The sequence below is a fragment of the Megascapheus bottae genome, chromosome 6 (genome assembly GCF_031878675.1).
Source record: "Megascapheus bottae isolate mThoBot1 chromosome 6, mThoBot2.hap1, whole genome shotgun sequence".
Classification (NCBI taxonomy): domain Eukaryota; kingdom Metazoa; phylum Chordata; class Mammalia; order Rodentia; family Geomyidae; genus Megascapheus; species Megascapheus bottae.
Genome location: NC_143514.1, coordinates 58,666,708 through 58,914,353, shown reverse-complemented (window position 1 = coordinate 58,914,353; position 247,646 = coordinate 58,666,708). Strand labels below are relative to the sequence as shown.

The window sequence follows — 247,646 nt, the reverse complement described above, 5'->3', positions numbered from 1 at the left end:
CTTTTGTCAGACCTGGGGCTTGAACTCAGGGCCTGAGCACTGTCCTTGGGCTTTTTCCTCAAGGCTAGTGCTCTACCATTTGAGCCACAGCACCACTTCTGGCTTTTTTTTCAATATATATGGTACCAAGGAATCAAACCTGTGTCTTTGTGCATGCTAGGCAAGTACTCTACCATTAGGCCAAACTCCCAGCCCTAAGAGAAAGGCAGAAGGAGGTGAGCTATCTCATCTCTCAACTGACTATCATCTGTGTGCTTTCCCGAGACCCTTGGACTTGTTTATTCGAGTGCCTCTTGGATGCTCTACAGACATCACCATCCTGGCATATCTGTCTCATCCATAAATTCATTCTTCTTTGTATGGAGACAATACAGCCAATGGATCCACCTTTTGTCCAATTGTGTAAGCCAGAAATATGTGTGTCAGCCTTAATTCCTCCTACTTCCCTTCCTCAGAAGTATTATCAAGCATTGTCAAGTTCCAGTGACAATACCTGAGTACATTTAATCCCTTTACTTCTTCATCCTCTCACTCAGCTGCCTTAGTCAGCATTAGCCTCTTGTTTGGATTATTGAAACTACCTCCTAACTTGCCTCCTTGCTTCCTTGTTGTGCTCTTTTTGGCCCATCTTCTTTTCTGGGAGCCCTAAACAATTCCATTTTCCAGCCATTTACTCCTTCTAAGAGCTTTTTGTATCCTTTGGTTCATATCTTCCCTTTGTTTACCTTCAAAGCTAGCAAGGTTCCATCCCTCTGATCACTCTGTGTGTGTGTGTGTGTGTGTGTGTGTGTGTGTGTGTGTGTGTGTGTGTGTGTGTGTCCAGTAGAGGGCCTGAACTCAGGGCCTCCCACTCTGGTTTTTATCTTGTTTAGTTTTTATCTGCTCATGGCTGATACTCTACCACTTGAGTCACACCTCTTCTGGCCTTTTTGCTGTTAATTGGAAATAGAAGTCTTTATGATTTATCTGCTTAGGTTGGCTTTCAACTGTGACCTCAGATCCCAGCCTCCTGTGTAGCTAGAATTAAAAGCATGAGTTGGCCTGCCTCTGAAATAATTCTTCTAGTAAAATCTTGCCCCCTCTTCTTTTCTCTTTTCCATCTTCTTCCACTTTTTTGGGGGGGGTAGTGAGGGTGGATCATGGGGCTTGAACTCTGAGCTTGGGTGTTGTCCTTGAGCTCTTCAGCTCAAGGCTACCACCCTACCCTTGAACCACAGCCCTATCTTAAAATTTTATGTGATAAAAAAACCACATGGTGGGGCTAGGAGTTTGGCCTACTGGTAGAGTGCTTGCCTAGCATGCACGAAGATCTGTGTTCGATTCCTCTGTACCATATACATAGAAAAAAGCCAGAAGTGGTGCTAAGGCTCAAGTGGTAGAGCTCTAGCCTTGAGAAAGTCCAAGGACAGTGCTCGGACCCAGTCCAAGGATAGTGCTCAGACCCTGAGCTCAAGCCCAGGACTGTCAAGGAAAAAAACAAAACAAAACATGGTAAAATGGTAAAGTCCTTTTTTGCCATGGAATATACAATTTACAGATTCTGTGGACTGAAGACATGACCTGTTTAGAAAGCCATTATTCTTCCTACAGAGTGTGCTCTTTGGCTCCCAAATATTCCTGTCTGTCTGCATTAACCTCATTCCAAGTCCCCCAATGTCTCAGGTCATTAAAGTTTCATCTAAATCATTTCTTTGAAATAACCTCCAACAGTAGACCCTGAACACAGATCTTCTGGTCTCTATCAAAGCCAGGGCTCAGGGGCAGGGAGTTTGGCCTAGTGGTAGAATGCTCAAAGACCTTGGTTCGATTCCTTGGTACCACATATATGGAAAAAAGCCGGAAATGGTGCTGTGACTCAAGTGATGGGACTCTAGCTTGGAGAAACTCAAGCCCAGGACTGGCCAAAAAAAAAAGGCCAGGGCTCAGTGGAATGATATGCCTGGGAGGTGCAAGAAAGCAGGATAGAAGTGGAATTTTCTAAGAAGAAAGGGATAAGCACCAGGTTTCCTCTTGTCTGAGAGTCCAGGCAAGAAGAGGGATAAATTTGACCTACTCCTAACTTTATACCTGATCGACCTGGTCTACCAGCATGGACCAGATTCACAGCTCAGCAGAGAGTGCAGAGGGCAGTAGGTCAAATGTAAGTGACTACTCCTAGGGCGCCATGACAGTGTGACCAGAAGAGTCAGGTAGCGTTGGGGACTTCTATGGCAGAAGAAAGTGGATGGCATTGGTGGGAGACACATCTGTTTCCTGGGAAAAGACAAAACCAAGAGCAAAATTGTGGGACTGGAGTAGAACTGAACTTAGGTGACAGCTTGCAAATCTGGGTCATTTCCTGTTTAGGAGCTGTGGCAGAAGGTATTTGGGTAAATGGGACAGCAGCTAGTGAGTCAATGGAAGTTCCCACGCAATTGTGGGCCTAACGAAGTTGCTTGCAGATATGAGGACTCTTGGTGCCTAAAGGTCTACCAGGAATACTGGAAATGAAGCCAAACAGCACCGCAGGTAAACAGGTTTAGGCACATGAAAAACATATCTGTGCCTTAATATAAAACAAACCTTTTAAAATTGTGTTATTCAGTGTGGGGTGTGTGTGTGTGTGTGTGTGTCTGTGTGCGCATTGTGCTGGTACTGGGGCTTAAACTTAGGGCCTGGGCACTTCCATTTGCTTTTTTGCTCAAGGCTGGTGTTCTATCACTTGATCCACACTTCCAGTTCTAGATTTTTTGCTGGCAAATTGCATATAAAAGCCTCATGAACTTTGTTTTGTGGGCCAGCTTCAGATCATGATTCTCAGATCTCAGCCTCCTGAATAGCTAGGATTCTAGGTGTGAGTCACTTCTCTGGGTCCTGGCCTCCTTTGTAGATAGGGATTGAGCCCTATAAATTCCAGCTATGAGTCCTAGGGGAAACTCTGCTGAGGGTATCTGGGGAAATTTCTATTTTCCTGATTGAAGGAACAGTAGGGGTTGTGTGAGGTGATTCATGCCTGAAATCTCAGTTATTCAGGAGGCAGAGGAAACAAATCAGGGGCTGAGGCTGACAGAGGCAAAGGCACAAGACTTCATCTGAAAAAATATCTAAAACAAAAAGCTCTGAGAGAAGGGAAGTATGGTGCATCCCTCTGATTTTGTCTAGAGCCAATAATTGCTCCTAGAGGGTTGATGAAAACAGGGTTAATTTTCTAAGAATCAAGCATTAATTGATTTCCTAATCCTTTGATAGAAGACAGAGTCCTCTTAATGAGCTTAACATGTCAGCTAATATATGAACTCACTTTTTTGGTCTTGTCCATTTTAAAGTTTCTGTCTGGCTGGTCCAATCTGGTATAAAACCAGCAATCCAAGGTTATCCTTTAACATTACACTGTCTTAGCCTTTAGCTTTCTGTCCTTAACACCCTGTTTTCTGTGTCCACAATGTTCTTTCTAGATTACACTGTTATTTTTGACAAAGTATGCCTGGGAGACGCATTGGTTATGCCAAAGAGGCAGCTGGGGAAAGTTCAAAGGTTGTAGAAAAATACCAGTGACTCAGGTGTAATGACACATGCCGGTAACTCCATTTGTTCACCAGGTGGAGCTTTGAGACTAACCTGAGGAAAATTGAGATTCTACCTGAAAACAAAACAAGATAAACAACTGAAAGCAAAAAAAAAAAAAAAAAGAAAAGAAAAGAAAAAAGTCCTGGGTTATGGCTTAAGTGTTAGAGAACTTGCATGGCAAGTGCAAGGGTCCTGAATTCAATCCTTAATATTGTCAAGAAAAAGAAGGAAAGAAGGAAGAAAGGAAGGAAGGAAGAAAGAAAGGAAGGAAATCAACCAAGGACATGCTGTTCTTTCCTCCTGTCCCTGTTACTATAATTTTTTCTCATTGGCTTGTATCAGTTTTATGGGGTGTAAGATTTTATTGTCTCCACATATTCCCACTGTATTCCAATCATTTTTATCCCATGTATCACACTCCCTACACTTTTCCATTTATGAAATAGCATTCCCAGGGCCAGGAGTGTGGCCTAGTGGTAGAGTGCTTGCCTAGCATGCACAAAGCCCTGGGTTTAATTCCGCTGTACTATATACACAGAAAAAAACGGAAATGGTGCTGTGGCTCAAGTGGTAGAGGGCTAGCCTTGAGAAAGCTCTAGAACAGTACACAGGCCCTGAGTTCAGCCCCAGAACTAGAAAAGAAAAAAGGAAAGAAAAAAAAAAAAGAATTAGCATCCCCAGCCAATGACAGGTAGTTTGCACTGGAATTCCATCTACTCAGGAGCCTGAGATCTGAGGATTACTGTTCAAAGCCAGCCTAGGCAGGAAGGCCCTTGAAACTCTTATCTCCATTTAAATACCAAAAATACTGGAAGTAGAATTGTGGCTCAAGTGGTAGAGTGCTACACTTGAGCAGAAGAGCTAAGGGACAACACCCAAGCTCTAAGTTCAGGCCCCAGGACCAGCACACACACACACACACACACACACACACACACACACACACACACGAATGCAAGAAATAGCCCCCCCCAAAAAAAAACAGGTTTCTTTGTTTTATTTTCATAGTTATAAAGTCTACTAGGGCAGTACTCAATGTTCTTAATCCTTCCCCCAGGGACCTAACCTTCTGCTAGTTCCCATGCACCCATAAAGTAGTCTCAAGTTGATTCATGTTGTGTGTTTAACCTAAGTAATTATGTATATGTATATTGCTTTGGTTATTTTCAGATGGAGTCCTGTGCTTTCTTTCTGTTTGTGTCAGCCTTAGGCTCTGATCTGTCTACTTAAGCCTCCTGCATAGCTGGGATTACAGTAATAACCCCCCATGCCTGGCTTGCTGATTGAATGAGATCTTGCTTTTTCACTCCAGCTGGCCAGGAGCCACAGTTCTCTGAGTCTTCACCTACCAAGTAGCTGGGATTACAGGTGTAAGCCAGATGATGTGTTCCGAGACGTGGATTCGTAGAAAGCTGTTACCCTTGAGAAGATGGTGCCAGAATGTGGTGAGAGCCATAGCTGCTGGAGAGCCCACCTTCACAGACACTGTTACAAGAGGGAAGAACTGGCTCCGCCATCGGGGAGAAAGCAGGGAAGATAAACAACACTAACTCTGTTCCAGCCTGCTGACTTCCTGTCAGTGCTTGCTATTGGCTGAACACTGGCAGAAGCCAGGGTGTTGAGAAAGCGGCTGATGCTGTTCTTCCATCAAAGTAACCTCTTGGGGGCTCTGGAGCAGGGTGAAGACAGACAGCAAATGTGGAGGGCAATGAGACCTCACACTGGCACATGAGGCAAATTTTGGAAGTTGAATGTATGGGGAGGTATCCTTATTCAGCCTCATCTGTAGAATGGCAATTTGGCTGGCATAGATTCTGGGTTGGCAACTCTCTTTTCTCTTGGAATTTTGGAGGCACTGTTCCAGTGTCTCCTGGCTTCTGGGGTTGCTGTTGAGAACTCCATGCCATTCTGATTTCATATCCTTGCCTTTCCCCTGCCCTCCAGGCTGTGTTATTTGGAGGTGAGGCTTTCTGGAGTTGGGTGGTTTTCTATTATTGTACTGCAGGGCTCTGGTGGGGGCAGGGGAATTCACCCTGAAAATGTATTCTAGGAGCTGGCTGTATTGCATCATTGCAGAGTTGCAACCAAGTGCGCACAAGGCTGTCTGTGATGGTTACTGTGCATAATGCAGTGAGCACACCGTGGTAGTAAGCTGACTTGGGGTCCCACAGTTGGTGCAGGTCTTCTACCTTTCCCCCGGATCTGCATAGGGAATAGCTATGGAAACTGTCACTGGGAACTCAAAGCAGGGTAGACATTTGGTAAAGAATCAGTGGAGTTACATTTGGTAGAATTTTCTCTCTTCTCCACCTCTCGGTCTCTCGCTGCTGTGCTGCTGACACTAGGATTTCAGGGCCTGGGTGCTGTCTTTTAGCTTTTTCACTCAAGGCTGGCACTCTGGCACTTCAGCCACAGCTCTATTTCTGTCTTTTATTTTCTTTTTTTCTTTTTGGGGTCATGGGGCTTGAACTGGGCCTGGGCGTTGTCCCTGAGCTCTTCAGCTCTAGGCTACTGTTGTACCCTTGAGCCAAACCCTGTTTCCTGTTTTCTAGAGGTTAATTGGAGATAAGAGTCTCAGGTCCTTTTGTGTCCGGGCTGGCTTTGAACCTTGATCCTTAGATCTCAGCTTCCGGAGTAGCTAGGATTACTGGTGTTGAGCCACCACACCTGGCTTCCTTTTCTGACTTTTGGTGGTAAACTAGAGATAAGAGTCTCATGGACTTTCCTTCCTGGGCTGGCTTCAAGCCATGATCCTCAGATCTTAGCCTCCTGAGTAGCTAGGATCATAGACATGAACCACTGGTACCTGGCTGACAAGTTGTTCTGAGAAAATGATGTGCTGGTTCAACTTCAAGTCTACTCTCAAGCTCCTTGGGACTGGTCTTGGGCCTGTGATCCTTTTATTTTTATTATTTATTTATTTATTTATTTATTTATTTATTTATTTATTTGTCACTCCTGGGCTTGAGCTCAGGGCCTGAGCACTGTCCTTGGGCTTTCTCAAGGTTAGAGCTCTGCCACTTGAGCCTCAGCACCACTTCCGGCTTTTTTCTATGTATGTGGTACCAAGGAATCGAACCCAGGCCTTCATGCATGCTAGACAAGCACTTTAACCACTAGGCCAAACTCCCGGCCCTGTGACCCTTTTAATTGGAGGCACAGGTTGGAAGGCCAGCCAAGATGCTTTCTAGAGAAACTGTGAGACTACACACAATCAAGGATGTATTAAGACCTAGATGACAACATGTGATGCAGCATGCAGCATAACAGATAGGCTATTCTCGTCATCACTGCTGAGCTGTCAGTGTGGGCATCAGTGTCACTATGAAGATACAGTGTCACTGTGGGCATTCTTAGCAATAGCCAACACAAGTGCCTCCAACAGAGGCGGGCTGTGGAGATGGACAGATGGGAAGTATGGCAGGAGAGCGGGGCCATGCAGTCAACATGCACGGAGCTGGCTTGTGCAGCAGCCATATGTTTTCATAGGCGTACAGTGCAATCTTCTGTAAGGCAGTGGAGGCTTTAAAGAGTCACGAGTTCTCCACTTGGAAGAAAAGTTGGCGAGCTGGTTGCAAGGAGTTGGCTGAATGTGAGACAGCTTGGGGGTGCGGGGAATCACTTCCTGGGACACTGTGACAGGAGTTAAGTAATGATAAATGTTGCTATATCCTTTTTTTGGGGGGGGGATACTAGTATCTGAACTCAGCTTGCTGATAAGGCAAGCACTCTACTCCTTGAACTATGTCTCTAGTTCCAAGTCATTGTTTATATTAGTCATAGAACTTTATTGAAGTAGGGCCAGGAATGTGGCCTACTGGTAGAGTGCTTGCCCTGGTTCAATTCCTCGGTATACACATAAAAAGACAGAAGTGGTACTATGGCTCAAGTGGTAGAACTCTAGCCTTGAGAAAGCCCAAGGACAGAGCTCAGGCCCTGAGTTCAAGCTCCAGGACTGGCAAAAAAGAAAAAAAAAACAACTTTATTGAAGTAAAATACCCCACCCTCCTCCAACTTTTTTTTTAATTGCTAGGATTGAAATCAGGACATTACATATTTTCTAGGCCACTGCCTCACAAAGCCATTGTACAGTGGGGCAATTATGTCTCACATCTGTAATCCTAGTTACTCGGAGACTGAGATCTGAGAATCATGGTTTGAAGGCAGCTCAAGCAGAAAAGTCTATGAGAGCACTTATCTCAAATAACTAGCATAAAGCCAGAAGTGGAGATATGGCTCAAGGTAGAGATCCAGTCTTAAAGAAAAGAGAGAGCGAGAGCAAGAGCGAGCGAGAGAGAGAGAGAGAGAGACACTTAGGAGTGAAACATCATGTGTTATCAGGACTTTTTGATTCCTTCCAATCTTCTGAATTTATAGATACAATGCAATGAATTTCCCAGTGACTACAGTGACAGATAACTCAGTAGATCCATTTTATAAGAAAATATAGTACTGTGCAATGGAGAGTCTGGCCAGTACTGTCAAGAGGAAACCCCAGATGTCATGAAGTATTGGTAGGGGCTGGGAGCATGGCCTAGTGGTGCTGTGGCTCAAGTGGCAGAGCACTAGCCTTGAGCAAAAAGTGTCCAAGAACAGTGCCTAGGGCCCTGAGTTCAAGCCCCATACTGGGAAGAAGAATAAGAAGAAGAAGGAGGTAGAGGAGGAGGAGGAGGAGGAGGAGGAGGAGGAGGAGGAGGAAGAAATAGTGTTGGTAAATGGAGGACTACTCTACTTCAGGGAAGCTGGTCGTCTTGCATTTGTTTATTTACTTACTTATTTCTGTACTAGAATTGAAGCTTGACCTTAGGGTCTTGGGCTCTCAACACCTTATCTAGTCTCCAGAACTATGAAAAAAAGACAATTTCAATTGTTCCAAATATATATTTGAGGTCAGGATAGTGAGATATTTGCCTTGTCCATATCTTTAGGCCCTAGGATATACTTTATTCTTCTCTGCTAGTAATCCTGGTAATAGGACTAGGGAGTGTAGTAGCCTTGCCTAGAATCTGCAAGGATGGGTGGGACCGGGAGTTTGGCCTATGGTAAAGTATTTGCCTAGCAAGCACCAAGACCCAGGTTTGATTCCTTGGTACCACATACATAGAAAAAAGCCAGAAGTGATGCTGTGGTTCAAGTGGAAGAGCTCTAGCCTTGAGAAAGCTCAAGGACAGTGCCCAAGCCCTGAGTTCAAGCTCCAGGACTGGCAAATAAATAAATAAGGAACGTGAAAGGATGTTGGTTCATTTGAAAGCATTAAAGCAGACACATACAAAACAACAAGTAAAAAAATTACATCCATTAAGAAAAAAAATCAAAGAAACTAATACTTGATTATGGTTCAGGATAGGTTAGGATGTGATAAATACAAGTAAGTTAACACAAAGACAGCTTGTTCCTGCTATGTATCCTTTATGAGCTGACAGAGAATTCTTATCAGTTACTCAAGACTCCAGGCTAATAAAATATCCAACATCTATCTAGTCATCACCCCAGAAAAAAGGAATTCAGAAGAGTTTTAAAGCAGCAAATAAGTGCTTCAAAATGAACAAAATGCACAAAATGAAACCTCCTTTCTACACAGATTCATTGTCCATATCTAACCATAAGAGGACCAGGAATAAAATCCTACCATGTACCCAGAAGGCAAAAAGCCAGAAATATTTAGTAAAGAGCATTAATTATCATTCTCTATGTACCAAGTGCTATTCTAAATATATTATAAGCATACCTCAGCTAAGCCTCACAATAGTCCTGAGAAATAACACTGATAGTATTCATATCCATCACCATCTTTGATTTATAAACTAAATAACTGATATCCAGAGAGGTTTAAGAAACTTGCCCAAAACACACAGTCAGTGTTGAATTTGAAGATTTCAACCCAGATATTCAAGCCCCAGGGTGTGTGTGTGTGTGTGTGTGTGTGTGTGTGTGTGTGATTAACCCCTACAATATGCAAACTCTCATTCCATGGAAGAATTGGAAAAGCACTGCAAGGCAATTTGCAATTTTAAAAGCTCTTTCTGAAGAGCATGGGGGAGGGATCAGTTTAATAGGGAGACTATTTGCAGAATGAGATGAGGAGGGCACACCTATAGCAGGCTGGTAACACTGACCCTCTATTTCATCACCTGAAAAATGGCTAGGATGAGAGCTGTTTTGATGGGCTTTTCTTCCTCCTCTTCCTCCTCCTCCTCTTCTTCTTCTTCTTCTTCTTCTTCTTCTTCTTCTTCTTCTTCTTCTTCTTCTTCTTCTTCTTCTTCTTCTTCACTGTTAGTGGTGGGACTTGAACTCTGGGCCTGGGCCATGTCCCCTGAGCTCTTCAACTCAAGGCTACCACCTTCCCCCTTGAGCCACAGAGCCTCTGGTGGTTAATTGGAGATAAGAGTCTCAAGGACTTTCGTGCCCAGGCCGGCTTTGAACTGTGATCCTCAAAACTCAGCCTCCAGAGTAGCTAGGATTTCAGGCGTGAGCCACCACACCTGGCTGATGGGCTTTTCTTAAGAAAACATTTTATGGACTAGTGTGTAGTATTGACTGAATGTGTTGATCGATTGAATGATGGTACTTGAATTCAAGACCAGGGCACTTTCATTTAGCTTTTTTGCTTAGGCCTGACACTCTACCACTTGAGCCACAGCTCCACTTCCAACTTCTTGCTGGTTAATTAGAGATAAGAATCTCATAGACTTCTCTACCCCAGCTGGCCTTGAACCGAGATCTTGTTAGGATTGCTGTGGTGAACCACCAGCAACCTGGCCAAAATAGTCTCTTAGGAATGGTTAGACTAGAAAGACTTTGAGAATTAAATTGTTCTGTCTATCTCCCTGGAAAAGCTGAGGATCCCAGTTCAATATCAGCCCAGACAGGAAAGAGACTCTTACTTCCAATTAACCAACAACAAAAATAACAGAAATGGAGCTGTGACTCAAAGTGGTAGAGTGCTAGTCTTGAGTGAAAAAGCTAAGGAACAGTGCCCAGGCACTGAGTTCAAGCCTCAACAATTGTAGTTTTCCTCTGATGAGATGATTTTTTTGTTGTTATTTTCTTTTCCTAGTCCTGGGGCTCGAGTCAGTGAGAGCCTGAGTGCTCAATTTTAGGACTCTACCACTTGATCCCACAGCTCCATGTCTGGCTTTTGGGTAGTTAATAAGAGACAAGAGTCATGGACTTTCTTGCCTGGGTTGGCATGGAACTGTGATACTCAAGCTCAGCTTCCTGAGTAGCAAGTCACCAGCCACTGGTGCCCACAGGATGTATTTTTTTTTTTTTGCCAGTCCTGGGCTTGAGCTCAGGGCCTGAGCACTGTCCTTGGACTTTCTCAAGGCTAGAGCTCTACCACTTGAGCCTCAGCACCATTTCTGGCTTTTTTTCTATGTATGTGGTACCAAGGAATTGAACCCAGGTCTTTGTACATGCTAGGCAAGCACTTTAACCACTAGGCCAAACTCCCGGCCCCAGGATGTATGTTTGAAAAGAACCTGGTCTTGAGAGAAAGCAGAGCTGGAGAGAGCTTCATTAGAGACCAGATAACACCTGTGGTTCGGGGGATCAAACCTAGATCCTCCTGCTCTGTCACTGAGCCACACCCTCAGCCTTTAGTATATTCCTTCAAACATTACAAACCAGATCTTTCCAGAGCATAGAGCCTGATTCTTAGCAATTTCTCACTAACAATTTGCTGAGTGAATGATTGAATGAAGTAAGGATGACAGATGTATTTCTAAATGAAAGGACAGCCACTTATAAACTACGGTAGCTAGGATGGCTTTGGATAATGTGCTATGCTATAAAATCAGGCTCTGCCCCACCCTAACCCACATAACCGTCACTACACCAAACTGCATTGTTTTTGAGGACTTAAAGATTGAAAGAAAGAAAAGTCTATGCAACAGAATGATGTCCACAGATGAAAGAATTCAAAAGTATATAGGTATCAGTGGGAGCTGACATTTTAAGTGAGGTAACCAGATTCTCTCAAAATTGAAGGAGAGTATGGCAGTCCTTTAACTTGCGCTAGGGGCTTGGATCCTTTTTATTTTTTTTTATTTTTTATTTTTTGCCAGTCCTGGGCTTGAGCTCAGGGCCTGAGCGCTGTCCTTGGACTTTCTCAAGGCTAGAGAGCCCTACCACTTGAGCCTCAGCACCACTTCCAGCTTTTTTTTTCTATGTAGGTGGTACCGAGGAATCGAAGCCTGGTCTTCATGCATGCTAGGCAAGCACGCTACCATTAGGCCAAACTCCCGGGCCCTTGGATCCTTATTTTGAGGCTTCGGAGTATGCATAATCCCCGAATTACTGAGGGTTAAGAGCTTGGATTCTTGGCTTTTTTTTTTTTTTCCTCGTTGAAGGAAAAAATAATTTGGAGGGTTTGGGTTTACTACAACATCCAGGTTATATAAGGATGATAAATACGTAACTTATAGACTTGTGAGGATTGTACTGGAATAATTCATGTAAAAGCGCTCAGCACAATGCCTGGTACTTAGTAACAGCTGGGAAAACGTTAGAGCTTTTCCATCACTTCTCTCCCATTCCTTCCCCTCCCTGTCAGGCTCCATTCATTCTTTTCCAAGGACATTCAGGGGGCGGGTCCTCTTCTTTCACCCAAGCCCCGCCCCCTGCCTCTCCTCGGATTGGTTCCTACGAGGCGGAGCGGAGAGCAGGGCTCAGTGCCGCGCGGTGGGCGGGGCGCATGCGCGGGCTGGGCTGGGTGGGGAGGAGAGGAAGAGCTGCCGGAAGTGGGCGGCGGAGGTGTTGGCCGAGCTGGTGGCAGCTGCCAGGGAAACCTAGGCACGGGACGCCGGGTCCTCAGACAGGCAGGCTGGGAGGACTCGTCTCCACGGCCGGCATCCGAGGGGAGGACGGCTCCTTCCGCCTGAGCTGAGTCCCGGCACCAGCAGCCTCCACGCACCCGGCCTTCCCCTCAGCCCTGCAGGGGGCGCCTCACTGAGGGGGCTGCGGCGCGGGGGGCGCGGGGCGCCGACCGGGCAGGGCGCGCCGGGCCGCGCCGGGCCGGAGCAGGAGCCTCACCCCCGCTCCGGAGCTGCCCTGGGCGGGGGGGAAGCGGGAGTCCGAATCCCCACTCCGAGGCAGGGGCTCCTGGGGAAGAGGGGGGCGCCTCGCCCTCCGCCCCCGCCGGCACCCTGGCCATGACGGGCAAGTCGGTGAAGGACGTGGATCGGTACCAGGCGGTCCTGGCCAACCTGCTGCTGGAGGAGGACAACAAGTTTTGTGCGGACTGCCAGTCTAAAGGTAGCGACATTCCCTCGGTGGGAGGGGGCCGGGGGGGCCAGCAGCCCCCTCCGGCGATGCCAGGGGCCTGGCCTGCCTGGGGAGGGGGCTTCTGGAACTTAGGGGGCTCGAAGTCGTATGCAGATGACATCGCGTGCTACTCTTGGCCTCAACCCTCAGGAGAGCCTTGTGGGTTTCTTTCGTCTCGGGGTTGGTGTGTGTGTGTGTGTGTGTGTGTGTGTGCGCGCGTGTGCATGCGCGTGTGTTTGAGTGAGTGATGGTGGGGTGGAACGGAAGTGGCCTGATGTGTTCAGGTGCAAATGTCTATTCCTGGGCTCTGAATGACTTCTAGGCCCACTGTGGGTCCAGAGTTAGCAGCCTTTCATTTGCCAAGCTGTGGGCGAACTGTGTGTGTGTGTGTGTGTGCGCGCACGCGTGTGAAGGGTGACAGTGTGTGGAGGGGAAGGTGAGATGACAGGAAAACTGTTGAAAGGGTTTTTAAAGGTGGTGATTGTTACTGCCTGCTATTTCCTTAGCCTTTCCTCCTTTCATGTTTCAGCCTTGCTGAGATCTGCTTAGGTGGCTTTCTTCTCCCAGGATGTGTGCAGTGGGAAACTGTCTTACGCAGTGACACAGTGCGGATTTCTAGACAGCCTTGGCCTTGCCTTAGGGAGTGCGTTGAAAGGCCTCCTGCGTGTGTGGTGGCAAAAACTAGCAAAACTGGGCTTGTAGTGCAGGATCCATTTAATCAGGAGAGAAAGAAAAGCAAGGAATTCATTGAATTCGTTGCTTCCATGATACTTCTAAAGATGAAATAAGACCATTGTAAATTTGCAGGATTATTTACTGTTTGTTTTCTGTGCTTTAAAGATTCATGATTTAATACAATTAAAAGCTTTAATTATTAGTGAAATGTCACAGAGAAAAGCTGCTGTTTTGGGGAGGCTATTTGTTCCTAATGTAGATTTGACAGGGTTATTTGCCATGTGTAGCATTATTAAGCGTGTAGTATAAAACAAAAAATTCCAGTGCATTTGTATTTATTTATTTTGATGTTTTCACCTGATGACTTTATTTTAGAAGGTCATATCAGGAGGGGGGAAGAGGAATGATGCATTGATTTAGACACTTTATAGAATTTTTGTTACTGACCTCTATCAATCGGTAAATAGAATGGGTCATTAGAAAAGCATATACTCAGGCGTTTTTTCCGAAATTTTACTTTGGCAAGGATTCATTTTTAAAGGTATTTTAGAATCGTTTTATGTTGAGTACGTTAATTTTTTAATAGGCTGGTTCCTGGAAGATCTTGTGCCAGACCTATTGGGAGATTCAGTTTACAATCTATGAGAGTCTGTCTTGGCTTTACTCAAATTCCCTTATGTTCTCAGTTGACAGATCTTGAGTCACTGTGAGGCAATCTCAGAGTGAACATTGCTGTATCTGGAGAATCAGATGCCATTTTGATTAGTTCCCTACTCCCATTCTCATATTGTTTTTATACTTACTCATATTACAGTGAACGTAACATATGGGAAAAGAAAGGGGTTGATTCACCATGTCTTCTACCAAAATTTTCATTCTTCTTTAATTCTCTTAACAAGAATTCATGAATTGCTGTTGATGATATAATCCTGGGTCCTGAAATTGGAAGTTCTTCTTCTTTTTTTCTTAGCCAGTCCTGGGGCTTGAACTCAGGGCCTGGGTACTGTCCTTGGATACTTTTTGCTCAAGGCTAGTGCTCTGCCACTTGGGCCACAATGTCACTTCTGGCTTTTTCTGTGTATGTGGCTCCAGAGAATCGAACCCAGGGCTTTGTGCATGGTAGGCGAGCATACTACCACTAGGCTACATTCCAAGTAGGAAATTCTTTTCAGTACATTTTGCCACTGTATTAAAAATGAGGTGCCCTTCGGTCACGTATTGTCTATCTAGTATATGAGTTATCTACTATTCCCTTCCACCTTTCCAACCCTTCTCACTTGTTTTTCTCCTTCCCTTTTCTAATTTCAATGATTATTAAGATAGTGTGGGCAACTACCAGAAGGAAGGTAGAAAGAAGAAATGCATCAATAAAACTCAATTCTTAGTTGGGAAAGGAATTTAAAACTGGTTAAAATGAGATTTGGGGCTTGGAGCATAGCCTACTAACAGGATGCTCACCTAGCATGCACGAAGCCTTAGGTTCAATTCCTTAGTACCACATACTCAGAAAAAGCCAGAAGTGGTGCTGTGGCGCAAATGGCAAAGTGTCCAAGAACAGTGCCTAGGCCCTGAGTTCAAGCCCCAGGACTAGCCAAAAAAAAAAAAATTGGATTTGAGGTTTTTTTTTTTTTTCTGTCCTTGGATTTTATTTTGTTCAAGACTAGTACTCTGCCACTTGAGCCACAGTGCCACTTCTGGCTTTTTCTATGTATGTGGTACTAGGAATCTGAACCCAGAACTTCATGCATACTAGGCGAGCATTCTACCATGAGGCCAAACTCCCAGCCTTGAGTTTACTCTTCTGTATTCTTTCATCTTAGAAAATTTAAAGCTCAGCCGGGTGTGGTGGCTCACGCCTGTAATCCTAGCTACACAGGAGGCTGAGATCTGAGGACCAAGGTTCAAACTCAGCTCAGGACAAAAGGACCTCCAGTTAACCTCTAGAAAATGGGAAGTAGGGCTTGGCTCAATAGTATGGTGATATCCTTGAATCGAAGAGCTCAGGGAGAGCACCCAGGCCGAGTTCAAGCCCTATGATCCACGAAAAAAAAAAAAAATTAGAGCTCACTATATGGGCACCATTAACATTCAGTTAGTTGATGTGGTCTGGACTATTGACCTATGAGCATATATTTTTGTAATGCTCCAGAGTAACTCTTAGGCATGTACTCTGCTTTTATGATATTTCTTGATTAATTGACCCTTCAAATATGTGACTTAAACACCAGAATAAAGAGCAAGCAAGTGTTCCTTGTATTTAGTAGAAGTTCTATTGGGATTTTCAATTCTGTTGAGAGCAAAGCTCCCCAGTGTCTGAAACTGCTAATGGGTATATAGGGAAAGAATCTGCTTTGCTACTGCCTTAAAAAAATGCAGTGATATATTTTAAGCCAAAGATGTGGTTACCTCATTATGAAAGCCTTCAAGTTAATGTGACTTTTATTTATTTATTTATTTTTTGCCGGTCCTGGGCTTGGGCTCAGGGCCTGAGCACTGTCCTTAGACTTTCTCAAGGCTAGAGCTCTACCACTTGAGCCTCAGCACCACTCCCGGCATTTTTCTATGTATGTGGTACCGAGGAATCGAACCCAGGTCTTCGTGCATGCTAGGCAAGCACTCTACCACTAGGCCAAACTCCCTAATGTGACTTTTAAAAGGTAAATTTTTAGACTGACTTAACTTAGGATAAATAGGACAAAATGACTGAATGTTCCTGCTATCTCAATGGTAACTCTGGCAAGTTGTGGTCAGTCTTGCTTCTTTTTAGGAAAATGGAGTGGATCATACTTCTTGATATTTGGGATTGTACTAATTAGTCCAGGATTGGTTCTGCATTTCCACATAACCTCTAAGCAACTTCTTCAGAGGGGGTATAGTTTAATCTAGATACGTGTTCTTACATACCACATAATGATCTGCCTTTCTGATGACCTGAATACTTATGTCCACTCTTGGAGTATTTATTTGTGTCAGCTTTAATGAAAAATTGAGAGGTATTTAGTGGGCAGAGTACATATTTGATGATCTTGAGAACTATTTACTTCCGACTTTGAAACACTATTTAGAATTTTGGACTCTGGGAGAAACTTTGGTAAGTTTTTTCTTTTTCTTTCTACTTTTGTTACTTGTCACTGAAATGTTTCATCTCTGATCATCTAGCCACTGCCACTATAACTCCCATTATTTATGTATTTTTAAATTCATATTACCTTATGAAAAAAGATAATATTTTCATGTGATTCAAACTTCAAAAGGGCCAAAAGACAACCTGCACAGTGAAAAGTTATTATCCTGTCCCTGAACCCTTAGTCACCTTTTATTCTTCCATGAAGGCAACCACTGCTGGTCATTTCTTACCTGACTTGAGAGAGCATGTATGCATAAGTAAATAATGACATTTGAGTATATTTCTTTTAAGTGTATTTGTAAAAATAGTAGATTATTATCCATAGTTTTTGGTATCTTTCATTTTTCCTTCAGTAATATAACATTGAAACTATGAAGAGTTTGTTCTCTATATACACTGAAGGACTTCTGCCTTATTTTCAGATATTGTCTAAGGCTGTACTCAGATTGTCTCAATGCTGTTGGAGGGCATATTATGTGTATGTATATTTTTTTCTGTCAGTACCAGGGTAGGACCTCAATCTTATTCAGCTTGCTTGTTCAGTTGGCACACTACTACTTGAGTCATGTCTCCCACCTGACATTTTTTTTTGCCAGTTGTGGGCTTGAACTCAGGACTTGGGCACTGTCCTGGAACTTTCTCACGACTAGCACTCAACCACTTGAGCCACAGCACCACTTCTGACTTTTACTATGTATTGGGGGCTTCATAAAATAAAGCTATGGTACGGAGGGCTTCGTGCAAGTAACCTAGCATTAGACCACAGTCCCAGCTTCCCCCGACCCCCACTGTCACTGTCCTTGGTCTTTCTCAAGGCTAGAGCTCTACCGCTTAAGCCACAGCACCACTTCCAGCTTTTTCTATGTATGTGGTACCAAGAAATCGAACTCAGGTCTGCATGCATTCTAGGAAAGAACTCTTACATGCTAGGCCAAACTCCCAGCACTGGAAGGTGCTCTTGAGTGACTTGAAAAGCAGTTCCCAAACGCAGTGTATCTAAGAAAGTGTCCCAAGCCCACCCACAGTACTTGGAAGCCCACCTTGGAGGTGGCAAAGAGGCAGACTAGTGAAGGAAACAGTAGATTGGATTATGGAACATTTAGTTAAACGCCTTTACATGGCTAGTATCTGGTGACCTAAAGCTTGCCACCTTACTTTCTTAAGTTCCTTTCTGTCTTTTTTTTTTTTTTTTTGACTTGTTTTTTTTTTTTTTGCCAGTCCTGGGCTTGAGCTCAGGGCCTGAGCACTGTCCTTGGACTTTCTCAAGGCTAGAGCTCTACCACTGGAGCCTCAGCACCACTTCCAGCCTTTTTTTTTCTATGTATGTGTTACCGAGGAATCGAACCTGGGTCTTCATGCATGCTAGGCAAGCACTTTAACCACTAGGCCAAACTCCCGGCTCTTTTTTTTTTTTTAATTCTTGTTTTTGCATTGCTTGTGGAGTTTGAACTCAGGGCCTGGGCACTGTTTGTGCTTTTTTTTTTTTAGCCAGTCCTGGGTCTTGAACTCAGGGCCTGAGCCCTGTCCTTGGGTATTCTTCAAGGCTAGCCCACCACTTGAGCCACAGCACCACTTCCTGGCCTTTTCTGTGTACGTGGTACCGAGGAATCAAACCCTGGTCTTTAGAGGAATCAAACCCTGGTCTTCATGTGTACTAGGCAAGCATTCTACCACTAGGCCACTAGGCCGACCCACCTCCAGCTTTTTGATAGATAATTGGAGATAAGAGCCTTAAGGAGATAAGAGTCTCCAGGAGGAGTTAGCAGGGCAGGGTAGCTCATGCCTTGTAATCCTAGCTGCTCTAGAGGAGATCTGAAAACATTAGACTTTTTTTTTTTTTTTTGCTAGTCTTGGGCTTGAGCTCAGGGCCAGAGTGCGGTCCTTGGACTTTCTTAAGGCTAGAGCTCTACCACTTAAGCCTCAGCACCACTTCCAGCTTTTTTCTATGTGTGTGGTACCAAGGAATCTAACCTGGATCTTTGTGCTTGCAAGGCAAGCACTCTACCACTAGGCCAAACTCCCAGCCTAAAAACATTAGACTCTAATCTCTAATTAATCACTGGAAAAGGGGAATCGGGGCTGTGGCTCAAGGGATAGAGTGGTATCATTGAGCTGAAGAGCTCAGGGACAGCACCCAGGCCCAGAGTCCAAGCCCCATGACCCACCAAAAAAAAAAAAAAAAAAGAAGCCAGTTGAGGTGGCTCATGCCTGTAATTCTAGCTACTCAGGAGGCTGAGATCTGAGGACCAAGGTTCAAAGCCAGCTTGGCCATATAACCTTCAGAAAACTGGAAGTGGGGTTTAGCTCAAGGGTAGGGCGGTAGCCTTGTGCTGAAGAGCTCAGGGACAATGCCCAGGCCCAGGACTAGGGTGATAGCTTTGAGCTGAAGAGCTCAGGGACAGTGCCCAGGGTGAGATCAAGCCCCATGACTCACAAAAAAAAAAAAAAAAGGAAGAAAGAAAGAAAGCAAAAAAGGAAAGAAGAAAAAAGAAAAAAAAGAGTCTCATGGATTTTACTGTCCAGGTTGGCTCTGAACCCTAATCCTCAGATCTCAGCTTCCTGAGTAGCTAGGATTTCAGACGTGAGCCACCAGTGAGTGCCCAACTTCTCAGCTTTATTGTCTTAATTAACTGGGTGCTGGTGGCTCATGACTATAATAGCTACTCAGGAGGCTGAGATCTGAGGATCGAGGTTCAAAGCCAACCTGGGCAGGAAAGTCCCTGAGACTTTTATCTCTAACCACCTGAAAGCCAGAAGTGAAACTGTGGCTCAAAGTGGTAGAGGGTTAGCCTTGAGGAAAAAGCTCAGACTCAAAGCCTCGGCTCTGAGTTTAAGCCACAGGATCGAAAAGTACCACCCCCCCCCATTTTTTTTCTAAATCCCTTGTAAGCTAAAGTGTTATTCAGATGTGAGCATCATTTTATCTCCATTGTTGATCTTATTTGTTTTATCTTGATTTTTTTTCCAGTCCTGCGCTTGAGCCCAGGGCCTGAGCACTGTCCTTGAACTTTCTCAAGGCTAGAGCTCTACCACTTGAGCCTCAGCATCATTTCCGGCTGTTTTCTATGTATGTGGTACCAAGGAATTGAACACAGGTCTTTGTGTATGCTAGGCAAGCACTCTTACCACTATGCCAAACTACCGTCCCTTATCTTGATATGTTTAGTCTCATGTTTTAACTTTCTTTCCTTAAAATACCCTGGTTAGTGGAAGCCACAGTTAGAATGACTCACAGTATTTCCCTAGGTTTTTTTTTTTTTTTAATTTTCCTAGTTTTTAAACATAAACCATTTTCTACCTATAGGAGTTCTGACCTTTTCACCAAGGTATTTTATGGTACCCTTGAGGATTGCCTTGAATGTTTCCTGACTTTTCAAATTTGGATGAAATTTTAGACCAAAGAATTTTTTTTTTTTTTTGGTGGGGCTTGAACTCAGCCTAAGCACTGTCCCTGAGTTCTTCAGCTCTAGGCTACCACCCTACCCTTGAGCCAAGCCCTACTTCCTTTTCTAGAGGTTAATTGGAGATAAGAGTCTCAGGTCCTTTTGTGCCCGGGCTGGCTTTGAACCTTGATCCTCAGATCTCAGCCTTCTGAGAAGCTAGGATCACAGTCTTGAGCCACCGTCTTTGGGCATTCCTCAAAGCTAATGCTCTATCACTTGAGCCACAGAACCACTTCTGGCTTTTTCTGTGGTACCGAGGAATTGAACCCAGGTCTTCCTGCATGCTAGGCAAGCACTATACTAGTAGGCCACGCTCCTGCTCCCTAAAGTAGATCTTTAAAGTTGACTTTCTCTATGACATTGACATCATAAATATATATATGCTTTTGACTCCTTGTGTATAAGAAGCTCATAGTATTGTAGGAATACTCAAGTAAAGTTATTAGTATTGCAATTCAGGCTTGAAATGCTAATTGCTTTGTAGTAAGAAAGGTATTGTACCCATACGATCTCCATGGAAATGTACCTTTATGGGTACATTATATTGAAAAAAAAAAAGTGTAAGGAGGAAGTGGCATTGTGGTTCAATGTGGTAGAGCACTAGCCTTAAGCTGAAGAGCTCAGACAGTGCCCAGACCCAGAGTTCAAGCCCCTTGACCAACATAAAAAAAAAGAGGGCTGGGAGTTTGGCCTACTGGTAGAGTGCTTGCCTAGCATGTATGAAGACCCAGGTTCAATTCCTCGGTATCATATACATGGATAAAGCCAGAAGTGGTGCTGTGGCTCAAGTGGTAGAGCTCTATCCTTGAGAAAGTCCCAGGACAGTGCTCAGGCCCTGAGTTCAAACCCCAGGACTGGAAAAATAAATAAATAAATAAAAGTCTAATGAAATGCCAACAGCAGATATTATCATTTCTGGAACCAGTGGTTTTGTTTGTTTGCGTGTTTGTTTTGAGTCTGAGCATGCTCAGCCAGGCCCTATTTTGAATATTAGATATGTAAAGTGCTTGGGTATACTTTGCAGGAAATCTGTCATTGCCAGATAAACTAAAAAACTCCCTTCTTTCTGCATTTTTTTTTAAAAATCTAATGTTACGCTATGTAGGTGGCAGCTTTTTTGGGCACAGTTGTCTGTATAACTGTTCACTACATGAGTCATTGTCTGTTTCTGTTCTTCTGCCTCAAAATTCCACCTGAGAAATAATACCATGCAATTGGTGACTATGACACACTATCCATGATGTGCATTGCTCTGGCTTTGTATGCTACATTAATGGTATGTACTTGCGCTATGAAGAAGGGATAAAGTAACTTACTAGATGGAGTCAGATACTATTTCTGTAAATTATATCCCCTGTGAAAAAGATGCCAAGCAAGGACTGCATAAAATGCACATAATGTTTTCCATTCTACGCATGCAGTGCCTAACTTTAGTCATTGTGTCTACTTAAATCTTTATCACAGTTGTACTTCTGTTTGAGCAAGTGGCCAGTGTAAGTAGATATGAACTTTGAAGAAGTTCTGTATTGGTCCCTGGAATATGACAATTCAGCATACCACATGAAAAAGTAGGAAACAAGTCTCTGTAGAGTAGAGCACCTTAAGTTTAATTCACTTTTACCAAGTTTTCTTGTTAAAACATTACTCTTGGGGCCGGGGGTTTGGCCTAGTGGTAGAGTGCTTGCCTAGCATGCATGAAGACCCAGGTTCAATTCCTTGGTACCACATACATAGAAAAAAGCCGGAAGTGGTGCTGAGGCTCAAGTGGTAGAGCTCTAGCCTTGAGAAAGTCCAAGGACAGTGCTCAGGCCCTGAGCTCGAACCCAGGACTGGCAAAAAAAAGAAAAAAAGAAAACATTACTCTTATATTAGCTCATTTCAGAAATCATAATTTGTCACACTTTACATGTCCCTTCAAATACCAGGATATGAAGGCAGGAGTTTGGGCCTGTTTTGCTTTCAGCTTTTTCTGTGATTAATTGGAGATAAGAATCTCATGGACTTTCCTGCCTGATCTGGCTTCTAACTGCCATCATCAGATCTCAGTCTCCTGACTAGCTGTGCTACTAGTGACTAGAGCAAGAAATCTTCTATAAGTTATCTGAACAGTTGTTTTAATTCTTAGGAAACTTGTTTTCTGAAAAATGAGGATTTTTTTTGCCAGTCCTGGGGCTTGAACTCGGGGCCTAAGCACTGTCCATGGGCTTTCTCAGAGCCAGTGCTCTACCACTTGAGCCATAGCACCACTTCTGGCTTTTTCTATGTATGTGGTACAGAGGAATTGAACTCAGGTCTTGGTGTATGCTAGGCAAGCACTCTACCACTAGGTCAAACTCCTGGCCTGAAAAATAAGTTTGGAAATATGTTTCATAGTCCCTGCTTAAGGGTCCTCTCACGACAGTTAGGACACAACAGAGGTAGTTTAAAGCAGACCGTGGGTTGCTCAGGTGATGGAAGGGTACAGAACTTAAACTGAGGAGAAACCCTTCGCCTGGGATTAGAAGTATCTGGGAGTTCTTGTGCCACTGAGGAAATTAGAAGATGTTGGTAGGACTATGAGTTGGAAACCTTAGTTGTCTGGCCTGAGTGAGAAGCATGGAAAGTGGAGTTGTCCAGTAGCAACTAGAACCCAGGCCAGGTAGAAGAGAACCTTGGCTTCTTTCTTCTTAACATTCATCCTAAGTTCCTCCCTCTGAGAGAACTTATCCAGAAATCATTTGCCAAGGGAGGCTAGTAGATGCATTTCCCTCTTGTAGAGTGGATGGAGGATAGGAGCTAAGCACCAACAGGTAAAGACCCAAAGGCACTTCAAACATCTCTAAGATACAATCTTTCCCCATGTGAGTTACTTTGAAGAAATATGGAGGGCCTTCAGACAGGTATAATCTGGTGTGCTTCTGAAGGATCTTGACTTGTTGCTGAAACAATTGTCTCAGGAAGTAATGTGACAACTCAACCATGTCCTGTGTAATTAGGGTGTGTGACTAGGCAAATCAGTTCTGTTGAAACTGTATTTGACTCTTGCCATCTGCCAGAAATGATTTATCCTGTGGTTACTCAGAAAAGTTCTCACCTTGTTGGTCTTGAGCTTGAGCATGGTATAGCTACCTTGTCACAAATCCATTTATAGCTGGATGATTTGGGTGAACAACACATAGGATGGCCTAGTTTTGGAGCTGACAGTCTTAAAGCATGGTACAGCTTAGTCTTCCCTTGATAGTAGACTACTTTTCTTTGTGCTGCACTTCATTTTAACTAGTTTTGTGGTTGGTTGGTTTGTAGATAAGCACTGGATGGGAGAGGTGATCCTTGAAGCTACTTTCTTTTATCGTAAGCCTGAGAAGTATTTTGTCTTTTAAGGAATGTTGTTGCCATCCTGTTTAAAGGCAAAACTTCCCGAAGTATTGCTGTAATTATCTTCTTGATTATAAAAACATTTTCTATTTGTGATACATTTTCAGCACTTTCTGAAAGCTTCTCCTTTTTTTTAGTTTTATGTTGTCAACCAGGTCACCTGCATTTGTGCCCTTGTTATATTAATGGAATTGGTGGAACTAGGCCAGCAGAGGGTTTCAGTGAAGTGTGCTTGTTTTGGGCTGATGGTCCTCAGAGGCCACAGATAAGGGGTCTCATTATTGGAGTAAAGTCACCAACTGTAAAAATCACCTATGCTTCACTTTTCTCTAAAAAGTTAATTTCCTCCTGATAGGATGCTATTCTAATATACAGATATTATGGAAATGTAATAAGCATACCTGCTTCCCAGAGTCTCTGTTTTTTCAGCCAGGCCATTTCAGCTTAAAGGTTCATCTATGCCCTTGAGAAGCTTTATGTTTAATAATTATAATACTTAAGTACTGTGTTTGACTGTTTCCTTTCTCAAACTGTCTCTTTCCCTGCCCTACTCTTCTGGATCCTATATTTCCCCACAGGCTTTGTGATTGCAGATCCATTGATGGCTGAGCGGCAGGTCCCTCCCCACAGTGGAAAACCCCAGAGATGAGCCAAACCTACCTTCAGCTGTGGGCATCCAGCAGCGTAAGGTTGCCTTGGTGGTTGTCTTCAGTTTGTGCAGTTCCTCCTTTCCTGTCCTTCCTCCCTGTGACTGGAATTTGCCTTGGAACTTCACCTTTGTAATATGCACGGGGGGCTGAGACACTTTCATTATCATTGAACATCTTTTCATGTTCAATTAATGTGAAATGATTATTAGAAATGATAGTTTCTGTTACTATCTCCCCCTTGTAATTTCCTGTAAGTATTCCATTTTGCTTTAAAATGCATATAGCAATATCATTTATCTAAATACTGGATTTTATATTAGAGACTACTAATTTCAAGTCAGAACTTTCCAAAAAAGGAATTTCTTGGGCCAACCCTGGATCCCTCTGGCTTTGTGTAATTTTTCCTCACCCCAAACCAGATGTGTAACATTTCCATTTTATGAGGTATTGAGAATAGTGAAGCAAATGTAAAAGGGACAGAGAGATCTGTGCTTGGCTGTAACTAAACTGTCTTAGCACAGTGATACAACACATACAGCAGCTTTAACTTTTTAAAGAGTAATACTTGTCTTTTGTGGCAGCTGCTGGTGATAGAAAGACTATAAATCCTCATGGCTGTACCCCACAGCTTACTTGTGTGCAAAGGGGTTACATGTTACCCCATGTGTTTTTATCTCATTTGCACACACAGCACATTATGTTGTTTAACATCTTCCCCTTTTGTTGTCTGACTGGAAGTCCCCAAATGTGTGAATTTAGAAATGAGTTCTCTAGTGTTCCTAGCTTTGAGTTTAAAAGTTTTGCTTTAATATCATTTATAAGTTGTTATTGTTCTTTTACACTCAAAGAATAATTTCTTACAGACTTTGCTGTGAAAGTGAGTGACTTCTTGGGCTGTAGTACAAAGTTCTTAGGAGAGGAAACACTGGCATCTTCTTATTGATACTTTAGCTCATGTGATAGCTGATATAGCCCTTAGAGGAGAAAGAGGAAGGAAGCTCCCTGTTCTTGCCATGATGCTTTTGTAAGAATAGTTGTAAACAGCAGAGCTAGTGGACCAATTTGACCATGACAGCTGATTTGAAAAAGAAAAAAAATTAAAAGATTCAGAATTTTCTGCTGTGTTGAAAACATTTTTATCTAGAGTAACTGTTTGGAACAGAAGCTGACTTTCTCTTTCTGAAAGTGGGCACAAAGAACTCTTACAGCTGAGGAGAAATTTGAGGGAGGGTCTTCCTGAGTGCACTTACTGTTAGAAGTGTCTATAGCTTGTAGGAAAGAGCATATATGCTCCATTGGAACCAGGAAGACTCTCACTTATCCTCTTGGCTCTGAGTCTGGTCTGTGAGCAGAAGCAGCCTGACACAAGTGATTCAAATCGAAGGTCCGTATTATTGCACAGCAAAAATAGGTTCTAGTTTCATTAGTCTTCTCATGCATTTGTGGGGGAGGGGAAGGAGAGAGAAATTTGTTGTCATAGCAATGGACTTTCAGACCATTAAAAAATATCTTACTTGAGTAGGGAAGAAGGAAAGTCCTGTGTTTATTATCTAAACGTTAAATGCTGTTTCTTTAAAAGAGCTGTGCCTTCATCTTTTCTGACTGAAAACTACCCACGTTCATGATAAAAAAAATTGGAAAGTATGAAAAACCAGAATTCTCACCACCCATTATTTATTTGAGTTTATACCATAGTGATTTTATGTCATTGTTCTTTCACTTAACATTTACTATGCACATTCATTTAAATACCTTCATTATACTTTTAACATGATGTGGAAATGTTTTCTTAACTAAGTGATAAACATTTGGGTTTTCACTTTTACAATACAAATTTTGGTTGTTGCTAAACTGATGAATTATTTATACATCTAGGTTTGAGTAGGCCTGGGGTCCTCTAATTTTAAAAAGTCCAGGGAGAGGGTACCTTGTGGGTTGAGCTCATTTGGAAATTACTCTGCTGTGGGAGCTGTCATCGAGAAATGCTTCATGGTAATAGACATCTGTTGAAACAAGGAATTGTGAGCTGGAGAGAACCCTGCTTGACTACAGGATAGTATTATGAGAAAGCAGAGGGAGATAGGCTGCTTATTTATGGTATCTGCCTGGTATGGGGGAATATTGGGTCATTGACTGGCCTCTTACAGTGGTCACTCAGTCCCGTTCATCCACAGGAAAGGGAATTTTTGAACAAAGTCTTTCCTTAGTCTGTAAATGAGGATAGAAACTGTTCCTTCATGTCTGTACATCTATGTATCCAGTGCCCACTGTCTGACAGAGTCCATGTCTTCTCTGGAATGGCATTATTCGTTAGTATATGCTCAGATCATGTTATTGTTTTGCTTGTTTTTGACAGTCACCTTCATCCCATTAATTCAGATTTGAAGATCTGTGACATTCCAGGAGGCTGAGCAGGTGAATTTCTTGGTTGCTTTGTGCACTTGCTTCTTTGCACTGTTTCATTTGTGTGCTTCAAGCATCTGTGCTGCATTTAAAGCTCAAGCCAGTCACGAAGCTAACCTGCTGTCTTCTCTGTAGGAGGCTTCCGTGTGACACATCATCTTTGGGAGAATGTAACAAGCATGTGAAATGGGAGAGCGAGAGATAGCAGTCCCTTAGCCTTTTGTGGGATGAGAGTAAATAGTTACTTTTCTTAGGTTCTATAGAAATGAATTAAAAAAAAAAAAACAACCCTTTGCAGCAGTTTTAGAATCTCTCATTGTTTCTACTGGAACAGGTTTGTTTCACTTGAAAAACCTTACTTTGGCTCTTGTGAAGCTGTGATTATTTTCCTAGAGAAAATGATTCCTGGACTGGGTTCTTCAGCATAATATTTCCTGTGCACAGTTTTTCTGTCCATGTGGCAGACATCTTGTCCTACCTCCTGTGCATTGTTTAACCTATATTCCTTATTACGCTCAACTCTGAAACACATAGTATTTGAAGGGTTGTCTTTTCTTTGCCCCTTTCCCCTTCTTCCTTAAGCCAGGGCTGTTTGGATGACTAACATTTAGCATGCTGCTAGGCTAAGCATTTGTACTTTGAGCCCAGAATTCATTTCTGTTCTGCTGTTTGTTTAGAAATGAAAGTTATCTGGTTTGTTTGGCTGTGGTTGTGATTCAGTCACTGTGTGTTTTTGTGTTTGCCATTGGTTGGGATGCCTCTGCTGCATTGGAAAAGCAGCTGCCCTTCATTGCAGAGAGAAATCCATGTGCCTCTAGCCTTGTGCAAAGCTCGTTTGTTGACTCTGATTTTGTGTAGGGCCTCTGCTCAGGTAAAAGGCATGTGCTTTGCTGGGAACAATTGAAAAAAGTGTTTTTTGCATGGGCCAGTCTAGGGTGTTACACTCTTCTCCCCTTTAGGCTTCCTTTTGAGGAAGTGTCTGTGGATAGGAAGTTGGGGAGGTAAATAAATCTTACTCAATCTCAGGTATTGAATTTCTGAGCAGCAGAATAAATTTTTGTTATAATAATAAAAGAACAGCTGAGCATGGCTATCTATACACACCAATAAACCCAGCTACACAGGAAGCAAAGGAAGGATGGTCTGAGGCTGGTTCTGGGCAAAAAACAGTTACTGTCTGAAAAATAAGCTAAAGCTGAAAGGGCTGGGGAAGTGGCTGAAATAGTAGAGTACCTCTTTAGTAAGTGCAAAATTCTGAGTTCAAATCCTACCCCCCCCAAAAAAGTAACTTTTAAAGAGCAGGGTTTTTGTTTTTGTTTTTGTTTTTGTTTTTTTAGAGATAGGGTCTCACTCTGAAACCAAGTCTGGGCTTGAACTAATATGTTCCTGCAAAACCTCCTGACTGCTGAAGTATGTGAACCATGCCTAAGATAACATTTTTAGTGACAATTATTGTTTCTACTATATATAACACCTATTCCATGTGTACAGAGATGTTTCTGATTCCAGTCTGCTGATTCTTCTGTGAATTTGGACAAATAATCTGACCTCTATGGATCTTTGGTTTTTTAGCTGTATTTGGTCTAAAAAAAAATCCCTAAATTTCTTTCTACTTTTAAAATTCTATATTTGTCAGCTTTCTGTCACTATAATGAAATACCCATGGAAATTAATACAAAAAGAGGAGGTTTGGAGGGTCTAGTCTAAAACCAACTGGTCCCTGGACTTCGTGACACATCATGGCTTAGAGCACTGTAGTGGAGCAAAAGTACTTACATTTTGAGCCACAAAGCAAAGAGGAAGAGGCATAGGGTCCTAGGGTACCTTTGGAGGGCATACCTCCCATGACTTAAGGTATTCCCTCTCAAAGATTCTACCACTTTGTGACATGTGGCCTTATGGGGACCTCACCATACACAGTTCTAAATATTTGTCTGTTATAGAACAAGAGAAGTATTTTCTTTCTTTTTTTTCTTTTCATGTTTGGGCTTGAACTCTGGGCCTGGGCACTGTCCCTGAGCTCTTCCGCTTAAGGCTACCACCCTACCCCTTGAGCTACAGTGCCACTTCCAGTTTTCTAGTGGTTAATTGGAGATATGAATCTCAAGGACTTTAGTGCCCAAACTGGCTTTTATCCGTGATCCTCAGATCTCAGCCTCCTAATTAGCTAGGATTATAGGCATGTGCTACCTTGCCCCGCCAGAGAAATATTTTCTTCAGAATTGACATGACTTTATATCTCACCTTTCTCAAGCTAATTGGCTTAAAACTGGTTCCTCTAGAGTAGAATTTCTCGGCCTCTGCCCTATTGATGTTTTGGATAATTCTTTGTTGCCAGGGCTGTATTTTAGGGTATTTAGCAGCATCCCCTGGCCTCTGCCCACTAGGTGTTTAGTATGTTCCCTCCCCCTGGCAATTGTGACACCAAAGATTTTGCCAGACATCGACATTGCCCCCACTGACCTAGAAGAAGTGTGATTATTTGAATATGGGCTGTTTTTACTACTGCTACTTACCTATTTTATCACCAAGGATGTATTAGTGTTCACTATGTGCAGGTGAATGCCAAGACTTGATTATGATAATAATCGAATTTAGTGGTAATAATACCAAGTTTTGAAGTATCAGGAACACCTGCTTGGCTTGGAAGTGATTGTATAGCTGTACACATAGACCTTCCCTACACATCTGCTTCTCTCTGCCTGCTGGTTGCCACTGGTCGAGGTGGTGGTCATTGTGCGTGCAAGTGTTTAATTGCAAAGGCTCTCAGGTCAGAAGCCCTGAGGTTAGGAGTTATGGGTCAAGATGGAGTCTTGTATATCTAGAAGGCAGTGGTGGCGCAGTTACTCCTTAGTTACTCAGGAGGAGAAATTGATCTATTGTCAATGTGACATGGTCAAGAACTTGTCCTAGATGGAGGATGAAGGTCTGTCTCATGGATCAATGGCGTATCACCCTTCTTCCATTCTCTCTTCTAAAGATCTGTGTCCCTTAGCACTATCTTCAATAGTTTCTTAAGGATATGAGTAGACCCTTTTATAGCTTTAACCTTAAGTAACCTGAAACCTATAGAGAGCCAAGTTTCTTCAAAGGGTGAAGACAGTGACTGCTGGCAAACCAAATTAGCATCTGTTACCTGCATCGAGTTCATGGGTGCTAGGAAATTAGTGTAATTATAATGTCAAGTTTTGCCTCGTTCATCTAGCTGTTAGTTCAGGGAACTCTGTGTAAACCTACTTTCCCCACCGCCACTACCACTGAAGTAGTGATTAAAGTATAGTAGATTTTTGTGTTTGTTCTTCTAAAATGTGAATTTTGATTGAATAACTTTTAATTTCTCTTCACTGACCCAATTTTCCTCATCTTTGTAAATCCACAGTCTTTGCTGGGTCAGGCACAGAATGGTGCCCAGTGGGGCAGATTATGTTGTGTAGTCATCCTCTCTGGAAGCCCTGAGATACCAATGCCATGATTCTGACACTTAAGCCTGTGTCAGCTCCTGTCCTCAGCTCCTGGCAGGCCCACTGTTCCATTCCAGCTGAGCCTTGCTGGAGTAACTACCCACATGGATCTTCAAACCAAACAATTGTTTGTACTGAGATAGTCTCACTGTTTGGCTCCTAATGAAATAACCTCCTTCCTGCCCCCAAAGAAAGCAGCTATTTTTTGTTCTTCTTTCTCCTGCCAGCCCCCTTCAGAAGAGGCACATCTCAGCCACTGCTCTTGTAGCAGTATTCATGAATGCTTGAAGCAGGGTCTTTGTGTAGAGGAGATTGGGAAGAGCCAAAATATCCTGGGCTTACCTAGGAGACAAAGAACATTATGGAAACCCCTGCCTCTGACTTCCTTTGTAGAATGTTTAATTTTATGTGATTTTCTAGGTCATGTCAAATGTAGTTCGCGTAAGAAAAAACACTCCTACTGAGTTTTGAAAAGATGAAGTAAATTAGGCAATTTTGTTATCTAAAGGAACTGACAGAAATAAGTAAAAGTGAAAGTAAAATTATAACAATGGGACAGCCTTGAGTAAGTAAATGCTCAGGAAAGGCTGCAGAGTACTGGGAGAGTCAGAGTAGGAAAGCGAAAAGTCTTTGTAGAGAACGTAGCTGGAGCCAGCTGTCTACAAAAGGATGCTTAATCAACAGAGGGAATGGCTTCTATAAGGCTATCTGGAATAGACCTTGGTAATCATAAAGTGTAGGATGTCCATTAAAGCCTTTTCCAGAGAACATTTAACATTGAAGTTAATAGTTATCAGTGGATATCTTCAGGTTGCTTTCTGCTGACAGGCTAGGTGGTTCCCATTTTTCTCATTCCAAGTTGCCATTATCCACCTAATTCACCCTAAAAGTAAATAGTCAAATTTAGCATCTCCAAACACACATTCAAAGATAGACTTAGCAGGCTCTCCTTTTTATTGACAACTGTGTTCACTCATTAGTTCAAGTTTTCCAACATTGCTCTCAGTTTCTGTACCTTTGCTTTCTTGGGGATTGCAGTTTTAGTCTTTCCTGAAGGTAAGTGTTACAGCCCTCTGAAAATATTCTCTCCATTCACCTGAGATGCTTTAGAGTATTCTGGGTACCAGCTACAAGTGAATGAAGGGCTTTTGATGTTGCATCTTTGAGTCACATGTCTCCTTGAAGGGGACCTACCATCATTTCACTCTGTAATATAAATGCTTAGGGTGCTCTCTCTTCTTTATTGAAGAATTAGAACTGTTCACAATTTATTAAATTGTTTAATTTTTTTAAGTTTTTAATTTGTTGCTGGTCCTGGGGCTAGAACTCTGGGCTTGAATGCATGCTAAGCAAGCACTCTACCACTAGGCTACACTTCCAGCCCTGTTACAAGTTTTAATGCCTTTTGAGAAAAGCACTTGAAGCTAACCTGGTAACAGGTATAGATGTACCTTTCTTTATCTGTTACTTTGTAGGAAGGTCAGAATGCTTTGCTTTACTTCCACTGATGCCATAACAATCTAATTCCTACATCTGTTCTTTTACTGATATCCTTGATTAAGTTAGCTCATCTTGACCTGTATATTGATTAAATATATGAGTAACTGTTTGCCTCTTTATCTTGTATACATTGAATTTACAACAGATATGGGAGTTGTAGAAAGCACTAGGAAACAAAGTGGTAGGAAGAGGCAGAATGTGGAATCTCCTGCCTGTAATCCCAGCTATAATCCCAGTTTTAATGGAAATGAGAAGAATCATGGTTCAGGGCCAGTTCAGGCAAAAAGGTAGCAAGACCCCTTTCAATAAACAAACTGGGAGTGGCGGTATATACTTGGAGGGCCAGCTACATAGGAGGCATAGGAGAATTGTGTAGTCTGAGGCTACTACTTGGGAAAATAGTGTGATCTCCCATCTGATAATAATTATGTGTGAATTATCCTAGTGACTTGCTTTCCCCTCTCCCCCCAAAAAACTCCAACTGTGACATTAATGTATGCTAATACTTTCTTTTTTCATTGCTAAAGTATAAAGGGTTAGAGGTATGGCTAAAGTGGTAGTAAATGCCTAGTAAGTTCAAACCTCAGTACTATTTAAAAAAAGTTCTAAAGCAGATTGATGAGACTCAGCAAAAGAAAAGCCTAATAATCTGTGCCATGTAGGTGGAACCAGCTACCTTTTGCAGTGGTTCCTAGTTGACGTAACACCGCGTGAGCCAGGTGAATACCTCTAAAAGCATTTCCAGAATCCAGTGGGAAGATGGATCCCATGATTTCTAAAGGCCTATTTTAAAGTTCTTTAGTGTACTATTTAGCTTTTTTCCGTACTCAGTCTTAGACATGTTTCAGTTTTCTTTGCCTCAAACATTTAGAAAGCTTCACTTCTGCTCTTCGTATGTATGAATGTGGACAGTGTCTGGCAAACAGGAAGTGCATTCGTGCAAGATGGCCTAGGTGGAGGGACTTCTCTTGCAAAGCTTTGAGAACAGAGATTGATTGAGCAAGCTTTTATTTTGGTTTCATGGTTCCTTAAAATGTTTGTACTTACAGAAGTTCATAGTTACTATTTACAGGTATTTTAGAAGAGGGAACTCGACAAATCTCGTTTGTACAGTTGGAAACAGTCTAGTAAACATGTCTCTCCACAACCATATTCAATTTTTTAAGACAATACTGCTGTTTCTGTGCATGCTTTATAGTGATCATAGAATGGAGACATGTAAGGATGGAACTTTAGGTTTGTTCTTAAACCAAATACCAGCTCACACCAGCTCAGCGGTAGAGCACTTGCCTCATAGCAGGATTCTGGATTTGATCCCCAGTATTGCAAAACAAAAACAAGTCCTGCTACTCATTTACTTTGACTTCCAAATTTTGTTCCATTTCATGACAGGCTAAGTCAAAGAGACTTGATCTACCTCTATTTAAAATTTTGCTGATGTTTATTCTTCTTCATGTATATATCACATTTAAATTAATTTTCAGTGCCAGTTCTAGACTCACCAACTGAAATTGATCCAGTATTTTTGGTTTATGAACAACTTGACAGCTCCAAAAGTTATTTCATTTTTCATTTTCAAGCCATGGAATGTCAATAAGAAAGTGTGAGGGTTGCCGGGGGTGGTGGCTTACACCTATAACCATAGCTACTTAGGCTGCTGAGATCTGAGGATTGCAGTTAAAAGCCAGCCTGGGTGCTAAATGGCACTAAAGAACATGAGACTCTTTGTCATAATCAGTAGAAACCTTGGGCTCTCCTAGCAGAGATTTACAATAGAACAAAACCTAGATACATAACCTCTAGTATATAGAAACAAAAGCTATATAATGAGTGATTGTTGTCCTTAATGTACTATGTTATCTCTCATCTCTTTTGCTGTCCCTTGGTTATCTCATATTGTTACAGTATTTCACCTTGTTATCTGATATATTGTATATATGCATTTTTGGTTATTTGAAATCGGATAGGGAAGGGGGGAAAACAAGATGAGGGGTGAGGGTGGGGGAAGGGAAATGGAGACCAAGACATGAGAAAGGGTATCACTGTTTGTGAAGTTATGCACCTTCTATCTGGTGAATATAATGTAACCCTTCTATTAATTACAATTATAATAAAATATATGAAAAAAAAAAGCATGAGGCTCTTACCTCCAATTAACCACTAGAAAACGGGAAATGGAGGCTGTGGCTCCTGTGGTAGAGTGGTATAGCCTTGACCTGAAGAGCTCAGAGACAACACCCCCGGCCCTGGGGTAGGGAGGTACCCTTCAGCTGAAAATCTCTGGGACCTTACCCAGGCCCAGAGTTCAAGCCCCAGACCCACAAAAAAAAAAAAAAAAAAAAGAGAAAAGAAAGCAAGTGTGATAGTTAATATTGATTGTCAAGTTGATTAGAAAATCTAAGATTAGAAAAGCAGGGCCAGCAAAAAAATGAGAAAGGGGTATCAAGGTTTGAGAAGTAATGTACCCATTACCTGACAGATGTAACTATAATCCCGCTATGCATTATCCCAACAATAAAATATAATAAAATTTTTTTTTAAAGAAGAACGAAAAGCAGGGCCAGGTTGGTAGCTCATGCCTATAATCCTAGCTACTCAGGAAACCGAGTTCAAAGCCAGTCTAGGCACAAAAGTCTGTGAGACTTTTAACCACCAATTAACACCAGAAAACTGGAAGTGACACTGTGGCTTAAAGTGGTAGAGCACTATTCTTGAGCTGAAGAGCTCAGGGACAGCGCCCAGACCTAGAGTTGAAATCCCACAACCACCATCACCAACAAAAAAAAAAGTTTAAAAAAAAAAAAAGAGCTGGGGGGAGGAGGGAACAGGACTGTGGCCAAATGGTAGAGTGATTGCCTAGCATGCATAAAGTCCTGTGTTCGATTCCTTAGTATCATCCACACAGAAAAAGCCAGAAGTGGTACTGTGGCTCAAGTGATAGAATACTAGCCTTCGGCATAGAGAGGCTCAGGGATAAAACTCAGGCCCTGAGTTCAAGCCCCAGCTCCAGGACCGGCCAAAAAAAGAAAAGAAAAGAAAAGAAAAGTAACAGAAAAGCATGCCTCTGTAATAAAAGGCACATCTGGGTATTCCCTTATAGACTGAGAAGGCAGACAGTCCTGAATGTGAGTGGCACTATTATATAGACTGGGGCGTAGGTAGAATAAAAGAGAAAGGAAGAGGCAGGCCACAAGCAAAAGGCATTCTACTTCCTGGCCACCACGATGTAGCTGCCCACTTGGTCATGCCCTCCCTGTCATGATAGACTGAAACTTCTGGAATTGAGTGAAGATAATTCTTGCCTTCCTTGTTTGGCTCAGCAAGTTTTCACAGTGACTAACTTGAGAAGGGATATGCAAAATTTCACTTCTAGAACTGTAGTAGTAGAAAGGCCCTTGAGGTCTGTTGTCCACTGGGTTAATCTGTGATCATCACTTCTCTACCATTGCTGAGAGCTGATTACCTAGCCAGCCTCTGCTCCTACAGTGATTTTACTAGTTCTGGATATGCTGCATTTGTTTTCACACACCTAATTGTTAGAGAATTCTTCCCCAGAGTGTGCCAGGATCTGCTTCTACTCATTGTTTGGCTTCTGAAGCCTTGTCCCAGAATGAGCTTATCCCATTTAGTTAGCCTTTGGGGTGTTTGAAAACTACTACTGCCATTTTACAAAACAGGAAAAACATACTTTTGTGTTGCTCATTGATGAGTTCCTTTAATGAGCATTTATTATGTATATTTTTTTTGCTTGCTTGTGCTAAGTGTTTGGGATAAATGAAGAGAGGTGTGGTTCTTGCTTTCTAGAGAAAGTGATGCATCTAGTGCAGGGGTGGGGAACTTTTTTTCTGATGGTGCTGTTTGGGCCATCTAGAATCTTTATTTTTATTTGTTTATTTATTTATTATTTATATATTTTGTGGTTGTGGGATTTGGTTTCTAGGTCTGGGCACTGCTCCTGAGCTCTTCAGCTCAAGGCTATCACCCTACCCCAAGGCCTGGGCACTGTCCCTGAGCTCTTTAGCTCAAGGTACTGCTCTATCCCTTGAACCAAGCCCCACTTCCTGTTTTCTAGAGGTTAATTGGAGATAAGAGTCTCAGATCCTTTTGTGCCTGGACTAGCTTTGAACCTTGATCCTCAGATTTCAGCCTTCTGAGTAGCTAGGATTACAGGTGTGAGCCACTGCGCCTGGCTGATTCTAAGATCTTAGGATAGTTAAGATGACAAGGGTGTGCCACTGGCACCTGGCCATGCAGATTTATTAATGCAGACATACAGTCCAAGAGCAGCCAAGGAAAACTGATGGGAGAACCATATGTGCCAGTCCTGTCATGTACCAAATGATTTGGGCCAGAGGGTCCCACCCCTTGTCTAGGGTAAGAGTCCTGTAAATTACTAACTTTAGTAAGTTATTAAGTATTAGAAGAGCAAAGTATACAATTATTATTAGCTGTAGAGATGGTCAAGATTTGTTACATGGGAGGTCTCATAAAAGAGGCCACAGGAACTGAATTTTGAAATTTGTTGAGCAAGGAAGGAAGGAGAACACTACTCGAGGGAGAAAGGACAGTATAAGGAAAGTGCTATATGTGAGTGTGTGACATATCACAGAATGAAGCTTACTCAGCTGGTGAAGGTGCAGGCCATTGATAGGCTTTATGTATCCTGTTCAGGACCTTCTGATTAGAGTATCTTTACTGTTAGGGGTGGGAGAGAACTTCCCTAGAGTGTATGAGGTTATGGATTTGATCCCCAGCACTGCAGGGGATAAATGTATATACATTTATCATTTATATCATTGTTACTTAAACACTAATACAAGCTCATAGTACCAGGCCTTGAACTCCTAGGCTTCACACTTGCTCAGCATTTTTTTCCTCTCTTGAATGGTACTCTACCACTTCCATATCCTTATCTTTTATAGACAGACTGAAGTGTATATACAAGTGAAAGGGGTCATATTTGGGGCTTGCATCTTTATAATGTAAGGTTTGTTGGTGACAGAAAGTGAGTAGGAATATGAGTGGAATGAGATGGGTGATGAGTTAAAGCTGGCAATTAATTATTTTGTGCTCTTCCATATTTGAAATTCTCCATGTTAAATGTAAAAAAGCAAATAAAAAATAGATGTGTTGTATTACAGATTAAGGAGGACAGAAAGGCCTTTTTTTTCCCCCCTCTTGTTCTGGGGCTTGGACTCAGGTCTAAGCTCTATCCCTGGCCTTTCTGTGCTTAAGGCTAGTGCTCTACCACTTGAGCCACAGCACCACTTCTGGCCTTTTCTGTTCATGTGGTAATGAGGAATCAAACCCAAGGCTTAATGCATGCTAAGTAAACTCTCTACCACTAAGCCACATTCTCAGCCATCTTTTTTTTTTAATGGTACATACATAGGGCCTCACACATTCTAGGCAGGCACTCTGCTACTGAGCTATATCTTTAGACCTAGGAAAGGCTTATTTGAGGAACAAACATTTCAGCTGAACACCTCGTGATGCATAGAAGTTGGCCTGGCTGCCAAGTGGTGATTGTGGTTGGGGAAAGAGCTTTTTAGACAGTGGAACACGTGTGCAAATGCCTAAACTAGAAAGAATTAGTTGGTATCCTTTAGGAACTGAAAGAACTCTGGCCTCTTAGGAATTGAGACTGGGAACATGGGCATGTGCTAAACATACAACACTGTGGAGACAGATTTATAGTCTTATAGTAAGACGAGATAGTCTTACAGATTTTTTTTTCTTTAATCCAACAGTCATAGAAAGAAGCCTGCTGTAGAAGAGTGGCAAGGTGGGTTTTCTTTTTGAAAAGCTCAAGATAGCTTTTTTATGAAGAGAAGATTTGGTTTCAGTTTTGGGGAGAAGAGAATGCAAAAGTACAGAGCCATTAGGCAATTACGTCTCCAAATTTAGAGAACAGTAGTACAGTATAGACCAAGAGAAGGGCTATTGGTTTGGCAAATATTGTGGTCAAGGTGATGTGGGGGTTGAATCAAGAGAGGTTTCAAAGATGAATACATTCCTTGTCAGTTTTACAGATCTGTCATGTTAGATCCGACAAAAAATGAGATATTACATTGTGAGTATTTTGAGCTGGGCACAAGTGGCTCATACATGTAATCCTAGCTACTTGGGAGGCTGAGATAGGAGGGTTGTGATCAAAGCCAGTTCAGACAGGAGTCTATGAGATCCTTAATTCTAGTTAGCCACCAGAAAGCTTAAAGTAGAAGTGGTATGGCTCAAGTATTAGAGTGCCAGCTTTGAGCAAAAAAAAAAAGCTAAGGGACAGCATCCATGCAGGCCCCAAGACACAGCACCAGGAAAAAGTTTGATGCAGTTGAATGGTGGGATATAACTGATGGATAGAGAAGAATGGGAAATTATGTCATAAAATTTAGAGAGATCGAGAGCTCAGTTTGAAATACACTGTTTAGGAAATTTGTAACAATTTTACATTCTTACCTCTGTGTGTGAGACTACACAGAAGGTTTATAGTACACTTTTCTTGAAATAAAAAAAACTCATCTTGTCTCATCCTTTTATATCCTTAGTACTTGAGACTTAATGTACTCAATAAGTAGTACCAAGAGAATAAATACTTACAGGTGAGAAGCTAGACCATTTAGGGAAAAACGTAGATTCTAGAAGTTTCTGGGTACATTCAACAGGCTTTGGAGGTAAGATGAAGAGATTTGTCTTTCCCCTGTCTTACCCGAACTATTGAGAAACATTCCAAGAGATCCAAGTCAAGATATGATTAGCCATCAGTTTATTCATTTATTCCAGACATTTGTCTGGAATTCCACACATTAGAGACTAGTCAACAGTAATTATCACATTAAAGTTGTCTGTAATTCTCTTCTTTAGAGCCCCACAAGCGCTGCCAACTCGGTGATAAGAATAGTTTTAGCAGCAAGGGAAATTTATAGCAGGGCGGCAGTAGTTACTCAGTATATAGATGTGTCCAGTAGTTGAGTATGAATTGAATATCACTTATCTATTTTCCATTTTACAAATGGAGACACAAGTCCTTGAGAGACTTGTTAAAATGCATGTAATTCATCCATGTAACCCGGGGTTTTGCCATACTAGACTGGTACTTTCTACTGTGGTTTCTCGATGGATCAGCCAGATCCAGGTACTTTCCTCATTTTCTTGGGTTCTTTGTATAGAGTTGACTGTATGTGACTTCTGGTATGCACAGTACTTCCTCAGCCTGTCCTCTAGCTCCTGTTCAGTATGCTCATACTACTGTGATCTGTTTTTAGTGTTGTGCTATCACCATCAGTTTATGACATTTGTCTGTCCCCTTTGTTTTCAAAATTGTTCACAATATTGCCTATCAGCCTTTTTCTCCATTTTCAACTTTAAGACAATGTTTTTCTCATTTTTTCCTTAGTTTTAATGGCCAATGAGCTGTAAGCCCCTGGTTTATCTTTGCAAGTATGCCAGCCATCTTAGGCTTACCTTGGGGCAGTGATACCAATGCTGGGGATTGGAGCACCTACCTGGGCCATGCAGGTCTCTTCCTGGGGGTGTTAGACACCAATACAGGTAGTACATAGCAAAAAAAAGTACTAACAGGTAAGGGGTTATTGTATTGTCAAAGAACATTTTGAGGGAAATAAAGGCAATTACTTAAAATTACACACACACACACACACACACACACACGCACACGCACACACACACACCAGCCTCTTTGTGCTCAAGGCTAGTGCTCTATCACTTAAGCCACAGCGTCACTTCTGGCTTTTTCTGAGTAATACAGTATTTTCTACAAGATTGAAATGAGGCCTAGTTTACTATACTATGTTACTATACATTTATAACATTTATGTTACTACACATTTATAACATTTATAACTATACCTTAAAATATTTTTAAAAATATGAGCTGGGTTCTGGGGCTTATGACTGTAACTACAGTTGTTCAGGAGATTGAGACTGAGAATTATGGTTCAAAGCCAACCCAGACGAGAATGTCCATGAGATTCTTATCTCCAGTTAACCACCAGAAAAGTAGAGCTGCAGGTCAAGTGATAGAGCACTAACTGAGCAGTGCCCAGGATAATATTTTAAGCCCCAGTACTTGCCTACCCCCCAGCAAAACAAAACTGAAGAAGAAACTGGATCCAAGGTAAAAATTTTTTTTTTGGTCTTTTATAGTTTTTTTGCCAGAGCTGGGACCCAAACCCAGGGCCCTGTGCTTGCCAGGCAAGGGCGCTTCCGCTGAGCCAAGCCCCTACCCCAGTAAAATTTTTTTTAATGTGGGTCATGGGGCTTGAACTCAGCTTGGGTGCTGTCCCTGAGCTCTTCAGCTCAAGGCTACCACCCTACCTCTGGGCCTGGGCCTGGGCCTTGTCCCTGAGCTTTTCAGCTTAAGGCTACTGCTACGCTTGAGCCAAGCCCTACTTCCCTTTTCTGAAGGTTAATTGGAGATAAGAGTCTCAGGTCCTTTTGTGCCCTGGCTGGCTTTGAACCTTGAACCTCAGATCATAGCCTCCTGAGTAGCTAGAATTACAGGTATGAGCCACCTCGCCCAGCCAAGGTAAATTTTTCTGATAGTCAGTTTTGCTTTTGCCATTTGAATTCATATTCCCTTCTAAAAAGCAGCATTCTATAGTTGGATTTTACCTGTGAGTGAGTTATATTGCCTTTTTTGTTTGTTTTTGTTCAGGTTCTTTCTGTTGCATTTGTATAATGCCCAGCCATCACAAAGAAATGTGAATCTTTGTGTGCTTCTTAGTTTTATGGAAATTAGCGTAGGGGTCTGAAGGGATTAAAGATCTTTTTTTTTCTTCCGGGTTGTGGGGCTTGAACTCTGGGCCTGGACACTGTCCCTGAGCTCTTCAGCTCAAAGCTACCACCCTACTTCTGTGCCTGGGCGTTGTCCTTGGGCTATTCAGTGCTGGGCTACCACCCTACCCCTTGAGTCACAGCACCATTTCTGGTTTTCTAGTGGTTAATTGGAGATCAGAGTCTCATAGACTTTAGTGCCTGTGCTGGCTTTGAACTAAGATCCTCAGATCTAAGCCTCTTGAGTAGCTAGGGTTATAGATATTACCCCTCCCCCTTAAAGATCTTTTTAGAAGAAAAATCTGAGCCTACCAAGACAATAGCAATGAGATATTGTGATAACATCTCAAGCAGAAACCACCACCTGGTGGTGGTAAGAAGGATTTAACTCTTCTGTGTTTTGCCATTGTAAATGAGCATTCGTTTTGGTCAAAAAATTATATGCTTAGAACGATTGTGGATTTAGATTTCCAACAATAATTTTTTCCACAGAATTTCTAGCATTACTTCATTAAAAATTCTGTCAACTTGATTCCTCGGTACCATATATACATAGAAAAAAGCCGGAAGTGGTGCTGAGGTTCAAGTGGTAGATCTCTAGCCTTGAGAAAGCCTAAGAACAGTCCTCAGGCTCTGAGCTCAAGCCCAGGACTGGCCACCCTGTCCTCTCCCCCCAAAAAATCTGTCCAAATCCATAGGCTAGGAGATGGGCTATAGCTTAAAATGGTAGAACACTAGCCTTGAGCACAAAAGCTCAGGAATGGAGACTAGGTCCTGAGTTTAGGCCCCAGGACTAGCACAAGAGGACAAAAAGAATCCACAGGCTAACCAGGCATTAGTGGCTGATGCCTGTAATTCTAGCTATTTAGAAGGCTGAGGCCAGGAAAGTCATAATTCAAGGCCAGCAGAGACAGGAAAGCTTACAAAACCACCTTCTTAGCCAATAGCTAGGTATAGTGGCTTGTGCCTGTCATTTAGCTTCAAATATCCAGACCAGCCCAGGCAGTCCTTAAGACCCATCTCAATGGAAGAAGCCAGGCATGATGGCATATACCTCTCATTCCAGTTACAGAGGGAAGCATAAAATAAGATCACTCTCCATACACCACAAGCCCTGGCAGGAAGCAAGACATTACCTCAAAAATAGCTAACGTGTAAAATGCCAAACATGGCTTGGTAGTACAGTACCTACCAAGTGAGTGTGAGGTGCTGTGTCTAAACTTAATGCAGTATTGCCAGAAATAAAAAGCAAACACATCCGTAAACTACTGATCAAGCTATACTATATATGTGGAAATTTCACACAGTTACTTCCCTAGTTAATTAATATGTGCTAACAAAAATATTCAAACTTCTACACACTAATCAAACAATCGTATGTGTCTGGTAGGGCTGAAGTGTTACTCAAAAGTCATGAAATGTATTCCTATTTATCTTGGTAGAAAATCAATTAGTGTCTTTTCATCTCTGTATTTCAGCTTCAAATTCTGGTGTTATGCTTATTTTATGCTGTAAATTTCTGTGAGATGATGGAGGAAATACTTTAGATTTTTTTAGTCTTTGTCAGGTATCATGTAAAAAATAGGTCACTTCTATATAAAAATTGTAAAGAGGAGTTTGAGAATTTTCCAGTATCTTTATTACAGTGAGAAAAGTTGGCAGGGGATAGGGAAATTCTGTAACAGTTTATTAAAATTCATGCCTGACATTTCTGTTTCAATAAAGATCCAAATAATTGGATTATTTGGCAATTTTGAATCTAGATAATTCTGTGGTTGGATAAAATAGGGACTTGAGTCCTAGGAGAGAGGATCCCATTAAGTTAATGTGGCTGCATATTTTATAGGTTTGAAGGGGAGGAGAGGATAAACAGTTTTCAATTTCAGGTTGAGCCTTGAGCTGGCCTGCCATGTCTATATCTTTTTTTCCTAGTGAAAAAATGAATCCAGGCTTAGTACCTTAAAAGTCTCTTGAAGGAGGGCTGTTGATATCAGATGTAGGGCTAAGTAGAATTCCACCTGGCTTTGCACTCTTCTCATAGACTCATCCCTCCCCCCCTCTTCCTCTCTCTCTCTCTCTCTCTCTCTCTCTCTCTCTTTCCCTCCTTCCCTCCCTCCCAATCCTGGGGCTTGAACTCAGGGCCTGCGCACTATCCTTGGGCTTTTTCAAGGCTAGCACTCTGCCACTTGAGCCACAGCACCACTTCTTTGTGTATGTGGTACTGATGAATCTAACCCAGGGCTTTGTGCATGCTTGGCAGATACTCTACCACTAGGCCACGTTCCTGGCCTACAAGTAGTATTGCATTATCGTATTTACATTTTGACATTCACCAGAACTATTCTATGCACTAATACCCACATATTATTAAATGTCCAGAATTGGCAAATCCATAGAAAATGGAGATAAGTTGTTGCCAAGGTTGGATGGTAAGATGAGGAGTACCTATTAATACGTTTAGGATTTCTTTTGGGTGATAAAGTTCTGAAATTATATTGCTTATTGCACAACTATGTGAATAATCCAAAAGTCCCATGTGTATACTTAAAAACAATAAAGGCTGATTGTAAATATTCTTTCACTTTAGTCCTAGCAGATCATTCTGCTTTATAATCTAAATGTTGTAGTTGGGCCTTTGCCTATTGTAACTTGTACTTGATTATCCTGTTCCTGACCTTCACAGGGCCACGATGGGCCTCCTGGAACATCGGTGTGTTTATCTGCATTCGATGTGCTGGAATCCACAGGAATCTGGGGGTGCACATATCCAGGGTAAAATCAGTGAACCTCGACCAGTGGACTCAAGAACAGATTCAGGTACTTACACCGAGAGCTTGCTACTCCTAGATAGCCATATAAAAGTAATTTTTTTCTTTCTTTTTTTTTTTTTTTTTGGTTGGTTGTGGGGATTGAACTCTGGGCCTGCATATTGTCCCTGAGGTCTTCAGATCAAGGCTATTGCCCTACCCCTTGAGCCATAGCGCCACTTCCAGTTTTCTAGTGGTTAATTGGAGACTTTAGTGCCCGGGTGCTCATGCTAGCTTTTGAACTAAGATCTCAGATCTCAGCCTCCTGAGTAGCTAAGGTTACTGGCGTGAGCTACATGCCTGGCACTGTAAAAGTAATTTCTAACAAAATTGACTGCAGTCAGTGTGGATGTGAAAATAAAGTTCTTATACCTTAATAGAGAAATTTTTATCCTTCTAGTTAAAATACAAGTTATTTTACCTATATCTTCTTCCTTCCTTCCTTCCTTTCTTTCTTTCCTTCCTTCCTTCCTTCCTTCCTTCCTTCCTTCCTTTTTTTTTTTTTGCCAGTCCTGGGGCTTGACCTCAGGGCTTGAGCATTGTCCTTGCTGTTTTTCCTCAAGGCTAGCACTCTGCTACTTGAGCCACAGCACCACTCTGGCTTTTCTATATACGTAGTACCAAGGAATTGAACCCAAGTCTTTGTGCATACTAGGCAAGCACTCTGCCACTAGGCCAAACTCCCAGCCCTCTACATCTTATTTCTTTCAAAATACAAATAACTGGGTGCTGGTGGCTCATGCCTGGAGTCCTAGCTACTTGGGATGCTGAGATCTGTGGACCATAGCTTGAAGCTAACCCAGGCAAGAGACACCTTTATTCCCAATTAGCTACCAAAAAGCCAGAAATGGTGCTGTGACTTAAGTGGTAGAGTGCCAGCCTTGAGCAGAAGCTCAGGGACAGTTCCCTGGCTCTTAGTTCAAGCCCCAGGACTGGCAAAAAAAAGTTCTTGGAATTGGGTGTGGTAGTGCATACTTGTAATCCCAGGACTCAGAGGACACAGCTAGGAGAATTACAGGGTTGAGGCACAACTGGATAAAAGGTTGTATTTTAGATGCCTAATGGGAAGCATACCGTTGTTGGTAAGAGAACTGAACAGATAATAGTAAAAATTTAGACAAACACCCATTAATACCTGCTAGATATACATTTTGACTGGTAGCTATGTATCTTGGATTTTCAAGTGAAATGTTAAATGATTACTGAGCTAAATGTACTGTGGCTGGCAAACCTTTTCTTAAAAGGAACTCGTGGAAAGGGAAAAGTTCGCTGTGGGGGCATGATGGGGAATTCCTAGTAGGGTAGAAAGAATTGTGTGTTAGAAACCAACATGCGTAAGTTTAAAGACTGGTTCTTTTTACTTTGCAGTGGGAGAATTGGATAAGAAATTTTTCTTCTTTAATTTGACAGTCCATGTTTCTACATTGTCTTTGCTTGCAGTGCATGCAAGAGATGGGGAATGGAAAGGCAAACCGACTTTATGAAGCCTATCTTCCTGAGACCTTTCGACGACCTCAGATAGACCCGTATCTTTCTGGAACAATTTAGAAGGCTGAGTAGTATTTTGCTGTTTGGTGATAGCCAGACAAGATTCAGACCTGTGGTCTGCCTGGGCCACTTTATGTGGATTAGTGAAAGGCTTGAGTTCTCTTCTCTCCTGCAACCAAAACAGATGAAGCACATGTATACTTGATGTTGGAATTGCCAGAGATCAGGAAGATTGAGAAATTAGGACCAGAGTGATTTTACTGTGAGTTTTTTCCACGGAATGGGAAAATTTAGATCTCTGAAACTATTATTTGATTTAAAAATAGTTTTCTTTTTTTGTTGGTTGTGGGGCTTGAACTTTGGGCCTGGGCACTGCCCCTGAGCTCTTTAGCTCAAGGCTACAACCCTACCCCTTGAGCCACAGTGCCACTTCCAGTTTTCTGGTGGTTAATTGGAGATAAGAATCTCACGGACTTTAGTCCCTGGGCTGGCTTTGAACTAAGTTCCTCAGATCTCAGCCTCCTGAGTAGCAAGGATCACAGGCATGAGCCACCATGCCCGGCTTAAAAATAGTTTTCTATACTCGATTGAACCCTAGCAATTAGCAAAACTACCTTTTTGGGGGAGTCATTTGTGGGCCTTGAACTCAGGACCTGGGCACTATTCCTGAGCTTCTTTTTGCTCAAAGCTAATACTCTGTCACTTTGAGCCACAGCACCACTTCTCATTTTCTGGTGGTTTTGAAGATAAGAGTCCAACAGACTTATCCTGTCTGGGCCGACTTTGAACTAAAATCTTGAGATTTCAGTCTCCTGAGCAGCTAGGATCATGCTAGTCTTGAGCCTGGCTTGCCATTCATTTTTATTGCCTTTTTATGTCTTATGTAAAAGAATTAACTGTTGTTGGGCTGAGGAATGTGGCTCAAGTGGTAGAGCATTTATCCAAAGGAGGCAGGGGAGAATTAACAATTGTTGATCAGCTTATCAGTAAGGTTCTTCCTCTGGTCCCTTAACAGAAAATAGAACTTAAACACAAATCAAACTTCATCTTATTTCTCAAGGTATGTTTTGTAGGACTACCATGTTGAGTTTGCCTTTTGGTGAGTTCAGGTAGAACCTGAAAAATGAAGGTGTAGGGTTCCATAGAAATGCTACTGATTAGAATCTGGCAATAGAAGAGAAGTGTTTATGTTTTTTTTTAATATTATTATCTTTTAAGTAGTTGTCCAGAACTTATGTTTTAGATGGTTATTTAAGTTGTCTTTGTTTGAGGTCCGATGATCAAAGGGCTTTAAACAGATCATTGTCTACTTTCCTTATATTCTAGAATGGCCGCAAACACTTCTGATGTCAGCTTGATGGCTGTCATCACTCTAAAGGGAAATAAGGATATCATGATTTCTTGTGGTAACCTTGAAGGAAACATTTCAAGATTTTGGCCAAGTAAAGTACGCATGAAGAGACAGGAGTCATGTTGGGAAGGAGGAGAGCAATGCTCCCTGGCTACAAGCTGACCTTGTATGTTCTTACTCTTAGAGAGACTTATTTGATTCATCCTTAATAAGCTTTTTTGCAGAGCTGTTGAGGGGTTTATTCGAGATAAATATGAGAAGAAGAAATACATGGACCGAAGTTTGGACATCAATGCCTTTAGGGTTGGTTGTAAATCTTTCAAATATTCTTTTTTCCTTTTTTTTTTTTGTGTGTGTGTGTGTATGTGTGTGTGAGAGTGGTAGGGAACTTGAACTCAAGGCTGTCCCTGAGTTCTTTTAGCTGAAGGCTAGCACTCTACCACTTTGAGCCACAGCTCCATCTCTGGTTGTCTCGTGATCAATCAGAGATAAAAGTTGCATGGACTTTTCCTGCCAGAGGTTGACTTTGAACTACAGATTCTCACATCTCAGTCTCCTGAGAAGCTAAGATTATAGGCATGAGGCACCTGCATCCATCTAATCTTTCTAATCTTATTCATAATAAATAATTGGCTTAGTATTCAGATCAGGTAAGAATTTGAAGAATCTAATCCTAGCTACTCAGAAAGCTGAGATATGAGGAAAACAGTTCAAAACCAGCCTGAACAGAAAAGTCCCCACAAGATTCTTATCTTTAGTTAGCCACTCCAGAACTGGAAGTGGTTCTGTGGCTCAAAGTGGTAGAACACTAACCTTGAGCTACCTATATTGTAGCCATGGAAGTATAGGGAGTATGGAATACTCTGGTCCTCACAGGTATCCATCCATTTGTCCATCCTCTATTCTAATTACTTCCTTTAATAGATGATATTAAATCACTAAGTTTGCATAGAGCTCTCTAAGCTTTTTCAGGTAATTAAAAGTTAAGCTCCTTGATAGAATTAACTCCAGATTGATCTTTGTAAAAGTAGCATTAACTGGTAGTGCGTTTCAACATACAGGCAAGTGAATACAACTATTATTTATATTTAGGGGGAAATAATGGCCTTTTAAATTAGTATGAAGGATTCTTACTTTACAGTCATCTTTAAAAAAAGATTTGTCAGTTATAGAACTGCCCCAATAAAGAATAAACTCAGCCGGGTATGGTAACTCATTCCTGTGATCCTTGCTACTCAGAGGCTGAGACCTGAGGATCACAGTTCAGAGTCAGCCCAGGCACTAAAGAACATGAGACTCTCATCTCCCATTAACCACTGTGGCTCAAGGAGTAGGGTGGTAGCCTTGAGCTGAAGAACTCAGGGACAGCGCCCAGGCCCAGAGTTCAAGCCCTGTGACTGACCAAAAAATGAATTAACCCATTGTACAGCTACTGTGTGGCAAACACATTTCCTTCTATTTTTAGAAAACAATAGTGTGTCTGCCTTACTCTGTTCTTTGTGACTGAACTATAAAATCTGATGAGATCAGAAAAGAGTCTCTGAGGTAATCCAGATGGTAGGAGCAGGGGAGACTTGCTGTGTGTTCATAGTTGGTTACTGGAGTGCTCAAGGCTTAGCATTCTACTACTTGAGCCACAGCATCACTTCTGGCTTTTTCTGTGTATGTGGTTCCAGGGAATTGAACCCAGGGCTTCCTGCATGCTAGGCATGCATGCTACCACTAGGCCATGCCCTCGGCCCCCCTCACACCATTTTCTAACATAGAAGTGGTCAGCTCCCATTCTCCCAACACACACTCCCCAGTTTGTCATACTCCTGCACCCGAATCATTTGAGATATCCTTTTTAGATATCTGAAGAATAGTAACTCATTGAACTATTAAGATGCCTCTGCCAATACTAATCATATTAATGTTAAGGCCTTCATTGTCTTACTAAATCATTTTAGAAAGAGAAAGATGACAAGTGGAAAAAAGGGAGTGAAGCAGCTCCAGAGAAAAAAATGGAACCCGTTGTTTTTGAGAAAGTGAAAATGGTAAGTGGGATAGTACTTGCCTGTACGGATGGATGTTTTTATGTGTCAGTTCTAGGGCTTGAACTCAGGGCCTTGTACTCTCAGTTGGCTTTTTCTGCCCAAATCTGGCTCTCTGCCATACCTCCACGTTTGTCTTCTTTTGGGGGTTGGGAGGCCTGGTTAACTGGAGATTTGATTGCCCTCTCTTTTAATTTCAATCCCAAATAGCTAAGCTGATAGATGTGAGCCACCAGAAGGTCGTTAAAAATTTGTTGGAATTTGGCGCTTGACTCTTACATAAATCAGATACCCATTTGCTGCTTCTGTTGGATCCCCCTGATCAGTGGTTTTTCGGGTTTCAGGAAGAGCAGGTACCTCCTGTCTAAATCAGGCACAGACAACAGCTTTTGTTTCTCAACTGCAGCTCTGGTTTAAGTACTCATAATTGCTGGCACTTCCTGAATCTTCTTTTTTTTTTTTTTGGTAACTGTCTTTGAATAACAACAGCCACAAGAATGCCTGTGTGTGAGGGGTGAGGGGAGAGATCACTAAAAATACCTGCTTTATTTTCTATATAATGTATTTGTATCTTAGCCACAGAAAAAAGAAGATCCACAGCTACCTCGGAAAAGTTCCCCAAAATCCACAGCACCTGTCATGGATTTGTTGGGTCTTGGTAAGAATTAGACTTTTCAACATTTTATACATTTGATGACTACTCAGTGACTTAGGAAGGTTGGTAGAGATGGGATTCCAGTGTGTATCTTCTTACTGTCCTTATTCTCATGTTCTTCCTATTATTGTTTAGTATATGAGTAATGGTTTGAAGGAAGTGTTACTGAGACATTTTTTCACAACATAGTACAGTGAATAGTTAAGCCTTTGGAGCCAGAATCACCCCATGTGCTATCTGTGTGATCTTGTATGGTTTACTTAACTTCTCTATATTACTTTTCCTAACTATGTAGTAAGGATGATAACAGTCTCTACTTTGAAAGTGTTGTTGACAGGATTAAGTGATGTAATGCATCTAATAATCGTAATCCTGCTGGCTGCTGGTGGCTCATGCCTATAATTAATCCTAGCTTCTCAGGAGGCTTAGATCTGAGGTTCACAGTTCAAAGCCAGCCTGGGCAGAAAAAGTTCCCGTGAGACTCTTCTCTCCCAATTAACCACTCAAGAACTGGAAGGGGTGCTGTGGCTCAAAGTGGTCGAGTGCTAACTCTGAGCAAAAAAGTTCAGGGATAATGCCCCGGCCCTGAGTTCAAGCCCCATTACAGACAAAAGAAAATGAAATAAAAATCCTAATTCTATTCCTGGCTTACTGAGTTCTCAATAAACATTAGCATTTTCACTAGAAAGCACCTTTGAGCCTTTTGCCACTTCCATGTACTCTTATTTTTCTGCCCTTATCCCTTAATTTTTCATGTGATCAGTTCTGAATGACTTGTTACCTTGTGCTCATCTTCCCTTTGAAATCTTGACTTTGCTGCTTGCAGGAAGCAAGCCAGTTTTCTATCCCTCTCATCAATGGCAGCTACACTTCAGTCCACTGTTGCTGGTTTAGATTATTGGCTATTTAAATGTATTATTTTTTGTACCTTTCATTATTCTGAAGATGAGTCCCAAACATTTTCCCCATCAAATAGCAAGAAGGGAGCCAGCCTAGCCCCAGCTGTGGAGCTGACGTAGCCTTCACGTTTGGATTTCTTCTGCCCTGTGCCTGCCTGCAAGGCTGTGAGCTACCTCAGAGCTCTTTTGGGAATGTGGGGTGAGACTTCTTTTGAGAAGTCTCATCTAAGCTGTGTGAATCCAGAAGACTAGACTTCTAGGCCTCCAGGGGAGTAATGGACCTTGCCTGTCCTCTTTGTTGTTTAGAATAGAAGAAAGGTATGATCTTACAGAACACTGCTGCATTTTATCTTGATCTCTCTTTCTAGATGCTCCTGTGGCCTGCTCCATTACAAATAGTAAGACCAGCAATACCCTAGAGAAGGATTTAGATCTTTTGGCCTCTGTTTCATCCCCTTCTTCAGTTTCCAGAAAGGTGAGTCTACTGTGCTTTTCAGGATTAAAGAACATTCTAGAAAGGATGATAACTTAATCATAGAACTGAGTCATGATGTTTTAGTGGAACTGAACTTGGATTTCCTTGATTCTTTCCTTGATGCTGTATCAACTCTGTTACAGCTTACACTTATTATTTTATACCATTTCGTCTCCTATCCCCAAAGTGTACCTCTTTGACTGGACTTTCATGGAAGTTCATCATATTATAAAAGCTGATACTTTAGGTCAGCTTCTCAGTGTGAGCTCCTGCCATGGTACTGAGGGCATGAAAGACTTGAACTGTCATGGTTATCAAGTGTGTGATGCCTGCAGTGTGCCAGGAACACTGCAAGGTGTTTTTTGTTTGTTTTTGTTTTTGTTTTGTGGGTCATGGGGCTTGAACTCTGGGTCTGGATGCTATTCCTAAGCCCTTCAGCTCAAGGCTACCTACCTATCCCTTGGCCTGGGCATTGTCCCTGAGCTCTTCAGCTCCAAGCTACTGCCCTACCTCTGGAGCCACAGCCCCACTTCCCATTTTCTAGTGATTAATTGTAGCTAAGAGTTTTATATTCTTTTGTGCCCGGGCTGGCTTTGAACCTTGATCCTTAGATATCAGCTTCCTGAGTAGCTAGGATTACAGGCATGAGCCACTGTGCCTGGCTGCTAAGTGGTTTTTTTGTTTGTTTGTTTTTTTGGTGTGTGTGTGTAGTCTTTTGTATGTTTTGTTAATAATTTCAAGCCTTTAGAACCCCTCAAAGTAGATACATTTAGATGAAGAAATGTTTCAGAAAACTTAGGGGACTACCCTGTGGTCATACAACTGGTAAATGACCACACTGGGATCTAAATTTAGTTCTCTGCCGTATCATTTGTGAGTAGTTTCAGTTTTTTCCTTCCAAATCATATCACTTTGCAGAAGAACGTAGAGTTGTACCAGCATTTAGCTATCCTGCTTTTGGATATTTAATGATGAAAATGCCAGGTATTATCTTAACGAGAGCTGCCAGTTCCTGTTGGAAAGGTGAGAAGCAGTAGAAGGTGAGGGGGTCATCAGAGATTCCCCCTCATGAGAACCATTCTGATTCTCCCCTTGTCCTCTACCTTAAGGTTGTAGGTTCCATGCCAACTGCAGGGAGTGCTGGCTCTGTTCCTGAAAACCTGAACTTGTTTCCAGAGCCAGGGAGCAAATCAGAAGAAACAGGCAAGAAACAGCTGTCTAAGGACTCCATCCTTTCACTCTATGGATCCCAGACGCCTCAGATACCTGCCCAAGGTAGAGTCTTTAGTTACAAGGGTGTGCCAGGGACACATATGAGGATATGTGTGCAGGTATTATTTGCTGTGACAGGGACAGGTCTCTATGAGCTGGGACATTTATATAGAAAACAAGCCTGCACATGACTTTACTGGTGGAAGGTAGACAGTAATGTAACTCAGAGCCATATGCCTGTGGTCTATCATCAAACCTCTATGAAGTCCAACTTGAAGTCTGAAGAAGGCCCCTGAAAACAAGTGGTGGGTCAGTGCTTTACAGGTAGACCATAGCGAGTTTCGTAGAAAATCTGTCTAAATGCTCTGCTGAGTTGAGTAGTCTTGAAGATATCTAACTGGAAAGGAGTGGTCAGTGGGTCTAGGCTAACATTGTATCTTCTCCCCTTGGCAGCAATGTTCATGGCTCCTGCTCAGATGGCATATCCCACAGCCTACCCCAACTTTCCTGGGGTTACACCGCCTAACAGCATCATGGGCAGCATGATGCCCCCGCCAGTGGGCATGGTGGCTCAGCCAGGAGCTTCTGGAATGGTTGCTCCCATGGCCATGCCTGGGGGCTATATGAGTGGCATGCAGGCATCAATGATGGGTGTACCCAATGGGATGATGGCCACCCAACAGGCTGGCTACATGGCAGGTATGGCAGCCATGCCCCAGACGATGTATGGGGTTCAGCCAGCTCAGCAGCTGCAGTGGAATCTTACTCAGGTAAGTGACCCCATTTTACCTGCAACAAAACTTCTGAGCCTTCATTAGAGTCCTACCCTGTGCCACTGCTTTATACTTTGAACCTGTTCCATGTAGATGAAAGAATGCCCGGGATATTTCTAGGCTTCCCTTTTTTATTTTCTAGAAGGCCTGTCTAAAGCCAGACACTGAGTTCCATAGGAAAAGTCTAACTGCCTAAATCTGAATCTTTTTCCCAAAGAAAAGAAAACTTTACAAACAAATACGAAGCTGGGTGTGGTGACGCGTGCCTGTAATCATACCTACTCAAAAGGCTGAGATCTGAGGATTATGGTTCAAAGCCAACTCAGACACTAAAAAGTCCAAGAAACTCCTATCTCCAATTAATCACCAGAAAACAGGAAGTGGCACTGAGGCTTTAGGGGTAGGGCAGTAGCCTTGAGCTGAAGAGCTCAGGGACAACACCCAGGCCCAGAGTTCAAATTCCACAAAGTGGGGGTGGTATGGATGGACCATAGAATTAGAGGGTAGACCAGCCTCCTTTTCCCAGAAGAGGATCCTTTAACAGAGAGGATACTCTTCAGTTCAGAAATCTAGTAAGCCTCCCAGACCCTCATATCCATCTGCATTATTGCTGATTCAGAGAAACAAGGTGCCACAAGATAAGCAGAATGTGGTAGATGACGTTTACATAAACCTATGAGAAGAAAACAAAGTCAAAAGTTTCTCCCTATGCCAGATGCTGGTGGCTCACACCTATAATCCTAGCTACTCAGGAGGCTGAGATCTGAGGATCATGGTTCAAAGCCCATCTGGGGTGGAAAGCTAGAATCTCAGCTCTAATAAACTATTCAGAAAAGCCTGGAAGTGGCACTCTGGCTCAAGCAGTAAAGTATTATTCTTGAGTAGAAGAAGCTCAGGGACAATGCCCAGGCCCTGAGTTCAAGTCTTAGGACTGGCAAAAAAAAAAATTCACTACTCAGGGGCCAAGAGTTTGGCCTAATGGTAGAGTGCTTGCCTTGCATGCATGAAGACCCGAGTTCGATTCCTCGATACCACATAAATAGAAAAAAGCCAGAATTTGTGCCTTGAAAATCCAAGGACAGTGCTCAGGTCCTAAGCTCAAGCCCAGGACTGGCAAAAAAAAAAAAAATCACTACTCAGGAGGCTGAGATCTGAGGATCGCGGTTCAAAGCCAGCCCAGGCACTAAAGTCTGTGAGACTCTTACCTCCAGTTAACCGTCAGAAAACTGGAAATGGTGCTGTAGCTCAAGGGGTAGGGCAGTAGCCTTGAGCTATAGAGCTCAGGGACAGTGCCCAGGCCCAAAGTTCTAGTCCCACAACTGACCAAAAAAAATAAAACAAGCAAACAAAAAAACCACCCAAAATCTCAGCTACTCAGGACTGAGAGTGTAGCTCAGATGGTAAGGCCCTTACTATCAAGTTTTGAGGCCTTGGGTTTAATCCCTTGTACTGAATATGAAAAATTATGCCAAATAGTTAATTATTTCAAAGAATAAGGATTATAATTTATACACCAAATTTGTGACTTTTTTGCGTTCTACCTTAATTTTTGGTTTATCTTTACCTCTACTTTCCAAATGCATTTTCCTTTCTATTTATTTATTTATTTATTTACTTACTTACTTACTTGCCAGTCCTGCGGTTTGAACTCAGGGCCTGAGCACTGGACTTGGGCTTTTTATTTTTCTCAAGGCTAGAGCTCTACTACTTGAGCTAAAGCACTACTTCCAGCTTTTTTCTGTTATGTGGTACCGAGGAATCGAACGCAGATCTTTATGCATATTAGTTAGGCAAGCACTCTTACCACTAATAGATTGCCAAGCTCCTGGTCCTCTTTTTTTTTTTTTTCTTTTGTGGTGCTCATGACTTTGAACTTGCCAGGCTAGGCAAGTTCTGCCATTTGAGCCTCTGTCCCAGCTTTTTTTGGTCAATTGTGGAGCTTGAACACCAGGCCTAGGCACTGTCCTGGAGATCTTCAGCCCAAGAATACCACTTTACCACATTGAGCCATAGTGCCACTTCCAGTTTTCTGGTGGCTAATTGGAGATAAGAGTATTATGAACTTCCCTGCCTATGCTAGTTTTGAACTGCACTCCTCAGATCTCAGCCTCCTGAATAGCTAGGATTATAGGCGTGAGCCACTGGCACCTGATGTGACTTTAAAAAAAATAATTAAAGTTTTATTGTATTTTATCATCGGGTAACATATAGAGGCGTTACAGTTACATTCGTCATGTAGTGGGACTTGAACTCTGGACCTGGGCACTGTCCCTGAGCTCTTCAGCTCAAGGCTATTACCCTACTCTTTGAGCCAGGGCACCACTTCTGGTTTTCTGGTGGTTAATTGGAGATAAGAGTTTCATGGACTTTAGTGCCCAGCCTGGCTTTAAACTGTGATCCTCAGATCTCAGCCTCCTGAATAGCTAGGATTACAGGCATGAGCCACCATCCTCGGCTAGTACATTACTTCTTGAACATTGATACCCCTTCTCATGTTTTTCTCCCACGTTCCTTTCCCCCTTTACCCCAAGATGGCTTTTTGCTAATTATTTTTGGAGATAGATTCTCAAGGTGTTTTTTTGTTTTTTTGTTTTGTTTTTGCCAGGCCTGAGGCTTGAACTCACGACCTGATCACAGTCCTTGGGCTTTCTCAAGGCGAGAACTCTACCACTTGAGCCACAGTACCACTTCCAGCTTTTTCTTTGTATTTGGTAACGAGGAATTGAACCCAGGTCTTTGTGCATGGTGGGCAAGCACTCTACCACTAGGCCAAACTCCCGGCCTCTTGTTTTTGTTTTTTATATCTGGGTTGGCTTTGAATAGTCATCCTCTAGATTTTTAGCTTCCTGAGAAGCTAGGATTACAATAGTGAGTTCCCAGGTCCCAGTTTGTTACTCATGTGTGGATGTGTGGGTATGTGTGTGCATGTGTGTATGTGTGCTCCTATGCCATTCCTGGGTCTTGAACTCAGGGGCTACGCAGTGTCTCTAAGCAATTTTGCTCAAGGCTAGTAGCACTCTTAACACATTTGAGCCACAACTCCTTTTCCGGCAGTTTCCCAGGCTGACTTTAAACCATGATCCTCAAATCTCAGCCTCCTGAGTAACTAATATTGCAAACACAAAGTACTGGTACCCAGATTGTGTGTGTTTTCATACTTGAGATTTGAATCTACTTATTCATTTCTTTCATTTTTAGTAAGAAAGGATTATAAAACTGGTAGGAATATTTATTTATTTATTTATTTTTTTTTTTTGCCAGTCCTGGGCTTGAGCTCAGGGCCTGAGCACTGTCCTTGGACTTTCTCAAGGTTAGAGCTCTACCACTTGAGCCTCAGCACCACTTCCGGCTTTTTTTCTATATATGTGGTACCAAGGAATCAAACCCGGGTCTTTGTGCATGCTAGGCAAGCACTTTAACCACTAGGCCAAACTCCTGGCCCTGGTAGGAATATTTAAAGGACACATAAGCCAACTTCCAGAGGCCCTGCTGGCCATACACGAGATAATTTAAAAATCAAAAGGAATTTATCATTCAGTGGGGAGAAAGTCATAAAGGTTAAACACACACACACACACACACACACACACACACACACACACACACACACACACACACACACACACACACACACACACACACACACACACACACACACACACACACACACACACACACACACACACACACACACACACACACACACACACACACGGCTGGGAGCGTGGCCTAGTGGTAGAGTGCTTGCCTAGCATGAGTGAAGACCGGGGTTCAATTCCTCAGTATCACATACATAGAAAAAAGCTGGAGGTGGTGCTGTGGCTCAAGTGATAGTGCTCTAGCCTTGAGAAAGCCCAAGGACAGTGCTCAGACCCTGAGTTCAAGCCTCGGGACTGGCAAAAAAAAAAAAAAGGATTTGTTTTACTATAACAGGGTTAAGATGGAGAAAAATGGAAAAAGTGAAACATTTCCTCCTTCTTTGGAAATGGGAGTTAAAGACTCCATAAGGCAAAAGTTTAACAATTGGTAAATTTAAGGAAGAGATATGAGACACACAGGTTTCATTGTTTTCCTTAAGACATCAGTCTTTTTCACAGAGAAAACGGGTTTATATAGAAAAGAGACTAGGCTGAGGCAACTTAAGTAATTTTTCTTTGACAAATTTTCCTACTCCCATCCAGGAGCTGATCTTTCAATTTAATTCATAAAGAGGCCCTGCCCCACCCTGGCTTCTTCTATAGACTCCTCTTCTCCCAGGTTCTCCTTTGCTATACACTGAAGATGCTTTAGTCTTGTTTCCCTTCTGCCTTTGTTCATTTGGAACAACCTGTTTCTTCTTTTCTCCCACTGCACTCAGTTAAGCAAGCAAGCAAGCACACATGCAAGTATCTGCCCACATGCAGATACTCTCTGCTGGAGCTCAGGCAGTTGTCCCGCAGCGGGCTTGGCCTTATACTCTCAGGGTTGGCTGATGACTGGCAAGGACAAAGTGCTGCTGAATTTCTCCTCACCATAGCCAGGATTCCTTCTTTCTTTCCCTGACATTAGTCTCTGGCAAGATCAACCTCCTGAGGAGTACTTCATGTACATGTCTCATGGCTTTAAATAAGTGCCAGGGCATGTATGTGCCAGTGTCTCCCTTTGTCTTAACCTCCCCTATCTGCCAACTGAAAGACTGCTGTCCTGTTTGGGCCCTGATTGGCTGAATGCTCGGAACCTGTTTTGAAAGTCTCTTCTTTCCTTTCAGATGACCCAGCAGATGGCTGGGATGAACTTCTATGGAGCCAATGGCATGATGAACTATGGACAGTCAATGAATGGTGGAAATGGACAGTCAGCAAATCAGACTCTTAGTCCTCAGATGTGGAAATAAAAGCAAAACACCTGTATGGCTGGCATTCTCCTCAGCTCGCTCTGCTCCTTTCTCTTCCTCTCTCCTCCCATCCCCTTTCCCACCTCTCTCTGTTTGGTTTAGAAATCGCTCAATAAGTCATTTGGGGGTTTGGCATCCAGCCTAATCCAGCCACTTCCTAAACATGCAGACCTCTCTGTTGCTTTATGTGTTTGTGTCCCCTTGGCTGTCCCCATATCTTCCTTAGCCACAGCCCCTGTCCTCTTCTGGCACCAGTACCTTAGAAATAATCAGCAGAAGGCACTTGAATTGCAGGGAAAATGTACACACCTTTCAGTTTCTTTCCTCAAGATTAAGCCCCCATGAAACCCTCAGAAAGGTTTGTGGATGTTGTGTGTGAGGCAGAGGGAGGGTGTGGCTGTCCTTCTGCTGTTTCTAAGTGCTGTAAGTTTTGATTGAAGACGGAGGCATCATGTTGCCAAGCTCAGGAATGAAGAGAGTACTGCAATCATATACTCCTTGGGCCTTGGATCAGGCTGACCCTGGCCTCAGGGTGAGGCAAGCCCCTTCCTTCTAGGATGAGCAAAAATCTGACTCCACTTTATCCTGAGTGCTTCCTGGATCTGGGGCTTCAGGATGCTCTGCTTCCATCACCCTTTATTAGCACCAAAGACTTCATGAAGGCCCCCCTGGACCCACAGCCCTTGCCCACCCCCACCTGCCTTAAGCAGGATCCGGCTCATGGCTGTAGGACCAACCCCTATGTGGGAATGCAGCACCTAATGTGTGCAGTGTGTGTGTGTGTGTGTGTGTGTGTGTGTGTGTGTGTGTGTCCGTCCATGTCCATGTCCATGTCCTTCCATGTCTACCACCTGCTCTTTCCCCATCCGCTGTCAGTATTTTTTATTTTGGTTTAGGTTTACACCAGAGAGGAGTTAATTTATCAACAACCTGAAACTGTTGCCAGTTTTTCAAATAGTTTTCAAAAAAATGCCATCTCATTGATAGTTCCCTTTCTCCTTTCCCTTCCCCTGTCCTCCAGTCAGTTTCATGCCTGCGTATCCAGGTACCCTGTTGCCCACCTTTGCCAGGTGTATGAGGCAGAGAACCTGGACAGCTTTATTCTCAGCCATTGTTCACCCCACTTGAAAATTTAAACAAGACAACTTTGCTTAAAAGATTTCACATGTGGGAACCACAATGCCTGGTTGCCTTTCTCCTGTGTATGTGTAAATTCCTTAATAAATATTGCAGGGAAGGACTTTGCTTGGCTGTTACAGTGTGTCACTGTTGCAGGAGGGGAAGGGGTCCTTGTGTTTCCTGCCTCACTTGTATTTTAAGAATTCTATTCTATGTGTAGCAAAGCCATACCTAGGCTCCAGCAGTCAGAAAGGGTCCAGAGTTGTAAGTTAAGGAAAATAGAGCTCTAATGAAAGAGGTCTCAGAACGTCAGGACCAACAGTATCTTTTCTTTATAGATGGAGACCTGGAGAAAGGAAGCAGTTAGCTAGATGTTTACTTCTTTGGCACGATCAGCAGTAGATTCTAAGAGTCTAGACTTCCAGCCTCTTCTTCTCTCTATATATCTGGGTGATTAAAATAAAAACTTCTCCCCACTATGGGAATGGTAGCTTTGCCTCGTAAAAGTGACATATCTCATCTGAGAGTCAGAAGAATTAGGAACTGAACTCCTGAGCTAGTCACAGGAATTAGAGACAGAACACTCATCCAGGGTAGGGGGAGATTATAATATATATATATAATATATATAGTCATTTTCTTCCTCTGTTTGATTCTCTGCTGTGGGCAGAAGTGATTATGGATCCTCCACTTCTTCCCTTTACTGTTTCCCTTCAGTACCAGCTTTTGATGGCTATAGATCAGAGGAGGAAGATAGCACAGTGACCAAGAAAGTGGACTGTGGATCAGCCTGCCAGGATTCATATCCATTCTTAACTTTGGCTCCTCACAAAACCTGGTATCTGTGTAAAATGGAGCGAGTAGGGCTGGGTGCCATGTTAGTGGGGCTAAAGGACAATGGAATGACTTACAGTAGCACTTTTATGATATGAGGCACACGAGACTTGCAATGTGTTCCTTAGAAAGGCTAAAATAGCTTGAAAAGAAAACAATTACATGTTCTGTAACCTATTAAATACCTAGAATATAATATCCATATACTAATGGCTCAGAAAAGTCCTGTGGGAAGGACAACTCTGTCATGGTTTTCTAGCATCTACCAACACTTACTGTGGAATTCAGCTTTTCTTGGGTACCTAATATCCATAAAATACTATTTGGAAAAGCAACCAGAAAAGTTGTAAGGTATGAATAATGGGTGAGACATATAATGGAGGTAAAGAAAGGAATCAAATTTGAATTTCTAGGTAATGTGAAAAGTTAGTTGTTTTTTTTTCTTTTACACTGGTACATAGGCTTGAACTCTGAGCCTCACACTGCCTTCTCAGTCTTTTTGCTCAAGGCTGGCACTCTTATCCTTGAGCCATGTCTCCAGTTCCATCTTTTTTGTTGGTTAATTGGAGTTAGAGTCATATTTATTTGCCTAGGTTGGCTTTGAACATTGAATTTTCAGATCTCAGCCTTCTGAGTTGCTAGGATTAAAGGTATGAGCCATTGATCCTAGCTGTGAAAGAATTTAAGTTATTTGTTGTATTTTTAGTTCTGGAAGACCATGTGGAAATTTGATTTAAGAGTTTGAGATTCAGGGAAGAGATTATAAGCTGAAGCATGGCTCAAGTGGTAGAGCACTAGCCAGAGCAAGGGAAAGGTTAGACTGGAGAATTTACAATTAGCCCCATGGAGATATAATTTGATGCTGTGTTGCTGGGGAAGAGGGAATCATAAAACATGCATTTAGCTAGGCACTGGTGGCTCACATCTGTAATACTAGTTACTTATGAGGCTGAGATCTGAAGGAGCTGGCCTGGAGGCGTGGCTCAAATGGTATGGTGCCAGCTGTGAACAAGCAGGGCATTCAAGGAAGAGTGCAAGAACCTGAATTCAAGCCCTGATACCCATAAAAGGAAACAGTACATGAATTAAAAACCTGCACTTGAATTTAAAACACTGAACTATGAACATGGAAAAATCATCAACTGTTTGCTTTCCCCTGAGAAAGATAAGTTGTTTGTTTGTTTGTTTTTGCCAGTCCTGGGCTTGGGCTCAGGGCCTGAGCACTGTCCTTGGACTTTCTCAAGGCTAGAGCTCTAGCTCTTAAGCCTCAGTACCACTTCCAGCTTTTTTCTATGTATGTGGTACCAAGGAATCAAACCGGGTTTTCATGCATTCTAAGCAAGCACTCTACCACTAGGCTAAACTCCCAGCTAAGATAAGAATTTTTTGATGTAGCATGTTTGAAACACACACACATATCCTATGTATATGTGATATATGATAAGTGAAGTAAAGACAAAATATTAAGACTGTCAGATTGGACTTAAGAGTTTATTCCTCTGGTATCTGAGACCTACCTTCTAAGATCACTTTCCTTCACCTGAATTCCCACCTGTCCTCTGAAAGTTCCTTTAGCAAAGGTCTGTGTCTTCCTGAACATAAAAGAAAATGTTTAAAAGAAGAGAACAAGCAAGATCAGTCAAATGTTAACCTTATGACTTGAATACAGCATTATTAGAATCAATAATTAAATGGGGCCAGGAGTTTGGCCTAGTGGTAGAGTGCTTGCCTAGCATGCATGAAGACTTGGGTTCGATTCCTCAGAGCCACTTTCACAGAAAAAAAGAAGTGGTGCCGAGGCTCAAGTAGTAGAGCTCTAGCCTTGAGAAAGTCCAAGGACAGTGTTCAGGCCCTGAGCTCAAGCCCAGGACTGGCAAAAAAAATTTAAAGACTAAATGCACAAGGAAAATATAGCTGTTCTAAACTAGTATTTTTAAAGACTTAAAGCAGAGTGGCTCACAATTGTAATCCTAGCTACTCAGAAGATTCATCAATTAACTAACAAAAAGCTAGAAGAGGAGCTGAGGTTCAAGTGGTAGAATGCTAGTCTTAAAAAGCTAATGGACCTGCCTAGGCCCTAAACAAGCCTAAACAAGCCTAGGCCCTGAGTTCAAGATCTTGTACCGATATGCACACACACACACACACACACACACACACACACACACATATTATTGAAGTTGGTTAGCTCATACCAGAAAAAAAAAGACCATGAATATGACACATCTGGAAAGAAAAGCATATACAATTTAGGTTTGATTAAGAATTTTAGGCAGGTAATTTGTAATATTTGTAAAGACAATTCAAATAGCACATTCACCCTACTGAACACATGAGAATTCACACTGGAGAGAACCCTTCAGATGTAAGGAATACAGAAGAGCATTTAGCCAAAGTTTATCACTCATTCCGCATTAAAGAATCCACACTGGTGAAAAACAGTAGGGAAAGTGGGAAAAATCATCAGACATCTTTCATTGCTTAGTCAACTTAGAATTCATATAGGGGGTAAAGACTCCATGTAGAGTCTGTGAGAAAGCCTCTAGCCAGAGCGTGAGACTGTCCAACCTCTAAGAATTTATGCTAAAAGAAAACCTTTTATATGCAAAACTGGGAAAATACTTTCCAGATTAGACACCTTAGAAAGCATAAAATTATTCCTACTGGTGTGAAACCTTGTATTTGCAATATATCAGTAAAACCTTCAGCCATCCCACATAACAATACTAGAGAACTCATACTGGGAAAGACGATATAAATGTAAGAAAATGTGGTAAAACTTTTCATCAGAGAGCACACCTTCGTAACCATCAGAGAGTCTGTAACTGGAGTGAAACCTTATGAGTGGAGCCATTGTGGGAAAGCCTTTAGGCATGATTTATCCTTCATTATGCTTGAGAGAATTCATACTACAAGGGAAAAAATGTGATTGTGATGAGTGTGGGAAACCCTTCAGATGTAGTTCATCACTTACTAGGCATTGCAAAACACATTTAAGAAATATCTTCAGCAATGATATGTGAAATATATTCAAGAAATTAAATTGAAGCAAAAGTATTTAAGTCAATTTCTCCCTAACATAATTTCAAGAATAATATTTGTTGTGATTTTGAGACAAGATTTCACTGTGTAGCCTTGACAGATGTTGGACTTACTATGTAGCTTAGACTGTTCTCAAACTCCTGATATTCCTGCTTCAGTCTTGCAAGTGCTAGGATTACACATATATATGTTCAAGTTTAAGAATCAATAATTCCTTGGATGTCAGTGTCTCATGCCTGTTATCCTAGCTACTCAGGAGGCTGAGATCTAAGCATTTCTGTTCAAAATTAGCCAAGGCCAGGAAGTCCATGAGATTCTTGCCTCCAGTTCGCTATCAAAAGGCCAGAAATAGAGCAGGGGCTCCTGGAACACAAAAACTCAGGGACAGTGCCCAGCCCTGAGTTCAGGCCTAGGACCAGCACATGTGCACATGCAATTATTTTTCTTCAGCTAGGGTCTCACTTTATAGCCCAAGCTAGTCCAGAACTCACAATGCTTCTGCCTCAGCCTCCTGATGGTTAGGATTTTGAGGTGTGAATTAGATATCTATCAATAACTTTTTAGTGATTTGATACAGTGTTACCAGCTATTCATTTTGCCATATTAAAATCATTACCTTAGTGCTGGTGGTTTGTAAGTGTAACAGGAATTTCTTGGGAAGCTGAGAATGGAAGGATTATAGTTCAAGGCCAAAATAATAATAGTAATAATAATAATAATAATACCCCTTATCAACTCATAACTATGCACAATGGTGAACCCTTGTCATCCTTGTTATATAGGAAGCTAAGACTGATAGGATTGTGGTTCCAAGGCAGCCAGGGCAGAAATGTCCCTGATACTCTAAATGGAAGAAGTTGGGCATGATGGTGCATGCTAATTATTTCAGCTAGGACAAGAAATCTAAAGGATTCCTTTTCAGTAATCCCTATGGCAGTGAAAGCTTGTCTCAACAATTTCAATGTATAAAAGAGCTACAGTTGTGACTCAGCAGTAGAACAAGCACCTACCCAGCAACCACAATGTCCTGAGTTCAAATCCATTACCACAGACCTACTTTTCAGCATTGTTTCAGAAAAACAGCATTATAATATTTTAAAATGTAGAAATGTTATGATCACTATGAAGAAAAGCTCTAAATTGTCTTTACAAAAATCTCCCAAATGTGTGTGTGCACATTCATGCACACTCACATACTCACATGCATACACGTGCAGACACTAGATCTTGGGCCTAGGTACTGTCCTTTAGCTTTTTTGCTCAAGGCTAGCACTCTACTACTGGAGCCACAGCTCTATTTCTGAATTTTTGCTGACATATTGGAGATAAGATTTATCTGTTCAGAGTGGCTTCAAACCATGGTCCTGAGATCTCAGCTTTCTGAATAGCTAGGATTGTAGATGTATGCCATGAGCACACCAGCTTGTTGTGGTCTTTTTGGGGGGGGCGGAGGAGAGGGCTGGTCCTGGGGCTTGAGCTCTGGGCCTGTGTGTTGTCTCTGATCTTTTTCTAGGCTGCTGCTCTATCTCATAAGTCACAGCTCTACTTGTGCCTTTTTGTGGTTGGAGATAAGAGATAAGACTCTTACAGGTTCTTCTGCCCAGGCTGGCTTTGAACTGTAATCTTCAGATCTCAGCCTCCTGAGTGAGTAGGTAGGATTTTACAAGTATGAGCCACTGGCACCTAGGTTGTTGTAGTCTTTTTTTTTTTTTTGAGGGGATAAGCAGGATAGAATTAGGCAAGTTAGGATTAGAATATAGTAACCAGACTATAGTGTTAACTCTGCTATGTTAAATCAATAAACTATGTTGCATCATATTACTTGCCTATTGGTGAATTAATTCACCTGCTCAGGACAGTGCCTATTTAAGTTATATAGGAAGCTGAGATTGGGAGAGTTGTAGCTCCAGGCTAACCAGAGGAAACATTCACAAGACTCTATTTCAAAGGCAGAAAGCTGAGCTCAGTAGTGCACTTGTAGTTCTAACTACCACAGAAATGTAAAAAAGTGAAGTGGACCACGGTCCACTAATACAAATGGGCTTGAAGAGTTTTTCCAAATTGGGTGCTAGAATGTGTCTGCTTAAAGGAAATAACCCCCCCCCCAAAAAAAAACCCCAAACGTTTTATTGTAGTTATAAAAGCACCATAGCATACCATCATTACTCAGCTTAGTGTTGTGAAAAACACTATCTCATCAAATGATTTCACCAGAACAAAGTTATGTGAAAAGGCAGTAACTGACATGATGGCAGAAATGAACGAGTGAATGAAGAATGGCAGCTATCAAGCTTTTCCAGCAAGAATAGTCCCGCCACGCTGTCATCCTAGGTCTGGACAGAGTTTGGCGCAGTCTAGCGTTAGACAGTTTCCGGTTTCCGGACTGTCAAGCGCCGGGCACCCGAGGAGGGCGGGGCCGGATGTGGGCGGGGCCTACGCGAGACGCGCCGGGCGCGGATGGGCGGAGCCTAAGCAGAGGGAGGGGTGGCGCCTAGTGGAAAGGGCGGGGCGCGTCGCCCGTGCTAGGTTGGGTTTGTCCCGGGCCAGAGGCGCGGGATCTGGAACTGCGGCCTATGGCAGGATGCTGGCTTGGGCAGCGACACCAGTTTTAGCATTGGGCCAGCCGAAAGTGTGGGGCGTCCTCATGCAGGGATACTAGACCGCTTCAGGGCGTCCCTTCTAGTCGCTCCTAGCCGCCCCGGCGGGCCATGGATGGGAATTGGGAAAAGACCCTGGACCACTCCCGGGGCTGTCTTCTGGGTTTCCGGAAGGAAGTCTGCGTGATCCCTGTCCGTAATAGGCCGGCAAGGAAGAGGATCTGCTAGCCCAGCCTTGCTCCGCGGAGAGCTGCGGCAGCCACCCGGCCGCTGCCCGCACCCACCCCCGCGGTCCCGGCGTCCGAGCATCCGGTGAGTGGGCGGCTCCTCCCCGGCTCTGCGGTCTTTTTGTCCCTGGGGGTCCTGACCTGGAGCTCTTCGAGGACCGGGCATCTTCGGAGGGAAGCCTCTCAGTCACTCACTGTTAAGGAAGAACTGAAAGTTTCTGCACTTCAGTAACGAGACTTTTTATATACCCATGGGGTAGGATATTTTCTACACTTTCCGGAACCCTTCCCTTCATCACTAACTTAAATCCACACTCACAACCGGCCACCTTTTTACTGTTGCTGGGAATTCAGATCCACTGGCCCTAGGCTCCCAAGAGTCCCCCTCGGCCCCCCCCCCCATTTAGATGCCAATGCTCAGATGAGATGATAGATTTGGCTTGTTTCCAAATGTGCAGGTTACAAACAATTCTGCAGGGCTGCTCATTTTACCAGTTGCTGGGCAGCTGCGTGGGTCGGATGTATCAGTCTCTGCTTGCGCCTGCCAAAACTACCGGGGGTTATTCTATCCGTAGCGTTGTCAAGATAAAGGGTTTCTAGTTATTTTTAAAAATAAGGTTAAAAGAGCATTGAAACAAAAAGCTTATACCATTAAGAGTTTACTGTGTACCTAGCTTGGTCTGAATTAATATTGTAACCCTATGAGAAGTATAGTTACTTACTGGGGTTTGAACCCAGAGCCCCTCACTCTTGCTTGGTTTCCTTGTTCATGTCTGGTGCTCTGTTGTTTGAGCCGCCACAACTCCAGTTCGGTATTTTGCTAGTTAATTATTGTTGAAGTCGTAAGGACTTTTCTTCCAAGGCTGTCTTTGAACCGTGATCCTATTAAGTCACAACCTTCTAAACAGCTAGGATCATAGGTGTGAACCATACTGGTGGGTCAGTTATGCCTCTTTTTGTGGGTGAGTAAACTGAACCTCAGAGATTTGCAATGCCTAAGAGCTTTTATGTGCAAGTGTCAGGGTTCTGACCAGGCTAATTTCAATCTCCCTTCTAACTCCCAAGTCTATCTCTAGCCTCTAGGAGGTTCCAGATCCTGGCATTGCAGGGACACACCCAAATTCCAAATTCTTGAAAGGCAGAAGACTGTGATCTGAGAAGTACTATATAACTGTGAAGCCTAGAACAGAGGTTCCAGTAATTTCTTCACCAGAAAGAGCTCCCAATCAAGTAGGCATCATCATGCCACAGCAGCTCCTGATCTCCCTGCCCACCGAGGTCAGCACCTGGGTGAAATTACACCATCAAAAAAAGACCAAGGAGGAGGCATCCCTGTGGGAGAATGTGACTAAACTGTTTGAAGGAGAAGGTGAGAATGGATGAACGGAGGTCCCATTTAGGTGAAAACATGTACTTCAGCCAGGCTCGATGGCTCATGCCAATAATCCTAGCTACATAGGAGGCTGAGATTTGAGGATTGTGGTTCAAAGCCAGCCCGGGCACTAAAATCTGTGAGACTCCAATTAACCACCAGAAAACCAGAAGTGGTGCTGTGACTTAAGGGGTAGGGCTGTAGCCTTGAGCTAAAGAGCTCAGGGACAACACCCAGGCCCAGGGTTCAAGTCCCACAACCGACCAAAAAAACCAATATATATATATATATATATATATATATATATATATATATATATATATATTTCATTGGGGTGGTCTTTTAGGGAGAAAATTAGGGGGAAATGCCTTTGTGGGGTTCATGCTTGTGTAGCAAAGTAGCCATAAAAGGAGATAGTGCGTACTCAGCTCTGGCTCATTGTTACATGTGCCCTATGTTGCTCCCATCCCCACATATAACAGCCAATAGGAAGTCAGAGCACTGACTGTTTCCACAGTGGCTCCTGAGTGTGGCAATATGATTCTGGCAAAGGCATCAAAGGTTTTTGTCTGCTTAAGTCTCAAGAATCTTTTGCATAGGTTCTGGTCATTTTAGCCCCAGACCAGTATTTTTCACAAGCATCAGTTTTTGTTTTCATCTTCGTTTGAGAAGCAGAAATGACACTCTTGTCTGCTCTCATTTTCCTTAACTCTGTGGACTATTTAGTAGTCTCGTCAGGAGTAGACAGACACAGGATCATGGGTATCATGTGATATCTCCAGTTATGTTTATACTAGTTTGTATTCTTCCAGGATTTATTTTTTAAAAAAATATGTCATGGGAATTGAACTCAGGGCCTAGGCAATGTCTCTGAGCTTTTTTTTTTATCATTTATTTTTTGGTGGGTCATGTGGCTTGAACTTGGCCTGGGCACTGCCCCTGAGCTCTTCAGCTCAAGGCCACCACCCTATCCTTGAGCCAAGCCCCACTTCCGTTTTCTGAAGGTTAATTGGAGATAAGCGTCTCAGGTCCTTTTGTGCCTGGGCTGGCTCTGAACCTAGATCCTCAGATCTCAGCCTCCTGAGATTACAGGTGTGAGCCACCTGGCCCAGTTTCTCTGAGCTTTTTTTGCTCGAGGCTAATGTTCTACCTCTTTGAGCCACATCACCATTTCCTGTTTTCTGTTGGAGATGAGAGTCTCAGGGACTTTTCTGCCCAGGCTAGTTTCAAACTGTGATCCTCAGAGTAGTTAGGATTACAGGCATAAGTCATTGGTACCGAGCAGTCTGCTAGTATTTTTATTGTGTTCTAGACCTATTAGGCAGAGACTTGGCCACGCATCTTAAAAAGTGAATAAAATGAATAATTATCTCTAATACTTATTGACAAGGTGACAGTCACATTCCCAGATTAAAATAATAGAAGATGACTTAAGAAAAGTTCTTAAGGAAACAAAGAACCTTTTCTTGATTTGTCTTTTCATTTTCTGATGACTATTCTTTACCTCATATATGGTATATTCATATGCACATATGAGGGAAAGTAAGGGGAAGGCACAGAATCAATGGAAAATGGGTGAAAAAGTGCAGCAGTGGAGCTCACTGGCTGCATTGAAGATTGATGAACGTCAACCATGCAATTTATGGATGGAGATGGAATGGAGGAAATGGGAGAGAATGAGAGAACAGATGATACTATGCAAAAGGAAGAAAATGTACTTATTACCTGACATATGTAAAGGTAACCACACTGTATATCACCCATAAAACAATAAGGAAAATACATTATTTTTTTTAAAAAGTTCTTTTGGATTTCAAGGTATTGTGGATTGAATCTGTCTGGGGCATTTTCACAAAAGCAGGTAGCACTGAAACAGGCCTAGAAGAGTCTTATTATTTTTTTTTTTTTGCCAGTCCTGGGACTTGAACTCAGTGCCCGGGCACTGTCCCTGTGCTGTTTTATTCAAGGGTAGCACTCTACCACTTTGAGCCACAGCACTACTTCCAGTTTTCTAGTGGTTAATTGGAAATATCCTTGGGCTTTCTTCAAGACTAGAGCTCTACCACCTGAGCCACAGTACCACTTCTGGCTTTTTTCTATGTATGTGGTACTAAGGAATCGAACCCCAGTCTTCGTGTATGCTGGCAAGCAGTCTACCACTAGGCCGAACTCCCGGCCCTCTTTCTTTCTTTCTTTCTTTCTTTCTTTCTTTCTTTCTTTCTTTCTTTCTTTCTTTCTTTCTTTCTCTCTTTCTCTCTTTCTTTCTTTCTTTCTTTCTTTCTTTTGTAGGTTATGGAAATTGAACTCTGGGCCTGGGTGCTGTCCCTGAGCTCTTCAGCTCAAGGCTACCACCCTACCCCTTGAGCCACAGTCCACAGTGCCACTTCTGGTTTTCTGGTGGTTAATTGGAGATAAGAGTATCCCAGACTTTTCAGTGCCCAGGCTGGCTTTGAACCATGATCCTCAGATCTCAGCCTCCTCAGTAGCTGGTATTACAGGTGTGAGTCACTGCACCCAGCTTGCATACAAATTTTCTATCTAGGAATTTTAAGGAGATGGAATCCTTTTCTTTCCTCAGCTCTGCTCTCTCAAGATGTTGATAACAACCAGGGAGAAGGATTAGTAGATAAACTGAGTCCTGGATTCCTGGCAACAGAATCACAGGTGAGTTGGAATTGCCTGTCATTTTGTCATCATGGTTTTTAGAGATATAACTTGTCTTTTTTTTTTAAATGTGTGTGTGTGTGTGTGTGTGTGTGTGTGTTGGTCATGGGACTTGATCTCTGGACCTAGGCATTATCCTTGAGCTCTCCAGTTCAAGGCTACTGCCCTATCCCTTGAGCCACAGTGCCACTTCCCATTTTCTGATAGTTAATTGAAGATAAGACTTTAGTGCCTGGACTGGCTTTGAACCGTGGTCCTTAGATCTCAGCCTCCTGAGTAGCTAGGATTACAGGTGTGAGTCACCCTGCCTGGCTATAACTTGCCCATTTATAGAGGTGGTGGCAGTTTCCTTGCTCATAGCAGCCTTGTCTGTGTAAGTCTTATTTCTTACCAAAATCTAGAACTAACACTGTACTCATGTTTTTGTAAAGAAAGCAAAGTAACTGTCTCCTAAAAAACAATAGAAAGGAAGTGGCGCTGTGGCTCAAGTGGTAGAACACTAGTCTTGAGCTGAAGAGCTCAGGGACAGTGCTCAGGCCCAGAGTTCAAGTTCCATAACTGACAAAAAAAAAAAACAAAACTCATAGATACTACTTGGAAACTAAGATAAGTGGCGATAAAATATTTAAAGAAAAGCGAGTGAGAATTAAGTTTTGAAATTTTCAGTGCACATCACAGTGGAATTTAAGAGGTGACCCTGTTGTTTAAGAAGAAACAGTGGAGATGAGAGTAGGGAAGAAATGGTCCAGCTACACAGCACACATGCCTCTGAGGTAGGCAGAGACAAGTCTGATAGCAGTTAGGACAGCATGGATCATGGATCAAATACAAGGCAATTTTAGAATAAGCATGAACGAAAGATTGAAACAACCGATGTTATTAGTAACCAGGGTTTGGAAAGAACCTCATATCTGAAATTCAGTAGTATAGGATTTGATTTTTTTTGCTTGCATAATATTCTAGAGTGAGTCAGGTTTTTTGTTTTTGTTTTGCCAGTCCTGGGGCTTGAGCTTAGGGCCTGAGCACTGTCTTTGGGCTTTCTCAAGGCTAGAGCTCTACCACTTGAGCCTCAGCACCATTTCCAGCTTTTCTATGTATGTGGTACCAAGGAATCGAACCCAGGTCTTTGTGCATGCTAGGCAAGCACTCTACCACTAGGCCAAACTCCTGGCATATTTAATATTTTATAGCAGACTCCAAAAAATCTCCAGACACATTTACCAGGAGGAGTCTCCTGGTAAAACTAGTTTGGAAATCTCTCAGAACTTAGAATATAGTCAGAATTCTTTGGACTTTAATAGAGGTGGATGCTGACTAAAAAGGAACAAATTTGATTTTCTAGGAACTGTTGACCTTCAAAGACATATCTGTAGATTTCTCTCAGGAGGAATGGGGGCAACTGGTCCCTACTTATCGGAATCTGTACCGAGAGGTGATGCTGGAGAACTACAGGAACCTGGTGTCAGTGGGTAAGAGTGGGCAAGCCGTGCCTCCAGAAGCATCCACTATAGGAGACTCACTAGTTTTGAACTATAATGTGGAGTCATTGAAGCTGGTTCTGTATTAGAGATGTTTTATTCCTTTGCAAGCTAAACCAGGCCATATTTGATTTCATGGGGGGGAACAGCTTTCCTTCCTAGAGTAGAAAGGTATACCCCTTTCTGCTTTTAGAGTATGTGAAAATGGAAGCTAGAATTAAATTCTGAGATGGTTTGTCAACATCAATATAAACACCCATACTTTTTTTTTTCACTCCTTAAACAGGATATCGGCTTTCCAAGCCCAGTGTAATTTCCCAGTTGGAAAAAGGAGAAGAACCATGGATGAGGGTGAATGAAGGCCCAGGAGACCCCATTTTAGGTGAGACCAGGCAGATGATACATAGGCTGGAGTGGTCAGGATCTACCTAGGCTCTGGGGAGGCTCACCTATTATATAATATCTGCATTAAATCTCATTCCAAGCTGGGCATCTGTGGTTCACACCTGTAATCCTAGCTACTCAGGAGGCTGAGATCTGAGGATTGCAGTTCAAAGCTAGCCTGGGCAGGAAAGTCTGTGACTCTTATCTCCAATAAACTACTCGGATAAAAGCCAGAAGTGGGGCTGTGGCTCAAATGTGCTATCCTTGACTAAAAAAGCTCCGGGATAGCTCCCAGGCCTGAGTTCAAACTCCAGGACTAGCACGCACGCACATGCACACACACACACACAGATATTTTCCTAGCAGCACTAGAAATAATAATAGGCTAGATTACCATTTTATAAATTATGTTTACATGAATATATTAATAATTATAGGAAACAGCACTAAATATAGGTATACACCAATACAACTTTGAATAAAAGATAGCTTAATGGTCTTAGGTCATACACTACTTTTTTTTGGGGGGGGGGAAGGAGTATGGGGCTTGAACTCTGGGCCTGGGCACTGTCACTGAGTTTTTCAGCTCAAGGCTACCGCCCTACCCTTGAGCCCCAGCCCCATTTCCCATTTTCTAGAGATTAATTAGAGATAAGAGTCTCAAGAACTTCAGTGCCCGGGCTGGCTTTGAACTGAGATCCTCAGATCTCTTTGCCTCTTGAGTAGCTAGGATTACAGACGTGAGCCATTGCACTTGCCTCATATACTACTTTTTGATCTAGCATCTCCTGATATGGCCAGAGTGGGAAATAACTTCTTTGTATTTCTGAGGTTGTGTTACAAAAGTCATTGTCAACTAAAAGATATAGCACTAAAACAGCATTCTTAGTGTTATTAGAAGAAAAAAAACTCAGACTTAGGTTTTACTATGTGTATGATACAACAATACATTTAACCTGTTCATTGTTTTTCTTGTATTATTCTCCAGGCAATACCAACCATATTTAAATACAGTGAACACTTATATACTATCTCTCTAGTTCTCTGTTCTATAACTACTATTACAGTTTTTTTTTTTTAAAGCATAGTATGAGTTACTTGGAGTTTTTTCATTTCTTTCAGACTTGAAGAGTAAAACAGAAACCAATGAGTTAACTGCAAAGAATGACCTTTCCCAGGAACAGTTATATCATGACATGGTGGGAAGGTTCATAAGGGATGACATCATTTATTCCACACAGAACCAAGTTCCCAGATATGATACCATAGAAAAACACCAGAAAACCTGTGGACAAGTTGGGAGACAAGTCATTTTGAACCACAAAAAGACAGGCCAAGAAACTAACAAATGTAGAGGAAATATGGTGAGTTCAAAAGTGACTTTAGAACAGAAGCACTGTAAATTCAACCTACCTAGAAAGAGGAACAAATACAAATTAAATTTAATTAATCATCCAATAAACTGCCTGAGAACAAAAATCTATGAATGTAATATATGTGAAAAAATGTTCAAACAGCCCATTCATCTTACTGAGCACATGAGAATTCATACTGGGGAGAAACCCTTTAGATGTAAGGAATGTGGAAAAGCCTTTAGTCAGAGTGCATCTCTTAATACACACCAGCGAATTCACACTGGTGAGAAACCCTTTGAATGTGAGGAATGTGGCAAAACCTTTAGACACCGCTCATCACTCAATCAGCATCACAGAACTCACACTGGGGAGAAACCTTATGCGTGTGACAAATGTCAGAAAGCCTTCAGCCAGAACATTAGCTTGATCCAACATTTAAGGACTCATTCTGGAGAGAAACCCTTTACATGCAATGAATGTGGGAAAACCTTCCGACAGATTCGACACCTTAGTGAACATGTAAGAATTCACACTGGGGAAAAGCCCTATGCCTGCACTGCATGCTGTAAAACCTTTAGTCACAGAGCATATCTAACACACCACCAGAGAATCCACACTGGAGAAAGACCCTACAAATGTAAAGAATGTGGGAAAGCCTTTAGGCAGAGAATTCACCTTAGCAATCATAAAACTGTTCATACAGGAGTGAAAGCATATGAATGCAACCGCTGTGGAAAAGCCTACAGGCACGATTCATCCTATAAAAAACATCAGAGGCACCATTCTGGAGAAAAACCATATGAATGCAACGAATGTGGAAAATCCTTCAGCTATAATTCATCACTAAGTCGACACCAAAAAATACATAGGAGGAATGCCTTCTGAGATAATCTTTTTAAAAAAGATAACTTAATATGGGAACAAAAGCCCTATCTTAAATCAGTGACTTTAAGCTTTAAAATTTGAGGACTCAAAAATATTTGAGAAAGTGACATAACAATGGCAACTTTTTTTATTTTTTGCCAGTCCTGGGGCTTGTGTGAACCCAGTCTGTTTACTGTATTTGAGCTTTCTCAAGGTTAGCACTGTGCCACTTGAGCCACAGCACCATTTCTGGCTTTTTCTGTGTTTGTGGTACCAAGTAATCGAACCCAGGGCTTTGTGCATGCTGGGCAAGCACCCTACCATTAACCCACGCTCCTGGCCCTACAACTTTTATTTTTGTCTGATGTGTAAATAAACGCTATGTTGAGAATGACTGTCTATTACACCTCTACACAGAATACTCAAGGATAAAATCTGTTTTTTGAAGTTAAATAAATTCAGCATTATGAAAAATTCACAATGTAACTTTTTTCCTGATATCATGGTCATTTAATTATTTCCTAATGAACATTCACTTACCAGCTAGCATTTAAGAGCTGTTTAAAAATATCACTACCCCTATTTTTGCCATTTGAGACTTCACATGGTAAGTCATTGAGAAGGTATCATTGTATAAAATAGAAAGCTTCATTCTTCCACCTCCTGTCGCCTACTTAGAGGCAGCCATTTTATAAATAAGTTTTGTGCACCCTTGCAGCCTTTTCCTGTTTACATCCAAACTAATGCCAGTAGTTTGTTCTTGTTTGCCAGTCCTGGGGCTTTAACTCATGGGCTGAACTCTGTTCTTGGGCTTTCTCAAGGTTAGTGCTGTATCACTTGAGCCACAGCACCACTTCAGCTTTTTTTTTTCTATGTGTGTGGTACTGAGGAATCGAACCTGGGTCTTCGTGCATTTCTAGGCAAGCATTGTACTGCTACACCAAACTCCCCACCCAATGCCAATAGTTTTTAAACAGCAATGGCAGCCTCATATACAAGAATTTTTAAGTGTTTAATTGTTACTATAAAGGTGATGTATTGGGTCTAGGAGTTTGACCTAGTTAGAGTGTTTGCCTAGCATACACGAAGACCCAGGTTCAATTCTTTGGTACCACATACATAGAAAAAAATAGAAGTAGTGCTGTGGCTCAAGTGGTAGAGCTCTAGCCTTGAGAAAGACCAAGGACAGTGCTTAGGCCCTGAGTTCAGCCCCAGGACTGGCAAAAAAAAAAAAAAAAGTACAGAGAGGTTATAATTAATGAGTACATTTCTTTTTGGACAGTGTCACCTTTCCACTGTCTCTGTTTTCCTTTTCCATCCCCTACCTACGAGTTGTATAGCTCATTTTCAACATGCGGTCTAGTGCGTACCATTACTGTAATATTTGCACATTTCTTCTTTCAGTGTATCATGAGGTAATTCCTTTTCGCTAAAGTGCCTGCTCACTTTTATAGCTGCACACATAGTGTTCCATGACATGAATGTACTATTATTTAGCTAGTTTCACCATGGATGGACTGGGGTTACCTCTGATCTTTTGTTTAGGTATTGTGGTAATGACATTCTACACATGGTCATGAAAGTATGTATATGTGTGTGTAGTAAATTCCTAGAATTGGAATTTCTGTGCTCGTGGGTATATACTAGCAAACTGACTATAGGGATTGGACCACTTTTCTCACTAAAAAGTAACAAAACTAGGAGCTGAAGCATATCCTAGGTCAGCAGTCTTGTTGGCCATCAAAGAAGCATCAGGTGGGGTGGTGTATGCCCATAAAAACAGGCTGAGGCAGGAGGGGTGCAAGGTTAATCAAGGCCAGAACACCCTCAAAAACACTTGGCTGTCTTAACACACACACTTCTCGAAGAGTCGTCAAGCCCACCAGTCTCACCTGGGAAAGGAGGGGAACCTTTTATGCCAACTGCTCAGCTTTCTGTTGAGAAAAGCAAGTAAGGGAGTGTCAGAAAATGTGCCGGACGAGTGGTTTCCTGCGGAAGTCTAGTTGGGAAGGACCCGCCATTCTATTTTTGCTGCTGAAAACGCATCATGTTGTCTTTATACATTTGAAAATGCAAAACGGCACTGGCCAATGAAAAGGCTAAAGTCAAGTAAACTGGGGGAAAAAATCGCATCCGCGTCTTAGCACAGACCGCAGCAGCTCCTGCCGAGGGGACAGCTGGGGCGAAGGGCGCATGCGCACAGGTCAGGGGCTGCGAGCTGGGGAGCGTGACGGGTCCGCCCAGACCTTCTTCTCGCGGGAGAGGTGGCGAGTTCCCGCAGGATCGCAGCCACGGACGCGCGGCGGGCTCTCAGGGAAAGCTCCCAGAACTCTAGCCTCCCCTGACTCGTAGCCTCGCGAGGACGGGGCGCCGCCGCGGAGGCCTCTGGGAAGAGGCGGTGCTGGGTCGCCGCAGCGTCCTCTGGGATTGGGCTGTTTCCGGGTGCTCCAGTCAGAGGGAGTCCGTGCATTTCCGAGGCTTCCTCGCAGCGGGAGGAAGTAGAGCCGCGGCGGAGCCGAGGTTAGTGGAGGCTGCGAACGGGCTGCGGGCTGGGCTGGCCGCACTTCCGAGCCCCCGGTGTCGCCGCGTCCTCCTTCCCCCCGTCCCCTCCGTGCAAGGGAGATGGGGGAAGCAGCCCCACCTGTCACCCCAGCAGGCCGAGTTCGTCTGGATTCTGGCCATCAGCCCCGAGCCCTTCTCAGGGCCGGGTTCTTGGTTGGTCCTCCGGGACGTTTGTACCAAGTGTTTAGTTAGTACGTTCGTGGCGGTCTAGGCACTCCGTGAAGCGAGACAGCCACAGTTCCCGCAGGATGGGGACCAGTCGGAGAGGCAGAGCCTCTCTGACCTGAAATGTTCTTACAGAGTATTGCGCTAGAGAAAGAAACCAACCTGGACGCTTCGGAGTACTTTTTCTCTTTCTTTCTTTCTTCTTCTTTTTTTTTTTTTTTTTTTTTTTTGCCAGTCCTGGGGTTTGAACTCAGGGCCTGGTCACTGTCCCTGCGCCTGTCTATGCTCAGGTCTAGCACGCTACCACTCGAGCCACGGCACGACTTCCAGCTTTTTCTTGGTATGTGGTACCAAGGAATTGAACGCAGGGCTTCGTGCATGCTCAGCAAGCACTCTACCATTAGGCCACACTCCTGTCCAGCACCTTAGTTCTTAATCTTTCTGCTTGTAGGGAGCAGGGACTGCATCAGTTAACTGCAACCAGCATGTGAGGAAAAAGGAGTCGCGCTGGCAATTGACACCTAGGATATGAGGTGGACATTCACCTGTGCACTGTGGATGGGAGAGAAAGAAACATTGGAATGTGAAGGAATGGTCAAGTGAGAAAAGTCCCCATTCTATCTTAACAAGGCGCTAAATAGTTAATCTGAGTTATTTCATTCAGACAAGGTCTTCAGAGCTTCTTTCTCTTCTCCTAGCTTTGTCTTTTTAGTTTCTGTCCTTCCCTGTGAGGTGGAAGATAATTAAGTCCCAGATGAGTAGGAGCTTCCTTTCCCCTAGAGTTAATCCTTTCTTTTTTGTTTTGTTTTTTTTTTTTGTTTTGTTTTGTTTTTTGCCTGTCCTGGGCTTGGGCTCAGGGTCTGAGCACTGTTCTTGGGTTTTCCTCAAGGCTAGAGCTCTACTACTTGAGCCACAGCATCACTTCTGGCTTTTTTTCTATGATTATGGTACCCAGGAATTGAACCTGGGTCTTTGTGCATGCTAGGCAAGCATTTTACCACTAGACTAGACTCCTGGCCCCAAGTTTAATCATTTTGCCAGAGGGTGATTTACAATACAGTGGGTGAGAGATTTACAATCTCATCCCCTTCCTTGGGAATGGAGAGGAAAGCCACAATTATTGTATACTATGTTTTATCACTCAGTAATTAGGCAACTGAGAAGGGTTAGGAAGAGTTCTACTCAATCTTCTACATGTGTGTACTTGAACATGCATATGGGGGTACTAGGGCTTGAACTCAGGGCCTGGGCATTGTCCCTTAGCTTTCTTTTCTCAAGGCTGGCCCTCTGTTCCACTTTCATCTTTGTGGTGGTTAATTGGAGTCAACAATTTCTTGGACGTTGCTTCCCTTGGCTCCAAATCCTCAGATCTCAGCCTCCTGAATAGGTAGGATTAAAGGTGTAAGACTATCACATTTTAAAGATATGTCAGTAGCTTCAGGAAAGCAAAAAACAAATACAAGATTATTCCAAAAGCAAGTAGTGTATTAGCAAATTCTGAGTAACTCAAGATTATCATTTAAAATTAATTTACAATTTAAGATATTTGTGCAAATATGCCTCCAGAACTTCATTACTATTAAAGTAGTATAAAGAGCAACAACTTTATAGAATATAAGGAAAAATTGTTGTTTTTCTTTTGTTTGTCTTGGTGCTTAAACTTGGCCTAAGTGCTGTCCCTCAGCTCCATCTCAAGGCTAGTGCTCTACCACTTTGAGCCAATGCACCACTTCCAGTTTTCTGGTAGTTAGAGATGAGAGTCTCACAGACTTCCCCTGCCTGAGCTAGCTTTGAACTGTGATCCTCAAGTCTCAGCCTCCTGAGTAGCTAGGGTTATAGGTGTGAGCCACCAGCACCCAGCTATTGTATTGCTTTTGTTCCTTGCAAGCCATTTATGTATTCCTTCTAGTGACATTTAGACTAAAAGATAGGTAAGTACAACTATGGCTAATTTCATGGTATAGTTCTTTAACATGAGAGCTGGTACAGTTGCCGTATTTATGGCTTATTTGAATCACAAAACAGAAAACACTTGGCTTTTGGTTACCCCTATCAGCTCAGATTTTGTTTCTTTCTTTTTTTTTTCTTTGTTCTTTTTTTTGATGGGTCGTGGGGCTTGAACTCAGCATGGGTGCTGTCCCTGAACTCTTCAGCTCAAGGCTACCACCCTTCCCCTGGGCCTGGGTATTGTCCCTGAGCTCTTCAGCTCAAGGCTACCACCCTACCCCTGGGCCTGGGTATTGTCCCTGAGCTCTTCAGCTGAAGGCTATTGCCTTACCCTTGAGCCAAGCCCCACTTCCCATTTTCTACAGGTTAATTGAAGATAAGAGTTTCTGGTCCTTTTGTGCCAGGGCTGGCTTTGAACTTTGACCCTCAGATCTCAGCCTCCTGAGTAGCTAGGATTACAGGCGTGGCAGCTCAGATTTTGTGTAAAATTATTTTTCTGGCACCCAAAGTCAAAGACAGAGACAAAAGCATAATGTATATCCTTTGCTTCCTAAAGAAATGCAAGAACAAGGTGGGAAGTCTGAATATAGACTGAAATGTTAAGAGAAATCTTCTTCTGAATATGAAAATTAGTATTATTGTCATGTAGAAGAATCCTATGTGGAAATGTGTGCTGAAGAGTTTAGATCTGCACTATTGGGCCTATAATTTACTTTAAAATAGGTTAGCCAAGAACATGTACACAGTTGTACATGGTATGTACATAAGTGAACATCGTTCGTGGCTTCTACTTCTATATTTTGGATGTTTCCTAGTTTACTTTTTTGTTTTTGTTGGTCCTGGGGCTTGAACTCGGGGTTTGGGCATTGTCCTTGAGCTTCCTGTGCTCAAGGCTAGTGCTCAACTAGTTGAGACACAGTGCCACTTCCTTCCTAGTTAAAAAAAAAAGTACATATTCCAAGTTAGGGTAATCACAGGATAAATGTAACTAACTTGACAATGTAGTATACAATAACTACATAAGGCATGTTGTCTTTTACTTACAGCAATACACTTTGAGGTTTTAGTCATGCAGAGAAATGGTTATTTCTCTTTTAATCTTGCCTTCTGTCTTATCTGATGGTACTGGGGATTGAACCTCAGGCATACTAGACAAGCACTTTACTATTTAAGCCATGCCCTTTTGCCTAGCTAGTCGCAAATTCACAAACCTGCCTCTATCTCTCCAGTAACTGGGATTACAGGTATATACCATTATGTCCAACTCTAAGCTAATTTCTCACTGAGGGAGAAAATAAAATTAGTGACAGACACCAATTTCTCTAATGTAAGGAGAATAATGTATAAAGTCAGTAAGGGTAAATTAAGTCCATCAAGAACCTTTTAATCACGGCCTTTCCCTTAATATATCTCAAAATCTATAGTCATTAAGAGTAATAAAATAATGATCAGGATATTTCAGAAGCAAAAAAAAAGGCAAATCTCAAATCTCCCTTTAAATCTCGGTGAATTGAGGCTAAGAAAGATGATTTACTTAAATTACACACAGTACTTTATCAGAAAACCTAGGAATAAAATTATTCCTCCACTCAAAAATGTATCTTAGTGTTAGATCAACTGCCTAGCAAGTACAAGACCCTGAATTCTAAACCTAGCACTGAAAAAATTATTTTCTTTTACTTTTTTTGTTAAAATGTAATTGATAGAAGGATCGATTTTGTAAAGTGTAAGTACTTTGTAAGAGCTAGGAACATAGCTTAGTGGCAGATTGCTTGCATAGCCACACAAGGCCCTGAGTTCAATCACCAGGACTACAGCTAGGTTTTGATTCTTTTTATCTCACTGGAATCTGAAAGTGCTTCTGAGGAGGTGTTTTTATTGGGAAAATGTATTTCTTTAAAATGTTATGCAGGGCCTCCTTGCTCAGTCCAGAGCTGTGCCATGGCAGAGTCTAGGGAAGAGGAAACAGTGTCAGCAGAAGCCTCAGGGTTCTCAGACATGAGTGACTCAGAGTTCCTAGAGGTTCTGGACCTGGAAGATGATGAAAAATCACATGCTTTGCTTAGCAAGCCTGGCTGTTCCTCTGAACTCCCTGAAAAGGATGACAAACCTGTAAGCTTACAGAACTGGAAAAGAGAATTGGATGTCTCATCACCCATGGAGAGATTCCACCTAAAATATTTATATGTCACTGACCTGTCTACACAGAGCTGGTGTGAATTACAAATGGCATATGAGAAGGAGCTTCCTGGTGTTTTAATAGCTGAGAAGGCAGCTGTTTTGAACACTGGTGCTAGCATCCATCTAGCTAGAGAACTGGAACTCCATGATCTTGTGACTATCTCTGTCACCACTAAAGAAGACACTTGGGCAATTAAGTTTCTGAACATACTATCAATGATTCCTACCCTACAATCAGAAGGGTGCATCAGAGAATTTCCAGTGTTTGGAGAAGTGGAAGGTGTGTTTCTTGTTGGAGTGATTGATGAGCTGCACTATACAGCCAAAGGGGAGCTAGAACTGACAGAACTCAAGACACGCAGGCGCCCTATGCTCCCTCTGGAAGCCCAGAAAAAGAAAGACTGTTTTCAAGTCTGTCTATACAAATGTATCTTTGACGCCATGGTGCAAGGGAAAGTGACTCCAGCAAGCGTAATCCATCACACTAAATTGTGTCCAGACAAACTCTTGGGTCCTTCAGTGCTGAGGCATGCCCAGCAGGGAGGCTTTTCTGTGAAGTCTTTGGGTGACCTCATGGAACTAGTCTTCTTGTCTCTCACACTCTCTGATCTCCCAGTTATTGATACGTTGAAGATTGAGTATATTCATCAAGAAACTGCCACTGTGCTGGGTACAGAGATGGTTGCCTTTGAAGAAAAAGAAATGAGAAGCAAAGTTCAACATTACATGGCCTACTGGATGGGCCACCGAGAGCCTCAAGGGGTTGATGTGGAAGAGGCTTGGAAGTGTCGGACATGCAACTATATAGACATCTGTGAATGGAGGAGGGGTGGTGGAGTGTTCAGCTCTACGCTGACGCCCCAACCCAAAAAAGCCAAATGAACTGAGGCTTTGCTTTCAACAGTGTCTGTCATCCTGTTCTAATGTATTTGATTAAATGGCCCAGTCTCTGATCTACTTTTGAAGATATGGTTCTTATTTATTTTACATTTCTATGACTTTTGATTGTGTTGAAATCTTGAACTGAGGCTTAAGGATGAGTAGCATGGATTTGAGTAGACTGTCTCAAGCTTTGACATGAATTTCCAAGAGTCTCATCATGTCTAGAAGAAAGGTATCATTCGGCAATTATTGTTTTCCTAAGAAAAAAATTTAAGTTCTAATTAATCTTCCTTTAATCAGTGAAGTCTTTTTCACATTTTTAAAAATATTTATATGTTTTTCATAATAAAATGTAATGCTATCTAGGACATTTGAACTAATGTGTTTTTTTCATAACCCCAGCCCTTCAGTGTTGCCCATTATGCATGATTGTAGGTTATCACAAACCCTTAAATTCATACATGAACATTTTCAGAGTTCATAGAATGAGCAAATCAAGAATTTAAAATAAGTAGAGTATTTTCTCTTTTCCTTTTTTTTAGAATTGTTATTTTTAGAGGTGATATACAGTGGGGTTACATTTACATTTGTCAGATAATGAGTATATTTCCTCTTGTACAGTGGCATCTGTTCCCTCATTCTCTCCCATTCCCTCCCTCCCATCTCCATCTCCACCCACACGTTGCAGAGGTGTTTTTTTTTTTTTTGGTCCATCATGGGGCTTGATCTCTAGGCCTGGGCACTGTCCTTGAGCTCTTCAGCTCAAGGCTACTGACCTACCCCTTGAGCCATAGGGCCACTTCCCTTTTCCTAGTGGTTAACTGGAGTTAAGAGTCTCATGGACTTTTGTGCTGGCTTTGAACTGCGATTCTCAGATCTCAGCGTCCTGAGTAGCTAGGATTACAGATAAGAGCCACCAGTGTCCAGCTGGAGAGTTCTCTTTCATCAATGCCCAGTGCACTCCACTGCTGTACTTTTTCACCCTTTTTCCTTGGATTCTATGCTCTTCCCCCTACTCTCCCACAAATATGCACATGAGTACACTGTATATAAGGTAAAGAATACAAATCATAAAGAAAAAACAAATTTGAAAAAGTCTTGTTTCCATAGCTTTGGGGTACATTTCAGTATGTATATTATTTTAAATAAATATGAAGAGGCACTTAGGCATTGCACCTTTGTGATTTTCTCCTAAAAATTATTCTCTTTTGGTCTCACTATCTAGAATCCTGTGTAATCTGTCATATCCCAATGTATTTTATATCTAATTTCCATGTATCAGAGAGAACGTGCATTGTTTCTGATCTTGGCTTGCCTCACTTAACTTGGTTTGTTCTAGTTAGAAGAATATGAGACTTGAACTTTGGGCCTGGGTGCTGTCCCTGAGCTCTTCAGCTAAGGCTAGTGCTTTATCATTTGAGCCACAGCATCATATCCAGGTTTTTTTTTTTTTTTTTTTTTTTTTTTTTTTGCCAGTCCTGGGCTTGAGCTCAGGGCCTGAGCAATGTCCTTGGACTTTCTCAAGGCTAGAGCTCTACCGCTTGAGCCTCAGCACCACTTCTGGCTTTTTCCTATGTATGTGGTACCAAGGAATCGAACCCGGGTCTTCATGCATGCTAGGCAAGCACTTTAACCACTAGGCCAAACTCCCGGCCCCCATATCCAGTTTTTTGGTGGTTAACTGGAGGTAAGAGTCTCACAGACTTTAGCGCTGGGGCTGATTTTGAACCATGATCCTCAGATCTCAGCCTTCTGAGTAACTAGGATTACAAGTATGAGCCACTGGCACCTGGCTTCAATGAGATTTTTAGAGGAAGAGAAAGTCAAAGTGTAAATATTAGATACGGAAAATATAGATGAAATAATATTCACACACTGAAATCTAGCATTGATGCTCCTGGGTATATACCAAGAAAAGGAAATTTTGTAAATTTTTTTGGTTTTAATTTGAACTCAGAGCCTCATGTTTGCTGGACAAGTACTCTATCCTTTGAGCCATACCTCCAGTTAAGAAAAAAAAATTTTTTTTTGTAATCATTTGTGAATGTAGTTTTATTTTTTTTATTTTTTTTTATTTTTTTTATTGTAATTAGTAAAAGGGTTACATGATATTTGCCAGATAGAAGGTGCATTAATTCACATACATTGATACCCTTTCACATGCCTTGGTACCCATTTCCCTCCCCCCAAAAAAAATACCCATACAGAACATTTTAAAGAAAATCTAAACGTAATGGAGAGAAATCTCAATCCATTTCAGAAGACAGTGGAGTCCTTAATCGCAAACATCACCAAAGAGGACATGAGAAATGATAGAGATATCACCTGGAAGGTAAGCACTTTAGAGCTTGAACTCGGGGCCTGTGCACTGTCCTTGGGCATTCCTCAAGGCCAGTGCTCTACCACTTCAGCCACAGCACCACTTCTGTCATTTTCTGTGTATGTCTTATCAAGGAATCAAACCTGGGTCTTCGTCCATGCTAGGCAAGCACACTCTACCACTAGGCCACATTCCTTATCTGATATTCTTTTTTTTTTTTTTTTGCCAGTCCTGGGCTTGAGCTCAGGGCATGAGCACTGTTCTTGGACTTTCTCAAGGCTAGAGCTGTACCACTTGAGCCTCAGCACCACTTCCGGCTTTTTTCTATGTATGTGGTACCAAGGAATTGAACCCGGGTCTTTGTGCATGCTAGGCAAGCACTTTAACCACTAGGCCAAACTCCCAGCCCTCTTATCTGATATTCTTATGGACACTGGGAAACTTGTGAAAACACTTGTCCATTTGCAGAGAGCCAGGTTCTGTGCTAAAGACTTAGCATGATAAGTCCTCACAGTTAAGGGAACTGAGGCTTAAAGAGTTAAACAGGGCTAGGAATGTGGCTTAGTGGTAGAGTGCTTGCCTAGCATGCATGAAGCCTTAGGTTCGATTCACCAGTACCAAATAGAAAAGACCAGAAGTGGCCCTGTAGGTCAAGTGGTAGGGTGCTAGCCTTGAGCAAAAGAAGCTCAGGGACAGTGCCCAGGCCCTGAGTTCAAGTCCTAGGACTGGGGGGAAAAAAGGTCTGGTTGCATAGATTCCAGTTGGCACAGGGGCTCATTCCTCTAATCCTAGCTATTCAGGAATCTGAGATTGGGAGAATTGTGGCTCAGGGCTCACTTGAGCAAAAATTAAATGAGACCCCCCTTCTCAACTAATGAAAGGATGGGCAAATGTGGCTGTTATCCCAGATGCATGGGAAGTATACATAATAAAATTGTAGGTCAGGTTGGCCCTGATAAAAAAAAAAAAAGACCCTGAGAAGTTGGGCCTGGTGACTCACACCTATAATCCTAGCTACTCAGAAGGCTGAGATCTGAGGATCAAAGTTCAAAGCCAGCCTGGGCACTAAAGACCTGAAACTCTTACCTCCCATTAGCCACTAGAAAACCAGAAGTGGGGCTATGGCTCAAGGACTAGGGTGGTAGCCTTGAGCTGAAGAGCTCAGGGACAATGCCCAAGTCCAGGGGTAGGGCAGTAGCCTTGAGCTGAAGAGTTCAGGGCCAGAGCCCAGGCCCCAGAGTTCAAGCTCCACAATTGACAAAAAAAAAAAAAAAAGAAATGAAAGAAAAACCCTGAGAATAAAGTAAAATAGAGTTCGACTCCAGTGGTAAAGCACAATCTAGCAAGGGAGAGGCCCCTTAGTTCACACTAGTACTACCAAAAAGATTTCAGATTAGACATGCCCTTCTGCAGTGCTTATTTATTAACCATTACACTATAAAGTTTTCTTACTGATGTTAATATTGTTGGACTGAATACACATTTAGCAACTCTTAAATAATGATACCAGGAATGTTTTGGATTCCTGATCTCAAATTTCAGAATATTTGCACTGCATACATATTATAACATCTAAATGTAAAATACATTTCTGTCTTAAGTATACATATTCTCATCTGAAGGTAATTTTATACAATATTGTTAGTATAGCTATATTTCATTTACAACTCATTTCATGTGTGGAAATTTTTAGTTTCAACAGATTGGCATTCAAGAGTTTCTGATTTTGGTTCATTTCAGAGGTTAGAGTCCAGTGCTCAACTGGTTTTATAATAGGCTTTACTAAGTTTGGAATTAAACTGGGGATTATAGTAAGCTGGACTTTGAGGGTAAGCTTGCAGTCTTTAAGAACTTGCTTAGGGTTCTGTAGCGTTTTATTTTTACTATAAATTTTTCAGAAAAGGAAAATGAAACCAGTTGTCAACTGTATCAGACAGACATATAGCACCCTTAACACCAACAACAGATTTTTCCTAAGCACAAAGAGCACATTGTTCAAGACAGACTACAAGTTAAACCACATATTTCTTCTTTTGATGGTACAGAAGCTTACTTTTGGTATTCTGCCAATTGAGTCCCACTTCCATCCCCACTTTTTGCTAGTTATTTTGGAGATGGAATCTCAATTTTTTTTTTGTGGGTCATTGGGGCTTGAACTTGGCCTGGGCGCTGTTCCTGTGCTCTTCAGCTCAAGGCTACCACCCTACCCTTGAGCCAAGCCTCACTTCCCATTTTCTAGAAGTTAATTGAAGATAAGAGTCTCAGCCTCCTGAGTAGCTAGGATTACAGGTGTGAGCCACTGTGCCCCTGCAAGTCCATGAGACTCTTATCTCCAATTAACCACCAGAAAACCAGAAGTGGTGCTGTGGCTCAAGGGGTAAGGAGGTAGCCTTGGGCTAAAGAGCTCAGGAACAGCATCTAAGCCTCATGAGTTCAAGTCCCATGACTGACAAAAAAATTAGAAAAAAACCACATCCAGATCTCAGCCTCCCAAGTTGCCAGTGTGAGTCACTGGTCCTTACAGATCTCTGTACATGAAAAATAATTTGCCAAGTATCTTCTCCAACCACAAGTGGATGCAATTAGAAATCAGTAAAAGTAGTAAAACTGGGGCCGGGAGATTGGCCTAGCGGTTAAAGTGCTTGCCTAGCATGCATGAAGACCCAGGTTCGATTCCTCTGTACCACATACATAGAAAAAAGCCGGAAGTGGTGCTGAGGCTCAAGTGGTAGAGCTCCAGCCTTGAGAAAGTCCAAGAACAGTGCTCAGGCCCTGAGCTCAAGCCCAGGACTGGCAAAAAAAAAAAAAAAGTAGTAAAACTGTTAAATCCACAAGTTTGTGGAAACCAACACATTAAGCTAATAAAGATAAAAAAAAATCACAAAGGAAATTAGAAAATACAGATTGATAAAAAGACAGAATAAAACTTAAGGGAAACAGTAAAGCATTGCTAAGAGAGGAATTCACAGCTTACATTGTAAACTAAAAATCCCAAATCAGTAACTTTTCAACTGAAGGAACTAGAAAAAGAAAAAAAAAGCTTGCAGAAGGAAGGAAATAAGATTAAAGTAAGGATAAATAATAAACACTTGGGAAGAACACTCAAATTACTAAACTCAGAAATAGAGATAGGACTAAAAATTGCGCAGAAATACAAAGGACAAGTATATGACCAAAACTGAATGACCTTCATGAATGAACAAATACCTAGAAACAGTTGTACCAAGACCAAATCATGGAAGACTAGGAGAGCAGAATTCATCTGTAGACAATGCATCTCTTAATTGGATACTGGCTTTGCATGTGTTTTGTGAAAAGAGTGTGCTTGCACATCAAACAAGCTGCACCAGCAGATGAATTTATTAGAGATAGGCAGCAAGGGGTGACAAAACCTTTCCATTCAGGGTAAGCTGACCCTCAAGTCTCAGGACAGCTTCCCAGGGTGAGGGAGGCTTGCCTGTCTGTCACTCCGGAAAGCAGCATGGCCTGGGATTCATACCCTGAGGGTTAGTGACAGGATGAGCTAAGAAGTGTTAAGATTTATTTCCAGCTTGTTACCTCAGGATGCTGCCCTCCCCATACATTCTACATTTATGCTTGAGGGGATGATATCAGTCTAAGGATACCTAGAGAACTGTCCTGCAATGAAACCAGCGATGAGATTGAACATCTCTGAGAAGCAAAGGCTCCGGCTTCACTGGGTAATTGTGCAAAACGTTTACAGAACAAGTACCAATCCTTCCAAATCTTTTTGGAAGAACGGACCATGAAAGAACTTAATATTCTAGGAGGCCAGCATTAACCTGGATACCAAAGCCAGACAAAGACATGACAAAACAAGAAAACAAAACTACGGACCAAAAATGCCTTATGAACACTGACTGATGCAAACATTCTCAACAAAACCTCCAGGCGACCGCGACCTTGGCCATGGCGTGCCAGGGGTCAGCGCCTGGGAGGAGCCAACGGGCAGCACGTGGCGGCTGGCCCCGCCCAGGAAGTCAGCATCTGGTCCACCCGCCGGCCCGCCCTGGCACATGTTGACAATCCGAGAGCTCAAAGTGTGTCTCCTCGGGGACACGGGGGTCGGGAAGTCCAGCATCGCGCGTCGATTTGCCGAGGATAACTTTGAGCACAAAGTCCATCCCACCATTGGGGCATCTTTTATGACCAAAACGGTGCCTTATGGAAACGAGCTTCACAAGTTCCTCATCTGGGACACCGCGGGTCAGGAGCGGTTTCACTCCCTGGCTCCCTTGTACTACCGAGGATCGGCCGCGGCTGTCCTAGTGTATGATATTACCAAACAGGATTCATTTCAGACCTTGAAGAAATGGGTAAAACAACTGAAAGAACATGGCCCAGAAAATATTGTAATAGCTATTGCTGGAAACAAATGTGACCTCTCGGATATGAGGCAGGTGTCTCTGAAGGATGCTGAGGAATATGCGCAATCCATTGGTGCCATCGTGGTTGAAACAAGTGCTAAGGATGCGGTTAATATCAAAGAGCTCTTTCAAGGAATCAGCCGCCTGATCCCACCCTTGGACGCCAATGAGAATGGAATGGATGAAGTGATCAAGCTTAGGTGCCAGGACTCACCAAGATGCCAGCCGCGGCATTGCTGTTGACCTGAGGGCCATGGCACAGGGAACTCTATGAGGCCAGAGCCCTGGGCCCTGCAGGGACCTGCCTTTGGAGGCCATCTACCACGTTCTTGGGAGACCTGAAGGAAGTGGGGTAGAAAATGTCCATTGAAAAATATCTTAGAAATCTCTGGAAAAACCTACCATAGCACCACAATATGGCCTTTTAGTCCTTGAAATATCCTAGTAGGTAATAGATATAGTTGCCTTTCTTGTTGAGAACATTAGAAAACTTTTAGATTAGCACACAAGTATTAAAACACTGTGTACACTAACTTCTGGTGTCATCTACCTAACCAGATTTTAATAACTTCTCCAGGGCCTATTGCTTTAATTACCTGACCAGCTTCTGCTAAAACACTGCTAGCTTTGGAGGTAAGCTTGTATTACATTTCTGATGAAAATCTCAGAAGTGTAACTGGACCATCATTCAAGCTGACTTTGCTCTCTAAAAAGAGAAGAAAGATGTATTTGAAACCATCATCTTCATCTTTAATTGAACATTTTTGTCAAGTTTTGGTCATATAAACAGACCACACCAGAGTAAAATACTGCATACAATTTGGGAGTTGGGAGGCCTGGTTTTAAAGAGTTAAGTAGTCATATGTAAGCAGTGATAGATGAAAGGAATTAATATTATTCAGGAGACCACTCAACATTCATCACTCCCAATAAATTTCTACACTCTGTAAGAAGCATTTACTCCACAGAGTATTATTTTACTAAGAGAATATATCATGTTACATATTTAGGGCAAAAATTAACTGGAGAATGTTAAGTCTAAATTATAAGACAGACTTCTAATAATAGCTATCAGAAGTCACAGCAAAGCCAGACAGGGGAAGTATTGCCACCATAAAATTATAGCCTAAGACTGAAAAATCAGTTTAGGCTTGAAGAGGATAACAGTAAGATCAACTAGAGATCCAACCTGGTAATGCCATTAAACTGAGATCAGTGGAAACCTTCCTTCCCAGATGCCCTATCTGGTCATTTAAAGATATCTGACTCCAAAGAAGTAAAAGCAGGGGAAGCATGGAAAATGAAGAAGAGCTCTTGCTAGTGATAATTCACATCCCTAATGTTCATAAAAATTTGGCATCAAAAAGCTCTTGGTTTCTTAATAGGGCTTGTACTAGAAGAGGATTCTTGATTCTTTTTTGTTTCTGGGTTTGTTTGTTTGTTTTTTTCTGTCAGTTGTGGGGCTTGAACTCTGGACCTGGGTGCTGGCCCTGAGCTCTTCAGCTCAAGGCTAGCATTCTACCTACCACTTGAGCCACAGCACCACTTCTGGTTTTCTGGTGGTTAATGGGAGATAAGACTCTCATGGACTTTTCTGTCCAGGCTGGCTTTGAACCGGAATCCTCCGATAACAGCCTCCTGAGTAGCTAGGATTACAGGCATGAGCCACTGGCATCCAGCAAGGGCTGTTTTTGATAGGGTCTTCTTGTCCAGATCACATGCCTAGACTGTGATCTGCCTATTTTAGGCTAGGATAACAGGTGAACACCACTGTGTCAAGATCTCCTGAACTGGAATACTTTTCTGCCCAGGCTGTTCTCAACTATGATTCTCCCAATCTTAGCCTCCTAAGTAGATAGGATTCTGACTATGAGCTACTAGTGTTCAGGTTGGAGGTGATTGTTAAGGATATGAGCACTAGTGCCTTTTGAGAGGCCAGAAAAGCTTTGTGGGCACAGGCTGAGAATTGGATCAGCATGCCATAAAAACAAGCAAGTTGCTGGTCATCAATGGCTCATGCCTGTAATCCTAGGTACTCAGGAGACTGAGATTAAGGTGCCAAACCAGTCAGGTCAAGAAGGTCCCTGAGACTTATCTCCAGTTAACCACAAACAGCAGAAAGTGGAACTGTGGGTCAAGTGGTAGAGCACTACCCTTGAGCACAAAAGCACAAGGATAGGACCAGCAAAAACAAGTATCTTCTCCTCCATGAGTACTCAGAACCATTAAATCTTTAGTGATAACCTATGATTTGAAACAAATCTTGAGGGGATTCTTAAGGTGTCAGTCTCCCCAAGGAGATAAATAGATTTAAGACCTTGGGCATAGACAGGTTCCATGACGCATTTGCAGAGATGAAACTACGGATAATTTCCCCTTTTCTTGTAATTCACAGTGTTTACCACAGTAGTATGTGGAGACTCAGGAAAGAAATAAGAATATACATTATGATAAAATATGTTGTGTACCCTATGAGATAAAGGAAAATAAACATTTCGGCTTGTATAACCAAGTGTGTGATGATACACTGAACTGGTCAACTAATTGAAAAGTGTTAAGTTGAGCTGGGAGTTTGGCCTAGTGGTAGAGTGCTTGCCTAGCATGCACAAAGACCCGGGGTCGATTCCTCAGTATCACATATATAGGAAAAAGCCAGAAGTGGTGCTATGGCTCAAGTGGTAGAGCTATAGCCTTGAGAAAGCCCAAGGACACTGCTCAGGCCTTGAGCCCAAGCCCAGGACTGGCAAAAAAAAAAAAAAAGTGTTAAGTTGGGGATAGGAATTAGGAGTTTGGTTTGGTTTGGACCTATGAAACATGTTAGATATACTGAAAGAGCTTAAATAGATGTAAGGATTCAAGTCTTGAGAGGGAATGACAGCTGGAAATGTGGAGATTTGTCAGCCAGTATTACACAAATAATATTTCAAACCAAGAAAGGATCTGGTGCTGGTAACTCAAGCCTATAATCTTAGATACTTAGGAAGCTGAGATCTGAGGATTGTGGCTCAAAGCCAGTCTGAGCAAAAAAGGTCCCTCAGAGAGTCTTATTTCCAATTAACCACTCAAAAACTGAAAGTGGAGCTGTGGCTCAAAGTGTTAGAGCACTAGCCTTGAGCAAAAGAGCTCAGGAACCATGTCTGGGCCCTGAGTTTAAGCCCCATGACCAACAAGAAGAGAGAGAGAAAGGGGGGGGGGCACCTGGCCTGCAAGTGTGTGTCTCTGAGTTCAAAACCCCATTACCACCCCATTATACACCAAAATAAAATAAAGCCAAAGTACTTATGAAATCAGAACACATTTCCAGGAGGAAAGGTCCAAGGCCAAATGCTTGAGTGCTCTGATGTTTTAAGATAGAACAGAGGGGATAGTCTAATAAAGGGAAATTCAGAGCTGTTTCAATGAGATGTTGATGTTCTAGAAACCATAAGGATGAAGTATTTCAAATATAGCAAGGATAAAGAAGGAGGGGCAGGGAGACAATTATAATTTTTCAAGTAGAATTTAACTGATCACTTGTCAAGAGCAGTTTCAGTAGTGAAGTTAGTGTTGAGAATGAATTGCAATAGACTGAGGAAAACAGTGGGAAAAAAATACATTACAGTAAACAACCAAATTTGTAAAGGAAGCTAGAGAATAAAGGCATTTCAAGTGAGCTTAAAGATATATTTTTTAACAAGATGAGAGAAATATGTGTGTGATATTGAAAGTTAATGGCTATTAGGTCAAGTAGGATCTTAATGGTGCCAGGTAATAATACATTTTCTCAATTCATGCAATCTTCCACACTCCTAACATTTTACAGAATTTCAGGTATCAGGGCTGGGAGTTTGGCCTAGTGGTAGAATGCTTGCCTAGCATGCACGAAGACCCAGGTTTGATTCCTCCGTACCACATATACATAGAAAAAGCCAGAAATGGTGCTGGGGTTACAGTGGTAGAGCTCTAGTCTTGAGAAAGTCCAAGGACAGTGCTCAGGCCTTGAGTTCAAGGCCTAGAACTGGGGGAAAAAAAAAAGAATTTCAGGTATCATTCATTAGGCGTTGTATTACTTTATGTACTAATAAGAAAGAAAAACAATGTTGCTGATTAAACCATGACATTCCATTTGCAAGATAGCAATTTTACATATATATATGTATTTATATATGTAAAAGTATGTAAGCTTGCTGGACTCTGGTGGTTTATGCCTATAATCCTAGCTAGTCAGGAAGCAGAGATCTGAGATTCCTGGATCCTGGTTTGGAGCAATCCCAATCAGAAAATCCCAATTAATCAGCGTGAAGCCCAGAAGTGGAGGTATGGCTCAAGTGGTAGAAAACCAGCCTTGAATGAAAAAGCCAAGCAACAGTGTGAGGTCCAGTAATGACAAAAAATAAAAACAAAAAGAAAGCAAATGAAAAGTTTTTCAAGTCTCCTTCCTACTATATCTAATTTTAGATTCAAAGTTAGACCCAAAGTACTGGAAGACCTTAAAGGGGATACCTAAATCTACCCTCTTGTAAATAATAAAAACCTACCAAAAGGTAGGTGAGAAAGCAGATAGGAAGCATGTGTGAGAAAAGGAAGCCTACCTATTGCCCCTGTGTTACATTTCTAGAGACATCTTATTTTAAAATAATAAATATCACCCATCTTAGCTACCCAGAACCATTTCTGTAGTGGCTGGAAGGTTACTAAATTTTATGACTACATGTATTTTCCTAGCTCAGAAAGAATAATGGCAGCAGATAACAACCATCATTTTGAGTCTTAAACTCCCATTTTCTGCAAGAGAAGCAGAAAACAGGTGTCTTTTTCTATGTCTCCTTACTTTAATCCTGATATACCAACATAAATTCTTTCTTTTTTTTTTTTTTTTTGGTCTGAGACTGTGACCCGAACTCAGTTGGCTGGTGCTCTGCGACCTCAGCCAGGCCTTCAAACCCCTAAAATAAATCCTTGCTAAAACTTTTATCTGTAAGTCTTTTTTGTGTGTGTGAGATACCCTGAAGTACTTTGTAGGAATTGATCTCAAGGACATGAGATTTTGGATGTACACTGGGTATATGTGTATATTATATATATACATATATATGTGCATATATGTATTTGTATATATAAACTGCCTTTTTTTGTCAGTCCTGGGGCTTGAACTCAGGGCCTGGGCACTGTCCTTGGACACATTTTACTCAAGACTATCACTCTGCCACTTGAGCTACAGCACCACTTCTGGCTTTTTCTGTGTATGTGATTCCAGGAAATTGAACACAGTGTTTTGTGCATGCTAGGTAAGCACCCTACTACTAGGTTCCCGGCCCTATAAGCTGTCTTTTAGTTTGTATTTCTTTTTTTTTTTCTTCAGTCATAGGGCTTGAACTCAGGGCATGGGTGCTGTCCCTGAGCTCTTCAGCTCAAGGTTAGCACTCTACCACTTTGAGTCACATCACCACTTCTGATTTTCTGGCAGTTGAGATAAGAGTCTCACTTTTGTGCCTGGGCTGGCTTTAAACTGTGATCCTCAGAACTCAGCCTCCTTAGTAGCTAGGATTACAGGCCTAAGCCACCAGTGCTTAATTGACTAATTTTTTTTTTGTTGGTATGGGGCTTGAACTCTGGGCCTGGCCGCTGTCCCTGACCTCTTCAGCTCAAGGCTACTGCCCTACCCTTGAGCCACCATTTTCTATAGGTTAATTGGAGATAAGAGCCTCAGGTCCTTTTGTGCCCGGGCTGGCTTTGAACCTTGATCCTCAGATCTCAGCCTCCTGAGTAGCTAGGATTACAGATATGAGCCACCACACCCAGCTTTAATTGATTAATTTTAAGAGTGCTTTATTCTGTGTACCAGTTCTTCCATTTTGTGAGTTTTCCTGTCCTATGAAGCACAACAGTGTTTTTGTTTTGATGAATTCCAATTTACTTTTTACCACTTAAACTTTTTCTATCATATTTAAGGTCTTAATATGACAAAACCTAATCCAAGGTCACAAAGATTTTCTCCTTTGTTTCTTTAAGAATTTAACAGTTTTAGTTCCTTTTTGTCTTTGATCCAGTTGGTTCTTTTATTTGTTATTTGTTTCTATTTATTTTGTGCCAGTACTCAGGGCTTCTTCCTTGACTTTTTTTTTTTTTTTTTTTTTTGCCAGTCCTAGGGCTTGAACTCAGCGCCTGAGCTCAGTCCTTGGGCTTTCTCAAGGCTAGATCTCTACCACTTGTGCCATAGCACTTGACTTTTTTGGCTGACTCTCTACCATGCCTTCTATTCCAGCTTTTTTGATGGTTAATCAGATAGAAGAGTCTCAGATTTGCCTTGTCGGATCAGCTGTTATTATCAGTCCTCAGATCTTAGCCTCCTGAATTAACTGAATTAAAATGATGAACCAAGGAGCTGGGAGCATGGCCTCGTGATAGACTGCTTGCCTAGCATGCATGAAGCCCTAGGTTTGATTCCTCTGTACTACATACACAGAAAAAAAGCTGGAAGTGGTGTTGTGGCTCAAGTGGTAGAGTGGTAGCCTTGAGAAAGCTCAAGGACAGTGCTCAGGCCCTGAGTTCAAGCCCTAGGTCTGACAAAAAAAATTTAAGTCATTAACCACTAGCATTCAGACATTTTAGTTCATTTTTTATTTGATATGTGCTGGTGGAAATTGAACTTCATTCTTTTGTTGTGGATATCTAGTTGTTGAAAAGACTTTTCCCCCATTGAATTTTTGTGACACTATTCAGATTCTTTTTAATAAGACTTTTGTTAAAGTATACTTCTGAATTAACTGTATAGCAGTTACTATGCATAATGTTCTACAAACTCAATAATATGAAAAGGCTGTCATGATTATCCTGCATGTCCCCAATGATGCACATACTAGTTTGAGGATGAATTTGCTGTTAGAGGAATTGATGACATTCTAGAAGATGGCTGTGGACTTAGCACTGAGGAAGTGACAGCTGCTATATTATGATCAGGGAACCCTGTATTGGGAAGAGCTACTGGAGAACTGTGGTATACTTGTTTAGTGGGTAAGGATAGTGGCTGCTAACTCTTTGGGATAACTCAGAATGTACAAGTTTAGTGCCCCCCCTCCTTTTTAAGACTTGTCAAAGCTATAAACATTCTAAAGTATGAAGCAATCTAGCTGAAAATTCCTAATCCCCTTTGGAGCTCAGATAATCTTATAATCATAATTCTTTTACCTTCCAAATGGAAAAGTATGGCTTCTGTTCTAAACTCTGTGACCCTTCAAGAAACTTGAGATTTGCTGGGTGCCAGTAGGTAATGCCTGCTACTTAGGAGGCTGAGATCTGAGGCTCACAGTTCAGAGCCAGATTGGACAGAAATAGCTGAGAGATTTTACCGCAAATTAGCTAGCAAAAGTTAGAAGTTAATGTATTGCTCGAATGGTAGAGCGCCATCCTTGAGTAAAAGAGCTAAAGAGCTAAGCAAGAACATGGAACTGTTGAGTTCATGCCCTAAGACTAACACACACACACACACACACATACACACACACACACACACACACACACACACACACACACATACACACACGCAAAAGAGCAAGTTTTCATAAGAAAAGAGCAAACTTTTCAGCTTTAGTTTCATGTTGGAATGTGACATTTTTAGGTTCTGCATATTTTCTTCAAAGGATTAACCAACCATGATTTATACTCAAATTTTGATTCCTCACCACAATTTTTTTCTTCCACAATGTTTCTTCATAACAGCATAAAGCTTTGATGCCTTTTTTTGAGTGGTGACATGATTCAGCTGAACCTATATTCTGAAACCAAGCCTTTCCTTTGAACTATGTTGCATTGTTTTTCTTTCATTAGCCATTTTTTGGAGAGTAATATAATATTGATGAGTGAATTATAGTGTTTTTCTGGAACAGACCTACTAAAAGATCTAAATTAAATCTTGCCTTTCCAACTTATTTTAGGAATCTATATGCTAATTTCACTTATGCAATAATTCCATGCTTCTGGAATATTTATTTTGAATTGTCTTCAGAATTTATTTGCCAGCCACACAAGAAAGTCTAGATATTTATAGTTACAGGCCTGCCTTTTCTCAGCTCAACAGTTTTCTTTCATCTCCTACCTAAAGTCCTCTATAGTCCTGCATGGTGTTTACCATTCCATCCTATACTTTCTTCTGTCCAAACCCCTCATTCTGGAAACTCAGTTCCACATACAATAGGAAGAAGGGTGAGGGGCCCATTGTTGACACTAGATGTGATATGCCCTGAAGGAGCAGAGCACTGATTTTTCACACTTGTAACTGAGCTACTTAGGAGGCTGAGATCTGAGGATCAGTGTTCAAAGCCAGCCCAGGCATAAAAGGACCTGAGATACTGTATGTATATATTGGCCAGTCCTGGGGTTTTAATTCAGGGCAGGCTGTGAACAGCCATCCTCAGCTCTCAGCCTCCTGAGCAGCTAGGATTACAGATGCGAGCCACTAGCACCTCGCTATACAAGGATTTTTCGAAAGAAGAAACTTTAAGCTCAGTTATCTACAAACATTAGGATTCTCATCACTCTAATTCTTTGTGTTCTGTAGCTAAGATAGCCATAGATAATCAATCTGATGTTTTTTTCTCATCTCTAAGAGAATATTACACTTGTAATTTTTTTTGCCAATTCTGGGAATTGAACTCAGGGCGAGTCTCAAGTTCTTTTGTTCCCCAGGCTGGCTTTGAACCTTGATCTTCAGATCTCAGCCTCCTGAGTAGGTAGGATTACAGGCATGAGCCACGCGCGCGCACGTGTCTGGCTTGTCCTTGGGCTTTCTTAAGGCTAGTGCTCTACCTCTTGAGCCACAGCAACACTTCCAGCTTTTTCTGTATATGTGGTACTAAGGAATCAAACCCAGGGCTTCATGCATGCTAGGTAAGCACTCTGGCCCTGAAATGTTTTGTTTGTTTTTTTTTTAACTCTTCAAAAGTCTGTACTTTATTCTTCTCCAGTTTTCTTTTGTCTTTTGTGGGACTTGAACTCTGGGCCCAGGCATTGTCCCTGAGCTCTTCAGCTCAAGGTTATAGCCCTACCCCTTGCACCACAGCACCACTTCCAGTTTTCTGGGGGTTAATTGGAGATTAGAGTTTCACAGACTTTGTGTCCAGGCTGGCTGTGAACTGCAATCCTCAGATATCAACATCCTGAGTAGTTAGGATTATAGGCGTGAGCCACATGGCCTGGCTCTTCCCCAGTTTTCTGTGGTTAGAAGATAAGAGTCTCATAGACTTCCCTGCCCCAGATGGCTTTGAACCATGATCCTCAGATCTAAGCCTCCTGAGCTAGGATTACAGGAGAGACCCACAAGCAAAGGCCTGCTACTGTTTTTTCCCCCAAAAGCATTTTGACCATTTTTCTTTTTTATCTTTTCTCCTCCTCCTCTTCTGCCTCTGTCTCTGCCTCTGCCACTGCTCCTCCTCCTCTTCTTCGTCTTCGTCTTCTTCTTCTCGCCAGTCCTGGGGTTTGAACTCAGGACCTGAGTACTGTCCTTGGGCTTTCTCAAGGCTACAGCTCTACCACTTAAGCCACAGCATCACTTCTGGCTTTTCCTATGTATGTGGTACCGAGGTATCAAACCCAGGTCTTCGTACATGCTAGGCAAGCACTCTACCACTAGGCCAAACTCCCAGCCCCTCTTTCTTTCTCTCTCTTTCTTTCTTTCTCTCTTTCTTTCTTTCTTTCTTTCATTTATTTATTTATTTATTTTGCTATTTCTGAGGCTTGAATTCTGGGTCTGGGCACTATCCCTGAGCAACTTTTGCTCAAGGTAACTAGCACTCTACAACTTAAGCCACAGCTCCACTTCTGACTTATTTTATGATTAATTAGAAATATCTCTAATTAATCATAATTAGATGCCTGAGCTAGCTTCGAATCTCAATCCTCAGATCTGTAAACCTCCTGAGTAGCTAGGATTAAATCTTCCTATAATTTTTTCTGTATAATCCTAAATCATCTTTTTTTCCAATGATGTAGAGTCTTTGTACCCTTCTAATGAGTATCCTCTTCCTGTGGGTGTCCTCTTCCTATGTTTTTTTTGTTTTTTTTTTTTTTTGCCAGTCCTGGGCTTGAGGTCAGGGCCTGAGCACTGTCCTTGGATTTTCTCAAGGCTAGAGCTCAACCACTTGAGCCTCAGCGCCACTTCCAGCTTTTTTCTATGTATGTGGTACCGAGAAATCGAACCTGGGCCTTCGTGCATGCTAGGCAAGCACTCTACCACTAGGCCAAACTCCCGGCCCTCTTCCTATTGGTTTTTTTTTTTTTAATTTTTTTTATTGTAATTAGTAAAAGGGTTACATGATATTTGCCAGATAGAAGGTGCATTAATTCACATACATTGATACCCTGTCACATTCTTCCTATTGTTTTTAAGTACATCTTAGAGTCACTACAGAAAAGAAATTGTATGAGTATTTTGTACAGCAATATAGCTGTATTTGTATTGCTTATTTGCATGTTTGTAACAGATTTAGGATGTAATTAAGATTTTTTCAAGGATAAACAGAAAAATAAAAAATAATAAAATGTTCTGAAAAAGAGAGAAAATAAAGCTAGGTTCAACAAACATAAGAAAGATAAAAGAATGAATCAGATTGAAATAAATCATACCAGAAAATTTAAGACAGACACAGAGCTGGGAAGGTGATGTAGTGGTGGAATGCTTGCTTGGCATGAGATATATGAATTTGAGTTTGAAGCAAGCCCAGGCAGATAATTTCAAGAGACTTTTTTTTTAGGTCATTGGGCTTGAACTCAGCCTGGGCACTGTCCCCGAGCTCTTCAGCTCAAGGCTACTGCCCTACCCCTGGGCCTGGACGTTGTCCTTGAACTCTTCAACTCAAAGCTAGTGCCCTACCCTTGAGCCAAGCCCCACTTCCTAGTTTTCTAGAGGTTAATTAGAGATAAGAGTCTCAGGTCCTTTTGTGCCCTTGCTGGCTTTGAACCTTGATCCTCAGATCTCAGGCTCCTGAGTAGCTAGGATTACAGGCGTGAGCCACTGTGCCTGGCAAAAAAATCACACACTTTTTTTTGTGTGTGTGTGGGGCTTGAACTTAGGGCCTGAGTGCTATTTCTGAGCTCTTCAGCTCAAAGCTAGTGCTCTGCCATGTTGAGCCACAGCACCACCCAAGAGTGTCTTTATCTCCAGTTAACCAGCAAAAATCCAGAAGTGGATGTGTGGTTCAAGTGGTAGAGCATCAGCCTTGGCCAAAACAAAAGGAGTTAAGAGAGAATATGAGGTGAGTCCAAACCCCTGTACCAGCATGTACATACCACACACACACCACACACACACACACACACACACACACACACACACACACCACACACACACACACACACACACACACACACACACACACACACATACTCAAAAAGAAAACCTCATTAAATGTTGGGCTTGTGGTATTGGCTTCTATTATATTACATGAACCTTCATGTTCTACCTACCCCATGTCCACATCCTCAGGGGACACAAATTGGTATTTAGTCTTGCATGTTATAGAATTTCACCTATCAGTGTTTACCCTTTGTGTTTGGATTCTTTGTTCAGTGTGCTCTTTAGGGGATTCATCTATGCTCTTGCATACTCAATATCCAGCGCTTGCTCTTTCATCACACCTGTGGGCACACATGACAGTTCTAAGTAGGTTAACGCTCAACTCCCACTCTACCCTTTGAAGAGGCTCGTCTTTCAGTCAGAACAAAGTAGAGCTCTGTCAGCAGATGGCAGAAGGGACACTACTGGAGAGAGGAACTTCTTGCCCTGAGTTCCTGTTTTGCTTTTCTCTTACTGCTTTGTTGCCAAAGGCATAGGCATGGAAACGTCCATTAGCATATCCCAACACATTAGTCCTGGTGGGACCTGAGCCCCACCTTGGTACAAACATCGCCATGAGGACTCTGCACCACATCCCAGGTGACAGGTCCTGACACTCAGACCACTGTGTCATCTGCCAGCTCTGGCCACCCAACTTCCCGGAGGCTTATTTCCAGTGGTCCTCCAGATGTGCATAGCATGCCTCTCAGGCCTTTCACTTCTCTACCTGCAAGTAGGTTCCTGGCCCACTTCACTGTTCTGGGCACACCCTGTTAGCCTCTACCTATTTGTGCCTAGGAATGTTTCTTGCCTACTTGGAGACCCTAGACCAGGAATGGCCTGGACAACCCAGCATGCTTTACCACATTACCTTACATGTTTTCTACAAAGTTTGAATCCCAGATTTCCAGAGAGGATGCCTTCCAATTTGTCCAATTTAGGTACACTCCCTCAGCCTTACAGAGATTCAAGAGTTTTTATTTGCTTTTACAGTGCTGAGGATTAAACCAGGGCCTCATGTAAACTAGGCAAGCTACAATGAAGTGTTAGCAAGGATTTGTTTTACTATGACAGGGTTAAAACAGGGAGGAATAGAAAAAGAGAGAAGTATTTCCTGCTCTTTGTGTAGGAAATGAGAGTTAAAAAGATTGTGTTAATGTTTAGGGGGGGTTATTTATTTATTTAATTTTTTTTATTGCCAGTCCTGGCCTTGGACTCAGGGCCTAAGCATTGTCCTTGGGTTCTTTTTTTCTCAAGGCTAGAGCTCTACCACTTGAGCCTCAGCACCTATGTATGTGGTACCAAGGAATCAAACCTAGGTCTTCGTGTATAGTAGGCAAGCACTCTACCACTAGGCCAAACTCCCAGCCCCATTGGGGGGGGGTTATTTTTAACATAAAATTTCTTTGTTCAAATTACTATCTGGTTTCAATAATCAGTTGGAGCCTTAAGAGACATTCTTGAAATTTGTGTTGTTTCCAATATGAGGCTCTAATGAACTAAGCTGCCATGAACATTCTTGTCTTTGGACATATATTTTCATTATTCTTAACAAACACCTACTGAGTGAAATTGCTGGGTTGTATGATAAGGGTGTTTGCCTTTATGAGAAATTGTCAAGCAGTTTTTCAAATTGACCATACAATTTTATCCCCCCTCACCATTTTCTTTCCCTTCTTCCCTTTTCCCTTCCCCTTCCCTGTCTTCCTTCCTTCCCTCCTGCCTTCCTTTCTATTCTTTTCTTCCTTCCTTCCTTCTTTCCTTCCTTCCTTCCTTCCTTCCTTCCTTCCTTCCTTCCTTCCTTCTTTTCTTCCCCCTCCCATCCTCCCCTCCCTTTCTTCTTTCCTTACTGTGTCAGTCATGGGACTTGAACTCAGGGCCTGGGCACTGCCCCTGAGCTTCTTTTACTCAAGGCTAGCACTCTACCACTTGAGCCACAGTGCCATTTCCATTTTTTTCTGTTTTTTTTTTTTGCCAGTCCTGGGCTTGAGCTCAGGGCCTGAGCACTGTCCTTGGACTTTTTCAAGGCTAGAGCTCTACCACTTGAGCCTCAGCACCACTTCTGGCTTTTTTCTATGTATGTGGTACCGAGGAATCGAACCCGGGTCTTCATGCATGCTAGGCAAGCACTTTAACCACCAGGCCAAACTCCCGTAATTTTTTTTCTGTTTATGTGGTGCTGAAGAATTGAATCTAGGGCCTCATACATGCTAGGCAAGCACTCTACTGCTAAGCCATATTCCCAACCCATCCCTGAGCTTTTTTGCTCAAGGATAGTACTCTATTACTTTGAGCCATAGCTCCAATTCTGGTTTTCTGGTGGTCTGGTTTCTTGTGGACTGTCTTACCCAGGGCTGGCTTTGAACCTTCATCCTCAGATCTCAGCCTCTTGAGTAGTTAGTATTACAGGCATGAACCACCAGGGCCCAGCCTCTTTTTCTGGTACTGGGGCTTGAACCCTGGACCTCAAGCCCAGGGTTGATCTTTTCACTCAAGTCTACCACTCTACTACTCAAACTATGTCTCCAGTCAATTCCAGCTTTTTGCTGGTTAATCAGAGATAAGCATCTCATGGACTTCCCTGACTCGGCTGGTTTCAAACTCTGATCTTCATATCTCAGCTTCTTCCCGAATAGCTAGGATTGCAGGTGTTAAGCCACCAGAACCTGATGTGTTCTAGTCTTTTTTCCTTAGAATTTTCAGTGTACTCAATTATACTATTAAGAAAAACAACTTCATTTCTCCAGTCTAATCTACACACCTTTTCTTCCTTTCTTTCTTTTTGGCTGGTCTTGGGGCTTGACCTCTGGGCCTAGGCACTGTCCCTGAGCTCTTCAACTCAATGCTAATGCTCTACCACTTGGAGCCACCAAGCCACTTCTAGTTTTCTAGATGTAAGAGTCTCACTGACTTTTGTGCCGGGGCTGGCTTTGAACTGCCATCCTCAGATTCAGCCTCCTGTGAAGCTAGTATTACAAGGCACAAGCCAGTGGTACCTGGCTGTAATAATTTTTTATATACTATGCTTCTTCTATCTGAAGGAGATTTTTCAGAATTTCTTTGGATCTCAGTTGCATTTTCTGCTCTTTTGCCCCTTGAAAAAGAAGTGAAATTTGGAATGCTGGGAAATGTGTCTTCATATATTAGTTTCATGAGACTTTCCTCAAAGTGCCGAGGGTACTACAAATGCTAGAACCAAATAGTTGGAGGGCTCTGAGGATGGAGGATGTCAGTCTTTCTTCCAGCAAGCATATGCTCTGAAAATACTACAGCTCCTTTATCCAGATTCTGTCCTGCCACCCCAATCCCAGCCACAGGATGACAATGGCCCTTCCCAGAAGTGACTGTTGATATAACTTGCTGCCCCTTTTATGAGGAATGGAGGACAAGCAGTAGTCCAGAGGTCAACTGTTACCTTTGCTGCTTCTGTTGGGTGGGGCTGAACTTAGAGCAGAATCTCTGTCCCATCTTACCGCCCCCGCCCTGTGCCAGTCCCAAGCTTGAGCTCAGGGCCTGAGCACTGTCCTTGGGCTTTTCTCAAGGCTAGATCTCTACTACTTGAGCCACAGTACCACTTCCGGCTTTTTCTATGTATGTGGTATCAAGTAATTAAACCTGGTCTTCATGCATGGTAGGCAAGCACTCTACCACTAGGCCAAACTCCCGGCCAATCAACGTTTTCCTCTTATTTGAGAAACCCTTGTGCAGTCTGTGAATAATGAAGGCTTTGAGGGTGTTCTCTCCTGTCAGGTAAGGCATCACACTTTTCTTTTGAGTCACTAGAATCCTGATTCTCATTCCCCCCCCTCTAGAATTGAAAACCATCCCAAAAAGCAACACAAGATTAATTTCAAATGGACTTTAATAATATTTTTCTGCCCAAATACTGTACATGCAGAAGCCATGTGAAGAATTTTCTCCTCAGGGGAATTGGCAAGAACATGTGAAACAGCTGGCAGCCCCTCCCAGCTGTCCACCTGCCACCCAGAAACCACAAGTTTGAAATGATGCTGCACATAGAAAATGTATAGAGCACAGATATAAAAGGCTAATTGCTTCTTATCTAAACAGTGTGCTTGTCAGTCCCTAACAGCTATCTTTCTCTTTGCAGAATGCATTTGGAAATTCTAAAAAAGGGGTTCTTCCTGCTGTTTGTGAGTTTACATGCTAAAGGAATGGTAGAACTCTCAGGCCCTTTCCCTAAGGAAATAGCCACTCTGCCTTCTGAGATGACACTTGGTAAAAGACATTTTAGAGGGAGGAATGGTTTTAAAAAGAAAAATACTTGGAGGGGAAGTAAGTTCCCTCTCTCCTCCCATTGGAGAGCATTTCCTTTACAATTCTCAGATCTTCACCTTGTCCCACACTGTCCTCTGAAAGACGAGGCTGATGACCCAGCCTCGTCTGCTGTGAGAACACAGACCTATTCAGGATGCAGCTGAGATTGTGATATCACACCAGCACCTTGAAAATTGTCCCTTAGAGAAAACCCCTAATTATTCTTCATCATGATAGAGAAAAGGAGGAAGAGCAAACTATGAACTAGTGAAAGCAGTCTGTTGGGATTCCCAGAGTTCTTGTCAGAAGCAGCATCTGGATGTAGACCAGATGAGAGTCTGCACCCAGCTTGGGCACCAGGGGCTAGTTGAAGCCAATCCATAGAGCCAGGTGCCAGAGGCACCGGGCAAATCACCCTCAGCTCCCAATCAGAGATTTATAAAACCAGGAGGGAACCATGGAGTAACTAGCTAATGCTCTGATTTTTGCAAATGAGAAAGCTGAGGCCCAGAAAAGAGAAATCTTACACAAGGTCACAGTTTCTGGTGAAATGATACAGAACAGCCATCCCTGTCCAGGTCATTGGCTAATATAACAGATGCTCAGTTGTCCCTGGAATTCCCAGGCCCCCTTTCTGTTAGCCAAGTGGTCTGGAACCCCATCCTAGGGACCCTTCCTAGCATCAGTGTGAATTCCCTGGGAAGCTCAGGGCTCTATTCTTACAGGCCAAGTTTCCATCCAGATCCCTGGAAGGTTCCTCCAAAGCCCTAATGCTCATGCTGTTCAAGAAGCACCTGCCAAGCCAGCCTAGGCCCTGGGAGGATGTAAGTTCCTCTCACTGTTGTAGCTTTCCTCACAGGCACAGCCATTCTGGGCCTGCAGAAGCCCAAGCTCAGGGGTGGGGGGAGGGGGAGTTGCTTTGCTACATGGGAAGATTAAGCCCTTTTTGTCAGAGAACAAGGTCCTACCCTTAGGCATACCAACATCTCCACCTGCAGAATTGGTGCCTAAGGAGGCCAAGTTGCTCTCTTTGGCATCACTGACATTGCTCTGAGATGCTCAGGCACTCTTTCAAAAGTAACCCATTCCCAGACAGACCAGACTAATCCAGCCTCTACCAGCCTCATACATCTGATTGTATGGGGCTCCCTTGCCTTTTGAGCCTGGTTCTTGTGTTCTGCCCAAGTCTCTTCTGACCTGGGTGTGAAGCAGATTGGAGAGAAGAAGGCAGGGGATATCTCTGACCATTCTCTGAAAGACAATCCAGAAGAGGGAGCAGCACGCTAAAGAATTCTGTACATGTCAGGCCATTGAAGACAACTCAGGAAAGGAAGAAAAATGGAGGAGGCAGGGACGCAGCCTTCTCTTCTACTTCCCTGCAGCCACTGCAGAAATGCTGCCACACAACCGCCTGGCCCGGGATGGAGGGTCACATCTCCCCACCCTGGTGGGCAGCAACTCATCCACAACATCCGACAAAGGCAGCAATTTCTTACACAGTTCACACAGTGCTAGAAGCAATCAGAGACACAGAAGAGCAGCCTTACTAAGACCCTGCTGCTTTCTAGGCCAAGAGTGATGGGGGAACACTGAGGTATTGGGAAGAGATGCTTTTCCCGGACAGCAGGGCCTTAAGTGAGGCCCCTAAAAGTGTCAGGACTCATGGTAAAGCAGTCTAGATTGTGCTACATTTCATTTCCAAAGAAGTGCCCTTAGAGGGCTATATTGTCTTTAAAACTGGAGGCTTCTGCTGTCCTCGAGGCTGGCAGTACAGAAGAGAGCTCAGGTGATTTCCTGGTGGGAAGCCAGCCCCCAGGAGAGCTGGCTTGACTTCAGCACTCCATTCGGCAGTGATTCCACGAGTAAGGGGTGATCCACATACTCTCTTTCTGCAGCTCTCATTTCCGCCTCAGCCCCAGAAAAGGCTGACATTGCCTGGAACCTGCTGGATCCCAAGAACCTCCTAAGTGCCCTTTTCCTAGAACTGGGTGGCAGAAGAGACTGGATGGGGAGGGACTTTCAGAGATGGTTATTCCCTGAAAGAGCAACTCCTCACCATCAAACCAAGACTTGGCTCATTTATTGGAGCCTGCTTCATAGCCGTGGCCCATCACAGACTTCCTGGTAAGGAAAAAGTCTCTCAGGAAAGTGGGACAGACTGGGCAGAGCAGAAACATGAAGACAGATGCTCTGAGTCATCTATCTCAGTCCCTGCCCACTGCTCAACATCAGTCCAGGGATACTTCTGTCCCTGCCACATTCCTGACAAATCCAGCTGACCAGAGAACAAGTCTTCTCCTGTGGCCACTGCTAGCTTTCATCTGGGGTGAGGAGGCAGAGAACTCAGAGGATCATGTTTCTTCCTTCCCCACACCCCTTCCTCAGTGCGCACACCTGTCCTCCCCAGCCCAGGGAAGGCCAGAAATCACACTTCTTCACTCTTTCCCTGGCACAGGCAGAGTGGTTTCTCAGGCAAGCTCTGAATCTAGGATCCTGAGAAACACAAGTTAAAATCCAGCCTTCTCTCATGCATACACAGCCTCACACCATTCACCCTCATGGTGGAAATCCAGGTGGGGATTCATAACTTATTTGGTGTAAAGAGTTAAAAATATTAATTCCCCAAGGTCAAGTTTGGGGAGTTGCCTTCCACTGAAGACTGAACAGTGGAGTGGCCCCACACCCTGGCAGTTTTGGAAGGCAGGGATTGTAGACAGGTCAGCCTTAATTCCCAGCCTTTCAGGTGCCTCCTCCCCTTGGCTGGAACTTTCCTCATGCTGACTTCCCCCAGAGGCAAGGGCACCAAAGGCTTAGAGAGACCCTGGGGCAGCCTCTTAGCTGGCAGCTCCTACCTCCTCCCTGTGCCTCCTTAGAGGCAGGAGGATGTTGACAGACCCCATTTCTTGCGAGTGACTCGGTGCTGGAACAGCAATTATTGATGCTGTCTGTGGGTCACCAGTGCTCTTCCCATCTGAGAGTGATGGCTGTACAACTCAATACACCACCAACAGAAGACAGTATACCCTTTTGCTCCATCCCCCCCTCCTAGGGTCAAAGAGGAGAGAGCACTTTGGCCCATTTTTAGGGGCACTGTCCAGTCCAAACATGACTGCACTAGAGTGGTCCTTTTACCTGAAGAGGAAATAGCCTGGCTACTCCTATCCCCCCCTGTACCCACAGTAGATCCCTTCTCTAAAAGTGTCCGGATAGAGGCTCAGATGGGAGACAGGCACCATCATTGTTCCCTTCCTTCCTGCTCTGACCCACATTTTGCCTGGTGCTAGGATCCATGAACCCTGGGAGGCTGCAGCCCAGGAAGGCCCTGTGGACTGAGATGGCCTTATGCCCCCAATCTCCCCTCCAACTTAGGTACAACTGGAAACCAAGCATTCAGGTCAATATCTCCATGACTACCTGAGCTACAGGAAGGTCAGCACTTGCAAACAGGCTGGAGAAGATGCAGAAAGAGCACTTTTCCCTACCAGGACCTCCCCCTCTAGGCAGGGACCCAGAGTGGCTGCCTATCTCCTGGCAGTCGCACCTGTCTCCATAGAGCTGAGGAGGGAGAGGGGTAGATGTGGCATTCCTGAGCCAGACTTCAGGAGGCCCTGCACCCACGTCAGGGTCCAGTCCAGGCACTGGTCCCCACTACAGGGCCAGCAGTCATATGGAACCAGTGTCTGAGTAGTAGGGAGGAATCCCAACCAGATAAGGGTGGGCAATAGAGCAGAGGCAGTGGGGCGCCTATGAAGGCCACTTCCCCGAAGGGCAGCAGGAGCAGGCAAGGAGGCAGGGAGGCCAGGAGGGGTGGAATATTGCTTGTACAGAGCTGGTGACTGTGGCAGATTGGAGTCTAGAGGCAGGCTTTTGGAGCCAGCAGGCTGGAGCCTGAGTGTGTCTGAACTCCAGGTAGAGACCCGTGTCTGGAAATGAGCAAAACAAACAAACAAACAAACAACAAAAGCCCCAGTATCTAATGAACAGCTTCATGCAGCTAATCCACAAGGCCAGACCAGGTTTTCAGCACTGTCTCAGCACAAATCAGCCTCAGCCCTCCTTACCCAGGCAAACAGCTCTACCTTGGGCACATCTTACCAAGCCATGCACTCAGAGATGAGCCCAGAGTGGGGGATGCCCACCTTGGGGCCTGGGGAGAGCTACTTATTTTGGCAGATGACATCTCTTCTAAGGACAACCTCCTGGGCCCACCAGGAGGGCTCCTTTGGCATGATGGCAGACCGGAGACTGGCAGCTAGAAAAGAAGTGGGGAATGAATACCAAAGGGATCACCTGGCATTTCCCTCTAGGGAACCTTACCAGCACTCCTGGGAACTATGACCTCCTGTGCTCGCTTGTCAGAGGAGGTGGTTCCAGTCCCAGGGAGCCAACAGCTTAGAAGCCCTGCCCTTCCTGGGCATCCTGTGCTCTCCTGGGGCCCTGGCCAGAGTGCTGATGAACATGCTGCATGCTGCAGGGGGGCATTCAGTGAGGAGTGCTGTCAGAGGGGCAAGGACAAGGAGAGCTGAGGGTCCCCAGAGGAGCCCAGGTGTGGCCAGCTGTAATGGATGCTACATTCCTCAAAAATAGCAGCAATGCTGGGAGAGGCAAGGGTGGAAGAAAGACAAGACAGAAAACTGAGCAGAGACTACCAAGAGGAGGCACCAGCGGGGAATACACAGGCTCTGTCTCAAGCAGAGGGCCAGACAAGATCAACGAGTGGCCAGACCCCCCCACCACACACACACACACACACACACACACACACACACACACACACTTACACCTCTGGAGACTCAGGGTATAAGTGGGGTCTATACAACACTCCTTTGGATTTCTTTTCAACAAGATACAGAGACATGGATTTCAGACCATGTGGTCACCAGGACTGACTATATCCAGACAAGTGAACAGATACAATGTGAACACACACACACACACACACACACACACACACACACACACACACACCAGTCTCTACTGCCAGCTGGGACAAGCCCAGTAGCCAACAGGCATGCAGCAGGATGAGGGGCCCAGAAGGACACAGACTATGTACAGGGGAGGCGGGATCCACAGGCTCCCTTCACTTAACACCCCTGGCCTCTCGTCCCGAGTGAGGTTCTCAGGCGCATGAAGGACTAGTGGCACTCTCCAGGGAGGACTGGGACAGGCGCCTGGTGAGGGATCCAAGTGTGGAGTCAGCCACGGAGGAGGTGGGGAAGAGTTTGTACCAGCCGGTGACTGCAGCACTCAGGTCCAGCTCGTCCAGCATGATCTGGGCCATGCCCATGAAGCACTTGTGATCCATGCGGCCATAGTCGCCCCAGACGATCACCTACCAGCCAAGAGGAAGAGTGAGAAACTGAGCCCCTCCCTGCTGGGACTGGGTAGTGCTTCAGGAACCTACAAGCTTCATCAAGATATGGAAAGGAGAGCCAGAACTCAGACTGAACTGGGGCAGCACCTTTCTAATGGACTTCTCCCCCCACCCCAGTCCTGGGGCTTGAACTTAGGACCTGGGCAGTATCCTTAGATACTTTTTGCTCAAGGCTAGTGCTCTACCACTTGAGCTGGCTTTTTCTGAGTATGTGGTACAGAGGAATCAAACCCAGGGCTTCATGCATGCTAGGCATGCACTGTACCATTAGTCTATGCTCCAGGCCCCAAATCTTATGGACTTTGCATGCATTATTTCAACCAGTATAACCAGCCACATGGGCTGGGTTACTGTGTATTATCTCTATTCAGGAGAAACTGCAGCTCTGAACAGCCCTTTAAACCAAAGGCACTCAGCGAATTGTGGCAGCCTGGTCGTGTCTGGCTCTAGGATGTCTCAGCATCCCAGTTGGCCTCTTTGCTCATGAAGAAGCAGACTGAAGGTCTAGGGCCTAGGTTGTAGCTGCTTTCTGCTCCTTCACTGTGAGCCTTGCCTACGTTCTCGGCCCTCGCTGGACCTCAGTGTTCCCATGTACATCTCTGTCAAGGGCAACCTGATGAGCTTGGTAATTTTCAAACTTATTTTTTTTTATGACATCCAATATAGGGTCTTGGCTCAGAACCCTTTGGAATCCTGCAGTTCTTTGGGCTACAACTCCAAGAGCCTTGGTGACAGAATCATCTGGAAGGAACAGCCTGCTCTGATCAAAGGCCCCTGTGTTAAAGAGTCAGTCCCCAGCTGTTGCTACTGAAGAGAGGTGGAACCTTTAAGAGGTGAGGATACTGGGAGGATTTAAATCACAGGGAATGTGTCCTCATGCCCTCACACCCTTCCTTCCTTGCTCCCTTCCTCCCCCTCCCTCCCTCTCTCTTTGCCCCTTTCCCTTTTCCTTCCTCCCCCCTTTCCCTACTTCTCCCTTCCTCTACCTTGTCTTTATCCCTCCCTCCCTCCTCTCTATTTTTTCTTCCTTTCTCACTCCTCTCTCCTCTCTTGGCTCTCTGGCTGCCATGAGGTGGACAGCTTCTTCCACCACTCAATTCTGCCCTGATGTGTTGTCTTCATGCCCAAAAGCAAAGATTCAAGGCTTCCTTTCAATTGACAGTGGACTGAAGCCTCCTAAACAGCCAAAATAAACCTTTCGCTTTTCTTTTTAAGCTATGTATCTCAGGCATTTGGTTATAATATATAAGCTGACTAACACAAGCTCAAGTGAGAAGTCTGACAGAGCTCTAGCCTCTTCTCTGTCACCCACATGACCTCAGGCAAGGCTCTCAGCCATTATACCAGCATTGCTAATACTCAGTGTGTCTGGTCCTGATAGGCCTCTATGTCCATTGTTCCCTTCACCCAAATCTAATATTTTAACCCAAGACAGATCTGCTGACTTGGTGCTATAGGCCCACATGAGCTCAAGTTCTGTGGAAGGGGCACAGTGAGCTTCCTTCACTGGAATGTTGTGAAGGACCAACAACACCTGTGCTAATGAGTTGGTCACTGTCAAGTAGCTTGGATGAGTCACCTGGACCTGGGCTCTTCTTAGCTGTACTACTCACTTGCTAAAACCCCAACAAACATTTCAACTTTCTGAGACCCCCATTTCCTGGCTTGAGAAATGGGGTGAATCACACATTTCACAGGACCATCTCCAGGATGATATGAAGCAACTATGGGGAACACTGAACCCAAAGCCTGGCTCCCAGCTGAGATGCAATGAATGCTGGCATCTGGTAGGAGTTGAAGGCAGCAAACAACACTACTTCTCCCTACTAGCTGTGCAGTCTGTGGGGTGACCTCTCTTAGGAGAACCCTGGCTTTTGTACAAATCAACTAGAAGTGCCAAGTGTTGGTGGATTACACCTGTAATTCTAGCTATTCAGGAGGTTGAGATTTGTGCATTGCAATTTGAAGTCAGCTTGGGCAGAAAAGTTTACAAGACTCTTTTTTAAAAAAAATTTTTGGTGGGTCCTGGGGCTTAAACTCGGCCTGGGCACTGTCCCTGAGCTCTTCAGCTCAAGGCTATCACTCTAACCCTGGGCCTGGGGGTTGCCCCTGAGTTCTTCAGCTCAAGGCTACCACCGCCCTACCCCTTGAACCAAGCCCCACTTCCCATTTTCTACAGGTTAATTGGACATAAGAGTCTCAAGGCCTTTTGTGCCCAGGCTGACTTTGAACCTCGATTCTCAGATCTCAGCCTCCTGAGTAGTTAGGATTACAGATGTGAGCCACCTCACATGGCTTTTATAAGACTCTTATCTCCAATTAACTAGCAAAAAGCCCAAAGTGGAAGTGTGGCTCAAGTAGTAGAGTACCTTAAGTGAAAAAGCTAAACAAGAGTGCAAGGCCCTGAGTTCAAGTCTCAATGCCATCCCCAACATTTTAAAAAATCAATGGGGGAGGGGGCGGGAGTTTGGCCTAGTGGTGGAGTGCTTGCCTAGCATGCACAAAGACCCAGGTTCGATTCCTCCGTACCACATACATAGAAAAAAGCTGGAAGTGGTGCTGAGGCTCAATTGATAGAACTCTAACCTTGAGAAAGTCCAAGGACAGTGCTCAAGCCCTGAGCTCAAGCCCAGGACTAGCAAAAAAAAAAAAAAATCAATGGGGGGAGGGCGCGAGGAAGAATAAACCTCACTGGATGGTAAAAAATAAATGGTAATAAAAACGAATGTACACTGCTTGACATAGAATGAAGCATAAAACTTAAAAAAAACTTTTAAAATAATGCTTTCTGGTCTTTAGTGATCTTTAATGGCCTTAAAATGATGCTTTTTGGGCCACTTGCCTGTGCCACTCACCTGCAGCACCTTGCCCTGTGGCCCCTCGTCAAAGAGCAGAGCCTGCTGGTACAGAGGATCACAGGTCTTCTTGGCCACCTTGGTCTTTTTCTTCGCCAGGCAGGTCCCGTTCTCCAGCAGGTAAGCTTTGATATAGGTGGCTGAGAGGTGAGAGAGAATATGACAGGAGTCTAGACCCTGAGGCAGTCATGCCCTGCCCTGTCCCCAAGTTCCAGGGGCATGGGGTTAAGCATGGTGAAGAGCATGAGAATGAGCTGACTAGCACACAGCAGGGGGACGAGGCCAACTCAAGCCCTCTTCCTCTTCTGCCCTCACCTTGCTTACTGGCCTTCGGGCCAAGGTGCAAATGATGGTCAAGAATACTGACTTGGGAGCCGGGTGCGGTGGCTCACGCCTGCAATCTTAGCTACTCAGGAGGCTGAGATCTGAGGATTGAGGGTCAAAGCCAGCTCGGGCACTAAAAAGCCCATGAGACTCTCATCTTCAGTTAACAACCAGAAAACTGGAAGTGGTGTTATGGCTCTAGGGGTAGGGTAGTAGCCTTGAGCTAAAGAGCTCCAGGCCTAGAGTTCAAGTCCCATGGGTGGGGGAGGAAGAATACTGACTTAGGGGCCAAGAGTGTGGCCTATTGGTAGAGCACTTGCCTAGTACACACAAAGCCCTGGGTTCGATTACTTGGTACCACATACACAGAAAAAGCTGGAAGTGCTGCTGTGGCTCAAATGATAGAGTGCTACCCTTGAGAAAGCCCAATGGCAGTAGCCAGGTCCTAAGTTCAAACCCCAGGACTGGCCAGAAAAAAAAAAAGAATACAGACTTAGGCTTACATCCATATTCCTAGTTACTTAGGAGGCTGAGATCTGAAAATTAAGGTCTGAGAATTGTGGTTTAAGGCCAACCTGGGCAGTCAAATCCAAGAGACTCATCTCTAGATAACCAGCAAAATGCCACGTGTGGAGATATGACTCATGAACTAGGCCACTAACCTTGAGAAAAAAAAATCAAAATGCCAATCAAGTGTATGAATCTTAGAGTTCAACCCCAATACCACTTTCCCTCCTCCTTCCCACCTTACCTCCCCACCCCCAATACTGATTTAAGACCAGTGTGGAGCTAAGGATATTAGGGATATGCTAGATCAGGAGGTAAGATATACACTCTTCCTTGTCAGGACTCTATTTTCCAAATCCTTCGCTCAGCTCCTGGCCTCACCTGGGAGGGATTTGGAGCCTGGTTTAGGAGTCAGGCCCCGAGCTTCGATTACTTCCACCTCCAGCTGGCCACTCCGATCCATGATGGCAATGTGTACATCTCCTGCAAAGGAAGAGAGGGAGAGTCCAGGCAGAGGCAGAGGCAGGGCACAGCCAGCTACTACAGAGAATGCCAGTCTACAGAGAATACTGCAGGATCCCAAGGAGGGGAGCAAACATGCCGAAAGTGTGCCTAAGACATACTGTGACATGTCCCTTGGAGTAGGGAGGGGGCAGGATCTCAGGGGACACATTTCGGTTGACACAGATAGCTGCCAGGCTCCCACTCACCTACATCTAGCTGGCTGGAGTTTGTGAGCAGAGCCTCTCATGTCAGGAAGGCTGTGGGCTCTAGCTCTTCATCTACCTCTACACAACAGCCTTTAATCACTCCCCTTAATATACGTCAAATAACGAAAGAGTTTAGTACGAAGAGATGCTGAGCTCTGAGCGTGCTCGAGTTACCACCTGGGAACTGGGTCACCTTAAACCCTTGCCAGTGTAGGGAAGGGAAGCTGCCACCCTTGGTGTAGGTTGCTGACACTCACAAGACTCCCTCAAAACAGGATACCCAGTAGGGCAAATCCTGTGGTGTGGAGGCATGTTGTTGATGTCTAAAAATTCCTACAGAACTTAGATTTAGGGGCTGAGAATATGGCCTAATGGTAGAGTGCTTGTCTAGCATGCACGAAGTCCTAGGTTCAATTCCTTGGTACTCCTTTGTACTACATATACAGAGAAAGCTGGAAGTGGTACTGTGGTTCAGGTGGTTAAGTAAGTGCTAGCCTTGAGAAAGCTCACAGAGAGCCCTGAGTTTAAGCCCCAGGACTGGCAAGAAAAAGAATTTAGAATTAAGATAGTAGTCACTTGGAACAAGGGATAGGGATTTATAAGCCTGATTTTTTAAAATTAAGTGGGCTAGTCCATTTTAGATTCTCTTAGCCATCATGTACTTGGTTGAGTTTGAATTTTGGGAACAACAGGGATTTTCTATGTTCAGGAGGCACCCTGGAATTCAGCTTCCTCTCTTCAGTGATATGTAACCTCTTCATGGAAAGGGAGGGTCTTAGGAATTAATCTCCATATCTCACTGCAATATTCCCTACCCAGAGCATATGCAAGCCTGTCTTTACAAGTTTAGGACACAAGGGGGCACCACATACAAATGTTCCAGATTATTGATGGTGCACTAGCCTAGTAGAAGAGGGTGACTCTTCTCACTGCTTCCCAATTCACCACTTAAGTTGGAGAGGGAGGACTCCCCAGGCTCTTAAGAGCCTGAAAGCAAAAACTAGGAATTAGTCAAATCTTACTAAAGAGCCAGGAGAGGAGCTGAAAGTGTGGCCTAGTGGTAGAGTGCTTGCCTAGAATGCATGAAGACCTGGATTCGATTCCTTGATACCACATTCACAGAAAAAGCCAGTCGTGCTGTGGCTTAAGTGGTAGAGCACTAGCCTTGAGTTGAAGAGCTCAGGGACAGCATCCAGGCCCAGAATTCAAGCCCCACGACTGGAGAGAAAAAAAAAAAAAGGCCCAGGGGAAGGCTCCTGCTGGCACCATATTGTGCAGGATCCCATTGAGCTCACCCCTCCTGCCCACAGCCACCATTACCCTACTCACCCATTGGGGGTGTGGCCAGTGTCTGTCGCCCCACAATTTGAGCTGGTCCCAGCCCATCCAGGAAATCACTGAACTGACTTTCAGCTCCAAGCCGGGTAGTAGGGAAGATGAACCTGTAGGAAGAGGCAGAGAAGCACAAGGGTGTTGGGTAGCCTTGGGTAGGGAAGTAGGGCTGGTTGTTCTACCACTCCTGTGCCTCAGTTTCTCCTCCATATGGTAAGAGTGTACCACTCAATACTGTATGTGGTTTGACAACTCTGCATTTCTGCACAATGAAGAAAAATATTTGGATATAACTAAGGAGATTAGTATTAAAACTCTCACACTGATAGTATTTAATTCTGAAGTGTACGGATTTCTGAAGTATCCCTGAAAAGGCAAGGCTTGCTGGACGCCTGTGTCCTCACCAATGCTAAGGCTAAGAGCCAGAGACACAGGCCAGACATTTTAATGCCTGAGCTACTTCCAAGAACTGAGGTTTGATTTGCCTATACATTTAATATCAAAGTCAAGAGGATGAGGTGGTGGCCAAAACAGCAACTGAGACTAAAATAACAGTTACAAGGCTGAGATGAATGGCAAATGAGGGTAGATAGTCTATGGCTGGGGAAGGCGGGGCAGAAATAGTATCAAGAAAAATTAACAATGGTTGAAAGCTAGCCAAGAGCTGGTAGTGTATCAAGTATTCCATGGGCATCATACCATGTGGTGGGACCATTATTTAGATTCACAAATAAGAAAACAGAGTCTCTGAGAGGTAAGACACTTGCTTTGCCTGTAAACCAGAAGACTCAGTGTTAGGGTGTGAGTTGGGGCAGATGGTACAGAAGAGGTTCTGGACTAATGGGAATCAACAAATGATCGTTATTTTGCTGTTACCCAGGGGAAAGGCTGCCTTTTCACATTCTTAAGCCTGAATGTATTGGGTGTGGCTCAAGTTTGCTTGGGGTCCACAGTGGGCCTAACAAAGTACTAATTTCCTGGCTAGCGGGATAAAAGGCTGGCCAGTAAGAATCATTTGTTTTAGAGTTTGGGCCTAGAGCTCTCATTGGCCAATGTATGTTTATCAGAGAGCCTGCTGGGGTGGCTCAACTACCTGCCGTGGACTCTCAAGTCACCCAAGAGGTGACTTCAAGACATTGGTGTCTTTGGACTATGACCAGCAGTAGCCTAGTATCACATTCTTAGGCTAGTGGGACTTGAGAAGGTTAAATAAAGAAATGTAGACTCTCAAGGTCATCGAGGTTCAGAGCTTAGTAAGGAGGTGTAGAGATTTAGGTGAATTGAAGAAAGCGTGTCGAATGACTGGGGTGCCAGTGTTGCCTCCACCACCACTTTATAGCTGTGACTCAGGGTAAAGGGCCTCCATCCCCTCACTTGCACAGATAATGATGGTATCTACATCCACCAGGGCAGTCTCAAGTGTTAAATGATCGCTTCCAGTGCAGCAATCACTGTCCAGAGATGCCCGATGATGCTCTGTACTGGCAAGGATCTATTAAATGCGAGTGACTCTTTGCATTCAGGGAAGAAGGCACAGTTAACCCTCGCCATTCTTGAGGTCCCAATGCACGGATTCAACTAACTGCAGATGGAAAATGTGAAGGAAAAAAAGTTGTGTCTGTACTAAGCATACACAGACATTTTTCTGATCCATACCCCAAACAATGTAGTTTACAATAGGCAGGGTAGCACAAACCTGTAGTCCCAGCACCTGGGTAGCTGGGGTGGGAAGATAGAGTTTAAGGCTAGCCTGGGCTATGTAGCAGGCCCCTGTCTCAACAACAACAACAGAATTTTAGTCTATTTCTATTACATTTACAATTGTATTTGGTGTTATAAGTAACCTAGAGATGTTCTGATCCACTCAGGAGGATATGTGCAGGTTAATTCAAATACAAATACTATACCACTTAATATGAGGAATTTCAAAATCTATGGATTTTTGTAGGTGGGGGAATGGGTTCTGGAACCAATCCAGGACTATTAGGGATACCAAGAGTCATCTCAGTACTAAGAGACAAAAATCACTGAATATTAAATAATGAAGCCACAGAATCTTCTGATTGGCAATAAGAGGGTCTTAATAAAACAGAGGCAAAAAATCTTAGCCAAAAAACTAGTTTCGCTGATTTGGAGCAGATCTGGGACTTATCTAACCTCGTGACTCTCATGTGAGGTAAGACTCCAACATCACAACTCACTGTAGACCTACGTATATCTGTATATAAAAAACTGAGGTGCAAGTTCACTCAGTAACTCCAGCTTACCCCACAGGATCCATTCGAGCTTCCCATGTTTTCCCCCTAAGGCTAGGTTTAGCTTAGTACAGTGATTTTACTTCCCGCCACCAAAGGTTTGAAAAACTCAGATCTAGTCCAATCTCCTTCCTAGTGAAAGGTTCACACACCTCAGCCATGGCAACTGTTTTAGGCTTAAAAAGATTTTTCCTTTCCATCCCCTGGAGCAGGACAGCAGGAGGAGTGTGGGTCAGAGAGCAATAATCACACCTAGAACCCACACACAGGCATCTAGAGGCAGGGACAAGGGAGGCAGAGGCACAGAGGAGCCCAGACATGCGGGGCTGACCGCCCTGCCCTCGGGCTGGAGGCCGGGGGGGGGGGGGGGGGGGGGTTGGGGTGAGCACGCACGTGCCATCCGAGCTATTGCTGTTGGTACTCCCGTCCGTGGACTCTCGGCTGCCTTGCCGCGTGACCCGGCTCCGCATCTCCACGGCGATGCCTGTCTCCGTGCTCCTCCGGATGTTGCTACGCAGCTTCTTGGTGGCCCCTTCTGGGACCCCCCACATACCCCAAGAAGAAAGAAGGAACAAGATTAGACTGGTGCTGCCAAAGTCACCCTTTGAGAAGGAGCAGGAGCGGGCGAGGTGGGCAGAACTCTGACTGTGGGCAGAGGCATTGCTATGTGCCCTGCCCCCAGCTGGTGTGCAGAGTGACATCCTGCTTGCCCCAGGCACTCACACAGACAAAGCACACTAGAAAGAATGCCCACTATGGAAGTAGTTAGGAGCCTGGGCTTGGTGACTCGCCTGTAATCCTAGCTACTCAGGAGGCTGAATATATGAGGATGAAAGTTTGAAGCCAGCCTGAGCAGGAAAGTTCATGAGATTCATCTCCAATTAACCACCAAAAAAAAAATGAGCTGTGGCTCAAGTGGTAGAACACTAGCCTTGAGCACAAAATCTCAGAAACAGCTCTCGCCCTGAGTTCAAGCTCCCTAGGACAGGCACAAAAAGGAAAAAAAAAAAAAAAACAATGAAGTTGGGAGTGAGGGAGGAGGGGGGTCTGCCTTCCTTCTCCAACAGGCTCCCCTTCCATTCTCTTTTGGAAGATCTGACTTTTCTGGGATTGCTAGATTTTCATTCCCCTTTCCAGGTCTCCTTGGGGACCTTGTCACACTCAAATCACACAATCCACCCCTCTGATACCTTCCTAAACCCAGAACACCCCACAAAGCCTGGCCACCCAAACAAAGTGGCCTTCTTGAGGTGGGTCTGAATGTGCAGAGAGGCATGAATGGTGAGGGTGAGTTGCCTAGGCCCTCTGAGTGGTGAGACTGGAGAGGAACTGCCAGCCTGACCTGGATTGACTTTGTCTTTGGGAGAAAGGTCTACAGCCCCAGGGATAAAGAGCCCCAGGGATAAAGAACCCCAGAGATAAAGCACGATGAACTAAACACACACACACACACACACACACACACACACACACACACACACACACCCCAGTGTCTCTGTGCCCCTGTTCAGGTCCCCAGCCCCCTCTTCAGCTTAGAATGGAACACAGGGCACTTTCCCCCTCTGAGCAGCACCAGTCTGCCTGGGTTTCCATAGCAACCTCCTTAGCATTGCAGCGTGGTCCCTCTAGATGCGCTTCCTTCTGAGTGGGAAGGGTAGGGGGACAGGGAATGAGTTAGGGGTTTGCAAGGACTCCCCTTGCTGAAGCTTGCTGGAGGAACTTGATGGGGAAATGGGGCACAGGCAGGAACTGAGCCTCTGCCATCTCTGGTTAGAGACCCAAGCAAATGAAGAGTGGAGCTGCCTTACACGAGAGAGGAGAAGCCTGGGCTAGGGCAGGGGCACAGCCCTGAACACTGGTTACCTTGGTGATCCTCGCTCCAATCCACATCCAATGGTGGGTTGGGAAATGGATGTTCCAGACCCCAGTCTGGGAAATGAAGGACTTTATTCCTCTTGATTTGTCCTACTTATCTTCTAGAAAGTCCCTACTGGGGTAGAGGGAAAGTGGAGTATCACAGTGGATGGGAGGCAGGGAAGGGAAAATGAGGAGAAGAGAGGCACTATCTTCCACAACCTCAGCTCAACTACGAGGCTATTGGAGTAACTGGCATAGCCATGAATCAATGAGATCATCAGTAAGTCTGTCCCGTGCACATACAGGGTCACATTACCTCATATCTACTTATTCCACATGGATGGTGCATTACCACCATTCACATATAGGAATTAAAAATACCTCACAGACAAGATCATATTCATGGATATGCCAAGTCCCACATGGGCCTTTGTCACATGTACACGATGTTCTCTGTCAAACAGCAAGTCATATACTCAAATTCAACTTGTCTGCTCAGTCACAGAGCCACGCAAACCCACACATGGTGTGGAATGACCCACCACACACAAAGGGGGCTGGGGAAAACGATGGCTGTCCCTGGCTTCTGCTATATCCCCTCTACCTCAGTTAGGAAACAGATGGCTGTGGGGGCTGCAAGACACTCCTCCCTCCCCCTCATCTTCACCTCCTCAACACACACTCTTTTAGAGCTTGAGGAAGCTCTGACCTATTTGGGAGTGAAATTGCCTTCTTAGATAAGACTGTCCAAGCCAATGGGAGCCCTTGAGTGGGGGACTGGGAATCCTGAAATATTACAGATACTTCTCTAGTCCTTTCAGCATTTCACAGATGGGGATCATGAGGTCCTGGTCCCAAAGAACTGGGACTAGATGCCAGGTCCTCAGACTCTCAGTCTGCTGACCAGCTACTTCTTTTGTTCCTTTCCAATGCCCCATCTATTTGAGATGTGACTCAGCAGAGATAAAATTTTCATTCTTCAGGGTGAGAGAAAGGTCTTTCAAATTCAGAGAAATAATTCCTCTACTGCCTTCCTACCTGACCAGTCACAACCCTTGTTGATCTCAAGAATAATTTATCTAGCTTCTGTCTAGAGAACCAGGCTAAGTTGCTTGTAATAATTCTGATGCCCTTGGAGACAGACCCAGGGAGCATCTCATCGATCCTAGCACAGGGGAAGGACAGTCACAGCCTGCAGCGGCATTCCCAATAGTGTCTTCCAGAATGGTCCTGGGTCCTAAGATCCAGAGCCCAGAGAATACTCAGGAGAGAAGGGCTGCTATCCTTGGTACTGAAGAGACAAGCTCCTAATTTAAACAGGAGTCAGGTCTTCCTAAAGATGTCCTTGGAGGGGCCGGGAGTTTGGCCTGGTGGTAGAGTGCTTGCCTAGCATGCACAAAGACCTGGGTCCGATTCCTCAGTACCACATACATGGAAAAAAGCCAGAAGTGGTGCTGAGGCTCAAGTGGTAGAGCTTTGGCCTTGAGAAAGTCCAAGGACAGTGCTCAGGCCCTGAGTTCAAGCCCAGGACTGGCAAAAAATAAAAATAAAGATGTCCTTGGGCTGCCAAGTCAAAATCCACCTGTGTCATGGGCCACTACACAGAAAACAGACACCCAAGGAAGCTGGCAGAGACCATTTTTTAAACTTCATTTTATAAAGAGGAAATTGAGACCCAGCGGGAAAGAAACTTTCCACAAGTGTCATGGAAGGTTTTGGAGCCAGGATGAGCCCTCTGAAGCATGAGGGTAAGGTTTCTTTTTAGTCCAATCACTGTACAAAACACGAGGAATGAACTAGAGGGGGTCAGGGAGGCAAAGGCCACTAGGGAGGAGGCCGGTTTTTATAACATCAGGCTAAACATAACAAATGCTTGAACTGAGAGAGGTTTTGAAACCAAGAGGGATGGTGGGGAGGGCTGTAGTCAATGCAGAGTCCAGATAAACTAGGAGGGAGGGGGCCCTGGAAAGGCAGACCCAGAACCCAGGAGAGGAATTTCTCCCAACCCCACACAGCTCAACTGGGTAGCTAACTAAGCTATCCCATCCCCGGGCAGCAAGGGCTTTGTCCTAGGCTTGTTTCTCAGAGTCACTACTCTATATGCCCTATATGGCCCCAGAACAGAGCTCCAAGCTGAGGCATTAGTGCACCTGAGACTTGGGAGGTGGAAGGAGTAAGGATGGGAAAGGGCTCACCACTCAGATATGGAGCCAGGAAGCCCACTTCTCCTTTGGCTCTGCAAGCAACAATAACAGCACCAACACTTTGCTGAATGTCTCCTGTGCACCAAGCATGAAGCTGGATACTTTTGTAGAGACTTTCATTTGATCCCTGGGACATCTCGGTACAATGTATGTGTTGTTCTCATTCTACAAACAAGGGGGAGGCTTGGAGACATGAAGCAACTTGCCAGTAAATGACAGAGTATGGCTCCAAGGGCCAGTCTGAGGTCCTTCTTCAGAAAGCACCTTCTCCCCAGGCTCTGGATGCCTCAAGACAAATGAGTACATGCAGGCTGACCCCAGGGCCCTTCCTGTTCTGACATTCAGTGATGAGATGATTCACAGGGACCTGCAGTTAGAAGGGCATCTGGGCAATTCCCCTGGCCCCAGGCCCCGGGCCTTCAGCCATGCCCTTACATACCACAGAGACAAGCCATCCAGAAGCCCCAACATCACTCATCTCCTCCCCAGGCAAAAGGTCTTCCTGGTGTCTGCTCTACCCCAGCCTGCTGTCTGTGAAGCTAAGGCAGACTGCTGCAGTGTCTCTTGGTGACTCAGTCATGCTGTGGCCTCGGAAGACTCCCTCCCAGTCACGTGGGGGGCAAGGAAGTCTTTTGAGTCTGGAGCTGGATTGCTCAGCGTGGTCTCCCAGAGCCAGACCCCTGGAGTTCAACACCTCTATAAACTCCTATTGTTTTTTCTAATGGGGCGGGGTGGGGGCGGGTATCACTGGAACTGGGGTTTGAAGCCAGAGCCTGTGTGCTGTCCTTTAGCTTTTTTTGCTCAAGGCTAGCATTCTATCACCTGAGCCTCAGCTCTATTTTCAGTTTTTTTGGTGGTCAATTGGAGACAAGAATCTCATAGACTTTCCTGTCTTCAAATTTTGATCCTCAGATCTCAGCCTCTTTAGTAGCGAGGATTACTGACTTGAGCCATGGGTGCTGGGCCCCATAACCTCCTATTACATATTTCCCTAGCTCTAATTCCATCTCTTGGTCTTATTCCAATCCAAGTCTTGGATCTCCAGATCTCCACCTGCCTGGCTCCCCCAGGCTTCCACTGTCCATCTGAGGCACTAATCATCTTAAGCTCTTCCCCATCGGGCCCTTCACTGTGCACAAACCACAAGGCAGAGTAACTGCTGGGAAAGATGGCACATGTGTGTGTGTGAAGGGCCCTGGAGAAGCCCCCCTCCCCATCCGTAACTGAAGCTTCCATGGGCGTCCCAGATGCTCCCATCTTGGGGCAGGTTTCTTAAGGAAGCTGTTACTCTGAGCAAAATAAGCAGGAAGAGATCGTAAAACAAAGTTAGCTGGTATCTGGGCTGATGCCACAGTAAGGGGGTCTGGGTGGGAAGGGTTTATTGCTCTGTGATATGGAGTCCGTAAATGCCTATGTATGGCAAGACGGGGTCACCTGAGGATTCCAGGATCAGCACACACACTGGCCACAGAGCAGTGCCTGTCCTGAAAGTAGGGAAGGGTGGGGTGCACTTCCATCCATTCAGTCCCTGGGGACTCACAGCAGTTCCCACCCCCACCCTTCAGTGCCCGCACCCCTCACCAGGCTGGGGAAGCTGCAGTGTGCTCTTGCTCCACTGGGTCAGTCCCACGATAGCCACCATCTTGGCACCCAGGCTGCTGCGCCTCTTCTTGGCTGTGGTGGTCCCTGTCCCTCCTCCAGCTTGCTGGGATCCACAGATTTCACCGCTGATGCTGGAACTCCGCACCACGTTCCTGGCGGCCGTAGCCGAGGCTGGACCAGGCTCCCCGTTAAACATGGTCCCCGGAGTCTTAAGGAACTCTGAAAGTTGAGTGGAGAGAGAAAGGCAAAGGAATTCCACATCAGACTTCTGCCACTGCAGACTCCACTGCAGCCCCGCCCCTTCCCAGCCATGTGGCTTAGGGCAAGTCTCTTGGCCTCTCTGAGGCTGTACGGATTAAATGAACAGGTAAATCTCAAGGTTGTGCATAGGGTCTGATTCAATGAACAGGGCTATTAACTTTGCCTTGCCCGCTTGAAGCACTGGGTTTTGATATTCAGCTCAATGAGGGCAAAACAAAGAACACACCTACCTCAATAATTAAAAACAAAATGAAACAAGACTCTTCTTGCTTCCTTCACATAGATGTAAAGAACCCAAAGATGACCTGGTTTGGGAGTGAAGACCAATTCTGTGGAGTCGGGTGGCCTGGCTTGAATTCCAAGAGCCTTTGCCGACTAGTAGAGTAGCCTGTGATTCCACACGTGGAATTTTAGCAAGCACTTCAACAAAATGATAAATAAAAAGCTCTTATCTGATAGGGCTGCTGCAGTGATTAAATTAGATCATGCATGTAAAATGCCAAGCACAATGTCAAGTCCTGGAAAGAAGATTCAGTATGTTAGGGATGGTTACTCTCATAGCAAACAGAACAGAAAAGAAAGTAGGCTCTAATCTGGGCAGAGTGTGGAGGGGAAGGCGCCTTTCCACGGGAACAGACTGGTTCAGAGACATCTAAAGCAGCAGGAAACAATCACCCTTCACTGCACCGTCCAGAGCTGGCCACTGTCAGCATTTTTAACCCAGCTCCTTTCTGTGTAAAGAAAAACTTGGGCTTATAGTGTAAATACAGTGGCAATCCTGGCATTCTTCATCTAACCTAATATATATTTCCTAGTGTTATTAATACTTTTATGGTGACATTAAAACATTTATACATAGCCTACCATATAGAGGTAACGTAATTGACTTAAATATTTCAACAGTTACCTCTTGAATGAAGTCCAAGTTTCTCTTCTCTCTCTCCCTGCCCCCCTTTCCTCCCCAAGACCCAGAGGATCACAGTCCCAGATAGACTCAGCACTAAGAACTGCCAAGCCAGCATACCACAGCTCACTACAGGTGCACAGATGTGGCTTAACAAAGGCTGATAGGCCACACCTGGAGCCCTGCCTTTCTCTACTCTTCCAGTTCTGAGAGAGAATCTATTTTCCATTGCTTAATCCAGTTTCCATCACTATTCTCTGTCCTATTCAAAAGCATCCTGCCTGATACCAAGGGAATAATTTTTTTGGTTTCTGTATTCTTGGACCATGATGCCAAATTCCTTTCCAATGTATAGCAGTTTACTCTCCTCATTAGCTGTATTCAACAAATATTTAATTCCCTAAAATTCCAAGGCCGCTGCTGAATGTTAAGGATATAGAAGCGAGCCAGGCCAGTGTGGTCCTGCCCTCCCATGGCCTCCAGTCCAGGAGGGGAGACAGACAGTAAATAACTAATTATACCATTAAATATTTAATGATGGTTACGCTAAGTGCTGGGGAAGAGGACAGATGACTCTAGAATCACTCTGGGGGGGAGGGGACGGCAGATTTGCAGCCAGGTTTTGCACAGAAGTGGGGTCTCCAGCCATCAGCCTCTGTCTCTTGGCTGCCAAGTCTCAGGCAGAGTAGAAGAAAGCTACCACCCAAGACATTTTCCTCTGAACCCAGGACCCTCCTGGCTCTAGCTCAGCTCTGTTCCCTCCTTGGGGTAGCTGTGCCTCTCTGGCTTTCAAACAGTTTGCTTGACCCTTTGCTCTCAGGTCTGTTACCCTAAGGGAATCTGACTTTTCACAAGGACAGAAAAAGGGGAGGGAAAAAATATGGGTGGGAGAGGGAAGTCACCTCTCTGGCCAATAAGGACTATGGTCCCTAGACAGCTGAGAATGGTCGCCTGGTCTCACCATCAGCATGGCTCCTGCCAGCTGAGAATGATGGCTGATAGCAGAGATGAGCCAATGCCTGCCTTTGCCTTCTTTGTAGCTGTCTGGTGTGTTCTCACTCTGTGATGCACTCAGGGGCCGGATTATATTTCTCCACCCCTCATCAACCTTGCACTAATGGAAAGTCCCCCTGGACTATGGCCTCTAATGACCTCTTCTCTCTAGTTTCCAGCTCTCGTGCCAGTTTGAATGGTCTTATGGTGGAAGATGGGACAGGGCTTATCTGATATTGTGAGTCTGCCATGATACGACTCATTTGTTCCTTACAGTTCTGTGCAGTACTTTGTTATCTTCATACCATGGATGAGAAAACTGAGTCTCAGAAACAAAAAGAGACCCACCCTTGCCTGCTCAGCTAGGAAATGCCAAGGTGTGGACTTAAACACCGCTCTCCTGTTTCCACAAAGAGGCAAGAATGCGCAGAGCCTCTGACCTTCAACCCATATACTTCACCCGAAGGGGGTGAAGATCCAGGGTTGGCCCTGGATCTTTGGACTCTGAAAAAAATGCCAAGTGCGATGTGTATGATGAGAAGATCTTCTCTTTGACCATCTTTCCCCAGCTAGTAGGAGCAGCTAAGGGGCAGAACGCCTGCCCTACCCTCCAGATCATAGCTAGAGAAGCAGGTGCTTTGCTAGTTAGCCTCCAGGATGCTTGAGAGTGTCACCTGAGGGGTGAGAAGGGATAGGGGAAAGGACAGAATTCCTGCCCCTGCCAACCTGGGTGCTCATGTTTCCTCATGAATAATGAATGGACAGACAAGCAGCTGGCTTGACATCCATGACTCTCGCACCATTCTGAGCTGTTTCCCCACCCCCTGCAGACTCCACTACAGCCCCTCCCCTCCTTCCTAGCTGTGTGGCATAGGGCACACACCCAGGGGCCTGGTGAATGTTTGGAGACCCCCGCCTGCAGGCCATTTCCCAGGGGACTCAAGGCCCCGAGCCCTGACCTCCAGGAATCCTCATAGAGCACCAGGGAGTAGGGTGAGGCATAGGATTGTACAAGTCCAATTGGAACAGATTCCTTGAGTGTCAGTTTCTGAGTCTCGGCTTCCTCATCCATGAGTTAAATGAAGAGGTCCTATTAGGTGCTCTGGAAAAATCCTGCTGCTGAGAGAGCTTGATCTGTGAGTGTGAGCTGCAGTGGAGAGTTCAGAACTAGGGCTCTAGCTCCAGTCTAGCTCAGGAAGGACAGCCAGAGGTAAAGAGATGGCCACTGGGTGCTTATAGGAGGTGGAAATGAGGGCAGAGAAGTAAGGAAGCAACGGGGCCATCAGTATGACAGTCCCATGCTGATGGTTTCCAACAATTGCCAACTCAACTACATTTGTTCCACGAAGAGTCACTTTATGGACCCAAAGTGTCACTTCTCCTGCCTCCAAGCATATCTGGTCTAGTCCATAGTACATCAAATAAGGAAGCCTTTTTTTTTTTTTACCTTGCTGTACCACAGAGACCTCTCTCTGTGTCTCTGTCTGCCTCTCTCTCTCTCTCTCTCTCTCTCTCTCTCTCTCTCTCTCTCTCTCTCTCTCTCTCTCTCTCTCTCTCTCTCTCCCTCTCCCTCTCTCAAGTTCTCCCTGCTGACTCCCCTCTACTTCTGTGGCAGCAGAGGCAGTGGCTCCACTTTATCCTCCGAACTCAAGGGATGCCGTCTAAGCTCCACAGGAATCAATGAGTCCTTTGCCAGGGGCTCTTACTATTTATGGGCTCTCCAGCCTTCTCCTGATCCTGACAACAGCAGGTTTCAGTGACCGGTCAGATCCTCTGGATCTCCTGCTCTCTTTGTTCATGAATCTAACCAACTAATGAGGCACCCAAGATGAACATAGTCATCCAGTATTTCAACTACATTTCAACCAAGTAATCAATCACAGAGTGTGGGATGGAGGCTGGAAGGGACTGAGACTCATCCTGTTTCTCCTAACCTCTACACAGGGCAGACATCACCAGTCTATCTCTTCCCTTCAGAGCTCAGAGATGCCCTCAGAGTTTCTCTCAGCACAATGTTCCAGTACCAGCTGACAAGAATGAGCTCATGAGCTAAAACTGACTTGCCATCTCTTTTCAGGCCTGTGCCTTTCATTTTGTGGATCAGAAAAAGAGACACATTGAAGGCTACACAGAATGTTGATGGCAAAAAACTAGAGTTCCAAGCTGAGTCTCCTAAATTTCAGGTCCCACATCACCTATTGGGGGCTCCCTCCTCACCCTTCACCTGGAAGAAAACCCAAACTGGCCAAACTGATGAATGTGAGCACAGAGTTCTGCATCCCAGGGGACTGTGCCCCTGTGCCCCTCCCCACAGCACATTCCTATGGCACTTGTAGAATGCATCGCTTATGCTGAGACAAGGTGAAGGCAATCGGGACAGGCTCCCAGGAGGAGGTGATATAATAAAAAGGGTCTGGAAGGAAAGAACTGAACTCAGAGGAGGGGCTGTCAAAGATCTCAGTCCTCCAGGACTTCTAATAGCTTGTAGAACAAAAAGATAGACTTTGGAGATAGCTATGGAACGAGAATAAATCATTTTGGCTTCCTGAGTCTCCTTCATAAATCTAGCTCCCTAATCTGACTTCAGGGTTTAAATATCAAACTGCTGAAGTCCTGTAACTTTAAGATTCTTGAGAGATGTGGGGGGCAGAGCAGTGTACAAGGCCTTACGTTCCACCCCCAAGGACCACACACAAAGAACAACAATAAAACCCTTTACTACATGACAGACTCACCCAAGACTAAATGCTAAAGAGTCTTAGACCTAGTTCCCTTTTTTCATACTCCATCCGACTAACAGGATCCATGTATCTCCTGGATCCAATCTTTACTTTTCAGTATTTTGTGTGACACTCTTGAAGCATTGTGCTCCTCACTTTAGGGATGAGGGTCAACAGGCTTGGGGGTTTGTAGAGAAATCCCTCCATCTCTGGCCTGGGAGTGGCAGATCCAGGTTCTCAATAAGTCTATCTATGTTCTGAGCATGTGTTTTTTTTTTATTATTCTGTTCTCCTGCTCCTCATTGGCTCATCTGAACTCCAGCTGTGACAGTCCAATGCGGACTAGCTAGCCATGGAAGGTCAACTTAGGGAAGAAAAAGAGACTCAAAGAAAGTGAGCAATGTCGGATGTCCAATAGCTCGGCGTGTGTGTGTGTGTGTGTGTGTGTGTGTGTGTGTGTGTGTTACTCCTGGCTTTACCTCCAGCCCAAGAGACTCTTTCCATCCATCACTCAGAGCCTCTTTTTCTTCCCTAGGTTGGTTGCTATGTGCTTAACATCCAGTTGTGTGATTATATGTTTATGACTAACCATGCTGCCTTACACAGGATACATGGTAAACAACTGGCAAAGGTTCATTCTTTTCCATTTTTTTTAAGGTCTGAGATCAAGACTCAAACTGGGTACCTGCTGTTTCATTCACTGGCTAAAGCTCTACCAGCTGAACCATGCCTCCAACCCCCAGGTGTTCTTTTTTTTCTTGCCAGTCCTGGGGCTTGAAAGAGCCTGAGCACTGTCTCTGAGCTTCTGTTCAAGGCTAGCACTCTACTAAATGAGCCACCAGTTCTTTCTGTTAATGTGGTACTGAAGAATTGAACCCAGGGCTTCATGTATGCTAGGCAAGCACTCTACCACTAAGCCACATTCCCAGGCCCAGGTGTTAATTCTTATTCATCAGATCCTTCTTCTGGAGAAGACACAGCCTTAACAGGATCACCCTGAACTGCAGCCAGCAGTGCCTGGATAACATTGCGATGAGGCCCTGCTGGAAGCACACATTTCCTCCAAGATGCTCACCCACACAAAGGCACCAGAAGCGCCCACAAGGACAGACATAAGCAATTAGACTCGTATATGTATACACACCCACACATCCCTTACACATATCTTCCCCTTGTCCTCTGCCCGGCCAGAGAGGTGACAAAATCCCTACCACTTCTGTGAACAAGTAAGCGAGATGTCTTATTCTAAGCATGGTCTGAGGGCTGAGACATATCCCCCCCCACCAGGCTGTGTAAGCTTGAACACAAACCCACTCCCACATGCTTTGCCACCCCCCCTCTACCTCCACCCTCCTATCCCCCATCCCTGCCAGTCTGGACAAAGGATCTTATCGGTGAGGACTGTGGTGAAGAGATGGGAAGGCTGGCAGGGAGCAGCTGCTGTCACCATGGCTACCAGCTGACCCACTTCTCCTCCACCCAGGCTGGCCCACCCAGCCTGAGTGAGGCAGTAATGGGCAGCTTTGGACAGAGTGGGCACTCTCTCATTACATGCAGAAGAGAGGCAGCCATTTGAAGGTGTGGTGAGAAATAGGGGAGCCCAGACAAGCTGGATCCTGTGTGGGAAGGCTACAGGTGAGGGGAGCAGGGTGCTTGCAAGGGCTGCAATCTCTGGGTATCCAGGTCTCTGGCTTCAGGGAGCTGCATGACACATCTTCACTGATAGCCCCTCAGCAGACTCAAGAGTGGGATTGGTCAGTCCCCCTCCTGAGTCCTCAGACCCCAAAGACTCAGCATACTCAAGGGGATAGCAGATTCAGGGCCCTGTTTTCAGTTCAAAGCACAGTTCCTAAAGGTAAGTCCTATTCACATCCATGGAGAAGCTGCAGGGAAGACCAGGCTTCCTTTCCAGGCCAGAGCTGTTCTTCATACCTTCATCCAGCCTGGGGGTCTCTTAGGGACATGGCTTTGGGTTGTTCCTCAGAACCAGAGACATAGAGGAACAACACCACCTTCAGAGCGATAGCTTAGAAGCACGATGGACCTCACATAATTGTACCTGTTACAGCTCCCCAGTATCTTTAGGGTAAAGAATCAGTCTGCATCTAAGGCTCCAAGCCAATGTAAGCTAGCCGCTGACTTCCCCCAGCTCTCACCTCATCTGGGTCTCTTGTCCAGTCTCTGTTAGAATCCAGGCCACACTTGCTTCTTTTCATTCCTCAAAATGAGGAAAAGTCTCCTTTCTTCCTGGACTGCTCTTTTGTAGCCCACTCTCACTCCCACTTCCAAGAACCTCCACCCTTGTCTAGAGAACTACTTTTCCTTGAGTCCTCATTTGAAGGTCATTTTGTAGGACAGTCTTCCTCGGTAAGTTTTGTCCCCTCTAATGCTTCTGTAGCACTCTGATACTGTCTATGTGTTATGGGTTAAACGGATTCCTCCTACCAATAAAACCTCAAGATCCTAACCCCTAGTATCTAGAATGTTGCCTTATTTGAAAACAGGGTCATTGAGGATGTGACTAACTGCAGTCATCCTGGAATAGCATTCCTGCCTAACCTATTGAGCATCCTTATAGAGACCATAATACAGAGGCCAAGGGAGAGCATACTGTGACAAGGGAATTTAGAAATGGGAGTGACGTCTCCACAAGCCAAGGAATGTTAAGTATCACCAGCTGCTACCAGCCTTGAGTGAAAAAGCTAGCAAGAATGCAAGGCCCTAAGTTCACCTTTAGTGCTAGCCCCCATTTTTTAAAATGGGTGGGATGGTGCAGGGAAGAATAATCTCACTGGGTGGCTCATGCCTGTAATCTAGCTACTCAGGAGGCTGAGATCTGAGGATTGTAGTTTAAAGTCAGCCCAGGCACCAAAGTCCGTGAGACTCTTATCTCCAATTAACCACCAAAAAAGTGGAAGTGGCACTGTGTCTCAAGTGGTAGAGCACTAGCCTTGAGCTGAAGAGCTCAGGGACAGTGGTAGGCGCCAAGTTTAAGCCCCATGACTGAAGGAAGGAAGGAAGGAAGGAAGGAAGGAAGGAAGGAAGGAAGGAAGGAAGGAAGAAAGAAAGAAAAAAAAATGAACAACCTATCAACACTTTGAATTCAGGTTTCTACCCCCAAGAACCAAGGAAGAATTTCTGCCGTTTTGAGTCTCCTAGTTTGTGGTACCTTATTAAAGCATTGCTGTTGATAACCTGCTCGAGGCCTATCTTTCACCTTCTCCCTCTCTGGCTGTGAGCTGCTTGGAAATAGGAAGTGTGTTGTCTTCTTCACCCCAAATCCCTAGAACCTGACACACAGCATGCCTCTGCCAAAAACTGTTGAATGAATGAATGGCAAGCACAAACTACTAACAGTATTTATAGATAGATAGTAGAATTATGAGTCATTTTAGTTCCTTCATGTGACATATTGTGTTTTCTAAAAGTTGCTACTTTAGAAACTGCATCAATCCTATAATAAAGAAGAAACAACAATAAATATGTTTTTCTTTTCAAAACATATATTAAATAACAGACATTTCTACAAATGTCCATTTTGTGAACAGGGGAAAGTTCTACTGCAAGCCTGCTAACTGCTTTTTATTGATTAATTGATTCCTCCTCATGTTGCTAGAGTGCTTTTCTCAAGACTGATTTACAGAACTTGGGCTCTGGGTCCAGGCAAGGTACACATCCTTCTTGGCCATCTCCACCATCTTACACCTTCTCAGAGCCTGTGACATCTGGCCAGATGTGGCACCTACCACCTGATGGGCTTCTAAACTTGGCACCTACGACCACCCACTTTAGATCATAACCAAAAAGAACAAGCAAGATACTGACCATGGCTTCACAAACTGAACTGTGGATACACCTGAGGACCTGGGTAAAATGCAAATTTTGATTCCACGGATCATAGATGGAACTTGAGGTTCTGTATTTCTCACAAATTTCCAAGTGATGCTCATGCTACTAGCCCATGGGCCACCAAAGGCACCGAGAGGTAAAGACAAAATACTCTGCTTGGCTGGACACTGGTGGCTCACGCCTGTAATTCTAGCCATTCAGAGGGCTAAGATCTGAGGATCACAGCTCAAACATCTGACCGGGCAGAATTACCCATGAGACTCTCATCTCCAATTAGCCAGCAAAAAGCTAGAGATGGAGGTAAGGCGCAACTGGTAGAGCAACCTTAGTCACACACACACACACACACACACACACACACACACACACACACACACACACACACCTCTACAGATGGATGGAGGAGACCAGAGAAAGCATCATGAAGCACACTGCAGTGCAACTCAAAGATATGAGGAGACAGAGATAGCTCTACACGAAAGCCATAAGAACTACTAGGAAGGTTCAGAGGACAGAGGGAAGATTCAGGGGCTGAAGAATAGAGCCATGAAGTTAGAGCAGAAGGGGAGTGTGATTGTGGAAGAGAGGGCTAGAAAATTATACTGGGAGCAACCAATGGAGGATATCTTCAATCCTGTAGAAGTAAAATCTGACAAGATTTAGGGTAATGCTTTACAAGATCAAGCTGACACTGAGTGCACCATCAGAAGACAGCTGACAGCAGGAAAAGCAGCCATGAAACTGCTGCTATAGCCACACAGATGGGAAGAGCTGCACTGCTGACATGGCTGTGTGAAGAGGAAAGGGTGATTGGGAGTCTGAAGTGGAGCTAATGCTGCCCTGAGGTGGTGGTGAAGGACCAGAGTTGAGAGGAGGGGAAAAATGGGATCCCAGGTGGCTTATGGGAAGGACAGAGGTAAGAGGCAGCATTGGCAGAGCCTCAAGTCCCAGAGGATAAACGTGGCTTGAGGGGAAGATGAGACTCCATTTTAGTCATGACACATTTGAGATAGAACTACAGATTTTGCCTGGAGATGTTGGGCAGGTAGTGGATCCACTGAGCTCAGAGAGCCAGGTAGGCAGGCAGGAATTGAGTGTGTCCCCAGGAGGGAAAGTAGGGTGTGGAAAGGAAGTGGAATGTCCAGAGGAGAGTGGCCTGTAGGGGTGAACCTGTCCATACAGGTTAGGACAGGTTGGGACATAATACTCGCAGTTAGAGAGAAGAGGAAAATAGAATCTGCCAGAGGAAGAAAAATCAAGCATTCTGGTAAGAGAACTGACAGACAATGCCAAGGACATATAGGTGGACGGCCAGGCAACCGTACCACACCCTGATGTGGGGGACCAAGAAAAAGCTGCCCTAAGGTAGGAAAGGAGACACTAGGATGGAAGAAGCACAGGCCTGAGGGGCAGAGCTTAAGTGGAAATCGGTGTTTAGGCTGGTGCAGACGAGGGCTGGGTACTGTGGGAAAGTCTGGACCATCCCAAGAGCCCAAAGGCCCTGGGACTCCCAAGTACCTATGCCAGCTCAGCCTTAACACCGAAAGGGCAACATGCACACTCTCCTGTGAATGCAGAACTCCAGGCCAGTGCAGAAATAATAAGGGAAGAGGTCCTTTTGTTGTTGTTTTGGTGGATGAGGAAAGGGCCTTGTTAAATAGCTCAGGCTGGGCTTAGATTTGCTATGTTGCCCACCCTGCCTTTGAACTCAAGATCCTTCTAACCTCAGCTTCCCTAGTGCTGGGATTACAGACATACACCATCTCATTCCTGTTCAGCAAGAAGACTTTGAATCAAAGTTGGTGGGTACTTAATTTATCATCCAGTTAGGACCTATTTGAGGGGGAGAACCACTAACCATCCCACCAGGACTATAGGCAAAGGTGTAAATAAGGTCTGCCCCAGCCAATGATAACTATAAAGCCACTTTAGCCGTCGGGGCTGCTAGATCCCAAGAGCTACCTGCTTGGTTCTTCTGCCCCCTTTTTCTAGGTGAGGTGGGAGAAACTGACAGAGCAGGGTGGAAACAAGCAAGGTTGTCCTGAGAGTGGGGCTCTTGCAGAAGGTATTGGTCATTGGGGTAATGGCTCCCCCTCACCAGAGCGCAGAAGCCCCAGCAGGGCTGGTGGCAAGACAGCACCAAGGAGAGCGGTCGGTGCTGGCTAGCTCCCTGCCCTCCCTCCCACCCCTCCCCTCTCCTTCCCTCCCGCCTCCATGAGGCTGATCAATATTTCATAGGGGGAAGGGGCTCCAGTTACCCGCCCCGCGCCAAGCCGGAAGGCGCCGCTGTGCTTGCTGCCTGCCCTGGGGGACTCTCCTTGCGAAGCCGGCTCAGACACCGCCCCTCCTGGAGCAGAGGCTCCCTGCACCTTCTCCATCCCAGGTCCCTTTCCAGGCACGCTACTGCCTTCACTCAGCCACTTAGGCAAACCACTGAAGCAGACACATGCTGAACAAAGATGATTCCAAACACAAAACAACAGGCACACACCACACCCCCGTCAGGACACCAGACATGCATGCAGCGCTTCCCCCCCTCCCCCCTCCCCTCTCTCAAATAGGTATTACAGACTCACATTCACACATTACACTAAGATGTAGTGACCACAGATCCCCATGTATGTCTCACAGAAAGGAGACCTCTAAAACACACACACACACACTCCACAGGAAAACTCCCTTTGAGAACCTCAGAACTATAGTGTGTGGATGCATTCATCACAACTATGCTATACACATGCATGCAGGCACACATGTGCGTGTACACACACACACACACACACACACACACACACACACACACACACACGAGCCTCTACAGAGTCTGCCATTTGCTATGGGCCAGTGTCCCACCATGAAAGTGACTAGGCTAGGGGCACACAGGATTCTCCTGTCTTGCTTCTCTGATGATTGGGCCCTGGTGGTGGGCCCTATGGAGAAATCTGTTATGCACTCTATAGCCTCTTGGGATCTACAGCCTCATCCCCAGAGCAAGCAGTCTACGGCACAGTGAGGTAGGGAAAAGGGGAGGGGAAAACAGAATAGGGACCCCTGAGAGTCCAAAGCCTCTCCATTTTTCTGGCCCTGGGTCCTAAGCTCATGAGCATGAAGCTCCAGAGACTGCCTTGCCCTCACCTGTGGCTCCCAGAGCCTCCGTGATCCCTGGGACTCGGGCCTCTAGGAAGCGCCAAGGCCTGTGCTGTGCACAGGGACCAGGAGGACTGTGAAATTGAGGTTCCTGCTCCCCTTAGTGTATCTCAATCCCAGCCTCAGAGATGAGGATACTCCAGATACGCCCCATAACAGCCCCACCAAATAGGTTGATGGGACCATGCCATAAATTCTTCTCTTACAGGATAATTATGGAAGGATTCTCCAAAAGAAACCCAAGCCACGGCTGCTAGCATGGCTCTACTAGCAGAGCACGTGTCTAGAATGAAAGGAAGAAAGAGATGGAAGGAGGGAAGAAAAGGAAAGGAAGGAGAAACGAAAGGAGAGGTGCAAAAACAAAAGGAAAGTGGAAGGGGGAGAGAGGAAAGCGAGGGAGAAAAGGAAGGAGAGAGGGAGGGGAAAAAAAAAAAAGAAACCCAAGCCAAAGAAAGAATTCCCCAAGGGCAAAGGGGGGCAGGCTAGCAGAAGACCTGGAAGGGATGATTTCAAGAACTGCTAGGTAGCTCATGCCTGTTATCCTAGCTACTCAGGAGACTGAGATCTGAGGATCATGGTTCAAAGCCAGGCCTGGCACTAAAAAGTCCATAAGATTCTTATCTCCAATTAATCACCAGAAAACCAGAAGTAGGGCTGTGGCTCAAAAGTAGGGCGGTAGCCTTGAGCTGAAGAGCTCAGGGACAGTGCCCAGGCCCAGAGTTCAAGTACCATGACGAACAAAAACAACAACAAAAACAATAGTTAGGCCAGTAGCCCAATTATCTGTGGCATCACTATGCCACTTTGCAATTTTGCACTATTCACAGAATGCCATATGTCAAACTATTATTTCTGCCAAACTCCATACTCCTCTACTGCACATTATTTATTATCTTTAAATGGACACTTTTAACTCAAATACATCTTTTTAAAATAGAATCTGTATTACTCCTGTAAACAGAAAGCATGATAAACTTTTACTAAATAGAAAATGGTAGTAAAGTACAGAAGGAAAAAAAAAAAGCTATATGATTATATTTTAGCAACATGAAGTTGCCAATCAAAGCTCTCAGATGAGGCTGAGAGCTCTCTGTTCACAAATGGAGGGTAGGCGTGTTGGGAAGTTGTGAAAAACACACTAGTGGCTCCACAGACACCTCTTTCCTGGGACAACCTGGAGCTTGCTAGACTTGAAAGGGAATCAAGTTTTTCATCATGGGAGTGGATGTTACACAGTGGCAGGTCCAGGAGCTTCTGAAGCGCTCTTGAGTCTCACGGAGAGTACTGTGTACTCCACATGCTTGGACACTCGCTTGCCTTGCTCATGTCTTGCAAGAATGGGGCACCGTGACCAGAGGGCACCCTATTGCTACTACTCATTCTATAATAACAACTTTTTAAAGTGTTTGATCTTTTCCTATTTACAAATTCTCACCAGAGCGTTCATTTAATAGGAAACTCATAGTAGAAATTATCTTCCCCAATTTTTTAATGAAAAAATTAATGCTCAGAAAGAGAGACTTGGAGGCTGGGGGTGTGGCTTAGTGGTAGAATGCTTGTCTAGCATGCATGAAGCCCTGGGTTCGATTCCTCAGTACCACATACACAGAAAAGACCAGAAGTGGTGCTGTTTTTCAAGTGGTAGATGCTCAGGGAGAATGCAAGTTTAAGCCTCAGGACTGAAGAGAGAGGGGATACTTGGCCACAGTCATATAAGTGCACAGGGTAGACAGATGAATAAGAGGCCTGACCCCTCTCCATACCTTTCCTATTTATCTTTGCCTGTCCTGTAGCCAAGAACCTTTTCTCTGGGCTTGTCCTTGTGCTGGTGAGTGGGGAAAGAAGGCAGATGGAAACACCTGGTATTGGCTCATACTCCCAGAGGACAAGTATGTAGCCAAGATTAAAAGCTTTCACTCTTGAGTCACACAGCTGTGTGTCTCCAGTCTATAAACTCCACCTTTTTGAACCTCAGTTTCCTTGTCTGTTAAACAATGATGGGAATATTATATGCAACAACATATGTAGCCAAAGTAAATGTTCAGAAAAGGTTTATTGTCAGGAAAGTTCAAAGAAGAGAATCAATAGAATGATGAACAGGTGGCAGATGGAATGGGCAAGATACGATTTGTCATCAAGGAAAGGGGATGAATTAAGTCTTAGGAGAATAAAAACAATTTAGCAGTAAAAACAAAAAAAAAAAAAGATGAGATTTCTCATGATTTTTTTCTTTCTCTCCATTCCAAAGAGAGGCGAGGAACTTTAGTGTTTCCCCCCACATCTCTCTCCTTTGTATCCCTCCCTCCCTCCTCCTCTGCAAATTACACATGGCAGGCTCTTCAGAGTCTGTCTTGGCCACTGTTACCTCAAGAAGTCCTCTTTAAGTCAACTCTTTCCTTGTCCCCAGGTGCTGTCCACATGGAAAGCAGGGACTCAGACACACCTGTCTGTAACGTCTGATACTCTAAGGGCTCCAGTTGTCTTTTAGTTTTTGTATAACTACCAAAAATCTTTTCCAAGAGGAAGGCACCAATAACCTGTTCACATATCTGACTTTGAGCTCCTTCCCAAAAGGCTTCAGTTGATTGGCCCAGGGTGGGCACCTGACTCACTCAGAGCCAATCATATTGTATCCCAGGAGTTTGGGATTGGATCTGTGTTCTAACTCTGTATGGGGCTAAAATTCAGAGTCACATGCAGAAACTATGTATCTTGGTACCCAAGAATGCAGAGAGCTCTAGTCTGTGAGACAGAAAGGCAAGGATGGCCAGCAGAGTGCAGAAAACCACTAATTCAAGTTATCTTCACCTCCCACCTTCGAAGGGTTAGCCTTTCTGAGGCTAACCATTTTCTTTCCCCTTGATTCCCAGGAATCTTGTATGCCCTTGTAATAAACCTTTATTACTGATGCTGGTTTGAGTGGATTTCTGTATACAAGCAAAGACCTAATTAGGACAGGCGAGAAGCTGGGAGCTGGAAATACAAAGATGAACAATCATAAAAAAAAAAAATCATTGTGCCTGCACTGGAATCCAGCTTAGCAGGAGACAGTAAGCAAGAGATGTGGGCTCTGCACAGATGTGGCAGAGGGAAGGTTGCCTAACTGCCCAGGAGAAGAAAAGGGCTCCACTCAGGCTTTACAGCAATGATTGCGCTGATTTTGGTGACTGAAGGATGTTCTGTGGAAACAAAGGAGGTATGGGGGGCATTCAAGCTGAAGGAACAGCAAGTCGAGGTACACAGAGGTACCAAACAGCCTATGTGTTAGAGGAACTGCCAGGTGTTCAAAGTATGCTGCGGAAGCAAGGGAGATGGGTGGACAGAGAGTTGGACCCAGATCATAAAGAGCTTTGAATATCATGATAAGAAGCACAGGGCTTTTCCTGTCAGCCATGGGGAGCTATTGAAGTATTTTAAGTAGCAGAGGATGACAAGGTCAGTTCTATGTTTTTGGAAGATGGCTCTAGGGCTTTATGAAGAAAGACCTGGAAAAGGCAGGTCTAGAGCCACACAGGACAGCTAGGATGCTGCAAGATGGTGCACCTGGTTTTTCATTCACCCCCAAACTCATTGTGTACCTACTATGTGCTAGGGTGAGGCATCATGGTGGTTCTGTTCTGAACCACAGAATGGACAGGCAAGTAAGAGAAAGAGATGATAAGAAAACAATTCAAGGGCCGGGAGTTTGGCCTAGTGGTTAAAGTGCTTGCCTAGCATGCATGAAGACCCGGGTTTGATTCCTCGGCACCACATACATAGAAAAAAGCCAGAAATGGTACTGAAGCTCAAGTGGTAGAGCTCTAGCCTTGAGAAAGTCCAAGGACAGTGCTCAGGCCCTGAGCTCAAGCCCAGGACTGGCAAAAAAAAAAAAAAAGAAAACAATTCAAGTGGCTACATATCATGAAGAAGTAAAAGGTTCTACGGAGAGGTGGTATTTAGTTCCTGGTTTTTAGACTTCCCTGTGGAAACAAGGGAAATGACAAGAACAATGTTGGAGTCTGTATCCATGTGAAAGGTAAGTAGGAGTCAGCAGAGCCCCAGGAGGAGGGGCATGCATTCCAGTATCAGGAACAACACTAAGTCTTGCTGGGAATGGTGGAAGGCAATGCAAAAAGGTAGGCAAGGAGCAGAATACACAGGATTTGGGAGACTGCATCAGTGAGTCTGGATTTTATTCTAAAAAGTCCTGGAAGTCTTAAGCAGGGAAATGACACAACCAAACATTTATCTTTAGAAGACTCCTCAGGCTACAGTGTGAAAAAATAAAAATGAAACAAACTGTGGCAAGAGCAGAAATGTAAGGAGCTCAGGTAAGGAACCTATTGTCCCTATTGTTGGGTGAGAGACAACTGTGTTCTGGAGGGGGGGGGGCAGGAAGGGTCCAGCAACCCTAGAAAGGTATGTAGAGGAGCTGCAAGGACTCGCTAGGCTTGGCTGTAGGCTGTGGGGGCGACCAGAGGGAGGCATTCAGGAGAAATTCCAGCTTCCAGCTTGAGCATGTGGGTGGGTGACGGTGATAGAGATGAGCTGGAGACCCTGGAAGCAGAGCAGGTGTGGGTGGTGGAGCTGGGGACCTCAGTTTGGACCTGCATCTGATTGTGTCCAGGATGCATTTAGATTCACAGATCCTAAACCCAGAAGAGAGCATTAAAGTCAGAGTGGTAAATGAGATGATCTAGAGGGTGGTGAAGGATACAGAAACGCAGTACGATGGATAAGAGGTTAGCATTGATGAGCCATGGGATAAACAGGACCTGGAGGATGGGGTGAGGGTGAAGTAGCCAGAGGTTCTAAACTTGGCAAATCAGAACCAGGAAACCCAAAGGTTACCTTCACTCAGTCTCTGGAGGCATCTGACTTTAAATCCACATCTCCAGCCTACCCTCAGCCCAGACCTTCTCAGCTGCAAGTACCCTCCCTTCCCCCTCTGTACCATCTTTCCTCAGAACACAGCCAAGTTCTTCAGGACTGGCTTCAGATTTCTCCGTGTCCAGTGCAGTCATCTTTCTTCCAGTTGGTGGGTTTTGTTTGTTGGTGCCAGTACTAGGGCTGAAACTCAGGGCCTATGTGTTGTCCCCTAGTTTTTTGGTTTTGTTTTATTTTTTGCTCAAGACTGGCCCTCTACCACTTGATCCACATCTACACTTCCAGCTTTAGGCTGGATACATGGAGATTACAGTCTCACAGACTTTCCTGCCCAGACTGACTTTGAACCATAATCCTTCTATCTCAACATCCTAAGTAGCTCGTATAAAAAGGCATAAGTCAATGGATCCTGGTTCCTGGCTCCAACTTGCCACTTTAACTTTAGCCAAATGACCTTAGGTTTCCCAGCTTGACCATGGAGACATCTATAGCATGGACCCATGTCTTAGGACTGTTCCAAGATAACAAAGCACTTTGCCAACAACTGATAGATAGTATGTACTAAATAAGAGTTACTGTATTAGCACCCCACCCTCCTTCTGGCAGTTAGACCCTCCACTATCCATGTCCTCTGCTTGGGATCTAGTTCTATGTCTGTACTTCTCCTGGCTTCTCCCTTCAACTCCGTGATTTGTGGCCTGGGTAACAGACAACCTATTAGAAGAACAATTTTTTTTTTAACTATTAAGACTTTCAAGACAATGACCATAAAAAAATCAAGTATGGGACCCTTCTAAGGGTAGGGCCCTGTATGATCATCAACTCTACTCAATCTCCAACCAGCTCTGGGCCTAACCCAGGGTAGGTGACAGCTCCTATACAATGGAGTAAAAGTGCCAACTGATGTTAGGGATTTAGGATTTCCACCCAGAATTGCATTAATCCTTCCTATAATGAGGTTAACGCTGATGCCATTTTATAGCTGAGGACATTAGAGTTCAGATCTGGGTATGCCTTGCTCATGAATTGCAGAGTAAGGATGTGAGAACACAGGCTAGCCCTGCCTCTTACCCTCCGCTTCCCTGGGGAGGTTGGGAAAACCTGGTCCCATGGGCTGAGCTTCATCAACAAGGCTGAAATGCAGCTCAGCCCTGAGAGAGGGAGCTGGAAGGACTAGGACCAGCTCTCTCCCTCCTGGGGAGAGGCACATAAACAAGTGCTCCCTGGGTGCCACAGGGTCAGGGTAGGAGACAGCAAAAGGCTGTGCCTAGGCCATAGATCCCAGCCCACAAACTAGAAATCTGACTCTGCTTCTCTAATGATCCTTTAAGGACTGACAGTGGCTTCGGGATAATTCCCAAGACTCTCATATCCTGCTAGATCACACTGGCCCAGTTTGGCTGTCCCTAGGACTATTCACACCTTCTTTTTCTTCCCCACTACACCAGGCATGTTTTCATCACCATCAGGGCCCTAGACACACATTCCTTCCTTCTTTCCCTTATCCCTGATTTCTCTTCTCTTCTCTTCTCTTCCCTTCTTCTCTTCTCCTCCTCTTCCTCCTCCTCCTCTTCCTCCTCCTCCTCTTCTTCCTCCTCCTCCTCCTCTTCTCCTTCTCCTCCTTCTCCTTCTCTTCCCTTCCTTTCCCTTCCCTTCCCTTCCTTTTGCTTTCTCCCCTTCACTTTCTCCATCTCTCCCCCTTCTGCCTAAACCTTCCATCCTCCCTCCCTTCTTCCTTCCTTGTGGTACTAGGGCCTCTCCCTGTGAACCAAGGCCCCCTCATATGCTAGGCTAATAACACTCTACCACTTGAACTTCGGCCTCTAGCTCATCCCTATTTTCTTTGCCTTCTCAAGTTCTTGGCATTGTTTATGCCTCCGCTAAAATGTCATCTTCTTCAGAAAGCTTTTTCCACACCCCAGAGGGTAGGGAGCACCTTCAGTGATAGGTTCTGGGGCCTTCCTAAGCCCTTCTTTTCAATGCTTGTCATTTGTGCAATTACCTGTTCCAGGTCATGAATTCCAACACCATGAGGACAGGGGATGCCTGGCTCACAGGTCTTGGTAGCTCAGTGGGACCAGGTGGGCTGATTTACTCTCCAGAAACAGAGGCAGAAAGGCTTTGCACTCTATCTCTCTTCTTGCCACTCCTCCCCAATCCTCCTTTCTAGTATAGGCATCTTGACAAGCTGCGAAGATCCCAAATTTGTAAAGGGTGGAGAGTGTGTGTGTGTGTGTGTGTGTGTGTGTGTGTGTGTGTCAGTCCTGGGCTGGAACTGTACATCTGGCTACTTCATTTAATCACCTAATCATCTTCCTTCCATTTGGGGTAGACAAGTATGGGTGTAAATTATTCCTGTCTTCTAGAGGAGATGAAGTGGTAACAGATTAGAAAGTGGAGGATTTGAACCCTACTCGGTGTGATGCCTAAGTATGTCACCTCTTCTAGGCCCCAGACTCAACACCCCTGTGACCCACTACTTCCAGCCAGCTCACTCCAAGCAGAGTACAGTAGGTTTTAACCCAAGCCCTCCATCTACACACCCTAGTCCACAAAGCTCCTCAGTCAGGCCAGCGCTGTACCAGCATGGGAGACAGCCCACTGTGTGAAAGACGAGTGTTGACATCACCTCTCCCCTGGGTCAGCAAAATGCCACTGTGTGAGAAACACGAATAGAGGAGGCACCCTAATGGCAGCAAAATGCCAGTAAAGAGGCACTCTCTGTACCCCAAGTCAGCAGAATGCTGGCAGGAGAGACAGTGCCACAGTCAGCAAAAGGCCAGGGTGCTAGACACTTACACCTCCTTTCCTACACCTCCTCTCCCTGGGCCCATCACATGGGTGGGGTGCATAGAGTTCCCAAATGGGGCCCCTGGGGTGGGAGGGACCTCTGGGGCTGCTGTTGCCTGGGGGAGAAGCCTGTGGCTAGGGAGTGGGGGCAGACTCAGGTGAGAGTTCTCACATGGCACTAATGAAATCAACCACCAGCCTGCCCCCCCTTCCCTAGGGACCCTCCAGGCTCCAGCTGATGCAATGCCCAGGCTGGATAATTGTTTTCTTCACTCCTTAAAGGGCCAGCTGCTGTTACAGCTGCACACATAACCCAGACCCCCTGACAGACATCCCTTCCCTCCACCCCCCAGAGCTTAGCACCTGGGCAGAGAAAGGTGGAGCCCAGAGAGTAGCAGTGTCCAGCCTGGGCTCTGCAGAGTAAAATCCAATTAATGTTCTTAGATCAGGAGTATCAGCAAGCAAGGAGGGAGAGAGAATAGTAAAGACCGTGACACAGACCACATGCCCCAAGGGAAGGGAACATGGTCCCTGCTGGGTCCTCAGCTCCTGGTTCCTGCAATTCTGCCCCAGCAAGTATTTGGCATATGGTTGCTCGTAGTTCAGCAGTTATCTACTGAGTTCTCCTGCATGCCAGGCACTGGGCTAAGCAGCTCAAATCCATCATTTCATTTACTCGTAGTAGGTAGTTCTGTTTTATTGAGAAAGGCACAGAGAGGGGAAACATTTTTTGTAATATCACACAGCCAGAAAGTGGAAGAACCAAGATTTGAAGGCAAGTTTAATAGACTCTGAGCTGCAAAGGGTGGGATAGGTGTAGAACCCCAGGAAGTCTGTAAGTCAGGGAGTGACAGGAAGGGGATCTACTTTCCCTAAGTAAACTTGTGTAGGCACAAGTTGCATGGACGGCCTCCCTAGAAGACCCCTACCTAATCAGAGAATGCCCCATTAGTTGCCCATAAACCCAAGGGACAGTTGGCAGTTGCAAGATTATAGACTAACTGATGGTTGTTAGCAACAATGGAGATTGCTTTTAACCCCTTAGTGACCAGGCCCAACCCAGAAAGACCCCCACCCCCACTCCACACACACCTTGGCACCAACCCAGAGATCTTGATAAGTTATCTTGGTAGAGCTGGACCAAAGGGTAAAGGAATAGCTTTCCTCCTTCTCTCTGGGGCTAAGGTTAGACGAAACATTAACCCAGGCTCCCAGGCCCTGAAGGACCACATTGGAATTGCCCCTGGCTAGCAGTACCAGCCCAGGGCCCCTGCTTCTCTGTCCTCAGGTAAGAAAGGTATTGCCCATGTCAGTCAAGGACCATAGAAGCCATGGACTCTTGTTGAACTTCCAGGCCCAGGACACTGAAAAGAGACACACATGCCCCAGGACTGGGCTATCCAGAGAAGGTGATGGAGCCAGGGATATTACCCTCCCCATGAACAAGAGGATGTGCAAATTGCCCATGAAGAATCTTGCCAAGCCTTCCTGAACCCTAGGCTCTCCACCATGCTATCCACCAACTCTCTTTCCCAGCTTCCCAGAAGCCCCCTCTTTCCAACCTAAAGGCTAGAGTGAGCACCACCCCTTTCTTTTCACGGAGGGGGGGGGTGTCTCTGGGTACCACAATGGGTGGGTGTCACGTTGGAAGGAAAAAGTGGCCGCTTCTCAGCCAGGGCACAGGCAGGAGGGAGAAAGGCAGGCTGCCTTCCAGCTCCCTTTCCAGGAGGGATTTTAAGCACTTTCCAAAAATGCCATGCGAGGTAATGCTGTTGAAGACAAGGGCCCCAGGTGCTCTGAGCGTCAGCAAAGAACTCAAGACTCTGGGGCTCCTACCTCATTTTCCAGGCTTCCCTCAAGCACCCCCCTGCCCCTTGCCTGGCACAAGCCCCCGCCCCAGAGCCACCACACGCACCGAGCTCATCCTTGGGCCCCCGCCCCCCAGCTCCCGCACGTTCGCATCCCTACGTTGCTTCTTCACCGCACAAACCCCTGTAGCTCCGTTATCCCCCAGACCGCAGCCCCCTCCCCACGCCCACTCCCGGGCAAGCAAGGCCTTCAGACTTACCTGGAGGTGGGGCTGGGGTCCAGACAGGGTGGGGGGCTCGGCAGGCCTCCGCAAGGCGGGGCAGGTGCTGCCCCGGGATCCCGCCCCGCGGACCCGGCGGTAGGCGCGGCCCGGCCGCAGGCGGGCACCGACTCAGAGGAGGTAGGGACGCGGGGCGGGAAGGGGCGGCGACACACTCACGGGGGCATCGCCCGCCACCGGGCCGGGCAGCTCTCTCCGCCCGCCTGCGTTGCCAGCTCCGCAGCCGCCACCGTTCTCAGTCGCCGCCGGGTGCAAAGCCCAAGCCCCGGCTGGCGGGAGGCGAAGAGAGAGGCGGGGCCTGTGGGGCGGGACCTCTGGCTTTGGGGGCGTGGCTGCTTGGATGGGGCGTGGCAAACGGGGCCGGGTCTTGGTAGTGGGCGGAGCCTTGGAAATGCAGACCGCCTAGTTGGGGAGACCTAGGTGAGTGAGGCCTGGAAAGGGTAGGCCTGTAAGGAGCAGGGACTGGAGACGTCAGGCCTCTCTCCCTGTGCTCAGGGCGCTCTTGCCTCCTGCCTAGCCACCCTCCATCATCACTCCTGACATATGATCTGTTGATTCTTCCTTGTCTTTGGGGGACACCTCCCAGGACCTAACTGGCACTACTGTGCCCCCTGCTCTTTTCCTGGACCAAGCCCAGAAACATCAGAGGTTGAGAGAAAGGGAAACAACCGACAAATGTGTCCATGTTACAGAAGACAAAATGGAAGCTCGAAGAGGAGAAAATATTGGCCAGTGCACTGCTGTGAAGGAAAAATAACTTTACAAGATCCCCTTCAGACAGAGAGTAAGGGAGGTGAGTCTTGCCCTGAGACCTAAGTTAATCTACTCTCCCCCACCACACACACGCACACCTGTTTATCAACCCTAGGGCTGCGTTTCTCCCCAGGGACAGTTCACAATGTCGGGGACATTTTTTATTTCCCCACCTGAGGAGTTGTTCCTGGCATCCAGTGAGCAGAGATCCTAGAGGATGACCACCAGGCCAGCCCCCATCCTAAAGAATGTTCAAGTTCAAAACAGTAATACACGGGAGGCGCTTCCATGTGTAGAACCTAGTGTTGTGTCCCATAATAGAGCACTGGTAAGCCAGGGCCCCTAATTTTATTTACTTATGAATTAAAATGTTATCATCTAATCTACAGCAGAGGCAGATCTCTGGGACCTGTATGGAAAAACAAAAACAGTTACTTTGGATCAACTAGAGGAGGCAAGATGGGGACCAGGAGACTATCTGGAACAGTGGTGGGAGTGAAGGGCTGGGAGGGTTGGGAGGGCAAAACTAAGTACTGGGGTTCACTTTACTTAATATTAAAATATATTCTCAGGTCAATGTAGTTAAAGCAATATGGTATTGAAGCAGGGCTAGATAAATTAGTGGAACAAAATGGAGCATAGAAACCAGGTGTGGTAGCTCCATATTTATAGTCCTACCTACTCAGAAGGTGGATATTAGGACCGTACATCCAGGCTAGTCCCCAGGCAAAAGGTTCAAGAGACCTGAAATGTAGCCAATGAAAGCTAGGCATGGTGGCAAATGCCTCTCATTTCCAGTTATTCAAAAGACAAACATAAGTGGAGCACAGTTCAGTCCAGCCTGCATATAAATAAAAAGAATAACTTGGGCCAGGTGCTGGTGGCTCACGCTTGTAATCCTAGCTACCTGAGCTCTGAGGATCGCGGTTCAAAGACAGCTTGGGCACTAAAAAGTCCGTGAGACTCTTATCTCCATTTAGCCACTAGAAAACTGGAAGTGGCTCCAAGTGGTAGAGTGCTAGCTTTGAGCAAACAAAGCTTAGAGACAGTGCCAGGCCCTGAGTTCAAATCCCAGGATTGGTGGAGAGAGAGAAAAGAGAGAGAGTAACTTACACAAAAAAAGAAGGAAGGAAAGAAGGGATGGGAGTTGGCTCAAATGACAGAGCACCTGCCTAGCAGATACAAAACTCCGAGTTCAAAACCCCAATACCACCAAAACAAAAACATAAGGCAGTAGGAGCGGACCTAGTGGTAGAGGGCTCACCTAGCATGCACGAAGCCCTGGATTCAATTGCCTGGTACCACATACACAGAAAAGGCCAGAAGTGGTCCCATGACTCAAGTGGCAATGTGCTAGCCTTGAGCAATGTCCAAGAACAGTATCCAGGACCTGAGTTCAAACCTCTGGACTGGCCAAAAACAACATCAACAAAAACAAAACAAAAAACCATAAATGGATGTTTCAATGATACTGGAAATGTAAAAGACTTTTGCTAGGCTCAGTGAAACCTATAAACTATAAAAGAAAACATCCTGAAGTTAGACTATTAGCTCTCTCTCATAAAGAAATAATTGTAATCAATTTGAAAGATCACAATCTGGAAGAAATAGGTTAAGCAGGGAAGGAGATAGGAGGAGAGGGTGTCAGAACTGAGAGAGTCGAGACAGAGCACCAAGCAGAGGCTCCTCCCATAACTCCCTGGTCGGCGCCCACCTGTTCATGGGCTGGGAAGCCCCGGAAATCCCAGCCCTGCCATCTGGGTCCTCAGCAGGTGACAGCATCGCAGAGCAAGTCTGCCTGCAGGTTGCTCACTACTTCCCTCCCATGGCCATCCCTCGAATTGCAACCTTCGGTTCCTGCATACTCCAATGACGTTAGAGAATTTTTTTTTTCTTAAAATAAATAAAAGCTATTTTCTGAAGGTGCTAACTATGTTCCAGATATGCGCTAGAACCACTTGCACCGCAGATCCACTTCCGGAATCTTTGGTGGTTAATTGGAGATAAAGTCTCACAATCTTTCCTGCCCTTGCTGGCTTTGATCCACAGATCTCAGCCTCCTGTGTAGTTAGGATTACAGGTGTGAACCACTGGTACACAGCTGGAAAGTAGGATTTTAAAACATTCCTTCAGCTTCAGTGAGGAGCATGGGTTGGCACAAAAAAAGCAGACTGGGAAGAACTAGTGAGATAATTTTTACCAGGGTCATTTGAAAGCTGAAGACTTAATAGCATTTGGTGTTGCACAGCAGAAAGAAAAGGGAGACATATTGTGATTTAGGTGATCCACAGACACTTGTGGGGTTGATGTTTTACTGGAGGTGGGAGATTATATGGAGTGGAAAGAAAATTCCCTAGTTTTTGGTGCCAATATCAGAGTGGGTGGTAACTTCCCTCATCAAGACTGTGAGCCTAGAGGACCAGTTGTGTGTGTGTTGCGGGGGTGGGGGGATGCTAAGTCCAATCCTGACATGTCTAGATGCAGATTCTTCAGGACACCCCAAATGAGGGCTGTGTAGTCAGATGATTTGATGTGAAGCTCAGTGGAGGAGTTGTCGCTGGGTACCTATATAACTCAAGCTATAAAAATGGGATTGTTAACAAAAATAATTGATAGCTGGGGCCTGGGGACTGGGGCTTACCCATAATCTCAACTACTTGGTGGGCAGACATCAAGAGGATCAAGGTTTGGGTTCAGGCAAAAAGTTAGAAAGACCCTCATCTCAATAAACAAACAAGGTATGGTGGTATGTGTCTATAGAATTTCAGCTACATAATAAGCATGGGTAGAAGAATCTTTGTCAGAGGCCAGCCCAGGCAAAAATCATGAAACCCCATCTGAAAACAAAGGAAAAAATACTACAGCAAAAAAAGGCTAAGCACTTGACTCAAGGAGCCAAGTACAAGACCTGGAGTTCAAAAATGAAAAAGCAAGTGATAGCTGGCTTTGAATTACCCTATCTGTAAAGTAAGAGAGAGGAGATCACCTGAAGGTTTGTTTGTTTGTTTGTTTGTTTGTTTGTTTTTGAGTTTCTCCTGGAAGAAACATATATAAGAATCCAAGGATTGAGGTGAATTAGTATTATCCCAGAGCCAGAAAACTCCATATGGCCTGGAAGACTTAGCAGTGTCTTTGAAGGCTACCCATTATCCTTTCATTTATCTTTTACTGAGCAGCTACGGAGAGCCACATACTCTATTGGGAATGACAAAGTTAACAAGATCCAGATCCAGTGCCATAATTCCAGCGATGCTGGAGGGGAAGATCAGAGGATCACCTTCTAAGGTTGGCCTGGGCAAAAGCAAGAGACTCTGTGAAAAACAAAAGTGCTGGGCATGTGACTCAGATGACAGAGTATCTGCCTAGCTATGGAAAGCCCTGAGTTCAAAACCCTGGTACCACAAAAATATAACAACAAAAATAACCTATAGCTCATTCCTCAAAGAATGGACAGCTTAGTGAGGACACTGAGAAGGCTGTCTTTTTTTTTTTTTTTTTTTTTTTTTTTTGCCAGTCCTGGGCTTGAGCTCAGGGCCTGAGCACTGTCCTTGGACTTTCTCAAGGCTAGAGCTCTACTACTTGAGCCTGAACACCACTTCCGGCTTTTTTCTATGTATGTGGTACTGAGGAATGGAACCCGGGTCTTCATGCATGCTAGGCAAGCACCTTAACCACTAGGCCAAACTCCCAGCCCTGAGAAGGCTAAAGGCAATTCCAACCAGTTCCCTAAATAGCAGACTTGGGCAGACCAAGGAAGCCTTCCTGGAGGAAGTGACACTTAAGGTAAGACCTGAAAATCAGCTGAAGGACAAAGGGAAATGGTCCAGGAAAATTTGGACACAAAAGGTTGTTAATATTGTTTTGAGTATTGGTGCGTTGTATTGGCACACACACACACACACACACACACACACACACACACTCACGCAAACACGCGCACACATGGCTTTGTGCCTATTAGGCAGGTGTCATTCCTCCAACCCTAGTTATTGATATTTGAAAGATCCTCCTTCACTTTTTGTCTTCTCTACCTCATAGGTTCTAGAGGAAAAGGAAGAGAAGAGGAGGATGTGGGGGAGATCCATAATGGGAGCCTGTAAAAAGTCAGAGGTGCGGGTCCAGTGGTAGAGAACCAGCCAATGAACAAGAAAGCTGAACAAAAGCACCTAAACTTAAGCTCCAGAAAAAGAAACAAACCAACAACCCCCACTCCAAGACGGGGGCGGGGGACTGCTACATAAATAAATAAGGCAGAACCACGACAATTCCATGGGACTTCCAGGCAGGAAATCTGGACTTTAAATTTTAATCATGGTCCTAGTGATAATAAGGTTTTCACCTGGGGCCGGGAGTTTGGCCTAGTGGTAGAGTGCTTGCCTAGCATGCACCAAGACCCAGGTTCGATTCCTCGGTACCACATACACAGAAAAAAACTGGAAGTGGTACTGTGGCTGTAGTGGTAGAACACTAGTCTTGAGGAAGCCTGAGGGCAGTGCTCAGACCCTGAGTTCAAGCCCCAGGACTGGCAAAAAATAATGTTTTCACCTGATTCAAGCCCACTCAGGAAAAGCTGCCCAGCTCACAAATGTTGGCATGCTTTCTATCACTTGACCCCTCCAGCTTCTAGACTTGAGCAATGGGGCCAATGCCTGTGTAGAGATGAAAAATAACTGCCCCCAGACCCAAAATTATTCCCCTTCAGTAAGCAGAATAAAAGAGTAAAAAAAAAAAAACCCTCCGATTCGAAAAATCTCCAAGGACCCAAAGGCTGAATAAACAAACACTTCTGGGCCCTAGTCGGCCATTGTTCGCACAGGTGTCCATAAGCTCCAGGAACTAACCTATTTTGTGTCAAAATTAGACTGCATGTATAGCATTGTATAGCATTTGTTTCCCAAACCATAAAACTACTTTTTGACAGTTGAATGGTCCAGCTAGCGTGAGAACTTCCCATCAGTTTCCACCGGCCTGGGAAGCTCCCTAATCCCCATCTTATCTCACTTGACCACCTGATGGGTGTAAACCTGTGATTTTTGCCTTTAAAAAGACTGTGTGAACCCTGACTGTCAACTCTCTCTTCCCCCTACCTCACTGCCTCACTGAGTTGGGGTGTGCGTGGACAGAGTTCCTTGCCTGGCTCGTAACCCTCAATAGACTTTGCTTTTGCATTTTGGACGCCTCTATCTTGGTGGTTTTCTTTGGGGACCCCGTCTCAGGGCACAACAGCCTGAAGCTGACCTCTGACCAATTGGCCTTCTCAGCCATCTGAGACAGGCCAGTCCAACTTCTCTAGAACCAAGGGCCAGAAGGAGATCACCAATGTGACAGGGAGAGTTGAAATAGCTAGGCCAATTGGACTTTGGCCAGGAAAGCCACTTGACAGCCAACAAAAGAGAGAGAGAACCACCACCAGCATATTAGCATATCCCTGTAGTACTAGCCAATTAGGAAACTAACACAGGAAGATCACAAGTTCAAGCTAGACTTGTCTAAAGAAGAGAAGGAAGAGGAGAAAGAAGAAAAGGAAGAGGTGCTGGAGATGGTGAGAGAGGTCTGAGTTTAGGTAGTGAAGAAAGGAACAATCTCTTTCAGATGGATAGAGCAAGGAGAGAGAATGAGCAGAGCAGCAAGTCTCAGGAGCTGCCTTCTTCCTGCTGACCTTTTCAGTTCCAACACTTGCAAAACATTCTTTGTAGGGAAGCTTGATTGCATGAGTTTCCATTTCTTGCAGTCCTATGGTCCTGACTCTTCTGTTTTATCTTAGCAAGTCTCTGTCCCTCACTGGACCTCAAGTCTCTGACACGTGACTGAATTATCTCTAGAGTCCCCTCCAGATCAAAGTTCAAAGTTCTTTTTAAACCCTGTACATCAAGAATGTTTTGTTTTTTTTTTTAGGTGGTTGTCAAGTGAATTCAGTCTTTATGTGCTCTTGACATCCGTGCTCCCAAAATAGCTTGGTGACTAGTTGAAGAGCTTGTTAAGAGAATCCAGCACATACCTGGCTTTGAACTTGAGCCCTGCTGATACAGTCTGCCTCCCTCTTCCATTGTATTCTTTTGTTGAATCACAAAAGGAAAAGAAGATCCAAGGCTGCAGTTTCTCTAGTGTCATCTGGCTGCAAAGTGTCCTCCCTGCCCCCTAAACACCTTCCTGCACCCACTTCAGCATCCCAGAAGGTTTCAGTGCCAACTCTGATACAAAGAAAGTGCCACTTCAGGAAGAATTAGAACAAAGAAAGTTTTCTTCTTTAAGATTTCCACCCTCCAGCTGTTTGGCTCTGGGCCTGTGCCCTGCCTTTATCATCCTAGGCTAAAAGCTATGTTGATTATAATACTTCCTTGCTTTTTGTAAGGAGCATTGTACTTCCCAGCACATTTGCATGCTTATTATCCTATTTGTACTCATGAAAACCCAGGCCGGATGAGCAAGGAGGTGAGATAGAGGAAAAACACTTATCATTTCTCCCAACCCACCACCTTCCTGAAACAATTCATTCTAAACTATTTTAATTATCTTTATGCTATTTTTCAAAGCACATGGAAACATAGGGATTGAGCTGGCTAAGTGATTTATCCAAGATCATAAAACAAGGTAATGGGTAGGTAGGGTCTAGAAAGTTTCCAGGGGTTGGGGATGTGGTTCATGTAGTAGAGCCATCAGCCAGTGAGCAAAAGCATCAGATCAAGAAGTAGAATCCATGTCTTAGACCAAGAAAGAAAGGAAGTTGCCAGTCATGGTTTTATTTTTTTTTTATTTTTTTTTTAGTCATGGTTTTATTTAAATGTATAGTTCTCCTCCTTAGGACTTGCCCAACCATAACCTAAATGTGGTCTCTGCCTTGGTTAGAGACTATTATGAGATAAAATGTTCTCCCCCATTGAAGTTCCTTTGGGGCCTGTCAGGGTCATTCACAGAGACTTAGCAAACCCACAGAGGCCTGGGTAGCACCAGGAGGCTATGGCAATAAAATTTATTGCTTTTTCTTTCTTTTTATTTTTCCTGGTGGTACTAGGGCTTGAACTCAGGACCTTATGCTTATAATTCTGCCACCTGAGCCACAAATCCAGCCCTTTTTATTGGGCTAGGAATAAGGCTTCATGGGTGAGTGCTTAGCTTGTCAGCATGAAATCCTAGGTTCAATTCCTCATTACCACATAAACAGAAAAAGCCAGAAGTGGTGCTGTGCTTAAGTGGTGAGCTCTAGCCTTGAATAAAAAGAAGCTCAGGCCCTGGCCTGAGCAAAAAAGCTTACTTTTAGAAAGATTTTGTGATTTTTACCTTTCCTGGACCACAACCCTCCTACCAATGGCATCTCATGTAGTTGCAACTACAGATGCGAACCACAATGCCCCACTTGCTTGTTGAGATGGGGGTCTCACTTGCTTTTTGCCTGTGCTGACCTCAAACCATGATTTGCTTGATCCCTGTCTTATAAAATAGCTGGGATGGCAGATATATGCACTGTACCTGGCTGAAGTAAAGGTTTTGTAATATTCCTACGTTGTTCACATAGATAACTATTAGAATGCAGGGAACTTGGTTCAAGGGAAGACAAAATTTGGAGAACCATCTGTCTGCCCCTCCACCAACTGCACTGAAATATGAGGAAATATGAGGAGTCATAGTCTCTGCTCCTCCTCCCTCTGACTTGACTTTGCAGCCAGAACACGTGTGTATGTCTTTCTTTCTCTTTTCTTTCTTTCTTTCTTCCTTCCTTCCTTCCTTCCTTCCTTCCTTCCTTCCTTCCTTCCTTCCTTCCTTCCTTCCTTCCTTCCCTCCCTCCCTCCCTGCCTCCCTCCCTCCCTCCCTCTCTCTCTCTCTTTCTTTCTTTCTTTCTTTTTTTGTCAGTCGTGGGACTTGAACTCTAAGCCTGGGCATTGTCCCTGAGCTCTTCAGCTCAAAGGTACTACCCCATCCCTTGAGCCACAACACCACTTCCACATTTTTCTTTCTTTTGTCAGTCATTAGGCTTGAACTCAGGACCTGGGTTCTGTCCCTGAGATTTTCTGGGTTTATCAAAGTGGTAGGCTAGCATCCTACCACTTCGAGGCAAAGATCTACTTCCAGTTTCCTGGTGGTTAATTCGAGGTAAGTATCTCATGGACTTTCCTGCCAGGCCTGGTTTTGAACTTTGATCCTCAGATACCAGCCTTCTGAGTAGCTAGACATGAGCCTAGCAGGACATTATTCTGTACCCTCTGTTTTGAGGCCTATTTTGCTCATTGCTATCCTCCCACCTGGTCATTCTAGAACTCAGGCCTCTGGCTGGCAATAGAGTCAAGATGTCTTGGGAGACAAGCATTGAAATCTCTATCAGAAAGTCAAGGAAGTAGAAGGTGAGAAGTAGGCAACCCCCCCTATCCTTGTCTGCCCTCTCTTTTCCAATTTCACAGCTGAGAGCTTAGCCTGGCCTTCTTATAGTATCACCCAGTTCAACAATCACAAATTCCCACAGCTAGAAAGTTGATCATTGCAGATAGCTTATTTGAGGCATGGCCAATTCCTTGTAGGTATGCTTGGGATTTTATTTCATTTTTTAAAAAATTAATTTACGGGGCCGGGAGTTTGGCCTAGTGGTAGAGTGCTTGCCTAGCATGCACGAAGACCTGGGTTCGATTCCTTGGTACCACATACATAGCAAAAAGCCAGAAGTGGTGCTGTGGCTCAAGTGGTAGAGCCCTAGCCTTGAGAAAATCCAGGGACAGTGCTCAGGCCCTGAGCCCAAGCCCAGGACTGGCAAAAAAAAAAAGAGAGAGAGAGAGAGAAAGGAGAAGAAAAAAAATTAATTTACTTTGCCAGGTGCCGGTGGCTCACAGCTGTAATCCTAACTACTCAGGAGGCTGAGATCTGAGGATTGCTATTCAAAGCCAGCCGTGGCAGGAAAGTCCATGAGACTCTTATCTTCAGTTAACCACCAGGAAACTGAAAGTGGCACTATGGCTCAAGGGGTAGGGCAGTAGCCTTGAGCTTAAGAGCTCAGGGACAGTGCCCAGGCCCTGAGTTCAAGCCCCATAACCAAAGAAAATTAATTAATTTATGTTATTATTATAAAAGTGATATACAGAGAGATTACAATTACATGATGTTGGGAGCCAGAATGTGGAGTCAGACTGTCCCATGAATCTGCATCACTGAGTAAGATAACCACACAAAGAAGTGAGCTGTCATATATGATGCCATGCCTATAAATTTTGAGCTATATTGTCAGTATTGTGAACTTCCTAACTTTATTGATTTATTGCTTTATCTTTCTGTTGAGACTTGATTACCATTTGGTACGAATGTGCTATTGCTTAATCACCTTCTGCTTAATTGATCTAAGACCTGATTACCATTTGGTGCTAATGTAACCCCTGACAATTTCTTGGTGTTAAGAGAGTATATTGGATTGAATGGAGAAATAAACGGGTCTACAGTCTTAAGCTCACAGCCTTCTTGGGCTTCTGACTTGGGCCCTAGCCCTCCCGACCCCATCTGTTTGTCTCTTGTCTATTTCTTTTCCAAGTCCTCACCCCCTAAATCAGGAATCCCCATTCACTGCCGGCTGGCCCCAGCAACATGAGTCAGGTAATGAGTATATTTCCTTTGATACAGTGTCTTGCGTTCCCTCCCACCCATCTCCAGCCATGAGTTGTATGGTTCACTTGTATCCATGTCCAGTGATCTGCATTGCTGCACTTCTTCACCTTTTTCCCTGTGAGCTTGGAATTTTAAATGAAGGAAAATTATTTCAGAGAACTGTTAGAAATGTGCTGGAAGACCTGAAGGAGTGAAAGGGTAAGTGGAGTAAGTGAGAGCTGTTCCTGCTCCAAGGCCTGGGCAATACAATGGGAGGGGATGATTAGATGTGCAGTACATTTGTTGCAGACACTACTAGAGCATTGTTTTCACAATGCTGCTGCTGGCAGAACTGCCAAGGGTCCGTGGAGCCTACAGGTATTCATCGATTGCCCTTCCTCTCCCTGTCACCAATGCTACCTGGTGGTATTGGATCACTGCCAGACACACTGAAAGTCTCCAAGCCCTAACCACTAGCTGCTGGAAGAGTCTCTAGCAGGTGCAAGAGAATAATGGCTTCTCCCTTTCTCCACTCACACCATTTCCCACCTGTACTTTGTACTTCCATGGACTCAATCTGACTGGAAGCCAGAAAACTCTGGGAACTGTGGTTTTGAGGGGCTAGTGCTGTTTGGTAAAAAGCAGTATGGGAAGTTTAGAATGGAGCTCATAGAAAACAGACAAATGAACACCAGGACAAATTCTTAAACTTTCAGTGAATTTTGGTATCATTATTAAAGGCCATATATATTGGATATTAATTGATCATTTCTCCCTTTTTAAGCAGCCATTCCACTTATTCTCCCACTTGGAAGAACACCTCCAGTCTTTGCATCTATTCCTAATAGCCTCTGTCAGGTAGAGTAGGGCTGAAGTTATCAGACATGAATTAAGGCACTCTCAATTCCATTAGTCACAATGATTGATTAGGGGGTCATGTGAACTCAGGCAGTCCAATCACAGTGATTTCTCAGGATATGTACTGGGAAGTCTGCCAGGGAGTCTTTCTTCTCTCTCTCTCTCTCTCTCTCTCTCTCTCTCTCTCTCTCTCTCTCTCTCTCTCTCTCTCTCTCTCTCTCTCTCTCCCTCCCTCCCTCCCTCCCTCCCTCCCTCTCTCTCTCTCTTTCTCTCTCTCTCTCTCTCTCTCCTTCCTTCCTTTCCTTCCTCCTCCCCGCCGCCCCCCTCACTTGAGACACAGTACCACTCCTGGCTTTTTCTATGTATGTGATACCTAGGAATTGAACCAGGGTCTTCGTGCCTGCTAGGCAAGCACTCTACTGCTAGGCTAAACTCTCCGCCCTTCTTTCTCTCTCTGTTTCTTTCTTTCTCTTTCTTTCCCCTCTTTTTCTTTCTTTCTTTCTTTCTTTCTTTCTTTCTTTCTTTCTTTCTTTCCTTTTTCTTTCTCCCTCTCCCTCCTTCCTTCCTTCCTTCCGTCCTTCCTTCCTTCTTCCTTCCTTCCTTCCTAACTTCCTTCCTTCCTTTGTTTTTGGCTGGTCCTGGAACTAGAACTCAGGGCCTGGGCACTGTTCTTGAGCTTTCTCAAGGGTAGCGCCCTACCACTTAAGCCACAACACCACTTCCAGCTTTTGTGTGTATATGTGGTACTGAAGAATCGAACCCAGGGCTTTGTGCATGCTAGGCAAACACTCACACTCTAGGCCCTCTTCTTTTTTTGTGTGCCAATCCTGGGTCTTGAACTCAGGGCCTGAACACTGCCCCTGAGCTTCTTTTGCTGAATGCTAGCACTCTACCACTTGAGTACCACTTCTGGCTTTTCTCTTTATATGGTACTGAGGAATCGAACCCAGGGCTTCATGCATGTTAGCAAGTACTCTACCACTAAGCCACATTTCCAGCCCCTGCCACAGAGATTCTTATTTTTGCTAATTATAAATAAGAAAATATAATTCCCAGGAGCCATTGGTAGTCATCTTAGGAAAAATAAGTGAAGAAGAAACTAGGAAGAGTATCCCTGAACATCAGGAGATTAATTTTTGGCACATGTGTAAACCACATGCTATAGCTACTACTTTGGGTGTACTGGTAGTATTGATTAGTAGGCAAGTGCTATAACACTGAGCTACATCCTTAGCCCTGGGGTTTTAGGAAGGCAAGGTCTTACATAGTTCAAGCTGGTCTCAATATATGGTGTGCTAGGAATACAGACTTGCATCACTGCACTAGACTAGATTTAAATGAAATGACAATGGCTTTAAAAGGCTCTGGTGTGAAATTCTGTCTTCTTGTTTCTCTACACTAAAGACAAACAACTTTCCCTTTATTTATTATCCAGTGTGGAGAGCTATTGTTTGGTCTGTTCAACCTCTACTCCTAATTTTCTGGAAAGTGTTAGCCTACCCTCTCCCTTTCAGTACACTTTAATTCTTAGAATGGTAGCTCATTGACTCTGTCCCTACTTGGCCAAAGCGAGCCTAAGCAGTTCTTCCTCTGAGGAATTTGAAAGCCGATTCTATGAATCTACTCATCTGCGAGATCTCTCTTTTGTACGTTTTTAAAACAAAAATTTTTGGAGACATTATCATTATGTGGCCTAGGATGGCCTTGAACTCATGATCTTCCTATTTCAACTTCCCAAGTACTGGGATTACATGTGTGTACCATCACACCTGACTTCAGGATGGTCTTTTGAGTATATGAGACTTGAATAGCCATGTTTTATAAGGTAGAGATTGGGAAAACTGGTCTTTAGAGAGATCAAGAAGTGACCAAACAGATACACATTGATCTACCTCAGATAATGTCAGGTCTCTGTCTCCTGTCTGAGCTCTGCCTTCCTCAAATGCCTTCATGTTCAGGCAAGGCTTTCTCTACGAAGTAGGAATGATAGCCACCCTCAGTGACTCGTGGCTCAAGAGCTCCAGGAGAAAAATCCTAACATCTCTATTTCAAATCTTTAGGAAAGCTTTGCTTTGCTCAGCTGGGCCTTGTAGCCATCTGTCTAGAAGAGTGACCTGTTATGGTTAGTTTCCTAGAAAACCAAGGCTGAAGGAATTAAGTGCTTGAGCCTCATGTGCTCCCGCCACATGAAGGAACAGGGGAAAACTAGAAACAATGGATAGCAAGGCAATTAAATGTTTGGTGGTTTCTTTATAATGGGCTGTGAAGGGACACAGTTACTTTCGGCAGGTGCACCCATGTGGCCATATAGAATGTCTTTGGACAGGTAATATGGAGAAATTAAGGCTTGAAGCATGAGTCCATCTAAAGAAGGAAAGGAGAGTGGGTTATTCTGCCTTGCTTCCCACTGATCAATTTGTTCTGCAGGTAGACGAATCCCTTGACCTAAATGGCTCCATTGACCCTACTGTCTTCATTGCTTAGGAAGCCTAGTACCACATCTGTGAGGTGGGATGTCATTAGGGTCAGGAAGTAGCAGGGGAAGGCATAAATCCATGTCTCACACACGCAGGGCCCAGGAAGCAGCATTGCAAGGCTGTGCTCACTTTGTCAGTCCTGTCTAGGGTGCAAGTCAATCAAGTGGCTAATGGTCTAGGAACTAAATGATGCTGAGAGACTGTGAGGAACCACTCAGCCAAGGTGTGGGGGCTCAGTCATTGGCCAGATGGGGTCATGTACCTATTCCTGTGGCTGACAGGGCACAGTAGAAGTACTATGGTAGGAGGCATCCCATTATCCCTACATTCATGTAAGCTGCACATTCTCAGGAGATCAGACACCACAATATAAGATAAAATGCAAGACATTTATTGTTAAAATACCCTGTGAGAGGGGGGCCGGGAGTTTGGCCTAGTGGTAGAGTGCTTGCCTTCTATGTACAAAGACCAGGGTTTGATTCTTCAGTACTATATACACAGAAAAACCCAGAAGAGGTGTTGTGGCTCAAGTGGTAGATCTCTAGCCTTGAGAAAGCCCAAGGACAATGCTCAGGCCCTGAGTTTAAGCCCCATGACTGGCCCTCCCCATCCCTCCCCATCCCTCCCCTCCCCTCCCCTCCTCTCTCTCTCTCTCTCTCTCTCTCTCTCTCTCTCTCTTTCTCTCTCTCTCTCTCTCTCTCTCTCTCTCTGTCTCTCTCTGCTTCCCCCCCCACCCCACAATCTGGGCTTGAACTCAGATTGGATGCTATCTCTCTGAGCTTTTGTGCTAAAGGCAAGCACTCTACCACTTGAGTCACAGCTCCACTTCTGGCTTTTTGGTGGGTAATTGGAGATAAGAGACTTGTGGACTTTCTTGCCCCAGCTGGCTTCAAACTGTGATCCTCAGATCTCAGCCTCCGAAGTAGCTAGGATTATAGATGCCAGCCACTGGCACCTAGCTGTTTCTATTTTGACTTCCAGGGCCACTGCTTTTTTGTTTGTTTTGTTTTGGTCAGAGACAGCACATAGTGAGATAAAAGGCATATGGCTTCAGGAAATCTAGCTGGCTATTGTCCCCACAAGTCTATTGTGCTCTAATCTAGAGTTTTATCATAGGCTGCAAACTGATCATTAAAGTGTGCTTTTAATAGTAAGGAGAAAGGAAAAAAGTGCTTAGGGAAGAGGGGGTGGATGTCTTCACTAAATATACAGAAACATTTAAACTAGGATCTGACTTATAATGAAACATACAATTACTGGGAAAACTGGCTGAGTGAGGTGATCTTAGGTGAGACAATAACTTGAATTCAGGAATATGAAGACAAGCCTTCCCAATAGAATAAGGCTATGAAACCAACATTTATTGGGTGAACATGCAATCACATCAGGAAAGCATACTGAGCAAGTGTGGGAGGGTCACACCTGCAATCCTAGCTACTCAGGATGCTGAGGTCTGAGGATGGTGGTTTGAAGCTAGTGAGGGCAGGAAAATCTGTGAGACTCATCTCCAATAAGCTATTCAGGCACCGTGGCTCAGGTGGTAGAGTGCTAGCCTTGAGTACAGACAGGCTCAAGGACAGAGCCCATGTCTTGAGTTCAAAACTCTTCAAAAGAGTTTTGTTAAGCTGTGTGCCAGTGGTTCATTCCTGTAATCCTAGGTACTCAGGAGACTTCGATATAATAAACTGAAGTTTGAGACTAGCCCAAGTTTGCTAGATTTCAAAATAATCAGCAAAAAAAAACCCCAGGGCTGGAGGCATGGCTCCATCTAAGAATGCCATTTGAGCAAGCTTAAAATCCAAAAATAAAACCTTAGTAAAAGAAAAAAAATCATTATCTGAGGCAGTTCGAGATAATCTCATTTTATCAGACAGGTGACAAAGGCATAAAAAATGATAACATGTAGTGTGGCTTCACAGAGAGAAGACCTGAATGACACTGGTAGTACCAGGCTTAAGCTCATAATCCTAGTTATTCAGGAGCCTGAGATCTGTAGAGTGTGGTTTGAAGCCAGCAGGAAGAAGAAAGTCTGTGAGACTCTTATCTCCTAGTGCCAGGCTTAAGCCCATAATCCTAGCTATACAGGAGTCTGAGATCTGTAGTTTGTCATTTGAAGCCAGCAGGAGCATGAAAGTTTGTGAGACTCATCTCCAGTTAGTTAACTACCAGAAAGCTAGAAGTAGAGGTGTGGCTTAGGTGATAAGAGTACCAGCCTTGATCACAAAAGCTCAGGGACAACACCAGGCCCTGAGTTCAAGCTCCAGAATGGGCATAAAAACAAAAAAAAAAATCTCTCTGAAGGAAATAGTGATTGGTTGACAAGATTATTAGGCTTCCATTTCTTAAATTACAGTAACATTTGCCTTTAATTTTTTTTAAGAGTCTTGCTATGAAGTCAAGCTTAATCTGGAACTTAGTAGGTAGTAGCCTGGGTGGTCCTCAAATTCTGAATCTTCCTCAGCCCTGGAAATGTTGAGATTACAGATGTGGGTGGCTTCATTGAGCTTTCTTATCTGACTAGTTAACATTTCTTCCTTAGTTATCTCGGCTACACGGTTTATTCCCCTCCCCTGTGGATTAACTCCAGGGCCTTGGGTATGCTAAGCAAGGGCTCTACCTCTGGACCAGATGCTCTACTTCCCACATCTCTAGTTCTTTTTTTTTTTTTTTTTTGCCAGTCTTGGGCTTGGGCAGAATAAACCAGTGTGTAGTGATGGTCTTTTCTGTGGAAACTTTATTGCTCCATATGGGTACTTTTGTCTCCTATGAAGATATTGATCAGTGATTAAAGTCTTGGACACCAAGGTGATTTCAAAATGACTACATAATAGCTTAAAGCAGAGACATACACAAAATGGAAGCCGAGATATCAAACTTTTCTCTTGCTTTTAGTTAATTTATGGGTCTAGCAAAAGTAGCTTTTAAGTACCTCTTACACTTAAATATATCACCCTGGGCTAGTTTACTATGTAGATTTATATTTAATTCTGAGGGCAATCTATTTTCAGACTTTTGAAGGGAAAGCAATAGCTGACTAGTCCTATGTGTTATTACAGTGTAACAATATCATTTTTTTTTTTTTGCCAGTCCTGGGCCTTGAACTTAGGACCTGAGCACTGTCCTTGGGCTTTCCCAAGGCTAGACCTCTACCATTAGAGCCACATACCACTTCCAGATTTTTTCTATGTATGTGATACTGAGGAATCAAATCCCGGTCTTCGTGTATGCTAGACAAGCACTCAACCACTAGGCCAAACTCCTGGCCCCATATCCCTTCTTTCTTTAGGTCTTCTTGCTGTTGTTTGTGGTTCTAGGGATTGTGAACCCAAGGCCTTACACATGTTAGGCTAGCACTTACCACAGAGCCAAGTCTTTAGGCTTAACAATAATTACTATAATCACTTTATTTTTTTTGGATAGTCCTGGGGCTTGCACTCAGAGCCTGAGCACTGTCCTTGCACTTTCTCAAGGTTAGCACCCTACTATTTGAGCCACACTGCCACTACTGACATTTTCTATGTATGTAGTACCAAGGAATCAAACCCAGGGATTCATGTATGCTAGGCAAGCACTCTACTGCTAGGCCACATTCCCAGCTTGCAAGTTGTCTCAAAAAACAAACTAATAAAAAGTTCCCAGGTTATTTGTAAAATTCAACGTTATTGTCTGTAGAGGTAGTCCCATTCCTTTCTGTCCTTCGTTGTCTTGTTGTAGATGTCTATCCAATTGGATGAATGTAACCATAGGTTTTGAAATTTAGTAGCTGTGGGGTTATGACCACGTTGTTTTACCCTCTGGAGTTTGTCTTCTTACCGGTAAAATGGAAATACTGCTACTGCTTTATATTAGGTGATCATGGAGAGACAGGATGAAAACGTCATTGTAACTTGGTACATTGGTCATTGTAACTGTGGTTTCCAACTATCTTCATTTATATTTTTCACTTTGCATTCAAATGTCAAAAACTAATGTCTGTAAAGTTACAAATTAATCTTCTTGGCATTTTTTTTTTAAGACAACAGTCATGATACATAGCTTAGGGTTGAGGATTTAGATCAGTGGAATAGCACCTGGTAGCAAGTACAAGGCCCCAAGTTCTGTCCTCAGTTTCCCCTCCCCTGCCCCATCCAAATGTGAAATATGTGTTTTGGTGTTATTCATATTGTTATGGCTTTTTTTTTGGTATGTTTGTATGTGTGCCAGTATGAAAGCTTGAACTCAGGGTCTCAAGGTTCAAAGCTGGCACTTTACCACTTGAGTCAGGCCTCCAGTCCAGTTTTTATGCTTGTTAATTGGAGATGGAATCCCGCAGGCTTTTGTGACATGGCTTCTAACTCAATCCCCAAATGTTAACCTCAGGTAGCTTTTTTTTTTTTTTCCTTTTTGGTGTCAATCCCGAAGCTTGAACTTGGGGACTGTCCCTGAGCTCTTTTGTTCAAGGATAGCACTCTGCCACTTGAACCAGAACTCCACTTTCAGCTTTTTGGTGGTTAACTGGAGATAAGAGTCTCACCGACTTTCCTGCAGTGGGGGGGCGGGGGGGGGGGGGAGGGAAACCTGGCTTCAAACTCAGTTCTCAGTTTCCTGAGCAGTGCCATCGCACCTGCAGTATTTTGTTTTGTCTTGTTTTGTTTTTGGTGGGTCATGGGGCTTGAACTTGGCCTGGGCGCTGTCCCAGAGCTCTTCAGCTCAAGGCCACCGTCCTAACCTTGAGCCAAGCCCCACATCCCCTTTTCTAGAGGCTAATTGGAGATAAGGGTCTCAGGACCTTTTGTGCCCGGGATGGCTTTGAACCTTGATCCTCCGATCTCATCCTCCTGAGTAGCTAGGATGACAGGCGTGAGCCACGGCGCTCGGCATGACAGCTCTTTTTAAACGACAACCGAGATCATCCTTGGTTCCTCATCCTTCTTCCTCTCTGAACTCAAAGGAAAAAACAAAACAAAGACTACTCCCACTTACTCTCTAAAATTCAAAACCGAGCGCTCGCCGGGCGGAGAAGATCCCCAGCGCAGAACGCCCGCAGAGGTCGCCCAGCCACGCCCCCGGATGCCCGGGAAAGGGGGAGGAGCCAGAAACTCCAGCCATCCTTCCACCCCAGCCTGCGGGCATTCCTCCCCAATTCTCGCGAGACCTCAGGCCGCTCAGCTCCTGCGCACCGCACAATACTGGAAGTCAAGGCCTCCAGGGAGGGGGAGGGGAGGGGAGAGACGGTGCGAACGGCGTGGCCGCCATCTTGTTTGTGACCCCACTTCGCGCGCGCTCCGTCCTCCGTGACACACGCTTCCCCGCCCCTCCGCCGTGCCCGGGCTTCTGCACTGCCGGACACCGCAGGAGCGCGGGGGCGGCTCCTGCTCTTCCCTAGACTCCGGGACTGAGGTGTGAGTGCGTGGGAGCTCCGGGAAGAAGGGCGAAGGGGGCGGCGGCAGGGGGAGGGGAGGTGAAGCGTTTCCCGCCTTCGGCGGAGACCTCACTTCCCTCCGCGGCCGCCGCTGTGAGTTCGCGCCGGCCTGCCGCCGCCATGTTGTGTCCTCGCCGAGCCCGCCTCTGCCGCCGCCGCCGCCGCCGCCGCGCTCGCGGGGCCGGTGCGCCTGGTCGGCCGGGCCCGCGGGCTTTCTCCCATTGGCGGAAGGCGACGGCGGGGGGGCTCGCTCGTGATTGGTCGGTGGCGGGGAGGCCGCGGACCTGACACCTTATTGGTCGCGACGGCTGCGGCCTTGGGGGTGATGCTGGCTGGGCGGTTGTGGGGATGCACCGGGCTTGTGTTGGGGTAGTTAGTGGGGCCGTGGCACTTGCGGTGGAGGCATGAGGAGGAGGAGGAGGCTGGAAGCCAGGAGGCTGGACGTCCCAGGAGAGGGCGGTGGCCTGGCAGGCCCTTTGGGGATGACCTGGGTATGGCCTGTGCAACAGGGGTGCTTCTAATTCGAGAGGCGCTTTCCCTGGTACCTACATGCACAGGGACATGCAAGGCCCCCAGGTTCTTCCCAGGCCTGGAAACCCCGAAACCTGATGGAAGGATCGAGAAAGGATTTCCAGTCACCCAGTTGATGGTGATTCTGAAATCGGTGGTCGGAGTGCTAAATATCGGTAGAGAGGGTCATTTGAACTTCAGTTGGGGAACCAAATCAGATTGGGGATTTTGCTGTAGAGTATGGGCATCAAAAAAAAACAAAACCTGTTTTGACAGAGCCCTGGAGTCCAGTTACCGAACTTGGGAGTATGATGCTTGGATCCAGGTAATTGGGGAGAGAGGGATTCTAGATTCGATGGGATCCACGAATGCTGGGTCTTCGTAACTGAGTGCCCAGCCTAAGCACAGTGTTAAGTATCATCAGCCGTAGGTGAGAAAAAACGTTTGCATACTTGGGATGTATGTCAAGGGTAGTTATAGATTTTGGATCTTAAGACCAGCCAGTTTTGAATGAAAATCCAGTTCTGTTATGTGCATGACTGTCACTGGATTATTCTCCCCCCCTCCCCTTAGGAGGAAGAGCTAACTAGAGATTATGGATGTTGGCTTATTTCCTTTCATATGTGCCTAAAGAAATTCTCACATGTACTCAGTTCTTTGCTCTTTTTGGTACTGGGCGTTGAACTCAGGACTCCATGCTCCAGCTAGGCAAGGTCCTGTACCATGTGAGCTATGTCCTCAGTCCTGTACTTTGAATTTTCCTTAAGTAACACCTAATGAAAATAAACTAGTGCATACCGTCTTGCATCTTGCTTTAAGAGCACTTGTTTCTGGTTCCTGTTTCAGAAAGTTTTGTTTTAACCAAATTTGTTAGAGTTGGCTTTTTTAAGGGGCTCATTCCTTTTCCATTGAACTTTTGCTCGGATTGGTATAAATTTGCTCTTCTCAGGATTTGGAGTTAGTGGAAATATTTATTGTAATCCTCCTTTTCTAGTGGTTCTTTTTAGCTTTAGATATATGTTACACTTACATTTTCCAGAATAATGTCAAGAAACACCTGTGTTTTTCAAATTTGGTCACTTATATGAATATGCAATTCAGTGTCAAGAGAGAAGGGGAAGTTAGAGAGTTTGTTTCCGAGTGATTGCCTTCTGTTTTGTTTGTTTGTTTTTTAATTTGGCAGTATTGGCATTTTGAATTCAGAGTCCAGTGCTTGTAGCACTCTGCCATTTGAGCCATACCTCAAGTACACAGTACATGACAGCGCTAAGTAGATTATCTCATTTTTTTTTCTTTTCCCTTTTCTTTACTTCCCTTCTCTTCTTTCTCCCCCCATATCCCTGTGTCCCTGGGGCTTGAACTCAGAGCCTGGGCACGGTCCCCAAGCTTTAGTGCTCTACCAGTTTGAGCCACAGTACCATTTCTGACCATTTGGTAGTGAATTGGAGATAAGAATGGCCAGGACTTATCTGCCTGGACTGACTTTGAACCATGATCATCACATTCCAGCCTCCTGAGTAGCTAGTATTACAGGAAGGTGTGAGCCACTGTCACCTAAATGAGTGTTGTTTATTAAGTGTCCAGGCATGGTCACTCAAGCTTGTAATCCTTACTACTTGGGAGGTAGAAGTCAGGAGAGTATGGTTTGAGCCTGTATTAAAGTTTATGAGGCTCCATATCAATTATTGAATGGCTTGGTGCAGTGGTTAGCCTATTATTCTAGCTCCAGGGGAAGCACAGTGACTGGGTGGAGTGGCGTGCACCTGTTGTTCCCAGTGACAGAAATACAAGAAGGAGGATTGTAAGGTAACCCTACTTGGAAAATAACCAATAAAAAAGCAAACTCCAGGAAATAGAAATGAGGATTTTTCTTTGTTGTTTTCTTTTTTGTCTTGTTTATCTATCTTGGGAGGGTAAAGGGGGCACACAAATGGAGGGACAAAGGGTAGAAAAAATGCAGCAGTGGTACTCTGTAAACACTTAGGTTAAAAATGAACTATACAACTTATAGGTGAGGATGAGAGGGAAAAACTGAGATTTTGGGAGAGAAGGAGTGACATGGTCACAAAAGAACTATACTCTTGACTTGTAACTGCAACTTCTCTGTATGTTACCTTTTATAATAACAATAAAAAATTTAAAACAAGTGTATTAAGGCTCAGTGTGGTAGTACACACCTATAATCTTAGCTACTTGGGATGTGGAGATCAGAAGGATCATAATAGACAAGAAGTTAGCAAAGACTCCAGCTCAGCCAACATGTTGGTAAATTGATAGTTCACGTTTATACCTAGGCCGTAGGTAGGAAGATTCAATTTTGAGGCTGGCTCATGCAAAAATGTGAGACCCTATCTGAAAAATAACTAAAGCACCAAAGGACTGGGGCATGACTCGAACCAGGTAGATGGCCCTGAGTTCAAACCTTAGTATTACCAAAAAAATATTAGATGAAATAATATAATTGACAGTTTTTAAGCATCCAGACCACAGACTTGTAGCCATATGGATTATGAGTTCTTCAGCTAGGTGTTTAAATCATATCCCTTGGTTTCTATTATGGGAGGGAAGATTTGCAAAATAAGTTGTTGAATTATTCCTGAACTTAGATAATTGGGATAAATGGACAGTTGAAAATCTCATTCTTTGAAACCAGGCTGTAGAGTGTTGCTGCCATAGTCCTGTATATGGGAGTAATACGAGAAACTACCAAGTACATAGAGTAAGAGCTCCTTAGTGAGATTTTATATACCACCTATTCCTTAGAATGTCTTCAGAAACAGGAAGCCTGTATATTTGTGGGAATCCTGATTCTAGAATATGTAGTCTCTCTTGAGCAATATGTAAAATGAAATAGATTTAATAATAAGTCAAAATATTTTGTAATTCCAACAGGCATATTCTTTGAACTGAAGCCTGAAAGAATGAGATGCCCTTGGTAAGGTTACTTTAGCTTTCTTTGTAAGGACTGAGACACATCTAGCCCAGATCAGTAGATCAGACAGATGCCCATTCTGCATTACTTTCCCTGTTAGAAGTGTTAACTTGATGGCAGAGATGACTTTTTTTTCCCATTTTTTAAAAAAGTTTTTGGTGATACTGGAGTTTGAACTTTGTGCAGAAGGATCTCATATTTATGTCTAGGCCAACTGGACCAAGATATCTGTATATTTCCTATTTATACTTCTCATGTAACTGGGTAGCAGGCATGTACCACCACACACATTCTTTTAAAAATATATTCATTGAGAGGGAGGTCTAATTTTTTACTTGGTGTGTGTGTGTGTATGTGTGTGTGTGTGTGTGTGTGTGTGTGTATGTATGTATGTATTTATGAGTGTACGCTAAAAGGAGTCTCATTTGGCTTTTTCATTCATTCTTGGTACTCTAACACATAAGCCATACTTCTAGTCTACCATTTGCTGGTTAATTGAAGATGGAGTCTGTCACAGCTAGCTTTGAACCTCCATCATTGGATCCCAGGCACCTGAATAGCTAGGATTACAGCTGATTTAGGTGGTAGAGTGCTTGCCACCATGCACTCCTTAGTGCAATTCCTTAGTACCACATAAACAGAATGCTGGAAGGGATGCTGTGGCTCAGATTGGTAGGGTGCTAGCCTTGAATAAAAGAAGCTCAAGGACAGTGCCTAGGCCCTGAGTTTAAGCCCCAGGACTAGCACACGCACACAAATTATTGTAAAGGTGATGAACGGGGGGTGGGGCTGGGGAGGTACTACAGTTACATTGCTCTCAAATCTTGATCCTCCTTATTTCCTACCTCCTGAGTAGTTAGGATTACATGTAGCCATGCTGACCTCTGTGAAAAAAGGCTTCTTTGCTATCCAAGTGGGTTGCTTAAAAGTTTCTGTTTTGACCTGATGGGTTAACTCTTTTTATATATTCTGCTAAGAAAGTATTAGCAAGTAAAGAAAGCAAAATAACTGCTTTGGGATAATAAGGAAGTATATAATGTATAATATAGAATACAATATAACATCATATATTATAATATATATGTAATATAAAAATATATCATATAATAAGGTTTTAACTGGTTGTTCCAAGTTGGAATTAAATACACCTCAGTAGATGTACCTTAAATTGTTCAAGAAACAGAGAATGTGTGTATGCTTTGAAATAGCTTGTATCGTTAATCTTATTTTAATGTCTTTTAATGATCACCTTATATAAGTGCATCTTACCTTCTTCAAACTAGCTAATCACGAGCAGGTTGTGAACCTGAGCTCAACCAATCCAAACAGAGGGGCAGGCCTGTTGGGTTAAGGATAAATAGGGAGCAGGCTACCTGTTGTGTGTGCTTTTTACTGATTTTTGGCTGATGGTGCACCCTTCTGTGCAGAAGTAAAATTTTGCCTTGCAGAGATGATTCTTTTGTTTTTGTGTGTGGTGGTTCTTAGAGAGTATGACACCTCCAATATATGATCCTCCTGAGTCTTGGGATTAAGGCATGTATCACCAGAGGTGATACTCGAGTGAGAATGGCAGAGGACATTATTAGGGTTACAAATAACCTTGAGGTTTATTCCAGCCTCAGGCATACATAAAATTTAGGAAGAATATTTCTTAGCCAGTAAGTTGTTACTTTCTATTTTATTTTTTGTTCTTAGGGGAAACTGAATTATTTGATGTTTTATAGTCTCTTCATTTTTTACTCAGTTTTTCATATATGCACTGCATCAAGTTTGGAAGGTTACATATCATTTGAGTATTTTCCCACAGAGACTCAAAGCACCCAACATAATTCAAGTAGGAGGAAATGGATTTCAAAAATTGACCACAAAGTGCCTTTGGAAGGGGTAGTGTAGTTGCTGATTTTGTAGTCAAAACTGGGAAGGAATTCTATCTCTGCAGTTTTGCCTTGTGTGTATGCCAGAGTAGTTCTGTGCTTTATAGTTTCTTAAACCACTGTAAAGTAGAGGCAATAATACCTACATAACAAAGTAATTACAGTATGTGGTAGGTACTTGTCACTGAATGGACCTAATAAATGAGAGGACAGCATAACATGTTTAAAGTGGTATAACATCTATTCTGACAGATCTTTTGTAATTACCTGCTGTTATGTACATCAAGATTTCCCTGCTTGATATGAAAGAAATAACCTAATTTAGTTATGCTGTTGTGACTTACGAACTAATTTTCATTGGGCCAATGGAAGTTCATTCTTAAACTTTTCTTGGCCAGTTCTGGGGCTTGAACTCAGGGACTAGTCATTCAAGGTTAGCACTCTACCACTACTCAAGGTTAGCACTCTACCACTTCAACCACAATGCCATTTCTGGCCTTTTCTGTTAAGTGCTACTGAGGAATCGAACCCAGAGCTTCATGCATACTAGGCAAGCACTTTCCCACTAAGCCACATTCCTATTCCCAAGTAATAGGATGGTTTGTTTTGGGGAATGATTGTCTCATGATCTCCTGTTAATCCCTGTTTGCAGAATGGTAAGAATGCTGATGAATCGAAAACTTTTTTATATTTGCTAAAAGCAGTGCATTTAAAAATTAGAACCAGAATTATCTTTCTGTCTAGAAGGAGAGATTTGCCTATAATAGTTTAGTTTTTTCTTTTTTTTTTTTACTTTTTTTTTTTTTTTTTTGCCAGTCCTGGGCTTGAGCTCAGGGCCTGAGCACTGTCCTTGGACTTTCTCAAGGACCACTTGAGCCTTAGCACCACTTCCAGCTTTTTTCTATGTATGTGGTACCAAGGAATCGAACTCGGCCTTCGTGTATGCTAGGCAAGCACTTTAACCACTAGGCCAAACTCCCGGCCCTAGTTTAGTTTTTCTAACTGTAGAAATTGTCAGTTGCAGTAGGACTTCATTTGGTGTATGTGAACTATAGTAACCTGGGCAGTGCTTTCTTTGAAGTAAGCAGGAAGAAATCTCTGCCTGAAAAGTTCTTGCCAGTTTCAAGATGTGTGGCCCCCTTTCCACAATGTAGTAGTGTTATATCAGTGTTGTACCTAGTAGCAATGAAGCAGCACCTAAACTTAGCATTTTCAGTATGGGATTTATATTTCCATTTTGAGACTTGCTGATGTCCATAGGTTACTTCTAAATCCATTGTTACTCTTTAGAAAATCAGAACTTTCTCATGCATAGACCTCAAGTGCAGTTTAGAGAGAGATGAAATAGTTTAACCTTTGCATTTGAATGTTTCTAGTCTAGGTTTAAACTCAAGTCTCCATGACTAAGGTATATAAATGAAGAGTCACCAGTTAAAGTAGATAGTATATCCTTAAAAGTAAGGATTCCAGGATAACAGTTTTTATTTTTGTTTTGTTGTTGTTGTGGGGCTTGAACTCTGGGCCTGGGTACTGTCCCTGAGCTCTTCCACTCAAGGCTACCACCCTACCACTTGAGCCACAACACCACTTCCAGTTTTTTGGTGGTTAATTGGAGATAAGAGTCTCACAGACTTTAGTGCCTGGACTGGCTGTGAACTATGATCCTCAGATCTCAGCCTCCAAAGTAGCTAGAATTATAAGTGTGAGCCACCAGCACCTAGCTTTAGCATGGTTTTTAAATAGTTCATGGGTATGAGCCACAGTTGGTGATCCTGAACAGTATTGTTGAGTGGAAAAAGGAGGAATGGGATATTGTGGTAGAGAATATTTTGTATCATGTCATTCATTGGCTTAAAGATAGGAGTTTCTGAAGGTTTTTCATAATACCTAATTGTTGTTATCTCTAAACTCAGAAGCCATAAATTGTCCAGTGTTCTGTATAAAGTAAGAATCTGCTCAGAATTAGAAAAATATTCCTCCAGCATTAGCATACGGTATCTACTTTAAAACCAAAAGAGCTAGTAAAGTAAGTACATGTCATTGAACAGGAAAAATTATTCAAACCAGGCATAGGCTAGCAGGCCCAGAAGACAGGAGTTACTCAAGTACCAGGGATAAACCCAGGAGCCATTTCAAAAGCCCCACTTGGATAAGAGATAATCAGCCATTTCTGCTTCTGTAAATAGGCTTCCCACAAGCTTCCTTCACTGCTATCCCTATCCACTATCCACTGCTCCTGCTTAAGCAATTTAAACCCACCTATTAGTAGTTAGCACAGCCCTTGCGACCTGATCCCTTGCACTGCCCTATAAAAACCCTGTAACCCTGCTACTTGGGACCCAGAATTTCTATCATGTGCTCATCTGGGCCTGCAAATAAACTGGAATTTTTCTACTTCCCTGAGTGTAGCTTGGTTTCTTGCCAGTCTATCTTCAAGCAACGTTTCTGGAGGTCCCAAATGGGAATCTAATCCTGGCTGGAATGCCCCAGAGTAGGAAGGGACTCAGGACTGAATGGAGAGACACTCCACCTGATGGTATTCTGGGTCCTCCTTCACCCTGGAGTTCCAACCTTCTGGGTAGTCCGGCCCCAGCTGAACTTCAAGGAGAAATGGACCAACTTGCCTGGCAACTTATCTCAGTAAGCCCCCAGGAAAAGTTAGTCTTTAGATCTTATCAAAAGGAGTTTGATCACTACCCAGGCATTTCTGAAAGGAATTCTACTGGTCAGGAACTTCCTGGCGGGGGGGGGGGGGGGGGGGGGGGGGAGGGGGTGAAATTGTAATAACCTCTGATAAGTGAATGTGCATGTGAATGAGTGGCCTGACTTGTTTGTGTCTCAGGTTTGACTTTCTGGCTCCATGGCCAAAAGCTACAGGGTCTGGTGGGTCTGTTCTGCGATTCTATGGTGATCCTCATATAGCTTAGGGTGTTGTTGGTGCAGCCCTATCCAGAGTTAGGCTGACCCCACCATTGATGCTAAGAGGCACCTACATACTACTTCTTGATGTGGCCAGGCAGACATTTGATTGATTTCTTTGTGCTATTGATGCACGGAGGTGGGGGAAGACACACAGAGTAAGACATAGGGAGTACTTTTGATCACCAGAAGTTTTCTAAAACCTACAGTATTAGAGCATATGCTTTAAAATTTCAGAAAGGGATTTTTTTGGAGCTTATAGGATCAAACTCTCCAGGAAAATTGTGCATGTGATGTGACTTGGAATGGCCCCCTTTTGGGGTTAGGTGGCCCTCTGGAGGTACCCTAGGTTTACCTACTATCAGAGATGTCCATCTGGTTTTAATAGGAACTCCTGGTCGCCCAGATCAGTTTCCCTGTGTCAACCCTGGCTCCAGATAGCCTAGATCCTGTTCTCTCCAGGTCTAATTCTGCATCAACAAAAAGGGACAGAGCAGAGTTTTGGTGGCCCAGTCAAAGAATCCCAAAGACGATGAGACAACCAAGTTTGTTTTGCAGGGGATCCAGAATATGAACCATTTATGCCCTGCTGCTGTATATCCCCAGAGTGCCGGTTCACAGAGCCGCTAATACCTCACCTCCCAGACAGCCCACTGCTCTCAATGAGCCTCCTTCAACCCTTCAGCAGCATCCAAGCCTCTCCTGGCCCAAAGCCCAAGTTTGCAGCCCATAAGCCAATTCTTTTGATGATCTCAAGCACCAGCTCCTTTGACCACTGCCCTTCAGATGCCACTCTGGGAATTACAGGGGCCACAGAAGATCAATGTTGATGATGTGGTCCATCCCAGACACTTTATCCTTTATTACCAACCTTTCAGTACCACTGACCTCCTAAACTTGAGAAATTACATCCTGCCTTATTCAGAGAAACCCCAAACTATGATCCACCACCTAGATAGAGTCCATATTCCAGACCCATCAATCTACTTGGGATGATTGCTGTGAGCCCTTCTTGACATTCTTCAACTTGGAACAGTGATGACAAAGTCCTGACAGAAACTTGCTGCTGGTTCCAAGGGCAGGCCTCAAGGGCAGGCGCAGGCGCAGAACCCTAGATGTCGAAGGTTGGGCCACAGGGGCATCCCCCAGTGCTCAGCTTGCCTGGGACATCAATACAGCATATGGACTAGGAGCCCTTTACCAGTATCATCAAACTGCCCTTCTAAGAGCTAAGAAGCCAACCAACATGTCCAAAACTGCAGCAGTCTAGAAATCAGAGGAGTCACCAGCTAACTTCTATGAGAGACTGTCTAAGGCCTTTCAAGTGTACATTCCTGTTGACCTAGAAGCACCAAAAAACCAGTGAGTATTCAGTACACTGTTTGTGACCCAATCATATGCTCACATCTGCAGGAAACTAGAAACTCGAAGGCTTCACCAGGATAAACACCACCGGCTGATAGAAGTGGCAGACGAGATCTTTGTAAGTCTAAACTATTACACCAAGTGGGAATTTGATAGAAGAATGAAAACCAAGGTGTCTTTTTTGGCTATAGCACTGGGATGACCAGACCCATCCAAGCAGCCAGCCTCACTGCCTGTAGCTTACCTATCAAAATGCCTGAACATCCATATCTGCCATGTGTCCAGGTGGTCATAGCCTGTCTTCCTTCCGCCCCCTCCCTCCCCCACCCAAAATCCCCCTGCTAGTGTAGGTGAATGCCGCAGCCATGGTTCCCCTTTGTGTTGATATGAAACTCCAGATGCTGGTATTGCTGTCAGTTATGATGCTAGGCATATATGAGCCTGGAGTAGTGGTGGAAGTGGCAGTAGATTCCTCCGTTTTGCTGCCAGTATACTGACAACAGTACTCGGCCCCACCCCAGGCTAATCTTGCAAACATAGAATGGCAGTGTTTATTGATGGCAGTGTGTGTTTATTGGAACGGCTTCTGTGGAACTTGTGGCATTGCCAGTTACTGTCAACCTTGCCCTACTCATTCTTCTGGTCTTCAGGATGAGCCTAGCTTCATATACCCACGACAAATACCTCTGAAGAGATTCCCCCCATTAAGGCTCTCTCCCTTCCTACTTGGAGGTCTTATAACTAAGAACCCCAGCTAGATTTTTAAGTAAAAATTCACTGCCTTCTCAAGGTTACTAACACCCTATTAGCAAGTGATTGCTGGCTATTCCTGAATCCAGGTCCCCTCCAATATGTGGCAAGTTCAATAAGCCTCTTTAACCAGGTCTAGTAGCACCCCAAATTCCACAGACATGAACCCTACCTAAATCAGTTCATGAACAGTTGTCCCAAATAGCTCCTGATTATATTTGCAACCTGGGAGAAGGAGTTTCTATGAGAAGTTTGGCTCTTGACCATTACATCCAAAACCTTATCTGCACACCACTTAGCAATTATATGCTCATTAACCCTAGTGTTCCCCAAGTCGAACCTTTATATGCAGAACATATGCTTACCAGTGCCTACCAGCCAGGCAAGTACTTGCACATTGGTCTTTCTTGCCCCTCACATGGATATTGTACTTTATAACCAAAGTCTCCCTTGACTGCTCATACTTGATTAAAGTGGGCCATCCACCTCATATCACTACTTACTGGGTTGGGAATAGTGAGTGGAGTGGGTTCAAGCATAGGAGGAACTCCTATGCTTACTAATATCAACAGTTGTCTACAGATGTTATGGAAGATGTGAAATGGGTGGCTAAGTCCCTAATGATCCTACAAAACCAGATGGACTCCCTGGTGGCAGTACAGTAGTCCTGCAGAACCAGAGGGTCTTGGACTTGCTTACTGCTAGGAATAAGAGACTGCCTCTTGTAGATGAAGAATCAGTCGGGAATAGTCAGGGATATGGTCCAACAATTACATGATCAAGCTAAACAGGAGACTGGAATTAGCAAATTCCTGTAGTCAATGGAATAATATCTGGAGTTGGACCTCCTGGCTCCTTCTCTTGGCTGGCCCCTCCTTATGATTTCTCTGGTATTGCTTTTTGGCCCTTGCATCCTCAATCTCTCCCTTCCTTTCCCCTCCTTTCCTTCTCCCTCCATCACCCTCTCTCTGTTCTCTCTGGTTTGTTCTCTCTCCCTCTCCCTCTCCCTCTCCCTCTCCCTCCCTCTCCCTCTCTCTCTCTCTCTCTCTCTCTCTCTCTCTCTCTCTCTCTCTCTCTCTCTCTCTCTCTTTTTCTCTCTTTTCTCCTTTTCTTTCCCTTTCATTTCCTTTTTTAAGTCAGCTTAGGCAGTTTACTTGCACTAAACTATCAAACAAAGCCAGAAGTGGAGCTGTGGCTCAAGTGGTAGAGTGCTAGCCTTGAGCAAAAAAGAAGCTCAGGGATAGTACCTAGGCCCTGAGTTCAAACTCCAGGATTGACACCAAGAAACAAAAGATTTGAAAATTTAAAATGGAAAGATGACATTAAAACTTATTTGACAGCTGGGTATCTGTGGCTCATCCCTGCAAAGGAGGCTAATATAAGAAGTTTGAACCGGGCAGGGCACAGTGGGTCATATCTGTAATCCTAGCTACTCAGGAGGCTGAGATCTGAGGATTGAAGTTCAAAGCCAGCCCAGGCACTAAAGATCAGTGAGACTTTTGTTTGTTTGTTTTTGTGAGTCATGGAGCTTGAACTTGGCCTGGGTACTGCCCCTGAGTTCATCAGTTCAAGGCTACCACCCTACCCTTCAGCCAAGCCCCACTTCCTGTTTTTTTTTTTTTTTTTTTTGCCAATCCTGGGCTTGAGCTCAGAGCCTGAGCACTGTTCTTGGATTTTCTCAAGGCTAGAGCTCTACCACTTGAGCCTCAACATCATTTCTGGCTTTTTTCTATGTATGTGGTACCAAGGAATGCATGCTAGGCAAGCACTAATCACTAGGCCATACTCCAGGCCCCACTTCCTGTTTTCTAGAGGTTAATTGGAGATAAGAGTCTCAGGCCCTTTTGTGCCCAGCCTGGCTTTGAACCTTCATCCTCAGATCTCAGCCTTCTGAGTAGCTGGGATTACAGGTGTGAGCCACCATAGCCACCATAGCCCTGGCTAAGAACCTGAGATTCCAATTAGCCCCTAGAAAAAGGGAAGTGGCACTGAACAGTTCAGGGATAACACCCAGGCCCAGAGTTCAAGCCTCATAACCCACAAAGAAAAAAAAAAAAGAAGATTGAGGTTCAAAGCCAGTGGGGACAGACAAATCCAAGAGACTCTAATTTCCAGTTAGCTAGCAAACAAACAAAATCAGTTGCTTTGATGCTTTAGTTATTTATTTTTGTTATCATAAAGATGATATGGAGGTTGGGAATGTGGCTTAGTAGTAGAGTGCTTGCATAGCATGCGTGTAAGTATACATTTGTATACTTACCCTTTGGCCCTCCATTTCTGTGCCCCTTTTACACTCCAAAGATAGATAAATGAGCAAACAAGACAAAAGAAAAACCTCCTGTTTCCATTTCCTGGAGTTCATATTGATAATGTGGTCAGAGGTCCATAGGCATTGCACCTTTGTGTTCCTTCCTTGTGAGTATCCTCTTTGGTGTCACTGTATGTGAATGCCTGTACAATTAATCATGTCTTGATATATTCTAGATCTAGCTTCTGCATATGAGAGAACATATACATCATTTATGTCTCTGTGCTTGGCTTACCTCATTTAACATAATTTTTTCCCAGTCTGATGTTTCTTTTAAAGAATCTGAAGTATTTCCTACAACAGACCAGTATTATCATGGCCCTTTTCTTGTCCTGGTGATGGTTACCCACTTAGTAAGGACATCTCTCTTCAGTTTTTCTCAACTCCTACTGCTGTGATTTCATTAGCACTATGGCTAAAGTTGAGTTTGATTTATAACTTCGTGCAGTCCCTGGGATATCTGTAGGACAGTTGCTAACTTCAAGAAGTCCTCTGATAATAAAGATGTATTAAAAAGTAGTTATAATCTATGTAAGGGCTAGAGTAAATGTTGTATTTAGATATATTTCAAGTATACTATATGCTTTTACTTGCCTCAGGACTGCTGTTAATCAGTGTGTGTGTGTGTTTCCATTTTTCATGTGAACTTAAGAATGGTTAAATAACTGGTCAGGAACATACAGTTGGTAAGTAGGTAGGTAGCTAAGATGAAAGAATCAGCCTTGTGGCCTTAGAGCACTGAAGCTTGATCTATGTAATCAAGTAAAAATGCATTTCAGAGGTCATCCCCTTGAGACAGGGTCTTAGCACAGATAGGCTAGACCCTCTGTCCAGCTTCCTCAGTGTTGGGATTATTGGTGTACGCCCCCTGTTGCTTATATCTTGAAAGCATGTGAGAAAAAAATATATCTTCTATGACATCAAAGCTCTAAATGCAATATGGTAGTACTAGTAACCTCAGCACTAGGGAGACTTAGGAACAACATAAGAGTTCAAGGACAGCCTAGATTATGTATAGAAGATTATCTCAAAACAGCCTCTATAACATAAAGTCTATCTCAAAACCCCTCTATAACATTAAAAGCTAATCAGCAACATTTTGTAGTCACAAAATGCTGTGGGTTCAGTCAGACTTGTGCATGCTAGGCAAGTATGCATTTAAGTGTGTTCCCCCATGTCACCTTTTTTTGTGTGTCCATTTTCCTCCATTATTATAGTTTTCTCTTTTGTTATTAACTCCTCCCCCTCCTTTTTCCTTTTTCCTCTTTCCTCTTGCCAGTCCTGGGGCTTGAACTCAGGGCCTGGCACTGTTGTTGGACACCTTTTGCTCAAGGCTAGTGCTCTGCTTCTTAAGCCACACCACCACTTCTAGCTTTTTCTGTGTATGTGGTACTGAGGAATCAAACCTAGGGCTATGCTCCTGCCTCTCCTCCTCCTTCTCCTTATTTTTGGTTGGTCATGGGGCTTGAGCTCAGGTGCTGGGCACTATCACTGTGCTCTTTTGCTAAAGGCTAATGCTCTCCCTCTCTGAGCCACAGCTCCAATTTCATTTTTTGAGTGGTTAATTGGAGATAAGAGTCTCATGGACTTTCCCATCAAGGCTGGTTTTGAACTATAATCCTCAAATCTCAGCCTCCTGAGTGGCTAGAGTTATAGGTGTAAGCCATAAGCACCTACTTGGTCAACTTTTTTGAAATGCTAGTCTCTGCCACAACTTTATACATTACCCCCCATATTTTCTTGTTAGTTTGTGTTTTAAAACAAAGCAAAGCCTCTTGCTTTGCATACTAAACAAACAAAAAAACCACCCAAAACTGGAGGAAAGCAGTGACCACAACTTTACAACCTTGTGCACATTTGCTCCTATAGTTGTCTCTCATAGTAGGGTATCTTACAGATATCTTCGGTGGCCAATGAAATGCAGTTAAATTATCTTAAAAATGTTTAAATGGAACTCTTACAGCCAATAAAACATATTTTGGGTGGGAATTATAGCAGCCTTTCATTTTGTTTTAAGAACAATTCTAAATTTGTAGTACCCTATTTTGGAAGCACATGAGGCTCAATGAATTTGCTAAGTGTATCTGCTGGGCATTTCCAATCCTTAAATGCTCTGTAGTTTGAAGTGTAGAATCTGACCCCTGTTCTGCTTCTCAAGGTAACTTTAAAACAGGAAGTGTACAAAGGAGGTAACTGATGACGTGAACAGCCAATCATGGCTTTGTGTTCTTAGCTGATAAAGCAGCTCAGCCAATGGGACTGTGCTGGAGGCAAGGTTTGGTGTCAAATAGCAGGCTAGATTGAATGCCTTTGACTGTTAAAGTGGAAGGAAGCTGCAGGGCTTCATTGGAGCCTCGGAGTTTTTCACTGAGGCAGGGGTCAGCTGAAAGACAAAGAAAAATGGCGAATAGTTTGCTGGGGGGTGGGAGGACAGCTGTTCGGGTTTTCACTGGAGTGGACATTCCAGACTCAGGTTTCTGCATCTCCTGCTGTCTTTTGTTTCCTCCGTCCTTTGGTGGGGGGAGGGATAGGAGTGACTTAAATTCTCCCTGTCCGAGGAGATATAAATAACTACATGTAAAATTAATGCAGTTCCCGGTAAGTTTAATTCTTTGTTTTGTGTTGAAATGGTAGAAACTGTTTCGTTTCAGAGAGTGTGGACAAGTTGCACTGTTTGAGAAAATGGCCACTTTACATTCCATGCATACCTTTTGGTGCACCTAGAATACCTTGCTCTGTTTAGATTTTGCATGTTCTTTTATGTAGGATTTCTTTTCCTTGTTGAACATCGGCACGATCAGCTACATAGATGGCAAATCATTTCTCAGGGTGTAGAGAAGGAAAGCACTTTCTCTTTGCATAGGGTAAACTTAACTGTTTCCCAAATAATTTTCCTTTGTTCAAGTGCACTGAAGCTTTCCTACAGAATAAGCTGAGTTGTTCTAGGAGTTTTTCTAATTTCATACTATTTGTTGACATTTTCGTTTTCAGAGATAGAAGCCACACAGTTGCTGTTTAAAATTTGTGTAAAAATATGATTTGCAACTGGTGCAGGTTCTAATAGTGAAGGTCTGCATACTAATGTGAAATTCTCCCATAACTTTCTTGATCTACCTGTCTCATTCAGAATTCTAGTGAGTGTTCATTAACTTAAGGACAGTTTTTTGTTTTAAAATGCACATTTTAGAATGCTGATTAGTAACAGTTATATCGACAGTGACAAGAGCAAATCTTTTTCTACAATTTCAAACATTTTTGTCAAGTGTTGATGATTGGTTCTTTGAGAGAATACAAGCAAAATGCTTTTCATTTTCAGTATGAAATATTAAAATACTAATTTATATCCAGTCCGTAGGAAAGTTTAGAGTATAAGCACTCTATTTTTTGCCCTTGATACCATCCCCCCCCCCAGGGATATATAGCTAATGTAGGTTGCTAATCAGTAACTGGTTAGCTCTTCCTAATAGAGAAATTGTCAGTCTCATGGATTAAGATCTATAATAGGCTTGGTTTTAAAAAAGCAATTGTTTTCTTTTTTCTTTTTGCAAACACAGAATGAAGGTCATTGGAACATTTCTGCAGCAGACTGTAGAGCAGCTAGGTAGCAGCATTTGGCTTCTGGGTAGGGAAAAGGAACAGGCCCTGTTAGAGGAGAACTTTGGAGGGTGTTGATTTGCCTTTCTTTGCTTCCCCCTTTTTACTTGAAAAGATCCACAGGGGCCTGGATTTGGGGCTCTTTGAGTTGGAGTGGTGTAGGAGCCAAAGTTTCTGGATGTAGGCCTCTGTCGTTGCTCAGAAAAGTGACCTTGAAAGCTGCTGAGGAGTTGAAAGATTGAAGGACAAAGTTTATTTATACAGTTTTGAACTGAAAAGCTCTGCTTAAGTTGAAAAGAAGCTGTACTTCTGATGTTCAAGTCTAGTGGTTACTAGGAATCTGTTACAGATTCATATTAGGAGTTTTTAAGCTGTAAGACAATAGGGCTGCATTCATTCTGTCTCCCACTCTTTCCTCCCTGCCCTCAGCAGAAAAATTTAAATCTTTTTTGGTATGATAGTTGAGTGGACTGCCCATCAGATTCTGAAGTCTTTGCACAATACCTTATCTTTATCATCTTGAAGGATCTTAGTGAAGATTGGTATTTTAGAAGTTCAAAGTAGTTAGGTATGTGAAACTCCATTTGAGGGACTAGAATGCTTACAGTAAGAAAAGGTTAATTCTGGCATTACAACTTAAGGGACAGTTCATTTAAATTTCTTTTATAAACTGATGAATTGTATATTATTTATGATTTCAAGTTTTATATGTAATGTAAAAAACAAGTGTAGACACTGAGTACCTCTATTGGCTCTCAAAGAAAGCCCTGGAATAGAGGAGGTAAAGGTATGAGGCCCAGATAAAACTTCATAAACCTGAGACTGTGGATTTAGCTGATTAGAAAGACATCTAGCCAACTCTTCATCTTTTAGGGGATCATTGACTGTTAGACCATCTTCCTCATTACCTGGAAAAATGCACTAGGTGTCCCCTACAAAGTCTTGTGATTCTTCTGCTTGTCATTTATATGATCCTGTCACTAACACTTTAGTCAAGTAACTATTTTCCAGAAAAATAATGCAAACTTATTTTAATAAAGCATAAAGAAAGGCCTTCTAGATGAATTGTAATTTAGACTGGGGGATGGCTATGTGGGTGTTGGGAGGAGGCTTAGATGTAGTCTGAGAATTGGTGATACTATTTTGAGTCAGTACAGTACAAGCCATTTAAAGTCAAGAGTTCTGTGTTCAAGTTTCACTGAGCTCTGTTTCCCAGCTTTGTGAGCGTGGGCAAGTCAGCCATTTAGTCTCAGCCTCCTCACATGTAAAAATGGGACCTAAAAATAGTACCTCCTTATTTTGTGGTGAATCTTGAATGAGGTTATGTATGTCAATGTGCTTTTGCTGTTTATGAATTACTGTATATTAGTTACTGATACAAATTAATTGAGGGACTTAATGTTTATGGAGATAAGTATGGCATCAAAGAAAAAATGCTGATAGTTTAATATATTGACAGAGGAGTTTGTTTAAACCTGCCACACATGGCTTCACCTGCCTATTCCTATCTGTTAATAGGATATTTAATGCCTATGTTGAGCGCATCAAACTATTATCCTTCAAGATTCCTTTTTTTATATGTATGTGCGAATATGATAGCTTAAGCTCAGGACTTCACAGTAGTTAATTGGAGGTAGTCAATCTCCCAGACTTTTCAAAATTGTGACTTCTAATCTCCTTCTAGCCTCCTGAGAAGCTAGGATTATAGGATTACAGGTATGAATCGTTACCTAGCTCCATAAAAATTCCCTGCCCCTACCCTTTACCTTCCTCCTATCTTCTTTCCTACTTGCCATGAGTCTGTGTGTGTGCATGTGCGTGTGCATGTGTGTGTGTGTGTGTGTGTGTGTGTGTTCAGGCTTGAGCACTATCCTTGAGCTATTTTGCTCATGGCTAGCACTCTGCCACTTGAACCACAATTCCACTTCCAACTTTTTGGTGATTAATTGGAGATAAGATTTTCCTGTTTGCTGGCTGGGAGTTTGGCCTAGTGGTAGAGTGCTCGCCTAGCACGCACAAAAACCTGGGTTCGATTCCTTGGTACCACTTATATAGAAAAAAAGCCAGAAGTGGTGCTGAGACTCAGTGGTAGAGCTCTAGCCTTGAGAAAGCCCAAGGACAGTGCTCAGGCCCTGAGCTCAAGCCCAGGAATGGCCAAAAAAAAAAAAAAAAGAGAGAGATTTTCCTGTTGGGACTGGAAGCGTCATCCTCAGATCTCAGCCTCCTGAGTAGCTAGGATTATAGGCATGAGCCACCAGTGCCAACTTCCATCAAAAGTCTTAAGAGAACTATTTTAATCCTTTATTCAGGGCCTCCAAATAAGATGAAGTCAGAATGATTAGATTTAGGACCTTTCAGAATAAAAACTGTTGATTGGATACTGAGATTTGCATTGTATATAATGTGGTAAGTTGTAAGGATAGCTGATTTTTATCTAGCAGAGATGTGGTGGGGTGGGAAAAAGGTATTTACTGGAGCTGTTCTTAGTTTGCTTTTTGGTCATATATCCCTTCTTCATTGTTCAGGTTTGGGAGGCAGTCCCAGCTAGGAGTAGCAGCAAGTAAGTAAATGTTGGAATGAAGACTTTAAAGGCCTTTCATTGAACTTTTAGCAGTAGCATGAGTTTGGTACTGTTGGAACTGTAAGATGCATCTTTAAATAATGGAAACCCATGGAGATTTCTTTTCCCAACACCCATTTTATTTGCCTGTGTTATTTATTTTTAGGACTTCTTTGCTACTATGTTCCCCCCTTCCTCCATATTTTGTGATTCTGTCCTCTTAAATCACTTCCTCTTTGGCATGATTAGTGTGTATTGATGTTCTGTGAATTGTCATCTTCAGACAGAGGAATTTTTGCAAAGTTAGCATTAACACTCCAAAATAAAAAACAAAACGAAATAAAACAAAAAACAAAAACTAGTTCCAGGGATGCATATGTTTGGGAAAAGCAATCATAAGAAGCTGTGTACTTTTATATACTTTTGCAAGGGTTTTAATAACCTAAAAAGTATTCTTTATAGTCCCCCCCACCTTTTTTTTTCTTCCAGTGCTTGGGGTAGAACTCAGATTCTGGCATACTAGCAGGAACTCTACCACTAAGCTTTACTCCTAGCCCCTACAAAGCATTCTTTTATTTTTGTTAATCCCTATCTCCAGTAACATTCATGCAGAGTTTGAATACTGTCCTAATTAGGCTGATGGGAATCATTTATGCAAGTGGCCTATCACTGAACCATATCCTTAAACATTTGGAATCATTTAGGGATCGAGTCTAGTTCCTTATAAACAGAAATGGAGGCCCAGAGAGATACGGTCCTCTTGTTAAAGCCTTTCAGCTTTTTAGTGACTGGCCTGTTCAGCTCCCATTGAATTCATTGTACATTTCTTTTAGTCTTCTAAGTTGTTTTTACTTTTTATCTGTGATGTTTCTTTTTCTTTTAATGCATCTGCAGGTTTTCTATTTGGACCCTGAGGAAAGGAGAGAAAATAGGTCATGGAGGAGGATCAGAAGTCTACATGTAGAATCTTGTTGGTTGGAAATTTTGCTGTGACAGCAGATGTAGTGTCTCTTTTGGGATCTGAGGATCTCTTGCCTCAGCCAATTGCTTATTCAGAAACATGAGAATCAGCAAGGAAGTTAATAGTGCTCACCTGGCTGAGGTATCCTAGAGAGCTGGGTTACTTTTTGCATTACAAAGGAAGTAAATGTATATAAACACCACCTGCATGCTAGCTAGTAATTTTTTTATTTATCCAGTTATTTATATAAGTTGTGTAATATTTAAGTTCTGAAGTGTACTGTGATTGAAAATTCTGTAGATACAACTGGATAGAGTATACTTCATTTATGCTGGGTAATGGTGGCTCACATATATAATCCTAGCTATTCTGAACATCACTGTTTGAAGCCAGCACAGGAAAGAAAGTCTGAGAGACTCATCTCCAGTTAGTCACAGAAAAAGCCAGAGTAGAGCTATGGCTCAAGTCATAGAGCCCTAGCCTTGAGCAAAAGAAGCCTAGGGACATTGTCTAGTCCCTGAGTTCAAGCCCTACAACTGACCAATAAAAGAAAAAATACACACACACACACACACACACACACACACACACACACACACTCACACACTCACTCTTCATTTCTACATCATGCAGAGTTTTGTTTCCTTTTAAATCTGTGCTTTCTGCAGCCTCAGAATAGGCTCAGTTCTTCAGGACCTTGTCTGTTCTATTCGTAGTTTTACCCTTATTTTTATCTCTTCTCCCTTGGTATTCCAGAGACATTCAATAATTGATCAAAAGTTTTCTCTACTTAGAATATTACAAATTAAATTTCAGGTTAATACCTAAAGTGAAAAAATATACATTCTAATGTAAAAGAAGGACTAAAATTAGTCTTGTAAATGTTTAAAGTAACATAGTATGGTTTATGACCTTGTAAAGAAAGAAGACTAAAATATTCTGATAACTGAGATGCTGCTTCAATTAGAATCCTTTTTTTTTTCGTGGAAGTACTATTATTTTCACCCTTCTCCATAGTTTAAATTATAGAGGAAACTAAGACTTGCTGAAAATATGAGGCCAGTTTTTCACTTATTTACTAAGCTGTGTAATTTTTTACCTTTGAAAAAATTCTGAAGTTGTATGCTTTGTAGTTCCTTCCCCAGTTTATGACCCATGCATGTCATTCATGTGGAGGTTTTAAAAACGTACCAAACAAGGTCATGATTCAAAGTACAGCTTGAGCTAATACAGTTCAAATAAGTGGGTGACTCTACTTGTAACATAAAGAGATGGGTTAAGAACAAGAAGGAGTGGTTAAAAAAAAAAACAAAACACACTTTGGAGAGGTTGGAATAAGATGTTAAAAGGCCCTACCTGGCAGACTAAAAAGTGTGATAAGTCCTGTAAGTGGACCATCTCCAACAAGGGGATAGGGCTAAAGTTGTTCTGATTTTTAACAAGCTCACTGATTCCCAGCTTTTCCACCATCACTGTTAGAGGGTAATTCTGTGGTCTAGTTCCACTTCTTGGAGGAAACTGCAGTTGAACAGGTTGGTACTTTTTCATCTTTCTTGTTCAAGTTTTCCATTTTGAAATGTGTAAGAATCTGGCATCTTTGCATTGTAGGGTTCCCTGTTTCCAGGAAAAGGGTTTGGTAAATTTATGTTCTAAGCTGAGCCAATCTGTAGATTCTTAAGTTTTTTGGTCTTCTACTGAATTACCAGTTCTAAAGGAGAGTATTTGGTGATAAAGCATCAAATTGAGAATCAGAGGACTTAGGTTCAAATTCCAGCTCTGGCAAACCACCTTGTGGCTGTGGTGGAGTCTTCCAATCTTTCTCGATAAGCTATCTGCTGTTTGGGAAAGTTTATATCTTTGCTCCCTGTTTTATGTGTTTATAGTGAGAATAAAGTGAGATAACATGAAGCTGCTTTAAAAAGTATGTGTAAATGTTAGGAATTAGTGTTGCTGTGCATGGAGGTGGGAAATTTACTGTTCAGTTAGCTTGGTGGATTTGTGTCACTTATCTCCCCTTCCCCCACATCCACATGGGGTAGAAATCACAGTATGTCTGATTCAACTGATTCTATACTCTTAAAAAGTTCCTATTAATGGGCGGGGAGTTTGGCCTAGTGGTAGAGTGCTTGCCTAGCATGTACAAAGATCTGGGTTCGATTCTTCGTACCACGTATGTAGAAAAAAGCTGGAAGTGGTGCTGAGGCTCAAGTGGTAGAACTCTATATAGCCTTGAGAAAGTTCAAGGACAGTGCTCAGGCCCTGAGCTCAAGCCCAGGACTGGCAAAAAAAAAGTAAGTGTTTTTTTTTTTTTTTTTTTTTGATGCCAGGACCATTCTTGTGGAGAAAAAAAAAATTATTGACACTAATGAATGTATATATTTAATTTTCTTACAGTTACAAAAGCAAGCTTCTTACTAAAAGTGCTATCCCGAAATACCCTTAAATGTTGGTCATAATCCATGAGATAGTCTCAAAAATTAATACTTTCCAGAATGTTTCCTTTACCCAGAATCTTAGAGATGGACCAGATAGGACTCTTTCCAGATCTCAAAACAGAATCTTTCTTTTGAGCAATGGGGCCAGGTAGAACAGGGTAGGGTAGAAAGCTGCCCTGGGTTCCTGATTTTGATTCCTTCCTCAAGGCAAAAGAGCCATATACGCCTACTCATAGAAGACTGAGGTGTTAAAACAGGCATGATCTAAGTAAGAATTTACATGTTTTCGAGTCAGAGTCTATAGAGAAAAGTTGAATAGCTTGATCATCAATGGTCCCTAGGGATTTAAATTTGAAGCATTTATATTCATTGTCAACTTTAATTCTTTGCTTATTTGAAACTAGAACATTTGTTCTAACTCTTAAGACAAATTAGGTTTAAAGAGATCTAAAAATTATTTCATATTTTTTCTAAGTCTTTCCATTTCCTAACAAATGGGGCGATGTCATTCTTTCTGACAGCAGCATAGAATTCCATTGTGTATAAATACCACAACTTGTTGATCCACTCATCAACTGAGGGACATCTAGGTTGGTTCCATATCTTTGCTATGGTGAATAGTGCTGCAATGAACATTGTTGTGCTAGTGGATTTAGTATGCCCTTGTTTCTGGATGGTTGGGTAAAAATCATATTAAGTGAAGTAAGCCAGACTCGAAGGAACTTAGGCTCAATGGTTTCCCTCATTCGTCATAATCAGTAGAAACCTTGGGCTCTACTAGCAGAGATCTGCAATAGAGCAAAACCTTGATACATAAGGCCATATAGTATGAAGCTAATTGAAAGGACCTCCAGGATATTGAAACAAAAACCATATAACGAACGATTGTTGTCCTTAATGTACTATGTTGTCTCTCATCTCCTTTGCTGTCCCTTGGTTATCTCATATTGTTATAGTATCTCACTTGGTTATCTGATATATTGAATTTATTTGTATTTGGTTATTTGAAATTTGATAGGGAAGGGGGGAAAACCAAGATGGGTGGGGGGGGGTAATGGGGTACTAAGACATGTGAAAGGGTATCAATGTATGTGAATTAATGCACCTTCTATCTGGCAAATATCATGTAACCCTTTTACTAATTACAATTAAAAAAAAAGATTATTTCATATTAAAAGCCTGGTGCTGGTGGCTCATACCTGTAATCCTAGCTACTCAGGAGGCTGAGATCTGAGGATCATGGTTCAAAGGCAGCCTGGGCACTCAAGTGCATATGACTTATCTCCAATTAACCACCAGAAAATGGGAAGTGGTGCTGTGGCTCAAGTGGTAGAGCACTAGCCTCTCAGGGACAGTGCTCAGGCCCAGAGTTCAACCCCCAGGACTGACCAGAAAAAAAAATTATTTCATATTAAAAGCCAAAAGACAGGAGAAATCTTTCCTCCATTTTTAATATGTATTTTTATACATCATCAGCTGGACTTAAAACACTATATATATATTTTTTTTATTTTTTTTTAATTTTTTGGTACTGGGGGTGGGTGGTACCCAGAACATTGCACTTGCTGGGCAGGTGTTTTGCCATTGAACTACATCCCAGCCCTGAAGCTGGGCTTTTTTTTTTTTTTTTTTTTTTTTTTTTTAAGGCTTTTGTGGCTCTTTTTTTTTTTTTTTTGGCCCCCTTCTCTTTCTGGCCCGGCTCGCTCCGGCCCCGCTCGCTCCGGAGTCTCGTCTCTGCCACTTCCGGCTTGGTTGTGTCTCGTCTCTGCCACTTCCGGCTTGGTTGTGTATGTGGGATACCGAGGAATCGAACCCGGGTCTTTGTGCATGCTAGGCAAGCACTTTAACCGTTAGGCCAAACTCCAGGGCCCTGAAGCTGGGCTTTTAAGGAAACATTTTTTCTTTTTTTTTGTTGATCATGGGACTAGAACTCAACCTGGGCACTATCCCTGAGCTCTTTAGCTCAAGGCTACCACCTATCCCAGGGCATGGTTGTTGTCCCTGGGCTCTTTAGCTTAAGGCTACCACTCTAGGCCTGGAGCCATAGCACCACTTCCCATTTTCTAGTGGTTAATTGGAGATAAGAGTTCACAGTCTTTAGTGTCCAGGCTGGAATCCTCAGATCTCAGCCTCCTGAGTAGCTAGTTACAGGTGTGAGCCTGCACTGGGCTTTAAGGAAACATTTTTAAAAACAAAGTGCTCTAAATGAAAGAGAAAACGCAGCTAGTTATGTTGTTGCTATAGTACTTTATACTTAATTTATTTTCTTTATTGTTACTATAAAGGTAATGTGCAGAAGGATTACCTAAATGAGGTAGAGTGTGTTTCTTTTAGGAAAATGTCACCCTTCCTCACTCTCTCCGGATTTTTCCCTCCCATTTTCAACATAGTGTCAAAGGATTACCTAAGTGAGGTAAAGAGTGTGTTTCTTTTAGGAAAATGTCACCCTTCCTTCACTCTCTCCCGATTTTTCCCTCCCATTTTCAACATAGTGTCGAAGCATTACCTAAGTGAGGTAAAGAGTGTGTTTCTTTTAGGAAAATGTCACCTTTCCTTCACTCTCTCCCGATTTTTCCCTCCCATTTTCAACATAGTGTCCAGTGCATACCAGTGCTGCATTTGTTCACCCACTACAGTACTTTCAAGAGAATTGTTGTCTTTAGGTTTGTTACTTCTCCTTGGACTGTTCTGACCAGGAATTAGGACTTAAGGTATCTTGTCCAGCTCTAGGCATGATTTTGTACCATCTGGCACTGAGCTGAGCAGCTCAGTGTTTTTTGAGGCTCCCCAGCATAGTTTTCTGTTCATTTATTGCAAATGATTAATAGTGGCCCTAGGAAGTAATTTGAACAAGAGCATAGCAAGTTAGTTAGCTGGAGAGTAAGAAGCCCCTAGGCCCCAATACATTTTCTTTACCTTGTACTTTACTGCCCTCCACTGTTCACAACTGAGTATTCATAGGTGCTAACGAGCCTAGAGTCATGGCCAGGGAAAGATAAAAGAAAAAACAGATGGAACATGGAAAGAGAGATAGGGAATATAGGCATAGTGGTTCACTCACGCCTGTAGTTCCAGCACTAGCAGGTTGAGGTGGGAGATCACTGAGCCCATTGAGTTCAAAACCACCCCTGGGCATAAGATGACTTAACCTCCATGGAGGGAAGAGGAGAAAATGAGTTATGATGAATCATGAGAGAGATGCTATGTGATAGGAGATATAGTACTTTTGTCATCTTCTCTTCTGTTTGCTACAGAAGATGATGGGAACAAGTAGATAAAAATTATCATTTGGACCAAGGAATCGTGTCAGTGATCCAAACTGAGAATACACATCTTTCTGAACAGTTTGAATGTAAAATAGTACAAGAAGTGAGAATGAACAAGCTATACTAAGTAACAGAATCTTAAGGCTCTTGCATTCCTACTCTTTACTGAATTGTGACCTGAGGCAAGTAACTTTAAAAAGTACCCAATTTTCAAGCTTTATGCATTAAATCAGAATAATATTAATGATATTTATAAAAGTATCACTGAGCTGGGCACTGGTAATGGCACTGGTAACTCACGCCTGTAATCCTAACTGCTTGTGCGGCTGAGATCTGAGGAGATTCATAGCCAGCCCAGGCACAAAATGCCATGAGACACTAATTAACACCAGAAAACTGGAAGTGACACTGGCTCAAAGTGATGTAGAGAGCTAACCTTGAACTGAAGAGCTTAGGGACAGTGCCCAGGCACAGAGTTCAAGCCTCACAACTGATACCCCCCCCCAATAAAAAATCACTGAGTTCCATAAAAACCAAAATCAGTCTTTACAGTGAGGATACTATATATGGCAAGTAGTTTGTAAAGCTCTTACGTTGCCATCTTTGAAATATTCTTTAGAATTATACTTCTCCCTTTTAAACACTAAAACACCGATCCTGCCAGAAACGGCATTTTTTTTTGTAATCAATTTTTTAAAAAAGGTTGCTGGATGGAAAAGTCATACAGGCTTTTCACAGTCTTAAAGTTCAGATGGAACTTCATTTATAAACTTAATGTAAAGAAAAGTTAGACCTGTCTAATGATGGAAAAGAATGCTTTATCAGTAGGCCACTTGCTCAGATTTAGAGAGGCAGGCAATCAAATATAAGCTGGATGCTCACTTAAGATAGAGTTGTGGAAGCTAGCCAACAGTGGTTCATAACTATAATCCTAGCTACTCAGAACCTGAGGGTTTCAGTAGAAAGCCACAGACAAATCTGTGAGATTCCATTTCCAGTTAGTCATCAAAAAGCTGGCACTCTGCCACTTTGAGCCACAGTTCCACTTCTAGTTTTCTGGTGGTTAATTAGGGTCTTATGAGTTTTATGGACTTTGCTGCCAGGGCTGGCTTTGAAGAGTGACCTTAGATCTCAATCTCCTGAGTAGTTTGGATTACAGCAGCATCTTCTGCCTTATTTTAAACTGCCCCTCCCCCCAGTCCTGGAGTTTGAACTCAGGGCCTGTGCACTGTCCCTGAGCTTTTGCTCAAGGCTAGCTAGCACTCTACTACTTGAGCCCCAGAACCACTTCCAGCTTTTTCTGTTATGTGGTACTGAGGAATTTAACCCTGGGCTTCATGCATGCTAGGCAAGCACTCTACCACTAGGCTACATCCCCTGCCCCTAGATTGCCTTGATTTTTATGTTCTGAATACAACTAATCTAGTGTATATAGACCATGTGCCATAGCTCCATCATTAGAGCTGATTTGAGGGGATTTCACTAGGTTATTTGGGACTCAAGGTTTTATGTAGTGTTTCCAACGATGATTCAACACTTCCCTTTAACTCCTACTAGAAACTCCAAGATCATATTCTTCTCAGATACTTAAGAGTTCCTGTTGGTAAGTGGAACTGTTTATAGGCCTAAGGCACTAGAAGTTAACTCTAAACTCTTTCCCATTACATCATCACTAACAAATGTCATTACATCATAGTGAAAATGTGCTTTAAAGATTTCATTCCCCTTTTCTTCACATTTCTCTTGAAGGAAAAAAAAAAACTGAGACTATCTAAGACAATCCTAGACAGAACAGTCCAGAGTGAATCAAACATTCTCAGTCTAAATGTAGGTTTTTATTAGTCTGAGGACTAATAAACTCCATTGCAGGTGGAGAATGATCTAACAGGCATGCATATGTATCTAAACCCTGGAAGGTTACACATGTGATCATTTGACATTTTGGCTTTGATACTTGCAGCCCCTCAGTATTGGTTCTAAATGGCTTATATAGCTCTCTGCTAGCAGCCTCTTGCTGGTATATTAAACCTTTTAAATAATTTCCCAGAATAGGAATTCTTAGATAACTTGAGTTTCCTGGGCACTGTCCTTGGTCACTTTTTGCTAAAGGATAGCACTCTGTCATTTGAGCGATAGTACCACTTCCAGCCTTTTCTGTGTATGTGATACCAAGGAATTAAACCCAGTGTTTTGTGCATGCTAGTCAAGTATTCTACCACTAGGTCACACTCCTGGCCTCATCCTTTTTTTTTTTTTTGGTCATGGGGCTTGGACTCTGGGCCTTGGGTTCTGTCCCTGAGCTCTTCAGCTCAAGGCTACCTCCCACCCCTTTGAGCCACAGCCCTACTTCCTGTTTTCTGGAGGTTAATTGGAGATAATATCTCATAGACTTCAATGCCCTAGCTGGTTTTGGCTTTGAACGCAATCTTCAGATCTCAACCTCCTGAGTAGTTGGGATTACAGTTGTGTCATTTGATTTTTTCTTACGCTTTGTATTTAACTAAACTGGTTCTCAGATTTTTTTAATGCTAGGTAAACACTGAAGCCATCTGGAGGCTTTTTGTTTTGGTTTTTTAACCTTCTCTAATTACATTATAATATTACCACAGTTAAAACTAATGTGAGGATCTGTTTTGGTCTTCACAAAGCTGATGATCAAATGCCAATTTTTTTTTTTTTTTTGGTGGTTGTGGGACTTGAACTCTGGGCCTGGGCGATGTCCATGAGCTCTTCAGCTAAAGGCTACCCCTGGAGCCACAGCCCTACCCCTGAAGCCACAGCACCACTTCTGTTTTCTGGTGATTAATTGGAGATAAGTCTCACAGATTTGTGCCCGGCTGACTTTGAACTGGAATTCTCAGATTTCAACCTCTGTAGCTGGGATTATAGGCGTGAGCCACCACTCTGCCACGCCACACTCTTTTCCAGTCTTCTGTAGCTAGGAGATAGACTTTCCTGTCCCAGATGGCTTTGAACCATGATCCTCAGATCTAAGCCTCCTGAGTAGCTAGGATTACAGATGTGAGCCACAAGCCTGGCTCCAAATGCAAATTCTGACCCTCTTGTCATTATCTAACTTTACTTCTCCATTGTTTTTAGCTATCTTTAAAAGAGTTCCCTCCCCCCACCCTTTTGTGTTGGTAATGGGCCTTGGACTGAGGGCCTTATGCTCTTGCTTAGGTTTTTTTTTAGCTCAAAGCTGGCACTCTACCACTTGATCTTGTCGCTACTTCCAGCTTTTTGCTGGTTAGTTGAAGATAAGTGTTTTTCAGATTTGTCTTCCAAACCTTGATCCTCTGATCTCAGCCTCTAGAATAGCTAGGATTACAGGCATGAGTCACTGTTGCCCAGCTTGTCCTTAAAACTTCTAATTGTTGGTATGCTGTTTGTGGGTTCAGGCTAGGAAAGAATTGGAAAGGGTGCAGTTCACTTCCAGTAGGGATTTTTAGTATATCTGTTGCAAACTATGGAATGAAGTATGAGAACTCATACATGACTTGAAAAAAACTTAGGAGAGAATGACATTGAAAATGATGTACTAGAGCAGGGTTTGGTGGCTCACGTCTGTAATCCTAGCTACTCAGGAGGCTGAGATCTGAGGTTCAGGGTTCAAAGCCAGCCCGGGCACGAAAGGACCTGAGATTCTTATCTCCAATTAACCACCAGAAAACAGAGGGGCTTGGCTTGTCACGGGTAGGGTGGTAACCTTGAGCTGAAGAGCTCAGGGCCAATGCCCAGGCCCAGGAGTAGGGCAGTAGCCTTGAGCTGAAGAGCTCAGGGACAGCACCCAAGTGGAGTTCAAGCCCCATGACCCACCAAACAAAAAAAAGAAAAGAAAATTATGTACTAGGTACTTATGGCTAGTGCTATCATTGCAGCTATTCAGAATGCCTGAGACCTGGAGGGGTCAAGGTTTACAGCTATCCTCTAGACAAGTCCACAAGATTCCATCTCCATTTCACCAGCACAGGGCAGTCTTGAAGGCTTGTCTTAAATGGTAGAGTGTCAACTATGAGCAAGCAAGCAAGAGTAAAAGCATGAGGTCCTGAGTTCAAACTCTGGTACTGGCATAAAAGAAGAAAGAAAGGAGGGAGGGGAAGTGGTGCTATGGCTCCAGGGGTAGGGTGGTAGCCTTGAGCTGAAGAGCTCAGGGACAAAGCCCAGGTCCAGAGTTCAAGTCCTACAATTGACTTAAAAAAAAAAAGGAGGGAGGGAGGGAGGGGGGAAGGATGGAGAGAGGAATGAAAGAAGGATGGAAGGACAGATGGACTTTTTCTACCTTTACAGGAAGTAAATTTATATTAGGACAAGAAAAAAAACTTTGAATTTTATAGTTAGAACTTCCTGATAATTTGGTTTAAGCTGGGCTGAAGGGAAAAATGCCCTCTAAATTATTTTTGGAGATTTAGATATGTACCACATATTTGGACACAATTATATACCTTATCAGGCTTAAAAAAACTGAATAGATCAGAGAAAATATCCACAAAGAAAACTTGAAAAGTGTGACTTTATTCCTTCCCTCTCTCCCTTTCTCCTTATCCCTTTTATCTTCTCCCCCCCCCCACCCTTGCCTCCATCCCTCTCCTCCTCCCTACCCAACTTGAATTTATGTCCTCACCTTTGCTAGGCAGGTACTCTGATACTGGAGCCAAAGCCTTAGCTCTTATGCTTCAGTTATTGTTTTGAGTAGAGTCTTGCATTTTTCCCTTTCTAAACTCTTTATTGATGCCTCACTCCTAGGTGGGATGACACATGCACACCATCACTTGCAGCTTTATTGGTTGAGATAGTGTCTTAGGGTTGGTCTCAGACTCTCAATCTCTATCTCCTGAGTAGCTGAGATTACAGGCATGAGGTACCATGCCTGACTATGACTTTATTCTAACATATTTCATGTTTTTGTGTGTTTTTAGTTGTCGAAATGTCCACTGAAGGAGGATTTGGTGGCACTAGTAGCAGTGATGCCCAGCAAAGCCTTCAGTCCTTCTGGCCTCGAGTCATGGAAGAAATTCGGAACTTAACAGTGGTAAGGAAGAATGAAAAACTTCTAAAGACAATAAAAACTGAAGGTTTAAACCCTTTTTAGGCAGTATCAAGGATTGAATGCAGGACCTTGCACTTGCTAGTCAAGTGCTCTACCACTTGAGCCACTATATTAACTTTTAATATTGATTGTTTTTGGAATAGGGTCTTGTTATATGTTTGGGTCAGCCTGGACTTCTGTCCTCTTGTTTGTGCTTCCCTGTTGCTGGGATGGCAGGTACAAACTACCATGGCCAGCCACTGATCGAATGGACTCTCTTGAACTTTTTTTTTTTGCCTGGGCTGGCCTTTTTTCCCAAGAAGCTAGGATTACAGGATTGATCCATCTTGCCGAGATCAAGGCTAAAATAAATAAATTAATTAAAAAATATATATATATGTATGTATTTTTCCTTTTTGCCAGTCCTGGGGCTTGTACTCAGGGCCTGGGCACTGTCCTTGAGCTTTCTCAAGTCAAGCACTCTACCCTTGAGCCACAGCACCACTTCTGGCTTTTTCTGTGTATCTGGTACCAAGGAATCAAACCAAGGGCTTTGTGCATGATAGGCAAGCACTCTGCTACTAGCCCACACTCGCAGCCCAAAGCTAAAACATTTTTAATTTCAAGTACATTTACAAAGGCATAGTATTTGAGAAAATGAAAATATGGTTCACCTGAGGTAAGGTAGTACAAGAGTGTCCTTTATAGCTTAGTGGCTTTCTGTGAACATGTGAGTATATAGTGGATAACTTTAATTTGGAAGTAGTTTAATTCAAGACTTATCTCTTTGGAAATAGGTAAAAAAGATGAAAAATTTACCTTTCTGACCTATTAGGTCTGGTTTAGTGGCCCTACTGAATTTCTACAGCTTGGTGAAGGCTCTTGGGTGATTTATTATGATCCAGGCATTCATTGCAGGTGTGTGTGTGTGTGTGTGTGTGTGTGTGTGTGTGTGTGTGTGTGTGTGTGTGTGTGTACACGTGTACGTGTATGTGTGTACACATGTACGTGCACGTGTATGTGTGTGCATACACATGTAGGCCTCCACATGCATGCGTGCTTGCATGTGCATGCACGTACATGCATCATTCTTGGGACTTGAACTTGAGGCCTGAGCCTTGTCCCTGAGCTTTTGTGCTCAAGGCTAGTGCTCTTACCACTTTTGAGCCACAGGACCATTTCCATCTTTTTAGTAGTTAATTGATGTTAAAAGTTCTCATGAAATTTCCTGCCTCAGCTGGCTTTGAACCATGTTCCTCAGATCTTATCCTCCTAAGTAGCTAGGATCACAGTCATGAGCCACTGATGCCTGTCTTTGCAGGTATTAAAAAGACAGCCTGTTGGGGCGGGGAGCAAATCCTGTAGTGGAGTGCTCACCTAGCATGCATGAAGTCCTGGGTTTGGTTCTTCGGTACACAGAAAAAGCCAGAAGTGGTGCTGTGGCTCAAGTGGCAGAGCACTAGCTTTGAGCAAAAGTGTCCAAGGACAGTGTCCAGGCCCTGAGTTAAAAGCCCCAGGACTGGCAAAAAAAAAAAAGACAACCTGTTGTGGTGACAACTGCTTAGAAAGTGGAGGTAGGAGGATTGCAACTTTGAGGCCATCCTTAGCAGCGAGACTTTTTCTGGTGGGGTAAGAGGAGAGGTGAAGGAAGGGGTAGGAGAGAATTTCTCACCAGCAGCATAATTGACAATTTTTGGTCAGATAATTCTCTGTTGTAAGGAACTATCCTATTCCTTACCGGATGTTTAGCAGCATCCCTAGTCTTTACTTGCTAGATACCAGTAGCATCCTACCCCAGTGTGACAAGTCAAAGTGTCTCCAAACATTGATAAACGCCTCTTTGGACTAAAATCATCCTGTGTTGGAAACCACTCACTTAGACGAATCAAAGATAACTCTGGCTTTTGGGAAGCTTACTATTTTATTTCTATTAATTATAAGCAGTAACTTAGCAAGTGCCTACTAACTTGGGCGCAGTGTTGAGTCCTAAGGCATGAAAGGCAAAGTGTTTTAGGAACATAAGAAGACATGGTACTTACTTCTCTTTGGTTAAGTTATGGAAGGCTTTTACCTAAATGCAACATATTTATTGGGTCTTGAAATGTGAGTGGACATTTACCAGATAGATGGGCTGGGAGAATATATCTTAGGCAGTATGAAAAACGTGTGAAAGCTTGGAAACCCAGAGGAAAGCACCTAGGTTTAGAGGAACAGCACATTCAGAGGTTGGGTTGGGAGTACAGTGTAAAGTATGAGAGTGGTAAAAGAGGAAAAGCAGAATTAGAATATTTTCAGAAGATAATGTCATGTCCTTTTTTGTTGTTGTTGTTGGTTGTGGGACTTAAACTCTGGGCGCTGTCTCTGAGCTCTTCAGCTTAAGACTATCTCTACTACTTGATCTACAGCGCCACTTCCTATTTTCTGGCAGTTAATTGGAGATGAGTCTCATTGACTTTTTGTGCCGGGTTGGCTTTGAATCATGATCCTCAGATCTCAGCCTCCTGAGTAGCTAGGATTATAGGCATAAGCCATCAGCACCCAGCTTTGGCCAGTCTTTATAGTATTTAGTTTATGCCTTTGCAGAACTCAGTGAAAATTAAAACCTTTTAGGTTGATACTCAAAATACCCTGGACACCAGTGGCTCATACCTGTAATCCTAGTTACTTAGGAGGCTAAGATTTGAGGATCATGATTTGAAGCCAGTCTGGGCAAGGAAGTCCCCAAGACTCTTATTTCCAACTAAAACACCAAAAAGTAGAATTGTGGCTCAACAGGCAGAGTGCTAGCTTTGAGCTAGAAAGCTCAGGGATAATGCCTACGCCCTGAGTTCAAGCCCTAGGACCTGTACCTAAAAATATATGTTAGCATTATACTTAAACTATTGGAATGTAAGTAAAAATCATTAGTAATACTCAAAATCTAAGACTGAGGTACAGATTGTTCTGAAAATAAGTAATTGAAATTTTCCAGATATATTTCCCAGTATATTGGATGTACTGGTCCCAGTTATTTTGACCTAAATCTTATAAAAGCAATTTTATCTTTCAACTTAACCCTCATGTTCTCATTAGTCTTAAAATCTCTGTAGTTGGGGGAGGGTAATGGGTACCAAGACATGTGAAAGGGTATCAATGTATGTGAATTAATGCACCTTCTATCTGGCAAATATCATGTAACCCTTTTACTAATTACAATAAAAAAAATCTCTGTAGTTGTCCATAAATCCAGCTGTCAGTTGAGATCAAACTGTTAAACCATACTAAAGTGATTATGCCACCAAAATGCTTGCATAAAATGTCACATATCCCTGTTCAGCAAAACTTCATCTGGAGAGCCCAGACATCTTGCTTTTCTTTTTTTCTTTTTCTTTGTTTCTTTTTTTTTTGCCAGTCCTGGGGCTTGAACTCAGCACCTAAGCACTGTCCTTGGGCTTTCTCAAGGCTAGTGCTCTACCACTCGAGCCACCACTATTAGCCTTTTCTGTTTATGTGTGTTGAAACATTTTATAAATGTCCGCTTTATTTTATATCTCTATAATATGGGGATGATTATGATATGTTTATATGTGATAAAGGTTGCTTTTGAAAATAGTTGCAAAAGCGATGTTTTATTTAATGTTGAGGAAGGAGATCTTTTTTTAAACATCAGTTTTGGAAATTAAAACAACAGTGATAGTGTTCTTGTAAGAGAGCTAATGGGTTTAATCATGTGCAGTGTGTATTATACTGGGAGATCTTCCAAAGGAATAATAATCCCTCTCCTTCTCTGACATTTTTGGATAGCATTATTATCTTGTGCATACAAGAAGGAAGACTAGGGACTGATTCTATGATTAAAACATGTTTTAAAGTCCTTTCAGTTCTGGACCCCAATATAGACTCTGACTCCTGCCTTCCTGCTCCCTTTTGCACTGAGGACGTAAGTCCTAAACATAGGGTCATTTGAGGTCTCTGTTTCTGTGCTTGCTGTTCCCATAGTCTAAATAACATTCTCAGCATCCTTTAGACACCGTGTGTGTGTGTGTGTGTGTGTGTGTGTGTGTGTGTGTGTGTGTGTGTGTGTTCTTAGGGCCTAAACACACTGTCCTTAAATTCTTTTTGGCCAGTCCTGGGGCTTGAACTCAGGGCTTAGTCACTGTCCTTAAGGTTTTTTTTTTGCTCACAGCTATCACTCTTACCACTTGAGCCACAGTGCCACTTTCGCTTTTTGGTGGTTATTGTTGAAAATTCTGAGTGGGTTAAATAAGAATTTATCCCTGGAGCTTGTTTCTTCTTCATTTAATCAGTTCCTCCTCTACTGCCATATTCCTGAGAGGAGAGTCTAGCCAGTCAGTGTTTACCACTGCCTGTGATGCTGTGCCACCTGGCTGATTATCCCCATTGCTCAGATTCCTTTTGTTGTTTGTTGCAGAAAGATTTCCGTGTACAGGAGCTCCCACTGGCTCGAATTAAGAAGATTATGAAACTGGATGAAGATGTGAAGGTGAATTGACAGTTTATACCATTTATAGTGAAATTAAAATGATGCTAGGATAGTATTCTTTTCTCTTTTACCTTTTTTTTTTTTTCCAATCCTGGGGCTTGAACTCAGGGCCTGAGCACTGTCCCAGAGCTTATTTTGCTCAAGGCCAGCACTAGTGCACACTCCTTGCCCAACCCTAGTTTTTTTTTGAAAGGCTGTTATGGAAGTAAGAAAGTACCATGCATAGGGCCTAGCACAGGATAGGTCCTAGATAGTGAACATTTTTTTCTCAACAATGTCAGTTTTGTGTAGATCTATTTTTTTCTTAGTTTCCAGAGGCTATTCCCTTCTTAGTTGTCAACTCTTGCCCCATGGTAGGCCTTGCTCTTGCCCCATGGTAGGCCATGAGGCAAGAGACAGACCTATTGGTATGAGTAACTTCACTGGTGATTGACAGGAAGGGTTGTAATTCTGTTGCAGATGATCAGTGCCGAAGCCCCTGTGCTCTTTGCCAAGGCAGCCCAGATTTTCATCACAGAATTGACTCTTCGAGCCTGGATCCACACAGAAGATAACAAGCGCCGAACTCTTCAGGTGAACTATAGACTTACATTGGAAATATTGGGGCAAGCAGCTGACATCGCCTACTCTCCTTGCATAGCTTTGGACCACCAAACTATTCCTTGGCCTGTCAGGCTGATTTGTAACTACTCAGAATCTTCCTTGATGTTAGGACACCAGCATAACTTGTAGCTTCTATACAGTGTTTCCTTACTTTTCAAAACCTTTTTCTTTTGTTGTTAGTGGGGATTGGACTCTGGGCCTGAGCTCTTCAAGGCTGCTGTGCTCAGGGGGTCCTGAGCATTGTCGCTGAACTCTTCAGCTCAAGGCTACAGCCCTGCCCCTTGAGTCACAGCCTCTCGTCCTATCTTCTAGTGATTAATTAGAGATGAGTCTCACAGTCGGGCTGGCTGGCTGGCTGGCTTGACTTTATGGCGAAGCTCTGATCTCAACCTCCTAAGTAGCTAGGATAACAGGTGTGAGCTGTCACACCCAGCTCAAAACTTTCTTTTTTAATCTTTATGTAGCTGTACAAAGGAGTTGTCATTTAACAGTTTATGTATACAATGTATCTTGATCCGTGTTACTCCTTTTCATATTCTCATCCATCCCTGCCCTACCTACTAGTTCGTTCCCTTTTGAAAACTCTTAATTTCTAGTTCTCTTAATGGTTTTCACAGCTCTCTTAATGGTTTTCAGTGATGGAATTCCTCACATGGTGAACCCTCATCCAAGCAAAGGCTGAAGTGGTGGGTTATTTTATCTGTTTCCGGATGTAACATCTTTGGTTGGGAGTCTTGGAACATGCCAGAATAGGATAATCTGCAGACTTCATTATTTTTCTTTTTTTCCTTATCTACCTTTTTGGAAATATTGTTTTTTTTTTTTCTTTGAATCTATTAAATCAACATTTATATTGTATGTAAACCCTTGACTCTAGAAACCTTCCCTCATGAGCTAGGCTCTCTCCTAGAGGAAATCTTTCCCAGAGAAGGATGTGATACATATAAAACAGTGACAAGAAAGTAAATTCTGTTTTATCCTTTTGTTTCCCTCTTCCTACTGAATTGAAAATGCATGTGTTTATTCATTTATCCTATAAAATGTTTATTAATACAGTATAGCAGGCACTTTTCTTGACAGTAGGGATTAGCAATTCACAAAACAGACAAAATCCCTACCTTGGTGGAACCCTTCGTTGTACTGTACACAGTGAAGCATAAAGTGGAAGCAGGGGAAAAATACTGAACATGAGTGAATAATGTCCTTGGAAATTGAAAAACAAGTTTGTAGATTTAGAGAGAGTAGGATAATTCAGATTACAAAACAAAATGGGCAGAACACTTGAACAGCTCTTCAAAAAAATGGTATTCAAATGACCAATAAGTATATGAAACGTTATGTAACATCATTAGTCATCTTGCATGTACAAGTGGAAACTATAGTGAAATGCTGGTTTCTGTCCACTAAAGTACAATGACTTACAGAGGCTCGGGGTATAGCTCAAGTAGTAGAGTTCTTGCCTAGCAAGAGTCAGGCCTGGGTTTGAGCCAAGTACTTCCAAAAGCAAAAAAATAATATAAAAAGCAGTATACCAATTATTGATGAGGAAGTAAGGTATCTGAAATGTACCTTGTATTCAGAATATAAAATGGTATTACCACTTTTTAAAACTATTGGACACTTTGAACCAAAGTTAAATATATTCCCACTTTGCTGAGTGGGGTGGCTCACAGGTGGGGTGGTTCACGCTTCTAATCCTAGCTACTCAGGAGGCTGAGATCTGAGGATAAAGGTTCAAAGCCATCCCGGGCACAAAAGGACTTGAGACTCTTATCTCTAATTAACTTCTAGAAAACAGGAAGTGGGGCTTGGCTCAAGAGTAGGGTGGTAACTTTGAGCTGAAGAGCTCAGGGGCAGCACCTAGGCCAAGTTCAAGCCCCATGACCCACAAAACAAATAAATAATAAGTAAATAAATAAATAAAATTATATATATATATATATATATATGTATTTGCACTTTGACCCAGCTATTTCCCTCCTAGGTATGCTCCCCCCTCCATGTAATGTTCTCTTATTTATAATAGCCCCAATTGGAATCAACTCAAATATCAGGAACATACAGACTAATTCTGATATGTTGGTGAAGTAGATTATTACTCAAGTGAAAAGATATAGACCACTGCTCTATGCAGCATGGATGAATCTCAAAGATGTCAAGCAGAAGAACTCAGAAAAAAACAGAGTGCATGATGCTATGTACTTTCACTACCTACATTATAGAAATTAGAGTTGTAGTAGATAGAATTCAGAATTGTGGTTGACTTGGCTCCAGGGGAAAGGATATTCACTGAAGAGGATTAGAAGGGGACTTAAAAAAGTGGTACTGGGATTTGAACTCAGAGCCTTGTACTTGACAGGCAGGCTTTATACCACTGGAGTCCTGCTTCCATACCTTTTTGTTCTAGATTATTTTTCAGATGTTTCCTGGGTCTCTTTTTCCCAGGCCACCCTTGGGCTGGCCTTGAACCATGATCTATCTCTAGTAGCTGGAATAACAAATGAGCATCTGCAGCCAACTTAAAAGGGAACTTTATTCTTACATAGATGTTTCCTATCTGGCTGCATACATTGATGAAATCCAACAAAATATATAAAAATCTTATTTCTATATTTTAGTGAAAGTGAGCAATAATTCAGGACATTAGTGTTAAAGGCAAAAGAGGTCAGGCGCAATGACTTACATGTATAATCCCAGTCATTTGGAAAGTGGAGCTAAGGTAATCACAGTTTAAGGCCAGTCTGGGTAAAAGATCTTGTCTCAAAGAACAAGCTGGGCATGGCAGTGTACATCTAATAATCTCAGTTACATAGGAGGAATAGGTAAGAGGCAGTCCGAGGCAGACCAGGGCAAAAAGCACAAGATCCTATATGAAAAATAACAAAGGTAAAGAGGATTATGGTGTGGGTCACATAATAGTGGCCATGCCTGACAGGTCAAGTTCAAAGCCCAGTACTATCACACAGACTCACAAACAAAAGACAAAAATTGTAGAAACATCAATATAAGGATATCAGTATTTCCAAAATGCTTTAGAACATTTTGGTGTATGTTTGGAGGTGATTATTGTTTCCTTTTCCCCCGTTAGTCCATACATAGATGATTTGTAGGTAGAATAAGTGACATCATCAAGAATACGATGAGCTGGACAATGGTGGTTCTCACCCATAATCCCAGCTATCCAGGAAGCTATATCAAAGGATCAAGGTTTGAAGCCAAGCCTGGACAGAAAAAAGTCCATGAGACTCCTCCAATTAAGCAGAGCCTTTCCAATGAAGCAGAAAAATAGGGCTGAAGTTGTGGCTTATGTTATAGAGCACCAGCTGTAAGGAAAAAGTCCCAGTTCTGGAGAGAGGTTGGGGGGAAGGGGAGGAGAGAGAGAGAGGGAGGAGTAAGAAGAGGAGAGGGAGAAGGGAATACATATCACTTTGTTCTATGACTTTTTTTTTTGTGGTACTGAGTCTGGAATTCAGACCCACACTTGGTGAATTAGCACTTTACCACTTGCGTCATGCCCCTCTTTGCGTTGGTTATTTTGACTTAGGGTCTTTAATTGTGCCTAGGCTGGCCTACACTATAGTTCTCTTATATTTGTACTTCCTTTTGTCTTTGGGATGATAGGCATGTCAGCAATAAGTTAAGATAGAGCTTTCTACTTTTATTCCCTGGGTGGCCTCAAACTGGGGCTCCTACCTCCTCATCTTCACCTCTCAAATAGCTAGTATTACAGTCTAGAGCCATTGCTTCAAACTTCTATTATACCCCCCTCTATTATACACACCTCTTATTGTCACCAGGGTTTAATCTCAGGGCCTTAAACTCACTTGACTTGCTTGTGACTAGCATTCTACCATTTGAGCCATACCTCCAGCCCAGCTTTCTACAAGTTGTTTTGAAGGTGAAGTCTCAAAGCCCTTTCTTTTCTCAGTTGGCTTTGAACTGAGATTGTCCAGATCTCAATTTCCTGAGGAGATAGGATAACAGAAGAGAGCCATTGGCACCTGGCTTCTATTGTACTTCATAAATGAGTTCTGAAATCTTCAAAATGTGTCCTGCTTTGGTAGAGAGGGTTTTATTATCAAGCTGGTGGTTGGCAAGAAGGGTATACTGGAATTTTGCATTTCAGTGGCTTCAAGCCATCACAGATACCAGGGAAGGAAAAAACAAAAAATTTCCATCTCCTCCTATTTTGTCTGATGGATTGTTTTTGCTTCAGGAGTGGTATATAAAGTATGCCAAGAATTTCTGTTTAGTGTGTTGACTTTCCCTCTTAGTACTCTATTTATTATGAAAAATTTCAAACATAAGCAGAGTTTACAGTACATATTTTCCACCCCCAGGTTCTACTGTTAACTAATGCCCAGCCAGTTTGCAGTTTTAAATTGAAAGTTAGTCCAGGTGCCTGTGGCTCATGCCTGTAATCCTGTCTACTCAGAAAGCTAAGATCTAAGAATCACAGCTTACAGCCAGCCCAGGCAGGAAAAGTACCTGGAACTCATATCTCTAATTAACCACCAAAAAGCCAGAAATGGACCTGTGGCTCAAGTGGTAGAACAAAAAAGTTTAGGGATAGTGCCCAGGTCCTCAGTTCAAGCTCTACGACTGTCACACACAAAAAATTATAGCCTTATGGGAGCTAACATATGTAGATCTTATGTTTAGTTGTAACTACTACAAACTAGAAACAAATATTACTTAGAGCTCTAAAAAAGGTTTTAAAGTGGAATGAGAGGCAGACCTTGCCAACCACAGAATGACCAGAGAGATCTATCAGGTGAATTGCTCGGTTTGTCCTAATTTATCTGGAAAATAATACTTTGATAGTTGTGGGTCTTAAGATCAGATCAGGCAGAAATAGTATTAGACAGAAGCTCAAATGTCCCAATTTTAGAGCATGAACTACATGTATCACCTTCTTTTTTTGTTGATCTCTGATAATTTGAAGTTTGAGTTTGGCTCTGTTTATTTCAGCTACAGACATGGCACACACACACACACACACACACACACACACACACACACTTTAGGATAGTTTAGCTTAGAGTCATTTTCTTCTCTTAACTTGGAGAGTATAATCCAGTGAACTAATCTCTCCCTGGGCTACTTTTTTATTCTGCTTTCTTTGTTACAGAGGAATGATATCGCCATGGCAATTACAAAGTTTGATCAGTTTGACTTTCTCATCGATATTGTCCCAAGAGATGAACTGAAACCTCCAAAGCGTCAGGTGAGCCGGGAAGGCATGGCTGTGCTGTTGACTGCGGAGCCTTGGCACGTAGCTGTCAGATATGCTTTTTCCCACTCTCTGCACAAGACATTTGCTGTTTCTTTTCTCCTTTTTTCTTCTGTAGTTCAGATCCATCATTAACATCTCTTCTTACTCATTTATGGATACTTTTAACTCAGTGCCTCTGAAGTGGTATTTCAGTAAAAGTAGACAAAATAATTAAAGGCTGTCATTACAAAGAGTAGAGTGAAGCTCATTTGAGTATCTTAGGAGGTCTTACCAGAGTTTATCTGGGGTGGGAGAAACATGCATAGTGAGTCATAGACAGCAGATTTTAAGCACAGCTGCTCAGTGAACACAGTGGTATTTTGTGGGCTTTGTTTTCTCTTATTTGGCATTGTAGCTTTGTCTAGGGCCCAACACTTATTGGGGTTCAAGAAACCAAAACTGAGACTTTGTTCTCCATCCGCTGAATCAGGGTCTGTGATGCTAGAGTCCATGCACCAGTACCATTTAAAGCTTCCTGCCTGCTTGTTTTAGTGTGCAACCAATTTTAAGAATTACCACCTAAAATGTGTTTGCCTCCTCCTGCCAAAAGTCACAACAATAGTCTTTTCAGCAGTTGGGTACATATAGCTCTTAATTGCATTGTAATAGACCCCTGTCCTGTGAGGCTCATTTTAGGCACATGATTTGCATAACTCACTAGGTGGTAGAAACACTTGGGAAATTGGCAGTCTCTCACAGGAGCAAAGCGATAACTTGTTCTGCTTGCTTTATTTTGCTTATAAGATTTTAAGTGTTTTTAACAAATTATTTCATAGTATATTACCCCTAGAAACTGACATTTAGTCCCTATGCTGGTCCATATTAGCCAGTCAGTCAGAGAGAGTATAGGGCAAGTGAGCATCCTAGTAGATATTAATTCTGACCCCACAAGAGAAACTAGCAAGCCCTGTGTCCTCCCTACTGGAGCAGGGTGTGCCTCACTGCAGCTCTTTTTCTGGGCAGTCTTTGCTACTGTAAACATCCTTGACTGGAAGCTGTAAGGTGTTCAGAGGAGCTTTCAGTCGGATGTTTACAGCGGCAGGCTGCCACAGTCGTCCACAGCTGCACAATGGCTTTGAGACATTGCAAATTTGTGCCTACAGGCTCAATTTCTTCTCTTGCTTCTCTCCTCTCTGAGAAGAACAATAACTCAGACCACTTCTGCCTTTAGAGCAGATAAAAGCCATATGCCTGCTTTCCTTGCTGGACCTTTTCCTTCTGCCTTGTCCATCAGAAGCACTATCCAGAAACAAGGTGGTGAGCTCTATGATGAATCAAGCCTCGCTCACTCTCATAGTACTAACTCCTTGTTCTATGGGTGCTTGCTGAATAAACTAGCTGGAGGGAAGGACCGGGTCCTAGCTCTTCTTCCCAAGTTCTCAATGCTTCTGGCTATCAGGATGTCAGGCTTGAAATGCTCTGATCTGTCCCTTTTAAAAGAGTATCTAGACAAAACAGCTCATTGCTGCCTGAATTTAGTCCTTTGTAGGTGTTTGAGCTATTGATTGCCATCCTACTCAGGACAATTGTTACCTAGCCTTTGAGATTGCCGAAAGCTGGCCTGAAATTCTAAGATAGCACTTTTAATCCTCTATAGACACGTTTTCCCAAGTTGCAAATTGGCTGGCACTTTCTAAAGTCCTTTAAAAAGCGCCTACTCTCCCAAACTCACCCACTGGAGGAGGTAACAGTGTACTCTTGCCACTTTTTTTCTGTTCTGGGTCTGGCTGCACAGCACTATAGTGATGACGCTCAAGATGACTCTCAGTCTCCAAAATGACTCTATAATGGCAAACCTTCTCATAGAAGAGGCTGTGCTAAGATTGAGTAAGTGCTTCATTCTGGACTGATCCAGTCACTCAGGGGTTATTTTAGTGCACAGGGTGATGTCCACCCTTGGCAGAGGAACTAGCTAGACTACTGAGTTGTGGTTCTAAGACCTCTGGCTTCTCAGAGATGCTTAGAAATTTCACTTTTCCTCATGGAAGTAAGTAAAAGACTTTGAAAGTAGAAGGTAGTTGAGGCCTGATTTCTGCCCCACTAAGCTATGAGTTGAAAGTTCCTGCCCATTGAAATGTCATTATCTTTTCACCCATTTCTTTAAATCAAGCATAATCATTGCTAACTTGATCTCCATTGGCCAAATAATGAGTTCGTAATGCAGAGGACTGTCCTAGTGATTTGAGAACAGCTGTGCCTTGTCTTGACCACACAGATCTAGCACCTCTCTAAGTCACTCAATTTCCCAGACACTGCCTAGTTCATTAACCATCCAAGAGGATGCAATAGGAAGCACAGAAGAGGGTACCTACTGACATAACTTTTGGCAAGGGGGTATTTTCAAAGGGGCATTTAAAGGGTTTGCTTTTCTGTCTGGTAAAGAGATCATAATCAATGTTAGAGCATCAATGTTGTGAACATATAGAAACAAACCAACCCATAGGTAAAAGCTGGGAAGGGGCGCAGGAGCCTCTGCTGCCTGACTTCCTATAAACTGGTTCTGGTTTTTTCTTCTAAACACTCTCATCTCCTAAGAACTTTCCTAAATTAGGTTTGAACTGCTGGATTTTATAAGGAAAAAATACATTGAGCCTATTTCACCAATTTTGAAAGGAGCCTTTGTTTCATTGCTTAAAGGGGTATCTAGCCAAGACCTAGTTGCTAGGCTAGCATTTGCCAATGAAAGAAGTTAGGGTTAAGCAGGATGCTGGTGGCTCATGCCTGTGTTTCTAGCTACTTAGGAGGCTGAGATATGAGGATCACAATTCTAAGCCAAGCCCAAGCAGGAAAGTTTGACTTAACTCCAATTAAGTACTACAAAAGTCAGAAGTAGCACTGTATGTAGCTCAAGTGGTAGAGTGCTAGCCTTGAGCAAAGAAGCTCAGGTACCAAGTCCAGGCCCTAAGTTCAAGCTCCAGAACTGGTACACCCAAAAAAGAGTTGAAATGGACTTGGCCTTTTCACTGTTAGGTTGCTTTAGAAATTGAAACTAGGTGAAAACCAAAAGAGATTTCTTTATCTTGCATCAGCATGATCATTTAGGGATTAACCTTTAAAAATGCTTATGGTTAAGGACTTGCTTAGACACTCAGAACGTTGATTAGTTAGTTCTTCCTCATTTGAGTGGCTGACCATTAGGGAGCCAAGTTTCTTTGAAGCTTTATATCAGCAGTCCTACTTCCAGTCTCCTGAGCCTCTTGTCACCAGGCAAGCTCCATTACTACAGGAGACATTAGCTTACTTTTCACACTGGTCACAGAATCCTGTAGGTAACAAAAGAAAGTTTAGGATTTTTTTTTTCTCATACTGGGATTGAATCCAGAGCCTTGTGCTAACTAGGTAAGTGCTCTACCACGTAAGCCACATCTCATCCCAGGGACTCTTCTATTGATAATAGCTGTTAGAGTCAAGGGATTTGTCCTACCACCAACTTGGATTCAAAAAAGTGCTTTCTGTTCATCTACGTAAATCTGTTCATCATGCAGCCAACACTTCTTGAGTACCTCTTGGGAATAGCAGGGGAAGTTGGGAAGGTGAAAAAGAATATATTGCCCTTACAAGACTTACTTTTGAGCAGGGGTTAATTTGACATGTAGATAAAAATGTAATAAGGATAGTGTCTTGATAAATGTCACCTTGGGAAGCATAGCTTAGTCCACCGGGTATCTGTACCTTCAGGAAATGCCTTCTTTTCTGAAATGTAGAAACTTAACTTAGAACAAGAAAATGGGTTGATTTAGCTAATATTTTCACTCAGCCAGCCCATATGGTTGTATGTTTTTGTTGTTTTTGTTGTTTTTGTTGTCTAGGCAGTGGCACCATGTGTCACGGGTCACTCCGAATCAGATGCCAATGCTGTCAGTGGTCAGGGTCCAGAAAACCATGGACCTTCCGGGCCATAACCATGTTGTAGTGTGTGTAAACATCCTACACTCTCAGCTGTGAGCTCAAGGTGGCTGGGAGAGGGTTGTTTACTCCTTCTGCCATGGAAAACGTCAGCTGAAGAAGGAGCAGCCTCTTCACTCGGCAAATTGGACAGGACACGACCTCACTAGTCAGCCAAGGCAGCAAGCAGCCCAGCGGAGAGCTGTCCATCAGGCCCCCTGGGTTGCAATTCTGTGGCTAAGTACAACCAGAACTGGATGTGACGCCAGATAGATGTGCCCTCAATGGCCACAAAACTTCTGATGGACTATGAAAACCTGGGCACTTGCTACAGTGCTTTCCAACCTGACATTTTATTCTCAAATTCTAGTCCAGGAAAGAGCCCTGTTTGTCTGCTCTGCCATGCCCTTCCTGAAGTATTGGGAGCACAGTAAGAAGAGAGATGCCTGTTTGGGAGATTGGGGGCCAGCCTGAGCAGCATATTTGGGTAGCATCTTCCCAGTGTTAGCAGTTGGTGCTGTTCTCAGATCATAGGCTTTGACAGCCCTTACTGACAAGTGTGCTGCTGGTGCGTAGTTTTTAGTTACGGTAATTATTTGCCCACTTGCAACTCATCATGCAATGGGTGATTACTCAGTGCTTCAGAAAATTGGCTGTAAGTTTTGTGAAGCCTATGGAATCTGTTATTTTTAGTTTGATTTAGCACAACTGGTCTCTTCGAATTCCACTTTGCTTTGGCTTCAAATGTGGATAGCTCAGCATTCAGCAGGCAACTGCACATAGCCTGTTTGGGACAGAGTGGAAATTCACTGGCGGTTGCTGAGTCGATTCTTTTCTCCTTACCTGCTTCTCCTTCCACCCCACAGGAGGAGGTGCGCCAGTCCGTGACTCCTGCTGAGCCTGTCCAGTACTATTTCACACTGGCTCAGCAGCCCACTGCTGTCCAAGTCCAGGGGCAGCAGCAAGGCCAGCAGACCACCAGCTCCACAACTACCATCCAGCCTGGGCAGATCATCATTGCACAGCCTCAGCAGGGCCAGGTCTGTGACTTGCTGAGGGCTCTCACCTAGTGCCTTGTAGGTTTGTATGGGAAAAGCTTGTCTAGCACAGAGAGGCAGCCAATGCATTGTAGAGTACTGGATTTGAAGTCTGGAAACCTGAGCTTTCCCCTAATTTAGTCACCAAGACAAAGTGTTACTCTAATCTCTCCGGACTCTGTTACTTCATAGGTCAGATGATGAGGAAATTGCAAGGAACAAAATGTTCTCCCAAGATTCTGTGAGCTTAGACAGTTTAGAAGGAAATTAAAAAAAGTTTCTTCACTGTGCCCATGAAGAGTGATGGGATCTTTGTTTTTGTTTGTCAGTCTGGGGCTTAGACTCAGGGTCTGAGCACTGTCCTCTGGCTTTCTTAAGGCTAGTGCTCGACCACTTGAGCCACAATACTACTTCCGGCTTTTTCTATGTCTGTGGTACCGAGGAATTGAACCCCAGTCTTCATGCATGCTAGGCAAGCAGTCTGCTTCTAGGCCCAACTCCTGGCCCCAAATGGTAGGATCTTTGTAGAAAGTCTTTTCAGCAGACTTTATGTCTGCCATGTGTCTTTGCCAGAACTAGAGTTTGTGCCCTTTAGGGGGAGATCAGGCATTATTGCCAACTTGTATACCTCTCCTCCCATCCTAGGCATCTCTCTGTCCCACCATGTTTATGTCAGGTGACCTTCTCTTTTTACAATAGTAATCAGAGGATTTTTTTCTCTCCCCCATAGTACTGTTGAGAGCAGTACCATCCGTTGGGAGTCATGAGAGGCTGCAGAGGACTCAGTACTGTGAGCTCTGAATCCAAATTCTGTCAGTCATTACTTTATTTATTCATCAAACAGTGAGCATCCACTGTGAGTAAAGTCCTGTGCTAGGTATTGGGGACATAGCAATAATAAAAGTCATGATTTTTAGGAATTCACAAACTCATCAGGATACAAATACTTAAAGGTTATATTACTATTTAGAAAGAGTAAAACAATCTTAAAATTATATAGAAGTACGGGGCACACCAGAAAGAGGACCTAAGAAAGATGTGAACCTGGGTGCTGGTGGCTCATGCCTGTAATCCTAGCTAATCAGGAGGCTGAGAACTAGGGATTGTGGTACAAGACCAGCCCGGGCAGGAAAGTCTGTGAGACTCTTACCTCCAGTTAAGCACCAGAAAACTGGAAATGGTGCTGTAACTCAAGTGGTAGAGCACTATCTTTGAGCTGAAGAGCTCAGGGACAGTGTCCAGACCTAGAGTTCAAGCCTCACAACTGACCAAAAAAAAAGAACAAGAAAGATGTGAGGAGATATTAGAAGAGGAGGTGGTTAGGGAAGGCTCCTAAAGGAAATAAGAGTCTCTGAGGTAACACGGGAAATTTAAATAAAGCAGGGAAGGATGGTATTGACACAACAAAAGCTTAGAAGTGGGAGAAAAACATACAAGGAATGGAGCAAAGTACAGTCTGCATGTAGGGACCATCTAGGCAAGTCCAGGAAGTATTCTGGATAATTTGTGTGGTAATAAAAAAGTTAGGTTTGCCGAGAAGGACATTGCAATAAAGATAGATCGAGACATTAATTAAGACAATTTATTTCCTGTTCTCATTTATTTATTGTTTGTTCTAAATCAGACATTGATATTTAAGCAGAAGGGGCTCAAAGATGATCTCAGTCCAGTCTCCTCTCTCCCCCCCACCCTCAGGCATTCACTGAATCCTGCGGAGTCCTAAGGGACTATCTTTGGCTCATTCTGATGCTTCTGCAGTGGGGAGTGTTTACCTGCCAAAGGCTTTATCTTTTTACCAGTGAACTTTCAGTGAGGCCGCTAAGAGTTGGCTGTGATTGGCTGATCATCCTTAGAAGCCCAGGGCAGTTGTGCCTTGACAGCAGGGAACACAGTACATGATTTGGCAGCTGCCATGCTAGCACAAGCCCTCATTTTCCTGAAATGATATAGAAATACCTTGGAAATCCTCTTGGGAAAATTGGGTTGGTAAAGTACAATGATGAGTTGGCAACATTGCAATTTTTTTTTAAAGTCAGCGAGAATTTTATCTGTCTTCTCTGTTAGCCCAGACCTGCTCAGCCTGGAGCTAATAAGGCTTGGGAGGATAGAGAACTTGGTTCCTTCCAGCTGTTGTTTTACCATCCTACTGCTTCTGAGTGGCCTCTACTGGGTCATATCTCCCTGGATCCATTAGCAATGGCTGTTTCAAGTTGAATGCATATATTTTTTGCAAAAGGATACACATTAAAGCAAAGCTGAAAGTAATGCATAGTGTGGTAAAATGAATGCTGTTATCATCTGGGGACTCGTTTAGGAGGGTTGGGATAGACCTAAGTTGAAAGTTGTTGGCCAAGCCCACTACAGGTACTTACACTGAAAAATTGTCTTTCCTGTTTTCTAGTTTATAGTAATTTTTCCTTACCTAGTAACCCCTTACACCTTACCTGTGTTCCTAAATGTGACTCTAGACATAATGTTTTCTGGTAGGCCTCTGCAGTGAGAATTAAGAACATCAAAGTAGAAACATGACCTGAAGCCCATGATTCATTGAGACCTCCACAGTCATCTTATTGTAGTGATTCTGAACTCAGAACCTAGACAGGCTGTATCACAACTAAGTAGAAGAGAGACACAGAATCTGCCAATTCTCATATACAATTAGATAGAAATGTCTTAAATGCGAGATTTTGAGTTAGTGTCTGGTGTTGTGACTCTCCTGTGGGAAACCATGCTATAGTCCAGGGCAGCCATCTATTTACTATGGGCAGGAGTTGTTCTGCTGCTTGAATGGGAATGAAACCCACATGTGCTAGACCCAGCCTGGGAGAGGAGCTCACAGTTGTCATTTTCCTTCTACTGCTTTTCATAACTAAGAAGGAGCCCAGAACACTGAACTTAATACATTCATATGGGCCTCACTTTCTATTTTGTTTAGTCTTCCATATTTATCTGCATCAGGCTTGACTGACCATTTCTCAAATGAACTGTCATGATCACTTATTACTTCCTTTCTTACTTAGGTTTGAATCTAGGATGTTGTACTTGTCAGACAGACTTTCTACCTCTGAGCCAAGCTTCTAGCCGTGATTCTGATTTTTTTTTATATATATATATCATAAACATTACTGTCATTGAAGGGGTAGTAAAAAGTTGTAACATTGGAAGTAACATTTGAAGCACAATTTTGTTTGGTTCCCCAGGCAAATATTCTGCATTCTGAGCTTAAAACTCAGTTTGGCTTTCTCATCTTTCATTTCAGAGTTGATGGGTTTTTTTAACCAACTTCGAAAGTTGTGCAAGGTGATCGCAGTTTCACATGTTCTTCTTTCTAGTGCTTCTTGATCAGAGTTACCCTTCCCATCATTCTCTGTCCCATCTTTTTCCTCCTTTAGAGAGTTACTTTTAGCAGAACTGTAGACCTCAAGGAATCTGTAAGTTGTGTTGTTAGTATTGAGATGAGTTTAAACATTAATGGAGAATGTGTGTTCCTGGTTAATGTCTTTTTTTTAGCCACTTGGTAATCATGTGGGTTTTCAGCCAGAGCGCAAGCAACTTTTCTTTTGACCTTTTCTTCCAGACGACACCTGTGACAATGCAGGTTGGAGAAGGCCAGCAGGTGCAGATTGTCCAAGCCCAGCCTCAGGGTCAAGCCCAGCAGGCACAGAGTGGCGCTGGACAGACCATGCAGGTGATGCAGCAAATCATCACTAACACGGGAGAGATCCAGCAGATCCCGGTAAGCCTGCCCCAGACCTGTGTGGCTCTGTTGATGCTCAGCTTGTGATAGGAAGTGACCTTTTTACACACAGAACTGTTTTGTTTACCTGTGTACTATTATACCCCATCCTTTCCTCCGCAGCGTCACTGTTTACTCTTCACTTTATTTCAGTCCAGTTTCAGGTTTGCCACTGCGATGCAGCCCTTCTCTATTTCTTCTCCACCTACACAGATGGTTATGGCACTACCCCCACACCGGGCCCAAAGACCCTTCAAGGCAGGCCTATCTTTTGATTAGCAAGAATAAAAGGAAGGTAAATGGGGAAGGCCATAAATGTACTTGTTGCATATTTATGAGTAAGTTCCCAGTGGAGCGTTCAGTAAAGCCTATTTTTGGCTTTCATTTAACTTAGCCATGTCTTCACTGTTTCCTATGTGCCCTGAGGCATTTCACTTCTTAGATCTGTTAGGGTTTGTGTGTATATGCACACATGTAATTTGTCTTAACGCTTGCAAACTTGGTTACTTTGCCACCAGAAGCTAGGAAATGTATGTCACAGAACATGCAGACATATGTAGAAACTCACTTGGACTTGAGTAGCCATTTCCTCCTTGAAAACCCACAAAACATTCTCACCCACACCATTCCTTCCAAGTGCCCAGGCTATGCCTCACCTCATTGCTTCACTTCCCAAGACCTCTCCCTTGAGTGGCTCTTCTTTGTGTGTGTAAAAACCAGACCAAGGTCATTTAAGCCAAAGAAGAATCCAGTAACTTTTAACACTGGCAGCACAAAACTTTTACCTAGATGAGCTGCAGAATTTACAGTTTCATCTTCACTGGTCTTGGACACCTTCTCCAGAATCTGTTTCCAGACACCTCATGCCACTCAGCAGAGTGCTTCTAACAGCAATGATATTCAGGGCAAAAATGCCTTCTCTTTTGAAAGCCCAAGGGAAAAGCTAATTTGCTTTATAATTAGTGGAGGGGGGAAAAAGATGCCTGGCACTGGTGGCTCATGCCAATAATCTTAGCTACTTAGGAATCTGAGATCTGGGGATCGCAGTTCAAAGCCAGCTCGGGCATGAAAGTCTGTGAGACTCTTATCTCCAATTAATCACCAGAAAACCAGAAGTGGTTCTGTGCCTCAAGTGTCAGAGCACTAGCCTTGAGCTGAAGAGCTCAGGGACAGCACCCAGGCCCAGAGTTCAAGCCCTGCAACTGACAAAAAAAGAAAAAAAGAAAGAAAGGAAGGAAGGAAGAAAAAGAAAGGGAAAACTGTAGAAAGAAAGAAAGAAAGAAAAAGAAGGAAGGAAAGAAAGAAGGAAAAAAGAAAGAAAGAAAGAAAGAAAGAAAGAAAGAAAGAAAGAAAGAAAGAAAGAGAAAGGGAAAACTGTGACCCAGCCAATCTTGGAAGACTGAGTCGTGTATTTCCAGGGCTCTGAACTTAGATCTGAAGAGAAAAACTCCCTGCTTCTCTCTAAACTGCTTGGAGCCATTTAGCTCACAACCTTTGGTCATGTCAAACCCATTTTTGGGTTTCTGCAAATGGTGCTTTCCAGTGAGGATAGAAAATACCTATGATTTTCAGTACACCTTTCCCCATACCTGGGACACAGCTCTGGTTTTTCACCAGGGAGTCTTGTCAGTCTTAGCAATTAAGATTTCCCAAATCCCTTCCCAGATGCCTTCATCCCAGCAATCAACTTAGCATTGTCATGTGGAAGCTGCATCATGGCATTTGGTAGGGAGTTAAGCATGGCACAAGTAGCTCTTACTGGCATAGTCTCAGGAAAGAAATGACTGCCAGTCACATTTTACCATATTTCCTTTGAACCAGATGCTTAATAGGTTTAGATTTTGAATCCCCATATCTTGCTTTAAGCAGATAATTCTGGAATGATTTTCTAAGAATACAAATGACTTTTTGTTTTTGTTTTGTTTCTCGTGTGTGTGAGACAGACAGACAGACAGACAGAGACAGAGAGACTAGACCTTGAACTTGGGGCCTTGTATGCTCACTTGGCTTTTTTCGCTCAATGCTGGCTGAGTTCTTCCACTTGAACCACTGCTCTACTTTTGGCTTTTTGCTTATTAATTGGAAATAAGAGGTTCATAGAGACTAGGGATATGGCTTAGTGGTAGAGTGCCTGCCTAGCCTGCATATGAAGCCTTGGATTCCATTCCTCAGTACCACATAAATAGAAAAAGCTGAGAGTGAAGCTGTGGCTCAAGTGATAGAGTACTAGTTAGTCTTGAGCAAAAAGAAGCTCAGGGATAGTGCCAAGGCCCTAGGACTGGCAAAAAAACAAAACAAACCAACAACAACAAAAAAAGGCAAGGCACTGGTGGCTCATGCCTGTAATCCTAGCTACTTAGAAGGCTGAGATCTGAGGATTGAGGTTCAAAGCCAGCCCAGGCAGGAAAGTCTGTGAGATTCCAATTAAACACCAGAAAACGGGAAGTGGTGCTCTAATTCAAATGGTATAGCACTATCTTTGAGCTGAAAAGCTCAGGGACAGCACCCAGGCCCAGAGTTCAAGCCACACGATTGACCAAAACAAAACAAAACAAAACCACCAAAAAACAAAAGAGAGAGATTTGTAGACTTCTTCTGGAGCTGGTTTTGAACCTGTGATCCTCAGAGCTCGGTCTTGTAAATAGCCAGGGTTACAGGTGTGAGCTGCCAGTGACCAGCATATTGAATGGGGTTTTTGGTAATTTCAATCCATTAAGGCCAGAAGTCAGAGAAGCATTTGATTGAACACTGCAAGCAAGAGTATGGCTTTATTCTATGAGCATTTTCTTCATGGAAGTGAAGTTCCTGCAGTAAAGTTAACTTCTTGAAGGCAGGAAAAAGCTTGTGCTAGGGCAGAGACATGATGCTGTCAGTCTGAAGAAGCTTCTCTTGCAACAGAGGCAGGATGGGCAGTGAGGAAGGTGCTTTCTCAGAGATTAAATCAAATTGGCCTGGGCTCCCAGTCATTACAGTTCTTCCATCTTGGGTGAGAATGGCTGGTGTCTTCTGCTGGCTATTGTCTGCTGAGCCATAGATTGTCACATAATTGTGTAGTTCTTTCTGCACTGCCAGGTCCAGCGCACCAAGACTTTCATGGCACACTGGAGCGTTAAGAGCCTGAGTTAAGGCTTTTAGCACACAATTAAATGCAGCCTTTGGTATTATTATATTATTTAAGACTTAATTGTAAGCACGAGGGATTCTAAGGGCACTTTTGTAGCATTGGTTTCCCATGATGAGGTTTTCTCTGAGAGGTTTATTGATTCTGCTCCCCCTTGGGAGGTGTTTGGCCAGAACACTAAGGTTCCTCAAAGTCCCACAGACTCCCATTGGTCTTTGGCTCTTGAGGACAGAGATAATAAAGGAGGCCAGCCTCCTCCTCCAAGTGTGTGGCATGGGGTTGGGCAGAGCTAAGGCTGTCATGCTCTTAGTGGACAGTGGCATTCTTCACAATATTGAGAAATGTGGAGATGGAAGGGAAGGATGCCATGAGCATACTGATGTCAGAGATCCTTAATATAAATGCCTTGGATAGGCTCTGATCAACAGCCAATAGTCAGCAAATAATGAACTTGTAGCCATTCTGTTCTCACACATGACAAGAGCTGGGAATTTTTTCCATTGTCTATTTAGCATACTTCTATTTTGTGTTATGTTACTTACAGGGGAAGGGATGGTGCTTGCTTGGTTTTTGGCCTTTGGGCATGAAGAGTTGTAGAAAGTTTGCTTGTATGAGATTGTACTCAGTCTTCTTGGTCCCTTTATCTCTCTCCCTATTCTAGGTGCAGCTGAATGCTGGCCAGCTGCAGTATATCCGCTTAGCCCAGCCTGTATCAGGCACCCAGGTTGTGCAGGGACAGATCCAGACACTTGCCACCAATGCCCAACAGGTATGTACCCTAGAGATTCGAAGCACAAAGCAGCTGCCAGCTTCTGTTGGGAAATAATTCCTCGTTCTTCAGTGAGACCCGTCCCACTTCCTGCCCCCCATCTGTGTACCCAAGGGACAGATGGTAATCAAGATTGATTCATTGTGTTTCTGACAAAGGAATACAGGTAGAGGAGGCCTTGAGGATACCTGAAAGAAACCCACTGTGCGCTTGTACACATCAGGAAAGATTAAGCCTGGTCCCCAGGCTGTTCCCATTCTAAAATCTGAATGGCAGCTGTGCCCTCTGGGAAACATACGACCTCTACACACGACCCTTGCCGTATGCTATTGAAGGCTGTGAGTCACAGATACTGAGGGGGCTCCTCCTTCCTGGCCTTACGGGTGTTGAGTGACCTGGGCATAGTTTCCAGAGGATGGAGGATGCTGGTCAGGGGGAGGCATTGTTAATGGATTCTTCTGCCTCAGGCCCAAAAAAAGCAGCAATCGTTTAAGAGCTGGACCTGTCTGGCCCAGTTGCATTTCTGGTGATGTATCTATTGACAGTGGTGACAGAGCTGAGTTTGTAGAGCAGATCTCCAAAGATCTCATTTGGGAAAATAGGAGGAATGAGCCAAAAGCAAAGCTTCTGAGCTCCGCACAGACTCTAGGTTCACTAAAGAGCCGTTTCCATACCTGCTACCTGCTCATTTGCAGACAAGAGGTTTTCCAAAATTTTCTTGAGACTCACCAACACTGAGCTTTCAACACCAGTGATGTTCTTGAGTCCAGCTCCCTTTGTAAAAATTTTGCATATTTTAAAGTTTGTAAAATTCTTGAGATCCAAAACCCTTTATATGGCATTGAGAATAGAGGAAATGAGAAAGATTGTTGATTCCTCAGAGTTCAGTTTGGGACACAGAACTCAAGCTAGAAATTGGGAAGAGAAGAGGAAGAAGCAAGGTGAGGGGAAGGGGGTAAACAACCCCTGGGAGCAGTTAAATCTCTACAATAATACATAACACATAGTAGTAGATGCTCAGGTAAAAGTTTGTTAAGTCAAATAAACATACGTAGTTTAAAAGTATGGGCCGGGAGTTTGGCCTAGTGGTGGTAGAGTGCTTGCCTAGCAGGCATGAAGACCTGGTTGGATTCCTTCGTACCACATACATAGAAAAAGCTGGAAATGGTGCTGTTGCTCAAGTGGCAAACCTCTATTCTTGAGAAAACCCAAGGACAGTGCTCAGGCCCTGAGTTCAAGTCCCAGGACTGGCCAAAAAATAATACTAATAATAAAAGAAAGAAATTTTTTAGTCTTTGTTTGAACTGTGGTTTTGCTGGCTAGGTGGCACAGATAATCATATCTCTGAGAATCTGCTGTTTATCTCAGCCTCATTCAATCATTCTGTGGGCCATTTCTTGAATGGGTCCTTTGTACTTGGTGTCAAGAGAGAAAATATGGCTCCTGCCCTCAAACAGCTTATAGAATTGTGGGAGGAGAATGACCTAAATTAAGGAATATTAGTGAGAAGTCCTCTGTCAACTGTCTCCTTTCATGCCCCTCTTTTAGCATCACAGGTAAGCTGACTAGAGTGGTGTTTGGCCATCATGAGGACACTTGAGAGGACAGGCCTTACCTTGCAGGTTAGCTGTGACAGTTCCAGGAGGTGGCACTCAGAGGCCATTGCCAGCCAGATGTTCCAGGACATGCTTGCATATGCAATCTCCAGTTTCCTTTCCAGTTTATTATGCTACTCTCAGTACTTCCTACTATCTACGTATTAGTGGATTCATTTTAAAATTCCCATGAAAGATTTGCTGTAACCATCTCTTCTCCCATTTGGCTCCAGAAAGTTGTATGTTGCTGTTTGGAAAAAGTACTTCATTGGTTTGCCATGAGCTCTGCCAGTGCCAAGGCTACTGCTTGCCAGGGTGTTTCATATTCCCAGTCGGATAATCTAGGTGGTATCAGTTTGGTTTGGAGCCCACCTTCCAGATGTGAAAGGACCACATTGCCCAGCATTGGGCAGTCTGCTCTTAGGGCTTCTGCTCAAGACTATCACTGAATGCCTTGCATTAAGCCTGGGAACTGGGCATTCTCTCCTGCTCCATATCTGAAAATAAGAGAGTGGTGGCAAGTAAGAGGGGGCCTAGGAGCTATGTTACCGTGTACCTGCATGGTGCCAGCTGTTTTCGTAGCCATTGGTGCTAGGAGATGGGGAGCAAAACTCGCTTTCCAGTGCCTCATCAAACACCTGTTGTGTGTAGTAAGCTTCCTTCTGGGCATTTTGATCTTTCTGGGTGATGGGCTGATAGACCCTGCAGTTAACATATCTACTCTGCCCTGTCATGTTCCACAGATCACACAGACAGAGGTCCAGCAAGGACAGCAGCAGTTCAGCCAGTTTACAGATGGACAGGTAGGGTACTTACCCTGAACAGGGCAAAGGACAAGAAGTTGGGGCAGGGGGAGGAGGGGCGGGTGGGCCGGTTTGTGGGAGGTGTGTAGGTTTGGAGTTGTGTGGTGTTAGGTCTTGTCCTAACAGTGAGTAGATATGGAAGTTGTTGACATACAACTTGAGGGAACGTGGAACTATTTTACAGATTCATAAACAGTAAGAGCTAAAAATAATCTTAGATGTTATGTCACCCATACTTCTGTTTTACAGATGAGCAAACTAAGTCATAGGTTTGGAAAGTGCTTTGTCCATTTCAGTTTGTCCATTTGCACTCAGCTGTTAAGTACAAAGCCAGGATTAGCATGCAGGTGACCTGCTTGTCCTGCTTGTCCCTGCAGGAAACATCCTAAGCCATAACGCCTTCCAATAGCAGGGATTAGGAACAGGTGACCTCTTGAGCTCTCTGGGTGCCTGAGACTTAGTCCTTGCAAAGGCACTCAAGGAAGTGGGATGTTCCTTTTCATCCCTGACTTCTCCTCATGGCATGGTCCCAGTGATTACTGAGTATATGGCAGGATATGTCCAAATTCTTGATCTTTGATGCCTGGGAAGGGCAAAGAGCTAGCATCAACCAGTGTCTTCTGACATCAGGTGCTAAACTTTCATGCCAGGGTTCCTGTGGTAGTAGATCTTAGCTTTTTAGTTTCTTTTAAGGCCCTGAGAAACCAAGAAGCCAGTAGGCCATTAATTTCCTAAGTAGGCAAGGGAGTATCTATTCCACAGTTGTGAGACTTGACGATAGTAAGCCTTTACTACCTTTAACATGGCCACCTCTTTCACGGGGCCATGTAGTAAGTGAGGCTTAGCTTATCTTCACCCTGAACCAGATAATCTAAGGAAAGAATCGGGAATAATCTTACTGCCCCTGTCAATAAGAATTGCCAAGAACTGGGGAAAGCCGACTTGCAGGCTGCTGGTACAGTGCTTGAATTGATTGTGTTTGTCAAAGAGGAACAGCATGTAGCAAGCTCAGGGCTCCAAGCTGACAGGAGAGGCAGAGCCCATAGAAGTAAAAGCCATGGGAAATACAACAACCTTCATCTCCCATCAGGCTAGTGTCTCCCAAATGTGCTGTTCCCAGCAGAACACCACCCCTCCTCCCTCTGATGCCTTGCAGTGGTAGTAGTTGAAGTATCTGGGGCTCCCAACCAGCTTGAAGCCCACAGGGAGCTGTTTGCTCCTCTCCCTGGGGTGACCTCACTCTCTCCTCTCCACCCCTCACAGCAGCTCTACCAGATCCAGCAAGTCACCATGCCTGCAGGCCAGGACCTCGCCCAGCCTATGTTCATCCAGTCAGCCAACCAGCCCACTGATGGGCAGACCCCTCAGGTGACCGGCGATTGAGGGCCTAAGCTGGCAAGGACACCCAACACAATTTTTTGCCATACAGCCCTAGGTGATGGGCACAGCCTCCCTTCCCGAGGACCAGCGGCCTCAGCACCCCTGCAGGCTAGGACATTGGTGCACTACGCTCCGTGCCTGGGGGCCGAGATTCTTCAACAGAAAGATGCAATATTTTTTATTTCCTTTTTCCTCCGTGGAATCAATATTTCCATATATTGAGCTGTATGTCCAATGCTATGAAATGAGAATATTAAATAACATATTTATGGCATTTTCTTAAAGCACGTGGTTGAAGAAGTGTTTCTCCATTTGTTTTTCTTATTTTGGTTCTCACCACCACTTTGTAGGAGCAGATCTTCCTCTCTAAGGGTGCACAGTATTTCCTGACTCTCACAGCAGCTGCCACCCCAAGATTTGCCCCCTTGTTCTGCCCTCAGATTGAATCAGGTGAAGGGGTGTAGCTCCTTTTTTCCTAGTGCACCTTTCTGCTCCTCTCCCACCTGCTCTCCTCAGAGCTCTGTATTGGATCCGGGGACCGCAGAAATATTTCTTGCCTTTAGAGATGAAGTCATTCCTCGTGGAGAGCAATGATTTCATTCCCAGCTCTCTCCTCCCAGGAACTCAAGGAGACTAGAACTTTGTGCATTTGCTATCCTTCTTTTCTTTAAAAAAAAAATGGTGTTAAAAATTGTGCTAGTCTCCTTTGTTGCATGGACTTCAAACTGCATGAAATGCAATAAATATCATTTTAGATACTTTAGAGTCAGTTTTTGTGTCTGGAATATTCATGGAGCGTCATGGTTGGGAAAGGTTTATTTATCCTCAGATTGGATGTCTGGAAATACAGGACACACTTTTGAAGAGGACATGCCCAAAGCCTAAGGGAACTTGAATGCCACATCTGAGGTTCTTGGCCATTCTTACTGGTGAACTTCACAGCATGTTTGCTGTGGGAAAGTGCCCTACCTGTCTCACCTAACTGGACTGCCACATAGTGTCCAGTGGAGTTATGGCCTGCTTGGCAGAGGACCAAGAGGACAATCACTCTCCTGAAGAACACTGGCTTTACCCTGTAAACAAGGACTACAAGAATCTCTTGCAGTCCTACATGGCATAGGCTGGCCCTTTGAGCTGCTTTGTGTGCCTATGCTCATTACCAGAGACCAGCATCTTCCAGCAAAGTAGCCCCGCCCTTTGTCAGCCAGCAGACTGACAAAGGGTTTCTGTAGCCAGCATCTTGCTTCCCATCCATTGAAGAAGGGACAGAACTGGTGGTGAGCTGGCCTTGGGGACCTTCATCGTGCATCTTCACAATCTGAGTAGGGCCTGTGGCTGTGAAAAAAGCAGTGAAGACAAACACCAGGGAAAAAAGGCTACAGTTGTAAAACCATGGGAAATGCCCATGTATGGGGGACTGGCTCAGTGAGGAGGTGAGAAAGGGACAGAGGTTATCAGGCTGAAGCCTGATCTCACAGAATTGCCTCATCAAATGTGCCCATCCCCAAGAATGAGCTAGGGAGGCCTAATGGCAAGCTTTCATTGCCCAACCCTGCATGGAGAGAACATGTGAAAGGAAGAGCCCTGATCTCAGAAAAGGCAAAGCACTGCTGTCCTACTTCCTGACACTCTGTCTTACCTTGCTGCTCTTCCAGTCGTTCCTGAAAATCCGAAGTCCAAGCAGAACTGCAGGCCTGTTAGCAGGTCCCATTTTCCCATGGACTTCCATTCTTGTTTTGGAGATACTTCGATCAATGGTGATTGACAAGCAGCTGCTTTGCTGAGTGCGTTCCCTTTAAATGGACCTGCCAGCAGGGCCTATCCTGGTGTAAACAAACCCTTTAGTGCAGCCCTAGAGAGCCCCTATCTAATACCCAGCACGATCCCCTTACATCCGGAGCACTCTTTAAACATTTTTTCTAGCGTTTGCAGCATCCGTCCTGGTGATCTTCACAGTGACCCTGCAGGAGAGACAGGAAGAGGGATCATAATCCTTGTGTTAGGAGAGGCCTAGTGAAGTGCAGTGACTTGCCCAAGGTTACTCCATGAATTATAGGTGTGTCATTAAACTGAAACATGAGCCTTCTGATCCCTTGTGCACACAATTGCTGTCTTGACCCAAGAGCAGGACTTGACCTCACTGCCTTGAACCCACTGGCTGAGCCCTGAGTATGTGGAATAAATGAAGCTATTGGGCATGCTCTTGGGACAGCATTCTGGAGATTGGAGATTTCTAGGATTATGAGGAGAGGCTAGCTCCTTTACTGCTCAGATGTAGTAGCCACAAGGGGGCAGTATGCAGCTCTCAAAGGTGTGTTTGGAGCTCTTACTCCAACTGGAATTCTAGAAACTCTTGAGGGTAGGACCTGGTCTTTCAGTGGGTACTAGGTCTTTAGCCCCCTTTCTAATAAGATACTCTCTGGTGGGAAGGCTATTAAGAGACAAGGAGGCCTGGTAATTCTCTCCAGAATACTTATCATCAGAGTAACCAGATTTTAATAAGGACTTTCTAACAGCTCAAGTTCATTCAAGACTCCTTATCTTTCCAGCTCTACTTTCCATCCAGCTTCTTCTCTCCCTCTGCACTCTGTGCTGCTGTCACACAATTCCTGTTTCCCGAGCTGACTTCCATGTTTTCAGAATGCTGGCCCCAATGCCTGCTATGCACTTTTATTCCTGCTCTCACTTAGAATCTCATATGTCTGTCAGGGCCCAGTTTAAATGGCCCTTACTGAAACTTAACAATTCCTGGGATAGTCAACAAAGATCTCTTTGATGCTTCCATATCAAAGTTTACCGACTTATTTTTAGGGCTCACATACACAGTCATTCAGAAGATATTTCATTGGCATCTTCTATATGTGTCAGGTATTGTTTTGGTCATTCCGAATCCAGCTGAAAACAGGCCAGATGAGGTTCCTGCTCTTATGATTTCAGTAATTTCCCCGCCTGCTGCATGCTGATGATAAGATAGACAGGACTATCAGAGCTTATCCTTTGAAGAAATCTCTATGTAGGAAAATACAGCTGAAGTTTGATCTCTAGATGGATTCTCATTTCATTGTTAGTAGGTAATCTCTCCATTTAATAAGCAAGAGACTGAGACTCGAAGAGATTAAGAAAATGTTCCAAGGGCACTGCTGATCTAATAAAGCCAGGTACTTCAAAAAGCCAACTGTCTCAAGTGACATAACTGGCTTTGCCCTGATCGGTCTTGTCTTCTCTGTTCACGATTCTTTTTGTAAAGAAAGGCCAGTGGCTGAAGCCATCCATTGGCCAATAGGAGAGGAGCCTAGGATAGCCCAGTCAGTCACATGAGTAATTTGGGCATGGGCATGGCCTCCTCAAAGCCCCAGAGCCAAGCTGTTGGCATTACCCCTAGCTTAGATGTCATGCCACTACCCCAGTCCAGAAAGGGGACAGGAGGACAGCAAGGCTGGCACTCAAAGGGGAAAACCTGAGCTAGACTCTTACCTGGGCTGGGCTGGGCTCCTCTGGCTGGCTGGTGCTAAGGAGAGATCTGAAACAGCGTGGCATGCTCGCAGTGCTGAACCTCTTACCCCTTCTAGGAGTGCTGGCCTCCACTGAACCCCATGCCCTCTCCAAGCCTACAGCCCCTCCCCCAAGGCCCTTTACCTCTCTCTTTCAATGAAGGTCCGTAGGATAGAAGCTTTCCAAGATTTCGCACATATCCAAATGTCTTTATTTTGCCCTTTGATTTAAATGACAGTTTGGCAAGGTAAGGAGTTGTAGGTTCACAATTATTTGCCCTCAGCACTCTGTAGATGCTCTTCTGTTGTCTTTTGGCATCTGTTGTTGCTGATGAGAAGTTTACTGTCAATTCAATTATTGGACCTTTGTAGAGAATCTCTTTTTCTCTTTGGTTGCTTTTAGAATTTCCTCTTTGTTCTTGATATTCTACTCTTTTGACTACAAGGTGCCTAGGTGTAGTTTTGTTTTATTTTTCAAGATCTCTTACTGGGCAATCTGTGGGCCTTCTAAATCTAGAAATTCAAGACTTATTTCTGGAAAGAGCTTGGTCACTTTCCAATATCTCTGAACCTAATAATATATGTGCTGGCGTTTCTCATTCAGTGTTCCCTTATATATTTCATTGCCTTATTATTCTGTGTTTCAGTCTTGGTGAGTTCCCTAATTCTACTTATAATTTACTAATTCTCCCTTTCATTGTATTTAATAAATCCCTAGTTTGATGATTTTTTTAGGTCTAAGTATCTTTGTTCACTTCTCCATGCCCTTTTTGGATGTTTATATATCTTCTTTTATCTTTTAAGGATTTTTTTTTTTGTTGGTCATGGGACTTGGGCTTTTGGCCTGGGTGCTGTCCCTGAGCTCTTCAGCTCAAGGCTACCACCCTACCTCTTGAGCCACAGCACCACTTCCGCATTTCTAGTGGTTAAGTGGAGATAAGAGTCTCACAGTCTTTAGTTCCCAGGCTGGCTTTGAACAGCAATCCTCAGATCTCAGTCTCCTAAGTAGCTAGGATTACAGGCGTGAGCCACCACACCAGGCTTAAAGATTTTTTTTAAACAATATCAAACATCCTTTCCGATTGCTCCATGATCTGCAGAGCTTCAAGGATGAATTCTTCCATGAAAGAGATATCTCTTGAGGTGTTGTGCTTCTATATGTTAAGAGGTTTATCCTTGAGATAATCTGCAGCAATTTTCTTGACTGCCCTAGGATATGGAAGTGACTGAATTATATGTGCCCAGGCTGTGGAGTGCACCATACAGTCGTACATTAGTGTCTTAGCTTGAGTCTTTTTTCCATGGCATAGCTATTAAGTCCTGAGCCTCTAGCGCAAGGACAGATTGAGGTGTCATTATAGGAGTGCTAGTAAAGATAGTTTAGCACTGTCCTGGATCAAGAATTATGCAGGGATCTCACTGTACCTCTCCACTTACGAGGTTCCCTGCTAGATCATGATCCCTTCCTGCTCCCTTGATCCCACCCCTGCTCACCACCAGGAATAGCTTCTCATTCTTCCCTTAAAGATCTCTTGCCCTTGCTTTTGAACTTGGAAATCTTTCTTTCCAAAAGAAATATTCCAGCTTTTATCTTATCTAATTCATCCAGAAAGGATTCCTAGAGATGTCTGAGTCATCTTGGGAACTTTCAGGATTATGTAGGTTGAACCTTCCTTGATCTGGAGTCTTGCTCTCTGTCTCCCCACCATCTCACTGAGCCCCTTTGGTTTTTTCCTTGTTCTCCCTGAACCTCTCTCTCTTACCAAGAATTAACCATCTGGAAGTGGCACTGTGGTTCAAGTGGTAGAGTGCTAGCCTTGAGCTGAAGAGTTCAGGACCAACACCCAGGCCCAGAGTTCAAGCCCCATGACCAACAACAGCAACAAAAAAATCCATCCATTTTCTGAACCCTTTTCACTGCCATTTTATCATCTCCCTCCTAGAGCTCTCACACAAGTTTCTTTGGCCAAGAGAGTTGGGAATGTCTTTTGTATTCACTTAAGTGACTCAAAACAGTCTTTCCTCCGTGTACCCCAACAGCTCCACTGACCAAGCATGGAACCCACCAGTGGAATCCTGATCCTATTACCTTCCGCATGGTCCTCCAGCAGTAAGCAGGAAGGATCCTGAAGGTAGAGGAGCAGAGGAGGCACCATCCAAGAAGGAATGGCTTTGACTTTCATTTTCCCATCACCTTCCTCCCTCTTTCTCCTCCAGGTGGGCTCCCGTCCAGCCCATTAGGATCAGTGGGGGCTCACTTTCACTGAATTCACTGATACTGCTGTTTCACATTTCCTGTGGCTCTGAGCTGACTAGTCTGGCTAGGTTTTTCTCCACTGAGGTCAATGGCATACTCAGAAGAGAAATTCCCTAGTCAAACAAGTCCCTCTCATTTGTTGGTCTAAGTTTTGTCCTTTGGGTGTGTATGGGGGGAGAGGAAGGCAGCCTTCTAGTTCCTTTATATCTGTTGATCTTGGTGTATTTCCAGAGATTATAATGCCATGACATCATGCCATGAACATACTCCTTGCCAGTTCTCATCTGAGCAGTAAGATGTTTGTTCAGCTGGGTGAGGTAACTCATACCTATAGTCATAACTCTCAGGTGGCTGAGATCTAAGTATCATGTGTGGTTCAAAGCCAGTCTGGCAGGAAAGTGTGAGATTCTTATCTTCAATTAACTGCCAAAAAGCCAGAAGTGGAGGTGTAGCTCAAGTGGTAGAGCACAGCCTTGAGTGGGAAAAGTGCCCTGGGACCTAAGGGATAGTGCCCAGATCCCGAATTCAAGCCCCAGGACTGGCACAGAGAAAAGAAAGAAAGAAAGAAAGAAAGAAAGAAAGAAAGAAAGAAAGAAAGAAAGAAAGAAAGAAAGGAAGGAAGGAAGGAAAAGAAAGAAAGGTAGAGAGAGAGGGAGAAAAGAAGGAAGAAAGCAAAGAGGGAGAGAAAGAGAAAGAAAGAATAAGAAAGGAAGGAAAGCCAGGTACTAGTGGCTCACTAAGAAGGTTGAGATCCGAGGATCACAGTTCAAAGCCAGACAGGGGAAAGAAAGTCTGCGAGACTCGTATTTCCATTAAACTACCTAAAGAGCCAGAAGTGGACCTATATGTAGCTCAAGTGGTAGAACACTAACCTTGAGTAAATGAAGCTCAGGAACTGCACCCAGGCCCTGAGTTCATATCCCAAGACTGGCACATAGGAAAGAACAAGAAAAAGAAAAAAAAGTGAAAGACTGTTTAGAGGAGGACTAATAAGGAGTGTGTTTAGTGGCTTTGTAAGCCTCTGCTGATTTGTGACTTTTCATGCACTAATGCATTCCACCCTCCTGAAATCTGGGGAAGTGGGGAAGAAATAGAAGGCTAGGTTTGGGAACCCAGCCATGATTTGAATTGCAAGGCTTTTCCTGCCCCTGGTGCTGCTGACCTCCATTATTGCCCGGGTCTTACACTACACCCCTCCTGGGTTATCTTCTGGGAAGTCTCAGCCTCTACAGCAGGCCCAGGCTCAGGCCGTCTTTCCTATCCACACTGGTGTTCCAGCCTAGCATTCAAGGCCTCTCGCATGTCCTGGCTGCAGTTTGTGCTTTCTCTTTTGCCCCAGCCCTGCACTTCACCAATACACATTGCAACCCTGAGGTCAGAAGCTCTCCTAGGCAAGTGTACATGGAGGCGTGAACAGTGTTACAGGCTTGCTCGGATGCTCCAAGAGATAAGAGTTAGCATTTAACTCCAGCAGCAGTGAGGTCAGCTGCAGGCTTTGCTTGGACTTTTCTACCCAAGTTTCTACTATTCCTGTCCCCTAGAAGGTTCCCACTTGCTATTGTTAGTGAGACTTGTCCCTCCGTGGGCCTCTACCAAACTCTTAGAGCAGTAAGAAAATGCAGGTTGTTGGGCTGGGAATTTGGCCTAGTGGGAGAGTGCTTACCTAGCATGCACCAAGACCCAGGTTTGATTCTTTGGTACCATATATATAGAAAAAGCTGGAAGTGGTGGTGTGGCTCAAGTGGTAGAGCTCTAGCCTTGAGAAAGCCCAAGGACAGTGCCCAGGCCCTGAGTTCAAGATCTAAGACTAGCAAGAAAAAAAAGAAAAGAGAAAATGCAGGTTGTGTGTGTGTGTGTGTGTGTCTGTCTGTCTGTCTGTCTGTCTGGATCTAGGGAAGGAGGGAGAGGCATGTGGGCAGAACCTCAACTTCACTTCAACCAAAGATTATTGAATACTTGAGTGCTTTTCCTGTTTGTGTGCCACCTTGATTCTGTTTGTAAGAAGTACTCTTTGCTCATAAGGTCTGAAAATGACCAATTTAAGTCACTTCAATTCCAGAAGATTCCAAACTCCTGATAGGCTATGACCACAATGACAAGTGTGAACCTGGCCCCAAGAACCAAAGTCCTAACTATTTCCATTGGGAATTCTACCCCCTAGCACAAGTGAGTCCTAGAAAGCAAACATTGACCACACCTAGCTCTCCTCAGTCCCAGCACTGACCCCAGTACCACATGCCAGCAAGCCCACTGGCTGTATTTAGTTGAGTCCAGCTCTTCCCTAAGCCCCAACTCTCTCAACAAAGGACTGCTGTTTGTCCCCTCAAGATAGGGCCTGGCACACGTGTGGTACCTGGCAAATGGAAACACTCTACCTCCCCTTTATCCCCTCAATACTTGCTCCATTGATGGATGATGACAGACACAGTGATGGATCACAACCCATCAAGGAGCTGCCCCCTTTCTCGAGGGAAACTGAAGGGCAGAGCTGGAGAGAGGTGTGTGCTCAGGGGACAGTGACTGAGTCTGGACATTGCAGGGAAGATTAAACAGTGTCACCAGGGAGGAGTATAGGCCTGTGGGTAGAGGCAGGATCAAGGGAACAGGTGTGGGGGAGAGGACAGGGAGGGAGGGAGAAGAAGTAGAAAGGGAGGGAGGGAGGGAGGGAAGGAGGGAGGAACTTGCAGCACTGCCATCTCCCTCCAGCAGAGAGGCCAGTTAAGAGAGCCCAAGACAGCTGCCTGCTCAGAAAAGTGCCTTAGTCACTAAGGGTTGCCATGAGGCAAGTCTACTCTCCCAGTCATGTCCTGGGAATCCAGATGGGGGCAGGAAAGCCACTGCTAACACTCAGTGGCCACCTGTCATCTCTGAATGACTTTTTCCTCTGCCTTCTCCATTTTCCCATGGACACACATACCAACTACATTTTGCTAGGGTCTTCTAGAATTATCTCCCCTTCTCCCCCTGAGGAGGTGTTTCTAGTTTTCCATTCTGAATAGCTGTAGACCTGTGCCTCTATTCCACATGTACCCACAAGCCAAACAGGCCTCTGTAACTACGAAGGTACTTTCTGTGGTCTAACTTCATCCCTCTCTTTCCACTGCCTTGGGGGTGGGTGGTCATGTGGAGTTGGGGTTGGCTGATTTGAGACCCTCTCCCTACAGGCTCTATATAAGGAGGGGATGGGACCTTTGTAGTCCCCCAAATGGAAAGAGATGCACTGGATTCAAAGGTGATGCTGAGATATGGGATCAGATTTCCCAAGACAGACCCAATTTTAGGTACTCAGGGTGCTGCTGATAAGGACAACCTGAATTCAAGTTTCTTTTCTTCCTTTTTCTTTCTTTGTCATAGAAGAGTTTCAAAGGACCCAGAGCCTCTGACAGCCCGCTTCCCTGCCTGGTTTATATCCAGACCAGGGAGCCTAGGACCCCTGGGCCAGGATGGAAAGTGTGGATGGAAGATTTTGGGGAGTCAGTGCCATGTGAGCAAGAGGGGGGTCAGGGCCATTATAGGAAGAGGATAGCTCAGTCCAGCGGTCTTCCAGGTCCTGGAATTCTGGGGTCTACAAATCTGCTGCCAACAGAAGGTCAGAGTATAACCTGCCTAGAGCATTAGGTTTTGGCCCTGAGCACCTCCAGAGCCAAGGAGCAATAGGAGAGACACAGGTCACACCTCACAAGGCACCAGAGCTGCCCAGAGTGGAAAAAGTCGCTTGGGGGTTGGGGAGTGGGCCAGCTGCCTCGTTGAGCTTGCAGACCCTCTCTCAGGTTCCTGCAGCCCCTCCCAGTCTGCCCACAGCCCTCCTCCCGCCCTCCCCCACTGGCACTCAGCAGATCAATGCTGCCTTTGCTGACAGCTGAGTATCGAGCTCGCCTTCCCGCCCCCTCCGCGGCCCCTCCCCGCCTGCTCGCTCGCTGCGTCCCCCGAGATCCTCCCGAAGGAACAGGGAAGAGTTTGCTGCGGAAGCGCTTGGCCCTGGGGCAGGGCCTGCGGTGGGGAGGGTGGGGGGAGGCTGAGGTGGCCACAGCTTTGGGGAAGGAGCATCAAGAAATCCCAATTATCACCCGGTGCAGGGCCGGGAGAGCTCTAGAGACGCAGGTCAGGCAACTGAGAACTTTCAGTTGGGCAGGGGAAGGGGGAGAATGTGTTTTGTGGATCTTCGGATCGGGACTGTTGGGGACCCCCTTAATGCTGGATCAGCGTTTCTGTCCCCACACTCCATTTGACCTCAACCTGGTTCCCGGACCAGGCAGGGAGGGGTTCCCACGGGTGGGCGGTGGGGAGGCTCTTTATGAGGGCAGAGTTGCTGGCTGGGGGCCGCCACCCACTACCACACACACACGCACACACACGCACACACACACACATCACTGGGGCCCTGTGCACCACGCACCCCGACGCTGGTGCTGGCCGGTGCTGGTGCGCCAAGGCCGGCAGGTAGCTAGCGGTGCAGCCGCAGCTGCTTCCCGGGCCGCTCGCTCCGTCTGGGGCGCACTTGAGCACCCTGCACGTTGCACTTGGGGCTCGGGCGGACAGGGACACTTCCCGACGGCCACCACCAGCCTGCAGCGCAGCCGGGACTTCACACACCTGGCCTCCCACGCGCGCACACGCCATGCCCACGCGTCCACGCCCGTTCTGCACACGCAATAGCCACTCCTCCACCACGCACACCTGAACTCCACCAGACACCGTGTCTCGTGCACGGTCGAGGTCGCAACCACCCAGGGCACGGTCCTGCCCCAAGGCCACGGGGTCGTGCACACCTCTTGCACATGCCCAGCCTCGCGGTCCCACGCACGGTCCCTGCCACGCGGTCCGGCCCGGGCGCTCTCGGCCCCGCCGCCCCGGACGCGCGTCCCCTCCCTCCCTCCGCTCGCTCGCTCCCTCCCGATTTGGGAAGGCGGCCGCGGGGCGGGCGGGGGCGGGGCGGGGGAGGGTGACATGTGAGCGGCGCGCCGGCGGCAGGTGGAAAGGCGAGAGCGGCATGGAGCGCGTAATAAGAGAGTTGGAGTCGGAAAGAGCCGCCCCAGTCGCCGGGGAAGCGGGCGGTCAGTACGGGCTCCGGCCGCCCCAAGGCTCCGAGCGCCCGCCCCCGGTCCCGGCGCGGCCCCAGCCCGGCCCCTAGCCCCCGCTGCCCACGAGCGCCCCTGATCGCCCCCACCGGTCCCGGGTCCGAGCCATGTGCCGCTGAGCGCCGCGCGCGCGCGCGCCCCCGCCCCGGATCCGAGCGGCTTCGCCCCCCCCCACACCCGGCGCCGCCCATGGCCGAGGCCCCCCCGCTCCGCCTCGGCTTGGGCCCCCCGCCCGGGGATGCCCCTCGCGCCGAGCTGGTGGCGCTCACCGCCGTGCAGAGCGAGCAGGGCGAGGCGGGCGGGGGCGGCTCCCCGCGCCGCCTCGGCATCCTGGGCAGCCCCCTGCCGCCGGGCGCGCCCCTCCCTGGGCCGGGCTCCGGCTCGGGCTCCGCCTGCGGCCAGCGCTCCTCCGCGGCGCACAAGCGCTACCGCCGCCTGCAGAACTGGGTCTACAACGTGCTGGAGCGGCCCCGCGGCTGGGCCTTCGTCTACCACGTCTTCATGTGAGTTCTCGACCCCGCGCCCCTCCGGGAGCCTCCTCTCAGCCCCAGCTCCAGCCCGATGCCGGGAGATCGCTGCCCTGAACCCCCACCCCTCCCCCCGCCCCGACCCAGTGGCCGGTCCTCATGTCTCTCCTGGTCCCGGCCCAGTCCCAGATGTCATCATCCTACCCACACTAGCGCCCCATCTCCGGGTCTTGACCCTGCTCACTTTGCTCCGACCTCCTCCTCCACCTCTTCTCCTACTTCCCTCCCTGTCGCCAGCCTCTGTGCCTCTCTCTCCCAGGTACATGTCCCCTCCACTTGGCAAAGTCTGTGGCCACCAGTGTGTAGCTTCTTTTTCCTCCTTCCGAATCTCTCCCTGTGCCCCAGAATCAAAGAGGATCCTTTGGCCCCCACATTCTCTGCCACCTTCTCCCCACGCTCTGTAGCCAGGATGGAATCCCGCCTGGACACCCCTTAGAGTTGACCCTATCCAGAGACATCCTAAACCCCAGCTCATGACTGTGTTCTTGTTGTAGGTGTTTAGGGGTTCTCATAGCCCTTGTCAGGCAGTGCTCTGTTTCCAAATTTACAAGTGTCTTTATTAGTCTTGCCTTTTTACCTCCAACTTTCCAGCGAGCAGAAGCAGCTGGCTGCCCTGCCTGTGCTGCCCGGCCCTGCCCTGCAGGCTGGACTCAGTTCATCTGCCTTGCTGGCCTGCTGCACCAGGCCTGGCTCTGGACATGGGGAAAAAGAAAGAGGAGAGGGGTGTGTTTGGAAACATTGACACTCCTTTCTCTCACCAGGCTTCTACAACTTTCAAAAACACTGACCCCTCTTGGATGTAAAGAGTGAATTTTGGCAGCTAAGAGTTTAGTCTTGAGGGACGGCCTGGCCAGGCCAGGAACATGAGAGGCCTGTCCGATATCAGTTAAAGGGCTGGGCCTGGTGCTGGGACACTGGGGAGATGCTTCAGAGACACAATGCATGACTATCAATCCCTTCTTGTCACCATCAGAGTTTGAGGTCCTCTGATATTAGGGTCTCCTGAGGCCACTTTGACTGACCATCTGATTGTCCCACAATTCTCCCACAATTCTGGATGGCTGTCCCTCTGCCAGAATGAGTTTCCACCTGTGTAGGAGATAGCTTGTCCATGTGCACCTAATTGCTGCCTTTCGGCTGGTCTGTTTCATTCCTCCATGGACTGTCTGGTAATCTGTGTGCCTCTGTGTCCATCAGTCCATCCACCTATTTCTCTATATCTGTGGTATTGAGGAATCAAACCCAGGTCTTTGTGCATGCTAGGCAAGCACTCTACCACTAGGTCAAACTCCCAGTCCCTTCTACCTGTCTTTTGCTTCCTGCTCTTGGTCCAGCTGCCCCTTCTTCTAGTGCCTACTTATTTGTCTCTGCCCTAATCAGGCTCATAGAACTTCAGAGATGAAAGGAGAAAGTATCAGGAATGGCAGAGGAAGAGAACTCTCTTGGCCATCAAGTACCTAGGGGTGGCAGCCTTGACTTTGTTCAGAGAGTTCAGCAGAGTTGGGCATGTGCAGGATATGGAGTCTGGCTCTAGATCCAGGTCGACAATGAACAGTAGCCCATCTCCCAGAGCCCCTGGAGGCCTGGGATGACCATCGGAGTGGTGAAATTTCAGGGTTGGGAGCCTGGGGGAGAGGCTGAGGCTGCCCATTGAGAGTGGCTGTAGGAGGACTGGAGACCCAGCACTTGCTTGGTGTGCTTGAGGCCTTAGGTTCCAGCCTTAGCACTGTACCAAACAAAGAAAAAGAATGATTACACGGCAGCCTCGCTGATGTCTGTGGAGGCTGAGACTTTGATAGGGCACAGCTCCATGAGCTGGGAGGGGATCTTTTTCCAAGGCATGTCTGAGTCTAGGGAAGTCAATCCAGCTCTGACCTGGGTCCCTTGGTCCGTAGATCTGGTCTCCTGGTCCCTTAACAGTTACTGGAGGTGAAGGAACCAGTCCTTAGCCCCAACCAGCTCCAATTGACACCTTCTTTGGAATGGCCTCCTCCTCCTCTCTAGGAGCTAAATCTGCTGATACCTTTGCCCCACATCCTGCTCTTTCCGAATGCCAGGAACGCCCTGGCCAGGGGCATGCTTGTCCTGACCACTTGTCATCGGGAGCCCAGGGCCAAAGTATTTCTTGGAGCTCTGTGCAAGGAAATGTGGTGTAAAGATGTCCGGATATTTGGGAATCTCAGGAAACTATTCATTCATCTTAAAGGTCAAGGGGGCCAGGGGACCAAGAGACTCACCAAATGAGTGCTCTATGACCTTGTGTTGGTAGTGAGGCCTCTATGAGCCTTGGATCTGTAGGTGGTCAAAGTGAGTAGAACCTCCAACCTTGCAAGGCCTCGCTGTTGAAGAGGTAATGGGTGGGGAAGTTTGGTAAACGGGGAGGTGGGTCTGAACAAGGGGGATGGATGTTACTATTGGAGCTGGGGGAGGGGCACATACAGACATCTCCTGTTCTTGAGGAGCTCCAGAGGTGGGGTTTTTCAGCCATTCACTGCCGACAAGAGCTTCCTGCACGTCCCACATTTCCATCAAAGGCAAATCAAGTTAGGGATGACCGGTGCTAGGAGCTAGGACTCCCTTCCCAGAAATGGAGATTGTGCCAGGGGTACCTCTCAAAAAGAGCCTGTAAGAGGAAGCTTAGGAGAGTTCTGGGACATCTCTCATACCTTCCAGCGATACCTGTGGGCCCTGCATAGAATCTGCACCTTTTCCAGGCACCTAGGACTAGGGGTGGCAGAGATAATCTTCAAGTTATCCTCTTCTGCCAGCAGCTGTGCCTCTAAGGAAGTAAGTATTACCAGCTCCTGTCTTCTCTTTTTGAGCTGTAGATCAAGGGGCACCTCCATCTCTTCCTGTCTCTTTAGGCCCTTGGTCCCCCTCCCCCTCCCCCCCGTGCCCCAGGCCCTGGTGTTTGTCATCCTTCAACCCTTCCCAGACCTGGCCTCTCTATGAGTTGTACTAAGTACCCATCACTACCTATCTTGATTTCTGAGTCCTTTCAGGGAAGGCTCACCCCTTGTTGCTCCCTCTTGAAGGTCACACCAGCCTCCCTGGAGGCCCAGGGCTAGAAGGGGGAGGAAGTAGAGAATGAAGCTCTTTGGCTCTTCCTGCTTCTCAAACTACTGACAAGCTTGCCTGTTGCTCCCCCCCACACTCTCCCACCCCCCCATCCCCCCACTGCCTAGCAGATTTTCTCTCTATGTGAAGGTTTAAGGCTCTGTAAACATCCTTTCTCAGCCTTGTCCCTGGGGTCAGAAGCTGTGGGAATGAGGAGGGGAGGAGGTGGCAACCATCCCTGGGCCTTCTAACTCCTCACCCAGGACCCCGCTCTCCCGGCCTCCCACCCTGATTACTAGTTGGGTTGGAAGTCATTCAAGCAAAGGGGACCCAGAATTTTTAGGGGTCTCCACCTGGCCAGTCCTCAATCTGACAGTTCCATTTTGAGAAAACTAAGGCCCTGGAGACCAGAGTCATGTGGTAAATTGGTGGAGAGCCTAAGACTCCTGACTGTCCAGGATTGTTTTCTTTGCTCCCTGTAGCCACCCAGCATGGCTCTGAGGGTTTGATCTGGAATTCCTGACTGTGTGTGATGGCACCTGGGTGCCAGGCACCATGCTAAGTGCTCTTAGCCACTCTCACCACGTCCTTCAGCAGCCTCACAGGCGGTTGTGCTCCCTGTCTGACAGATGAGGAAACTAAGACTCAGAGTCTCTGACTTGTAACTGTTCTGGAACTGTCAGGGCTAAAGGTCACATTCAGCTCCAGCCAACACTCCAACCCCAGGCCTCCTAGGGCAGCACCCTGCACAGCAATGAAAATTTGAGGAATTGAACAGAAACGGTCCAGTTGCACCCAATGCACTTACATTTTGTTGTTGTTGTTGTTGTTATGGGGCTTGAACTCAAGGCCTGGGCACTGTCCCTGAGCTCTTTTTCTCAAGACTGGTGCTCTACCACTTTGAGCCATGATGCCACTTCTAGTTAACTGGAGATAAGAGTCTCATGGCCTTTCCTTTCCCAGCTGGCTTTGAACCATGAGCCTCAGATCTCAGCCTTTTGAGTAGCTAGGATTACGGGCGTGAGCCTCTGACACACAGCTTGCACTCACATTTCCCCTGGTGCATGCCTGCCTAAGCATCCCCGCCATGGCCTCCTGTATATACAGTATCTGTACAAGAAGAAGGAACTAATGCACAACTTCTCCCACCTTTCCATTCATTTTCATAGATACCTAGGCCCAGAGCTTCAGGGCAGACCCAAGTACAGATCCAAGCTGGCTCCCATCCTGGAGGTGTTTCCCTTACTTATCCATGGCTGCAGGCTGACCTGAGTCTGTGGTGTGTGGAGGTGGAGTGGAGGGGTCTGGGGTGGGAGGGCTTTGTAGCATCACAACCATGGAGGAGCAGCATGGCTGGCCTTCTAGAAAATTGCACCCTTTTCCTCCAGCTTTTTGTAGTCTGCCTTGTCGTGACGGCTGTATAGAAGGGTATCCTACTTCTCCATTGCTAAGTTCTCATTGTTAACTCACCTGTCTTCCTCCCCTTCTTCTCTCTCAACACCCCTTTTCTTCTTCCTTCTTCTGGTGCCCTTTGGGGTCAGGTTAGACCTCTCATTGTCTGCCTACTCCTCCTCAATTCTGTAGTAAATTCCTTCTCATTGAGGAAGCCCTGCTGGAAGTCTGACTTCAATCCTGGGCGACATGGTAGAGCCAGGAGTGCTTCAGGAGGTGATTATTCTTGGGCAGATGGCAGCACTTTGACTGGGTGATTAATTTAAGGTTCTCTGAGCCATCAAAGTTGCTGAAGCTGCCTGGGAACAGGGTAAGGAGGCACTGCAGCTTGGCTTAAAAGGAGCTGGCGGCAGCCTGGATTTTTTCTCACCCCTCACCCTTTGGCCCATGCACCCCCTCCCCAGTCTCCTCTTTGCATCGTGTATCTGAGGGGCTCAGCAGGGAATTCTGTGTGAGTATCATTCCCAGGACAGTGCCCTGTGTAGGAGTTTAGGGGACCAGGAGACTGAGGGGGGGCTTTGTGTATCTTCAGAGCTGTCCCACAGGAAGTGGGTATCTGGGACCACCTGAATGACTCCCCACCTTCACCGAGCCTCTGGCATCCTTTCACTTTACAAACCTCAGTGCCACTGTGTCTGTGAGTCCACCATCATCCTCACTTTATCCCAGAGGAGAGAGAGGCTGGGAGAGCTGATGGCATCTACTAACCCTGGTCACCCAGCTGGAGAGTGAAAGGAAGCACTAGCCCAAGGGCCTTAGAATGTGTATGGACTTGAGTCTTCCTTCCCTTGACAGCTGTAGTGAATGAACACCAAGGCTGGGCCAGGCCTGGGGAGCCAGAGTCTTTTGAGAAGACTGCCCAGCCTGCAGGCCCACAGGACTCTTCTGCCTCCCATGTCAGTGGCTCTGAGTGTCTGTATGTGGGTTGAAGTGTGCTGTGTGCCACAGGGAGAGGTGTGTAGCACAGCATCACCGAGGCACACTCACACCTGGCAGCTAGCTGGCTCCAGGCTAGTAGTGCTCAGAGTAGTAGCTGGTGGCTCTTGGGAGGAGAGAGGAGTGTCCCCTCTCTTCTGAGCAGGCCTCTGAAATGAAAGCAGAGTCCAAATCTGTTTTCACTCTTCCTGAAGGTAGCACCTCTCACTCCACCCTTAGCCTGAGCCTCAGCCTCCTCCTCTGTAAAATGGGTCAAAGACATACCAAGACGTGGCTGCACAAAGCAGAATGGAGGAGGGAGGAGCTTCTGTCTCAGAAGGGGGAGGGGTGCGTATGTTCTAGAAGAGAAGGGAGCCTAGGAGCTCCCTTGCCCAAAGGGAGCTCTGCAGAGCCCTGTTGATCAGGGCTCAAGTCCCCATAGAGTCTCTCAGGACTCTTGGCTCCCTGGATAACTCTGTCCCCAGGACAATATCTGCACCCAGGACAATCCCCCGGGGCAGCCCTAGACAACAGACTAATTGAGTTGGCAATCTGTGGGCAGTGCCCAAGGGAGGAAGGAAAAGGAGCAGGGAGCTCAGGGATTCCATTCTCTTCTCTTCCACCTAGAGATTAGGGAACAGTGGGTGGAGCAGGAGCTCCACTCTTGTGATTCCTCAAACACCAAAGCCAGGGGGAAGCTTGCTAAAAGTAAATGGAGCCAGAAGGGATAGACATTAGACAGCAGGAAGGATTGCCCAATAGATAGGAAATGAGAATGAGTCTCTGTGGTACTCTTTTAAAGACTCTACCCTCATCTAGAAAGACTGGACAAAATTTAATTGTCCTCATCAAGCCAAAGATTGGCATTCTCCTAAAGTATGGGAAAAACCGAGGACAACTTTGGAAAGGAGATCAGACTGGGACCTGCTGGGAATCGGGGTCACAGGCTGCATCTTCACCCTTCCGGGGAGCCTCAGGCTCCTCCTGGTCATTGTCTTTGGGTTTATTTTTTGCTGGGTTCTGGCTGTCAGGGGAGGGGAGCGAGTGGAGGGTTAAGTAGAGAAGGTGGGAGAAGGAACGGCTTTGTCAGCACAATCTGGATACCTCTGCTCCTGCCTCAGGACTAGCACCCTTAGCTGAGCCCCTCGGGGATCAGATTCTTGGGGACTTCCTCCCCTGGGGGTAGGACCAACAGGTCAGCTCACAATAGGCCTTTCCACCCTTACCCAGCTTCTTATCCAACAGCAGATCCAGCAGATCCGGAGGCCTCAGAGCGCAAACACACCTTTGTTGTTGGAGGCCAGGAGAAGGGACCTAGTTACCTGAGGATACAGCTCAGGGGAAGGGAGTTGTTGGAAAGTGTGTGGGAGAAAGGCTGCCTTCCAGGGGCTCCATTCCCATTCTCCCCTTCCAGCCCTGGGATTGGTGGCAGCTTGGTGGAAGATCTTGGGATGGGGAGCAGAGAGTGGATTCATGGTCCAGCAGGAGATCGTGGTGCAACCTGGGATAGGAGAAGGCTGAGTGAGGGCATCTGCTCCCCCGTGCTTTTTATCCATTTCATTTTTTTTTCCCCCAGTGACGAGGTGGAGCCCAGGGTTTTACACTTGCTAGGTTACCACCAAACCACACCCTCATCCTCTAGCCTTGTTTGTTTCTTTAAAAATAAATAAATAAATAAAATAATGAGGGGCCAGGAGTTTGGCCTAGTGGTAGAGTGCTTGCCTAGCATGCACGAAGACCTGGGTTTGATTGGATTCCTTGGCACCTCAAACATAGGAAAAAAAAGCCCGAAGTGGTGCTGAGACTCAAGTGGTAGAGCTCTAGCTTCGAGAAAGTCCAAGGACAGTGCTCAGGCCCTGAGCTCAAGCTCAAGACTGGCAAAAAATAAAAAATAAAAAATAAATAAGAGAAGGGCCGGGAGTTTGGCTTAGTGGTAGAGTGCTTGCCTAGCATGCACGAAGATCCGGGTTCGATTCCTCGGTACCACATACATAGAAAAAAGCTGGAAGTGGTGCTGAGGCTCAAGTGGTAGAGCTCTAGCCTTGAGAAAGTCCAAGGACAGTGCTCAGGCCCTGACCTCAAGCCCAGGTCTGGCAAAAATAAATAAATAAATAAATAATAATAATAAAAGAAAAGAAAAGAAATGAGATAAGGTCATGTGATGGTAGCTCAGGGTGACCCTGATCTCTTGGTCCTCCTGACTTCGCTGCCTGGGAACTGCAGACAAGGACAAGCACCACCAAGCTCGCTGCTTTTTATCTTGAAATGTAGGCTTTCTCCTTGCCTCTCTACTTCCATCAATCCCTCTGCCTCCTCAATCTGCCTTTGAGTATTGGAGTCTTGTTTGGGGTCCTCCTCTGTATAGTTTCATGGGTGGTCTCCTGCACTCCTCTGACATCAAGGGATGCCTCCTTGAGAATAGGCTCTCCCTTTTCCAGTTTCCTCTCTGACTTTCCTGTGAGGCATCTTAGACTCACCAAACCCACTAACCCCATTTCTAGTGTCCAAACCATGAATTCTTCTCCCAGACATGCTGTGTTTGCTTTCCAAAAGTGACTTACAGTACCCCCAACAGTTGTTCTGTTCACTGCTCCGTGGGCTTTTTCTTCTGCCTCATTCCCCTTCTCTATTCTGCCTATTACTGCCTCTGCCTGATTTCTATACATCTTCCAAAGCCCAGCTCTTCAAAGGACCACTTCTTGGACCCACCCTAGGGATCAGTTGATGTGTGTGTGTGCATGCGTGTGCGCACACGCGGGGTTGGGGGGGTATCTTTCAATGTCCTCAGAGCTCAGCTTCCCTCACCCCAGGTGCTCTTGCTTCTTCTAAACTGGGTGATGTGACCACAGTGGGTGGGCTGTGAGCCCTGAGCATGGCATGGGATTGGAAATGAGTGAATGTGGTGGGCCAGCTTATAAGGAGGAGAAGGGTTTTGCCAACTGGAGACAAGTAGAGAAAGCACCCTGTCCTCTCTTCAATAAGTCTGGTGGTTTAATCTTTGTACATGGCCCAGGTGGTTGGAACAGCTAGTATGAAGGCTTGGAGGTGGGGCACTCCGAGTCCTGAGGGCCTGGTCTTGATCACTGGGCTATGGAGATGGCCTTATCCTTAGGACATTGTGGAGCTAGAGTCCCAGGAAGGGAACCAGTACTTGACTGATCTGTTCCTGAGTGAGTGCTCTGCAAACCCCAGGCCAGTTAATCCTTCTTCCCCCTGTGATGTGGCTACTGCTAATGTTCTGGTTGTATGGACAAGAGAAGGGGAATCAGGCACAGCAAATTACACAGCTTGCTTGTGGCAGAGGCAGGATTTCACACCATGACTCTGACTTTAGAGCCCAAATTTTCAAATGGTTTCTCCAGCACATCAGCAGCCCCAAGGTGGTTTTCTGTGGCCTAAGGCAAAACCCAAGAAAATAAGGACAACGTGGTGACTTTTTCATAAGCTAAATGTATTCCATTTAAAGGACTGTCTTTTATGCTGAGATTATGTCCTTCCTTTTATAAAATGATGGGCTAAAATTTCTAAAAAAATGTCCTTACTTGGCAAAATAAAAAGTTGACAATCTTATGCAGTTCCCAGAGTGTTTGGGGGCAGCAACCAGCTGATCTGAGGGGCCAGCAAAGGAGGAATCTGAGGGACAGATGGAGAGAGGAATTAAGGAAAGTGTGGAGCCTCGGGCCTTCCCCTCCAGGACGCTCAAGGCTCTTGCCCAAAATTGGGCTGGGCCAACCAGACTCAGTAGCAGTGTACTCAGAGTTGCCAGGTTGGGTTTTGGCTCCTGTCTTTGTTTTCTAGAGACTGTGTGATACCAGGCAGGTGACTGAACATCTCTGAGGCACCAGCTTCCTTCTACATAATATGACAATACCATCACCAGCTCCCCATCTCGCAGATCTCACAAACTGCTCTGAAGAATGGGGTATGGCATTTAAAATATATATATATATATATATATTTAATCTTCCCATCATGAGCTTTCATTTTCTTTAGGGGTCTGGACTCCTGTCTCTCCTTCACCTGCACTGATTTGAGCCCTGAGGAAGACAGTGAGGAGGCAGATGGGTCCTATAATAGCAGGTTAGCCAGACTGGCAATTCTTTCCTTCAGGATCCTCAGATGGCAGCTCAGAGATGTACCAGCTGAGGCCCAGAGAACCCTGGGAAAATAATGTCCTCACATGAGCCAGGCTCAGCGTCTTTAGCATAGAGTTTGACATAAAATCCTTGGTCTGACTGGTAGCACCTGTGTTAAGTGCGTTTCACAGAGAATTGAGTCCTCCAGGAGCTCTAGGAGGTAGGGGATGGTTTTGTCTAGAAGAAGACACAGTAACTATGGCCTCAGGTTAGGCAGGGACCCTTACCACCCAAGTATAAGTGCTCACGGCCTGAAGTATGGGAGCTCTTTGGGCTGTACACACAGTGGTGTGCCAGGAGAGCCTGTGTGTGCAGGGTCCCTGAGCTAGGTCTAGCAGCTGCAGGACTACAGTGGATGTGGGCACCCACAGTGCACTGCGAGCCAGGCCTTGCTGGGTGGGGCCAGTAGTCATCTCCTTCTCCAAGGCTCAGCTTCCCCAGTGCTCTGGCTCCCAGTAATAATAAAGATAATAATAGCGGGTGTTTATTGAGCACACATGGCCTGCCAGGCACTGCTCTGAGAACTTGCCATTCTTTCTCTCATGTGGTCCCCTCCACAGTCCTGTGGGTCCATTTTTTGGATGAGGATGTTGAGGCATAAAGAGGTTTGATAAGCAACCTTCCTGGAATCAAATCCCAGGAATCTGGCTGTAGAGGCTGGGATCTTCTTTTAAGTCCAAGATCCTGCTCTCACCCACTCCACATGGGATTCCTTCCCTTGCCTGTGGAAAGCTCCACTGGCAGTCCCTCAGAGGAGGCCTTGTGCCAGATGCTGGGGACAGAGCAGTGAATCAGACCCCCTCTTACTCCCTGGGGGACAGGACTCCTAGGCCAACAGTTACTAAACAGTGGTGAGTGTCACTGTTCCCGGGCTGTACAATTCTGCAGGAGCACAGATTGGACAAGTCTAGCCTTCAGTAGCAGTTTCCCGTCACTGGCTTCTATTGAGATACACAAGGCAAGTGGGAGTCAGAGCTAGCCAAGAAAAGAAGAGCAAAGAACAAGGTCCCCAGCAGAGGGACTAGAACAGGGGAAGTCTCTGGTGGCGTTCTCAAGGGACAGCAAGAAAAGAGTAGGAGCCCTGAAGAGGCAAGAAGTGACCAAGGACAAGGCCAAATATGCTCAGGGCCAGGCTGGGGAGAGCGCCAGGCTGAGGAGTAGCAACTTCCTGGAGAAGGTGACAGGAACTGAAGGTGGTAGTGCCAGGCAGGTTCCTGTTTAGAATCTCTTTTCTGAGACTGGCTAGGATAAAAGTGGAGAAAGAATTCTGGCAGGGACCCCTTGAGGGTGCCAATTCACTTGACCTCTTCATTTTCTGCTTCCTTGCAAGGCCCAACACCCCTGAGTGCCTGCTACGAAGCTGCCCACTAACCCTGCCCAGGTCCTGCCTACCCCAAGCTGGCCTAGAGCCCTAGGACTTTGCCTGTAGGGAAAAATTCGCAGTGTATGCAAACCTTGGCCTGGGGCAGGCATATGCTGAGCTTGGGGGGTGGGGGGAGCTTGCAAGCCAGAAGGATGAGGGAAACCCCGGGTTTATCTGATCCTGAGGATATGAGGTGTGTGTTTGGGAGGGAGTAGAATCTCTAGAACAGTGGCCCAGAAAAGGACTGGCTGAGATGACAGTGGGGAGTCTGGAGAGGGGGACCCAGCCCTAGCTCTGGCTCTTCTTTACCTTATCACAGCTCAACAGGATCTCACCCAGCTCTTGCATTTTCCTGATGGGGAGACTGAGGCTCCAAACTGGGCAGGAACAACACTCAGCTCAGAGATGGAGTCCAGGCTCAGTCTAAGAGGCTTAGTTGTCCTCACAGTGATAGAAAACAACCACCTTTCTGTGCAGTCTCACCGAGGCTGGCCTGGACTCAAGTCCCTTCTGGGTGGTCTCCAGCAGGTTCCTTAACCTCTCTGAGCTTTAGACTCTGAGTTTGAAATGGGGAAGTAGTGGGGAAGGCAGTCCCTTCTCCCACTTGCTGCTCTACACATCATTTAAAGTATACCTGACCCCTTGTAAGTTTTCATTTTCATGCTTAACAAGTCCTACTGAGTTCTCCAGACAGCCCTGGAGGAGAGAGTATTGCATTGAGGCTCAGAAAAGAATGAATTGCCCAAGGTCTTCAGCTGAGATAGGACTAGAGCCCAAGGCTCTGTCTGCCTGGGACCTCTGATGGACACAGCACATAGGGATCAGCTCATATCCCAAGAAAGACCCATGGAGTAGATGGGCAGGGCTATGTGTGAATGGTAGGCTTGGCTGGCCTCCACTGGCTGGCACTCAGCTCGCACCAATCCTGCTTGGGCCTGGTGCAGCTGCTGCCCTTGAGAAAGGGACCTTCCCACTCACTCTTCTGCATCAACGTTCCTGCCCTTGGCTTGGCTGGCCATGCCTGTGGCATGAGAGCATTTGTTCGACTTTCCCATGAGAGGGTCTCACCATCTAATACCCAGAACATGACAGGCATGAGATGGGCCTGGTCTGAGGAGAGGGATTTGTACACTCCTGTTCTAGGGGCTGCAGCCCTCCCTCTGTCTTGGCCAGGGCCGTGGGAGAGGTTTGTTCTTGCCCTGTGCCCAGTGGCCCCAGCTCAGATGCTGGCACGCATCCAAATCTCTGCTTGGGGCCTTCTCTTCCCTTCTCATACTCCTCATCCTTCCTCTATTTGGGCAGATCTAGGGCTTCTGGGGCAACTGGCTGGGCAGTTGGGACTGAAGGAGTTCCAGCACTGGAACTTTGAGGCTGGAGGACTGGGGAAATGGGGGGACAGGGGGTTTAGGGCAGACAATTGTAGGGCCTATGTTGGCACACACAGTTGGTTAGGGTGCAGAGTTAGGAGTGTTTGGGGCTAATCCTGGGCCACCCTTTCCTGGAGAAATTTGGCTACAAGTCAGGGAGGCAAATGTGTGGGCCATGCCCCCCCCCCTCGCCGGGCAGTAAACACAGCCGTCGCCTAGGAGACAGGCCCAAACATCTCGGCCCCCCACTGTTATTTATACCAGGACTCTCTCCTTCTCTGGCCTGGCCTGGCTCTTCAATCCACCCTGAGCTGGGCAATCTGAGTTGAGGATCCAGGCTCACTGTCAACCCTATGGTGACTAGACATCACTACCTTGGAGGGACTGTCCCATTGGAGACCCTGGGTCTTATGGATCAGACCCTGTGTAGTTCCTGGAGGCTAAAGTCTAGAAGGGAAACACAAGTGCCAGGGACTGTACCCTAGGTTTGCTGCATGACTGTTCACAGGTGGCCTGGTAATCTTGACTTCCCTAGGTTTTGCTGGACAGGAGAATTGTTTGTCTAGACTACACCATTTCGACCTGTTTTAAGCAGAAGATCTGGTTGTCAAGATGAAACCTGACATAGAAACATGGACACCTGCAGAACAGATCAAAACAGGGCAATTCTGGAATCCAGACTGAGGGGGTCCAGAATTCCGGCCACTCAGCCTATTTGTCCCCACATGCCTGGAGCCTATAGGTAGTCCTCAGTTCTTGTTCTTGAACACATTCCAAGTAATTCTGGATGTCAGAGCCACTGGTATGTGAGCCCAAGAAGAGGCAGCTGATTTACAGTGTAGAAGGAACCTGGCTCAGCTCCATAGGAACCTGCCTAGGCTCTCTCTTGGTGAGAGAGACTCAATGTGGGAAGAGAATGGGTCACACTGTGGGCTGAAGATTAGAGGGCATCGGGGCCCAGCCGTCCTCTCTCTGCCAGATCCTAGCATGGGACTCCAAGGAGCCCCAAAACTTAAATTCAAGCCTGGTTCTTCCAGATCATTATGAAGGTGTATGTGTCAGAATGGGTAGAACGTGTCTTATTTAACAGCATGTTAACTTAATTTAGACTTTCAAATATTTACACTTACAGTATAACGATCTCCATTTGTACTTTCCCTTCCTCTTCAAAGTTAGGTGAATGCATGCATCAGCTTCTCTCTCCCTCAACACTGTTCCTAAGACAGCCTTCTCCAGATCCCTCAGGTTTCACAGGACTGGGTAGAAGTCCCAGGTCACTGAAGCTCAAGGCTTTGGCAATCTGGGTCTTCCTGCTAATGTCCTAGGGAATCCTGGTCACAGTCTGAGCATCCACTTGGGCCAGCTGGGGGAGTGGGAGAGTCAAACTGGCTCTACTCTAGAGGACTGTCCAGGAAGAGGTGGCATGGGAGTGGACAGAGGAAGGAACAGCCTCAAGCACAGATGGTCAGAAAAGAAAGTGACAAGAGGTCTTGAGAAGGCCAGGGGCTAGAGTCTTTCCAAAACAGAACAAGGGTTCGTAGTTTGGAAGAGTCTCAAGGAGAGGAGAGAACACAAAAGTCTTTATGATGCATTGGGTGCCAATTTATTACATGCCTGTAATCTAAGTTACTCAGAAAGCTGAGATCTGAGGATCACAGTTCCAAGAAAGCCCAGGCAGGGAAGTCTGAGACTATCACCTCCAATTAACCATCAGAAGCTGGAAGTGGAGCCATGGTTCTAGTGGTAGAATGCTAACCTTGAGCAAAAAAGTGAAGGGATACTGCCCAGGCAGAATTCAAGCCTGTCCCATCCCCCACAAAAAGTCTCTGTGCTGGAAATGCATCAGCCATGGGAAGTCAAGTGTTGCTGATGTTTAGTTTGTGGACAGCCTCCATCACTGTCTAAGGAGCTTAAGTTTTAAGCTGAAGGTTTACGTTCTGAGCAAAAGTCATAATAGGATTGTCAGTGGGGGCGAGGCAGTAGACTGGAGTAGGGCTGGGGCTGGACTCCCTGTGGCCAGTGAGGAGGCTAGCTGTAGCAGGAGAACGGGGCTGGGTTCTAGGTTGGTCAGGAGTCCTAGGCTGGAAAGATGGGTAGGGGTGGAGGTGCCTTCTGGGATCATGCTGAAGCTCACCTCCTCTACTTGTCTTCTCCTGCCAGTCACTAAGCTGGGGGGGGGGGGCACCTCATGTTAACCCCTATCCCCAAAGTCAACCCTTTCACACAGGAGAATGATAGTCCTGGGGCTTGAATTCAGGGCCTGGGCACTGTCCTGAGCTTTTTTTGCTCAAGGCTAGCATTCTACCACTTGAGCCACAGCGCTACTTCCAGCTCTTTCTATGTTTGTGGTACCAAGCCTTCTAACCTGGGTCTTGGTGCATGCTAGGCAAGCACTCTACCTCTAGGCCTTGCTCCTGGTCCTTAGCCTCAGTTTCTTTTATCCATCAGGCAGGGCTTAGGAGTGGAGGGCAAAGTATGAATTCGTTAGTGGGCAGCTCACTTGGCTCCCATGGGAGGAAGGGTGCCAAGGACTCCGAATCATAAACAGCACAATTAATAGTTGTTATTGTGTTCGATGCCAGCCAACCTCATGTATTTACTGTTTCTTCCTCTCTGGCCTGCTTTGCTTGGTAGGTGTATGGGAAGAGGTAGAGCATATTTTTTTCTCCCCATATTCCAGATGAGGATACTGAGTCCCGTATAGTGAAATGCCTTCCTTGCTTGAGGTCACACGTGAAACTGTCTGATACTGGGAGCCCGTAAGGACGGGGCTCTGAGGTGCTGCCTGGCACCTGCCCCTCCTGGGCACTCAGCCCGAGAGTGGAAACTCAGCCCTAGCACCCCTCCCCCTTCGTCCCCTCGGGAACGGGCACTGCCCAGAGCCTGGCACTGGGTCCTGCGACCCTGGCCTGGGTAGTACCAGGGATTGGATCCGGCCAGGGCTCCGCTCAGGAGCCTTGGTACTTTGGGGTCCTGGGGTGCCCAGTGTCCCCCCACCCGGCCTTGTAGAGTGGGCGATCTGGGTGTTTTGTCCTCCCTCTTCGTCCCAGTCCTCGGGGACGCAGCGGCACCTTCACACTTTCCGCTTGGCCCGCTGCTCGCCTTTCAGGCCGCCGTGTTTTCAATTGTTAATTTGGAAACGGAAAAAGAAGCCGGTGGGGCGGGGAGGTAACCCGAGATCCGACCGTCGTCGCCCCTCCCGCGCCAGGGCCCGGAGCCGCCGAAGCCCCGCCCAGAGCCCCGCCCACGGCCGTGACCACGCCCCCGCCGCGTCCCCCCACGCCCAGCGACGCCGGGAGCAGCCCTGCCGAAGGGAAAGGGGCTCCTGTAACCCAAAGGGGCCGAGGACCGCTGGAGGGCGTGGGGAGTCTCCAGGAGCCCCTCCTTCCTCCCCCGCCTGCTGTCAGCCTCCTCGTCCCGAGGTGAACCTAAGCTTTCCAAGTCAGACCCCTGCCTCCACACTGAAGGCCCAGAGAGCACGGATTCCATCAGACAGACTAAGAAACTGAGTCCTCGGCCAAGGCCGCACAGCCAAGGCAGAGCTGAGTTCAAGCCTTGCTCTGACGACGATCTGTTCAGGGTATTTATCTTCCTCATCAGGACCAGATACTAGAGGATTTGTCCCTTCTTGTGATCTTTCTGCAACGTCTCTCTGGTTAATGGGCAGTTCTGCTTTGGTCTAGCCTGACTCCTCTTTCTTCAACTGTGGAGAGTTCTGTAGACAGAAGAAAGTCTTTTCTAGACTTCGTATGCAAATGAGATGTAAAAGACCCTCTCGGGAGACACAATAATATATCTCCCCCCCCCCCCCCCCCCCCCCGCCCCTCAACTTCAGAAGTTACCCAGGGACTCACTTCCCATTCAGGAAGCCTGAGTGAGACCCCATTCTCAGCAGAAACAGCAAAAAATAGGTCCTTCTGAGACCCTTCCTCCATCCTTCCGCCTAGTGCACCAAGACTGTTTCCCAACTCTTCTGTAGCCTGGCAACAGAGTTAGAGTAGAGGACCTGTCACCCTAGGTTCCCAAGACTCTTCTATCTCTAATCCTTACTCCTCTCTCAGAGCCATCAAGCAGGCTTCTGTCTTTTAGAAGATTTAGTCTTCCCGGGCTGCAGGCCCAGCAACTTGACGGGCTGTTTCCCAGCCCAAGGTCGCAGTCAGCCTCTCTCAGTTTGCAAGGCTCCATTGGATTTAGTCTGGCTAGTTCTGGGTTTGATATTCTCACCAGGAGCCTGGCTCTCAGCAGCTGTACCCAGCTACCCTAGGTGTGACCCGAGAGTTTGCATGCTGCTTTGCTTGTTGGTAGCAAAGGCATTGCAACTCTCCTCCCCCACCCCCCTTTACCCACAAACCTCCCACTGGGTGGGGTTCTCAATGGCTGA

General features: G+C 44.6%; 5 protein-coding genes and 1 pseudogene across 14 annotated transcripts; 5 read left to right on the top strand and 1 right to left on the bottom strand.

Annotated features, from left to right (window-relative positions):
- Positions 1 to 12,277: 12,277 nt before the first annotated feature.
- On the top strand, positions 12,278 to 58,023 carry Smap2 (small ArfGAP2). The gene is made up of 10 exons (XM_090335156.1): positions 12,278 to 12,801; positions 42,900 to 43,033; positions 44,464 to 44,549; positions 46,087 to 46,165; positions 47,812 to 47,898; positions 48,472 to 48,553; positions 49,818 to 49,924; positions 51,034 to 51,199; positions 51,590 to 51,906; positions 56,657 to 58,023. Exons 1-10 carry the CDS (start codon positions 12,699 to 12,701, stop codon positions 56,780 to 56,782), a joined length of 1,287 nt encoding a protein of 428 aa, XP_090191282.1. The 5' UTR covers positions 12,278 to 12,698; the 3' UTR covers positions 56,783 to 58,023.
- A 6,251-nt stretch (positions 58,024 to 64,274) lies between these two features.
- On the top strand, positions 64,275 to 73,165 carry LOC150062025 (zinc finger protein 69 homolog). 3 transcript variants are annotated; one of them, XM_090335142.1, is made up of 7 exons: positions 64,281 to 64,686; positions 65,678 to 65,970; positions 68,552 to 68,637; positions 69,980 to 70,106; positions 70,402 to 70,497; positions 71,622 to 71,863; positions 72,558 to 72,642. In XM_090335142.1, the coding sequence occupies exons 2-7, from the start codon at positions 65,844 to 65,846 to the stop codon at positions 72,561 to 72,563; spliced, it is 684 nt and encodes a 227-aa protein (XP_090191268.1). In that variant the 5' UTR covers positions 64,281 to 64,686; positions 65,678 to 65,843; the 3' UTR covers positions 72,564 to 72,642. The 3 variants fall into 3 exon arrangements, with proteins under 3 accessions (XP_090191267.1, XP_090191269.1, XP_090191268.1); XM_090335141.1 differs by having other exon boundaries at positions 64,275 to 64,686; positions 71,622 to 73,165; XM_090335143.1 differs by lacking the exons at positions 71,622 to 71,863; positions 72,558 to 72,642 and adding an exon at positions 71,488 to 71,580 and having other exon boundaries at positions 64,275 to 64,686.
- A 2,008-nt stretch (positions 73,166 to 75,173) lies between these two features.
- Exo5 (exonuclease 5) lies at positions 75,174 to 80,810 on the top strand. Of its 2 annotated transcripts, XM_090335111.1 has the most exons (3): positions 75,174 to 75,238; positions 75,897 to 76,044; positions 79,305 to 80,810. In XM_090335111.1, the coding sequence occupies exon 3, from the start codon at positions 79,334 to 79,336 to the stop codon at positions 80,453 to 80,455; it is 1,122 nt and encodes a 373-aa protein (XP_090191237.1). In that variant the 5' UTR covers positions 75,174 to 75,238; positions 75,897 to 76,044; positions 79,305 to 79,333; the 3' UTR covers positions 80,456 to 80,810. The 2 variants fall into 2 exon arrangements, with proteins under 2 accessions (XP_090191237.1, XP_090191238.1); XM_090335112.1 differs by lacking the exon at positions 75,897 to 76,044 and having other exon boundaries at positions 75,175 to 75,238.
- A 5,964-nt stretch (positions 80,811 to 86,774) lies between these two features.
- LOC150062023 (ras-related protein Rab-31 pseudogene) lies at positions 86,775 to 88,116 on the top strand (annotated as a pseudogene).
- Positions 88,117 to 104,716: 16,600 nt separating this feature from the next.
- On the bottom strand, positions 104,717 to 143,647 carry Rims3 (regulating synaptic membrane exocytosis 3). Of its 2 annotated transcripts, none has more exons than XM_090335109.1 (7): positions 143,368 to 143,647; positions 121,749 to 121,988; positions 116,500 to 116,641; positions 113,849 to 113,961; positions 112,191 to 112,292; positions 110,979 to 111,118; positions 104,717 to 108,081 (listed from the first exon to the last, which is right to left on the bottom strand). In XM_090335109.1, exons 2-7 carry the CDS (start codon positions 121,963 to 121,965, stop codon positions 107,869 to 107,871), a joined length of 927 nt encoding a protein of 308 aa, XP_090191235.1. In that variant the 5' UTR covers positions 121,966 to 121,988; positions 143,368 to 143,647; the 3' UTR covers positions 104,717 to 107,868. The 2 variants fall into 2 exon arrangements, with proteins under 2 accessions (XP_090191235.1, XP_090191236.1); XM_090335110.1 differs by having other exon boundaries at positions 116,500 to 116,638.
- An 18,554-nt stretch (positions 143,648 to 162,201) lies between these two features.
- Nfyc (nuclear transcription factor Y subunit gamma) lies at positions 162,202 to 220,380 on the top strand. Of its 6 annotated transcripts, XM_090335105.1 has the most exons (11): positions 162,202 to 162,415; positions 172,084 to 172,153; positions 192,826 to 192,938; positions 197,347 to 197,418; positions 197,878 to 197,991; positions 203,153 to 203,248; positions 208,048 to 208,221; positions 211,796 to 211,954; positions 215,737 to 215,844; positions 218,183 to 218,242; positions 219,506 to 220,380. In XM_090335105.1, exons 3-11 carry the CDS (start codon positions 192,834 to 192,836, stop codon positions 219,623 to 219,625), a joined length of 1,008 nt encoding a protein of 335 aa, XP_090191231.1. In that variant the 5' UTR covers positions 162,202 to 162,415; positions 172,084 to 172,153; positions 192,826 to 192,833; the 3' UTR covers positions 219,626 to 220,380. The 6 variants fall into 6 exon arrangements, with proteins under 6 accessions (XP_090191231.1, XP_090191232.1, XP_090191234.1 ...); XM_090335106.1 differs by lacking the exon at positions 172,084 to 172,153 and having other exon boundaries at positions 162,202 to 162,413; XM_090335108.1 differs by lacking the exons at positions 162,202 to 162,415; positions 172,084 to 172,153 and adding an exon at positions 163,222 to 163,270.
- Positions 220,381 to 247,646: the final 27,266 nt, after the last annotated feature.

Excerpts from the sequence above, each read along its gene's own strand:
- Smap2 (XM_090335156.1), top strand. The coding sequence starts at position 12,699 with ATGACGGGCAAGTCGGTGAAGGACGTGGATCGGTACCAGGCGGTCCTG. Across the intron at positions 49,925-51,033 it reads CTTCTTCAGTTTCCAGAAAG|GTTGTAGGTTCCATGCCAAC; the intron begins GTGAGTCTACTG and ends CTCTACCTTAAG. Across the intron at positions 51,907-56,656 it reads TGCAGTGGAATCTTACTCAG|ATGACCCAGCAGATGGCTGG; the intron begins GTAAGTGACCCC and ends CTTTCCTTTCAG.
- LOC150062025 (XM_090335141.1), top strand. The coding sequence starts at position 65,844 with ATGCCACAGCAGCTCCTGATCTCCCTGCCCACCGAGGTCAGCACCTGG. Across the intron at positions 65,971-68,551 it reads TAAACTGTTTGAAGGAGAAG|CTCTGCTCTCTCAAGATGTT; the intron begins GTGAGAATGGAT and ends TTCTTTCCTCAG. Across the intron at positions 70,107-70,401 it reads CAGGAACCTGGTGTCAGTGG|GATATCGGCTTTCCAAGCCC; the intron begins GTAAGAGTGGGC and ends CTCCTTAAACAG.
- Exo5 (XM_090335111.1), top strand. The coding sequence starts at position 79,334 with ATGGCAGAGTCTAGGGAAGAGGAAACAGTGTCAGCAGAAGCCTCAGGG.
- Rims3 (XM_090335109.1), bottom strand. The coding sequence starts at position 121,965 with ATGTTTAACGGGGAGCCTGGTCCAGCCTCGGCTACGGCCGCCAGGAAC. Across the intron at positions 113,962-116,499 it reads AGCAATAGCTCGGATGGCAC|GTTCATCTTCCCTACTACCC; the intron begins GTGCGTGCTCAC and ends CTCTTCCTACAG. Across the intron at positions 108,082-110,978 it reads CACAGGGCAAGGTGCTGCAG|GTGATCGTCTGGGGCGACTA; the intron begins GTGAGTGGCACA and ends CTTGGCTGGTAG.
- Nfyc (XM_090335102.1), top strand. The coding sequence starts at position 177,398 with ATGCCTTTGACTGTTAAAGTGGAAGGAAGCTGCAGGGCTTCATTGGAG. Across the intron at positions 197,992-203,152 it reads ACAAGCGCCGAACTCTTCAG|AGGAATGATATCGCCATGGC; the intron begins GTGAACTATAGA and ends TCTTTGTTACAG. Across the intron at positions 215,845-218,182 it reads TTGCCACCAATGCCCAACAG|ATCACACAGACAGAGGTCCA; the intron begins GTATGTACCCTA and ends CATGTTCCACAG.